Source organism: Drosophila teissieri, chromosome 2L (genome assembly GCF_016746235.2).
Source record: "Drosophila teissieri strain GT53w chromosome 2L, Prin_Dtei_1.1, whole genome shotgun sequence".
Lineage (NCBI taxonomy): Eukaryota > Metazoa > Arthropoda > Insecta > Diptera > Drosophilidae > Drosophila > Drosophila teissieri.
Genome location: NC_053029.1, coordinates 4789486 through 5064326, shown reverse-complemented (window position 1 = coordinate 5064326; position 274841 = coordinate 4789486). Strand labels below are relative to the sequence as shown.

General features: G+C 43.4%; 32 protein-coding genes and 1 long non-coding RNA gene across 52 annotated transcripts; 17 read left to right on the top strand and 16 right to left on the bottom strand.

The window, feature by feature from the left end:
- Positions 1-1478: 1478 nt before the first annotated feature.
- On the bottom strand, positions 1479-2588 carry LOC122611876 (GATA zinc finger domain-containing protein 14-like). Its single transcript, XM_043785244.1, has one exon. The coding sequence runs from the start codon at positions 2586-2588 to the stop codon at positions 1479-1481; it is 1110 nt and encodes a 369-aa protein (XP_043641179.1).
- A 2732-nt stretch (positions 2589-5320) lies between these two features.
- On the top strand, positions 5321-8570 carry LOC122620790 (P protein). Its single transcript, XM_043798415.1, has 7 exons — positions 5321-5669; positions 5820-6218; positions 6279-6451; positions 6528-6873; positions 6930-7318; positions 7378-7704; positions 7757-8570. Exons 1-7 carry the CDS (start codon positions 5444-5446, stop codon positions 8429-8431), a joined length of 2535 nt encoding a protein of 844 aa, XP_043654350.1. The 5' UTR covers positions 5321-5443; the 3' UTR covers positions 8432-8570.
- Positions 8571-13373: 4803 nt separating this feature from the next.
- LOC122618390 (P protein) lies at positions 13374-29022 on the top strand. 2 transcript variants are annotated; one of them, XM_043794802.1, is made up of 11 exons: positions 13374-13502; positions 15428-16004; positions 24930-25036; positions 25939-26086; positions 26167-26227; positions 26296-27339; positions 27405-27734; positions 27793-28140; positions 28200-28347; positions 28406-28499; positions 28560-29022. In XM_043794802.1, exons 2-11 carry the CDS (start codon positions 15928-15930, stop codon positions 28642-28644), a joined length of 2442 nt encoding a protein of 813 aa, XP_043650737.1. In that variant the 5' UTR covers positions 13374-13502; positions 15428-15927; the 3' UTR covers positions 28645-29022. The 2 variants fall into 2 exon arrangements, with proteins under 2 accessions (XP_043650737.1, XP_043650745.1); XM_043794810.1 differs by lacking the exons at positions 13374-13502; positions 15428-16004 and adding an exon at positions 22036-22523.
- Positions 29023-31026: 2004 nt separating this feature from the next.
- On the top strand, positions 31027-33803 carry LOC122626431. Of its 2 annotated transcripts, none has more exons than XM_043806691.1 (4): positions 31027-31062; positions 31931-32041; positions 32912-32998; positions 33059-33803. In XM_043806691.1, the coding sequence occupies exons 2-4, from the start codon at positions 31972-31974 to the stop codon at positions 33673-33675; spliced, it is 774 nt and encodes a 257-aa protein (XP_043662626.1). In that variant the 5' UTR covers positions 31027-31062; positions 31931-31971; the 3' UTR covers positions 33676-33803. The 2 variants fall into 2 exon arrangements, with proteins under 2 accessions (XP_043662626.1, XP_043662627.1); XM_043806692.1 differs by lacking the exon at positions 31027-31062 and adding an exon at positions 31099-31124.
- A 273-nt stretch (positions 33804-34076) lies between these two features.
- Positions 34077-46595, bottom strand: LOC122626058 (sialin). Its single transcript, XM_043806167.1, has 7 exons — positions 46086-46595; positions 44219-44277; positions 36128-36643; positions 35657-36027; positions 35460-35592; positions 35054-35295; positions 34077-34984 (listed from the first exon to the last, which is right to left on the bottom strand). Exons 2-7 carry the CDS (start codon positions 44256-44258, stop codon positions 34805-34807), a joined length of 1482 nt encoding a protein of 493 aa, XP_043662102.1. The 5' UTR covers positions 44259-44277; positions 46086-46595; the 3' UTR covers positions 34077-34804.
- Positions 46596-47555: 960 nt separating this feature from the next.
- LOC122626283 lies at positions 47556-48814 on the bottom strand. The gene is made up of 2 exons (XM_043806479.1): positions 48436-48814; positions 47556-48378 (listed from the first exon to the last, which is right to left on the bottom strand). Exons 1-2 carry the CDS (start codon positions 48721-48723, stop codon positions 47617-47619), a joined length of 1050 nt encoding a protein of 349 aa, XP_043662414.1. The 5' UTR covers positions 48724-48814; the 3' UTR covers positions 47556-47616.
- Positions 48815-53628: 4814 nt separating this feature from the next.
- On the bottom strand, positions 53629-55975 carry LOC122618815 (serine/threonine-protein kinase RIO3). The gene is made up of 3 exons (XM_043795400.1): positions 55707-55975; positions 54955-55648; positions 53629-54903 (listed from the first exon to the last, which is right to left on the bottom strand). Exons 2-3 carry the CDS (start codon positions 55645-55647, stop codon positions 53785-53787), a joined length of 1812 nt encoding a protein of 603 aa, XP_043651335.1. The 5' UTR covers position 55648; positions 55707-55975; the 3' UTR covers positions 53629-53784.
- Positions 55976-56209: 234 nt separating this feature from the next.
- On the top strand, positions 56210-61960 carry LOC122611877 (chorion transcription factor Cf2). 7 transcript variants are annotated; one of them, XM_043785246.1, is made up of 4 exons: positions 56210-56398; positions 56824-58080; positions 58819-58997; positions 60118-61960. In XM_043785246.1, exons 2-4 carry the CDS (start codon positions 56918-56920, stop codon positions 60291-60293), a joined length of 1518 nt encoding a protein of 505 aa, XP_043641181.1. In that variant the 5' UTR covers positions 56210-56398; positions 56824-56917; the 3' UTR covers positions 60294-61960. The 7 variants fall into 7 exon arrangements, with proteins under 7 accessions (XP_043641181.1, XP_043641187.1, XP_043641180.1 ...); XM_043785252.1 differs by having other exon boundaries at positions 56210-56422; positions 56945-58080; XM_043785245.1 differs by having other exon boundaries at positions 56210-56422.
- A 671-nt stretch (positions 61961-62631) lies between these two features.
- On the bottom strand, positions 62632-74614 carry LOC122611878. The gene is made up of 14 exons (XM_043785254.1): positions 74461-74614; positions 73137-74125; positions 68534-68773; positions 68415-68473; positions 68042-68161; positions 67900-67980; positions 67469-67817; positions 67339-67407; positions 66877-67278; positions 66522-66716; positions 65255-65436; positions 65060-65171; positions 64666-64686; positions 62632-64344 (listed from the first exon to the last, which is right to left on the bottom strand). Exons 1-14 carry the CDS (start codon positions 74507-74509, stop codon positions 64162-64164), a joined length of 3051 nt encoding a protein of 1016 aa, XP_043641189.1. The 5' UTR covers positions 74510-74614; the 3' UTR covers positions 62632-64161.
- A 12460-nt stretch (positions 74615-87074) lies between these two features.
- On the bottom strand, positions 87075-89066 carry LOC122623101 (vacuolar fusion protein MON1 homolog A). Its single transcript, XM_043802043.1, has 3 exons — positions 88379-89066; positions 88164-88315; positions 87075-88107 (listed from the first exon to the last, which is right to left on the bottom strand). Exons 1-3 carry the CDS (start codon positions 88969-88971, stop codon positions 87266-87268), a joined length of 1587 nt encoding a protein of 528 aa, XP_043657978.1. The 5' UTR covers positions 88972-89066; the 3' UTR covers positions 87075-87265.
- Positions 89067-89304: 238 nt separating this feature from the next.
- LOC122611778 (28S ribosomal protein S2, mitochondrial) lies at positions 89305-90280 on the top strand. Its single transcript, XM_043785089.1, has 2 exons — positions 89305-89370; positions 89428-90280. Exons 1-2 carry the CDS (start codon positions 89346-89348, stop codon positions 90195-90197), a joined length of 795 nt encoding a protein of 264 aa, XP_043641024.1. The 5' UTR covers positions 89305-89345; the 3' UTR covers positions 90198-90280.
- LOC122611777 lies at positions 90245-91992 on the bottom strand. The gene is made up of 2 exons (XM_043785088.1): positions 91877-91992; positions 90245-91818 (listed from the first exon to the last, which is right to left on the bottom strand). Exon 2 carries the CDS (start codon positions 91802-91804, stop codon positions 90383-90385), a length of 1422 nt encoding a protein of 473 aa, XP_043641023.1. The 5' UTR covers positions 91805-91818; positions 91877-91992; the 3' UTR covers positions 90245-90382.
- Positions 91993-92318: 326 nt separating this feature from the next.
- On the top strand, positions 92319-97627 carry LOC122611775 (eukaryotic translation initiation factor 4E-binding protein Mextli). 6 transcript variants are annotated; one of them, XM_043785083.1, is made up of 10 exons: positions 92320-92445; positions 93399-93971; positions 94037-94358; positions 94454-94525; positions 94807-94867; positions 94933-95279; positions 95346-95419; positions 95477-95879; positions 95969-96087; positions 97353-97627. In XM_043785083.1, the coding sequence occupies exons 2-10, from the start codon at positions 93570-93572 to the stop codon at positions 97464-97466; spliced, it is 1914 nt and encodes a 637-aa protein (XP_043641018.1). In that variant the 5' UTR covers positions 92320-92445; positions 93399-93569; the 3' UTR covers positions 97467-97627. The 6 variants fall into 6 exon arrangements, with proteins under 6 accessions (XP_043641014.1, XP_043641013.1, XP_043641015.1 ...); XM_043785079.1 differs by lacking the exon at positions 97353-97627 and having other exon boundaries at positions 92319-92445; positions 95969-97104; XM_043785081.1 differs by having other exon boundaries at positions 94933-95419.
- A 137-nt stretch (positions 97628-97764) lies between these two features.
- Positions 97765-101456, bottom strand: LOC122611776 (major facilitator superfamily domain-containing protein 1). Of its 3 annotated transcripts, none has more exons than XM_043785085.1 (7): positions 101379-101456; positions 100272-100781; positions 99626-100153; positions 99088-99565; positions 98907-99025; positions 98745-98844; positions 97765-98589 (listed from the first exon to the last, which is right to left on the bottom strand). In XM_043785085.1, exons 2-7 carry the CDS (start codon positions 100477-100479, stop codon positions 98532-98534), a joined length of 1491 nt encoding a protein of 496 aa, XP_043641020.1. In that variant the 5' UTR covers positions 100480-100781; positions 101379-101456; the 3' UTR covers positions 97765-98531. The 3 variants fall into 3 exon arrangements, with proteins under 3 accessions (XP_043641020.1, XP_043641022.1, XP_043641021.1); XM_043785087.1 differs by lacking the exon at positions 101379-101456 and adding an exon at positions 101222-101238; XM_043785086.1 differs by lacking the exon at positions 101379-101456 and adding an exon at positions 100844-101022.
- A 307-nt stretch (positions 101457-101763) lies between these two features.
- Positions 101764-104381, top strand: LOC122611603 (etoposide-induced protein 2.4). 2 transcript variants are annotated; one of them, XR_006325541.1, is made up of 6 exons: positions 101764-101919; positions 102125-102162; positions 102231-102529; positions 102607-103281; positions 103488-104050; positions 104109-104381. XR_006325541.1 is itself a non-coding variant. In XM_043784799.1 (5 exons), the coding sequence occupies exons 2-5, from the start codon at positions 102148-102150 to the stop codon at positions 103990-103992; spliced, it is 1494 nt and encodes a 497-aa protein (XP_043640734.1). In that variant the 5' UTR covers positions 101764-101919; positions 102125-102147; the 3' UTR covers positions 103993-104381. The 2 variants fall into 2 exon arrangements, 1 of the variants encoding a protein (XP_043640734.1); XM_043784799.1 differs by having other exon boundaries at positions 103488-104381.
- A 670-nt stretch (positions 104382-105051) lies between these two features.
- On the top strand, positions 105052-108947 carry LOC122611602 (ionotropic receptor 25a). Its single transcript, XM_043784798.1, has 9 exons — positions 105052-105166; positions 105553-105702; positions 105758-106033; positions 106098-106536; positions 106598-106712; positions 106785-107030; positions 107295-107887; positions 107944-108459; positions 108515-108947. Exons 1-9 carry the CDS (start codon positions 105052-105054, stop codon positions 108906-108908), a joined length of 2844 nt encoding a protein of 947 aa, XP_043640733.1. The 3' UTR covers positions 108909-108947.
- Positions 108948-109254: 307 nt separating this feature from the next.
- On the top strand, positions 109255-110574 carry LOC122626005 (protein farnesyltransferase/geranylgeranyltransferase type-1 subunit alpha). Its single transcript, XM_043806101.1, has 3 exons — positions 109255-109483; positions 109552-109912; positions 109977-110574. The coding sequence occupies exons 1-3, from the start codon at positions 109345-109347 to the stop codon at positions 110479-110481; spliced, it is 1005 nt and encodes a 334-aa protein (XP_043662036.1). The 5' UTR covers positions 109255-109344; the 3' UTR covers positions 110482-110574.
- Positions 110575-110714: 140 nt separating this feature from the next.
- On the bottom strand, positions 110715-118015 carry LOC122626004. The gene is made up of 5 exons (XM_043806100.1): positions 116605-118015; positions 114180-114283; positions 113362-113478; positions 112830-113305; positions 110715-112744 (listed from the first exon to the last, which is right to left on the bottom strand). The coding sequence occupies exons 2-5, from the start codon at positions 114279-114281 to the stop codon at positions 112345-112347; spliced, it is 1095 nt and encodes a 364-aa protein (XP_043662035.1). The 5' UTR covers positions 114282-114283; positions 116605-118015; the 3' UTR covers positions 110715-112344.
- A 3839-nt stretch (positions 118016-121854) lies between these two features.
- Positions 121855-124320, top strand: LOC122616339 (probable ATP-dependent RNA helicase DHX35). Of its 2 annotated transcripts, XM_043791769.1 has the most exons (6): positions 121855-122001; positions 122065-122156; positions 122224-122317; positions 122376-123192; positions 123253-124123; positions 124182-124320. In XM_043791769.1, exons 1-5 carry the CDS (start codon positions 121873-121875, stop codon positions 124095-124097), a joined length of 1977 nt encoding a protein of 658 aa, XP_043647704.1. In that variant the 5' UTR covers positions 121855-121872; the 3' UTR covers positions 124098-124123; positions 124182-124320. The 2 variants fall into 2 exon arrangements, with proteins under 2 accessions (XP_043647704.1, XP_043647694.1); XM_043791759.1 differs by having other exon boundaries at positions 122376-124123.
- LOC122616349 (short-chain dehydrogenase/reductase family 16C member 6) lies at positions 124146-127121 on the bottom strand. The gene is made up of 4 exons (XM_043791781.1): positions 126634-127121; positions 125140-125257; positions 124396-124996; positions 124146-124338 (listed from the first exon to the last, which is right to left on the bottom strand). The coding sequence occupies exons 1-4, from the start codon at positions 126787-126789 to the stop codon at positions 124236-124238; spliced, it is 978 nt and encodes a 325-aa protein (XP_043647716.1). The 5' UTR covers positions 126790-127121; the 3' UTR covers positions 124146-124235.
- An 11469-nt stretch (positions 127122-138590) lies between these two features.
- On the top strand, positions 138591-143983 carry LOC122612782. Its single transcript, XM_043786612.1, has 3 exons — positions 138591-138698; positions 140696-140828; positions 142958-143983. Exons 2-3 carry the CDS (start codon positions 140696-140698, stop codon positions 143518-143520), a joined length of 696 nt encoding a protein of 231 aa, XP_043642547.1. The 5' UTR covers positions 138591-138698; the 3' UTR covers positions 143521-143983.
- LOC122612770 (U2 small nuclear ribonucleoprotein auxiliary factor 35 kDa subunit-related protein 2) lies at positions 143979-145966 on the bottom strand. Of its 2 annotated transcripts, XM_043786592.1 has the most exons (5): positions 145902-145966; positions 145025-145843; positions 144652-144755; positions 144374-144530; positions 143979-144314 (listed from the first exon to the last, which is right to left on the bottom strand). In XM_043786592.1, exons 1-5 carry the CDS (start codon positions 145913-145915, stop codon positions 143999-144001), a joined length of 1410 nt encoding a protein of 469 aa, XP_043642527.1. In that variant the 5' UTR covers positions 145916-145966; the 3' UTR covers positions 143979-143998. The 2 variants fall into 2 exon arrangements, with proteins under 2 accessions (XP_043642527.1, XP_043642535.1); XM_043786600.1 differs by lacking the exon at positions 143979-144314 and having other exon boundaries at positions 144380-144500; positions 144623-144755.
- A 596-nt stretch (positions 145967-146562) lies between these two features.
- LOC122626535 (neural cell adhesion molecule 2) lies at positions 146563-208762 on the top strand. The gene is made up of 7 exons (XM_043806832.1): positions 146563-146956; positions 204849-205043; positions 205633-205743; positions 205814-205951; positions 206061-206213; positions 206929-207420; positions 207539-208762. The coding sequence occupies exons 1-7, from the start codon at positions 146914-146916 to the stop codon at positions 207757-207759; spliced, it is 1353 nt and encodes a 450-aa protein (XP_043662767.1). The 5' UTR covers positions 146563-146913; the 3' UTR covers positions 207760-208762.
- On the bottom strand, positions 179181-179844 carry LOC122626536. Its single transcript, XM_043806833.1, has one exon. It carries the CDS (start codon positions 179759-179761, stop codon positions 179186-179188), a length of 576 nt encoding a protein of 191 aa, XP_043662768.1. The 5' UTR covers positions 179762-179844; the 3' UTR covers positions 179181-179185.
- A 77-nt stretch (positions 208763-208839) lies between the features above and the next one.
- On the top strand, positions 208840-210984 carry LOC122626534. Its single transcript, XM_043806831.1, has 2 exons — positions 208840-209026; positions 209078-210984. Exons 1-2 carry the CDS (start codon positions 208906-208908, stop codon positions 210892-210894), a joined length of 1938 nt encoding a protein of 645 aa, XP_043662766.1. The 5' UTR covers positions 208840-208905; the 3' UTR covers positions 210895-210984.
- Positions 210985-221344: 10360 nt separating this feature from the next.
- On the bottom strand, positions 221345-250027 carry LOC122622903. Its single transcript, XM_043801589.1, has 6 exons — positions 249740-250027; positions 238276-238620; positions 231542-231708; positions 226122-226258; positions 223985-224161; positions 221345-223662 (listed from the first exon to the last, which is right to left on the bottom strand). The coding sequence occupies exons 2-6, from the start codon at positions 238360-238362 to the stop codon at positions 223550-223552; spliced, it is 681 nt and encodes a 226-aa protein (XP_043657524.1). The 5' UTR covers positions 238363-238620; positions 249740-250027; the 3' UTR covers positions 221345-223549.
- On the top strand, positions 242893-243396 carry LOC122622906 (transcription initiation factor TFIID subunit 12). The gene is made up of 2 exons (XM_043801603.1): positions 242893-243087; positions 243151-243396. Exons 1-2 carry the CDS (start codon positions 242896-242898, stop codon positions 243373-243375), a joined length of 417 nt encoding a protein of 138 aa, XP_043657538.1. The 5' UTR covers positions 242893-242895; the 3' UTR covers positions 243376-243396.
- A 2465-nt stretch (positions 250028-252492) lies between the features above and the next one.
- Positions 252493-253814, bottom strand: LOC122626539. The gene is made up of 3 exons (XR_006326712.1): positions 253752-253814; positions 253397-253646; positions 252493-253337 (listed from the first exon to the last, which is right to left on the bottom strand). It is a non-coding gene; the product is annotated as an uncharacterized LOC122626539 (long non-coding RNA).
- A 328-nt stretch (positions 253815-254142) lies between these two features.
- LOC122626093 (protein ovarian tumor locus) lies at positions 254143-256004 on the top strand. The gene is made up of 2 exons (XM_043806218.1): positions 254143-254283; positions 254337-256004. Exons 1-2 carry the CDS (start codon positions 254238-254240, stop codon positions 255902-255904), a joined length of 1614 nt encoding a protein of 537 aa, XP_043662153.1. The 5' UTR covers positions 254143-254237; the 3' UTR covers positions 255905-256004.
- Positions 256005-256139: 135 nt separating this feature from the next.
- LOC122626425 (early boundary activity protein 3) lies at positions 256140-257744 on the bottom strand. Its single transcript, XM_043806682.1, has one exon. It carries the CDS (start codon positions 257325-257327, stop codon positions 256188-256190), a length of 1140 nt encoding a protein of 379 aa, XP_043662617.1. The 5' UTR covers positions 257328-257744; the 3' UTR covers positions 256140-256187.
- A 21-nt stretch (positions 257745-257765) lies between these two features.
- On the bottom strand, positions 257766-262359 carry LOC122626424. The gene is given in 4 exon segments (XM_043806681.1): positions 257766-258622; positions 258625-260496; positions 261984-262060; positions 262116-262359. Coding segments are annotated over 4 exon segments (2817 nt in total). The 5' UTR covers positions 262214-262359; the 3' UTR covers positions 257766-257852.
- On the top strand, positions 260634-261802 carry LOC122626582 (early boundary activity protein 1). The gene is made up of 2 exons (XM_043806897.1): positions 260634-260645; positions 260696-261802. The coding sequence occupies exons 1-2, from the start codon at positions 260634-260636 to the stop codon at positions 261800-261802; spliced, it is 1119 nt and encodes a 372-aa protein (XP_043662832.1).
- Positions 262360-262430: 71 nt separating the features above from the next.
- On the top strand, positions 262431-264804 carry LOC122626426 (E3 ubiquitin-protein ligase RFWD3-like). Of its 2 annotated transcripts, none has more exons than XM_043806684.1 (4): positions 262431-263317; positions 263382-263711; positions 263768-264417; positions 264479-264804. In XM_043806684.1, the coding sequence occupies exons 1-2, from the start codon at positions 262546-262548 to the stop codon at positions 263387-263389; spliced, it is 780 nt and encodes a 259-aa protein (XP_043662619.1). In that variant the 5' UTR covers positions 262431-262545; the 3' UTR covers positions 263390-263711; positions 263768-264417; positions 264479-264804. The 2 variants fall into 2 exon arrangements, with proteins under 2 accessions (XP_043662619.1, XP_043662618.1); XM_043806683.1 differs by having other exon boundaries at positions 263382-263715.
- Positions 264805-274841: the final 10037 nt, after the last annotated feature.

Below are 274841 nucleotides of genomic sequence, written 5' to 3'. Positions count from 1 at the left end.
CTACCACGTATGTGTCCTTTAGAGTGGACTTCTCGTCGCCAAAATTGCTCATACGACATGTGCACCAATTAAGTAAACCAATACGTCCTTACATTGGTTGACTTAAATATTTTGGTAAATTAATTGCTAGATAATAATACTTTGGTACAATACATTTTTAAGGTTCACCCCAATGGCCCCCTTTGTGTGTCAACAAAGTGTGTTGTTTGCCTTGCTAGCATTTTTGTTGGTGTGTCCACTATACCTTGTTGGATTTGTGAATTGGCACACGGTGTATTTGTATTAACAAGTTAACAAAAACAACAAAGGGGGGGAGCCATTAACATCTGCTTATTGTGTAGGAAATGTGCAAGTTCACCTGCACGAAGGACGAACTCTAGTAGCCCTATAACTCGGGTACTAATCGACCCGAAACATAATCCATCAGCAGGATTATAATCTAGATTTTGATAAATTACCAGCAAATTAGTGGTTCCCTCAGCTGAGCAGTGGTTATTGCTTATTAGGCTTGGTGTGCCCTGTAGAGAAAGTAAATTTGTTAAATTTTAAACATTTTACCTTTTCTATGGGAAATAAACATGTTACTATTCCTAAGTAATAACTTTTGAGCTGTACAAATTGCCATATGCTAGAACTCGTTAACTTATCCTGTTTAGGGCCCATTCTATAATTCAATTCACGTTTTTTCTTAACCAGCTAATGTATTAACCCTATTCGGAGGGCAGTGGGTTCTCCGATCCCTTGACAATTGGTCATTAAACTTGTCCAAATGCGGGCTCCAAACATAAAGTGCGACCACATGTCGCATGACCAATGCAGTGCAACCAAACGCAAAGGCGTCGGAAAATAATGAATCAAATGATTGCGTTTAAATAAGTTATAACGTAGTCAAGTGTCGATTAGAGTGCTGAAGTCCAAATGCAAACTTGTTGATGTATGGCGCCCAAGCTTTATGAGCTTCTGAGGGGCGAAAGTGTTAAGCAAAACATGGAAATCCAAAAACCATATAGGCGCCTGCGCTGTTGTGACCTACACAACTTTTTTCTTGTATTCCAATAAGTTAGAATAGCCCAATGAAGAACACTTATTTGCTTTAAACCGCACCAAACCAAAAGGAAATATACGTACCATGTGTTAATCGCAAGTTCAAAATAATATTATATTTGTTATAGTAATTTTTACAAATAGTCAATATTTTTATAAAACAATATAAAGTTCAACGAATTGTGTTTTTTTGGAAGAATTATTTCTGTGTGCACAAGCACCTTCTGATGAGATCCTCTTGATATTTCACTCCCTTCAGTAGGTTTTCGCATATGTTTTCACAGTCTCCAGGAGTAGGGGGAACTACTGGTGGACTTGACCCAGGCCAGGGCCATTGAGGAGATGGCCACTGTGGCGGCAAATAGGGATTACCAGGTCCTTGCGGCCACTGATTGGGAAATCCGGGAATCTGTGGCCATTGAGGGATAATTGGGTTAGGCTGCCAAGGCCATCCGGGATTGGGGTAGGATGGATAGGGATACCACCAAGGAGGAAACTGTGGAGGCTGGGGACGGCAAGGACAAGGACGACGCGTAGTGGTTGTTGTTACAGCTGTTGGTCTGGTGGTACTCGTTGAAGGTGTTGTAGTGCGCCTTGTAGTGGTTGTAGTTGGAGCACGAGTGGAAGACTTTGTTGGAGGGCGTGTGGATTGTGTTGTGGTGCGTCTTGTTGTGGTTGTGGTTGGTGCACGAGTGGAAGACTTTGTTGGAGGGCGTGTTGAACGTGTTGTGGTGCGTCTTGTAGTGGTTGTGGTTGGACCACAAGTGGGAGATGTTGTTGGTGGTGGGATGGAGGATTTTGTAGTTCGCCTCGTTGTGGTTCTGGTTGGACCACATGTGGGAGATGTTGTTGGTGGTGGGTTGGAAGGTTTTGTAGTACGCCTTGTGGTGGTTCTGGTTGGACCACATGTGGGAGATGTTGTTGGTGGTGGGTTGGAAGGTTTTGTAGTACGCCTTGTGGTGGTTCTGGTTGGACCACATGTGGGAGATGTTGTTGGAGGGCGTGTGGAATGTGTTGTGGTACGTCTTGTAGAAGTTGGCCCACGAGTGGGAGATGTTGTTGGTGGTGGGATGGAGGATTTTGTAGTTCGCCTCGTTGTGGTTCTGGTTGGACCACATGTGGGAGATGTTGTTGGTGGTGGGTTGGAAGGTTTTGTAGTACGCCTTGTGGTGGTTCTGGTTGGACCACATGTGGGAGATGTTGTTGGAGGGCGTGTGGAATGTGTTGTGGTACGTCTTGTAGAAGTTGGCCCACGAGTGGGAGATGTTGTTGGTGGTGGGGTGGAAGGTTTTGTAGTACGCCTCGTGGTGGTTCTGGTTGGACCACATGTGGGAGATGTTGTTGGTGGTGGGTTGGAAGGTTTTGTAGTACGCCTCGTGGTGGTTCTGGTTGGACCACAAGTGGGAGATGTTGTTGGTGGTGGGCTGGAAGGTTTTGTGGTACGCCTCGTGGTGGTTCTTGTTGGACCACAAGTGGGAGATGTTGTTGGTGGTGGGCTGGAAGGTTTTGTAGTACGCCTCGTGGTGGTTCTGGTTGGACCACATGTGGGGGATATTGTTGAGGGGCGTGTTGAACGTGTTGTGGTGCGTCTAGTAGTGGTTGTGGTTGGAGCACGAGTGGAAGACTTTGTTGGAGGGCGTGTGGAATGTGTTGTGGTGCGTCTTGTAGAAGTTGGCCCACGAGTGGGAGATGTTGTTGGTGGTGGGATGGAAGGTTTTGTAGTACGCCTCGTGGTGGTTCTGGTTGGACCACATGTGGGAGATGTGGTTGGAGGGCGTGTCGAATGTGTTGTGGTACGCCTCGTGGTGGTTCTGGTTGGAGCACGAGTGGAAGACTTTGTTGGAGGGCGTGTGGAATGTGTTGTGGTGCGTCTTGTAGTGGTTCTGGTTGGCCCACAAGTGGGAGATGTTGTTGGTGGTGGGATAGAAGGTTTTGTAGTACGCCTCGTGGTGGTTCTGGTTGGACCACAAGTGGGAGATGTTGTTGGTGGTGGGTTGGAAGGTTTTGTGGTACGCCTCGTGGTGGTTGTTGTTGGACCACAAGTGGGAGATGTTGTTGGTGGTGGGTTGGAAGGTTTTGTGGTACGCCTCGTGGTGGTTGTTGTTGGACCACAAGTGGGAGATGTTGTTGGTGGTGGGTTGGAAGGTTTTGTAGTACGCCTCGTGGTGGTTGTGGTTGGAGCACGAGTGGAAGACTTTGTTGGAGGGCGTGTGGAAGGTGTTGTGGTGCGTCTTGTAGTCGTTCTGGTTGGCCCACAAGTGGGAGATGTTGTTGGTGGTGGGATGGAAGGTTTTGTGGTACGCCTCGTGCTGGTTCTGGTTGGACCACAAGTGGGAGATGTTGTTGGTGGTGGGATGGAAGGTTTTGTGGTACGCCTCGTGGTTGTTGTTGTTGGACCACAAGTGGGAGATGTTGTTGGTGGAGGGATGGAAGGTTTTGTCGTACGCCTCGTGGTGGTTGTCGTTGGACCACAAGTGGGAGATGTTGTTGGAGGGCGTGTGGAACGTGTTGTGGTGCGTCTTGTAGTGGTTGTTGTTGGACCACAAGTGGAAGATGTTGTTGGAGGGCGTGTGGAACGTGTTGTGGTGCGTCTTGTAGTGGTTGTGGTTGGACCGCAAGTGGATGATGTTATTGTGGTTGGGGCACATGTGCAGGGAGGTGTGGGAGTTTGTTGGGTTGTAGGTGTATTGGGGCAAGTAGGTGTTGGAGTACACGTAGGTGTTGGAGTAGTCGTTTCCTCCGTACACGGAGCTGTGGGAATGGCGGTGGAAGTTTCTATGCAAGGAGAACTGGGTATTGCAGTAGAAGATTCTTCAGAACAGGTGCAAGGAGGACTATCAGTGGTAGTTTCATCGGAACACGTAACTGGGGGACATGTGCACTCCGCATCCGTGGTCGTTATAGGCGCATCTGAAGTGGTCCGATGTCTTTTGGTTGTTCTTCTGTGATGATGTTTAGTTCGTTTGGTTGTTCTCCGCGTAGTTTTGGGCCTTTTTGTTTTTTTTTTATGTCTGGGCTTAGCAGTGGTCTGAGTGTCGCCGCAGTCACAGGTTGGCACAGGGTCTGGGTACAAGATAGTGTCCCCTCCACAGCCGGGTATTATCTCCTCAGAGGGACCATCTTCCATACTATCCCAGTCGTAATCTGCTTTCACATCTTGAGCCTTTATGAGCAAAATGCTCACTGAATAAAAAGAATAATTTTAACTTACAAAACAATTCCATTTTGTCGATAATACGATTACTATTTACCAATTATAAAGATAAGGGCTACTCTCATTTTGTTACTCCTTGCAGTAAGCGATGAAAGTATTTCGAAATAAGCAATGCGTATGTCTTTTATAGGCCGAAATTCAGTTTGCTCAAACCCATGCATGTGTGTAAATATTTCTTTTGCGAATTTAACTTATTATAAATAGGACAAAAGTTGTGTAAACAAGGTAACTTTTATATTTGGGCAAGCTTACTAAAACAGCCGTTTTTGTTCGCGTCTCTTGTGTATACAATAATGTTTAATTAACCCACAGTTTACAGGCTTCGCAGGATGCAAATTCGAAGATAACTCAGAAAACTTTCCATTGAAAATTTACAAGGTGGCTTTACTCAAATCAAGTTTTTGTTCAGTTTTTATAGTTATTTAAAGGTGATTTTATTTTTGGCACTGCGATAAAAGCAAATAAAATACTACTAAAATGGCTGCTAAAATAAACGGAGTATTTTCAGTGTCGTGAATATTTTCTTAAAAATACAGTTTACTTAGCTTTTACTGTACCTTAATTAAATGTGGGAAATATTTTTTTCGCAGCCTTAACAAAATATACAATAAACATTGTACTTCTGTTTAAATGGACATATTTAATGATATTTAGAGGAATCGCATAGGTTACAAATTTATAGGTGAGAGCATTCATATAAAAATACGACCACATGTTGTATGCGCAATTGAGTGCAACTAAGATTGGGGGTGGCAAAAATTAATAGGTCACGTAAATGCGTTTAAATAAGCCATTGTGTGGGTGCAAAATGCAAACTTGTTGATAGGAATTGTGGCAGCCGAATGAGGCGAGCAAAACATGGGAATCCACAACAATATCTACGCGCCTGCGTCATCCTGGAAATCGGCGACTATAAAGCTTCGTAGGACCGAAGGTCGGCGGGGGTGGTACGATGGCGTTTTCACTTTCAATATTGAAAGCAGCGCCGGCGGCTGAATGGAAACCGAAACCCCGCAACTGCGTCGCTTCCGACTCGGATTTATATTCAGTCGCATTGTGCCTCGCGTGCGGCAAAGATGTCCGCGTCTATACCTCGCTGACGTCCATCTCTGAAATCTCTGGAAAATCTCCCACGCTCCGCCATCCGCATTTCCACTTCGACTTCCTGCCGATTCTCTCAAGAACATGGGTCTGCGGGACACCATTCGAAATCTACGGCCGGATAGTCCCGGCCGGGACAAGTGCAGCATGGAGCTGCAGCACCGAAGTCCGAGAGGTGCGTGCCATCACAATCAGGTGGCCGCCGTCCAGGTCACCGAGCAGTCGTTACAGGTATGGCGCGCACTGCCCGCAGAGATTCGACACGATCCCAGCATGGCCAGTTTTCAGATGGAGAACGAAAGAATCCATGGTGAGTAAAGCAACTTATAGATGCCTTTTCCTGTTTGCTCAGTGTATAGCTAAACCATAGCATTTAAATCAATAAACTGTCGAACAAACGTCAATCCATTCCCTAGTTAATAGACAGCTCATTAATTACTTGACCGCCACCTACTTGTAGGCTCCTCCGCCGGCGGCAGTGACGACGAGGATGAGGAGGGATATGAGGAGGTAGACATGAAGAACGTCAGTCGCATTCAGGACGAGCCAGGTTCCAGCTACGCGGGCTCCGACTTCCTGGACATCAAGACCAGGCCTGGCGATGAGAATGCCACCGACGATGAGGCCACCACCCATTCCGACCACGAAGCGGCCAATGGACCGGGCAATGCCAAGTCACAGGCCCGCCGGATCCATCACAAATCCAAGCGTTCCAAGGAGCAGCGACAGCGGGACAAATTGTGGAAACGGGGTGGACTACTTGTCTTTTGGCTCCTGGCGGCTGTGGTGCTGATATCGGTGGGTGAAAAGCATCTGCTGGAGAAAACCATAGATGTGCCAATGGGCGAGCAGGGCAAGTGTGAGTGTCTATTTCCATTCAATTATTTATTAAATTTATTAGCACATTATTTTTAATTAGTTTTCAAGCTGCTTCAAAAACCCACTGGTGACTTTCGCTTGAAGATTCATGGTGCTTTTGGGGAGCTCTCCACGCTGGATGCCCCTGAAAATGAGACTTTGAGCTTCGGATTTCTGACTGTGCAGCCACAGGTGTCCACTTACATTGGCGAGAATCACAGCCAGGTGTTTCAGGTGGGTGTTACTTAACATTTTACTATACAAATGAGTACAAAGTTGGCAAAAAATCAAATTTTATTTTATATTTCAGGATATTCTTCCAGCCTGGCGGCTACCACTGCTCTCCGAGGAGGAGCTGCTGGCACGTGCTCCGGCTGTGGCCACCAATCGCACCTATCAGATGACCGAGGAGTTGAGTGGTATTCTGGCGGAGAAGGACAGCGAATTCCGATTGCATATCTTTAGCGATGTGGAGGCGGATTTGGCCATCGTGCTGAACTATAATCCCTTGATAGTGAATGCCAGGACAGGGAGCATTCTGGCTGGTCTGATCCTGCTGATCTTCTACGCACTGCTGGTTTGGGAACTGTTCGAAAGAACCTTTGTGGCCATGATATGTTCCATCCTTTCCGTGACAGCTCTCGCCTGTTTTAATGGTGAGCTGCAGTATCCAGGTATTCACTTCATCACTTGAGAACTTTTAATCCCTTAGATCGTCCCAATATGGAAGAGATTATCCAGTGGATGGACATGGAGCTACTGACTCTACTCTTCTGCATGATGCTGCTCATTTTGATTCTGACAGAAACTGGTGTATTCGACTACCTGGCCGTATTTTGTTTCGAGATATCGGGCGGCAAGATCTGGCCCATGATATACAGTCTTTGTTTGGTCACCTGCGTGGTGTCCAGTGTGCTGGACAACATGACCACCGTGCTGCTCCTGACCCCAGTGGCAATCCGGTTGTGCGAGGTGATGCAGTTGGATCCCCTGCCCGTGGTGATGGGCATTATAGTGCATGCCAATATCGGAGGAGCCCTGACACCCATCGGAGATCCCATCAGTATTATAGTCAGCACCAATCACTTTATTGTGGATAATGTGGGTACCACACAGGTCCTTTCTAAGTTATTATATAGATTTGACTTTTCTTTTTCCAGGATGTAACTTTTCCCACATTTGTGGCCCACACTTTCCCTGGTGTCGTTTTAGCAGTTATTCAAAGTTGCGTGTACCTGCGCCTCTTCTATCACAACATCGATGCACTGCGTCTCAATGAGCCCAAGGAGTTGAGTGAGCTGCGGAGGGAGATGAAGGTGTGGCAGAGAGCTCTTAATGCAGTAGCCTCCTGCTCCAAGGATGCCCAGCTGGTGAGGGGAACGCTGCAGGCTAAAATGAAGCAGCTGAAAAGGACCATTAGAAGGTTGCAAAAAGGTGTGGGATCCTCGGAGGTCTATACGAATACGCTCGATGAGCTCAAGCAGAAGGTAAAAGGATTCAGAGAACTGGCAACTTTATAACTGACCCATCCATTTCCAGTACCCCATCAAAAACAAGACGCTTTTGTTGCAATCCGCTGGCGCCCTACTCTTCGTCATCGTTTGCTTCTTCATCCAATCCGTGCCGCACTGGAGGACCTTGCCCCTGGGTTGGGTGGCCCTGCTGGGCGTGATCCTGCTGCTGATCATCCTCAATCGCGATGACATGGAGCACCTGATGCACCGCATCGAGTGGACGACACTGCTCTTCTTTGCCGCCATGTTCGTGATGATGGAGTGCGTGGAGCGGTTGGGAATCTTCTCCTGCATCAGTGAGCTCACCGAGCATGTGATCCTTTCGGTGGGCAAGAGTCATCGCCTGGCCATGGCCATCTTTATGATATTGTGGATGTCGGCGCTGGCATCCTCCATATTGGATAGTATTCCCGTGGCCGCCATAATGGTGAAGCTGGTGACCTCTCTGGTGGCCAAGCCATCGCTGGGATTGCCCCTCCAGCCACTGGTTTGGGCTCTGACCCTGGGCGCCTCCATGGGTGGCAATGGAACGCTCTATGGCGCCTCCGCCAATGTCATCGCAGCCGGAATTGCCGAGCAACATGGCTATAAGCTGTCCTTCACGCGATATCTAAGAACCGTTTTTCCCATGATGCTGGCACAGATCACCCTGATGACTGTCTATCTGCTTGTGGCCCATGTGGTCTTTGAGTGGCATTGAGGCTACCTATTTAATATCCATACTGAATAATACATAATTGTTTCTAATGAAACCTTTTTTTCACTTCGAATCTAAAAGTTTTACTATAGTCCTCATCCTTTTGCATTCGCCTCTCGATGTGTTTAATGTGTTTTGGCATATAACGTAAGAATATCTATATTTAAGCGTTCATTTGTGATTAGCAAATGTATAAAAATATGCAATAAATATTAAAGTACATATGGTTTTTGTTCGCCTCTATAGAATTTGGCTGGACTGATGGAAATCACTTTTGGAAGTCTATCAAGGTTGTGTTTTTAATGTCGTGTGGAATGCTCTAATTTTAGACTTTATTGTGAGAGGTCAAAGTGGGGAAATAGTAAAAATGAAACAGGCCATAAACACAGAACGAAGGAAAATTTTAGATTTGATTTTGAAATTTCAATAAGAGGTAGCTATAAACCTGTTTAGATACCTTTGAGAACTAATAAACCTACAATTTAAATTATAATACTATTACACTTCACCAGAAATTTTAATTAACATATATGGCAAATTTAAGAAATTTCAAAATACTGCTTTATATAAACGTATAATTAATTACATAATAAATATCATAATTCTCGTGTTTTTGCGTTTATCCCATATGCACTTTGGTGGGAAAACATAAACAAACGTAAATAATTCCTGAGACTGACCATTGCCAAGTTCAATGTTGACCAGAATATCCGCATATAAAGCTGTCTGCATGTAGTATGTATATAGAATCCAGTATATAGCATGTAGTATATAGAAAGACAAACGCTGGTCAATAAATGAGAACAAGACAAAATGGAAAAGCAGCGAGGGATTTCCTCGGCTGGTTGTTGGTATTTATTTGCTCTGCTGCTGCTGTTGCTGCTGCTGCTGCGCTTTCCACGCTTTCCACAGCGCTCGTTCCATAGGTAAATTGTATTTTAAGTTCTCAACCAAATGGCCACGAGGGATTGGGAATGGAGGAGGTGAAAGGGAGGACCCGACGTGTCCGCCATGTGGAGAGGAGACTGCCAGCAGTTTTATGGCAGCCGCGAGAGGGAAAGTCAGCCCCAGCGACTGACTGAATTTTAATTAATTTTCGCCAAGGAATAAAGTGAAAATTGGAAATTGGCTTAGGCATAGGCTGCCCTGCAGGCCAATAAAAATGTGACAAGCGTTTGAAATTTTGCCGGAATTGTGTCGCTTTTTTTACTGTGAACCAAAATGACAGCTCCTTATGGATACAGTAAACCCACCTTTATGATAACGGACCACACCCGGGATCCGTATCATCTGCAGCCGGGCGATGAAGACGATGATCTGGATGCGGACGAGGAGCGGCAGTCGAAGCTGCAGGAGATCATCAGTTGGCTGCACTTGAACGCCAAACATCGCAGCAAATGGTAAGTCGGGCACATCAAGTATACGCCCCGGGTGTTCCAAGCGAGTCAACTTATTTCTATATTAAGTATACGCTCGGTGGGCCACCGCCACCACAAAGTTTCAGTTGTTTATTTGCCTGGTTCCCGTTTTCTCATTAGCCTGAAATTTAATTGTGGTGCAGGAGATGGTGGACCCAAAACTTTTCCTTTGAATGTCCTGCTAAGCTGCTTAATAACGGTCCATTGGCTGCTTGTTGTTTTTTGGTTTTCTTGGAAAGAAATCAACTCGAGGACATTTTATGGAATTTAAGCCGCTGAAAACCGCAACAGATGGTTTCCATTGAGATTGATTACAATTTATTTGTTTTTTAGTTGCTGCAGACACAGCAGATTGTACATTTCATACTCCAATGCGTAGGAAATCCAGTCGAGTGATAAATGCGCTTTTCTCAGAAACTCTGATTGAAATCTCCTAATCCGAATTAATCATGTTTTTGTTTTGATAGGGATTTTTCCAGCGTTCCTATTGTGGCTTGTGGTTATAGGCAAATGCCTGAAACGCTCACAAATAACTACTGAATGCCATTCAGGTATTGTTGATCAGACTTTGTCTGAATAATTCTATGAATAGTTGGCATGTACACACATTCAGCCTAAGCCAATCTTTTGTTCCAGCGAAGTGCTTCTGGGAATTACCATTCGATATTGCTTGCTTATAATCGATAATGTAATACCTTGGACACGTGTGAATTAACTAAAGTACAAAGAGACTGTGGAGATTATAAATAAACAATGGTGAATAAATATTGACATGCAGTGCATTATATTTATAGCACTCGATTTCCGTTGGCAAATACGTGGTTCAGCAGCCTCCGCAGCTGTTTGTAGTATTAAGTTAAACATTCGAGTCAAGTGAGGTATTCAAATAAGTGCACTCACTCCCACTCGAAATTAGCTAAGCGTTATCGGTGGAGTGGAAACCTAGGGTAATGCGAATTACATACGCAGCTGGTCTTCAATTAAATGTTCCGCCTTGTTAATTAACAATTAAAGGGAAAACTCGAGACGGCAAATCACCGAGTTCTCTGGCTTATAACGCAGTTACACTTGGCTGCAATAGAGAAGGCTACTCATAAATATAAAGGGTGTAGAATCGATTCACATACTTGGGATCATTATAAAACATACACAAGAAAAGAAAGAATTTTAGAATTTTATTTACACAGATGCTTTACCTTTTATACCCTAAACTTAAAGATTTTTCTTGTAACTAGTTGATGGAACACCCTGTACCCACTTGACATATTCTTGACAATCAAACCTGAAGTAAGCTTAGCTTATTATATAAGCGCTCGTTATTTACATAAGTAATTTTTATCTACTCACGCTGGGCATTCGTTGTATGCAGTACGTCTTGACAATAAATTAATGTATGCATATTGCTTTTAATAATTGGCATTTTTGCATTGGCTGAAACCAAATAACTACAGTTAACACATCGACAATAGCGTTTGGCTAATTGGCATAGTTTCTGGGTACTAAAGTAAAAACGGAAGGGTTATATACTATTGGGGTTATGGGTTATAAGTTACTGGCACTGACAGCTGAACACTTTGATGTGGCTGCCCATTAACTTTGACTTTCTGACAAACAAATGAAAAGTTGTTCAGTGTTCAGTAGTTTCAAGTCCAACCCAGAACCACGTGATCCATCCAAAGGAACATGCAACCCAAGTTTGGTGGTCCCACGATGACATATACTCGGTTTTGTGGCGGGCGCCACATGTGTGTGTGTGTGTGTGTTGTTTGTGGAAACTTGTCATAGTTTTGGTGTGGGTGGCACTTGGAGGAGGTGCGAATAGCTATCCCTCTGTACATGAGGGCTTTCCGCGCACAATTTTCTCACAAACTGTAAATACTTTTCTGTTGCCAGGGGATGAGCTTAGGGGCTGTAAAAGTTCCGGCTTGAATGGAATATGGAATGTGTGTCTATGTACCTATTAGTATGTATGTACATCACTATGGGGCCAACCTTTGCGGCACAATTGAGTGGAAATAAATTATGTATTGGTTGTTATTATGAAATGGAATTAATAATGGCTTATGTGGTATTACAGTTTCCCAAAAGCGTATTATATTACGAACGGGTATGTAAAGAAAGGAACTGCTGATATCTGCATCGGAACGTGATAGTAATTAACCCATTTAACTGCACCCATACCCGATATTATTCAGATGGATGAGCCGCAGAAACCTTGAAACACTGGGAGCACACACCTATTGCGTCTCACTGTGGATATAGCCGTTTATCAGCATTATTATTATTATTATTGCCATCGTCTTATTGGGTGAGTGGGTGAGGAAAATTGCGGAATAAAAGAGCGTTAATATTTAGCTTTAAAGTCGCTCAAATGTCAAATGGCTCGTGACGAGAACTAATACATACACGAGTTCGCACTGAGCTCCTTGGAGTGTGTTTGCCTGGGTTTCATTGTCAGTGGCATGGGTTTTGGGATTCGGTTTGGGACTGGGATTGGGATTGCGAACCGAAATCGTGAAAATTGAGATGGGGCACAGCAGAAGCTGTTTGCATGGCCTGGCGTTTGATAAATTCGCCTTTTGTCTGCCCATACAGAACATACAAAGAAAAAAAAAAGAAAACAGTGAGTGTGGCATACAAACACATGCAAATGGAACCGCGCGTGGTCGTCTATATTGTCGGAATTGGAAGCTTCAGTGGGATTTATCAACTTTGGCCTATAAATAAACAAGCGGACGGCCTTAAATTTGATAAAGCTGAGTTCTTTTGCAGATTTCACTTTCGTTCCGCGAAAGTCTCGAAAGCTTTCGGCGAGATTCTCCACTTACATTCCGTATCGTATCATTTTCATGACTATTTTTGGGCTGTGTGACAAGTGATTTAAATTCACACTAATTGCTCGACCGGTTGCTCGTGGTCACTAAGCTCTGAATAGCATTAGGTAGGCCGATTAATTCAGTTGCTCAAATTAGCGGACTTGAGTTGAAGTAAACAAATGATTAGACAGATCCGCCTAAAATAACTTATCGAATATAAAATATTGTGAAGCCATTAAAGAGTTAGTAACAGAACTGGAATTTTACATATTTGTTAATATAAAACAGTGATACTGAGTCATATATATACATTTATAAATGAACTATAAAGTTAGGCATCATTAGCAAATTCTGCCGGTCTGATAGCCACTAGTTCAAGTTGTTGGCCATTGGAATACGTGCGCTTCCAGTGGCAACAAGGCCTCGCTTTCAAGCCAGAGGCATTCAACAGCTATTGAAAGCAGCAAAGTTCCATTCAATTTGCGGCGGCGCTTTCAATGCGCCATTCAACCGAAAACAGCTGCGACTTCGGCGACGCACGAAGCAGCAACATCAGTATCGGAATAAGTAGCTATGACTACGCCTGTACGGCATCGGATCGGCATCGGTTGGGCATCGGATGGGCATCGGAATCGGAATCGGCAGTAACCGGCTGAAATAACTAGGAACGCGGCAGCGAGCCCGCAGATTTATTCAGTTTACAACTTTCGCTTGAAACGGACGTGCGACTTTGCCCGGCAATCCGCGTTCGAGTGGCAAACAATAGCGATACAAATAAATAATAATCAAACAACCGAGTGCACAAAAGGGCCATAAACAAAAAAGAAAATCAAACTTAAAGTGAGCTTATCACAGAATAAAACTTCTTATTTCCAAGTAAGAAGCAAGTGAGATTTTCCCGGAAGTTCAGGGTTGTGGCTGCAGCAGGTCGTGAGCTTATCTAAAGGAGATAGAAGCACATTTAATTATGGAAATTTTTCCTTTGTTCCACTGGCAGTCGGATCCATTCTACTTCCAGTTTCTTATTACCTCAAGATAATTTTCCTCATTAGGCGGGCCCAAAAAAGGAGCAATTTCTTCGCATTAAGCGTTGGTAATTAGTCTGCTTCTGCTTCTGACTTTCTGAATAATTGTCTAGCGTCTGGTGACTGCAGTGCATGTCTATACATATATTATATATAAATTAATTGAAGGATTCCCCAGAATTCAAGTACGTTTTTTATGTGGGAAACGAACCACCTGGTACTTACAAATTTGTGGTTAAATATTTGTGGCATTCGATGACATGTGAGGAGGTCCTTTAGGAGGAATTAGCCTATCAGTTGCTGGCAAATATTTCATAATTTATGGATGATACTCGGGGTCGCACCTTGTGGGCCCAACCCAATCAATAATTGACCACTGACAGGCCACGCAAATAAGTAATATATTCTGCAGGACAAATTGATTCATCAGCATAGCATCATCGTGTGGTAAAATGAAAGTGGAAATGGGAAATGAAAATGAATAGCGCCCCCAAAAAGTAGGCAACACAGAAATGAAGACCCATGCGTGTCAGGGTTTTATGTTAGTTGTTTAAAGCTTTGCAAACTTTTCATGACACTCATTTGAAATATTCATGCCAGTCTAGATATGAGTGTGCCCACAAAACACATCGCATCCATCACTTTTTCCTCCCCCCGAACCCACAAATAGCATTTATGAGCTAGAGCTAACGAAGATGGCTTTTAGGGAAAACTCAAATAAATTTTAAGTGATTGCTTGAGGGTTTTGACAACACCAAACTTTTGGGGCGTTAATTTGCCAAAGGATTCTAGAGTCCTCAGCCAGGATGCGAAAAGTTTGCTGACAAAACAATGAAAAGTCTGTAAATAAAGCCCTCAAGCTGCTTTGCATTCGCGTTCGAAAAGCGTACTGAAATCAATTACTAATTAGACTAATGGATATAATGGTCATAAGTAAGTTCAGGAAAGTTGGACTTTCTTTAAGCAAATGGCTTTAAGCAAGCTTGACCCAAATTGTCTGGCATATTAATGGGTTCCACACCCACAACGTAGATGGCTAATCCACCTTGTTGACACATTATGTATCAGCAAACATTTTGCTGGCAAATATATAAAAATATATTTCCCACCCAACCGGGGACATATCTCTGAAAGCAATTTCCGCTTAACGCACAGGATATTTTCGGCAACATTATATATATTTTTTTTATTTCGGTGAAACATTCTGCCGAACTGAGTCCTTGCCACGTGTCTGTTTTGCATTTGGCCCGGAATTTCGGCCACATCCTGTCGGCCTAATCCCCCAGATGGCCGGCCATAATTTGAAATGTGCTCGGGTAGGGTTTTTAATTATGCGCCCTCTTAAATTGTTTAATGTATGAAGGGTTACGCCGACTAATTAGCAGCAAACACCATAATTAAGTAGAACTTAATACGAAAGTATACGGGTACGTAAGCCCATCGGAAATCAACCGATGGAACGTGCTCCATGAGCCGCGAACGATGACGTACGTGATCATCCCTTGTAGTTGGCGATTGGATTTTTGATGTGCCATCTGATTTGGTGCCTAGATGAAATGAGGCCATGGGAAACTAAATAAACGAATATTGATTCCCAATTAGGCCTGTCTATCGGTCGACTATTTTCGTCACTCTGGACCCTGAATAATTAATCCCTGCCCGGCGTGACGCAACCATGAACTTTTTCGGGAAAACCAGCTGTTTTCTATTTCTATTTATCAATTTATTTACTACTGGCAGCCAACACTGCGTATGCGTGACTCGTTTATATGAAGCGTAGGCACAAAACAGACCTATTCTACATCAAGATGTACAAGAGAAAGGCCTGAAAGCCCACAGATAAATTCTTGTGATTTGCGATAATAATTAGTATTAATAGAAAAGGGTTCAACGCATACCACTGCCCAAAAGTTTAAGTCCGAATCGCGTCTAGACGTCACCGGCTTAACTCATTTAACCATTTAACTCACCCACCGAATTCGGTCAAAATTGCGCCCGTTCGTGTTCACGCTGCGCCCAGCCCACCGCCCACCACTGCCACCCACCAACCAAACCAACCAAACCCAACCAACAACAACAACCATCCAAGCGGCAAGACGACGGACTCCGGCACAGTGGGCCACACTGCCGCATCATCCACGGGACAGCGGCGGCACAGTGGGAGTGGCAGTGGCAGCGGCAGTGGCGGCGGCAGGGTGCCCAGCATCCACAAGAAGCGCAAGAACATCTGGCCATTCAGGATGCGGCTGAAGGTGGCCAAGCGCCTGCGGTTCCACCGACAGGCGTCCACCAAGAGCGACCGCTTTCCACAGCCAAAGTAAGTCAGCATACTTAATTAAATCAATAAATTTTAAATAATTAGTAAATTTAAATAATCAATAAATTCAAATAATCAGTAAATTTAAACAATCAGTAAATTTAAATAATCAGTAAATTTTAAATAATCAGTAAATTTAAACAATCAGTAAATTTAAATAATCAGTAATTTGAATAATCAGTAAATTTAAATAATCAGTAAATTTAAATAATCAGTAAATTTAAATAATCAGTAAATTTAAATAATCAGTAAATTTAAATAATCAGTAAATTTAAATAATCAGTAAATTTAAATAATCAATAAATTTAAATAATCAGTACAATTTAAATAATCAGTAAATTAAAATAATCAGTACATTTAAATAAGCAGTACAGTTTAAATAATCAGTAAATTAAAATAATCAGTAAATTTAAATGATCAGTAAATCTAAATAATAAGTAAATTTAAATAATCAGTAATTTAATAAGAGAATGAATTTCTTCATTATTTATGATACCAATTGTGCACTATTTTTAAGCTCTTGGCTAATGGTTTTAATCCTTTCAAAGGCATTGAGTTCAACTTCAATTAAAAAATGTGAAAAGGATTACAAAGTGAAACAGCAGTTAAGAAGCTTTTATTCAAAGCTAATAAAAGCAATTAGTTTGTCAATTTAATGGAAGTTGCATGAAATTAACCATAAGCATACTCAGCTGACCTCTAAAATAAACTTCAAAGTTTAAAGTACTAAGTCAGATACTTCAGATCTACATTTTAGCCAACATTAAGACTATTGAAGTAGCGAATTTTCTTTGGTTATGAGGCCCTTTTGTCTTAGACAAAGTTTCCCTTTGAACCTTTTCCATTATAAGATTGCGATGGCCGGGCAAATATGCCAAAGTTCATGAGGCGAGACCTGTTTTGCCTTACATCTGCTAATGCAGAATTCCCATACTCGTATATTTATATGTTTATATGGGTTTCTTGTGGCCCGGCCAACAGCACGTGCCTGAAACTCCGGAGTGGAGTGGGCCGGATAGAAGGCAGTTCCGGTGCCCGTCTCGACCACAACATAAACATAAACATGTAATCGTGTACGGGTCTAATTTTGCCTTGAATGGCAGCAACATGTGTCGACCGAAAAAAAAATGAGAAAAACAAGCAAGAAATTAATGTCAGACATTTAATTTCCGTTTGCCCAAAACAAGGGACAAATGTGCGGCGCCCTGTTTCCGTTGTCATTAATGTTTCAATACAGAACACTTCATTGAATTGGAAAAGAAATTCGCTGGAATATTTCATAGATTCAGGTACTGGCATTCGCGGGAATCCATCCATCAATCGGGATGTCAAATGGGCCGTGCTGTTGGGTCCTTAAAGTGTCCTGGCAACGTGACTACAACTTTTCATTCCTATTAAAACGGTATAAAAAAGAGATGGTCTTAGACAAATACTAATTAATTTATTTGACCGAATGGGCGACGGGAAAATAAACAAAGTCGAAAAAACAAATCGAAAACTCCGTTTTTCCTGCAACCAAATTATTCTGCAATTAATTTACAATTTGTGTGTCTTGTGTTTTTGGAAGGAATTGCCTGCAGGAGCCAAGCCAACACTGCGTATGCTTAACTTTGGCCCACGCACATCGCTCATTCGCCCCGTGGTCTCGTCGGCGATTTTAAGCAAGCCATTAACACCGCCACCACGCCTTAAATGTGGGTCAGCCAAAAGTAGAAATTCTTTCGCATAACGCGAACTGCGACGGCGACCTCGAGCACCCAGCCAAGGTCAAATGCTGGCCCAGTCCCAGTGCCCGATTCTGCATTCCTCCAAGCTCATTCAGAATGTGATTATGAGCCCGCCCAGGATGTTTGTGCTTCTGAGCCACGTCGACGACAGCGAGGGCCATAAACATGACACATGAATAATTAAAACATTTAATGCCGAAATTGGGTTAAGGTACTGCAGCTGACACTTGCCGTGAAACACAAAGAAAAGGTCGCAAGCAGTGAGCATAATTTAGACTTAAATATTTAGCTAGATAAACCGGTACAGTATCTTTAGAAGAATCAAACAACATAAATAACAAACTACAAGCAACTCAATCAGATATGACATGATAATTCCTATAAATAAATACTTCCAAAGAAATTATAAGCTAAGCTAAACAGCACTGCATACTAATTAGCTAAACAAAATATTCTACAACTGCAAATTGATGCACTGCGAGTAAACTATAAGTATGTGGAAATTAAAAATGCAAATGAATGCAAGCTAGCACTACCGCTATGCCGACAATTTGCATACCACACACAGCAGTCGACTGCAAGCTGAACCTTTGCTTTCCGCCTGGATTTCCACTCCGACCCGCTCCCGCCCACATTTTCCAGCCCAACACCACCCACCACTTAGCCCTGCCCTTGGCGAAATGACCATTCTCAGTCACAGTTCGATTTATGGAGGCGTCGGCGAAACGTGTGACTATGAGCCCATTAGGAACGTGCGGCATTCGCCACTCTGCCGAGCAGCCACTCTATGGAGCCGCAATCCACGTCGCTGCCAAGTGACGCTTTTTCAATTAATTAACTCGCATTTTTCGCAGTGGAAAAATACTCGCACGGTCGGCGAAAGATTTAACTTGCTAATCGAGGCCTGCCACCCGCCGCCTCAGACTGATTTCAAAATAAAGAACACAAATAAGACTTCAAGTCGCTCTCGCATGCCACCACACATCACATCGCCAAATGGCAAACGCCGAGTGCAAAGCGTTTCAGGCTTTCAATTTTCTCGAAATTAATGAAGCGTGTCGCATTGAAAGCGCCACACGAATGACATGCCCACTGGCGAACACGGGAGCAAGAGGAGTGTGCACTGTGAAAAAAAGTTGGTAAACTTAGCTGCATTTATTAACAGTTAAATACTACAAAATAATGTTATATAGCTTATAGAAGTTAATACTTTTAAGAGGTTAAATAGTTGAATAGCAAGCGTTGCATACTTTTAGGAACTACTACAAGATAATTCAACTCACTGCTAGTATTTCAATGCTTGAAAACTTTGCTTAGCTTTGTAAGCTGACTTCACTTGTTTAAACTATTTAATTTAGAAATCATTTTGCTTGTGCATAGAAATACAAAGAGTAAAATTAAATGGACAAGAGGACCGACCGAATGACCGACTGGATGAAATAACGTTTTTTCGGCTCTCTAATTTCGTTATCCACATTGCCGCACAATGACCTATATATATATATACATATATATTTATAGGCTCATCTTTCTAGACTCTCCACGCCGCACATGTGTGCGTGAGCAGTTGTATCTGTGTGAGTGCGACTTACTTAAGCAAGTTTGAGTTGATTTAATATACATCCGAGCGTTAGAGGAAAGCCGTTTGACGAGCGCGTGTTCATTTAATTTATCAAACGGAAAAAAGTGCGTGCACTTTCAATTGCCCATCCCACTCAAGCGTTGTGAACTTTAATGTTGTGCCGAAATATTTCTAAATTGAGAAGCTATTTTAAGAACATTTATTTTTAACAAGCGCTAAAGATCAAACATAATTGCCCTATTGCCTTGCTTCGCTTCGTTTGCTGGCAAAACAATAAAATATTTCCTGGCCAATTGTGATGTTTTGTGTCAACTAATTATAGTTGAAGTGATTTGACATGCAAATCAACAAATTGCCCAGCTGCAATTGTCTTTTCAAACAATTTGCTTATTGAACTTGAAATTAGCAGCAGTTTGCTGACTGAAATGTTTTGTGAGTTAATCGCATCGAATGATTGAATAGCTCTCTGAATAAACAGCCAAACGGGGCGTGCCCCATCTATGTATATAGCCATAAGCCATTTTCCGTCGAAATGGCGCACTTTACGCTAAACGGCGACAAGTGGCGCCTCAGTTTCCCTTCGATTTGTGCTTCTTCCATAGCTATCTCCATTCAATTTCAATGCCAGGGCTCTTAACTTGCCGCCGTAATGCGAAACCCAGCGTCGTTTCAATTAAATTGCATTTCACTCGGCCACGGCAAACACTTGTGGCACTTGGTCAACACGTCGATCTATATGTACAGTTCTTTATATATATGTGTAATTATATATATATCTTCATGCTTGAAGACCTTTTTCATTAGCCAAGCTGCGAAATGGCTATCATTAGGTGGCTCCGGGTGTCAGATTGCACTTGTGCCCCTGGGCTGCCTTGATTTTCTAATCTACTGGTAGTATTGAGGCAAAAGTATAGCATTACCTGCGTCGCATTATGCAAACTTGGTCGGAACACCTGTGACGTCAGTGAGTCAGCAGCCAGCGTTTTTTGTTGAGTTGGCCAAAAAGCTGAAAATATTTTCAGCTAGCGCGGCAGAATCTTCACTTCTGACATGAGTCTGCTCGAAAGTTTTGACAGGCGCCATTTCCCCGGGGTGCCTTTCAATTACTTGAATATGTATATGTATATAAATATATAGATGTCTAAAATGAATACGCGCTGAATTTCGCATCACGTGGGGGCGTTTGGATTTGGCTCAATTTCTCAAATTTGCATGCGAATTGAAGGCACCCTTGAACTCGAAGAAGCATCCACTGAATACGCCCCCAATTTAGGCGGTCCACGAGTATTTCATAATTCGCAATGCTCCTTAACAAAGCGAACCTTGAGCAGCTGATTCCTCGCCAAATTGCAGAATCAACCTACACTATATTATATACATATGTATATACTATGTATATGACTGGGTTCATAGCTCATCTCGTGTCATAAAATCGTTTAGAACGAGCGGAACAAATTGATGAAAATTGTATCGGGTTACGGCTTAAAATAGAACTTATAATTGGAACTATATCAAGTGAGTTACCAGTACGTTATTTTCGAGAGTGTTTGACTTTTGAGGTTATAATCGAGTTTTTATAATGGTTTATATGCTATGGTATACACTTGAGAAAGAGAGTTCTTATTACTATTCCTTTACCAAACTATTCCCTAATATGAATATTAAGAAATTGTGTTAAATTGAGTTGGTAAACTGCATAAATGTATTGTAAATATAGAAAATAATCTAATGTTCGGTGCTCTATGGATCCTAAGTCCCCAAAGAACTATGCGTAGCGCAGCGCAAGATCAAAAGCATCGCAGAGCAACTGTCAAATGTGATAAATCAAGTGTAATTGAAAGAAGTGCAAATAAGCCAACGCCAGTAACGATAACAACAATAACAACAATGACGGAAGAGAGCGGAAGAGTAAACACTGAGCGAAAGAGAGGGCACTTGACGAAGCCGAAAATGAAAACAGAACCCCTTGCGATGAGTGGGCAGGGGGGAGGGGAGGTCACTGGGAGCCTGTGCTCGGGTTAAGCTGCACTCAAAAAAATATCTGAAAAGAATTAGGGTCTTTAAAATGGTAATTCGTATATTTATCAAATTACTTGCAAGGTAAAAAAAGACAAAATAATGAAGTGAATTTTAAAATTCCATGATTATAATACAGTTGTTGGTCTATTTTAAATTAATAAAAAAATTTAACTATATTTTTTAAAAAATTTAAAAATTTAATAATTTTGATACATGTAGTATCATAATTATTATTATATTGTAGTAGTAGTAGTATAATTAGTAGTAACTTATATTTACTGTTTTAATCCAGTTGGAACTAAGTTCTTTGGAATACTATTTCTAACTTAATATTTCAATAAATGTTTTTTGTAAAGCCATGTATTAACCTTATTTACCTGCCATTTTTTCGAGTGTAAGAACGGTGGATTGGTCGAGTTGGCCGTTGGTTTTGAGTGCACTTGCAGTGGCCGCCGGGAAAGCATAAATGCGAATAATGAGCAAAGCGCGGCCAGCGAGAGATAACTGATGATGAAGATGGAAAGCGAATGTGAATGCGAGTATGAATGTGAATATCAGGAAATTTCATTCCATTTGAGCGCTTGTGTTTACCTTCTTCTTTGCCGCGCTGCTTCGCCGCCGCTTCCAAATGCGCTGCTGCTGCGCCGCGACTGCGCTGCGACGGCGAGTGCATTAAAACCTACAAAATAGGGTAAAAAACGGCGGACGGCAGTTAGTACCGCTTGAGCTTTCGACCGCATATAGACACCCGATCCGAGTCACGATCGGCGGCAAAGACTAAAAGCCAAGCACCGCAAAGGGCACGCGACAATCAAAAGCGCAGCGCAGTGCAGTTCAGTGCAGTGCAGCAGCTGCAACAACAAGTGGTCAAGGCAACGCGATCCCGCTATTTAATTGAACAGATCGGCGCTCCGCCCCCAATTCCGCCCATTATCTGCATTATCCCAGCGGCGCAGAGAAATATGCGATTAACGAGGAAAATTTCTCATTTTGCCCGGCTTTCGTTTTAAAGAAGCTCGCGATTTACGTAATAATACGCTTTATTTTCCGCGAACACATACATACCTATATATATACATATACTTGTTGAGTGTCACGTTTCGCGAAAACCCCTGAACATTTTATCATTTCCCCTCCAAGGATGGCCTACAATCCCAACCACAGCGTCGAGGATAACGCATACGAGGATGAGTATGTGTCCCAGGGATGGGGGGCAACAAAATAGATTGTGTTCTAGTATTAAGCAACTTGTCAGCGGTTCACCTTCCCTACAGAGCCACAAAATTATAGCTAAAAACCTAGTAGTGTGTACTGGTAAAACCCCTTTAAGTGAAACAAGTTTACACCCAAAGCCGTAATTTAGTTAATTTATTGAGTCTAGCCTTCTGTTTTAATATTTATGCATTTTCAAGAGTACTCATTATATTTTTTGATGTGTAGCGCTCACAGAAAAACCGACAGATTGCCGGGAACTTCAGTGGAGCGTAAAACTCGTTTGGCTCCGGCTAATGATAGCTTGTCTGCCTTATATAAAGGATATCCTGCTGCTCGTGGGTGTCCTTTCCGTTGGCTGAATCAATCTTTGGCACGGACACTTGTCCGCACTTCAGCGGATGAACGTCGTGACATGCAGTAGCTGTTCACAGTATTAAGAGCCATCAACAAAATCATTTAATCATTGCGTTGAGGAGGCGACAACTGCTTGACAAATTCTTTTATGTTATGAGAAAATTCCCACATGCGCCCCTTAAATTTGTACCTATTTTGGATGGATTAAAGTGGAGCTAACGATGTGATTAGCTGAACCAGTTAAGCAGGCTAAAGAGATTTTTTTAACATCCAGAAAAACATGTTTCAGATTTTGTAAGTGATTTTATATTGAATTTTTCCACTAAACCTTTGCTTTGCAGACCCATAGCCAATCCGACTGTTATTCAATTAGATTCTATTAGACTCTTTTGTGAATCCTTTCTTTGATACAACCTTCGACACATGCTTTCATTTTGCCCCATCACGTGGGGCAATCAAAGAACTTATGAGTTATGAACGAGCTGTGAAAACCACAGCTGTCTAAGCTGATAATTGCAATTGAGGCAAGTTCAAGCTGAAATTTCTGCCTCGCTATGTGGGGCTACATATGTACATATGTACATAGACTTGTATGCCATATAACATCGTGTATATGGCGGTGTGGAAAATCAGTGTCAGCATTACTTTGGCGGTCTTGTCTTTGTTTCTGTTTCTGATTCAGATTCTGTTTTTATTTATGACATGACTACATAGCGTCCATCCATCAAGGCGGCTAATTGAACGTTAAGTAAATATAATTTATGACTTATTTCGAGCACTTTTATCGTTCTAAGGCAGGCCTAAGTAAATTTAGTCAAGCCGACTGAATTAAGATTTGTGTGCCCACTTGAACCAAGTGCACAAATTGCATTTATTTAGCCCGCACACGTGATGCGATTCCCAATGCACTTCAAGTGTTTTTTGTTGTTTATTTTCCCACCGAGAAAACCTTCTCCCAATCAAGTTGGTGGACCTCAGCTGGCTGGATGGCAGTCATTATGGCAAAGAGTCATTAAAGTCGCATTTGAAATGGTAAACAATATTTTACGACCACTATAAATAGACAAGTCTCTTTGGTCCGATGAGTTTTTCCTCTGATAACGACCTTTAAACGGTCCGACTTATAGAGCTTGTCGCATCTGGCATTGCGCTTTAATTGAGCTCGGCTTCTCAGATTCTTGGAAGTGATTTACAAATCTGTATTGAAGATGGGTAAATTAGAATGAGAATTGCCATCGTTCTTAGTTATCTGGCGGACTACGTGAGGTGGGCCACGTGGCTTCTGGGTGGCCCATTCTGTTATGTTTATCATTAAGTATCAAGATATTTTTGAGTGATTCATCTGCTAGTCAGAAGTTTAGTTACAAATTTATTATCGTAAGTGTATCCCTTTTTAAGTACTGACTTCTTAGCATGACGACGTAAATTCAATCTTCCTATATCGTCTATAATTTTCCCACTTTCCAGTCGTCAACCAAATGGCCAAATACATTTAAATCCGATTTTATTGCTAGCTGCCTAAGAGCCCTTTTCAGATTTGTTGTCAATCAGAATCCTTTTCGAGCTAAGCAGATTTTCATTCAGTTCCGCAACCACAAGTGAGTTTCCACTTCATGTGGCACCGACTGAGACCCTCGAGAAATCTCTTTTAGGATAAACAACTTCGATTTAAAGTCTTTATAAGAGTCAAATCAAATAAATACAAATTGTTGCACGCACGTGCTGAGGAAATAATATATTAAAGCGATGGGAGAAAAATCAATATGCATGTGCTAAAAAATTTATTGAATGTTTTTGGAGGGGCGGGCGGCGAAATGAGCCACGCCCACCCCATTGCCAGCAGTACCTGAGCAAACAAATTCCAACACAAGCCGTGTAATCTTATTAAATCCCATTTCTTTTCTCTCTCTCTTTCTTTTTTCATTGCTCCCCGATGTGTAACAAAACCCGGCTGCTTCTCATCCTGCTGCTCCTCGTCCTGCTGCTTCTCGTCCTGCTCCGCCTTGGAATCCTGCTCCACACATGCAGCGAAGTAACAGAAGGTGCCTTACAGGTCTGGCGGACTCTGCCGGAGCGCATTCGTCAGGATCCCAGTCTTGCGTCCTTTCGCCAGGAGCACGAGCGTCTGCATGGCGGTAAGTCCTGCGTCCCGTGTCCTGCGTCCTGCCTCGCATCACATAATTTCCTTACTTTTTATGTCTGGCTGTTTGGCCACCTTTTTTATTGCCGTAATTATTGCTGAATTTTTTATTGCCATTTGCGTCGGCTGTTGGCATTGACATTGGGTTTGTTGTTTTCCCCCCATTTTTGCCTGATTTGCATACCAAAAACTTGAGTCCAAGCTTATCTTCAATTGTTTTGATAGACCCACTATTTGGGGCTTAGGAAATTATAATAATGCCAGGGTTTCAGTCTTGTTCCGGCATATGATGTCAGTTCGCAAGTGGACATAATCTGCGCTGGGTTCCTTAAATTAGAGGGCTCAGTGCCAAATGACTCAGTAAATTTGCTTTAAATTGAATATTCGGCACAGTTAATGATTGGTTTACTGCCAAGAGGAATCATCATAGTCTCGAAATATACAAAATATATATCATTTTATGTTAGATGTGTTATCAAGAATAGAAGTTAAAGAAGTTCCCAATCCCAAGGGCCGAATTAAGCGCGGCGAGAACCTTCGAGTTCCCAGTGTGTCCTTTTCCGCATCCTTGTCTTCAGCCATCAGTCAGTTGGCCAATGTCAGCCGCAGCTCGCCCATGGCCATTTCGGGATATTTATAGCCTCGACTCGATTACCGCACGGCTGGGCCAATAAAATAATACAAACACGTCACAGAAGGCAGCTGAACAGCTGAATTAGCCCGATTCCTGGCCAAAGTGACATGGCCACAGTTAAGCGCCAGTTGTCCTTTCGCGAGCAGCGAATGAGTGAATTTTCGCACAAATATTTGCCAATTTCGTGGCAGGGTTAGGTCAATCAGCCGGAAATGTCTTTCAGGGATAACTATTATTAAGCGCATCTATTTTGTACACCGCAGATGTTGACCAGCTGCAGGCGGAGGAGTCGGAGCTGCGGAGTGTGCAGAATGGACACCACGAGGAGACGGCGCTGGCCAGCCAGCCATTCACACAGATCGGGATCAATGTGACGAACGAGGCGGGTCAGGTGCGGGTGCTGGATGGCAGGTTCGTAGTTCTGTGCGTCTCGATTGTCAGTTACGTAATTAGTGCAACCAGTTTTCTGTGATTCCCCGTGCCCATTGCAGGGATCTGGAGAACAACAACGATGATCAGCACGACGAGGCCGAGCCGCATGCCAAAAGTTTGGTAGGTTTCCTACATCAATGGCTTGCATAATCAGAGATATATATTGTACATATATATTATTTTTTCAGATACGAAAGTATCTCATCTGGTTCAAGATAGCCGTACTCCTGGTGGTCTGGTGCGTCTTCACCGCCTTCCTGATGTCCAACAACGAGCATGTGGACCAGCTGAGCCTCATAAGTGTTCCTAGGAATAGCTCACCCAGAGTCTTTCCCATTGCCACCGCCAGCCTGCAGAGGATTGGCCTGGGCCTGCGTGGACCCTTCCGGCTGCAGGAGAACGAGCTGGCCATCAATGCGAGTGTGCCACTGCCCCTGCTCCAGGTGCAGGTGATGCGCAGCTACTTCGATGGCGAGGGTATGGAGATTTACATCGAGAATGCCAGCCAGGTGTGGCAACTGGACGTGGTCTATCCCGATCTGATAGACGCCACCAGGGACACAAAGAAGCAGCGCACCTTCGAGCTAAGTCCCACCGACCCCTTGTGGTTGGCCCAGGCCAATCGCACGGAGCTGAGCTTCGAGTTCACCAGCTCCATCGAGGGCGAACTGCCGCTCCAGCTGAATGTGGATGAGTCGCCCATCTACAAGAGGGATGGCGTCATCTATGCGGCGGCTGTGCTCTGCGGCCTGTATGTGATGATCATCTGGGAGATTGTGAATCGAACCTTTGCTGCCATCATCGCCTCCACGTTGTCGGTTGGTATACTGGCTGCACTGAACTCCAGGCCCTCGATGGCCACCATCATGGGTTGGATCGATGTGGAGACACTGCTGCTGCTGTTCGGCATGATGATCCTGGTGGCCATTCTCTCCGAGACGGGCGTCTTTGACTATCTGGCTGTGTATGCCTACAAGATAACCAACGGACACGTTTGGCCACTCATCAATTGCCTCTGCCTGTTCACCGCCGTGCTGTCGTCCTTCCTGGACAACGTGACCACTGTGCTCCTCATGACCCCGGTGACGATACGACTCTGCGAGGTCATGTGCCTCAATCCGGTGCCCATACTCATGTGCATGGTCATCTACTCGAACATTGGCGGTGCACTGACTCCAGTGGGGGATCCGCCCAACGTCATCATTGCCTCGAATAGCTACATATCCAAGAATGTAAGCTCGAATATTCCTTTGGATATCTAACATATATATTGATATATGCATATATTTTGGTTCAGGGCGTCAATTTTGCTGTCTTCACCTTGCACATGTTGCCCGGAGTTCTCCTGGTGATGGTGCAGACCTATATCCAGTTGCGTTTCAAGTTTCGCAACATCAGTGATCTGCAGTTCAAGGACTCGCCGGAGGTGGAGGAACTGCGTCACGAGATTCACGTGTGGAAGCGGGCAGCCGCCAGTCTATCGGCCTATTCCAAGGACGAGGAGCTGGTGCGGCAGACACTGATGAAGAAGGTGAACCGCTTGAAGAGAAGCCTCAAGAAACGCATGACGGCGGTCATAGAACCGGCACCCAATTACCAACAAACACTGGCCAATCTTCAGGCAAAGGTAGGCTATATCTTAAATAAAATACTACTCATACTTAATATATTTCGATCGTTTGTAGTATCCCATTCGCAACAAGCCGCTGCTGATCAAGTGTTCTGCCGCATTACTCTTTGTGATCAGTTTGTTTTTCCTGCACTCGGTACCCGAACTGCAGAGACTGTCTTTAGGGTGGACCGCACTGCTGGGTGCCATATTCCTCATCATTCTGGCGGACATCGAGGACATGGAGGCCATACTGGCTCGCGTGGAATGGTCCACGCTGCTCTTCTTCGCAGCTCTGTTTATTCTCATGGAAGCGCTGACGGAACTGGGACTGATTGAGTGGATCGGCAACATGACCGAGGGCATTATCCTGGGAGTTGGCGAGGATCGGCGCCTGATGGTGGCCATTTTGATCATTCTCTGGGTGAGTTTCGCAGCATATTGTAATCTTCATTTTATATTATTAAGCACTATTCTGTGCAGGTTTCCGCTGTGGCCTCCGCCTTTGTGGACAACATCCCACTGACCACGATGATGGTCAAGATCACCATATCACTGGCGCAGAATAGCACCTTGAATCTGCCACTACAGCCGCTGGTTTGGGCCCTGGCCCTGGGCGCCTGTTTGGGTGGTAAGTACTTGCAGTCCTTTGCTCCACAGGATAATCTACATATATAATTTAATTCCAGGAAATGGCACTCTGATCGGGGCCTCTGCCAATGTGGTCTGTGCCGGAGTGGCGGAGCAGCACGGCTACAAGTTCACCTTCCTGCAGTTCTTCAAGTAGGTCTGGGTAATCCTTGGAAGAGGACAGCATACTAATTCGATTTTCCGAACCCACAGAGTTGGCTTTCCCATCATGATCGGCAGCATTATTGTCACCACGGGCTACCTGCTCGTTTCGCACTCGCTGTTCGCGTGGCATTGATGAAGGGCCCCCAATGATGAAGGAGTTGACTGTGTCGATTCGCAACAAGGCGCACTGTACCTCGTTACCTAACGGACAGAAGCTGTTCAGATGCCACACACATCCTGGCTTCCGATGCCGGAAGCAGCACCAAGCAGAGGAAGGGAATCAACACCTTATGCGATGGCCATAAGTGTTGGTTCCGGGAAAATGGAGAAAACAGAGATAAACAGAAACGAAGAATATTACATAAAAATACATTTATTTTTACACGTCGTTGTTAGTGTAGTGTGTAGTATAAATAACATAACAAACAACAACAATTAAGAGAATTAAAATAAATATAAATTAATTATTTACAATTAATAATGTCGCTGAACTGTGAAACAATTGTTAAATGTTAAATGTATGAATACGAATAAAATAAAAACGAAACAAATAAACTATTTATTGGGTAATATGTTTTAAATAAATTTGTTGTTTATGTGGTTTTATTAACTATTAAGAAAATGTAATATACATAAATGTTTCCCATTCGCAAAATGTAAAGGAAACACCCAAAAATATGCTATAAAATATTTTAAAAATATACAAATATAAAGGCAGCCCAAAAATGTTACTTTAATGCATTGGTAAAAAGCTCAGTCGTTTAGTTGGTGTTTTCTTTTTGTAAAATCCCAGTAGCATATCCATTTTGCACTTTTTTCGTTTATTTTTGTGAATTTTAGCAGACCAACAATTGCAAGGCAAACAATTGAAAAGTGAAGAGAAGCCCAGACAAATACATTGCAATGGCAATTATGCAGATGCAGCCTCCCAAACTATTTGCACTTCATGCATTGACCGCTCAGCTTGTTTGTTTTGTCCCGGTATATACACTGTAAGAAATAATATATTTTTGAACAAATTTTTATTTATTTTATAACAAAGTAATAACTGATATTTATCAAATATGAGGGTTATTATATATGTTTATAGGGACATATCTTATATAAGTAAGTTTCTTCCTGTGCATGTGTGTGAGTCTGCCAACGCCTATTGCATAAAGATTTTTACTTCTTTTTTTGGCACAGATGATGCATGTGCTTGGCTCTCTATGTCTGGGCAATTAAACAAAATGTTCGTGCATAAAGTTACAGCGTGCGTCTTCGTTAATTAGACTAAGGGTCGTTAAAAGCGGCATGTGGAGTTGGTCTATATGTCAACCCGACCTGAGTTATGCAAAGTGTGCATACATTACAATATAATCCATATGGCGGCTGGGCGAAACGATCGTCGGGGTTCACTGGGTACCCTATGTACACTGGACTTCTTTATGTTGGGGCGTTCGTCAAAGAGGCATTGGCATTTATGGTAATTACGGGGCGCAATGAACCTAAAAAGTTGTTAAAAACGTTTGCATAGAGTCAAAAGGCAAACTGTTAAATAGTAGGTTTTATATTTTTTTCTATAGGTGCTAATTAATGGTTTTTAAATTTTAATTTGGTAACCAGCATTCTCAACTGCTGCATATAATATTTGGAAAATTCAATAGTTTTCTTTTCGCACTTTCTTTTCACAGCTTGAACATAATCACCGCTGAAGGCGCCAGACAACTGAATAAAATTCCATCCTTTTCATACTTTATTTTATGAACAATACATAAAAGCGAAATAAAACTGAGCCGCCCTGAAGCAACCTTTCACAATGCCGCAAAAATGTGCCAAAAAAACCAAAGTACAGAAATTACAAAAAATTGAAGCCAAGACCCCAGAAGGCAAAACCCGGGTCCAAGCAAAGTGCGCCAATTTCAGTCGAAGATGACGTTAATGGAGCAGATGCCAACAGCCGGTCTCAGTTTCAGATTCAGATTCAGTTTCAGTTTCAAACTCAGAGTCAGTTTCGGTTTCAGCTTCAGTTTGAAGCGCGGCTCAATGGTAAGAGAGTACGCAGCTACCGCGCAAAGTTACGTGACTCGCTGTGCAGTGAAAAAAAGGGGTAAGTATATACAATTATATCACTTTAACTGATCTAAGATTTAAATGTAATAAATTAATTTTAGGATTTAATAAACTATAATTACTGATACCCATTTTTCTAACTTCAAAATAATTGTAATATTTATTTAAACTGGGAAATATTATAAGATATGCAAGCAAATAAAACAAATAATGCCTTCTTGATTATTACTTTAAAATATATAATTTATAGAATATATTCGTTCAACTTGGCAGACATATTTCAGACATATCAGGTGACTGTGTTCATTGCACAGATCCCGTCTTAAGCAGCTCTAATTCATGACATATACCCTGTTTTCTTGCAGTGCAGAGCCCAGCTTTCCGCAGAGAGCGACACTGCGTTGGAGTTGAAGCGCGTGTTGCACGACCGCAAACACTCTCGATTTTCAGCTCAGTCGCCTTGCAGACGCGCAGCGGACAAGTTGTCAATTGAAATACGGTGGGCACTCGCTAAGCAATTCAAATCGAATCGAATTGAATCGAATTGAACCGAAAGAATACGTTAGTTTAATTATGCCATTCGTATGTGCGTTGCGTTTTGTTTTGTTGCTGAGAAACCAAAAAAAATTGCATTACTGCCGAAAATAGCAAGGCACATTTTTGAGTCCACTAACTTTCATTTTTATGCGATCCGAAATTTCTGCGCGATGTTTGCCCAGTTTATTAGCGGCAATTTGGGAAGTTAGCGTGTAAATGAATTTACAGCAGTAAAAAATGCCGAAAGAAGTTCGAAATCAATCAGGGCCAAAATGAGACAAGGCCAAACTGTAAAAGAAAAACAAATGTAAATAAATACAACAAAAAAACCCAACCAAATGAACACAAGGCAGTCTTAAAAATAAAAACATAAAAAAAGCAGCAACAATACGAAGCTCATTGAACAAAAGTGAGAGTGATTTCCAAACCGCAGTGTTGCTGTGTTGTTGGCTTTGTGGATTTTTGTATTTACGCTTTTATTTCGAGCCAGACCCAAAATACATAGTATAGTATAGTATGATATGGCATAGTATGGTCTGGTATGTGTGTGTGTGTTTGTGTTTGCATATCGCATTTGAATCGAAATCGCGTAAACAAAAGCGACCAACGAAAACTTGGCAACTCAAATATTTCAAATATTTATCCAAATGACGCACCTGCTTTTTTTTTCTTACAAGCGCTCAACAACTGACCAACCTCAAGTCAGAAATCGGGTTTTCTGAGTGTTGCGCAAACGCGCAACAAAATCGCGTGGTTTGCAGCTAAATTCTGCAACAAATAGTAATCATATCATCTGGTGGCATGAAGTAATCGCCTGTGTGTAATTGCAGTTTCTGCGGCTCCACATAAATGCTGACTGCTGCTGCTGGCCATGATGTCTTGGCCAAAACAATGGGGCTTCGCTAGCCTCTGGCTGCCCGTGCTGATCGGCCTGCTCCACAGTAAGTAAATGCCTTCCAAATCGTTCAAATTGCCCACATTGGAGTATTTGTAACCGGTCCAACTACTTCAACCGATCCGACGACAGTCTATCGAGATCTTCGGGTGACGCCAAGGCAGACTTTGGCACCCTGAGCTCGCATATGAGCTCCAACTTGTTGCCGGTCTTTGTGTCAAGGTCGTCGGATCGCCGCAGATGTTGTTTAACCTGTGGATCGTCTATGGGTCTCATTGTCTGTCTCGCAATGTGATTCGTTTTTAGTTTTTCGGTTTAATGGTGGTGCGGATTAGAGTTACCTAATGGTTCTTGTATAGTACGCCTTGCGATCAAAGTACATGGAGTAAAATCATAAGGTATTTTTCCACTGAATTGGGCAACTAGTTAGGTTCGTAAAAAAATCATAATAAAATAATACGACTCTGAAGTTTAAGTGGATACAAAGATTTCTTAGGCCAGCTTTAATTACTATTAACTCATTTATTACAAGAATAATTTCCTAGAAATTTAAATGCATGAGCTGATTACAACTAATTCAGTTTGTTTGAACAAGAAAATAGTTTTAATCAACACATTTTCCTGCCTAACTGCTATGTAATAGTTACGAATGAAAAAGTTTATTTTAACTTGTATTGTTATCTAGATAATGTTGTATTACCTGGCATTTTTAAGCGACCTTCAAAGTGAAACGGACCTTAGAGCCGTAAGACATTAAGCATACGCACTGTTAGTCATCCGTGGATCCATAACACAGTTACATAATCCGCCCTGAAATGAGCTGGCCCAAAATTTACATAAGTGCTGGGGCTCTGCCGACAGAAGAGAGATACAATCATTGGGCTCACCATGTCAATTATATATTGTATTTTTACAGCACAAAATGCATCAGCTTTCATTGTGCCCCGGGAACTGCCCTCCATCTTATCCATAGTTTACTCCAATATACCACCGATTAAAAAGGGTAAGATGATGCATTTATTCCCTGGAACCATTTAATCAATGCGTTTTCTTATTAAAACAGGAACTGATTCCCGTCTGGGCTTTGGCTTTCGCCTGGGCGAGCATGCGGACTTTCAGGTGATGGTGGAACTGGGTCCCCAGAAGGAGACCCGTCCCATCGGTGAGCCCAGCCAGGATGATCAGTCGTTCAGCAAGCGCCAGGTGAGCCAGAGCGATCAGAAGGCACTGGCCCGCCAACTCTACCGCCAGCAGGTGATGGAGGAGGCGGAGAGATTGATGACCTCCACGGAGAGGAATGGGGCCAGCTGGCTGGAGACCTGGTCGAATGGCATGAAGCCGCAGAAGCACAAATCGAAGGATCAGCTCAAAAGACCGGCGAAAGAAAGTTCCGCTGTCAATTATCAGAATGAGAAGGCACAGGCCTCAGATCCCTCCAGTGCCATGAAGCAGCTGCAGTTGCTTTACAAAATGGCCACCAGTTCCAGCACCACATCCACCACAACAGTGCCTCCTGTCTTCACTGGAGGATCCCTCAAACTGGGTGCTCCAAGTGGCTTTAAGCTGCCTCCACCTGCTCTCAGCCAGGATACCAACACGCTGAGCAATCCTGTTCCTCTCAAGAGCAAAACTGAGATCACCAAGGAGCTAATGGATGTCAGTCTGGAGACGAGCACGTAGGTTGTGCGCCTATCTAGTTACTAATTAACCTCTGTATACAAATACGCGTGTATTTGGGTGCTTAGCAAATCTGTGTGTAGTATGGCTTAGCTATCTTTTGTAAATAAAATTAAAACTAAACATAGGTTAGGGAATCGTTGTATTGGTCAGCCTAAAAGTTGGCAATAGCAAGTGAACAAACGAAAACGAGGTCATGTAAAAATTGAACTTAATGAGATGTAAAAATCATGTAGAACTGTATAATGTAAACTAAAAGTTAAATTGCTTAAATATATTAAAAACTGGTTGTAAATGAAACATTAAAAGTATCTGGCGTAATTTGTACTTTTCTTTTCTACAAATAAAGATTTTGGGTAGGTAGTCAGCTGCTATATTATCCATTGAAACACACACTTTATTCATTCTTTCTGAGTTACGCTTTATTATGAACTTAGAAATGTTTAAATTAATTACATAAATAGTCAAGTATAGTACAAAGTTACATGGTTTATCAACTTAGCTATACTATCGGCATATCTTTATGTATTTCCCTACTTGCATAAGTATTTTGTTCATCTAAGCTAGATGGTAGTTATGGGCTACATTATAAATTAAACGAAACATATGCGGCACAGCAGCTAATCGTGGATTGACAATAGGATGATGTCCTTCCACCAGCCAACTGTGCGCTCTGTGGACATACAGAATACTATAAATCATTTAGGCTACGTACATATCGCCTACAGTTACATATGTAGGCGTACTAAAGTAAATATTACTTATAAATATAGTCAATTTCCATTTAGCAGACGAGTGCATCGGTGTACAGTGGTTTTTGGGGTTTTGTATGGGTATGAGATGTTTGTGTGTGTGTTCTTTGTGCGAAAAAACCATGCAGTGTCTATAAAAATAATGTCTTTCATATCATGTTTTTCTCTGTGTACTGAGTGTTCGGTGCCTTTCGGTCTAAAGTTCTCTGATCAAGGAATTGCCAAATGAAAGCCCCGTAATCTCAATGGTGCAGTAGCAACTACCATAACTTGTGCGGATGATGACTCTCGGTGGGTTGATATCTTCCACTTGGCTCTCATGCTCTTCCGCTCATCAGGAACAGATGTGGCACCGAATGAGTCTCACTGGTGATGTGAAATCACTTCTCGTTCTTGAGGGGCACACCCTCCTCCTGGGTGACGTCGCTGATCCTAACACGCTCTGGAGGATTGTTCCACGGCTGCAGTTCACCGCTGCCAAGGATGACAAACACCACAGCTGCCGAGATATAGGTGGCTGCTAGAATCCAGAACACAATTTGCCACGAATGGAAGGATTGCTGTTGGTTTGATAGAACACTCAAATTAATATTTTGTGTAACATCCGATTTTTAGATAGATTCACTCACATCATTGTAGGTGAGGGCTCCCACCATCCACGTGGAGAGGAAGCCTCCAAAGGAGGACAGCGTGTTGGCCAGTCCGAAAATGGTTCCGCCAAAGTTCGGTGCAATATCCAAGCCATTGCCCAGATAACCAGCAGTCACAGCTCCATGGGCAAACAGGGCCAGCGAGAAGATGGTGACAGACCAGGTGGCATCGTAGCCCAGGAACACTTGCACAACCATCAAAAGACCAGGAATCACCAGAGCTGTAAATAAGAAAATATTTTTTATGAGCCAGGACTTATGACAAATGTATAATTGCTTTGCAATTCTGTTGGTTTTCTTTATATATCACAATTCTGTTGGTTTTCTATTTATACCACATTTTATATGCATGGAATACTCTTGAATAATAGTACAATTTACTTACCAAAAGCAGTGAATAGCTTCCTGGTGGCCGTCGTGCTCAAAGTACCCTTCTGGCGCAGGTAATCAGCCAGGTAGGATGAAGCTACAGCCATAACGTATTTACCCAGATAAGGCAGCGACGAGAACAAGCCATTCTGCAGAAGAACAAATCTATAAGTAAAGATACAATGCCAGATAAGCCCTGTACAACTAACACACCTCTTTGATATCGAAGTGCAGAATCTTGGACATGAAAGTGGGCAACTGATTGACCACGGTGAAGAATCCAAACACGGCCAGTCCGTGACAGATGATGATGGCCCACACAGCCGGAGAGCAGAGCATCTGGCCCCAGGGCACATGGCTCGGACGCTTCTTGGAGGTGGTGGTGCCAATGGCCTCCTCGATCTCCCGCCTCTCCTCGGCAGTAATCCTGGGATGAGTGGCTGGAGTCTCATAGACAAAGGTGAACCAGGCCAAGGACCACAGCAGACCCACGGCTCCTGTCAGATAGAACACACTGGCCCAGCCGGCGACGGAGATCAGGTAGCCGCAGATGGGCATGGTGATTGCAGCTCCAAGTGAAGAAGCTATGGAATAAAAAGTAAATATATGTTAGAGAAAGGAAGTCAATACAATAAACCTGTCCGCTTAAGGGAGTTTCTACGGACAAAGAACTCATGCACTTACCCATCATGTTAGACATAAACTTGGAGCGCTCCATGGGTGGGATCCAAACAGCGGCCACGGGGTGAATGGCTGGCCAGGATGCGCCCAGCATGAAGCCGAGAACCACTCGCACCACGATGAGCACCACGTAGTTGATGTGCGCCGCCAGCGGCGTGATCAGGGTGAGCAGACTGGCCCACAGCATGGAATGTCCAAAGACGCGGCGTCCACCGATCAGCTCGGCCAGACGACCGCCCGGCAGTTCGGTGAGGATGTAGCCCCAGAAGAAGCTGCCCAGCACGAAGTTGGTCTGGTAGGTGTCCCAGGGGAAACGCTCCTCGTTCACATCCACTCCGTCCGGCGACGCAGTGCCATTGGCCGCCGTACCATTCCCCGTTAGAGTGGCATTTTGCGGTGATGTGACATTGGGTCGGACCATGTCCACGATGGCAATGGTGAGGTTGACTCGCAGGGCGTAGTTCAGCATGAAGCCGAGCATGGTCAGCAGGCTCAGAACTTGGCGGCATGACAGGAAGTCTGGAAGGGAAGAGCGTAGTCCAATTAATCATAGAATCCAAGGCACGGCCGATCATTGATACTACATAGTACATGGCGAATAAGTCGGAGCTTCGTTGTCTGGGTCGTCGAAAGGTTAGGCACTTAAAATTCGGCTCTGGAATATTCCCAAGCTGCCGAAAATCAGGCGACCAGCGACTAAGCAAAAACCCACCCAACGAACGACCCGATTTCTGATAACAAAACTTTGAAGTTCAAGTAAAATAAAAAAATATATTCAAATAAAGTCTACCTGGATTATGGGTCTTTGTGAATGCATACAAAGTTAAGACACGTTTTGTTTACACCCATTTTAACTGATTTGTTATCAACTCACAACATCCCGCCCACTACACTTACTATCTGATGTAATCAGTTGTTTTCATTACACGATGCAGCCCAGATAAAAGCATTAATTACCCATATTAATGAGCCAATAAAATCGCAATGACAAAACTTAACCGTCGTTGTCAGGTGACCTCAATAGCATATCGAATGTGCCATGAATTTGATTTGAGGATCGCCGTATTGTGGGTGCAGCTGGATTTCGAGAAGCAGGAACTCAGTGGAACTGAATCAGCTCTTTGCGAAGTCAAAGACATGAATTCGAAGATCATTAAGTGGTGTCCACAATCAACTCGGACTCAGCCTGTCACTTTTTGGGCGCTTATAAAGTGCCAAAGTGCATTGTTCGAGCGCGGGCTGCATTTCTCGCAAATCACATTAATAAATTTCAAGTGGCATTGAACCCCAGTTAACCCCCACTTCAATTTCAGGGGAAATGCTCACAAGTGTCGGTGTAAATTTATAAGCCCCAACCGATTTATAATAAATAATAAACTGGCTCCAAGCGACTTTCCCATACAAAACAACAAAAAAAAAAGCAGCAAAAATCGCTATCAGCTGGGGGAAGCGACTATCGGGGCCAGTCTATCGCCTGTCTGGACGGGACACGCCCACCCCGCTGATTATTGCCCCAATATCATGTTAATGTCATGCAAAAAAAAATACGAAAATAACGCCACTCGGCGGCTTGTCTAGACATCGGTGAGCATCATCAAACGAGCGGCGCAACAATAAAGCGAGACACTCGACTTGTATTCAAATTAGCACTCGAAAATAACCGAAACTGAACCATCAAAAAAGCGTTAAAAGATACGAAATCTCTAGGCATGTTTGCTATAAATTCTCGATTCTCGATATAACCAGAAAAACGTGCCCAAAATACACAAATAAAAATAAATTCACCAAATATCGGCAAGGTTTCATATACATAGACCAGTTTCTCCTCTCAAAATGAATAGTAGGATCGTATCGGATCGGACCAGAACTATAGCCAAATATCGGGGGATATTGTGAACTCAGTAGCCAAATATCGGGGGATATTGTGAACTCAGTAGGTCTGTGATTAGCATTGCCCAAGGGAGTACGTCAATGGGAAAGTTTAGATCATTAACAAGTAGCTTTTTGTTAATTTCTGGGGCATGTCCGGTTACCTGACACCTCATCAGCACCGCAAATCAATGCTAAATAAGCGTGTGCCGCAAATTACCGCCACTATATATTGATAAGGATTGATTTATGCGACTTCCACTTCCACGGGGGAAATAAATTCTAATAAATTAGTGCCATATACTGGCAAGGACTATGACTTTAAAGTAGTAAATTTTCTTATCAGAAATGGTAGCTAAAAATAATTCGCAATTTGTGGGAATTTCTGCCTATAAACTACAAATTCTATAAATTAAATTCACAAAGTTGCACTGAGATGGGCGAACCACTTTTAAGGGCTTTAATTTGTATCATAACTAATGAAGCAATCGAGTAACCCATCTTGTAAATTCAATTCCTATTAAGCACATTTTTGGGATGAAAATTAAATTGAATAGAATTCGAGACCAAGCTCTAATTTATTCGAATGAACTCATCAAGTGTTCTCTAACCGATCTTACTCATCATCCCGAATTCTAAAGTCTGTGACTCCTTCCGAGAATTAGAATGGCCGAAACTTGTTTGCCTCCAACAGAAGAGTTCTTGATTAATTGTCGCCTCAAACTGTTAATTTGTTTAAAGCGTTGTTTACCAACAAACTATTGCTTTGTGTTTGCCTTATGCTATCGTTTTGCCAATAAATTAAGTGAAGGCCAGGCTTGATGTTTACAGCCGAGAGGCGCAGAAAACCGGCTAAAAACGGTCGAAATTATTTGGGTTTCCAACTGCCGGGTCAACTGGATTTTGACAAACTGTTCTCAGAATTTTCGCCTGTCTCGTGCAAAAACCTATTTGATTTGGCTCCGTTTCGTTCCCTGACTTTATTTCATTTTATTTTACTTTTGCAGCGATCTTTAGCCTTTATTGGCTTTGCTTGATGCTCTACTTGGGTTTAAACAAGTTCGCCAGTCCGCGCCAACATAAAAATCCCATCAAAGAAAGGCAGAAACTTAAAAATAGCCGGCGAAGTAAATAAAACGAAATAAATACGGGCAAAACGTGATACTTAAATTACTGCTTTTTACGATCCAGCAACAAGTGAATCTGAGTTCGTTACGGGGTTCATTGATTTCTCGGGAAATTCTATATAATTTATTCACCAAAAGGGCGCACCAATTAGTTGGCACTTGAAGGGAAGATGAGCTCGATCGATTGTTGCTTTTTGCTTTCAAATAATCATTTTTAATATAATATTAATTGAAAAGACGCATATCCGGCACTTTTGGGTTGCAATTCGAAAACGTCTTGTACGAAAACGTCTAAGTACATTCCGTCTGTTATTTCTTTTGAAACTATGTATTTCATTTGTTGCACGAGTATATTCCGTCTTCCTTTACACTTTCGAATCTATTTATAATAGACTCGACTCTCTAGCGTTCGAATGCGGACAACTGGGTACACACCCACCGCTGGCAGTCTTCTAGACCCACTCTCGATTCTCTCTGGCCATTCCTGACCTTCAAATTCGGCTGGGCCATACACTTGTGTTCGTGGTGAAAGTTAGCCACCGATATCGTCATCAGCTGCGACCGACTGATATATTTTCTCCTCCTCGCATGGATGGAACGCATGTGATCGGTTTTCGGATTTTCTGGTGGAATGTCCTCAGCATTTGCGTGGGCATTTTTGGTGGGGCCGAAAATTTTCCATCCATTTGCCGTGCAAAAGAAAGGCCCGCATCGACGTCACCACACAAATGCGCACTTTTCCGTCAAGGTGCCAAGTCATTTTCCTGTCACGGGTTTCGTGGCGGGCGCAACGTGGCGTATGAGTTATGGCGAAGGCGCGCCAGCCACGAGCCCACTTTTCAGATTCGATTTGTAGCCATTACCACAACAACCCCACAGAACACCCACACACCCGATTGCCAATCGTAGTCACAACCAATTTGTGCCAACCTGTGTGTAGTACAGGTATTACCCACAAGGGGAAATGCAAAACACTGTTTTGCTTTTTCAGATCAATCGATTGTGTCGAGGTTTTCCATGTGATCACGTTTACAGTGGATATTTTCTGTTTTCATGAGAAAATGTCAATCAGACCTTCAACTGAAGGTCTTTTCAACTACGGTATAAAACGCCACTGAAGCCATAACTAGACTTAACCAAAAATCACCAAAAATAAATAACTGTTTAATATTATTCCCAAATATTATACTATTTTCAAACGTCGAAACGCATAGTATCTATATCTGTCGGATGGATGACATTGCCGCGTCGCCTTCTAGCGGCAATTATTGGCTTTGTTGTGCTGGCCAACTGCATTTCCGTTTGTAACTGATTTACGGAACTGGCCTCGTTCAAAGCGAGTGAATTGTAATGCCACAACCACGACGACGACATTGTTTGTTTTCGAGTTGCTGTTGCTGTTTCTGTTTCTGTGGAACTGGTTCTACTTCAACAATAAGCAATAAGCTAATTAATTGCTAAATTATATTGTGCCAATTGCTGTTTGTTGAATGCATCACTTATCACTTTTGTTGGGCAATCGACCATTGTGATTTGCTGGCCATCTCTCAAGGAACTTGCCCATCGCCATCTTCGCCATTGTCCTAGATTCATTCGTGCCTTTGAATCGAGCTGGGAAATCTTCCATGGAAATTTACAATTGGGGCCCTGCACTTGTGGCGCTTGCCGTTCAAAGTGCAATCAGTCTTGAGAAGGAGGAACTTGTATACATAGATTTACAGCACCAATCGAGACTGATAAGTTTATGGCATGGCATGTCTGATGTCTGATGTCTGAAGCAGGAAACCCAGAACTTTTATTGACTTAGCTGCATTTCGCCATAAAGTGGCCAATGTAAACGTCAAAAGAGCGCCAATCTGATTGCCAGATTGCCGAATCACTTTAATCCAGCATAAGATATGACTGGTATGAGCTGTTCCACCCATGAATGTATCTTCAAGTTGTCATTTCCTCCGGCCATATCTCATAGATGCACGTGCCGGCTAATGAAGAGCTACAGGTTGTAAACAACTTGTCAGGGGTCTCAGACCCCGTGCATACATACGTATACAATTATAGTTGGCAGTAAAAAAAACTATATATGTATATATGTATAAAAGGGGGCTCGTCGCCAAGTGTCAATATTTTCTGGACCCATCAAAATTATCAGCAACTATTTCGCAAATAGTCGAAAACTACCGCCGAACTTTGGCACTCGAAACCGAGACACGCGTTGCCTTCACTAAGGACGGTGCTATATATAGATTGGAATGAAAATATTGTGTATTATAAATATGATTTCAGAACCATCATCAATGGAGGCTTGTCTCGCCATATTTGACTATCGCTCACTGCGAATGATTAAGGGGTCTTGCGGGTCAAAGCCAGCATTTTTTTGTACTGTCTGGACTTGTTGATTTGATTAACGTTGGAACTTTTAATTGTCGAAATACTTGAACTTTCTGCTTCTAAATTAAATAATAAAGTGTGCCATGTACAACGGAAGTACGGCGCAAGACATGTGCTTATAAACAAATTCCAATTGCTAGCCGCGGCGTAAACAACTCCGAAAATTCCAAGAAACTGTTGCAGCTCAATTAAAAGCAATCTCGTTATTAACATAAAAAGTATACTTGACTTAATTAATGCATATTAAGCAGACGGATAGAACAATTGAACCTGTTGCGGAGTTTCTACAATGGAGTGCCAATCATGAGAGTCATTAATAAAACTGAGGGATCGAGTACACACAAATCGACGTTAAGTGACAAAAGTTTAATAACAATTTATCGTAAGCGGAATGAACGAACCGAGCACATGCTTCATTATTCATTACTTGTGGCGGGACTGGGTTGTTTGATTAATTCCAGACGACGACCAACAGTCTGTTGCCAAGGGTGAATACCCGCCGGATTCAAATGTGGATTCAAATGAGCATCGAAAGCCGTTCCTCTGGGGAATTTACAAACGCAAATAAATGTGATAGGCCAGCCAAAGTTCTATTATTCGCTAAATACCACTCAAACTGAAAGCTTTTTTAGAAGTGGTTTATGATAAATTATAGGTTTTATCTCCAATTACAATTAAGCTGTTAGTTCTCTCTAAAAAAGAACACTTTTTATTATCAAAACACTGTTTATTATTTGACTATACATGGGCATCATTTTGTAAATTCCCGGTTTTTATGAAACCTTTAAATTACTTAAGCACCTTGAATTTTATTTGCACAAAGCACAATGTCAAAAAACAATGAATTAAAAACCAGGCATGAATCACACCTTGCTATTTTATTTGCGATCGAGTGAGTGGGTGTGAATTACACGGGTTTGTAATGAATATCTAATCGATATGAATTCCAGTTTGTTTCAGTATTAATTGAATTTGTAATTGTCTCGTGGGACAACGTATCTAATAAGCATACTCAAAGTCAATTCCGTTACCTACTCCCTTCAATTAGAGGCTATAAACGAGTGCTTGAGACGTATTTCTCACCATTTTTAATATTTTCCTGCTAATTGAACAATTTGACTTTTGGTTAGAGCCCGCTGCTTCTCTATCATTCATGATTGCTCACGGGATCGACGAAATGTGCACTGAAACATGCGATCAGCCATCCTCCTCCACTTCAGCCACTTCACCTGTCTGATTGACTGATTGTCTGGCTCTAAAGTGCTAAACAGCTTCAAAAGCACAAATTAACAAGTAAACAGTCGGATGACCGTCGTTGGTGGGATATTTAAAATATGTGCCACAACAACCACACACAAAAGTGGTTCAATTAATTGCGAAATGTACTCGAAATGTAGTCCATGAACTTAGCTTTCCATGCGCAGAAAACGGAACTTGAATTGTTAAACAATTTCAGGGGGTTAGGGGGGTTTGACTAGACCAACTAGCGTGTTTAGTTAGCGTGACTGTGCTAATTTGTTTGCATAGTTCAATACGTGGTACGTTACTCCGTGGAAATGTCATAACAATGGCGTCATGAGGTCGCCCAACTACGCAGTCCACTTGTCGCACGGCGTGGGCATGTCCTTGTCCGTATCGCTGACATCCTGCGGATTCGAGGAGTGTCTGCCCATGGATGGTTGGGTATGGTAAGGGTATGGGTATGGGTATGGGTATGGTTATGGGTATGGTAGGGTATGGGGTCCACCAGGTGTCAATGATCGAGAGGTTGACGAGGTGTCGAGGCTGATACGATTAAATATTTATCACATTTCCATTGACACATCTGGGTCAGCTTGTCATAGCAAAACAAAAAATAACCCATAAGATACGTTAGATTATGTTATCATCTATAATTTCTCTTACTATTCTTTTATCTAGCCCATTTGGCGAATAATCTATAATCGATCAGCTGACAAAGGGGCGAAAATAGGTCAGGTTACAAGCCCTTTATCTAGGTTATATATTCAGCAATGCTAAATTTTAAATATCGTTTTGATAACTTAAATAAATATAATTATATTCAAAAATTTGATGATCTTACTGAGCTTATCACCCTACTTTATCTTGTTGAATTTCATTATATAAATGACATTTGATTGATGAGCATTTGCACAGTATTGATGGAGGAACCGGAAAGTCAATCAGCATTCAATTGAATCACAGAGCCCAATTGATTTGTAACCTCAATACAAGTTGTCTCGTTGACACCAATCGACCAACTGGACGGCGGCGGAGGAGTCAAATCGATTTGTTTATGTTAACCGAGTTGCAATTCAATTGGCCATCAAACATGGGCACTCTGCTCCCGATTTTCAAGCCCACTGACCCTGGCGCTCCCCATTTTTCAGTGGCGTCATGCGGTTTCTGGCCGCCTTATCGTAGAAAAAAAAGGGGCTCGGCCATCGAAGAGCGCTGCGGTTCACTGGGCCACTTTGTTCTGGCACTTTCGACTGGCTAAGCAGCAGGTGAACACTGGAAACTCAATACAGTAACCACAAATCTCTAGCTATTTCGCATAAATATTTAATTTCAACTCGAAAGTTCTTAAATCAGTATGCAGCGCAAATGCAGTTAATTAGTTTATGTATGTGAAGAAACCAGGATATTGGTTGGCGTCTTATCACGTATGATATCATTCATATCATATCATATCACTTTATCTACTTACTTCGCACTCTGTGCAGACCTCCTTTCTCCGTGTTGGACATGACGCCGCTAAGTGCCGCTCTGCAAGTGGAAATATACCAGAGGTTAGACAAATTTTATAAATTGGAAACGAAATATGGATGTGTCTATCATATCTAGCATATGCGATATTAATAGTCTGCAAAGTTAATGAAACTCTTTACGAAGTAACCCCACCATGGTTTTCGATCCTCCTTCTTTTTTTGTGGCTATCTTATCTTATCGCTGGTGTCTCGTGTTCGTACCTGAACGTGCCCACGAAAAGTATTTTCACCAGAAGAGGGAATATTCTATACTACATACATATATGTATGCATGCGTCCCATGACTCAAGGCAATTATATCACACAACCGGCTCGCGCCTCATTCATAACTACGCCACTTGGTGGCCCCCCCCCTCACCGAAATGCGCTCCCCGTTCTCCTTATCGCCAACGTCGTCTGCGTCTTCAAATGCCGCCGCCCAGAAATCAGAAATTCTAAATATAATGATACGCGCACTCACACGGACACTTGAGTGGCGTCCAAAAGCGCCGCAAACTTGGCTATATTCACGTCAAAGAAAAAAAATTGGGTAAAAACCGTAGGCTAATCAAATTTGCACAAGTCCAGTGATTCAGTAGTTAAATATTATATATAGAAATGTATCTCTGATATGATATTCATTATCTAAATATCTTTTTACCAGTGAAAATGTAGTTTAACTGATATGCATATATCATTTTTTTAGAAGTTCTTTGATACCCACAATTGCAGTGGGTTGTCATTATCTTTCTTTTGTTCAGTTCTGCTGGCGCCGCGATAAATTGTTGAAACACTGCGCTGTTGCAAATGGAAATTCGTTGGCTTTATGCGATTTGTTGCATGCTAATTATCGCCAGACACGTGCATGTGAGGCAGACAGGGTCTTAACTCTTGGAATCAGCCCCTAGCAACTTGTTTAAGTTGGTACAATCAATTAACTGCGAGTTTATATGGCGTTTGGTCAATTTGTGCTGCAAATATTTGCTGGCGTCCTGGCAACAACAACAAGAACAACAATGGCAACAAAACTATGCCCGCATGTGTGAGGCAAGGATATATATGTATATAGCCGAAATTATTGTCCTTGGCTGTGGCCTGTGTGGCATGTTGCCATGTTATTAAGCTGGCGTCCCCATGGAAAGCGGCATCTGCCAGCCAGTCGTGTAGTCGTGTGGGCAATGACTATATATGACTTCTATATGGTCACATGTCGCCATACGTCATCTTGCGACAACCCGTATATGTGGGAAAACTAACTAAATTCGCCACTTTTCTCGCGGGAGGTCAGCCTTATCGGCGGGATTTTCTTACAAATAAAGGCAATTATGTTTGGAACATTAGTCATACATAGGCCCATAAACCCATATATGTAATATACTTAAGAGCATTTATCATCACTATATGTTTAGACTTAAATATCCGCTCATGAATGAAACTATTAATTTTTATCAGCTTACTATTGCAAACAAAGCATTAGTATGCATATCACGTTTTTTGTAACAATCAAAACACTATTTAATCAGGCATTAGATCACTATTTATGTCAATATGGCTATAGTTAGCCCTCATTTAATTGCTATTTTTTATGTTTTGCGCCTTGAAACACCTATTAGTTGTATGCAGTTAACTAAGCAATTATGACACCATTTTCAGGTTAACGATCTATTTTAATTGGAGCGCCGTATTAACTCTTAACTTTTTGAACAGACCTAATAATTTGATCGGAAATAACACCTTAATAAATATGCAGCTTAGATCTAATAAACTGTTAGTAATTGTAATAGGATCAAATTGTTAGCAGCATTTGCATTAGGAACTGAAACCCACCTTGCACTCGACGACAACTAACAAATGTTAGTTGTTTATGTCAAATTATATAATTTGTTTGGCACCAACCGATTTGCAATCCGTATTCGTACGATTGAGTTTAACGCCGATTTGCATAAAACACAAACACAGCGAACGAAAACCGCCTCAAAACCGCCAAGAAACCGCACGTGTTTTGTGTTTATTTTTGTCTGATTCTTCTCGTTTTGTGTAATATCTCAGTTTCTATAGAGATATTGAAAGATCGGAAGACTGAAGACTGGGGGTGAATCACACTCGCACTCCGAACAAGAAACGGTTTTTAGAGTGCTGGATGGAACAGCTGTTGATTATTTTTGAAAACGGCAAGCGAAGAGTTTTCTAGCGCAAGCGCAGGCAATTCTAGAACTGTTTCGAAATCGAAATTCGAAACGATGTTGCTGCCGTGGCCAGTTGTTGCTGCTGTCGCTGTCGCTCGGTTGTTGCTGCTGCGTGCTCGCTTCACTCGGAGCGTTGGAACTGAACTGAAAATGTGGCCGCTCGTCCGCGGCTTTTTCTTTACACCGCCGCAGTCGCAGTCGGCGTCGTCGTCGCCGTCGCCGTTTCCGTCGCTGTCGATGTTGCTGTTGTCGCAGCGGCTGTTGTTGTTGCTGTTAGTGCTGTGTTGCTGTCGTTCTTGTTGCTGCTGCTGTTTAAGCCGCTGTTGTTGCTGCTGCTGTTTAAGCTGCTGTTGTTGCTGCTGCTGCCGCTGCTCTTATGGCTGTTATTAGTGATGTTGTTTCTGCTTTTAGTTATGTTGTTGCTGCTGCTGCTGCTTCTGTTATTGCCGCTGTGCTCGTTGTAGCTTCTTTTACTGCTGTCGCTGCCGCTGCCGCTGCTGTTATTTCAGTTGTTATTGCTGCTTCTCCTGCTATTGCTGTTGTTCCTTTTGCTGCTTCTGCTGCGGCTGCTGCTGCTGCTTCTGCTGACGTCTGTCGTTGATGTTCGTGGGATGCAAAATTTGAAATTCTTGCGGCGTTTATTTTATTTTTGTGCTGTACCATATTCCTCTCGTCTTGCGCTGCGCTCCTTTTCTCTTTCTCTTCTTTCCCTACTTTCTCGGCGCCGCCAGCTCGATTGCCCAGCTGCCATTATCCAGCTGGGATCGGGCCAAATCGCAGCGGATAGCTGAGCCCCATTTGCCATGCGTAGCCAAAAGTGCTTATCAGCACTCGATTCGGCACAAAAAACTGCTGGCAAAGCAGCGAATCGGTTCGAAGTGCTCAGTTTCCGCGGCAATTTTGAAACATCAGTGCTTTTTGTTTTGACAGATACTTTTTGATTAATAGCTTTTTTGGCCGAGAGATTTGTTAGTTTTTGTAGATGCCAAGAAGAACAGATCACTCTGTAAACATATGAAATTCCATAGAACGTATGTGGATTAAGTGCATCCGTTTAAGGACTCAAAACCCTTTAGAGAACCCAAAATCGAAAACTGAATGTGCATGTTAATTTACGGAGCTTAAACGTGGAATCTATATCTAAGAAATAAACAGGTTGTGAAAGTTCCGTATCAAATGGAGAAGCGAGTCCAGCGCTCCACGAGACTGGGTCGCGGCGAGGCCCTGTACCGCTCGTCGAAGATGGGGCAGAACTTCTCCGGGAAGCGCTGCTGCAGGCACCGGATGACGGTGCCCGTGAGATAGAACCGTGGTGGCCAGCGGCACTCGCACGGCGGTATGCAGGTGGAGCACTGCGCCTGCATGGCGTTCCACTTGCTCATGGTGGTCTCCAGCATCGGCGGCAGACAGTCCAGTCGCCACGGCAGCCGGAGATCCCTTGAGGTCCAGTCGCAGTCGCACGGCGGTATGCAGGTCATGCACATCATATCCTCGGGTTCCAGGTCCAGTGGCGATTCCGCCGGAGGCTTGGCCACCGCCTCGCACTTGTACATCTTGAAGCGCGGCACCAATCCGATGAGTTCCGTGTACTTGTGCTCCTGCTCGCGGCGCAGCCACAGGTATAGCTGATCCCAGTGGTCCAGGTTGCGGGCCCGCTCCCGTAGGATCTGCATCCGCCGGTACAGATCACTCCGGCGCACCTCGTCGTAGTTCAATCCGGTCTGCGTGTGGAAGAGCATGTACAGCTCATTGGGCTTCTCGTCCGGCAGCGTGATGCTGGTTGAGAACTTGGTCAGTTCGAAGTGGAAGAGCATGCGGATGCCATAGGCTATGTGCCGGATGTGTTCGAAGTCCTTGATGTTCATCGCACTCAGAGCGGAGGCGTCCAGGAGCAGCAGCTTTCGACCTGTGATCATGTTCACCCGAAATGTGTTCTAAAATGAGCATGGTAATCTTATGAAACTGGATAGGAATCGCTTTGAATTACCCACCATATACTGAGGATAACCGTGGCCATTGATCCACCGCCTGATGTCCATGTCATCCCACTCGAAGATCGAAGGCAACGGCAGCTTGTCCACCACAATGATGCACAGCTCTACAAGGGAGTCGGGTGTGGTCCTAAACTGTATGGGTACATCGTCCTTATCGTACTTGGGACAGCCCTTGAGGAACTCATTCCGTTGGAACTTGGTGGATGCCATATCCGAACGAATCTTGGCCTTTTTCCTCTTCTGGTGGAGGAACTTGGTGTCCGCTATGCCATATAGATAGGGCATCTTGCATAAATTTAGCTCACAATCCCAGAGTCTTGTACTAGATTGCTTAAAAAATATTATATGTTACAACGAAAAACGTGCGAGAAATGGAGTGATAGCTGCTGCAAAGCTTTTGAGATCTTTACTATGTCATACTTAAGATCTACTTTCCGTAGTATTTGCCGATTCCGGGGTTCTCGAGTTGCCAACGCCGCTTTTGCAGGGCTTCGTATTTCATTTTGCCAGCACGTTTCGTTCCGTAAACAAGTCATCGAAATCTGGAGAAATCTGGACACGGCCAGACCAGGTAGATATCCACATGGGTACCCATAGCATCAATCCGCCGGCCAAAAACATCTGTCCCTCAATCAGCACATGCCAAACGTGAGTTATGACCCAGGTAGATGGTAATAGATCGATTGTATGGGATTGCATGGGATTGGGCTGTACTGGGATTGGGTTGTTCCGACTCGTAACGGTGTTCGGTTCCTCCATTCTGGCCATGTGGTAATGTTGGTTGTCAAAACATGGTCAAGGGTAAACGCCTCCAGTTCGGATACCTGACAGCGAATATGTTTGCGGTTTATTAATGAATACCGCGAATATACATATGTACATATGTATATACATGTGTGAATATACGAGTATATATATGCATATAGAAATCGTTTGGATCGCTGATTCATCGCCGTTTTCGTTGCGATCGTCTCACGTGACGGACATTTCGGAGGTGGTTTTAATGGAAACACGTTTTTGGCCATTTTGGTCATTTGGTGTATTGTAATGGCCGTTCGTGCGGCAATTAAGCAAAAGCCCAATAAACCTTACCTTCATTAGCATGTGCCTGCCAATTTTTATTATTATTTTTGCAACAGTTTTTCGCCTTAAATTGTGTTGACAATTCGAAAGGTTTTTTCTTGTTTTGCGCACATCAATTAGGTCTGTTTGCGCATGTTTTTAACACCAAGTTTCGTTTTCTATTTTAAACATTCTGAGACTTGTTTCGGTTCCCTAGAATTTAATGAATTTGGCGTCCGGATGGGCGAGGGCGTAGTTGGCGACGGAGTGGGCGTGGCAGTGTGCCTGGTTTATAATTTACTGGGATCGAAGTGTCGTCCCAGGGGGAAGATATGGTAATTATACCTCAATTGCTCTGGTAGCCATTTAATGGATCCATGCTCACACGTACAGTGAGCACTCTATGAAGGTTTACGACTCATTTAAGTAGAACATTCTTATTAATTTATGTGCACCGATTTAAGGTTGCGTATCACATACCTAGAAGTATGCAACGTTTTTTCCCATTTGTTAATTTGCATTTCCCTAACTTGTTTTTCATTTTTTGTTTTTTATTTTATTATTTATTAAGTGAAGAATCAGGACACTTGTTTTTCATAGAATTCAAACAAAATATACTATTTTAGCTAGCGAATATTATAGTTTATTCAAAATGCGGGAGTGCATTAAACAGAGTTTAAACAACAATGTAACTTACAAATTAAGATTTACGACTGCAAATCTGTAAGTAAACATAGGTCATTAAATAAATCTCCGGTTTTACTAGCATTTATTTAAGGAAAATGACAAATCATTTGTATGTTTTTTGACACACATTTTGTACCTCCTTGTCTACTGTACTTGGGGGCACTGAACTGGCATCTTAGGCCACAGAAGATTTCACTTTCGTTAAAGTCTGCGATTATTTAGCAAGGAGGAGGGGTTAAAGGGGGGCGTGTGGATGCGCCAACATGAAAAATGAAAATGATATGACCATGTAAGGACGGCTACTGCCAACTGCGAGCGAGCCACGACAATGGAATTGTGGCAACAATAAATTAAGGTCCTATTTTTGTAGCTAACTTGAATTACATACCCGCGTTCCACGCCAGCAACTAGTTAACTAGTTAACAAGTTAGACCTAAAATAGAAGACGCCGCTGTCCAAGTGCCCAACTGTCCAAGTGCCCAAGTGTCCAAGTCGAGCAGCGGAAGAGCCGAGGAGGCGACACACTTGGCTTGACCAACTTGCAACTGTGCACTGGGAAAAATCTCCGAGTAAGTGCAGTAGTTACTTTGTTTACTTTATATTTTAAAGCATGGCAAATCAGTATTTTGGAATTGTGATGTACGGATTCTTCACTTAATAAATATTAATTAAAAAAAAAAAGCATTTTGGAGGTTTCATATATGTATGTATTTAAATATAAATACTAAATATTATCATCTTATGCCGTTTCCTTTCTAGAAGTCTATTAAGTTGTTGATTTTTGATAGCAATAAAGTCCGATTGCGGAGTGCAAATACACAAAACGCTAATTTGACGAAAATATTATTTTCTAGAATCGAGTGTATAAAATATAATAAGGCTTAAATTGGTTTAATTAAACATTACGTTGATTCTTTAAGAACAGAATATATATTCTTTATAAAAATTGCTTACATAGCTTAACTCGCTTACATATTGATTTCTTTGAGTGTAGCTCCAGCATGAAAATTAATAATGCAAATAAATTGTTAACTTTAAACGCGCAAATTCCAGTCTGCGCACATCCCGTGTGTGCGACAGTGTGTGTGTGCTGGTGGGGAGTGATGAAAGGGGAGGGGGGAGTCTGCGCCCACTTGAGGTCAGTTCGATCACGATCGCGTCGGCAGAGGCAGCGACTGCGACTGCGACTGCGGCTGGTGGAGCAGAGGCCCCAAGATCACGACGAGCCTCCTTCGAAGTTTTCGGTCTCTGCCTCTTCCTCTTCGCACTGTCAAGTGGCGCGTGTGTGTGAGTGAATGGCTACACCTGAAGAAAATGCTACCAGCAACATACGGCTCACATGTTGATCTCAGATCTCAAAACATTTTCTATTTTCCATTGGATTTTTTCGGGTATTTCTAATACAAATTAAAATTTTTAAATTAAAATATTTGAATTCATGGTTCTCAACATACATTGTTTTCTCTGTGATCCTAATTAATTTCTTGCCTAGGTCAGCCCACTTTTTCACCCGGGGAGCGTGGACTGGACACTGATGTTTGGAATCCGAGCTGGAGCGCCTGATTACATGCCCGGCACATTTTAATTGATGATCCAAACGCAATGTCTGAGTTTATAGCCTTGTTTGGTATTTTTCGCTTTCCTTCGTTGGCCATTTTTTGCACACTTCTTTCTGCCTGTCTTTATGATTATTGCTTTGGCTTGTTATTCGTGCTTTTTTTCGTTGCCCCACAATGAAAGCTGGTTTTCAAGTGCTCCTTCAATTTCGAAATTCCCCGAAATTCGTATAATTTCTTAGAAATCAGGGTACGAGATAACTTGAGAGATCATTGGTGACTCATAGAGATAAATTATTATCCAAATTCTTAAAAAGATTAATCTATCTTAACAAACAACTTCTTTTTTCTTACATTTTGTAATTATTTTGCATTAAATAACAGCTCAAAGTTGAAAGGCTTCTATAGGAACTATGAAACATATATTAAAATTCTTATTAATTAAGATTTATTTTAAAATCCCTTCAAGTTCACAACATTTTCACAGTGTTGTTTATTTTTTGATTTTAAATGCGAATGACACATTTATTTCGCCACATGATTTCGTTTTATTGGGGATAGGAACATACACTTGTACGTATATTTTACACGGTTCTGTGTTGGCCGCTCCAACTTGTGTTTTGGTGCGTCTATTTTCAATCTCCATCCCCACGCCACTTGGCTCCCCTTCGTATCCCCCTTTCGACGCTTTGCCTCACCGTCACACGAAGTCGGGCCCCCCATTGGCGTCTATGTGTGGGGCTCCCACTTACATATAGCCACGGATACATATGTATACTATGCATATATGTAGCCGTAGCCGTAGCCGCAGGCACACGTATCACAATTTCAAGAGACGCTAATAGAAGGCGATTTTGTACAGATCTGCTGTTGCCAACGTCAAGTGGACTGCGCTCAATCGGCAATCAAAAATAAATAATATTTTCCACTTGCAAGCGCCGCAAATAAACAACAAATAATAGATGGATGCACTGCAGCGTGTGCTGATGATCGAAAGAAAGTTCCATTTTGATTGACGGCTGCACAACAACAGCGAATGCGAATCAATTGAAATTGAACTCAAATTGCAGATGCTGTGACGGAAACGGAAATATGTACGCATTAAACGGTTTTTGCTTTGAAAGGCCAATTGCAGCCCTGTGTTTAGATCCTCAAACTTTTTCAAAACGAGTGCAAAGAAATGAAAATATACAAAGAAATGGGCCACAGAAATCTAAAACGGATTGCAAAAATCCGTTGATACTGCGTTTAAGTATTATGCTAGCTATTATTTCATCAAAACTGAGACTATTCAGCGAAATATATATTGTTTTTCAAGTTCCCAAATGATAAGGAAGGGAAAACCAAAATAGACTTTGCATCTCACGCTATACCGAACCCTACAGAAATCGCAATATACATATGTATATAGACTGGCACGCACGGAACTGCTCTCAACTGGATTCTGACGTCACAATTGAACTGCAATATTTTGCAAAGTCCAATTTCGCAAACGCATCCAGACTATTCTCGTACAGATAGATGTACTAGCTCCGAGCAATCGACAGTCCAGAGTCGTGTGCACTGGGTATGGCATTTCTATACGTAATCGTCTGATCGAATCCCCGATTGAACCGACAAATCTCCCAATTAATGGGGAAAACTGCGCACCAAATGAGTTCAATTGTCGGGTTAGCTGATTCGGAAGATGGGCGTGTGGCCATTAAAGCCTGACATTTGCATTAATCTTAATTGATTAATAACGATTCAAGATCAAAGCCATTGGGAGAAATATCCGTAACAACATGAGTGCAACAAATGCAAATTGAACCACACTACATAGAGTTGAAGGTTACACATAAAATAATAAATAAATTCTAAAAAATACAAGGCAATGTTTCTTCCGTAGGCGGAAATCAAAACTATTTATTCTTTTTTCGAGGGATCTTTTATAGTCAAGTTGCTTGACTACAAGCATCATTTGTTTTGCTATGGAATCTCTGTGGCCAAACTGTTAATATCAATTAAAAACTAAACTAAATGAGTCTACACTTTAGAAGTTTCAATGGTTGGCAGTTTTGTTAACTTTTTCCTTGTCGTCACTATCGTTCTCGTTATCATCGGTCTCCTGATCCTGATCCGTATCGGTTTTGTTATCGTTTTTATCCTGCTCTTCCTGCAGAGCCTTTTGGGCCGCGCGATCTTGCTGAGATTTTTCCCAGGCCAGCTCAAAGGGATACTCCAAAGGTTTCAGTTCATCGGGGCACTCCTCCTGGTTTGGAGCAGTGGCTTGGCTGATGGAAGCGCCACGCGTGTGAATCTGCTCCAGCTGAGCGGCAGTGTGGACCTCTGAGTTGAGACCCGTAATAAACTCGAACAGCTGCTCCTTGGTGTAAATGTTGGGCAGGCCGCGTCGTTCAAAGAAGTTAACAATGTTGCCGCAATCCCTCATCAGGAACTCCAAGGCACTGGGATGCTTCGGTTCGACACTCTGGGCCACATCAATAAACCAGCACTTACCCTCGTACCAGAGTATGTTATATTCGCTCATATCGGCATGCACCAGCTTGGCCTCATTGTACAACTTGTGCATTGCGGCCACAATCTCTTCATAGGCGCAGCTCAGCTCCGCGTCGCTCAGGCGGGCATCCTTTAACTTTGGCGCAGCGTTGTGATGGTCACCGATGAACCGCATTACCAGCACGTGCTTTTTCAGCACAACCACATCTGGAACGTTTAGACCGATGGCTTGCATCCTCATCAGATTATGCATCTCCTTCTCCGCCCACATGTTGATGATCACCCGGTGGTTTTGCTTGCTAAAGCGATCCTTGAACCGGTAGTCATCCTTGATGTATCTATCACGCTGCTTGAACTCGTTGAGCGTGGTTTTGAAGATTTTGATGGCACACTCCCGGGGCAAAAGTTCCGGCGGAACTAGCACACCACTCTGGTGACCATGCTCGTTGCTGCCTGTATAATTCGCATCGGAGTTGGCGTGCAAGATGACCGCCTCCTTGCCTGTGGATATGATGCCGTTGATCTGCTCCAGTATTTGGTTGTTGATTAGCTTGTACAGAAGCAAACGTGTGCCCGCATCCAATCCCATCTCTGCGGTAGCCACTTTTTCATGTTTGTCCGAGCGACCTCGTCGAGAATGGGCTCTTAATTGGTTGAACACCTAAAAGATACGTTTAGGTCTTGGTATTTCTTAAAACTCGCGACTTCTAACCTTGTTCGAGAGCTTCATGTCAAAACCGGCAGCATCGCCGGTGGGAAACTCCGGTGGAAAGGACATCACCCGCTGAGCATTACGCACGGCACAGAGCTGTGGATCGTGCTTTGTTATCATCTCGCCCTCCTTGTTAACTTTAAAGCCGCATCGTGGTATAGAGTCAAGCTGCCGTTCGTTAGCCTCAAACCGATCCCAGTCGTGCTTCAGTTGCTCCAATTCATCCTCCTCGTAGTCATCTTCGGCAGTGTCATGTAAAAACTCGGCATCGCCATCGCGTAGGAACTTATTGAGGGTAACAGTGACCTTGGACTGCTTGTTCTGCTGCCGCTCGATGCGACGCAATTCCTCATTGTACTCGTGATCGAACTGGGACTGCAATAGCTGGGCTATAACCGCATCGCTATCTTCCGGCAGCTGAATGTCCTCCGGTAGGTGTCCTTCGTCGTTGAGAAGCGCAGAGTAATCCTCCCATTCCTCCGCATCGCTTTGGTTCCTTAACGAACTAGGAGCTGGTGGGGATGAGGCCTCGGCCCCCCAAACGGGTGGTATTTGCTGGTTAGGTTTTTTTAGACTCTCCGTGTGGCGCTGCAGCTCCTTGTCGTGCAACTTGTGGGCATATTGCTCCGACATTATATCCGCCAGATTCACCTGCTGCGCTGGCTCGCTGCTCTTAACCCATGGTGACGACATTCTGCATAATTGAAAGAGAGTCAATATACATGGAAATTTGGTGCTGTGGATCGACAAACCTATTGGCACTCAGCTTGACGAGATCAAGTTCTATATCGGTGGTAATTGTGGCAGTATGCAGAGCCTCTGTCCAAATCCTGACCAGCGGCGGATTGCAGGTGGACTTTGATGTGTCCGCGGTGGAGGACAATTGAGATTTGTGGCGCTTTAGATGCCCAATTTAAGGGGGAGCCAATTGCACCCTTGTTGCAATATTAATTATATTGTATTTCACCAAACAATGCTTTTTCCAATTGTTGTGAAATGATCAACCTATGAAAATATCGAACTATCGCAGAACAATAGTTCCGATAGCTTTAAATATTACGTCCCAAAATATCGAAAGCTTTGTTTCCTTTTTTGTAAAGTTAAACTAAATAATTATCATACTATAATTTACATACCTAAAAAAGGTGATATTTGACAAATTTAATGAAAAGTCAGCCAAAACATCGTTAGCAAAAGCGTTGCCATATCGCCAGTTCTAGGGCGACGTTGCCAAACGAAGTTTCGATGCCTGTAATCGATACTTTTTGTTGTAGTTGTACATTTTTCGCCAAAAATAATAATAAAAGTGAAAAATTTTTTTTGTTAATATACGTTTATTTGTTGTACAAAGGAGAAAATGTTATTAAACTGATTGGCCGCCCCAGCATTTTCGTGACCCCCGCTCCAAAAACAACAAAATAGAACGGCCGCCAGCAACAACAAGGTGCAGTAAATATTCAGTGCGCTGGTAAGAAAGATGGAAACAAAACGAGAGACCGAAAAAGCAATCAAAATAGAATTCCGAATTTAGAATATGACAGACTGAAAAAAATTTTCAATTCGAACGCATTGCCGCTGCTGCTGCCTGCCTCCTCTTCTTCTTCTTCTTCTTCTTCTCCTCCTCATTCTTCCTCTTCTTCGCCAGCCAGCCAGCCGCTGTGGGGGGACATTGGGGGTCAAATGCAGAAGATCGGGTCTGAAGATTTCGTGAATTTGTGATTTCCGAATTCTTTCCTGCTAATTTGCGACTGCCAGACTCAAAGAACACACATCAATCCGCACACACACACACCGACACACACACATCTGTCTTGCATATGTACATCCGCTTGTGGCCGCCTGTAATTATGATTTTTATTACTCCTGCAGCGCCTATCGCCTTCTTTAACCGCCAATTGCTCCTGCTCCTGCCCACTAACCAAGTCAAAAAGAAGCGATTACTCCAAGCGCCAGCGGAAGTGAAATGATAAAGTCCACAACGAATCCACAGGAACAGCGTCTGCCACGCCCCGAGGATCAGTCGCCAGCGCCGCCGCCGCCCCCCTCCTCAGCCACCTCCACCGCCGCCCCAGCCACGCCCACGCACCAAGTGGCCTCCGTGATAGCCAACATGGACACCCTGAAGACCGCCTTTCTGCCCAATCTCAGCATGGACCCCAATGTGCACGTGTCGCCGCACTATTGTCCCATGTGCCACCAGCAGTTCGAGCGGCCGCAGCACGTCGCGGATCACATGCAGCTGTGCCACGGGATCACGCTGAACGCGCAGGGAGCCATCGCCACGCTGGACGGTGGCCATCCGCAGGCACAGCAGCACCCCAAGCTCAGCCACCCCTGCTTCAATTGTGATGAAAAGTTTGGAAACGCCGTCGATCTGGACGAACACCATCGACTGGCCCATCAGACGTCCGCCTTCCTGGCCCGCTGCCTCATATGCAGCATCTATGGCATCCACTCGGCCACGCAGCAGCCCAACGAGTACAAATGCACGCAGTGCGGCTCCATTTGCACCACCGCCATGCTGGCCGCCGGACAGCAGGGCTTCATGGAACAGCAGGAGGCGGCGGTGACGCCCGACGACCAGCTGCCGACGATGGCGCCCCGTGATATGAGACTGACGCCCGAGGAGCAGCACCACCAGCAGCAACTGCAGGCGGAGCACCACCATCAGCAACAGCACCAACAACAGCAGCAGCAGCAGCAGGAACTGCTGGAGCAGCAGCAGCGTGAAATGCAGGAGCAGGCGCAACAACAGCAGGTGCACCATCACCAGCAGGATCAGGATCTCGCCGGCGACCAGGTGGCGCTGAAGGTGCCACCGCTCACCGTCAAGCTAAACAAGAACGCCAACGGTGGCGCCATTGTGGCCCATCCGCAGGTCATTATCAAGGAGGAGCCACTCAGCCTGAGCGATAGTGGTGATGTGGTCAACTCTGTGCCCGTCTATGCCATACAAGCCAATCCCGGTGTACCCGCTCCTGCCAGCTCGGGTGTGCTAGTCGGCACGCAAACGGTGCCCGCCGATCTGGCGCACAAGATCCGGCACAAATGCCCGGATTGTCCAAAGACCTTCAAGACGCCCGGCACGCTGGCCATGCACCGCAAGATACACACAGGCGAAGCAGAGTAAATCCATTTTATATGCATCTTACTGACTGGGTATTCCGGCAATGATAGCTAATGACAGCCACCTTAAACGCTATAGTCGTGTAACTGGCATTTGATGATTTTATAGATATTTTAATGATAGTAGCGTCAATTTACTTAAAGCAACAAATTGCATAACTAACGATGGAAGTGATGAGACATTGTCGTACAAAGAACTTCAAAAATATTGGTGGACATACTATAGGCCCCAGCTTAATCTCAGCAAGATTGAGTGTCTGCATCTAGGGAAACGTTCAATTACATTGTCTTAAGATAAGAGTGGTTCCTAGCTCATTGCCGGAGTACCCGTTATTCATTCCAAGGCATTGCCCGCTCCAGCTCAAAGGGAACCACGTTCTGTTTTGTGGGACTCCCTGTGCGTTGTGGGGCGGCGTGATCGCCGAGCTAACCCCAATAATCTTACCACTTGTATATATATTATTTTTGATTTCCTTCGGGCCAGCTGGGCGCATGGGCGCGCCCTCGAAGCTCTGGGACGAGGCCCATGCGTTCGTGTGTCGTTTGTTTTGCAACTTATTTTTAAATCGAGTGTTACTAATAATATAATTTAAATTTCTTTCTTTTCTCCCGCGCCCACTCTCTCTCTCTCTCTCTCTGTATCTTTCTCTTCTCCGTTTCTGCGCGTTATTTTGTGAATATGAATATGAATAATTCTTAACTCTCGAATCTCCACTCTCCGAACCGCAACTCCGACAGCGCCACGCCCAAAGAACGCCCCTACACGTGCTCCTACTGCGGCAAGTCCTTCACTCAATCGAATACACTAAAACAGCACACTCGCATACATACAGGTGAGAAACCATTTAGATGTGGCTATTGTGGCAGGGCGTTCACTGTTAAGGATTACCTGAACAAACATTTAACGACTCACACGGGTGAGAAGCAATATTTTTCAAATCAATTCAGTCAGTCAATCAGCTCTCAATCAACTCAACCAATCAATCGACTATTCAACCAATCAATCGATCAGTAAATTGTCACCTCAGCGTGATGAGAAAAAAAAGCAATACTCAAAAAAGAGAAACCTCTGTATGCAAGTCCATTCCCATTTGCCATACACAAAACTCGCTCAATCTCTATCAATCAATCTCAATCAATCAGTACCAATATCAATCTCTCACCTCTGCCAGTCTCCCTGCCGAAGCTCAATCACCAGACTCGAGCCGCCGCAGCGCCTGCGCAGAAAAGCACGCCGAAAAAGGCGGCAAAAATTGCCAAACCCAATGGTCAAGATCAGGATCTGGCTAGGATGTCACTTGCTGAAGTGTATTCTCTTGAAATTGCAGTCTAAATAATCCGAAACCTTGAATATAGTAATTAAAAACGACAACCGTAGTGAGAAATCGAGTTGATTAATGTGAAATCAATATGCCATTTAATAATTAATATGATGTTCCGATTACGTGTGCTTCTATAATAAGATTTTCATCTTGATTGCTTCGCAAAAGTTTAATTTAGATTATTATCAATCGTCAAGTTTGAGATGCTAGTTAAGCAACTATTTGATTTCCAGCAAGTGACAATCGGGACCTTGAATTTTTGCCATCTTCGATTAGCGACCAATAACGAATCGTATGAGTCACAGTTTACATACCCTCACAGAACGAGAAAATCAAAACCACAACTACTTTTGAGCAAGCTTTCTGTGAGGGTAGCAATGCAAAATGATAATCCAAATCCGTATCGCCCGCCGCCTCATCTCATTACGTAATAATATGTCTCGAATGCATTTTAACAACACCAACCAAATATATATACACATTTAATATATAATCTATATATAGTTTGATTACGTGCAAAACCCTATTTTGATATGCATACATATCTACTGTACCCACCCACACATCCACCACACAGTCAACCAATCAATCAATCAATCAAACAATCAAACCTTTGGTACTGCACGCACCAAGCAAACTGGCTGAGAGTGCTAGCAACATGTGCTAACCGAGTATCCCAACTTTCTCCGTTTCGCCAATCGTGGCTGTTTTGCAGGAGAGAAGCCCTTTCACTGCGGGTACTGCGAGAAGTCCTTCAGCGTGAAGGACTATCTGACCAAGCACATACGGACGCACACCGGCGAGAAGCCGTACACCTGTCCGTACTGTGACAAGCGGTTCACGCAGCGCAGCGCCCTCACTGTGCACACGACCAAGCTGCATCCGCTCTAGGGAAGGCCGGGCGGTGGCCGCCAGATACCCGTTCCTGCCCCAGCCGCTCCTCCTCCTCCTTCTCCTGGTGCGCCGCCGCCGCCGTTGTCCGCCGACTCGGATACAGATCCCAAGAAGCCATCTGCAGCGGCTGCGGCATCGGCTTAGGACGCTGGGAGCTGCAGCGGAATTGAGCGGGATGAGCAACCCAAAATGAAAGACCATTTCAAAGACGAGACACACACTCATGTACACGGGTGTTGAATGCAGCGGATGCAACGCAACCAACGACTGGCAAATCTCTTCACAGTGCTGCTAGATTAAATTACTAAATTAGATACTTTCATTTCGGTTAACACAGAAGCAGAAACAGAGTTGTACTAAATTAGCATACAGTTCGTAGAATGTTTAAGTTATTGCAATCGATTTTTGATTCTTATTATTATTATTATTTGGTTATGTAGATGTTTTGCAATTTTATTTTTATACACCTATGTATATCGTATATTATATTTTGTTATTCTATGAGATTTTATATGGTGACTCCATAGCGCACACTCACTTATGCGCGACGCTATAGCCGTACACCCAAAACAACACACTACACACCGTACACACATCTATTATTTATAAAGAGAGAGAAAATATTTTTACTCATATACTTTGTGGCAATATTATTTTTACTACTTCCTGAAATTGTTTGTAAATGTTACTGAAAGCAGCAAAAACAAAGAAAGGTAAACTCATGTCTACGCGCAAAACTTAAATTATTTTTATAAATTATACATCTACTTTATTCGAACTCAAAACAACACAAAATTATTTATTCTACATAAAAAAACGTTTTCAAAATTTCGACTCGTAGAGGAAATGGCGAAGGACCAATACGAAATTTAGTCATTTCTCAATAATTTGCACACGAGCAGGATCTCGTTTGTTTTGGCTTTAAAAATTTATTTACTTTTAATTAACTAAATGATCTAATCATTTTAGCTTGTTTTTATTGATGAATGTTAACCATTGTTTATTTTTTAAATTATTTAAGTTGAAAGCGCTGCTTTTGTTTGTTAAACTAAACTAAACTAAAAAACAGTGAGATTGTATAAAACTATAAAAAGAAAAAAACGAAAAACATAACTAAGAAATTAATTTTACAAAATTTGCATTTTTTAACGCAAGACAAAAAGTATTTAAGGCAAATCGAAATGAGAAATCTACGCTAAACGCAACACAGCTTTATGCGCCAAACTAGAAGATTAAACAAATTTAACATAACGATCTACATAATTGATACTTTTGATAAAAAAGAAAGCTTAAACTTGTTTTTGTAATATATATAAATATGGATTCATCATTTTTACAACTACTTAAACGTGTTTTTTAAACAAGCAAATGATTACTTGCAAGAGTTGTACGTACTAAACCAACTAAAACTTAAACTAAAACTGTAGCAAAACCAAAACCATGTACATTTTTATAACATAGTGTTATATAATTATAAAGTATGCAAATATATAAACCTGTATCTAATATTAATGCATAATACACTCAAACAAATTGTCTACCTAATGGCACATAGCACAGCAACAAACGATGCGCAGCGCATGTAAAACCAAAATAAATTTTAAGTACTAAACTATTGTAATTCTTTAAGTTTTAAATAAACCGAGATGAGTTGACGATCAAAAGCAAACAGCTAACTCCAGAAAAAACGCGCCTAACTAACCGCAACACTGACAAAAACGAAAAACAAACAATTAACTCAGCTGTAAGTGATTACCAATGAATGAATCATGTTGAATGCGATACGTACTAAATAGCGACTAACTATTAGTATTAGATCTTAGCCACGAATCCAAAAACGAAGCCAGACAACAGACACACAGAAACACGAACATAAGCAAGTGAGTAATTAGAAATTAAATTGTAAAATTTATTATTATTAAATATATAAATAGATATTACGAATATAAATGTATGTACTTGCAATCTAAATTTACGTGACAAAATCTAGCAAATATTCGAGCAATATTTCAATTAAAAAAATACGAAAAGGAATTATATATACAAAATAAAGTCCAACCATGTAGAAAGATTATATATACAAACCGCACAGGGTCTTTTGAAATATATATCCTATTTAGTTGGATGAGTACCCCCTTTTTAGGTCTGTCCCAAATATAAAGAATATGTTTGATGATTTAGTCCAGTTTATTTAGGTTTTGTTTTCCATTTTAATTACAATGAACGAATATTATGAACACTATCACACTTTCAAAATGTATTCGGTTTCTTTTCCAATCGTTTTTTGTTTTTCTGTAGTTTCCTTTGCGCTGAGCCACTAATTTAGTTTTTCTCTCGTTTTTGTTTTATTGTAATGCTGATTACACTCATATATATGTATATATATTTATATATAATATAAGTTAGTTATATGTTTATGTATATGCCATAAATATTTTTTTTATACACACACTTTTGATCAAACGCAACCAAAAGTAGGTTTTACTTTTTCTTTTTTTTATAATTAATTATCATTTTGGGTTTTTGCCTTCATTTTGTTTTAAATGCTCAATTTGTTGCATGCATGCTGTAAGTTTACCTAATTTAACCATTTGCCATGTTTTACTTTCTATATATTTTTTGTAGTGTATATAGATATACTTTCTCATAACCCTTATAAATGCCCATGTAACTGTACTATATGTTTTCTATGGACTTGTTTTCCCCCTCTTCTTTTTTTTATAACGAGCTCATCCAAAATTTATTGCGTACATTTGAAATGTTTTCACTTTGTGTTTTTCAATACGATCTAACACGATCTTTACTTCGAGGACATCGAATTTAAGATACTCTGGATTGGGATCTACAAATTTCGGAGGAAATCGGCTAGTAGTGAATACGTAATACTTGAGACACAGTTTGTTGGGCTAGGTTTAAAAAAAATATGCACTTTAGCCTCTATTAAGCATTTTCCTATGATTTTCACTCTCGTTCGGGAACTGAACTGTGTGTTTTGAAAATGTAACAATTTGCTCTTTCGTCCCCGTACATTGTGTATTTACAGAAAGTCTAGCCCGTTCGGATTTTGGATGGGAATGAGTGGAAATTACAAGTACATAATAATATAATATATAATACAAATACACTTTAGTTGGTAAGATTAGCAAATCGTAAGACGCACGTTAGTTATGGGGGAATTGCTAGTTTTAATGCCTATAAGCTCAAATTTACAACTGATTATTCGCTGATTGAAAATGATCTCAAGATCTCTAGCATCTCTATCCAACATTATGTGGATAGTGTTGGGTTGAAAGCAAATGGTTGGAGGAACCGAGTGTTAGTAACTGTCGTAGAACTCAGAGGTAAACTAAAACGCGTGTTTTAGGAATGGGTGTATTTTTCTTAGTGTATGTGGCCTTGTTTTTACAGTTTTATCGTTACCTACACAGGTGGGCTCTGTTTTACCGCTCTACCGTTTGAACAACTTTGATCTGTGATCTGTGATCGTATCATCGAAATCAACTGAACTCAAGACTGAGAGAAATCAACGTAAATTAAAGTAAAATCGTCTAAAAATTTATCAAAACTTTATAAAACTTGACTGCTTTCAAGGTTCTTTACTTTACGTTTCATTGAAAAATAAAGTAATGTTTGTTATTGTTTGTGTTTTGTGTGTTTTGCATCTCATCTATCAATTTCCTGTTGGTTTTTTCTTTCATTGCGAAATTAAAGTAATTCTTTTATTGTTTGTGTTGTTGCGCTATATAATAACTATTTCTCACATATTATCTACACATACCAACATGTATCGTACCGTTTAATACTTATATACAATTCTCAAATATCCGCAATGATCCTGCGATGCGGTCTCCTTGGCAAGGACTCCTTACTTCGAGTGCGAGACCATCGAGTGGGAGAGCATTGAGTGGGACACGCCGGAAATTTCCGCATAGGTATCCGTGGGTCCTTCGGCACTGCAAACAGAATCCTCGGGCGTCCTGGAAGGTTCCGCCTCGGTGATCTCGATGTCCTGATGATGCTTGTTGCTGCGGTGTTTGGCACTTAGAGCCTGCGAAGTGGACATGTCTTAGTGGGGCACTTTGGCAACTGGGTATATGTATATGCGGTTTCTCATAGTTTCGTGTGCAATCTGTTTTCGATAAGACTTATGAAGTGCTATCTATGGGACGGACACATGCACACACACAGACACACACAAGCTGTTGGTTTGGAGGTTTATTGGGGGACTTGGGTCTAAGTTTATAGACAAACGTGCGAGAATTTCTTTGGATTTAGTCTTTTGGTTTTGGGTTTAGTTAACATTCACAACACACATAGTTTAGCGGGTTAGGTTTTTAGGTTTATGCTAGAAGCGACCGACAATTCTTACCTTATCCTTGCTGCCCTTTTTCTACATTGAACATTGGTGGTAATTGTTTTGTTTGGTTTGGTTGTGGTGGTGGGATTCGAATATATTGTACATAGTCATGACAAGAACAATGATATTTATAGATGTATTAATATAAGTGGCAAACAGTACTGCGAGTTCACATTGGTGGATCAAGAGAAGTACAGATTCATAGACGGATAGAGAGAGAGACTGGGGAGAGAAAGATCTAGGGAGCTTGGGATAGGCAGCATAAGGTTTGGATTCGGTTTGAAGAGTAACAGCAATAGCGATCTGAGTCCTACAGCCCGGTCCCCCATTTTGGCCACGTCAATGTCATGTACAGTGAGCACTATGGCTGGTGGACTACGCTGGCGGTGTGGTGACCCCGACTCACCTGCAGGGAGAAGCGACGGTGACCCGCCTTGCGTCCGCCACGTCGCTTACTGATGTGCGGATTGTCCTGCCTCAGAGTCTTGTTCTTCATTATCTCCAGTTGGGTGTACAGTCTGGAATCGAAGATATATATACATATATATGGAATAAATACGCTTGCAGAGATTTGTTTTAGATATAAAGATTTCTATCGTACCTTTTGAGTTCGGCGCGTATGTCCTCGGGGCTCATTTCGGATATGGTCAGCTCCCCGATGTCCGGATCGCCCAGACAGAGTCCGGCATATCCTCCGCCCAGCCGCTGGCCGGCGTCGTGTGACGTACCCTTGAAAGCATCCACAGGTAAACGTATTGATAGATCATACGCTAGCGAACGAACCTGCAAGCTATGAAGATGCAACAAACACCGCAAACCACACTCAGGAAGTCAAACGGAAAATGGAGAACGGAACGGAAACGGAAATGGAAATGGAACTCAAAAGGTAAGAGAGAGCATAAACCGAAGAGAATAGATCTGTGCTGGAGAGTTATGTATGTATAGTATGTGATATGTATATGGTAGATATATGTAGGTTGGTGGTCGGTGCTTATTGGTTGTGACTGTATCTTTGGGGGTGCTGGAAATGAATGAAAAAAGTAATCAATCAAATTAAAAAAGAAACTCAAAAGTTAAACAAGATGGACGATAGCTAGAAGAGGACTACTTAGACAGAGAACTTCAGTTAAAGATTATTCAGTTGAGGCACAAACAGACAGAGAAAGTTACAATGAGGAAGAGTCTTGGATACACTAGTTTGGAATTTTTTCTGGTATGCATATTGGAAATTTTGAAAGGAAACCGATTTTTGTCATTTGTTTGTAGTTAGATGTTGTGTTATTGGTTAAAGTCATGCAAAAATCAACACTAAACATGCAAATTAAATGGCGTGCTTATTGAGTTCAAGTTTATGTGCAACATATTCAGGCAGAAATAATAAGAGCTAAAAACAGTCGAACATTCTCTGTTAAAACGAGACACACTTGCAGCAACTTCATAGCTTGACTAAAGTTTCAATTCAATGTTAGCTTAATACTAAAGTTATGTTAATTTTTCATTAAAAACGAGAACAAGAACTCAAAATATAACCATAACCAAATGAAATATTCAATTGTTTCGGCAAAAGCAACCAAGCTTTCGAGTGGGTTTCCCCACAATTTTTATAATTTTCGTGTTGGCTAGTTATTAACAAAAATCGTTTCCTCAACCAATGTCAATACCAAATGCGGATTTCGATGACTATAACCCGCACGATAGACGACACAAAATGAACGGGTGTGAATACTCTATAGCATATGTATTATATTAATTTGATGCCCGACTAATTACATCTTATATCTCGGTGTGTGGAACACAAAAGCGTACTCAAACCAAGGAAACCAAAGCAAAGTAAGTAAATCAAATCGCTTCGAACTGAAATCGGTTACCTGCTTGTGCTGATACCACAACTTTGGCACAAATATCAGACCCAAGGCGAAACTATTCGTCAGCTGGGAGCGGATGAACAGGGCCAGCAGAATGGCACTGGGACTCATTTCCGGCAGGTAGACGAAGCGCAGAAAGTAGAAGCTCGACGAGACCAGGAACTCCAGCGTCAGGGCGGTCACCAGGAATTGTCGTTCCTTAAAGGGAACGAAAGGAAATGAGCGGTTAATTCACTTGACTTTATTGCCATTTGCTGGCCTAATTTCCCTTGCACTTAGCTAATCATCTGAGGCAACCTCTTACGCTTAATTGATAAAGAATGATCCCGTAACAAATTCATATAGGAATCGATCTTACCCGGAACTGGGTGTTGGCATTGCGACTGGCGATGGACAGGTGCAGTCCGAAGCACAGGATGAGCATCTCGCTGGTCTGCGTGACCAGCTCCCACTTGAGCGGCTGGCAGGTGTTCGTGTCCGCCTCCCTGAGGCTCTCCAGCTTCGCACTTTCGAGCAGGTCCAGCGACGAGGCAGTGAACGCGGCCATGTAGCAGATGACGGCGAAGACCATGGTGCCCAGATACTTGAGCAGGTCCACGTCCCGCAGCACCCAGCGATGCGCCTTGCGGGTGCGGAAGTCCACCAGGTGGCGGTACAACTTCAGGATGATGGCTCCGTAGCAGGTGATGAAGCCCAGCTCCCGGAGCCAGGGCTCCAGAAGGCAGCGCTCGGTGGATGCGGGAAAGAAATGGACGGCAACCTAATGGGGAATATGTTAGTACAGACTGAAGGGGAATCCTGATTGTCAAGGAGCACTCACAGATGCATAAAGTAAGACAATGCCCAGCAGTATCGTCTCCAGCACAGTCCACATGCCAGACGCAATGGCCTGAGAATTGTAAAACGATTATTAAAGATGTAAGGGTTTGGTTTTGATGCAAACTTTATACCTTGCACTTTCGCTGCCGGAAGACAATCACGCCGAGGACGATGCAGCACAGGATGCAGGCGCCCAGGACGATGGCCACCAGGAGGCGCAGGCAGGCGTCCACGTTGAGCACCTCCTCCTCCTGGAAGGTCAAACAGACGCCGTTGCTATCGCAGTTGCTGCATCCGCCGGGACACGGAATGCACGAGTAGTTGTCGTAGCCCTCGGACAGCTCCACCCGATCGCCACGGAATCCCTGCAGCGTGGAATTGGGCAGATAGTACGATTCCCGGCAGAGGCAGGTGTACACATCACGGGTGGCGGCGGGTTTGTTCTCGGTGAGCAGGCAGAAGGTCGTATTGCGATCGCAACTAAAGAGATATCGCATTATATACTCGTAGTTGGCAGAACTAATGTCACGAATTAGCGGATAAAGTTTTGGCAATAACTCACCCATGGCGGCGACCGAAAACTTCCTCCAGGCCATCGTTGCACACATCCTCGTCGGCGGCAATGAACGCAGCCGCCACAACTCTGAAAGCATTTACCATAAATTACAAGTTGTGCCATCCAGCTGCACATCGATGCGACTCACTTGATCCTGTGCTCGCTGAAGGATATGCGAAATGGCCACAGCCAGCGACGCGTCAACAGGTTGCAGTCGCGGAATGGAGCGCCCCACTCCTGAGTGCCGTCCGTGCTGTTCCAGGCCGCACTGTAGTCGTAGAAAAACAATTCATTTATGGGCAACTTTCCAAGATTATACGGCTTATGGTCTATTCAAATTAAGCGATGCACATATTTCAGGCAAGCTCCGGTGCTCATTGAATTAAATTGGGATTATCTTTTAGAGAATCAGTGATTGCAATAAAAAGCAATAAGCTTAGGATAATTGACTTGAATTAAAGCATTGAAAATTAATGTAGCATACCTTTTGGGGCACAACTAGTCTTCTAAAACAAACTTACCCCAACTCGCGCCAATAGGAACCCAAGTATGCCTTATTGTGCACCTGATCCGGTGGTATCTGCAATAAGTTAAACCGATTAGCCCGTGGCCCCATTATCCCTGATTAGCGGGTGCATACCGTAACGTTATCCCTGAATTTAACGACCACCGTGTGAATGCTGGGCGCGGCAATGGCGAAGGCCAGGAGATTGTCGTCCTCGTTGAGGGCGTAGCTGGCGATTCCATTGGCCCGGCGACTCACCTCCGCACGTGTCGCCTCATCGATGGTAATCGGTGTGTTGGCATTTGGGAATTTGCCCGATAAAAATTCAATAAACTGGCGTGCGGCATCCTCGGCGATGTCGGTGTAGTCGTAAAACTGCAAAACGCATAAAAACGGATTAATTGCGGAGTGTCATAAATATTCATTTCAATGTATAATATATAAAATGGTAAATAAATATCATTTAAAATCATTGTGTAATCGAATTTGATTTAAATATCGTTTGATACACAAAAAAAGTTCCATAAAGTTATCACATCATTTAATATAAATTTTCACACTGCCAAAATAAATTTATTTCTATATGAGAAACTGAAATGCCTAAACAAGTAAATTTGCCTGCGGAAAACGTGGGGTTTCTAATTGAAGTTATTTTCAGAAATTCCGAAAAATTACGTATACGCATTGGCTGCCACGTGATTTAAGTGACCATGCGGCACGGTCACTTCCCCTGACTTGGGACCATTAATTATTCACCTGGCGCACAGGACACGTTTCACAGCAACACCTTGTGTGCCAGAGTGCGAAAAGTTTTGCTTCGTTTCGACTGTGAAATAATAGGATTTAATGCCCAACGGGCTGAGGGACTGGACAGGAATGTTTTTAATCCAAGTTTGTTCAGCTCTTAACCGACCAAATGTTTATACATAATTTACACGTTACAAGAAGCTCTCGAGATCTACGCACCAAAGTAAAAGGGAAACGGGGGAGGGGCCACTTTGATGACATCATTATGGCTTTGGGAAACAAAAGTAACCATAGTAAGGGCCCGGAAGGGGAAAGCGGGGAAAAGGACACGTTGTCTGGACGTGAGTCATGTAGTTGGGCTGGCACCTTTTGGCTTTTAAAACAAATATTTCCCATTAGCTGGGCTTTCGGTGATGAGCGACCACATTGCGTATACGCCACCGAAGCCCCAAATAAATTGCCAACAAGTAACATCGATATACAAATGTTTGTGGATGCTCTCCCATGTGAGAGTGTGTCTCAAACGTGGGCCAAAACTTACACATCGAGGCAAAAGCAATCAGTATAAGGTACCAGGAGAAATGGCACAAGACCTACTCCCAAATAAAGCCATTATGTAGTGTTCCCAACACTCGTGTGCAGCCATAATCATAAACCTTTTGTATACTCTTACATGCTAGAGAAATAGTTTTAGTTAATATAGTTACTATATATAGTGTATAAGAAAAGAAAATGATCTCTGCTATTTAAAAGCGTAGAGTAACTTATTGAAATGTTAAATTTTTGTAGCAGACTTTTCATGGTTTCTCTACTGTACAAAAACATAAAACTTTAAATTATCCCACAAGAGTTCTTAAAAGTAATAGAATGTCTTCATTAACGCCAAATCCCTTTGATATCCTTTGCCCAAATGGCCGCAATTACACACATACCCACACACTCACGCCCCTCGTTTTTCAGGGTATAAATGTATGGGCAAAACACTTGTAAATAGCGGCAGCAGCCACAAAACACACACCGAGTGTGTGTGCAATAAAACATGCATACTTATGCAAACACGGCCGAAACAAATGTGCACGTGTGTGTGTGTGTGTGAGTGTATATGTGAGTATTTGAGCAACTATGCCAAGAGTCTGGCCCACACACTCATACTGACACACACACACAGCACACGAGCTTTGAATCCTGGCTGCCAAATGAAATCAGTAAAGCGCGTTTTACTGGCTTTTTAATGTCCGCTCCCCTCCCCGCATTTTCCATCTGCATTTTCCGGCATGGCATGTACATATGTACAGGATTCCTACTTATGACCATAAAAATATTTACATGGCGTAACTGTATGCTTCCTCATTGTCATTTGCATGTTTTTCCTTTTATTTTCTATGCTCTGCGCTTAATGAATAAAATATGTCAGACAGTGTTTTCCTTTTCCTTGTTTTTTGCTCTTGTATTTATTTCTTTTTTCTTTGTTTTGTCTCTCTTTCTCTCTGTCTTTCTTGGCTCAACTGCTGTTGACACTCTGCAAATCCAGGTCGATTACTGACAGGCTTCACTGTAGCCCTGCATTCATTACATTATTCAGGACGACAAGGCGAATGGCATAAGCTGATTGTTACGAAAGCACGCCTTTCAATGTGGTTGTAAGGATAAGAGTGTGTTGTTGTGCGACTGTTTTATTTATCGGATTAACATAAATGCTTCTGTTGAGTGGCAATGGTTTTTAAATTTATGTCCCTATAAATAATGAACGCACAGTTGGCACTGCTTTAATACTAACTTAATTAATAGACAAATTAATCGAAGAATATCGAGATAAACGCATCGATTAGAATGCAATTGTAGTTAGTGCTAATTGCTTGTTATTTTAATTATTAAATTGGCAGATTTTGCACAATATGTTTTGATTTTTAGATACAACATGTAACTACTTGATTGAGGTGCCATTTTTAAGGAGGACCTTAAAAGTATTCTAGTTAAGCGCCCCTTAAAGTAAGCAACATATTTCCGCAAGTCAACATTATGCGTGTCCAGCATCACGAAGCAGAATGTATATAAAACAATTATTAATAACTTTGCAGCTTCAGCATTGTTAGCAAAACAACACGCACACGAAGCAAAAAACAAAAAAAAGAAAGGACGAATAAAAAGAGACGGGACAGAAGGCAAAAGGACAGGCAGACACTTTCCAGCTGGAAGCGAAACAAAAGCAGCCGCAGGCAACAACAGCAGCAACATGAGCAGCCCGCAACGGCAACAGGAGCAACAATAATCCTTGACAGCCATTCGACAAGGCGCTCGCCGTTGACCGCAGGGCACAGGAGCGAGACAGGGCGCTGGGTGCGAGGGGGGGGGGGGACAGGCGGTGGCCAGGATAATGCCCAAGTTGGCAGCTGTCAGACGGTGTAGCTACTGTTGTTGCTACTGTTGCTACTGCTGCCCTTGCTGCGCAGCACATTTATTTATTATTTTATCTGGCCACACTCGAGATTCAAATCGCTCCAAGGATGCTCCTTATTTTCATCTACCGACCGCCAACTCCTCGCCTTCTAATTACACAAAAGGTCCTGTCCCGATTGCGTCAGAGGCAACTTGGCAGGGCAATCGATTCGACTCGTGCACGTCATGTATCGGACTCTGTTTACACCGCCGACTCATTGAATATTTATACTCGATTCGCTTGGCGCACTAAAAATAGCATCCCAAGGCACTGACTGCCAGACAGTGGGAGCAAATCCTCGCCTGACACGTCCTGCTTAATGTCTTTGCCCGCAATTGTCATGCAAATTCAATTAAAATATTGTGATGCGCACACAGAGCGAAAATGCTCTGGTTTTTCAATTCAAATTTCCAAGGAAAGGGACACACACAAGAGACACAAAACCCCTTTTCCATTTCACTTACATAAAGTAAGTGCAAGCCCTTTTTTTCAGTGCCCTCGGGCGGCGACGGTGTGCGGTCTACTCACTTCATTAGCATCTCTTAATTAACTTGTAAAAGAGGCAGCTGCCTCACCGAGCGAGGAAACTAGAGGCTGAGCTGGAGGCGCCACATATGAACCGCAACTCTTTCCAAAATCACGCGGTTGCTGTGCTGCACGCCGCCCTCGAAAGTGGAAAAACTTGACTCCCACATCCACTTGCGTCAGCCATGTCGTATGCGTAATATTTCCACGACAATCAACAAGGTGGGGTTCTTGGTGGAAAAACACGAAATGGGGGAGGACACAGATTTGCGCAGAGATTTGTGTCAGCAGGAAACAAAAAAAAAAAAGGGACGGGAAGGGAAGAAAAAATAGCAGAGGATACCGAAAAGTGAAGGAGCACATTATATGGGCTGCTAACTCAGCAATTTTATTGATTATTCACCAGTGCCGCGTTGGCAATTTCGCAAATTGTCGTTAATTGTCTCTGCCTTGGATCGATGCGGTGTGCAGGCTGCACTCGTTCTCACAAAATGTCCGTCAAAAGTTATGAAGGCAACCGGAAGGTGAACACCCCCCTCCCTTTCCCTCCAATCCTTCTGCAATCCTTTAGCAATCCTTCTGCAATCCTTTGAACTTGCGTTTGCATTTGTGTGATTGCCTCAAAAGTTGGAGGGGCACTAAGTTGTACGCTTGCTTATTTCTTACTTCTGCTCGGAATTGCTTTTGATCTAAGTAGTTCTCGTGACTAAGTGCACGGCTGCAACTTTCACCCATCGTATTATGCAACAAATTATTAGGTGGCACTCTGCAGTGGCAGTTGCGAAGTTAAACAAAGTTAAACGAACGCGGGACTCTATTGAAGAACTTTTGTTTAATGTTGAGAAAATCGCAATTAACTTTGGGACCGTATTTATTAGCTTGGTATTTACGTACATATACCTATTGAAAGTAGCAAGCAGTGCTCCTTTTGGAAGTTCTTATCAAAGATAAAGCTGGCTTATATTTACCACGCAAATAAGTTACTAACTAATGATCTAAAACTATATTTATTACTTAAGGACCACCTACCGGCTCATCTGGCAGCGTTTCGAGTACTCTTGGCTCGCACTTCTCCTCCGGCTTCTTCCCGCTGTCCGTCTCCTTCGCTGCTGCTGCTCCTGCTGCAGTTGCAACATCCAGTGGAATAGCTGCCGTGGCAGCTGCCGCACTGGCGGGCGTTGTGGGCGTGGCGCTGCGCTTACGCAATCGAAAACGCTCCGCCCGACTGAGAGCGGACACGCTGCTGGCGGTGGGTGTTAGCTCGTCAAAGTCAAGGCCATTGGCATCGTGGAGCAGGTGATACTGATACTTGTGCTGGCTGTGGTACTCGTGCCCCAGGGAAATGCTGCTACCACCGCTCTGTGGCAGGTGCGCCCGCTTGTAGTAGGCCAAAAGAGCATCGCGCCTGCTCTCGCGGGAAAAGGGGGCGGGGCTGGGTGAGGCGGTGGCTGCGGCAAGGCCGACTATCAAAAGCACCAGCAGCGCGTAGAGGGTGTTTAATTGTGTGCTGCAGCTTGGCTCCCTGATGTTTTTACTGCGCTTAGTGCTTATGTTGCTGCTGATGTTGCACGTAGCGCAATTTGATGATGTTGCAGCTGCAGCTGCTGCTGTTGCTGTTGCACTATTTGTTCGTTGGTTTTGTTGCTTTTGTTGGTTTGTCAGGTGGTCTCGATCTCTGTGGCTGCTGCAATTGCTTTGCTGAGTGCTCTGTACTTGAGTGTTTGTTTGATTTTGGTGGCATTTCTTTTGATAGTTTCGGTTGTTGCTGCACTGGCTGCATTGGCTGCACTGGCTGCTTTGCTGCATTGAACTCTGAGCGGTTTCGGTTTTTGACTTTGTTGCTATGCACCGTTCCATATCACTGATGTTGTTGCTCTTTTGCTTTTTCCTATGGTTGTGGCGCCTCCAGTTGTTGCTGTTGCTGCTGCTGTTGCTGGTTTGGTGGTAGAAAAAGTTTCTCGTGGGAGTGGCAGCTTCGACAGGTGTAAACCGAAATTGTGGCACAGTGGCGCGCTCATCTGCAAAAATTAGAAAAGTTTTGGATTTGTTTAGTTGCGGCTTAGTTCGAATATAAATTCAAAGTTCTGGCCACATAACATGGCATTGCTGTCAAATGTGGCATGAAAATGCAGCAAAAAAGGGACTATAAACATATAAAACTCTGGACAAAATGGGAAAGTAGTTTCCATTAAGCCCAATAACAAATTGAAGTTATTTACAAAATCATAACTTCTTTTTTATTAATTACATTTACAAAATCATATCTTCTTATTTATGAAATATTAAAATTTCACAATTAGCAGCAATCAAAAAGTAAACACAATTAAATTGGCTGTAAACGATTGCCGCAGACCGTTTCGATTACTCTCTAAATGTTTGTGGTTGAATATTTTTTCCATCATGTTCAATTAATTTCGACTGCATTCGTTTGGCGAATGGTGGCTGATCAATTAAAAAGCCCACCAGAAAACGAAATCAGAATCCGAACGTAAAATTCAAAATCCACAACGCCCGCGTCAATGAAAATTTGTATAGCTGCGCCAATTGCAATTTAATTGAGAATACAGCAGAAATAATTGCTGATGACGTCCGCTAAATGTGCAAAACCAAAGTGCATGAAAATCGAATGGAGCATGATAGACGTCGAAGTACTCTGTAATTAACAAAAAGGTATATTATTTTATACAACAATTCTTAGATTTCATTTAAGGTGTCCAGTGACTTCCCACTGCACTTTTAGATGGCTTCTTAAATTTCTCATTAAAAATATTGCTTAAGTTGTAAAATATGCATAAAACTGAAAAACGTCTACAGTTTGCGGGTGTATCTTTCGTCGCCCGATGAAATTGCAATTAAATCGCGTCAAATAGCTCGGTTCAGACAAACTTGTGCGCAATTTGGAGCCACATTCCGGCACTCCCAGTGCTAATCCCCCGGCCATGGAGCCATGGAGCCATGAAACCCTGAAAGCAGTGCAAAAAGAATTTACTTGGCCAGTTACGAGCTCCCAAGGGAGTGGGCGTGGCACTTGCTGCACTCAAGTGTCGCCCAGCGGTATGCCATAATTTTCCAGTTTTTTTTTTTTTGCACCAGCATTCTCATTGTTGCTGCTGCACTTGGCAATTTGCAATTCTGATTTATGAATTTGCACAGGGAGTGGCGAAAGGAGGAGAAAATGCTAGGGGATATATGGTGCGGCATTAGCACGTCAATGCGATGACAGGCCGCAAATTGGCCAAACGATTTGGACGGCTTCTACACAGCAGCAAAAGCAGCAACAACAGCAGCAGCAGAGTGGTAGTCATGTGCTGGAAGGCAAACAGGTGTAAAAACAATTTCCGCTAATTGAAATTAATTTTCATGGCTGCAATTGCACGGTGGTATGTGGGTCTCTATTTTTTTTTGGGAGGGTCTGGGCCCGGGGATTTGCAGCGGGGGAAGGGGGCAAAGGTGAAAGTCGGGAATAGTTGGCACATGCGCCATAAACAAGTTGTGATTACGTGATTTGGCCAGATGCCAGCAGCCAAAGGGGAAAAAACTAGTCTCCCATGTCCATTTAAGGTGAGATGCCCAAATTTACATTTTCTGACGGCTACGAGCTCTTCAAAATGTTGGCTATCTTCGGCTCGCTGAAGTTCATTTAGTCACTTGACTTTTATAATTACTTTTAAGATATATAGTACCCAAAAATTGCTATACGTACATATAATGCTATAAACTTTGGTTGGTTAAACTGATTTCCAACCTTAAACCACTGGCATATTTCTTGCAGTGTGCGTGGGCACAACACTCGTGTGTTGCCAAGTTTCTTTTCCCACTTTGGCCTGTTTTTGCTGCCTGTTTTCTGCCTGGCTGGTTTCACCTGGCCTCACCTTGACACTCGCTCAACTGCAGCTAATGCGGTAAGGATGCGAGAATGTATCTCTGTCTCCCAAAGCCATGCCACTGGCTCTATCTCTATCTGTATCTGTATCTGAAACTGTATCTCAAACTGTAAATGTATCTGTAACTGTGTCCTGGCGAATGTCTCTGTGGGCCATTCGGTTTTTCAATTAACCGGATTTCGGTTGTAGCTGCTGTCGTGTCGCGTTGAGGTTCCACTGTCTGTCACCTGGTGTGTTGCATGTTTGCATTCACAGCCCAATTGGCCGCCCTGTTTGCCAACTGTCTTTGGCTTTGCTTTTGGCCATGCTGCAAACTGCAACTCGACTCAAAAATGGGAAAACACAAATCACTAACAAGCCACCGCCTCACTTCAATTCCCACACCAATTGGATTTGTTGAGGTTGTTGTCTCTATTTGATAACTTCGGCATGCAAATTTGATGGGCAAACAACAGATGGATATTTTGCCTTGTTCCCATCTGTTGAATATTCATATTTTCTGGCCATTATTTTATTCCTGTTTGCAGAGCAATCAAAACCATATTTTGTCTCCAAACTGCCTTTGTAATTTGTGGCCAAACATGCAAAAGCTACAAGAGATGCGACACTTCAGAGGATTTTGCCATTTATCATCAACTGCATATACACTTTAGTTGGCTTAAATATTAAAGTTAATTGAGTTTGCAGAGAATTGTGGCATAGACGCATGGAAATGCTGGTGTGCAAATTGAAATTAAAAAGTTATTTTTCATTCAATTCATTCAGTTGCGAGAAAGTTGAAATAGTTGTTAGGCAAATACATAGTATACTCGTATAAATAAGTTGAACGCATGAAGAAACAGCAATTCAATCATTTGGCTAGATTATGTTGTAGAACATGAATAACAATAAGATAACCATGTCTGTCAGTTTGAGTGAAGCGGCTGGCCGTATTCTTGAGGCGTGTCCCAGGACACAAATGTCCTTTGGGCCATGGCAACATAATGAGCTAAAAATAGCTAAAGATGCCCAGACGGGGAGCGAGCGAGACAAAGAGTCGGGTGCAAGGGGGACAAGAGACGGGGGCGCTTTTCATTAGACAAATGTTATTTCGCACACACGCACAGAATGAGAGACAAAGCTGGGGCGTGTGAAACAATCAAACAATGCAACAAAGCCGCACACACAGAGGCACACACACACAGGCACACTCCAGCACACACACCAGCACACACGCACACTAGCAAACAAAATGGTTAACAATTAAACAATGAGAGAGCAACAAGCAAAGCAATTGCAGAAGCAGAGAGCCACGGCATAATAATAAGGAGTGCCGCTGACAGGCTCGAGGACAAATTGTTCGCCGGTCTCCAACACCCACCCCTTACACTCCCTACACCCCCTACTCCCCCCACTGCCAGCCCCAGCAGCATTCCATTGTGAACGTACCGCTTTGCTGAAGACGCCAAAAAGCAAAGCAGCCAACACCCCCTACTTGGGCACACACCTAACCCAGAAAACCCCCAAAACCCCGCAAACCCCGAGAAGCCAGCAAATCAGGCAACAACGCTTGAAATCGCTTCCCTTGTGCCTTTGTCGAAACATTTTCGGCTAAAAGCTTCGAGTGCCGGTCCCAAAACACTTTTCCAATTAGGCTTTTCTAGATAAATTCAGCCATTTATATAGATACAATATGCAGATACAGTGAAGATACAGTATCTCACGGATCTTTGACTAACATAAATTTATTTTAAATTAAGAATCCCACAAAATAGTTACATGCAGCTTAATTTATATATTTTTTATTTTACGTCAGCTGAAGGACATGCAAATTCACATTAGCCAGTGCAGACTGTATAAAAATTACTAAAGAGGAGACAGCACTGTAATGGCTGCGCTATTTTTTGGCAAAATTGGGGGCGGCGTGGGCGGCTGGCAGGACGAGGGGCGCCTGCAAAGTCCTTACAAGGACGCGGACATTGTTGTACAACAATCGTTTTAATCACTTTTCAGGGTCTGGCGCCGCACTTTGTTGTTCCACGGCTCCTTTGCCGCATGCCCCCCCTTCTCTTTTTTGCGTAATTTTTTGGGAGAATTTACTCAAGTGCTGCTACGTAGTGTTTATATCATTAAAAGCACGACCTTAGCGTCCCGTTTTTGAAAAGACTGTTAGATGGCTATCAAGCCATTTGATTGCTCGCTTTTTTGTGGCTAACTTGTTAACTAACTTCCCTTTGAACAACTATATATATTTTAATCAAATGTGCTTTGAAGTCATTCCAAGTAAGATCCATCTAGCCCTTAAATTTAATAAAAACCACCATATGCGAGATATTTCCTCCTTCAAATTACGATTATTCATCACTCATCCACTGGGTGGGTGGCTTGGCGTGGGCAGGCTGATAGCACAGGATATAGGATGTATTTATAATCTATCTATGTATCTGTACATGCCTCCAAAGGCAAGCGGCTCTCGGGCCGTAATCTACTTGGCCTACTTGGACTAAGTGCGCTTTTAGATAAAGTCGCTGCCGAGTCCGCTTGGCACGCACGAGCGGAAAAGGAAAGGGCGGTGGGCGGTGGGCTGGGGGCGTGGTCGTCGGCTAAGGCTCACTTCAAAATGTCGAAGCACCAACCATGTGATTGCGGCTGTATCTGTGTGTGTGTGACTATATGTGTGTGTGGGTGGGTGCGCCTAATGTTATGCTACGGCATAATTTGTTGCTTGAAGTGAAAAATTGTCAAGCACACTCAACGTTTATGTACAGCAACAAAATTGAACTTTTCGAGGTCATAGCTTTTTATTAGCTTTGTTGTTGGCCTTAGCATGAAGGTTGCGCCGAGGGGGAGGAAGGGGCTTAAACAGTAAAGCTTCCGAAAAATTAATTTGCCTGCTCATCAACTAATTTTATTACCAAAGATTAAGATTCTATTACTAAATACTATTTGATGTAACTTAGCCTTTGCTTTATATATTTATAGCCAATCTTCACTGTACAGGACACACATATAGTTGGCGTACATTTTTCGCTGTTTATTTCGCTTGGAGGAGCGTGAAAAAGTGTCGCTCCGATTGCCGTTTCGATTGCTATTTACAAACAGCGCCTTTTGCCATTTTCGCTTTTCACACAAAAGTTCAAATTTCACTTGATTTTATTTCGATTCATTCTACTTGTGCAGCCTGTTCCCTGCTGCTCCACTTGCCCCAATCCACCTCATCCTGTTCCATTTTCCCGGGCGGAACGGAGCTGTGTTCAACATGCATCCAATATGTGTATCCAAAGTGCAGTCAAGTGGCAACAGAACATGGAAAACGAGTCGCTGAGGGGATGGGGGAGCGGTATTGGAGCAAAGGGGAAGGGGGGAGGGCTGCCGGAAAAGCACGGGCAAATTTCCATTCTCAGCTGATGTCATTTGAGGCTCAGCCGTAGCCATGACAATGTCTAGTGGGTGGATGTGGATGAGGATGAGGATGTGGATGTGGATGTGGATGGGCCGACTTAAAGGCCACATTTAATTGCATAAGAAATTGCAGTTCATAAATATCTTAGTGGTTATTATCCTGCCAGGCAGATGGGCGGTTTGCCCAAAGGACCCCCATCCGCAGGACAATGGGGGCCAGATGATCTGATATCGATGACAATGCACCCAGATTACCGAGGTGAGTGGGTAAACAAGTTGTCTATACCTTCGAGTGTTGGCCAAGCATTTACGTTTGTTTGAGGGGCTTTAAAGTTAAATGCCTGTGGGTTCAGTGCTGTGGTAATAGTTTGATAAACCTTTTGGCAGACATGAATGATTTATAATCGGATTTATTAGCAAAATTGAAATTTTCTCTATGAACTCAATTATTTCTGTTGCTAATTTCGAATTATTTATTAATAGCAACGGGAACAATGAGTTAATTTCCCATTTTATGTAGTTAGTTTATTACACATTCATTACTGAAATTAGCACGCTTAAAACTATTCTAACATTTTCCTTAATAAACTCTATTACTCTTCTTTTAAGGTTGATAAAAAGCAAGCTCTAATTGCACTTTCTTGTGTAACCTATCTCAACATTTTGCTTCTTGCCAAATCCCCAACATTCATTGCTAACTACCAAATCCAAATTAATTCTCCTCGCTAATTAGATTTTTTCCTTTAGCCAGACGTACAAGGATTCCTTCGAGTTGTGCCAAACTTTTCTCCGCCCTCGTAATCTCTTTCCCTCATCTCTTTTTGTTAGGAAATCCACTTCCAGTCCATGCAACAGGCACTTCATGCCACACTGTATCCTAGCCGCTTTGTGCTCCCCCAAAGAGCCCGGAATGTATCGGGGTGGCCAAGACAATAAAGCCAACTGCTGTCCGCGGATCCAAACAAAGCAACAGCGACATGGCACCACATAAAAAGCGCCATAAAAAAGCAGACTAAGGCGGAGACTAGCGCGCATAAAACCGAACAATTGCCAAAAATCAAATGTGACAACTTTTACCAAAATTAAAATCAGCAAAAGTGAGGCCAAAACAGTCGATGGCCAAAAAAGCGAGAGGCAAAAAAAACAAGGACCACCACGGAGGAGGAGGAGGAGGAGTGGACACGGAATGTGGGCAGTTAAGTGGGTGGAGTGATGGGCTCCGGTCCGGTCCGAATCATTGATGCCAAACGGAAATGTGCGCACTTTCAAGAAGTGCACTAAAAATGGCGACGAGCACTTCCGTTGATGGTTCGTCGAGTCCTGGATGAGCACTGTTCTGGTCTCCGGCACACTGACTACTGACTTCGACTTTCAGTTGTACTTGGACTGCGGAAAAGTGCTGGCCAACTTCTGGGCGTCCATAAAAAGTGTCTGTAAACAAGACATCTTATATCGATGCCAGGCAAGGTGTCTCAAAAAGACATTATCTTGGTCAAACTTGTTTGGTGTGTTTAAGAATAAGATCAGAAAATACGTATGACTAGAAAGATGGCATGTTTTTAAAGATTTGAATAAATCTTTGAAGTTTTTTTTACTTGTTCTTTAACTAGTTAGTTAGATTCGTTTCTAAAATATATGATCTCCTCACATATTTGTTATATTAACTCAACTAAACATAGATTGTAAACACGAATTTCCACCAAAAAGCATACTGAACCACTGTGGAATAGAAGCGGAGTGGCCTCCATCGGTTTTTCATCCACAATCCAGAGAAAAAGAAAAAATAGAGAAAAAGAAAAAGCGCTGGAAAAACAGAATGGGCCAAACAAATGTTCGCATCAAAGTTGAATGATAGCTGCAAGCCGAACTAAACTGAAAATCAGGAATCGCAATTGCAGGCCACGTCCGAAATTCAGTTCGTGTTTTCACTTTGGATTCAGGACATTTGGAGAAACCGGTTGGTTGTGTTGGCCTTTGTTGCTGGCCATGTAAACAAGCGACAGTTAACAACTAACTCGAAACTGCATTTAAACGCCGGCCATTGGACAAGAAGTTGGACCGGGCTTCATTAGCACATTAGTGCTGGTGCGCACAACGTGGCGTATGATTAATATGACTAACAGGCGGGTAATGAACGCCGCTTGGGCAGCATCATCATCATCATCACGGCAATGGACATCCACATCCGTCCAATCCGGACACATGGGCGGTGGCTAATTGCATAACAGCGGAATTGCGGAACAGCCGAGCTCCGGCGGAATGGCAAGGAACCGGGTTCACTTGAGCAGAAACGAAGCGTTTGGCCTGGAAACAGGCAATAAAATTTGGTCAAAACGCCGAGCAGGCCGTACAGATAAGCGTCAAACAGTTTCACACATTTTCATACCCACTGCCAAGCAAGGCACCCTTCGCCTCGACAAACGCGCTCAAGCGTGAATATTAAACGTTTTGCTTAGAAATGCGAGGGAACTGGGAACTTGGAAGTGGGAACTGAGAAGTGGGAACTGTGATATTGCCCAATTTCATCCCCCGAAACTTTGGTTATTTTTTGTGTCCAGGCGACATGGTCTGGTCGCAGTGTTTGGGCAAACTTTTCGCCGGGACCAAAGTTCTGGGCAAAGGCGAAAGTTTGCTGCCAGGCTTCATGAATTCGGATTTGGATTTGGATATGGGAGTGGAAATGGAAATGAGAATGGAGAGCAGATATGTAAATACGCCATGCATGCAAGCAGGAAGTTGCAGATATCATCGGTTTGGTTAGGCAACCAGCTGGAAGATCACGGCCTCGCAATTAGAGCAGTTCACTGCGAAATCACTTCCAGATTGGGACTAAACTGAACTTGGGCAGAGGAGAGTATATTTTAAGCCCTTAAATAGAAGTACTTGAAGTGTCAGTGAAAGGACTAAATCAATCTGTTAACTTACAATTTTTAAAGCTATCTAAACAGCCATCTATATATAAAGCCAAATAAATATTGAAAGGATTGCCATGATTGCCAGAATATATTCTTAGATCTAATTCATATAGGATAACCCTATATATTTGCTTAATAAAACCTTATATTATTCAATTCTCTAAAACAAAAATCATTGAAAGTTGAAATGAAAGCTTTCGTACGCTTTTTTGCTTTTACCACACAAATCGTGAATTTTCTGGGAACTTCTTCTAAAAATACAGCGCCAATGACAACTTTGCAGGGTGGTTCATTCCTATATATATATGTATATATGTGTATGTATAGGAGTATATATAAGTATATATATACACAAGTCTCTCATATCCCTGCACACATTTGACTGCCCAAAATTGCTTCGCTTTGATATGAAAAGGTGAGAGTGGCAGTTCGGTGCCCTGGCAATCCGGTTTTGATCTTTGCAGCGTAATAATGGCCCGTTTGCCAGCCGTCTCGCTTCTGTGCTAATCACGAAGTGTGTCCTTGAAAAGGACCTCTTCTCGTCTCACCAGAAGGCAGCCATATTCTTTAGGTAGGCTCTTTAACTCGCAAATTGAGCCGCCACCGGAATGCAGTCCGTTCTATGCATTAGCATGCAAAGCACGCGGCACGTCATTAGTGGAGGCTTCTGACGACGAAAGGGGGTGGCTCCGTCGGCAGGACATTTGCCAGGATATGGCTGTTGGAGAGGCGGAGCGGGTGTGTGGGTGTCGGTGAGTCAACATAATGAATTATGCCACGCCTAACGAGTACGCAGCAGCCAGCGTGGCTCGGCAGAGCGGTTCAATAAAAATTCAATAAATTCCACACAATACCAGCCACAGCTGCGGTTAGCACACTAGCAATTGTGAAGTAAATATGTACGCTTTAATTAAAATACCAGATTATCAAAACCTAATGAAAAAGCTTTGTATTATAACTACTTTCAAACAAGTCAATCTGATATTAATTATAGATATTATTGAATTTTCCCCTATTTCTTGAGTGTATCTACTATTGCACCCGCAAATGTATCTCCTCTTTAAGCGCAAAAGTATTAAAACTAATGTCGTATCTCGTTTTGAGTGGGTGCGTGGTCGAGTTGAGGAAACGTGCGTGAAACTCGGTGGAAAGTAGCCTGGCCTTTTCCTATTCTCACACACTCGCGTGCTGACATAGCCACCTAAAGTCCGCGTAGAAAGAAAATACACATAACTTGCTATTCAATTTTCTTGGCATTGTGGGGGGCGCCGAAGGACCGGGAGTGGGCGTGGCGATGGTCTCCGTGTGAGGATGTGTGCGTGAGCGGCGCCTATAAATAGACAGTGGAAATGGCGGGTGCCAAAAGCGACAACCGGAAGTCGCAGGAGCCGATGATATATGGTCTGGAGCCATGGGAGTGGGCTGCCCAAGGAGCCAACTACTGGAGCGGGGGCAGCAAATTGAAAACAAACAAAATAAAATAAATGGACAACCTTTTGGGTGGCCATTGAAATATTACTCGCATTAAAATATGTCGTTTCTGTCATATATTCAAGTTATGTCAGTCGAGTGAATAATGGACATGCGGAACAACACATACAATATAATTCGGGTTAAATATTATCAAGCCGAAGCTTTGATGCATATTAAATGCGAGATTAAGCACACCCAGCACATTGTCAGAGAACCAAACTATTAAGATTATATCTTCATCCAGAAGCCCTAAAAGACCTTCCAGCTTTTCCAGCCCTTTCGCTTTGACCGCTCAATATAAAATTTCATAAAAATGGTGCGTGCCTATTTCCGTGCCCTCCATCTGCCGGTCGTAATTAATTTACGACAAAAATAGGGTTAATATCGCCGAAGACGATGGGCTATATAGAGAAACGATGGCCCGAGATGGCCCCACCTTCCGGCTCCATATCGAAGATTCCCCGCTCCTGTCAACAGAGTCATCAACTGTCTGTCGCTCAAATTGCTGTCACTGCGAAGGACATGGACGCGGACGCGGATGGGGATGGGAAAGGGTATGGGGATGCAAAGGATGCGAAGGATGCGGAGCATGCGGATTCAGATGCGGATGCCACGGCGGAACGGCAGATGCGGTCGCGAACCTTTTTCCTTCCCATCCGAGATGCCTGCAGGCAAATGAAGCCTATTTGATCGGGGCCAAAGGATAAACAAAACGAGCGAGCAACGCATCGCAACAAAGAAAATGGGGAATGAAACGTTTCGAATGCAAGATACCCAGTATTTACTTCCTTTCATTTTCTATATATAAAGGAATAGTGATATGATCAAACATTCTGTGGTCAAAATACGTTTAGCTTCACTACATTAGTTGTCATGCAATATCCTGTAGTAACAACAATATTCTTAGTAAATTTTCTATCGCTGTTTTTTCTATAAATAAAAGGTGTACTGCCATAAGTCCAGTATGCCCCAAAAATCCTTCTAGCACTAAGTAGAAAAAAAAGGGGCTCGAAATAAAATGGGGAAAATGGGAAAACGCCGAGAAAAAGGAAGCTCGAAGGCAAAGGAAAATGGGTGACCCCCACTTCGTGGAGTGCAAAGTCAGTAAGACGGCGACGACATACTAACCTAAAGTTATGGGTCCTGGGTCAGCAGATGGCAGTTACGCCTTCTCCATGGCTAACCAATTCACTTTCGTCGCTGGCTGGTGTATTTATTTTGTGCCGCTTTCTATGTAGATTTTTATGGACGCGCGCGGCAAATGAAATTAATGCCAGAACTTGTTGTTGATTTTGTATCGCTTGTAGCTCGCTTTTCTTTTTCGTTGGTTGCAGTTTGGCTTTACGCGGGTTTTATGCACGGGCTTTTTGATATTTTCATTTGTTGCTGTATTTCAGTATTGATTTAGTTTCAATTGAGTTTCATCTGTTGGCGAGTAGTTGGCAAGTTGAGTCCGGAAAACTTCGTTTTAAGATTGCAAAGTAAGACAATTAGGTTAGTTAAACTAGTTACACTGCTCTACATATATTGCCACACACACACAATATATATATTTATGTTTAAAAATACCCGTATATAACTTGATTTGCATAATAAAATTGAATTTGAAAACACCCTAAAGCTGCCGTAAATAATAAATAAAGCTGCTCGCTTGAGTGCTGAAATCATGAAATCAATATCTAGTTATTTTTACTGCCCCGCCGCCGCTGAAAGTATGCAATCAAAAGTTTAAGGAGTGCAATTTATCTGAGAGTTTTGCGAAACTTTTTGCAACAACATTTTGAATTGGCAGAAGAAAAATAAAAGAGTTGATCAAGATGGCATAGAACTAGTAGAAAAATAAGCAATAACTTATTGCACTTGAGTCTTAACTTTTGTATAACAATCATATAATACTTTTATATGATGAAATTTCATCGACTTTAATTTCAAGTCCTTAAGAAATGCCTTCTGTTCTGGCAAAATATGTCCGATGAATTCAGGCAATTTTTAAAACATTTTGCGGTGCAATAAAGCCATGAGATATTTTAAAAATATTTTCTAAAGTTTCGCAATTAACTTTTTATGTGGCCAATTATCAAATTTGGCCACATTTGCTGTGCGGCCAGGAAAGTTGATTAAAGCCAAGGAGTTTGGAGGCCGAAAGTAGAGCCATAAAAAGTCCAAGGCGCTAAAACTTTTTCCCGACTTAAATAGAATCCTTCGCTTCTCTCGCATGCACCTACTCCTGCCACTCTTTTTTCAGTCCTTCTTTCTGCTACACGCGCTGCTTTCAAAATAACTCTGGGATACACAAAAAGACATCCTGTGGCCTCCAATGTGTGCGAGTGTGGGTGTGTGTGTGTGTGTGTGTGTGTGTATGGGTGTTTGTGTGGGGAAAGGTGAAACTTTGGAACTCCTTGTTGTTGCTGCTGCTCCTGGCGCCGCCGATTGTTAATTCAGGACTACGAATTTGGCTCGAAAGGCGAACGGCAAATTAACGAGGATTCGGAAAGTAAAGAAATACGAAACGGAAATGCACGAGAAATGCGTATAAAAATATACATTTTGCTCATAAATTAAACGATTTGCACACTGAAAGCGGGTAGACCAACACGCGCGCAAAACTAACGGAGCGGCGTCTCACACACACACACACACATACAAACACAGACACGCACACACACATGCACTCGGGCATATATCCTGGCAGGATTTCGTCCAAGCCCCGTGTTTGTGTGTGTATTAATGCCGCCGCAGAGCTAAGCGCGCAAAAACCGACAGATACACGAGCATTTAACACCCAAAAAATGCGTGGCGCATGTTGAAAAGCTGCTTCTTTTCGAGCAAGTTGAATAGGGAAAAAAGAAACGCGGCGTTAGGCCCGTAATATTCCATTTTATGCTTGGCATTTTTTTTTCCACCACCACGCGTTTTTTCACATTTTTCACATACTCATCGGTTTCAGCAATTATTTTGTAATTCTTTTCGGTCAGGCACTGGTTCAACTTTGGATTTCCGGTGGCAGCGCCCACAATCGAAGCGTGTGCGTTCGCGTTTGTGTCCTGTACTCAATTGTGTTCTCCGAGTGGTCGGCCAGCACCTTCACATCGTAATCCTTGCCATTGTGTCGCCGATGCGAGTGCGCGCGTTAAGTTGTTGATTCCGCAAAAGCTCTCTCTGCTCTCTCTGCGAGTCCTTTGGCTCTAAAAGTCCATCCCCGAAGATAACCGGTTTGGTTTGTGTCCGTACTTAAAGGATATATTGCGCTAGCGGCGACACTAACCTTTTGCCAGGACTCTTAGTTCAGTATTTTATAGTTCCACAGATAAATGATGTATATAGTTTAAGAATTTACTTAAAGTTTTAAATTACAAATGTACATGCGTAATTGGGGTATACTAGGTTCAGTTAAACAGACGCCGTCACAACTGCAGCACAACAACTTTGTCCTGGATCGATTGGCAGAAGAGCAATAAAAAAATAGTCATATATCTCACAATGCCCTAGCAATGCGCGCTAAAGCTTAGAATGTCGCATGGTTTCGTATGAAGTACACGTCATACTCCTTCTCAATCCACTTGATCAGCTTGTCCACGTACTTGATCACAGTGGCCTTGTCCACAACCGGTTCGAATATGGCGTACAACTCGTAGGTTCCGGTTGCCCAGGCCAAGACCACCTCGCGCTCCTTCATCTCGTAGATGAGCTTCAGCGGCCGGGAACTGTTGTGGATGCGATGCAGCAAGTCGCAGTAAATGGCCTCCAGACGCTCCAGCTCTGTCAATGATTTGTACGGATGCCTCAGCATGGGACACAGCAGTTGCGCTGTGCTCTTGGGTTTGTACAGAAAGTGCCGCAGCTCGGGGATTCCCACAACCTGTTGGTATAGCTTCGCATTAAACGGCTGCTGCAGCTCCTCGTTGATGGCTTCCAAGCAGTGGCTTTTGCGGAGCTTCTCCGTGATCTTGGCCTTGGCTTCTGCCAGTGTGAAAAAGGCATCTCTGTCCACGGATAGTAGGAGCAAACAGGCTTGGCAATCATCTGCTAGGTACGAGACATGCGCATGCAGATATCCATTCATGTCGAACTTGGGCAGGCAAATGGGCGACCAGTTCTCGGAGCTCTTAAAAGACTCGGAGCACTCTACCAGGTTGAAGATCAGTCGCAGATCAGCCGGATGTATGGAGTACTTCTTCATGCGCACCAGTGCTATCAGTTTGTTATTGGCAATCAGCACGGCAAACACCAGATTCTTGATCTTGGAGCAGTTGCTCTGAATGGCGCTGGTGATTTGCGATCGTATCGTTGTGGGCAATGGGAAGACGCGAATTGAGTTGGTCAAAAATGTGAAGATGTTGTTGGACACTAAAACCAGTCAGTGATAAATTAAACAGTATAGGTAACATGCACTGAATCTTTACCCTTGGCACTACTACTGTCGTTCGCCAACAGATTGTAGAACAATCTCTCGCTGCCGGAGAGCAGTCTCCTCAGATCAAAGTTTTTGCGCCTCTCAAAGATCTTCGTCATGTGTGAGTACGTCAGAATAGACAGTATTTGATTGTAGACATCCCTGGTAAAGAATGGGAAGTTCCCATTAGTTAGCATTGCTTCAGTGGCTTTAAAATTGACTCACCCCAGTTGCAGTTGCAGCTGCTGTACACTCATGTTGCTCCTGCTGGCAGCTACCAGGATGAGCGAGCTGCGTTGCATGAAAGCGAACTTGATGCCGCCCGCATGAATGGACGTAATGGCATCCTGGCCCATTTGGACGAAGCTCACCAGTGCCTGAATGACACCGAATAGCGTGGCCAGCTTATCCTCATTGCCGTGTAGCGAGAAAATGGGTTTTCCCGCCTCGCTGAGTATGAAGATGTGTTTCTTTTGACCCTGCCACAGACTGTCGTGCTGGTAATCGTACTCCTCCTCCAATCCCCCGCCAATGGAGTCCTCTGTTTTGGCGCTGGTCGAAGTGCTCAATGCCAGAGATTCCACAGACGCAGCCAGTCCCGTGTTCTCCTGCCCCGGTTCCGGACTGAGGGTATTGGTGTCCCGCGTGGTGCCCATGCCATCTCTTAGCTCAGAGATAATACTATGGTTCTGTTGCTCCGCCTCCTGGTCGGGATCCGCCTCTTGATAGAGATTTGGGGACTCCGGATCGCCCTCTGCGTCCAGATACTCGCAGGTGGAGTTCGTGTCCGACCTGATTGACGTCTGCTCTACTTCCATTTTGATATCTTTTGACTATTTCAGTCGCCTAAACATTGCAGTTTGCCAATATTTAGCAAAAACACAAATTTACAACTCAATCATTCCAGCTGGGATGGATTTTCCAACACTGTGCGAAGCAGATGATGAAATAAGGGATGTTCTGGAAAACTCCGCTGAAAATCTGCTTAGTATTTCTTATATTTTGTAAATATAAATTATATTATTAATTCATGATTTTTTTGGTTTTAAGGTTTTATAATTATAATTAAATTTGTATATCTATTATTGTTTCTTGTTTAATAGCACCTCTGTACAACACTGGCAACAGCTGTTTACCAAAAACCAAAGAGAAGAAGAAGAACATAGGTTATGAAAACACGAGCCGCTCCAAAATGTTGAGAAAATCGCTTGCCAACCGTAAGTAATCAATTAAAACAGAAAGGAAACGGAGTTATATATGAATTCCCTTGGTAGTACCCCGTTTTGGGCAGATGTGCGGTCTGCCACGACGTCTGCAGAGCACACAACCGGAGCAATCGGTGGAAACAGAACCGGAGGACATCGCCCTTGTGGAACAGCGGATTCTAAAGCACCCGGACTACTTCAAAGTGCACAACCTGTTCACCGTGCGCGACCTCTTCAATGCCCGAGTGCACTATGGCCACAAGGAGGGCTCCCTGGACGACCGCATGCGTCCTTACTTGTTCGGCAGTCGCCTTGGCCACCTGATCTTCGATCTGGACAAGACGGCGTCACATCTGCGCGAAGCTCTCAACTTTGCCGCACACATCGCCTTCCGGGATGGCATAATTCTGTTCTTCAACCGCAACGCCATGAACTCACATCTCGTGGAGCGGAAGGCCCAGGAAGCCGGTGAATTCTCACACACTCGCTTCTGGCGCGGCGGCATCTTCACCAATGCCAATGTGCAATTCGATGCGGTCACCCGGCTGCCCGATCTTTGCATCTTCCTCAACACTCAGAACAACGTAATGGCTCAGCACACGGCAGTTCGTGACGCCGCCAAAATGGCCATACCAACGATTGGCATTGTGGACAGCAACTGCAATCCCAACCTGATCAGCTATCCAGTGCCCGGCAACGATGACTCGCCCGCCGCAGTGGAACTCTATTGCAACCTCTTCAAGGAGGCCATTCTGCGTGGCAAGCGGGAGCGGCGCCAACTCCTTGGCCTTCCGCCTCTGGACGAATCCCAGCCGCGACGCAGTCGCAAAACCAAGTAATAGTCATAGTATTGTCAAGTTGATTTTGTTACATTTATCTGAATACAAATGCCGATGTCCGTCGATCCAGGATGATGAAGTAATTGCTGAACTTGGTTTAAAAATTGTACAATTTTATGCATGTGACATGCAATTGGATAGTGTATGAGAAAACCCACGCCCTGGGTTAATTTCGGATAGCTATTCTAGGGCGGCAGCAGAGTAGAACCCTTGACAAAGTTGTTGCTGTAGTGGCTGAAGTACGAGGGATTGGAGTTGGACCCCGTGTTGTTGGTACTCCCAGAGGGCCAGTAGTTGGTAATCTGTGGAGGGGTGTCAGGTGGCGGCGGAGGCGGCGCTAAGGTTCCAATGACGGAGAGATCTGTACCGCCTTTGATGGCACGGCCGGGACCGAAGAACTTATCCATTTGCTGCTTCTTGAAATCATGCATCGACGCATACCCATTCGGCGGTCTCTCCTTGGGCGTGTCCCACAAGCCGATGTTGGATGACTTGCGCACGAACACTTGGCCCTTTTCATGCTTGTTGTCCTGCTGCACCCAGCGCTCTGCATGCTTCACCGTCAGCATCGCCTTATGGGCTACTATGTACTCCTCGGCCTTCTGTAGTCGTTCTAGTTGCTGCTCGTCCAGCTGGTCCCGCGGCAGCTTCCCCAAGCGCTGCACCGTTCGCTTCCAGTTGTGGAACTCACGGTTTTTGAACGGTTTCATGGCCATACGGTACTCCTTCCACTGACGCTGGCGCTCTTCCTTTGTACCCGGCGGCGCATCCTCGAGCGGAAGTGGTGCCTCTGGCTTCTGGATCCATTGGCCGTTGACCTGGACAAATGTGCCGCTGCGCTTGGGCTTTTTGGAGGGCTGCGCTTCTCCGTTCGGCGGCGAATTATTGCCATTAGTTGGCGGCGGGGGCGGAGGCATTAGCTTGGTATCTGTGTCAGTGTTGCTGCGATTATTCGCCTTGAATTTCTTGTTATTCTGGTTTTGATTGCTGCGATTGTTTTGTATTCCCCGCTCCTTGGGCACCAAATTCCACAAGCTGGGGCACTTAGGCATGGGCGGTTGGATTGGTGGTGGTCTGTGTTGCGGCGACATCATGTCCTCCCAAAACGGAGGCGGCTGCAGCGGTCGCTGGTTGTGATTCCTCCGGGGCCCAGAACAACCGGGTCCTCCAAAGCCCACTGGACCACCGGGGCCCATATTGTTCATGGGACCACAAGGTCCTCCAGGTCCCATTGGTGGACCGCAGGGTCCGGGACCAGGTCCGAAATTGCCACCAAAGCCCATGTTCATCAGCTGCATCGGAAGTGGAGGAGGTCTGTTCAGTGGAGCATAGTTTCTGTCCTGGTAGCTTTGCGGCCCTCCGCCTCCTTGGAAGTGGTTGTTGTTATTCGAAGACCATTGTTTACGTCCGTTGTTGTAATTGTTGTTGGAGCCATTGTTATTGTGGCTCCGCTGTGGTCCGTTTTTAGTATCCGGTTTCAATGCCTCTTTGCATTTCTTCCAATCTGCAAACGACATCTGCAGCGGTTTTGTATCATCTTTGACGGACTCTATAACGCCTTCCTTGGAATCCTCTGATGCCGCCTCCAAGTCCTCGTTCTCAGACATATTCCCGCAGCGACCTTAAAGTTCGGAAATGCTAGTTATGAATATATCAATACAATTTTATTTCGTTTTTACTTGGCGATGGCAAAAAAAAAATTTCAATAACAATCAATTGAAGGGACGGACAGTCGATATTTTCTATCGATATTTTCCTTTTTACAATTTTAGGGAGTTTCCCCTGAAGTATTTTAATGAGGCTGCTTGTTGTCTTGGTAAAGTAACTTGCGATTTCAACAATTATAATGTATACTTTCCGATTAAACAATAAATTTGTATTTGTAGTTTAAATAGCTATATATAAATGTCCAACGTAATGTAATCTAATGCAAATGTTTAATCACGTGCATACATATCCGCCCATGAATAGTTTTTGCCTAGCGTTTAGATACCATTGTGAAATGAGGGTTATCAGTGATAGTTATCTGATTTCGTTGTAATTATATTATATTAACATTCAAGTACAATTTGTAAAACGAACGCACCTGTGATGCGTAATTGATGCGAGCTTTTTTACTGCGCTTTTACGTGAACGGGACTTCAACAGATAGCTGTTGCGCATCTCTAAAATCTAAGGTGTTCGACCAGGTGGCAACACCCACCCGTAAAAAACGATTTTAGTCGCAGTCGCAGAGATTTTGGTTTTGGTAAGCCTTAGTAATTTAATGAAAATAACGATGGAAAATACGCCGTTTAAATAGGCTTTTCAATCGGCCAATAAAGTAAACAATAAGCGAGAAGAGGACTAAACGTTCAAGTTCTTAGAAAGAGAGTGAAAAGTCGGTCGCCAGCAAAACGCGTAGTTTGCCCATTTTAACGAAATGCGGCCAGTGCCATCGCAATATTACTCAATTTCACAGACTATTTTGATCATAAACGGATAACATATATGGATGTTTAAAGAAGGTTTTGTGAAATTTAACTTCCTTTTTGTTCTACGCCCAACGGGGGCCAGCTGCGCTGCCTGCGTCGACGTCGGCAGAGGCAATTCTTGTTGTTGCTATTCTCGACATATGATTCAATAGAGCGATCGCCTCCCTCTCTTTCTCCCTCCCACGGACAATTTCAGTTTTTTGTAATATTTCTGTTAGCTGTTTTAGTTGCCCATTTGTTTGTCGTTGTTGTTGCTGTTGCTGCAGCGGTTGTAAGTGATATTCAAAAAGATGATGAGTTCGCATGGAGCGAAAGTCGAACTGAAATAACACAAATGGTCGTCCGTGTGTCGTTCCCATTTATGCAAACAATTTTCATCAATTATTTACATATTTCGCGTTGGAACTTCGCACCGATTGACTCAGCGGAAGCCGCGCAGAAGGCGCCAATGGGTTAATTAGCCACTAAACTATAGATAAATCGCGGTGTTATCAGCTAAAGCCGCTTATCAAACGTGCACATCGTTAAGGCCAAAGATATACAAGAGCTGTGCGTCGCAATACTTCAGATTCACTCAAAAATGAGGCCTATTTCCATATCCTAAGAAGCCAAGAGTTATCCATGCGGTCGACCATTACTTCCAAGTTATAAATAGAAAAAAAATAGTATAAAAATATATATATAAACAATATATTTGAGCATTCACTAACCTTTCTTGCACTTGCAGGGGGAGGTGCGGAAAACAGCTTCTACGATTTTTTTTTAACAATTCTTCAACCACATTTAAACGAACGAACAAGTAAGCAGACAACAAGCTGAAATCAGCAAATCCGGACACCAGGCAGGACAACCTTTAGACTTCATCGCGAGACGATATCGAATCCAACGAATCCCGACAATGGCCCACACACATCTGGGACGCGTCGTGAAAAACATTGAGGCGCCACGCCCACTGAAGACACAATCGCGATCGTCGTTGAAGAACAGCTACCTGGTGATCGAGGAGCTCATCCAGTTGATAGACAGCGTGACCGTGGGCCTGCAGTCGTGCAACACCACGCCGGACTCGATCACGCTGCTCCTGCACAACCTCCGGGTGCATGGACCGCAACTGGAGGCGGTGTCCAAGGATACACTGGACCGCGCCTTCGTCGTTTTCCGCAACGCTTCGCAGGACGAACGGCTGAACATAACGACGCGCCTCAAGCTGCTCGAGCTCATCGAGCTGCGCGCCAAGAGCTGGGACAATGACGACACAATTGCGTACTACAAGTCCAAGCAGCAGATCTCCAACGTGGAGGTGAGTAGTACCTAGTAGTAGCACCTAATTGCTATAGTTTCTAATGGTCATTCCTTGTTTTGCAGCTGCCCTCGGAATATCAGTACGATGCTGGCGTGCAGCCTGGCGCCTTCAGCACCTCCCCCACATTCGGCGTCAGCGGCGGTGTAGGTGGTGTTAACGTTGGAGCCGCAGCCGCCGCTGCCGCCGTCTTCAATGCGGCATCTGCAGCTGCAGCCGCCCAAGCTGCTGCCATTGCGGCCGTGGGCACACCCGCCCAGCAGCACATGTTGCTGCCACCCGGTGAGGTCATCCGTAACTCGGGAAAATTCCCCAAACCGACCAAGATTCCCGGCAAGACGTACTGCAAGGACGAGGTCGTGATTCGCAACGCCGACTCCGGCAAAGGTAGGTTTCTGATCAGCTGAGGAGTGTTCTGGAGCACACAGATCTATAAGAAATGGTTTTAAATAATGTATTCCTCCATTCCCGTGGCCACAAAGTCATGGGCATCAAGGGGCGTCGCGTGCACATGATCGAGGAGCTAAGCGAAACCATAATATCGTTTCAAAGAGGTAACTCCAGAAAGCTGGTTTTAATTGCACCTCACCGCACCCGCATTTCATTTGGCACGCTTATTCCACTCAATTAATGCCTGGTGGCTGTCACGAAATTTACTAAATAGAAATTCGCATGTCCCAAGTTGATTGTTAAAGAAATTTGTTAAACACTAATTTTCATACTGTATATATGCATCCTCAAAGCATTTTGTTTTTAAATGTGTTTGCATCTTAATTATTTTTCATAATTATAAAAGCCTTTTTGGCCAAATTTATTAATGCCATATTTTCATTAGTCAACCCGGGTGCCAAGGAGCGTTTGGTACAGATTACTGGTCCAGCCGAGGATAAAATTAAGTGAGTAATGTAAATGAACTTAAATTATTAGACTATTACTTAAAAATGTTTTCTTCGTACGACAGCTATGCCAAACAACTGATGGAGGACACCATCCGTCGCAACGCCTCGCCGGTGCGCCTGGAACCTGCTCCTGGCGCTGGAGGATCCTGCTCCTCGCTTAACTCGTCCAACTCAGACGACGCCATTGTGCAGCCAAGGACTCCAACCGGAAGCAGTTTGGCCAACCGGCTAAGTTTCAACTCGGCCCAAAACTTCATGACTGCCACTGCTGCTGCACAGCAGATCTCGCAGCAGATGCACCACCAAACGCATCACCAGCAACACCAACAGCAGCAGCAGCAGCAGCAGGTCGCCGCAGTAGCCGCCGCAGCAGCAGCGGCGGCACATGCTCAGGCGACAGCCGCTGCCGGTAAAGTCTTGCGTCCCAATCAACAGCTGCTTATGCACTCATATTCCACAAACGATGCTTCCGTAGGTGAATACAAGTTCACGGTCAACGTGGGCCAGCACCTGATCAAGATTACCGGCGACTGCTGCGAACTAGTGCGCGTGAGTAATGTGCCAGTTTTCAATTCTGAAATCTATTAAATCAACTGTGCTTTCAAGGTGGCGAAACTCGTGCTCGATGACTATTTTAGCAGCTCGGAGTTTCTGGCCTCCATTGAGGCTGGCGCCGCATTCGACGGCACTTCGTTGGTGAGCCCAGTGACCACGCCATCGACTCCGCTTCCCGGAGCCGGGCCGCCGCAATTTTTGCTGCCTGGAACGGACAGCGGCATTGGACTGAATTACGCCGCTTCCTCGGCAACCAACAATAATTGTGAAGGCGACGACGAGGTGTTCGCAGAGCCCAGCAATGGAGGATCATTGACTAACAATCAGAATGGCCTGGCCAGATCGCGTCGCAGCCACTTTTCGCGCAAGGAGTCCACACCGGAGACCAAGGGAGCTCGCGAAAAGTTTGACGTGGACGAATTGGCAGGCCCCAATCCCTTGAAAAGCAATGCATGTAAGATTAAATCCTTTGTACATGTTTAAACCAGTTTAAACAGATAATTGAAGTGAACTAAGTGTTTGATGCATAACCATAAATTACAGCTCGCGTTTCTTACGATATTGAACACTTGATCTACTACTCCATGAGTCCGCACGCCTGGGCTTTGCCCACCGACTGGCAAAAGATGCAGGAGACAACGCCCTCGATTCTACGCAACAAGGTAATTTCGCCGTTCGATGGCTCAGTCGACCGTATTGCTTACTCTACGAACACCCCCGATACCACCATCGCCAGTGCACCTAACTCATCAGTAATAACACATTTGCCGGCTATAAATTCAATAACCTCCACCCCGAACACCAATATCATCAGCACCGCCGTTGGAGGAGCTGCTGTCGAGGCGTCAGCAGACAATCCCATAACCGTCACTAACAAGCAATCAAAAGGGATCATCGCCGATCGCGAGACCCGTCGCCTTCCCAAAACATCGGCCGTGTCCGATCGAAACCTGTATAACAAGCAATTGCAAATCATAACGAATACTGTGGGTAAATCGGGGGCACCACAGGGAAAGAATCGCCAGTCTAACTATCACTCATCCCAAGTGAAAGCAATTTTTCAACGCTACTGCGAGGACGATGAATTTTCCATGGCACTGTGCGAAACAGAATCGAATAATAACCGGGTCTATTTCTAACTTTATTTCATTTGATTACGTAGCCGGAATACGTATTATTGAATCTCAGCCACAGATAGGCTTTTCTTTTTCAGTCATCTCATGACAGTATTCTAGCTTTTAATTTTATATTACTTATTATCAAAGAAGGTGAACCATGAAGTACTTGATAATGAATCGAGTCAATAGCATTATCATCAGCATCCAGTCATATAATTAACGACATACCAACGAAACCAAAACAATTGCTAAGTGAAACTGTTCGCTAGTCTTAGACGTAACAATACATCTAATGCATTGAAATTAAAATGTAACTATAGGGAGAATCTGTGTTTTGGCTGTGAAACAGATTAAGTCGTCGCTAAGAATAAGCTGGAGACGCGGTTAAAACCGTTTAACCACTAACAAACTTTCTCGAATTCAAACCAACATTTACAAAGCTGTAATTAATGTTTTATTAAGACTTATAACAAACGTAGGCTTAAGCGTTTTATCCCCAAACACATATTCAATACGATTTATATTAACTAATAAACAGGGCTTTCAAAGTCCGTAACAAAGCTTGGCTGGGTTTAACTTTCTCACCGCATACATTGTACATTGTAAATTGTGTTTTACCACCGAAATATCATAACATGAGCTGCTAACTCATCCAAAGCACGTCCACCAAACCACTCCAAATGGCTAACTTAGTTACTAAACTGCTCCATATGTACATATGTCTATCCCAGGTAAGCTTGTCCCTATTGTTGGCGGCCACTTTATTATTTTGCAATCTGCTATTAACCCCTTTCTTTGTTTGACAACAGGATCTGCAGGATGAGAGCCAGCGCTTCGATGGTGATAAGTATCTGGCCAGCATTAAGACGGCCGCCAAGCGTGACATTGTGGCAGCCGATGAAATCGAGACTCTGGATGAATAGCGCAATCAATCGAGCGGCTTAAACTGACAATATAGATAATATGCTATCAATGTCCGGGGTGCAGTGTCTGCTCCCAGTCGAAGATGCACTATGCTTCAATGCTTTTGGCCATGGCCTCATTTAACAATCGCAAACTCAAAACGACCAAACAAAAAAAAATTTAAAAAAACATGCATACTAACCGTAGAAATTACCAACGAAAATAATCAAAACTTTCAAAATAACTAGAAAATTCAACGAAGCTCTTAGTTAAGTTCAAGCGAAATGGGAATCGGACTTCCCAGTATGTACTAATTTACAAAATGCAGCTAAATGAAAAGCCTCGAAAGCGGCCCTAACTTTAATGGCCCAAATGAAATGGAATGCATTTTTAGTAACTCAATAGAGAATGACACATTTTTAGTTTGAAATTTGTTTCTCATCCTTACGCAAACTTTGTTTCTCCCAACCAAATAATTCTCAAAACGGAAAAAGAAATGTATTAATTCATCTATGTCTTTATTATTATTTTATAATTCTTTTGTGACTTGTGCTGAATATCAGTTTTCAAGATTTGAAATTGTATTTTGTTTTCTCTAGTCTATGCATCATAGAAATTTTTATACTATTTTTGTTAAATTCATGTGGAAATGCAACGAGACGGAAACCACACCAAATTCTTTGAATTTCTGTTTATGCTTTAGTTAATTTATTTTATTTATTTTGTACAAATACAAATCATTTATTCTTCAAAAAGATATTTGCAAGGAAATAAAATGGAATCAAGATCAAATACTGCATCTTTCTCACACACCGTCTTTCACCCAAAACGCATCGGTTTCGTTATTTAATTTGGTTAATGTACATTTACATAAATTTATTTAATATCACACACAACAAAAAATAAATATAACAATAGTTTAAAGTTTGATATGTATCATAGAATGTTGGCTAGGAGTTAAACAGATCGAATGACCACGTCGATTGTGCGGTTAGCAGAATGTGCTCCAAGTTGCATAACAAGTCAAGGGTAGAGAGATGGCATTAGCATCACAATTGGTAATTGGTTAGTAACAGATAATCGATCTATTGCACATAGTTGCCCAATAAAGGCCGTCTGTTCACTTGGGGGCACTGCATCGCGCTTTTGGCATGTACACAAAGCAAATACATTTAGAAAGAGAATGTTAATTAGTCAGGGGCTGATGCGGTGGTGTGTCATCAGATAGGGGATTAGAACACAACATCGAAACATCAAGACATCAATAGCATGCTCAACTCGACTCAATATTCACGTACATCGATGTGTGGTATGTGGCCCGCTGAGCAGGTGACATGTTCAAATTACCCTGATGCTTGCGGTTGTAGGCCCAAATCGCACAGGTGGCCAGCAGGGAGACTAGAAAATGTGATAGGTTTAACCTGTATTCAGCCCAAGATATGAGAAGAGCAGAGCCTTACCCAGCAGGAAGGCCATGAAGAAAATCTGCAACCAGAAGTGACTGCCACCGCTGCTGTCCACAATAATGCCCGCTACAATAGTCACCACCGCTAGTCCCAGATTCTGCACAGACTGACAGCTGTAGAAGAAACAATTCAAGAGTTAAAACAATCCAAAAACCTGGCAGATTAGTGATCTTACAAGCCATATGCAGTGCCCAGCTGATACTCGGGCACAATCAAGGAAACCAGAGGCCAGAGGCTGGCAGCCAACATGGAATAGGACAGTCCCATTATGCTCATTCCGATGTACGGATCCAAGTGGGTAAAGGTCAGCAGGAAGTGGCCTAGCAGCGTGGAGATAGTGGCACAAAACACCCAGGTCACATTCCTTCCGACCTTGTCAATCACAAATCCAAACAGAGGCGATGCAATGGCAGAGATCAGGTAGACAATCGAGTTGACCGTGTTCGCCTCATCCGGAGTCATGTGGAATTTGCTCACGAAGAAGGCCTGGCCTAGAGCCACGAAGGGAAAGATGGCAACGTAGTAGGCCACACAGACCACAGACACCATCCAGAAGTCCAACTTGAAGGTGACTATATCGCTCAATTTGGCCAGTTCTCCACCAGGATTATTATTCCGCTTAAGGATTCTCTCCGCGCGCTTATCCATCCAACCTAGGTGAAGGGGAAAGTGGTTTAACATAAACTGATTTTCATATATACAACCAATCCTACCTAGAATCAGGGTGCAAATCAGGGACATAACGCACGTGGAGGAAGCCAGGAACAGGGCCACGCCCAGTCCCTTGTAGCCAGAATAGGATTTCGAGACGTATCCATACAAAGGTTGCATAATCCAAAAGTTGACGGTACTGCCGAAGCGGGCCACCGACAACTGCAGTCCAAAGACCATGTTTATCTCCTTGCCCTTGAACCAAAGCACCGCATAGCTGTTTTGGGCCACAGCCAGCGACTCAGCCCCGATGCCGAACACAAAGCGTCCCACGATCATCAACCAGAAGTGGCCCAGGACTCCGCCGGTGGCGAAGATCAGCTGGCCGACGAGCACGATCAGCATGTAGATAATGGTGCCCAGGCGGATGCCAAACACCCGGTCGATAAGAAAGCCGCCCACAAAGCAAAGCACGATATTTGGCCACGAGTAGATGGAGTAAATCAGCGTAAACTCGGTGGAGCTGAGTTGCAGTTCCTTTTGGAAAACGTCCTGCAAAGCGCCGGGATTATCGTAGCAAAAATAGGAACCTATAAAAGACTTCTTTAATTAGGTTTGGTCTCAAGCTTGTTGATAGAGTGATAGAGTTGATATATAAAAGTTTCAAATGGGAATTTATCACCCATTAAAAAGGAATCCACTTCTTACCAAAACCCATGAGGCACATAAAGAGCAGGGCCAGGAATCGATGTGGCGTGCTCGTCGGATCACAGCAACCGGCATCCTTCTGGTGGGCAGCGAGCTCCGTGTCCCGGGTGCTGCGCCGTCGCACCACAGGATGCACTTCGTCATCGCCGCTGCTGAAGGTGCTGCTGCTCGATGAACTAACGATGGGTTTGCGCTCCTCGCGTGACATTATTGCCACCTTCGTTGTCAGAATGATGGAGGAGTGACGGGAAATTTGAGTTGTGCGATGGTAATTGCTATTTGTGGCTGCTCCTGTTTGCCGGAATTCCTGCTCGTTTGCCGGTGAGCGGTAGGCGGGGGATGGGGGCGGGCTGTGGCCCTACTGTTGCTGCTTATCACTAGACCACACCATTATGCCGTGTTGTTGTTGTTGCTGCTGCTGTTGCCTCAGTATGTGTGCAGTATTGATTATTCCCGCACACAGAGATGATGGAAAATGGAAAGGTTGAAATGGGGGGTATTTCGGTCAATCTGCAATAAAGCCAAGATTGAAAATTGCATTCCCACACACAAAACAATTTCCTCCCACTCACACACACACATACGCATACTAATGCTGGTAAATGTCACGGATGGGTGTGTGCGCTTGTGTGTGCTTGCTAGGTAAACATGAAAGATCCTGTTGTCCGTTGGTTGACTAACGGTTTATGGGTAATCAATTAAGCGCTTGCATGCGCATAACATTCAGTTGACACCTGATTTAAGGTTTTACTACATTATTTGCGTATTGAAAGCAGCTCTACTGTGTATTAATTCGATATGTACATACACACGTCAATAAATAGGCATATGTAAATGCCGTATATCAACAAAAAAGGGGATTAATAAGCAAATGCCCCGTTATCGCACTCAATAAACAAAGTCACACACTAATTAATCACTAGTCCACGGTCTTATTTTGCATTATTTACATTCGATGTTTTCAAATCGCGATTGTGGCGGGCTTACGATCAAGGAAAACTTTACTTAATGTTCCCCGAAGTATTTATTTTTATTATCAAAATTTTCTTGTGATGAGCAAGTCCTATGACGCCTACTATACACATATTCAACAAGTCAAGGACTTACGGTTTATTTCTGTCCCCTGTCAGGAGAAGAATGTTCGTTATTACCTGGTTTCCCTACCTGTAGCTGTAGGGATGGCAGGTGGCATTGTGGTCGTGCTATCGATATATCGATCACATGGGGAATATCCTTACCAAAAACCGTTACTCTCATTACGTCATAATAGACTTGCAAAATATAGGCAACTAATAAAAAAATTTGCTTTGATATACTAAGAATATAAATTCGATTACCTTTGTCTTTGTACAATCGTATAAGTTGCTGAAAATTAAAATAATTTATACGTCACCATTGAAAACCACATCAATTTATTGTCATATAATAACGGTAATTTTAATAAGTATCGATAGTTGACAACACTACTCCCCTGCGCATCACTGACAAGTGCTGCGAAACGCCCATTGCGCATCAGGTGGCAACTGTGTGTTCTTACACCAAGCAAAACAACTATTATTATTATTAAATTCAGCACAAAGTTCAATGATTTTTAAGTCTTCTGCACACTCACAATTCAATCAGCAAGCACTGGCCCAGCAATAAGTATGTAAGTGAAAGTTTTAAAAGGGCACATAGCCAACCGAATATTCAGGCACACGCTATTTTGTGCAGTGTAAAGGCGCCAACGATGTTGTCTTCGTCTCGCACAACGCAAATTTATTCAAAGACCCACTGCCACATTTTGATACGCTCCCGAGCAGCTAAACACGTTTCGTATGCTTTCATGTCCATTTCGTAATGCCCCCGATCAGGAACTAAGGTCTGTCCACGCGAGATGGCGGCGATAAAGGTAAGATTGAGACTGCCCCTTTGGAGCACACAGACAATGGCCCAACTAAATGCGTTGTACAACCACAGAACATCACCCTGGGCATTCTGTACGGCCTGTGGGACAGCATACGTGGCATGACACTGGTCCTGCACATCGACGACGAGGTGAATCGCCAGAATGCCGAGCAGGAGCACCGCCAACAGCTGCGTCGCACCGACAAGGATCGTTACGAACGCGCCAGGAGGTCACCGTCACCAGTGCCCAGTTCCGCGGCTGCTATGATTCGGGAGGAGTATGCCAAGCAGGCGGAGGAGAACGCCGACGAGCGGACGCTGGAGAAGATCCTGGGCAAGAAGCCAGCCACCCAGGATCAACAGCCGCAGGGGTAAGTGTAACACAAAGACTCATCCCACGCACATATATTTCTTAATTGCGCACTTGATTTATAATCCGGCGACACAGGGAAAAGAAGATCGCCAAGAAGCTGTTCAAGTGCTGCATGCTCAATGGCGGTTTCACCTGGCTGAGCATCGTCCTGTTCGAATCCGCTCTGCTGCCCACGCTTAAATTCTGCCTCACCATCTTCTATGGAGCCCAATCCGAGACCCTGCCGGTGGTTTGGGGCTGGCTACATCCCATCCTATCCCTGCTCTTCGGCATGATGTGGGTCCTGCCCATCTTCATGCTTTCGAAGATTGTGAGCTCACTGTGGTTCGCGGACATAGCCAATGCCGCCTATCGCGTGAGAAAGGGACGCCCGCAGCTAATCCCCGGGATCAGCAAACTGGTGGCCGACTTCCTATTCAGCATGGTGGTGCAAATGCTGTTCCTGGTTCAGAGCATGCTGGTGAACCTCGTGCCCGTCAAGTATGTGGGCTCATCACTGTGCTTTGTGCATCTGTGCCTTCTCTACTCACTGTACTCCTTTGAGTACAAGTGGTTCAACATGGGCTGGGAGCTACATAGACGCCTCACGTACATTGAGAAGAACTGGCCCTATTTCTTCGGTTTCGGAATACCGCTTACCGTGCTGACAAATCTGTCCAGCTCGGTGATCGTCAGCAGCTGCATCTTCTCCATCTTCTTTCCTCTGTTCATACTCAGCGGTAATGAGGCAAAACCCATTGTGGACACCACGTAAGTGTTTTTGGTTTGGTAATACAGTCCAGCTTCCCTAAATCGAACTTCTATCACGCAATTCTAGTCCAAACTGCTTAAATTGTACGTCTTTGTTAAATATAATTCGTTTTCTCATTCTTTGTGACCAGCATATATCGATTTAGAGAAGCTCTTCTGTACTCTATCTATAAATATAAATAACTAAATATTTGACTTCCGCCCAGTGAGGTCTCCCTGCGTCTCTTCTCGCCGGTGGTCTTCATATCGAACCTGTGCTTCGGCGGCAATCCGTGGAGCAAGGCCAACCGACTGAGTGCAATGCAGCGGCAGCAGTATGAGCTGCAGCAGCGCCAGCGTTTGCTCCAGCGAGACGAGCAGCTCCTCAAGCAGCGCAAGCAGCAATATGTGCAGCAGCAACGGCTGCAACAGGAGCAGCTGATGCGACGCGATCGCTCTCATTCGCGGTCCCAGACACCGCAGTTGGGACACCCCCATCGCTACGCCCAGGCGCCCGTTTTCGATGCGGGACGGGTGCGCGATTCCTCCGCCTCGTCCACGCACAGCTCCAACGCGCCGAGCATCAATAGCCACCGGCCGCCGCCTTATTACGGGAGCTCGCTGCGCGGAGCCGCACCTTTGGTGCCCACTCCAGTGCCCGGTGCACCGAGAGCTCCGCTAACCCCGCCCGTGATACGCCAGGAGTCGGGGCCTGATGACTGGAACTTGTGAGATTTATGCTTATACACGCAACGTAGGCTTTAGTTATATATAATTCGATCTGTGTAATGTACGTATCATCTACCTATCTAACCATCGTGAACTGTGTAAGTTAAAGATAACTCTAGGTCTACGCATAATGACAATGTTCGCTAGTCGACACCGCCACCACCACAACGCCCAATTCGGAACGGGCATGACTATATATATATAGAGTGGCTATATCTGAAATGCGGCTCGCGCAACTGCTGCATAATCTTATAGATGTTTATTTTAGGCGGCGTTTTTCTCTTTAATTTTGCTCGTAGGGTGCTATGCTCTACACTAGAAATGACGTCGGGCGTAAAGTTCGTTTAATGTATAATTAATCAAAAATAAAATTAATTTTGTACTTTCGTCAATTGTTGTTGGCTGCTTAATGGGGAGCGCTTGACCAAAGTCTTATCAGTGCGATTTGTCTGGGCTAGATTATAAATCGTGTGAGTCACAACTAATCTAAAATAGTTGCTAGTATAAGTTTTTTGATAATAAGTCACAGTTATTACTAGGGATACCCACTTTTTGTACTATTTATGTGTGCTGGTAACTTTTTATTTTCAAATCAAGAGTTCATAAATACTTATGCCCATTGTGACCCTATTCCCAATGTTTCCACTCCACCGATTCGAGTAATAATTTCATGATGAATTGACAATATAACAGCTCCTTAGTACCACATAATGACTTCCCCCCCAAACCGAATCCCCTCTCCCTAACCGACACCAATTAACGCTTGAGTTCCAGCACGAACCATCGAACCAGGATATGGGTTCATGCTTGGATTGGGGAGTTGTTGAGGTGGGAATGTGGCGTTGTGGGCACGATTGCTGACCAAATTGATTATCACCAAGGTTACACCCATGTGTCCACACACTGTCCTGGTTGAAAGTGAAATTGTCAGTGGCAGTATAGCTTGTATCTGTATCCCTTTTCAAAAGCGTAGTTTCCTGTCCAGTCACCATTTGTTCTTCGTCCAGTGCGGTTGATTTTTAGCTCTTAAAATTAAATCGAAAATCCTATGTGAATACCATCATGATTTTGGTGAAAGCAAAGACCTCGAAAGTCCTTTGGCTGGTTGGATTTCTATCGCTATTAAGCAGTTTGAGTTTGGAGATCGCCGCGCAAACTACTCAAAATATCAATGTGTGTAAGTTGAGCATCGATCAAAGTGCATATAGATAATAAGCTTGAAATATAGATAAATTTAATATAATATATATTCATAATATACATAATGATTAATAGTATGTACACTCAGTTTCATGGGTAAAGGATTTGCTAAAAACATCTTTCAGAACATTTTCTTATTTTCTCAAAACTATAGTACATCAAATACGTTCCAACTCTTTAGATTCGTTGGATATAAAGTAAACTAATTAGATGATAATGGTGGAGAACCATATCGGTTGGGTAGATTAGTTGGGTGGTGCCTGTCATAATGAGTTTTTAGGGCAAGCAAACAAACGCAGTGCCACGTAATGCTTTTGGCCAATGCACTTTACCCCATCTGATCCCATCGATTTGTGCTCATAGTGTTCATCAACGAGGTGGACAATGAGCCGGCGGCCAAGGCTGTGGAGGTGGTGCTCACCTACTTGAAGAAGAACATCGGATATGGACTCTCTGTGCAGTTGGATTCGATAGAGGCAAACAAGTCGGATGCCAAGGTGCTGCTGGAAGCTAGTGAGTTGTGCATGGGATTATTCTATGATTCTATCGCTCACACTTTCCACCTCAGTTTGCAATAAGTATGCAACAAGTATTGAGAGGAAACAGACGCCTCACTTGATCCTGGACACCACCAAATCGGGCATAGCCTCGGAAACGGTGAAGAGCTTCACCCAGGCCCTGGGTCTGCCCACCATTAGTGCCTCCTATGGTCAGCAGGGTGACTTGAGGCAGTGGCGCGACTTGGATGAGGCGAAGCAGAAGTATTTGCTGCAGGTGATGCCGCCGGCGGACATTATTCCCCAGGTCATCAAAAGTATAGTGACTTATCTTAACATCACCAATGGTAAAAGGATTTGATAATTATATAAAAGTGAGTATTAATGTATACCATTCCAAATCCCCACCAGCTGCCATTCTGTACGATGATTCCTTCGTTATGGACCACAAGTACAAGTCCCTGCTGCAGAACATCCAAACGCGTCATGTGATCACCGCCATAGCCAAGGATGGAAAGCTTGAGCGCGAGGAGCAGATCGAAAAGCTGAGGAATTTGGACATCAACAACTTCTTCATTCTGGGCACCCTGCAATCAATCAGCATGGTCCTGGAGTCCGTGAAGCCGGCGTATTTCGAGCGCAACTTCGCCTGGCACGCCATCACCCAGAACGAAGGAGAGATCAGCAGCCAGCGGGATAATGCGACCATTATGTTTTTGAAACCCGTGGCGTATAAGGAAAATCGAGATCGCTTGGGATTGCTGCGCACCACCTATAACTTGAACGAAGAACCGCAGCTGTCCTCCGCGTTTTACTTTGATCTGGCGCTCAGGAGTTTCCTTACCATCAAGTGGGTTATACTTATTATTTATTTATTACTTACTATATGTATTTACCAATTTCGCCTGCAGAGAAATGTTACAATCGGGCGCCTGGCCAAAGGACATGGAGTATCTGAACTGTGACGATTTCCAAGGTGGCAACACACCCCCAAGGAACTTGGATCTTCGGGATTACTTCACCAAGGTTGCTGCTCCCAGCACGTGTGCAACAAATTATGGTTGATTAACCACTTCCGTTTTGATTTCCGTTTCACAGATTACCGAAAAAACTTCGTATGGCACCTTCGATCTCGTCACGCAATCCACTCAGCCATTCAATGGGCATAGCTTCATGAAATTCGATATGGATATAAGCGTGCTACAGATCCGTGGTGGCAGTTCCGTGAACAGCAAAGCCATTGGCAAATGGGAATCGGGTCTGGACTCGGAACTCACCGTCGACGATAAGGAGCAGATGAAGAATCTCACTGCGGATACGGTTTATCGAATCTTTACTGTTGTGGTGGGTCACGACAGGGGAATACAAAGGATGTATTAGTAGTGCAATTATTAGTTTTAGTAGTTTTCATATGATAGTTGCTTTTATTTTTAATATATTTAACTTGTAGTCGTTGTGTGTCTCGTTTTTTGGTCCTACTTAGTTACATTTAACTTAATATATATACAGAATATTAAAGGTAAACCACGTTGTTTTAGTCAAAAACTTAAAACTAAGAGAAAACTATATTGTTTACATTATAATCTAACTTATATTTAAACTTCACAGCAAGCTCCTTTCATAATTCGCGATGAAACGGCTCCGAAAGGATACAAAGGATACTGCATAGATCTGATCAACGAGATTGCCGCGATTGTCCACTTTGATTACACCATCCAGGAGGTGGAGGACGGCAAGTTTGGCAACATGGACGAGAACGCCGAATGGAATGGCATTGTGAAGAAGCTGATGGACAAACAGGCGGATATTGGCCTTGGCAGCATGTCGGTGATGGCCGAACGGGAGATAGTCATTGACTTCACGGTTCCGTACTACGATCTGGTCGGGATCACGATCATGATGCAGCGACCCAGCTCCCCCAGCTCGCTGTTCAAGTTCCTCACCGTGTTGGAAACGAACGTGTGGCTGTGCATCCTGGCTGCCTACTTCTTCACCAGCTTTCTCATGTGGATCTTCGATCGCTGGAGTCCCTACAGCTATCAGAATAATCGGGAGAAGTACAAGGACGACGAGGAGAAGCGCGAGTTCAATCTGAAGGAGTGCCTCTGGTTCTGCATGACTTCACTGACACCCCAAGGTGGCGGCGAGGCGCCGAAAAATCTATCCGGGCGTTTAGTGGCCGCCACCTGGTGGTTATTTGGGTGGGTAGTCCTCTTTAGATTTTTCAAAATTTGATTTAATTTGTTATTCTCTCAAGTTTTATCATCATTGCCTCGTACACTGCCAATTTGGCTGCCTTCTTGACCGTATCACGTTTGGATACGCCCGTTGAAAGCTTGGATGACCTGGCGAAGCAGTACAAGATCCTGTACGCTCCATTGAATGGTTCCTCTGCCATGACATATTTCGAGCGTATGGCCAACATAGAGCAGATGTTTTACGAGATCTGGAAGGACCTGTCCCTGAACGACTCCCTCACCCCGCTGCAGCGCTCCAAGCTGGCTGTCTGGGATTATCCAGTGAGCGATAAGTACACCAAGATGTGGCAGGCCATGCAGGAGGCGCATCTACCTGCCACACTCGAAGAAGCCGTGGCCCGGGTTAGGAATTCGACAGCAGCCACGGGATTTGCCTTCCTGGGCGATGCTACCGATATACGCTACCTGCAGTTGACCAACTGCGATCTTCAGGTGGTGGGCGAGGAGTTCTCCAGGAAACCCTATGCCATAGCCGTTCAGCAGGGCTCGCATCTCAAGGATCAGTTCAATAATGCGTGAGTAATAGGTAATTGTAAGGTTGAGATTCTCTATATAATTGTTTTGCTTTAGAATCCTGACTCTGCTCAACAAGCGACAACTGGAGAAGCTCAAGGAGAAGTGGTGGAAGAACGACGAAGCTCAGGCCAAGTGCGATAAGCCGGAGGATCAATCGGATGGCATCTCAATCCAGAACATTGGTGGCGTCTTCATCGTGATATTCGTGGGTATTGGAATGGCCTGCATCACCCTGGTCTTTGAGTACTGGTGGTACAGGTACCGCAAGAATCCGCGGATCATCGATGTGGCCGAGGCCAATGCGGACCGATCCAATGCTACGGACCATCCTGGCAAGCTGGCCGATGGGGTCATCCTGGGCAACTCGGGCGAGAAGTTCGAGAAATCAAAAGCTGCACTGCGTCCGCGCTTTAATCAGTATCCGGCCACGTTTAAGCCTCGTTTCTAGAACTACTCTTATACCAATGAATCGAATATTATGGTAAAATGAGCACGCGGATGTCTACGTCTAGTTTTAATGGAATCAGTCACTTTGTGCACTTTTATTGAAATCTTAATAAATGTTTTAACAAGAAGCTTGTGTATAACCACATTAACAAGAAGCTTGTGTATAACCTAATTTCTAATATAATTGATAAACATATATTAATTATTTTTGAATTTCATATAATATATTTAAAAATCCGTTGTTTGAATGTAGTATTTTCTAGTATTTCAAATAATAGTGCCCTCGATATCGAACAGTTGACAACGATAGTTTCGGAAAAAAAACGCCTCACGTTATCGATGAACGATAGAGCCCGATAAATTCGGACAAGTAAAACAGAACAACATAAAATTCCACACTCACCCGCGCTCAACAGTTTTGTTTTCAATTAACCGCGATGGGCGACAGTTCGGATGAGGAGTACCTGGGCACAGATTGGTTGCCTTACAGCGAACGCTCCGATTGGGAGGATGTGCAGCCGCTCGCCCAGGACGACGGTCCCAATCCGGTGGTGTCCATTGCTTACAGTCAAAAGTGTGAGTAATGCATGCGGCTTTATCTCTGGAAGTCACTATATCTGTGAAAATATATCCGTACACCGTAGTTCGCGAGGTCTTCGACTACATGAGGGCCATAATCGCGCGCGGAGAGAAGAGCCAACGTGCCTTGGACCTCACCACGGATGCACTGCGTCTGAATCCGGCGAACTACACGGTCTGGCAGTACAGACGCGACGTCCTGCGCGAACTGAAGGCAGATCTGAATGCGGAACTGGACTATCTGAGCGAGGTGATTGGCCAGAACTCGAAAAACTACCAGGTTTGGCACCACCGTCGCGTCATCGTCGAGATGCTGAACGATCCCAGCAACGAGCTGGAGCTCACTGAGAACGCCCTGGTCAACGATGGGGATGCCAAGAACTACCACGCCTGGCAGCATCGCCAGTGGGCCATTCGCAGTTTTAAGTGAGTAAAATTATGTTAATTAAGAGAAAATTACGTTCAATAAATTACATTTCATTATTTGCAGTCTCTATGATGACGAACTTGGGTTTGTGGACCGTCTGATTTGCGAGGATCAGCGCAATAATTCAGCCTGGAACCAGCGCTTCTTCGTGGTCAAGCATTTCGGCTACACACCGGATTTAATCCAGCGGGAACTGTCCTACACGATGAACAGGATTCGCATCATTAAGAACAACGAGAGTGCCTGGAACTATTTGGTGGGCGTGATGCGACAGGGCGACAATGGAAATGCACTTCTGAATAGCTACCCGGAGGTGGTGGAGTTCGTGGAGGAGCTCTACCAGGCCGGCAATCGATCGCCCTATCTGCTGGCCTTCCTCATCGATCTGTACCAGGAGCAGGCACTCCAACTGAAGGTCAGCGATAGCGATCAGCTAGCCCGTAAAGTGTACGGTCTGTGCGAGGACATGGCCACCAAACACGATGTGATTCGTCGCAAGTACTGGCAGTATGTGGCCACCCATCTGAAGAACCAGCTGAGCACAGTCGAGGAGAAGCAGCAGCAGTAGTCCAGGTTATAAATCCATTATTGCTTAGTTTTAAACCACATACGACGTACTTAGGCCTTCTTTATACATAAATAAAATTTAATTTACCGTCAAGTGAGCGCGCCTGGAATATTGTTGCAAAACACCACCTAGACATTGCCACATGCCCTGATGGGCGGCTGTCTTCATCTTTTACGCATCCGTCCAACTGTTTATCTAAGTGTGCTGTTGTGTTTGCACACGTAAATTTCATTAACAATGAACAGATAATTTTAGCGCAGTGTGTGCGCTAGCTGAGGCCATTCAGCGGTTAAAGTGAGCTCGTAAATTATGGAAACAATTAATACTTTTAATGCTAGGCTTTAGGAAGAGCTGCTGTTTTGTATGCAAATGAATGTGGGAGTTTCGAGCTACGAAGTGGAAAGCATCGTAAATATTTTAGAAAATATTTCTAGAGCAGAAATTATCTTTACCTCCAGCTATCTTCGTTCCGTTGCCACTGCAATTGTTATCTTTTTCGTCAGAGATAGGAAGAACCTACAGTGTGCTGTCTCAATATTGTTATTTATTTAAATTTGCTTCTTTTAGGTTTTTGTGTTTGTTTTGTTTTTTTTCTCATTCGTTTTTTAGTTCGAGTACATACAATATAGCAGTTGTAATATATAACTTTTTCATTTAATTTGATTTTCTTGCATATATATTGAGATTCGGTTTTTGCATTTTCATAATAGAAAACCTCCAAAGATGACCCAGATCTTCGCCGCACTCGACTAGTCCAAAATCATCTAAGGGGTAGTGGGAATTGGAAATTGGGAATCGGGTCGGGTAGTATGTACTTAAAATGAAGCAGAAGACATCTTTGGCGTGTTTTTTTATTTTGTTTGTTTCGTTTTAGTTCAGCTAAATAGGAGCAAAATCATTGAGTACTCGTTTGCGTAGTTTAATAAAATTTCGTAATAATAAAATATATATTTATTTTGTATTTTTGTTTGGTTTTTGCTTCGCTTCGTATTCCTTTCTTGGATTTGGGTATATATATAAATTTGAAAAAAGCCTATAAATCCAAATATGTTTGGTTGGTACAAGACCATTTAAAATCAAAGCACTTCGTTTGGGTCATCGAAAGTATTCAATATAGTTTGAAAAATATATATGTAGTATTCTGAAACGTTTTCTTTAAATAGAGGAAATTGTGCATAGCTCTGTTCCATGGCCCAAGCGAGAGATTTTTGTGTTTTTCAGTTGATTCGAGATTATCAAGATTATCCTGTTCAGAGATTTTGCGTGGCGAGCCAGAAGAGAGAAGTAGTTGGTGTGTGTTGCTTGTTTAGTTCGTTTAACAATTTGATATATAGAGTTAATATATATAATAGTTTTAATAAATTGATGCGCTCCTTGATTTGCATTGAGCCACTCTGTTTGTGTTCTCTGTTCGTTCTCGGAGTTCACTTTTGTAAAAGCATTTTTAGCAAAAAATTAAAAATTTTCTCTCTCTCTGTCTTCGGTTGTCGTTTAAAATGTCTGACTTCAGCGCAACTCTTGATCGTTTAAATCCCCCGGTTAATGTTTAGTTCTTGTCATCGAATCCTAATCAATACCCATATAAAATAAATCCCTTGATTCTGGGCGAAAAAACCGCATTCGCCGATTGACGCCGCCGCGTTTCTGTGTGAGGAAGCTTCATATACCATCTATAAATATACTCGTACAGTTTCTTGGTTTTCTCGTTAATATAATTGTTTAAAAAATCAACGCCACTTGATGTGTGCCATGTCCTGTCTGTCCTAAAGAGTCCTAATGGGTGCTTACAGCTTTAAGCATAAGTTCTGCGTGGGCGTAGCGCTCCGATCGATCTCATATCTCGTTTCCCTAACCCAACCTGGCCTACTTGTCCTCCCCGATGCCCTCGTCGGTCGTGGTCTTGCGCTCCCTCGCCTCGTCGCCGCTGATATCACATTTTTCAGCCAACATATCCTCGATGCCCTCGTCCACCGTCTGGCTCTCGCCGGGCACATGCTTGCGCCGCAGCTTGGTCACCACCACGCAGTCGCCCTGCGGCAACGGCGGAAACTTTCCATAGGACGTGTTGTCAATGGTTCCCACGGTGCTGTCCTCGTAGCAATCCGGTGTCATCCGCACGCGGCACGTCTCGAAAGCCTTCTCGTAGCCCAGCTTCGTATACAAACTGCGGGACGCATCGTTCCCAGGACGTATCACCACGAAGGGCGTGTAGCCGCGCTCGATCACCAGTTGGGTCAGCGACTTGGCCAGACGGATTCCATAGCTAGGAGGAAAATGATTTATTGCAGAATTAGTATATGAGCAATTTAAATAAAACCGAAGGAAGAGATTTCTAGTTCTCTACTAACCCCATGCGCCTAAAGTCTGGACGTGTTTGCATTGAGAACATGGCACCGTAGTATGAATGGACCATCCAGGCGGCTAGCTCTCCGGTCTCCTTGCGAAAGATGCCCAGGCCAGGTAGCTTGCGCACGAGGATGTCAAACAGCTGGACGCACTCGATTTCATTGGCAGGATATAGATCATGTATGCCCTGCACGTTGTCCAGGTTCAGCAGACGCATCTCCGCGTCCTCCGGCAGCGGCTCCAGCTCCAGATCGGTGTTCAGCTTGTTGCACACATAGATATCACCACTGAGTCGTTCCATCACACCGAACTTCGAGTAGAAGTCATCCAGGCGATTCATAATGGCGATGTGCGTAAAGTTCAGGTACATAGGCTTCTGCCAATCTATAAGTACATCTTCGGTGCGCAGCATATCGACATGCTCGATGTGTGCGGATGGACAAAATATGCCTAGAGTTTGGTATATATTGTTGTGTGGCTAAAAAAATATGTTAGTCAATCTTTGTCTTGTATATGGCAAAATTTTAGACTCACCGCAAGCGTGCATCCTGGAAAATGGAGAATTATCGGTTTGTCGGGCCAATCTTTAGCAACATAAAATTTGAAATCCCAAATACGATCATTCAGGTACGTTTTTATGGTTTGATGAAACTGCAAGTAGAAAAGGTAATGTTGCATATAATCCAATCCAAGAATATGAGTGATGAAAATATAATAATATTTAAATTATGAGTGGCTTATTATCATTTGTAAAGGATCTACAACTTAAGTACGAAATCGTTCGTGTTTAATATTAATAACTTGAGAGCACAATTAATGAAATTAAATTAGTCCAGTTTACGACTTTAAGCACTCCCCATATTTTACAATTACAAAAGCAATTTCCCAGACTTGGGCATCGCGTTCCCTTAGCTGTTGGTAACCGCCCCGGAAAAAAGTTGCTCGCTAAAAATCGAAACTTGAGGCAACTCCGGCGGTGGCCAAATCCTTGAGTCCTTTGCCAAACCATAGATATAGCCAGCAAAAGTACAAAAGCACGTGATGTTCGGGGCGGAATGGCATTAAAAATTGAACAAAAATACAAGTGTAAACAGTGAAAACAGGTCAACAAACAAAAAAAGAATGCGAGACCAGTTTTGAGGGTTTGGGATTGCATGACTGGTGGTCTCGGTGACGCCTCCTGACTACAGGAAAACCCCCCTTTTCCGCCCAACTGCAGGTAATTGTTGGTAAATTATCTGAGAATTGGGCGTGGCACCTGGGGAATATCTTGGTGTCAAGTCGGGCGGTCATGCAAAACTTTCAGAGAAATTAAGAAGGCAAAAAAATAAGATGGCAGTTTTGATACGCACCTTTAACGATTCCGGCAGATAGCGTTCTAAAGTTACCAAAATTTCTGGAAGCTCTGATTCATGCACCAAACGAAAGTGTTTACCTTCAGGAATGATTTCCATTTCTGCAACGAAATTAAAGCCAGGTTACATTTGTGTGTATTTTATGTAATGCTTGTATATTTAGAATCCCTATACGTCCATCAAGGTCTCACTTTTTGGCCTCTTTCAAGGCCAAGAGCTTAACAATAGCCAAGTTGGAAAGCAAAAGTCACAGCGGAGGGATTCTAAGGAACCGGGGCACTCACGTCCGGATATTAGGGATGCTCTGCCACAAATGGTGGAACGTAATATGGATTGGTTCCTCATATCCATGGAGAACTATGGCCCCCAGGTTACTCTGCCCTTTAAATTGGTTGTGCATCGGAAGGACATTGGCAATTGAGCCAAATTAGCAGGAAAGTGCCATGCCAAAACAGGTAATCTCCATCAAATTTCGCCGAATAATCAATTTGATTCGATTAACTGAAATTGGGATCAATTACCGTCATTGATTGATGGCATGATTGGACTAGATTTACTAGTTTTCGGATGGCATCAAGGTTAAACCTTAAATATACATATTTGAATTAAAACAGAAAACCCTTTGATTTCATCTTCGGTACTGTAGTTACTAAAGTCAAACAAATGAGAGCAATCCTTTAAATAGTGGATGGAAAGATATTATTTTGTGGCAATACAAATACACATAATGTGTGTTTTCTTGTTTTTATCGCAAGATTGATGGCTTTTGTGATTGATTGGCGATTGCGCCAAATATCATTATCCTTCGCCCTACAACGGCATGTGCCGCTCCCCCATTTTGCAGTCCGCCCACCGCCAGCGGTTACTATGACTATTTATTGCAGTAACTTGTGCGCTCAAAACGAATGTAGCAATGGGGCACACGCTGCCTGAAATTAGTATTAGCCATGTTGTACATAATCCAAGGTGGGCCCGGCAATGCAGGAGTACGAGTGGGTGGACCAGACCACTGGCCAAGATATGCCACGTATCCGCATCACGTCTGATTCAGCTCAGACAGTGCTTAGCACTTGTGTGCCTTGGCAAAATCAATATCAGACTTGAGCATTTGCTATTTCTGTTGACGAGATTTGTCAACTTCTTAGCATAAGAGGTTAAAGAATACACATTTAGAATACATTTTTTATTTCAAATGTTTTCAATTATCCTTCTCTAGCTAGCGAATCCCCTTAGTTAAAACTTCTAAAGCCCAAGTTTTTTGTTAATCCTCAAACTCATGTAATGGGTGAATTGGTAAAAAGTAATATCCCCTGTCTAACTTTTCAGGTTGGCTGCCTTATAGCGATGAGTCTGCTTTGACAGTTTTTGTTGATTTAATGGATAAAAATACCGTTGACATTTCTCGGCGGCACCCCCGCGGGGAAATCGGAAACCCAGACGCAACACCGCAGGTGCTGACATCGCCCCGAGAAATTTCGTTTTCGCATTCGCATTCCAATCCCGAGCCCTTTCTTCTCTATATGGTCGGTAGACTACCCCGCCCACGACTGCCGCCTTACCTGTGGCATGCTATCGCACTTGTCAGCCAATTTATTTTGGCTACGTTTGGGTTTTTTCCGGCCTAATTATTGAGTTGCCATATGGCTGCGATGCGTTAAATCTTAATACCCTGGTCGGAAGGGCATCATGAATTTGTCATGAGCTGGCTTCCCCTGAATTCGCTTGTAAGCCGCACATACATACATATTTGCAAATTTCCAGGAAATGAGGCTTGGTTGAACTCAGGTACACTCAGTTAAAATAAATAGGAATAGCTCAAAAGAAGTAAAATGCAATTGAATGGAAAGGTTTCCATTTGTAAGGATCAACGGGAGGTAAGAGATTAGCAGAATACCAAGAGAAAATATGAAGGATAGAGGGGATTTCAATAAATAGGAAAAAGTAAATGAGGTAGTCATAGGAAACAAGATGGAAATAGCCCACAATAACCGCAAGTGATTGGCTTAAAAGAATAGAAGGAAGGGGTAAATATGAAATAAGGAAAGGTATAATCAATATGAAGATTAAAATGAATACTCCACAATAACTGCAATGGATATGCCAGTAAGCATACAAAAGATGGGAAATATTTGTATCTCATAGATTCTATATGTTGTAGGCTATTTTCATAGTTATTAATGATACGACTCGCTGAAATAGCATCGAAAAGCGAATTTCGAGGAACCCTTGGCGGCTGATTACTGATGCGATTTCTTAGCCGCATCCACGCTAATTGACATGCACATGTGCACTTTCGGGAATGGCGCGCAGAAAAGTTAGCGACGTGTTCTCAATTAAAACGGAAAAATCAGATACGATCCGAGGAATGTGCATAGGGCACAGTTCCCCACCGCGATTTCGTTTGCCTGCAAAGTGCACTTACAAAAAATATTAATTCCGTTGACCTTGTGTGAATTTGAGGCTGCCTTGGCTGGTGGTGCGGCTTCTGCTTCTGCTTTTCTGCTGTTTGGCGGTTGTGGTGGTGCTTTTGCTTTGCTTTCTCCTTGCTTTTGCGGTTTTCGACTTTATCCTCGAGGCGTGTCAGCTTTGCGTGCGCGGTATATATTTAAATTTATATTTTTATTTATTTTATACGCTCACCGAATTCTATGTGGCTTATGTTTGGAAATTTATAAAATTAATTGATTTTGTTTTCAGTTATTTTGTTGTTGGTTTTGAAAAAGTGCAGTATGAAAATAATTGTTGTTTTTAAATTTATGTCCCGTTTTTATATTCAAATCACAGATGTCTTTATTAGAAAAATTTAGTTATTATTTTAGGCTGTTTTAGTTGATAGTTGTTTTTTTTTTTATTTGTTTTATATTATTGGAAATTCTGGAAGTTCTTTTTTCTGAGTTCTGCTTTGCTGCTTCTTGGTTAGGCCGTTTTTGAATGGAGATGTCGGCAGGCTGTGATTGATTTTTCTGTCGATTGATTATTGAGTGGGCCTAACTCGATGGACGCGACTGTTGTGAGCTGTCTCCGCCAGAGATTACAGTTAGTTCTCTTGATTCTCCTCCTCGGCTCTCCACTCCTTTCTGCTCCTCCCTTAGCCCCCGTTGCACCTCCACTGATGGCCTAACCAGGCGGCGTCTTCTTCTTATTTTCACCGTTAACGTCCAAGCGCTGCTGCTATGTACGTGCGTGTGTGTGTGTGGCGTGTGTGTGTGCTACGCGAGTGAGTGTGTGTGCATGGCGATTGAAAGGGGCGGCGGGAAAAAGGGTGAGGAGTTTTTGGAGTTTTGCAGCCGACTACAATACTCGGCAATTCGCTTTTCGAGACGCGTCTATCGTTGCAGTTTATGTATTTTAACAGAAAATTGATTTTCCTCTGCGGCCTGGCCTGATTTCAGCTTCCTTTTTTAGTCCTGCGTGGGCGGCTGAATCCTGGTGGCGCCCTCAGTGTTGATTTACTTCAGTTTGGCTTTATATTCTTTTTTCTATTTTGGCCACACACAACCAAGGACACTCACGCACACACACACACCGACACACGCGCCCACAACGGTACACGCACAGTGGAATCGAATTCGAGTTTGAATAATTCGATTGCGGCGGCTGGTTTGAGAACTTTTTGCATCAACTGTGCTTGGACTGGACTGCTTGCTGTTGCGTTGCTGCTGGTGCTGCTACTGCTGCTGCGTTGTTGCTGTTGCTGCTCCAATTCGCTGCTGGTGTTGCCTTCGCCTTGGATGGATTTTCCTCGGGCTGTTGGTTCTCTGCCTTGATGTCCTCTGCGAAAACCGAACTGAACTGAACTGGCTGACTGACGACAACGAACTGATTTCGCGGACCAAGGAGCAGCAGCCATGAAAGCGCCGCAGCTACAGCAGCAGTCGGAACAGCAACAGCAGCAGATGTTGCTGTTTTCGCCGCAGCCTGTTGTTGTTGCCATCGTCACACAGTGGGTCGATTACAATGCTTCCATAAACGTTCTAGACAGATCTCGAAGAATATTTGCAGTTTTAACTTAAACAATTATTTCCATCACATTCTCAATAAAGGAGTAATATCTTTATTAGGAAACATTTAAATAAAATATATTTAAACATGTTGATAAACTTACTTTAGTAATATTTTAAAATTCATTAATAATACATTTATCCACTGAACCCGAACCACTGCACTTGCCAATGTGAGCACGAAGGAAATTGCAACGTGGCAGTGACGTCGTGTTTTTCGCCTTCGTGGATTTATTCGCTCTCTCGCAAGGCTCCTCACCCTTTGTATTTCGCTCATTTCTCTCTGCACTTGCAAAAATGATTGCAATTATAGCAGGACACAACTGATTCATAGTCATACGTATCATTAAGATTTACATTTCCTATAAATTGCATACTGAATTCTCACAGGATTTTTTTTTTAATTATATTTATTAAGTAAAGAATCGGTACATCGTAATATGGTATCTTAACATCACAGGGTGGAGAAATATTCTTAAGAATACTCACAGGATTACATTTAACTACATTGTCCCCGGTAAGTATGCAATATTTTCTATAAATAGTTTAAATAATACGCCGTGCAGAGCTCAGTTCGGAACGGCAATTGTTAATTTAATTAATATATATCTTTGTGATGAAATGCAATTTCCACCGACTTTCTCACAGTGCGTGTGTTCGCTCGTCCTCTTTCACTGTTTACCTCCCACTGTCGCCATGCAGTTGTGTTGGTACTCTCCTGCGTTGGTGTTGCCATCCCCATCGAAAAGGCTCTCTTTCGGCCACTCTCTCACTCCAACTCCTTGATGAGACGGATGAGGAGTTCGGCTTTTGTTTTGCACGTTGCCATTGCCCAGCGGTAACTGTACACCGTACTGAATTGGGATATGCGTTTTCAAAACACATTAGCGGCAACAAAGGCAAAAAGGAGAAAAAAAAAACTGAAAAAAGCAGTGAAAAATGGCCACGGCGTCAGCGCAATACGTATACGCCACGTAGCGCCGCCAGTTTTTGGAGCACGTGTCACCAAAGCCGGTTGCTCTCTGTCCACCTTTCTCTCTCTCTCCGTCTCTCTCTTTCTACCTCTCTAAATTCAGGCGGCCTGTTGTTTTTGTTTACGCCGCTCAGCTGTGAGGACCGCAAAATCCTTGTTGCCGAAAAAAATCCATTTTAATCGCTGCCGTTTGGAGTGATATGCCATCCGAAATCCGGCCGACTTGACCGGAAAGCCATACGGGCGGCCCAAGGTCGCGTGTGCAATTGACATTTTTATTGACATTAAGTGGTGCAGGGACTAGTTCGGTTTCAGAAGTTCCAGTAATTAAAGCAGACATGAAGACGCGCCAAAAAACAACGCCCGGAGTGCTAGCACTCCTAAGTGCACTTTGCAAAAACTCTGGTATATATGAGAGTTTGAAAAAATCCACAACAACTCACCTAAAAACTGCATAAAACAATGATCTTTAAAATAGAAATGACCAAAGGAAAACGACTAACAAATGGGAAATAATATTTACTTCACTGCATACAGGATGCACTTTGAAGAAACAAGTACATGAGTTAGCATATAAAAATGTTCAATTAGGTACCACCATTTTTTTTGTGTGCACTTTGTGTGTACTGCATTCGAGTTGCGACTTGGCCGCCCTGCCACATGCATCATGAATCACGCAAATTCGCGGCACGCAAAGACAATGACGCCTGCCCCTTTTCGCACCACTCGCTGGGTGTCGAGGACGCATAACTCCGGCGTTTGTAATCAGGGTCGTCAACGCGAAACTATAGTTATAATAGATAGCAAAAAAAAAAACAAAAAAAGAAACAAACCCTCCACTGGCATTTCCAAGGAAACTTTGCTCGTAAAAGCCGGAATAACAGTTAGCATTCATGCCGCCCTTTAAGTTTTGTGGCATTTAGTCAGGTGCCCCAAAGGCGGGGGAATTGGAATTTGGAACCCCGGCAGCGAAGTGCCGACAGTCGTTTGACAGTAAAACTCTGGCCTTGGGCGCATCTATTAAAATTTATATGCAACCGAAACTGGAACTGGACGCCACCAGACAAGATACACACTGTGCGGAAATGGTACATCCCCCCATAACTAGCGATGTAACTTAATATACACTTAATTGCTATTAAGTGGGATAGAACGCAAATGAAATGACTAATCTATATGCATACGAAACACTGTGGACTTAACAGCATTCGTTTTATGGTATTTTAATTTTTGAAACTCGAGATTCAGTTCCAAATATTGTAGCATACTTTTTGACACATTGTGAAATTGGTATCTTTTTCATATATTGAGAAATACCGCCTTACCTTCGAGGGTAATATCAGCTTAAATGGAAAGTTGGAACATTTCTCCCAGTGCCTTTTTGTTGAAGCACTTTCCGCGAACGGCGGTGTTGACAAACTGCTCGCAGAGTTTTTGGCTTCGACGGCACGGCTTTCGCTTGGCTTTGGCGACTTTGGCGACTTGGCGCCTCGTCCTTGGCATGAAGTTCGTCGCTGGCCTTTAATTAGCTTTGCTCGGATTACTCATACGCCATGGGGTCTGGGCTGGAGTCCAGTCGAGTCGAGTCGAGTGGAGTGGAGTGGAGCAGGGCTCCATTGTTTTAGCACTGGCATGCGGATGTGGTTGGTCAAACGTGCATGTCGGGCACGTGTTTTGCTTTGCGTTGCTTTGGCTTGGCTTGAATTGGTTTGGTTTGGTTCGGGTCGGGTCGGGTCCGGGTGGGGTTAAAGTTAAAGCGAGCGCTCTTAATGTCAGGGTCAATGCAGAATACAGGGGTCTTGCATGTGTGGCCGTTGGGTGGAATCGACGGCCATCTTACTCGACCCAATGTATGCGGCATGCATATAATACCCACTGACGGTACATAAATCAAAATATATATGAAAAATGAAACAATGTGTGTTTTGTTGCTCGAGCGAGCGATACAATATTTATTCAAAAGCAATTGGCTGGGCGCTTCTGGCGCCGACAGCTGCACAAAACTCGGGGGACACTTTTGACACACACACGTGGCCAGAGCGACCTTATAGTACATAATGAGTTTGCAGGGTATGCAGAGGAGCAAAGTGGCCTTGCCACTGGCAATTAGAGTTATTTTCACTCGCAATAGGGGACATGTCGGTGCTGCAACGTGCCCGCAAATGGCCAAAAACATGTGCATGAATAATACAGGTGAATGTTATGGCCATTTGCCACTATTGGGGTACATGAAATGGTCCACTAAATCAAACATGGTTTAACTTTTGGGTACCAAAACGAATTTGCTTTTAGTTCTAGCAGGCAATTCCAAAAAAACTATTCTTTTATTTTGGTTTCTTATGGATCTATAATATTACCAAATTAAATTACAAATTTGATCATCTGTCAATTGGCTTAATCCAGAAGGTCTTTTTTATAGACTTAAGGTATAACACTGTACACATAGCTCTCAGTTTAGCTGATATAGTAAATAACGAGGTTTTTAGGCGGATAACTGATTATATAGATGAAAAAACAAAAATATAGTTAGGGTTATAGTTTATCGAAATTTCAAAGCAATTCAATTTCCGCCAAATAAAAGTGTGACCATATATGTATATATCAAGCAAAAATTATCAAACCCTTTGGCGCGTTTTGGTATTTTGTGCCACTGCATCGTTTCCATCAGCTGTTTTTTCAATTTCAAAACTAGACCTAAACAAATTAAACAACGAAAATGGCAACTTTCAAGCCAAAATTCTTGAAACCGGAGACCGACGATGCAATCACGGATAGTTCAGCTGGTGAACAACAGTCCTCCGCCTTTGTATTCAATGCCAATCACAATCTGGGACTTGTGGATCAGGTGGGCTCATCAATTACCTTAAAATATTTGTTAAAATAATACATTAAATATAAATTATTGCAGAGGGAGCGTTTGCCCATACGCCAGTACCGGGATCAAATACTTTACTGCTTGGAAAAGCATCAAGTGGTCATCCTGGTGGGTGAAACAGGCAGGTTCGTATGGAGCTCCAGAAGATTTCAATGTATTCCTTCTAACTCTGTGGTTTTCTACATTTTCCAGTGGCAAGAGCACCCAGGTGCCGCAGTATTTATATGAGTGGGGCTGGCACACCAAGGGACTCATAGGCATCACCGAACCACGTCGTGTCTCCACCGTAAGTACTCCTTAACCAAAACGTCTAAAAAATCAAAAATTAAGGACTCAATTTCCAGGTTACCTTGGCAAATCGCGTGGCCCAGGAACGGGGCGAACTGGTAGGTGACACGGTGGGCTATGTAGTGCGCTTCCTGGAAAAGATGACTGCGGAGACCAAAATCAAGTTCATGACCGAGGGCATCTTGCTGCGCGAACTCCTAGCCGATCCGCTGCTCACCCAGTATGGTGTCATCATCGTGGACGAGGCGCACGAGCGGAATATGCTCACGGACATGGTTCTGGGACTGCTCAAGAAGATCCTTCGAAAGCGCAGCACACTCAAGCTCATCATTTCATCGGCCACCATAGATGCGGGCTTTTTCAGCGAGTTCTTCAGCTGGCCAGGATCGGGCGAAGTGAGCGTTAAGCTAAGCATCGAAGGTCGCATGCATCCAGTAAATAATTTCTATCTCAACGAACCCTGCGCCGATTATGTCAAGGAAACGGTGGAGACCGTCTGGAAACTCCATCAAAAAGAGCCACCCGGCGACATTTTGGCCTTCCTAACCGGTCAGGAGGAAGTCCTGGAGGCGCTGGACCTCCTGCGCGAATACATCGCCAGCTCAGAGAAGGAGAATCTCAAGGTGCTGCCCATGTATGGCAGTATGTCGAGCACCGATCAGTTGGCGGTGTTCTTTACCCCGCCAAAAGGAACTCGAAAAGTGGTGCTGGCCACGAATATAGCAGAAACCTCCATCACCATACCAGGCATCGTTTATGTGATAGACTGTGGCTACGTCAAAGTGAAGTGGTACAATCCCAAGACCTGCAGCGACAGTTTGGTGATAGTGCCCGTTAGCAAGGCGTCGGCAATCCAGAGAGCTGGACGAGCAGGTCGCATGCGTCCCGGCAAGGTCTATCGTTTGTACACTAAATCAGACTATGATGCACTAGCTCCTCGACAGCCACCCGAAATGCGACGCAGCGAGATGAGCGGCGCTGTCCTGCAATTAAAAGCGCTGGGCATCGGGAACATACTGCGCTTTGATTTCCCATCGCCACCACCGGCCCAGAATCTACTTTCCGCATTGGAGGGTCTATTTGCCTTGGACGCCATCGATGAGCAGGGCAATCTGACACAGCCCGTGGGCTATCTGCTTGCCGAACTGCCCTTCAGCGCTATGCTCTCCAAAATGCTATACGTTTCAGGTCAGATGGGCTGTTCGGAGGAGATCATAACCATCATTGCGTTGCTGCAGGTGCAATCCATATTCTCGCGCCCAGCCTCTGCGGTTGCCCAGCAAAGTGGACGCATTGCACATCGGCACTTTGAAGTCGCGGAAGGGGATTTCATTACGATGTTGAACGTTTACACTGGCTTCGTGGAGGAGGGCATGACCAAGGAGTTCTGTGGCCAATACTACCTCATCTATAGGAATCTTAAGAGGGCCCACGAGCTGAGGGAGCAGCTCATCACATTGGCCAGAAAGAAGTACGGCATTCCAATCTTCTCGTGCAAGGGCGATGTGGAAACGTTGTGCAAGTGCATCACCGCCGGCTTCTTCACACAGGTGGCCTACCTGCATCACTCCGGAGTTTATCGACAAATCAGCAGCGGCACCGAACTGGCGATTCATCCGAACTCAACACTCTACACACTTCCTCAAGCTCAGTATGTGGTTTACGGGGAACTGCTTCAAACCACGAAATTGTTCATGAACTACGTGACCGTAATCAAGAGAGAATGGCTGACGGAACTGGCTCCGCACTACTACCAACAGACCACAGTGCGGGATTAGCAGGAACCCAAGTCTCAGTGACAGATGTAAGTCTATTACAGTAGTTCATTAAAACAAATAATTAAGTTTATTATAAAATAATAGGTAAAACGCCTCTATAAAAACAACTTAAGCTGAGGAAATGGTTTCCATGGTGATTCAACCAGCGGCGACGCGTCCTCGTCCCTGGAACAGCATCATAGACTCGGGTCCACGGATGACACGCGACATTAGCTCCCAGCACATTTTGGCGGGCAAAAGACTGAAAAAACCAGGATTAATTACATTAGATATAACTATTTTAAATAGATTACTTTACCATTTGAGAGGCGTAAGCAGTCGTATTGAGTTGGGCAGGACGCACCACACCTCGTTGCAACGAACGGCGTTCTCGATGCGATCCGCCACATACTGCGGTTCCAGCATGGGCATCATTCGCGGACGGACCCCCGAAAACATGCCAGTATTGATGTAGTACGGGCAGATCAAACTCATCTGGATTTGATCATAGCCATGGGCCTTCAGATCGGTGAGCAAACTCTCGTGGAAGCCGATGCAGGCGTACTTGGTAGCGGCGTAATCACTGCATCCGTAGGTGCCCAGCATTCCGGTTATCGAACCCACAGTCACGATATGACCACGATTATTACGCATCATGTGCGGCAGGAACGCTTTCACGGTCCAGTAGTGCGAGATAATGTTGATGTTGTAGGTGTTCTGGATGACCCGATCGTGCAGCTCCCAGAAGGGCTTGCAGCACACAATGCCGGCATTGTTAATCAGTATGTCCACGGGACCAACCTCCTCGGTGACCTGACTGGCCCGCTGGTAGATTTGCTCCCGATCTGAGATGTCCACAACGTAGCCCTTGCAGTTGTCATAACCATGTTTGGCCAACAAATCCACAGTTGTCTTAATGGCTGCGCGGAAAATTATGGTCAAATATTGTTTAGCTAATCAAATTGTAAATGTAACAGCTTTCACTAGCTGACGGGTTTCTTGACCCGCCTTGCAGAAGCTGTGACGGCGTCATTAGCATCTAGGTGCGATTTTTTAGACCCACCTTCTTGATTGATATCCCAGATGACAATGCGGACCTGAAGTCGAGCAAAGTTTAGGGCAATCAAGCGTCCCACACCGCCGCCTCCGCCTGTGATGAGCACCACCTGGCCGGAGATGTCCTGTTGTGGATTATAAAAAGCAAGCAATCGTTTATTATAATGTAATGATTGTTTAAACAAGATGTTTTATAAGATGTTGTATACATTCGTTTTGCACATAATTTTCATTTCGTAGTAATAAAATAATAGTATACATATATAAGCAAACCTATTTAGCATACGAAAAAGGTGCGACTGCCTTATGATATTGCATGTGGAATGACTTGTGCGTTTTGCATAATTTAAGTATGTTATTTTGGCCAACGAACGTCTTGCCACATTTGCTTGTATCATAATATAAAACAGATGTTGCAAGAGTGTCTCCAACTTTTATTTCGTTACTGACTCTACGACAAAGTTCAATCAATTTGAGCTGAGTTCATTCCCCTACAGCAGGGCATATCGGTTTCCATTGCTATAATGCAGCTCAGGAAGCTCTTTTCTACTGTCTGCTAGTCAGATCCCAACTTTTTCTTTTGGATTGCTTGTAATTTCTATGTACTTCTCCATGCAATTTATTTTTTTGGTGTGCGTAGAGCGTGCACCTGCAACAACAACAGTGACTAAGGAAAAGGCAATGTTTTGGATGAGGAAAAACTTGTTGTCATACTAAGTTGGTCACTGCTCATTGGACTGTCAAGTCACGGATATTTTTGGCCACAAACTAAAGATGCGTTTAACTTTGACAAACATATATACCCAAAATGTATGTAAATAGCTTAAATTCAATGTCAGCCATGGACTTTGGTTAATTGAAAACAAAGCTGCGTTAAAAGCAAATATTTAAACAAATATTTTAAGAGCTCGTACCATGGTTAAACTTTGCAGAAGCCAATAAATATTTAAAGTAGAGGAGGGCTCATTCATGAATAGCCAGCAAAGCGTGTGAACAAAATTGTTTACCATCGAAGCATATCAAAACAAAGAAAGGGGTTTGTTCAAACGCTTTTTACGACAATCTTATAAGGTTTCCAGATGGGGTAAGTAATTTCGAAAGTTTTCAGACTCCGTGCAAATCAGCAAGCAACGTGCTTGTCTAAGTCTTAATACAAATATTAGTTTTTCTAGTTTGCCACTAATTTCTCAGGCTGAGAGTATCGTAAATTCGACTGCTTCAGAAATAGCAAACATGATTTGTTTTCATTACCGCGAAACTGCGCGTGGCTCATTAAGATTTGTGAAATGGCCAAAACTGGCAGTTTGCACAATAAAAAAAAACAAAAGCCATGGCTTTAAGGTAGCTCTACCTATGATTGATTTCGGTTGGCGAACTGGAAGCTGCCTTGGATATATATTTTGTTTGTGGGTGTCTCTTGACATGGTGTTGTGTAATCGGGGTCGATCGGGCAAAGAAAGTCTATCAAATTAAAATATAAATATACACATTTCCGCTGTACCTTTAACTTTCTAAAACGCTGCGGCAGCAGACTATAGTAAATCGACTCGAGTATGTAATACACCGATTTAATCGCAAACACTATTAAGTCCAGGAAGAATTGAAGGAAGGCTCTGAGCGGATGATCCATGTGCAAGAGACCCGGTGCCGCGGTCATGATGATGGGTATTTTGGCTTATATCACGCCCTTGGCAATTCAATTCGTGGGCCACACGTGCGCGGGAGTTTCGATTTGGTTTTGGGATCGTCTTGATTTTAAATTCACTGCGCATGCGCGGCTTGAATGGCTGATTAGGGCTGTGGCACACCACACAAAGGGGCACTGGGCATGCGCAATTTGATCACTTTTAATGGCGCATACAAATCGACGCGCACAAATGCAAATGAAATTCGCTGGAATTTCTCCGTCTTCCTATGTATATGCTGGTCTCGGATTTCGACGCGCACGATCCGATACAATCCGATCCTAAGCACTCACGTCCGTCTAGCCTGAACTCACAATCCCCACTGATGATCGCTGGCCTGGCGAAAAGCAGAAAACCTCGAGCCCCAGCCAACGCTTTTTCTATTTTGTTGCCTTTTTACCATTGTGCGAGATTCACATTCACACAATGCCAGAAGAAATTTTCGGCCAGCATAAAACACCAACCGAATTGAGCACTTTCTTAACTTGGCTTTTGCTCTTCTAGCCAAACAGCTGGTGCTGGTGTTGGCCCACTCGACCTGTTTGCTCGATCATTTTATTGTCTTAGTCGGCCAGCATTTGATTGCATATTATGTTGATTTCGTTTCTATTTCCATGCTACAGTGCTTATTTAAATCGGGCCAAAACCGACTGGACCAGTTTAAAAGATACTCTTATTTACTAAGCTTCTCGATTAATAAACATCTTATTTTTAAGAATTTTGTTAGAAGCGTAGTGCATTTTTGTAGAATTACAACCTACACGCGAAATTCATGTGGGTTTACAAATTTAAATGGACTTTATACAGAGAAGATACTCTCTTCATTTACTAAAAGACTGTTAAGATTTAGATATACATAAATATGGCATATTTACAGAAAGATTTATTAGAACCTGGTTTATATTTACCGTCCTGACTTTTATATGTACTAAAATGAAATGTTTCCCAAAAATATACAGTTGATGCATTGAACACATGTTGCTACTATCACCGAAGAGTATGCAACAATCTACGAAAAATTACACATTTATTAAACAAAATTTCTTTCAGTGTCTTGTAAAACAGTTCGCACTGAAATCTTACCTTTTTTAAAAAGTGTATGGGCAACAGGTGTAAGTGGGTGTTACTTTCGTTACTCGTTGTACTTAAGTAATGGTTTTGAATATCCATTAGAGACCAAATGGTCAATTACAGTCGTGTATTAAAATGGTTTGCAAATAATATCTTATTTTGACAATTATTTGTAATTAAATATGCAAACAGTTTGGATAATACGAACTCTTTCCTATTCAACTCATAATACAATATATATGATATATTTGCCACATTCCCTAGTTAATTTTTGCCTATATCCCTAGCTACACATATTAGTATCTATTAGTACGAGGTGTATCCTTAATTTGCTTAGCTGATCGCCAGGATAGGAAGCAGTTTGCTTTATCGATACCGATTCCAATCAATTGCAGTCACGCGGCAATCGTCACGCGGCCAACAAAACTACCGATATTTTAGCCAGGCGCACAGAAGTCCCCAGAGCGTCGAGCAGTGCCCAATCGATACGAACAATCCGGCGGATACAGATACACACACCCGCGCTCAGCAACACAGCACACACACACAGGCACGCACACTGAGAGTAGCGGTCACAGATACAGAGCACACAAGCACAGGCACAGCTACAGATACAGATACTCAGTTCGGTTCGGTTTCTGCTTCTTTTATTCGTCGCAACTTTGGTTGGTGGTTTGGCTGCCAAACAGCCTTCCTGCACTGGGATTGGGATTGCTGTTCAGTTTATTGGTCGGCAAGCGTTCGCCCAGTGCCTGCATTCGAACAGCGAGAAATTCAGGAAAAAAACTTCAAAATTTGTGTTGGTCGAATGACACAAACCGCGCACCAGGCACTCAGCATCGCCCAGATGGTGTTTGCCCTCATATAGTTGGATGGTGGCTCTTATTGGCTGCCGTCACAGCTGCGCACTCACACAGTGCCACAAATGCCTCACGGACGACGTGTATTGTTTTCATACCCTCACCGAAGGCATTGCACTGTTTTGTGAGGCATTTCACAGCCCGCTAATAAAGTTTCGTATTATCATTTCATTTGCTCGTTAAGTTCTTCAGACATCATAGTGAAACTTTGAAGATATATTCCTTTTGTTATAATACATGCTAGATTGGCGAGTTCTCATAGTCAACCAGCTTATTCTCTAGTTACTGTAGTAAGTATGCAGGCAATATCATTAGATATAGTAACTGCATGGAATTTAAAATCTCAAGATATTATACTACACTTTTGATTATACTTTTGGATCAGTTTATCTACATATTGTGGCATAAATTCATTTAACAATTTATGAAAGCATAAAAATGGTAAAAATATCTACCGTATTGATATAAAGAGTATTCGCAGTGCGGCTTGGGTCGTTAACCTCCCTTTATTTAAGTGATAGCGCCCGGCCGGCGTCAGCTGTTTACTGTGACTGGTGCAGAAATGGAAATGACAGACCAACCAGAAATGCTTTAAAGCGGGGATAAGGCCATTACAGGCCAAAGTGGCCAACTGGCCGAGTGGCCCTTGTGGCCCGGCGGTGGAAGTAACGGAGGTGGGGCAGGAGCAGGGGCAGGGGCAGCAGCGGTGGCACTTGCAGGAGAAGGAGAAGGAGCTGCAAAACGATCTGATGATGATGCCCCATTCGATAAGGCGAAGAATCTCATCGCAGAGTCTAAGGCAGAAGAACAGGTTTCCCTTTCAGGAGGAGCGGCGCAGCGCACCTTTAAATGCCGCTGCTCGTTCTTCTGCAATTATGTGGGTGGAGTTCGTGCTTCATGTGGCATTGGCCATTGTGTTTGGCCATTGCATTCGATGATGATAGGTCCCGGGCCTATTGGCAATCACAATTGTAATTGGCGGCGGCCTCTCCATCCGATTGACTCGAACCCTTTCCCTTTGCCAGCCGCCTGATAACACCCCAATTCCGCCCCCTTTTCCAAACGCTTTTCCAACCCCCCCCTTACTTGCTGCTGCTGCAGGGCGATCAACAGGTGGCTGTGTGGGGCATTTCGGTTTGGGCCCTGTGACTGGTGTTAGAAAAATGCGGCCAGCAGCAAAGCGTTCTCGCTTTTCGTTGGCTGGCATTGAAGTGAGTTTTTTTCAAATTACATTTTGTGTAGTGCGATTTGTTGTATCGCGCGTCCGTTAACAGGAGCGCAGGAAAATTAGTTAGCTGATTTCTTGCAATTTTGCGGCGGCTGCTTTCTTTGGCTCTTGCTGGGTGCGAGCGGGATGGCTATACTGCGGCCGGCGTTTTAGTCATGCGCGAGAGCGGGATGGCAAGAGTGCGGGCAGAGCTGTGCGCCGGTTTGTGTCTCCGCTAAAGCTTTTGCGTGTGAAAACTTTTATTCACTTAAAAAAATATTATTAAATGTTAAGTGATAATTTAGACATAAAATTAAAAAAAATATTATTAGTGTTTTATTGATATATATATAATGTATATTGTGAAACTATAGTATATAGCATAGATACATGATAACAAGTTGCACAATAAGAAGCTAAGATATGAGTGAATTTATAGTAGCCAAAAGTGTATGTGATCAACTTTAATTGAAGAAAAGATAATTCTCGTTTTAAATAATACGTTGAGGTATAGAATGTGCGTCAGAAATTTGTATGACGTTTTTGTCGACCTTTTTCTGGTTAAATCTAAAAACGGATTGTATAAAACGGATTATATAATTCGCATGAATGACGTTTATTCTCAGAATCTTTGCCATATATAGAATAGAGTTTATCAAATTATACACGCCACTTTTTATGATGGGTTATGACGCACGTATTGGGACAGGTTATCAAACTCAAAAGGAAACCCCCGAGCATAGCGAAAATGTATGAACTCGCTAATCAGTTACGTCTGAAATTTATTATCTAACATTTCAGGACGTCGGTTTATGGTTTTTCGCCCATTTTTATAATGCCTATAAAGCCTATTTATATTCCGGTTTTTGGGCAGCCAGTAAGTTTAATATTTAATCAAGCAGCTTAAAAGGTCACGCGTATTAACCACTGCAAATATTTAACTCATCTCGGAATTGATAAACTGAAATGGAAAAACTGAAGCGTGGTCCGAACCTCTTAAGTTGAATGTGCTAAGGTCAAGCGGCACAGATGATAAATGATTGCATTAGCTAAATTTTTCAAAAATCAGGGACACTTGGGCTGATATAGAAAGTCAAATTATATTTTCAATAGTTTTTCTGCTATATTTTAAAATATGCTATAAAATTATTTCTACACAGATGCAAGATAAGCTTTTAAATTAACTAAATCAATCTCACTTAACTGCAACAAACATGCAAATGCATAATTTACGTTAACACTAACGCACAGATTATGGCTCGTATTTTCAATAAATATTAATTTATTATAATGTCAGTAAATAAATAAATATATATATTTTTATCGATGCTACGTAAAGTCAAAGTGTGGAATTATATTAATTTAAAGCAGATTAAAGCTCTGCTTTGTTTATTGCCTTTGCATGCGATTACACATATTTTTCGCCTTCGCCATTATAAATATTAATGAAATATCGCCCGAGATAGGTTTGATTCACTTGTGTCAAGTGTTTGAAATATAAACCCATGAAGTTGGCTTCGTGTTTCCAACCAGTTCTGAAGATTTACACAAGATCAAAATCAAATAAAGATAAATGTTCGCTTAGATAATGAAAAATGTCAGTCATAATATGGGCAAAAGGAGCAATGAACCAGAGTGATGGCTAAAAATAATCAACATAAATATATTTCGTGTTTGTTTTTTATCGATGGAACTTTTGGCAACGCAGAATGATTGATTAGGTAATTAAAACTTTGTGATTGAAATGTAGAAATATGTTATTCGGGACTAATGATGTGCTATTAATCAACACAAGCGGAATGTTCTTTGCGCTTGCCCATCAATGAACCGCAGCAGATGAGTCATGATGACTGCGTGGGTATTTTGAAACTACTGATACCTTTTCCGTATTTTATCATCCAACTCTTCAGCGATTCGACGACTACTGGATATTTGGGAACGTAGCGAAACCAGTCACATGCCACCTTTTGGTTCTGTCACGTACCAAGATGAGGCTACCGCAACGTCATCGAGTGGCTATGGCAATACATTCACTTTTTCGCATCCGCGTTATCGCCGGGCGACAAAAACAAAGTCGCCGCGCCGCGCCGAGCCGCTCAAGAAGTGCTCTTCATCTTCGTGGTACTGGTAACTCGAATCTCGTACCTCGCACTGGGTACGCAAATGTTGTTGTCGCTCCGCTCAAGGTTGAGGCAAACTGGTATCATCATCCACATCCACATGATTGTGGCTGCGGCTGTTGCTTATTGTTGTTATTTAGTTTTTTGGTTTTTTTGGATTTCATTTTTTTTTTTTTTGCCGAAGCCGCTAAACTGTTGAGAGCAGTTTGCTGGATCGGAGATTGTGGTCCGCTTGGCACGAGTCGCCGTGGATTAATTAATATCCATGTCTATTTGGCCACCGACGGAAAACTAGAATACTAGAAGCCTTTCCCTTGTCAAATAAATTTAAACAAATTTTTGCACTTCTAAAAAGTAGCCCTGAAAATGAATAAAAACTTCCCTGTTCTACTCAAACATTCTACTCCTTAATCTTCATTTACATACGTTTAATATTTAAAGTTAAAACTGGAAGCTTGCTTAGGTTTTTGTTCTTTATGCCGCCTTGGAGAATAGAATTTTAAGATATTGGGCGCCAATTTGTAGGTGGTTGCCATTGGCCTTGAACTGATGCCAAAATCGGGCAGATCAAAAGCCAGACAAATGTGGTTAATTCTGTGTGCGCTTAACATTATCGGCGTGCATTATTGTAAACAATAAAAATATTGTTAATGACTTCGCGGAATGCACTTAGCACTTCTTCAACGTTTTACATTCAAACTGGCGCGGTTTCTCGGTCCTCAGCACATTGGAGTTTATGATTTATGAACAATTTCTAAAGTGCACTTGTTTGACCGCAGACTAACAACAAGTTGGACAGGTCGTTGTTTTTGTGGCGTGTTTGTTTTGGATTTTTTAAAATGTAATAACATTTTAACTCGACTTGGCACGCATCTCGATCTTCTCAAGGGGCGAGCTGGGGGGGGGGGGGGATCGAAGTGGAGGGCAGTGCGTTTGGCAGACATGTGACAAGATCTGACACACGGCTGTGTTCCCGCCGCCGATGTGGCTTCTAATTCTGCTGACAGATGAGGTCGCCCCCAACGCAGTTGTGGCTTGTGTGCTGATGACTAAAGAAACAGCCAACAACCGATCAAAAAAGCTAAAAAAAAATATGAAAAAACCAGCCAACCCTGAAACTGTTGAGCGAACTGCAGCCCCCCCAAAAGTAGCAGCAGCTCATCAGAAACATCATCAAGAAAATAGCCGGCGACCCATGAACTTTACACAACGCAATTTGCTTCTTTTTTTTTTTTGGCCCGATGATGGGGTTAGGTGGGGTGAAGTGGATTTGATGTGCAACAAGTGCGTTGCAGCAATCCAAGTTGCAGCTAAAAGCAAAAAAAGGGTCATCACGTTTTATTATAGATTTTTGGTAAGACATGTTTTTGGTGGAGTTCATATTGGAAGTGGGTAAATCATGCATTTGAACGGATTTACCAACAAACAGTAACTAAGCTCATTAAATTAAGATGTAATCGCTTTAGGGCGTTAATAAATGGCTTAGTCTCTGCAACAATGGAAACATTAAGTTGATGAATCGAATTCAACAATCAAGACATTTGATGGCTTAAACAGTTAAGAAGAAGAATATATCATACGAAAGAAAACCACACAAAGGTTCACAATGGCGCAGCAAAATAATCCAATTTAAATGTTGTAGTGAAAAGTTCGCGTTCGTTGCCTAAGTCTTTTGTTTCGGCGGTTCTCATCTGTTTCAGCGGCCAACCTGCGGAAAACTGTCTGACTAAGCGCTTCTGATTTATGACTTCAGCATGCGCTGGCCGCTCGGAACATATGTTCAATTGATTTCATAAGCATGACACCCCGGCTGGCAAACAAAAATTAACTTTTGCCTTATAAATATGCAACTTCCTCCACGACGATGGATGCACTCGCAGAAATTAAGACCCTAAATGGCAAACGCTATTTTTTCTCTATTTGAAATATGTTTTTCTGCGAGCTTATAGGGTTTTCATTAATAAACAGACTTATATAAAGTGATAATTTTTTTAAATTTTTTAAACCGCTTTTCTTTAAGACTACTACTTTTTCGAGTGTGTCTGAATCGCATAGGTGGATGATGATGTAAAAATTACAGCAAGAAAAAATATGAAAAACCGAATGTAAAACACACACACAAATTATGCAAAGCTGAGCTATTGCCATCGCACACTCAGTCGATGGGCTGCGATGGATGATCGGATGGCATGGGCTGGGATAAAGGGGTGGAAATGGAAATTCTATGGAATCAGACATCCGCATCTGCCCCTGACTGTCTGGGCTGACTTGTGAGTTGTGTGTTGCGACTTGTGACTCTACGGTGCACAATTCCGCACACACCCTCTTTGTAGCGTTTATATAATTTGTCAGATTTATGGCGCTGATTAGACAAATGGCGATTCTAAACGAACCAATGCAAGAGTCTGTCTGCCTCTTGTGCAATTAGCCCGCTGGTTGTTGTTTATGTTGCATTGTCTTTGGCGGCAGCAGCAACAGCAGCTTCAGTATTTAATATAACTAGATATACGTGGGCGGGAGGGCTTTTGGGGGCGGGGCAGTGGCCGGAGACCCATTCATACGAAGATTCTTGACGGCCTGTGTGCTGTGTGCGAAATGTGTGTCAAAGTTTGCTGTACTCTGTGCTCTGTGCATTTTCGCAATCATCTCTTCGTTTCGTTTCGTTTGTTTGTTTGCCGGTGTTCCTAAAATTTTTTCCGATTTTTTTTTCGCATATGGAAAATTTTTGTCACGTTTTCCGTGACGAATTTAAAATGCGCCCGGGCACTTAATTCTTTTGTGTCACAACGAACAGCCCGTTTTTCGTCTTCACATTTTACACAGATGCGCTAAATTGCAGACATCAATCATTTTGATATTTTTTATTTTGTTGTTTATGATTCGCTCATTGCGTAATCCATACTTTTGGGTATGGGGCATATACATAGCTCTATGGGTTCTTCTTCTTAGTTTCACACTTAGCGCCTGAATAAAAGGTTTCATTTCATGACTGCTGGAAATGATGGTGATGCTGCCGCTGCTGCTGCTGAAGTCTGAAGTTTGAAGTTGGATCGAGAGCCGGCAAGGTCTTGATTAATTTGTTGCCAATCACTTTTCGTGTGGTGCGACAAAAGCCCCACACACATTTGGCCAAAAGCAGCCAACGCAAATCTCAGCATCATTTAAATCTCAACTAATGTGTAAATGAACAAGCGTCGGCCTCTTGGGGTCAAATTTGGCAACATTTCTCATCATCTGCCGATCGGGCAAAACCATTTAAAAAGTATTCGTTTTTTAATCTTTTTGTCTTTTATGTTTTTTTTGGTTTTTTGATGATTTTTGTTCGATTTGCCGCGGCCAAGCTTCTTGGCCGTAAAAACAAGTTGCAATTACGCCCGGCAACCTTCACGCATTCCCCAGACGAGTTGCGCGATGCCCCAATGTTAATGATAGAAATTCTATATGGCCAATCACAAGAAACCGCAGGAAAAATTTCAAACAAGCCAAAGTTCAATTTTAAAGCCGTGCGTCCAATCAAAGCCCAAAATTCAAGCTAAGGTCACAAGCTGGCCATTCTTTGTGGCTGTTTGTTTAAGTAGATTGATTATTTTTGTTCGCTATTTCAGTTGGCTGTGCCATTGTTGCGCCAACAATTTGCATCTTGATTGTATATTTTGTTTTCCTTTTTCTAATGTTTTATTATTTATCTCTTTTTTTTTTTGTTTTTTTTGAAGCGGAAGGTGCGCTGAATCTGCTTCAGATTTAGATTGAGATTTGCTCGAACTGTCGACGGGTGCTTCCGTGCTCAAAGGCAATCCGATCTTGTTTGCAGTCTCTAGCTTTTTGTGTATTTCTCATTTCGATTTGGCCGAACATCTTTTGATGTTTTGCTATAGATTATGGAAATCCAGATAGCTGGCAACATCTGCGCACCAGCGATGCGATAGCCACTCGAATGCCTATTGTAGTTGCAAATGGTTTTATGTTTCAGCTCACCCACCGAAGGTCGTACGTCGCATAAAACTGTCAATCTGATCGAAGGGCTCACGCGGCGTATTAGTAATATTACTTATTAACGAGTTTGAGCTATGACTAGGGCAATTTACGCAGAAAAAATTCTTACGCCTGGCGATGCCGATGCGGTTTTTGAACCCTACAAGGTTAGCCGCAGGAAGTGCAGGCAATTCAGGCAAAAAACCCGAATTCAAAACAAGATTCAAGGGCGAAAATGTGCAACAAGTGGAAAGGAAACAAGATCATCGACACAGCGGATGCGGCATGTGGAAAAAACTGCAAAAAACATCAACTGCGGATGTTGCAAGCACCTAGAAGCGACGAGAGCATCAAAGAATTGCCTTCGAAATATCGAACAAAAAGGTGTTTATTGCTGAACATCCTGGTGTATTTACAAATTAACAACTTGAGGTACGGATGAGAAACGGATGCTAACATTGTATATAATAATAGTTTTATATGTTTTATATATATTTTAATACTACAACTAGCTTTTATACTTTGAAATACCTAAATAAATATACAATAAATTTGACACGATAGCATCTCTAACACATAACTGCCACTACTTTGCATTATATTTATGAGCCACAAGTCACATGACTTAAATGACACTAATTATTTCTTTGGCGACATCGCGGTTTTGGTCAGTCATAAAACTAATTAAACTAATTAAACAGCATCTCAAGTCCGAGTCCGTATGACTCAACGTTGTGTGTACCTGTTATAGAGGCAATTTGGATCTCCACGCGAGTTGCGTGGAAATGCCCTCTGAACTTCCTTAGTCAGCACATCCTTGATCTCCGCTGGCAACCTTCGTGGCAGATCACCAACTTAAAGTTTCCCAATCGGTTGGGTACTTTTTACATTTTCTTTTTTTTTTTTGCAATATGAACTTAGCACTCGCCAGCTAAATGTGTAATTAATTTGATGCTGGTGTTAATGTGTTGGGCCAACACAATTCACGGCTCTTCGAGTTCAAACCTTTGGCACATGGCGCCCCAAGGCAAGTGACTGCGGCTCTATTAATAAGGCTAATTAAAATATGCAAGAGATGGGGTTGCAGGGGGGAAGACCCATGGGGCTAAACAGAGGCGGGAATTGGAGCCACGCCTTTTGTGAGCGCATTTGAATCCGCTTTCAAAATTAGTTCGCTATTAAAGACAGCTCTAAATGACAAACAAAAAAGTGCCAGCCAAACAAACGCATCTTCATGGTCAATTAGCAGCCCACAGAAATGTGACAAACAAAAAAAATAGATAACGTAAGTTAAAAAAAAAGAGATGAAAATGAGTCAAAAGAGCGGTCAGGTGAACATTGGCGCTATTCAAGAGTCACGGGTTCACATCCAGTCAAAATGTCAAGTTGATGATGACAATTAAACAGGATTAGCGACTTGAACCTGCCCCCCAACTTCAAATGCTCACTGACGCATTGCAACACATTTGATTGTGTATAGAAGTAGCGGAGTGGGGAGGGGAGGGGGATTCACTCGCAAAATCACACTAAATAAATTACATAATCAAGCGATCAATTTGCATATTTATGAGCGAAAATAAAAAGCAAACATAAAGCTTTTTAAGAACCATCTCAGATCCGGCTGGCACCGCCAAGCACTCCCAATCAATTTTTTGTTTTTTTTTTTTTTTTTGGGGGGGAGGGAGTGTGTGCTGATGGCCAGCAGACGATCCTTTCCCCGCCAGTTCATTCACATGGCAATTAAAGCACAGAAATCGAACAGAAACAGAAACCGAGACCGAGTGTGTAAATGGCCAAAGAAACCCATCGAACCGCTTTTGTATTTCATTTTTTGGACGCGTGCGTGGGGCCGAGCGCGGAAGCCAAATCATCAGCGATCTTAAATGGCATTTCGAAAGGCTTTTCAAGATCAAGGCCTACAAAAAAGAAGACAAACACTCCATCAAAAGTTGATATATGTAGCTGGCCAGGGAGATGGATGCCAGCGCGGCATCCAAAGAGTTCCAAAGAGTGTTTGCATAAATAGATTTCGAAACAAAACAAAAAACACAAAAACACACGAACAAAATCTCTATTCGAGTTGAGCTCAAGTTTCTAGTGCCTGGCACTCGAATAACAGCTACTTAATGGATCTGCGGCTATAAAAATTATCAAACTACAGTTTTAGAACGAACAATAGATCGAGAAGATGCTTTAAATAAAAACTAAATAAACAAGACGAGTGGAAAAAAGGCTGAAAACAACAAAAATGAACATGCATATTTATAGACAAGAGTTGTCGTTGTCTAAAGATGTTCTGAGCAGCTCATCTCGTTGTTTTTGGATTTTGCTGTTATATGGCTATACTGCTATATGGCTATATGGCTATATGGCTATATGTCTATATGGCTGCCTTTGCTGCTGCCAAAGCTTCGCTGCAGCAGAAGTTGCGGTCAGCGTCGCCGTTGGCGTCGCAGTCGCAGCTTTTCAAAGCTGCACGAGATGTTGTTGGTGGGCAGCCAGCGCGGCTTCGACTATAAAACAGTTTGCTGCTGCCAATTGACTTTTGTTTTCGTTTGCGTCTGGTCTCGTCTGGTTGTCTGCTTGGGCAATTCGGCGACTACAGTATAGAAAACGTGCTGTGCAGTGTTATTCCAAAATAGCAAGCAAAGGTAAGCAGCAGCGCTTCGCGTCCAAGGATATAAAGTGTGCCGTATTAATATGCCATATGCGATATGTGTGTGTGCGGACAATCGAAGGACTAACCAAAGTGCCAAGTCATATTGTGTTCAAAATGAGATAAAAAACAACAATAATTTGTACAAAAATTGAGTGCTGTGAGCTGTTCAAGGATATGGAAACCTGAAACATCCGAAATCCAACTGAAAAACATAAAAAAAACCCCGCTCAGAACTTGCAAGACCTGAATGAATGAGAACTAAAGCTAGTGGAGGCGCTTTGGGAAACGAGTTCGTTGCCCAAGTCTTTCGTTTGAGACCGCTGACTGAAAAAGTTCGCTTCCTAAGTCTTTCGCTTGAGAACTTAGAAAGGTTTGCTGTCTAAGTCTTTCGCTTGAGAACTTAATAAGGTTTGCTGTCTAAGTCATTCGTTTGAGAACCTCTATTGATCAAGTTCGCTGCCCAAGTCTTTTGTTTGCCACTTTGAAAAAGTTCGTTGCCTAAGTCTTTTGTAACATAAATACCAAGAATTTGAGCTGTAAATTAAAGACAAAATTATGAGTTAAAGATATTTCCAGCGAACATAAAGTTTGCGTAATGGTGCACATCAAATTTCCATCACCCATAACCCCACGAAGGAAAACCCGAAAAGAGAAACACTCGATAATGCACAAAGCCCACTTGCCATGTAATTTGCCCACTGGCATTAAAGGGCACTGAGCTCTCTGTAGGAGTGTAATTAAATGCCTCATCAGCTCGTCGGCTGATTGATTAACATGCTGGAAACAAGAAATGGACAAAGCGCTGATGGACAAGTTACAAAACGCAACAAATGAACAAACAAATAAGACAAAAAATAAAAAAATAAACACCAAAAAGTAGCCAGCCACACAAACATGCATATTTCCCAATGACAACCAAATCTTCACTTTTGGAAATGTGGCTGTCGCAAATGAAATCAATACGAAATCCAATTTTCATTATGTATTGTTACCAAATTAGGCGCTGACCGCTGATAAGCGCTAAGTCGTTAATGATTTATAGTTGCCAAATCGGCGGACAGCAGGCGATCAAATAAACACTGGCGTTAAGCCACACAGACAGACACACGCAATCGCCGCCCAGATCAAATCCAATTAATATGCAACAATTTCCAGCTGCGCGGACATTGAGCCCCAGTCTAAGCGATCCGTTGCGAATTGCATTTGCATAAGGAGGAAGAAACGACTCGAAAACGGGCTTTAATTCCACTCGAAATGCTGGCCAACGTGGAAGGTTCTAGCCAAAGAGACACGCAGCGTCTGAAAATAAAAAGAAAAAAAATTAAAAACAAAAGCAAAAAATAGAAAATAAAAAGTCAATAAAACCAGTTAAGGTCAGACCGACTGCTGCTTGTGTAATCAACATGCTGGCCGCCGTTGCAGATGCTAAATACATTTTTATTTATGAATAATGTGATGTGCTGACGCCGATATTGATGCTGATGCTGATGCTGATCACGTTGCCGCTGCGCTGCGCCACAATAAAAATGAAAATGAAAATAATAAAGTCTCAAGTGTCGTCGATCGTCGATGGTCGATGGTCGCTGGTCGGCGGCAGTCGGCGGTCGATGGCGTTTGGTAGTCACTGTGGCACTGTGTCAGTGGCCGCCGGGGGCAACCGGTTGCGCATCCTTGACATAAAAAAGCGATCTCGACCAGCAGCTTACATCTTCGGATTGGATCGGATTGGAGCTGGAAATTTATACGAAATTGCGTATACGCAATATGGGCATCGGCATCGGCAGAGGTGGCGAACAAAAGGGCGCGGCGTCGTTATCGCGCGATAATCGTGTACAAATTTATGTTAATGACAACGTGTTAACAATTTGCATATCTATAACTGTAGCCGTGTGCAGCAGTACCAGTTACTTGCCAAATCGCAGATTGTCTTACCAATATTTTGGCTCATATTTAACCTCTTCTCTTCTCTTGCCTTTTTTTGGTTTCCAGATGAAAGTCACCCTGGCAATAGCGACTTTCTGCGTGGTGATGGCCTGCAGCCATGCGGCCAGAACCACCACAACCACAGCGACCAAGCCGGGTCGCTTCCTCTCACTGCCCGTGCCCGCCAAGTGCGCTAGCCGTAAGTATACCCCTTCATCATCATCATAGACCAGCACACATGCATAGCTCCAAACCATTCCCACAATGGCGAAAAGTAAAAGTGACGAACGCGGCGAGAATATTAAGCGGCTTTGCTTGCCAAGTTTGCACTTGAAATTGTTTGGCAATGCGACGTGTGTGTTGCTGTGGGTGTGGGTGTGGGTTTTTGCTGAAGGTCGTCGACGTGTGAGCCAAGTTTATGGTGGCTTATAAACTCACTTTCTTTGCCCGCCTTTTTCGTAAACAAATTCCATTTGATAGGCAGAAAATTTGTAGTTTCAAGTATTTAATATAAACATTGTAGGCCAACAAATTAATTGATTTCCTCTGCACTTTCGAGCGCACAATTACTCACATCCAAGGGGGTTAACAAGCAAGTGGTTCAGTTGAAGTGGGTTTTCCTCATTTATTCTACGGCTGATCGTCGCTGCCAGTCATCGCCTGCGATTACGGGCATTGCATCAGGGCTTAGAGCTTAGAGATCGGGCTAAAACGGTTGAGAGGCCTGAACAATAGCATCATCGCTGCATATCCGGTACACTAATGAACACTTTGCAGTTATTGCTAATTAGACAAACCCTAACTCACACCAAGCCACACTTACAAACGGCTAACACACACACACACAGAGAGAAACACACATGGAGCCACTAAGCCAAAGCCGTTAAACATGCAACTTAATTTTGGGGCGTCACCGAAGTTGCATATCCAGTTTTTTGTGAAGCCAGTGCCGTTGGCAGCGATTTAGATCTTTCATCTCTTAGAAAATTCCAGTTATACAAGCGCAGGTTTCGTGGGTCTGCCTCCCAATAGTTAAATCACCTGATTAACAATGCCACTTAATTACCTTTTGTAGACAACTCTCTCAGGCATTCAGTGCATTCATTCGCCCGATAATTAAGATTCGAAAACGTTTTGGTTTTTCTAAGTCACTGTTGAAAGATGCCAATCGACAGAAAAAAAAAAAACTGCATCGCCACCGGGATTATTACGCAAGTTTCGGACTCGGGAAAATATACAGTCAAGATGAGATGAGTTTTAGCCATAGCCACATTATCGCCTTGACCCGCGCACAAAAGGGCCAGAAATGTGAGGAAATGGCGAGTGGCGGCTGCTTCGGCCGAAGCGGCGGCAAAATAAATAATAATGTGCAAACAATGGCATATAAGGCCATTATGTGTTGGACTTAAGCTGATTTGACGCGAAGTATTGGCCGTGCTGGGTAGGCGGTAGGCGGGCGAGGGGCGTGGCAGGGGGGGAGTTGCAAAAGTGGCTTAAAGCGCGGCTAATGACGCGTGCCAACTGTGGCAACAGGCGGGTATTTTTCTACAGCTTTTCGGGGCGCGTCTGTGGGGCGGACATATCGCACATTTGCGAAGACGACTTCCAAAGAGGCAGCTAATCAAATGGTAGCTGCTAGTTGGTAGTTGGTAGTTGATAGTTGGCAGCTCGCTGAGGCGAAACAAGTTCGAGGATGAAGTTGTCACGGGGTGGTGTCAGGGGCCCATTGTTTCCATCCTCGGCGGACAAACGGCAAATAAGCCAAAAAGCAAATACACAGCGCAGCTGAAAACCTTTTGACATCCATCCAAGACAAAAGGAAAGCGGCGGCAGGCGCAAAAAGAAGCATGCTGCATAAATTGCGCGGATTGCGTAACACGCCACCAGCCACCAGCCAACGGAGGGGAAGTTGTGTAAGGCCCGGGGCAGCTATGCACATCCAGTGGCAGATACATCTGGTACATCGCTTTATTTTCGGCGCTACTCGCTTTCGGTTTCGTTTGCCCATGATGGGGCAGGCTCCGAGACATTGCACTGGGCCCCCGACTTCAGTTGCTGATGAAGATGAGGCGGAAAACCGGTTGCCACATGCCACACCCACACGGGAAGAAATGTAGTGCAGTAGTTCGGGCATCATTTGAAACAAGTCTGAAAAATCAATGCTTATAAATAGGCTAATTATTAGGTATATATTTTATGAAGCTTAGCAAAGTATTTAAAAACTCTAGACACAGAGCTACATAGCCCTTACATACCCCCACGATTTTCCCAGTGCACACGCGAAAACACTTCCCGCTAACCACCGACTTTCTCTTCGCTGACCCGCAGGTCCCAAGGAGTTCTCCTACCGCGGCAAAAACATGTTCCTAACCACGAACGTGCCCGCCCTGGCCAACAAGAAGGTCGACTGGCTGGATGGCCGCAATCTGTGCCGCGAGTACTGCATGGACCTGGTCGCCCTGGAGACCCAGGAGAAGAACAACCTCATCTTCCGCGTCATCCAGCAGAACGATGTGCCCTACATCTGGACGGCCGGCCGTATCTGTGACTTTGCCGGCTGCGAGAACCGTCCCGATCTGGAGCCCAAGACCGTCTACGGATGGTTCTGGTCCGCAACCCGCGAGAAGATCCAGGCCACCAACCGCATCCCACAGGGTTGGGGCTACAATCCCTGGTCGCAGACTGGACACAAGAAGCGCCCGCAGCCGGACAACGCCGAATACGACATCAACCAGACCAAGGAGCAGTGCCTGTCCGTGCTGAACAACGTGTACAACGATGGCATCGCCTGGCACGACGTGGCCTGCTACCACGAGAAGCCCGTCATCTGCGAGGACAACGAGGAGCTGCTGCGCTATGTGGCGGCCACGAATCCCGGAATCCGTCTATAGAGCGGATAACGCTGGGCGTTCGCTGTTTGCCTAATTTTAAAGCTACTTATTATAATATTCCTTAAACGAGTTTTTGTATAATTTTTGTTTGTATGTGTACGACGAAAACGGAAGAAAGCAAGACAAATAGACTTTAGAATTTACAATTTCCGATCCTACCCCACCACCACAACTTCTACACGCTACTGTCATCACACCTTAGCACACACTTTCTCTCCTTTCACACTTCGAAACTGCCAATTTTACGCGTAGAATTCCATTCCGTTGTAATCAATTGAGGCGTTTTCAGATCGCACCTTAAATATTTATAAGCAATCCTAAATTGCAAGTGTTTCGCTCTGACCCTCTGTCTGTCATTCAAGCAAGAAGTTCGGAATCTCTTTAGTATTTTGTTTGAGACACTCATGTTTTGTCCACAAAGAGATTGAATAAAATTTTGTAAAGATCCCATAAACAACTTGAATTAATACTTTCGTTTTTATTCGCGATGGCTGTGATGATGATTTGGTGTTGTGGAGTTGCTCCTGTGCTGCTGGTGATTTGGTGTTGTGGAGTTGCTCCTGTGCTGCTGGTATCTATTTGATCTGCGATCGTCATGTGAAGATCCCGCGGAGCTGTGTTCTCTTTTAGAGCGCACTGAACTCCTGTCGCTTCTTGACCTGGAATGATGAGCCCGCTGATGGGTGTGTTTGAGATCCTGACCTCTGTTGCCCAAGTCCTTGGAGTTTTCCAGCTCCACCTCAGGGCTTTCTGACCAGCGCCAGTTCCTGCCCTGCTCCTTGTGCTCATCCCAACTGAAAAGATGGCATAAGTTAGTTTGCGGATTAAAAACTAACATTTTATTCTAATTCACCTGGGAGTTTTGGCCCTTGGAGTTTGGCTGGAGCGTCGCTCACTGCGTGGACCGGTGGTGTACTCCAGTTCCGTGTTGAACTGGTTGTTTGGATTGCCAAACAGGTGCAGATATCCGCAGCCGTTACCTTTGGGACATTTACGTGTTAAGGACAAACCTTTAAGAAGCCACAGATTGTGTTAAAAGAAAATGGTATTAGAATATATGCATGGGTTGGGAATAAATGAGTTTTGTTTTGTCAAAGGATACGGCTTCATCTTGGCATGCAGTTCACGTACCGCAGACTGCGCCGCGCCAGGTCTTCAGATTGGAGAACTCCACGTTCAGTCGCTTGGAGGCGTAGTAGCGACCTTGCAGATTGGTAAAGGCGCGAAGAGCGGAACTGAAATGATAAAGTAAGCATTGTTTATAAACTCTTTGGATGATATAAAAAAAAAATATATATATAACATAGAAATATGTGAGCTTAGAGACAATACAATATTTATAAATTGTTGCGAGAACAGGTTTAAATTAAAATTGTGATTTATATGAAATTACTTTTACATGAAAATGCTGGGAAATAGGCTTCATTTGCATATCCCAATTGCTTGCATATGAACAATGTGAAATTAATTCAACAATAATGAAAACTAATACACTCAGACAAACCGTTCGCTTGTGTACTCCACGAAGACGTGACCCCTGAGGTGCTCCAGCGTATTGCGCACCGTGCGGAAGTTGACTATGGTGCCGAACTTCTCCAGTTCCTCGACGGCATCGCTGAAGAACTCATCGTAGTCGTGGCGCAGATCCTGCTCGGTCAGTTCCAAGTGCTCCTCCGCCGCGGCGTACTCCTTGTGCGGCCGCCGCTCTTGCAGCATGGAATGTTTGAAGAAGTGCCGGATGAGCAGAATCCTGGCGAGCATGGGACGACGGTGGTTGAAGGTGCAGGCGTGACCGTAGCGGCAACAGTTTGTGCGACTGAAGAACTCGCAGGCACGTTCCTCCGGATGCGTTTCCATCACACGCAGCAGGTGACTGGGAGGCTGCTCCACATGCGGGTTGTTCAGGTACACCTCCATGCTCTCCATCATGGCATCGAACTCGGCGGCAGCCTTGGCCGCTTTTCGTGTCTCCTCCTCGCGCTGCCTTCTCTGGATCTCCTCCCGTTCCGCCCGCTCCTTCGCCTGCTCCCGCTGCAAACGCTCCACTTCCTCCTGCTCTTGGCGCTTCCTGGCCTCGTCCATGCGGAACTGCTGCTGCGCTGTGGCTTCGCGTCGCAGCCAGCACTCCTCCGCCAGCTGCTGCTCCCGTTCGTCGGCCAGCCGCTGGAACTCCTGCATTTCCTTCTGTGATTGCAGCCATTTCTGGTACTCCGGCTGCAAAAGTCTCTGCTTTTCCGCTTCTTCCTCCAGTTTGTCACGTTCCTTGGCACGTTTTTGACGACGCCGCTTCCTCTGCTGCTTCTTGGTGAACTTCCTTCGTGCCCTGTGTCATTGAAAAGCATTAGATTCACATTTTATTCTAGTAAATTATAGTTAGTTACCTTTTTCCCGGCATTTTGCAAAATCAAAACATTGAATTTCGGTGAGCAGCTGCAACGCATTTGTGAGTACACAGCTGATTAATACCGTAACACGGACATGGCTTGTGAAAAATACCAAAAAACTACTGTATAGCAAAAAGCTAACAGTTTTAAAACTAATATTTGTTTTCTACTAAAAAATTATATTAATAATTTGTCTGTTTTTATAAAGCTATCTTATAACTCGTGCAAATGATGTTTTTCATATCGTGAAATTCATAAGTTAACTAGAAAATGAGTTTTTAGAAATTATAATTTTAACAGTTGTAGAAATTTGTAGTTTATACAGAATAATAACAGAATAGTATAACACCAAGTTTGGTTTTTCTATAAAATGTACAATAAAATTGCTTTACAGCACAAGGCTTAAAAGCTCTGTTGAACTTAGCTATTAATTATATTATATCAGATTTATCGCCATTAAATGTATGCTTGCTACAGCACTCACTATGCAACAATCTGGGCTTTTTCGTACTTTCCCCTTCTTTCGAATTAAGAGTTTTCGATTTCGAAAATACCCCTTTTCGGGCATGTTGCCAGCAACATTGTGTCTGGCGATTGCCGAAGACGCGAAAAAAAATCAAATTCAGTGATAAAGTAAAATTCGTGCGCGTCGGTTCACGTTCACCAATACTTCGTGTCGCCAGAGAAAGCCTTTCTCGCGGCTTTCTCTCCTTTCCGCTCGGATCCGAAATCCGAAGTCCGGAATTTGCACTCCGGCTCCAGCAGCGCCGGATCGCCGAGCTTGGCTCAGCAAAAAAAAACAAAAAAAAACAAAAAACATCTGAGCGTGCAAAACTAAGTCAAAACAATTGAAGTGAATTCTCGCGGCACAATTTGATATTAGATAAATGAAATAATTCGCGCCGCTGGCACTTTGAACGCGTAATCAGGTGGCAGGGACTTCAGCAAACACACACACTCATACACACACTCATTCGTGGTGTAGTAACAACTGAGATTCATAATCGCAATGCGGCTAATTGGATTTATTCTGAATTTGGCAGCCCTAACAGGTGAGTGGTTCGTGCACTGCGAGAAATAGAGGAAGTGTTACCAATGTTACAATGAAGTGCATATATATTAATGCTCATAACAGTTAACAGCTACCAGTTTAGGCATAGCAGATATTGGACTAATATTTTATGATATTTAAATGATATATATATGTTATTGAATATATGTACATATATTGATATATTTTCTTTTTCACCGCCCTTTTGTAGGCATTTAATTTGGCTTAACAAAGAATTGACCCCATTCATCGCTGCAGTGTGACATTGGCTGAGGTGGTCATCGTTCTTCTGGAGAGGATGGGGATCGGGATGGGTATGGGAATGGAAATGGGGATGAGGATGTGGCGACCTCTTCCGAGTTACGTTCTGAGTATTATTTTTGGTTTCATGGACGGCGTTTATTATGTTCTTGGCTGGCCGCCGGACAGTTACGAGCTGTAGTGCCATTCATAATGTGGTTGTTGTGGCTTTTCGTCTTCCTCGTCGTCGTCTCGTTACGTATTTATCAATATTTGCCTTCTGTATTTTCTGTTTTCTGGCTCGTTGGTGTCTCGTGGCTAATAGAAAATCGATGCTGGCACATTGTTGCACATTTGGCTGAAGTATCTCGAAGATACTGCGAAAGTATCTCTATCGCGTTGCTTAGCACTTTTCCCTGTTTCTACTGTTTTCCGTTGTGTTTTTTTGAAGTCGATGTCAGTCAACGATGTTTGCTCTCAGTCTTTCGATCAATTTCCACTGCCTAAAAGCTGTCTAAAGGGGGTGTTAAGTCGCACTTGAATGGCATTTCCATGGCCTGCCACATGCCTCTGATTTTCCATGGGACCATTTTCCCGTTTTCCCGTTTTGCCATTTGCCATTTGCCATGCTCTTCGCCTCCGGACGACACTTCAATCTGCATGCTCCACATTTATGTGGCGCTGCGTTTTTGGCTCCTCTCTGCGCGTCTTTCTTTGATTTCTTTCGTTCTTTCGTCCTCTTGGTCCTTTTGGCCCGCACTTCACCCAGTTCGTCCTGCGTCCTGCGTCCTGCGTCCTCGCAAATATTTAATTTAAGCTTGCTGTCATCCGCGCCGAAGGGTATCAACATTTCCTGTCGCCTCTCGTCACGCAGCAAAGTGTCAATGATTTTAGTTATTGTTTTAGGAAAACACAAATGAATAATGTGCGCACAAAATCTATTTTTATGAATATTATTTATTATTTTCGAAAGTTTACTTCTTGTAATTTTTGTTAGGAAAGTCCCAAGTTAGGGAGTCCCAACTGCGCCTTGTGGAATCCTTTCACTTTGACCATCTTTCGCGTAGATATGCTGCAGCTGCACTTGCTCTTATCCCTGGTAACTGGATCCTTTCTGCGCCCGACTCCGTTTATTTCTGTTGCTCTGCCCCACTTGCGGTTTTGTTTAATTACGCATATTACTCCGCCTTTCGCCGCCAGTGTCATCGCTGCCCATCGCCATCGCCATTGCATCCTTCCGTTGCATTCGCCGTCCCCGAAACCGACACATCGCCATATTCCCAGTGCCCCCCAGTTGTTGCTGCTGTTTCTGTTGCTGCGGTCACTTACTGACTGGGACGAGTGTCTTTGCTCGGATCTCTTGAGGCTTGTCAACGGCAGGGTGAATTTCCGGAGACGCCTGAAGTCGGTGAATGTGGATGTGGATGGAGTAGAGTGGAGTGGAGTGGAGTGGAGTGGAGTGCAGTTGTTTTGCGGTTGCCTTGGGCACTTCTGCCTGCGGACTTCGGTGAGGGGTTGAGTTACGGATTGTCAAGTGACCAACTGGCTCGAACTGACCAAGTGACTATGAGAATGACCGAGCTGGCAGGCAAGTCGGTGCCAAATCGGGCTGGTTAATTACTTTGCTAAGTGCTGCTCTCGCCCATCTCGTCCATCTCGCGCAGCAAGCTCTCTTGTCATCTCGAATTTATCATATTTACCCAGTAAATTCCACAAATTAAAATCAATACGAAGCCTGCAGCGGGTACAATCATTAATTATACAAACCGGCCGATGCTGCTGCTAATGAGGTAAAGTGTCGACAGCAACGCCCCCAGTGAAAAAGTGTCCCATTACTTGTGACCGGCACTGTGCGCCATCCCAGGCGGTTTGGTGGGCGGGTGTGCGCTTTTAATTGAGGGAAAGGTCAGCGTCGCATCGATTTTAGTGCCAAGTGAACCGTAAACAGAGCCGTGGACACTAGCCCTACTTTAGATAATGCCGGTGAATTTATAACAATTATCTAATTTGGCGGCCTGGCAATTTATTGCCACTGTCTCGAGGGCTAAGTTAAAATTGAATAATATGCGTCGTTGTAAAATTGCATTAAATTGTAATACAGAATGCATGCAACTTATATAAATTCGCTTAAAGTGCGTGCCACTTTACAACTTGAATATTTCGGAAAAATCTGAACTACTACAAGTTCGCATGGAAATCACTCTCCATCCAATGTGCAGTTTGTCAAGGGGGACGAGGGGTGTTAGTTGTAGGCGTAGATACATGCCCACGCATGGTTCGGCGCTGGCGATTCAATTTAGTTTGCCACTTAACCCCAGAGTGCCCCACGCGGCGGTTTGGGCCGCCACCTTTAACTCTCGCGCTGCCCGGAGGGCGGTTCCACTGCATAGCATGATAAATTGCCACTTGACTTTGCATATTTGCGCTGTCAACGGGTCGTGAAAAGGGTGATGACTGTGATGGAGTTCGCGCAGGCAAAGGGGATGGACAGCAAAAAATTGTGGCTCCTCTTTGATATCTTTTTAATATTAAATCTAAAGGGAATAGTGATTTATAACATGCTTCAGAGTAAGCTTGTGTCTCTTTTTAGCTTCTCAACATTCCTTCAATCAGTTTTTAAAATGTTAAATAGTCTAATCAAAAGTTATTATTCTAAGTAACCAAAATGCACGTTCGAAGTTGGGATCATACCCATTTATTGCAACTCTATATAGCTTGAAATAGCACCAGTTTTTTCCAGTGCCACCCCTCTATCATCGGCAGCCACAAAACGGTCTCAACTCACTTGCTTTCACTTCATTGTTATCTATTGAATTTGCACAACTTTTGCCCGGCATCCGAACTTTGACTTGTGCTAAAGTTTTCCGAATTCTATTTTCCGTGTGTGTGTGGGTGGTTGCTTGGTTGGGCGATACAAACTCATCAGCCTTGACACCATTTAAGTTTTTAGGGAGCCCAGAGCCCAGCGGGAAGTCGAACGAGAACCCAACTGGCCATTGTTGTGTGGCCCGTGGATCGGGTGTTCCATTTAACTGACACTGGCAAAAGTGTCCCGTCATCCCGCCCAGCTTTTCCACCCACTGCCACACACTGCCACGTGACGTAGCCCATTTTGCTTTCCTTTTGCGCCATCACTTTGCATGCATGATTTTGGCCGTCTTCTTTTTGTGTCACTGTCTGTAAGCCATAAGTTTTCGTTTTGTTATTATTTTTTTAAAATCCGACAAGCACTCCACGTAGAGTGGCTGTCAGGTGGTGTCGAGTCCTGCATTTCAGTGTGCCACTGACATCGCGTTTTCCCCCAATTTTCCACATATAGGTATATACGTGAATATATCTCTTCCTTTTTTTTTGTTTGTACCGCGAATCGCGGCGTGAATAATTACAATAGCCAGTTGGCCCCGGGTTCACAAACCGAACTCAATTTGTTAACACCCGAAATGTGTTGGATCTGATTCAAAGTCGGTGTGTTTTTTCCAAATGGCTTCTCTGGCCGGCAAATTGATGTTAATTGGTATTAAAATTGGAACGTTTGCGATTTTTCGGCTGCTAAAAAAGAGCTTTTCTTGTTAAAAATACAGATCAAAAATAACAAAATAGGTTTGCATTTAAATCTGCGTAGTTATTATCTTTGTTTTCCGTGTTTTTTCCTGGGACAAAAGCTATAAATGTCGAGAGCACGCCATACATTACTCGAAATCTATTTAGTTTTGGAGTGGTAAAAAGCCGACTAAGATAAGTGCCCTTTGTGGTTGTACCTTTGGTGGAAAAATATGTGCTCTGCAGTTAAAAAGAATATCACTTAAAATACCAGGGTAACCGCTCAAATTGGTGCAGACAATCATTATTCAGCCGACTGTGGAAAACTGGGGCTGACAAATTCGAGTGCATCATAGCGGGAAATTCCAACAAATTGCTGTGGCAATTACAACGCAGCGAGTCAAATGTCCAGAAATCATTGCACTTGTCCACGGGAAAAATGCCACAATGGCAACGGAATGGGCGATAAATGTATAACATTTGTTGGGCATTCAATTTGGATCGCGTCTGGTGGCTTTTGTTTATGATTTAATCAATTGCTCATTAATTAAATGCCATTGTGCCACGGCATGGCTCTTTTTCGCTTCTCAGCCAACCGCAAGATGGGCGATGATGATGATGTTTCAATTTATCATCAATTAACCTCTGACCCCCGCCGTCAAAGTTAAACAATAGATGTGGTATGAATGGCAGTCAGTCAAGCTGGAAAAACGCTGGAAAAACAGGGAACAGTGGGGAAACCATTTAGTGCAGATAGTTGGCAATTGAGGGGCGTGGTCCACTGCGATATCATTTAATTAAATGGTTAAAGGATATGGGCTTATATCTGCCATAAAGCACACGCCGCCGATTTACCAGCGAATTTAATTGATGTTTATGCATGGCCCCCATTGAAATGAATTGCCCAAACACAAGCGCCATCGATTCGCTGTACATTGGCCGCAAAAAAAGTATTGGCAAAAAATCGTTCACAATAATCGATTTGTGTGTGTTTTCAATCAATGCAAATAAATAAGCAGAAAAATCGCGTGCAAGGGCATTCCACACATGCATTCGCCGGGGAATCCGGAATTTAATCGCTGTTTTATGGCACTCTGTTCGCCATTGGTTTTTATCAATAAGTTGCATTTTTCTTTTTTTTTATATGCCAACTACCTTAGCACGGATTTATTTATGCAACGCTGGAAATATTAAAATACCAGTGCCATTGGAAAAGCCGTAAACAAATTGCTAAATGAACACCCGGTACATCTAAAATGAATTCATTGCGGCCTGCGTAGAAAAACACAATTTGTTGTGGCTGAGTTTTCGATTTGTTTTAGGACTTAAAACTTGTGTTCAATTTAATTAAATCACAATTAATATTTTAAAAATGAAAATAAGAGCTAGCTAAAGCCGTTGGTGGCACCGTGCAAATACCTTTTTAAGTTTAACTCACCAAACGGTTTTCAGCGGCAGTTTCCACTTTGCATTTTCCGCCGGCGGCAGGAAAAAAGGCATTTTAAACTCTCTGCGGCCAATTTATGTGGCGGCTGCGAATCGCCATGAATACAAAAAGCACAGAGGCTGCACTTATGTGTATGCATATGTGATAAAAGGCAGAGCGACTCATAAAAAATGCACCACATAATGCCGCATGACCCGACCGAGGCACGCCCACATCCATATATATAAATACGTACGTATATATCCCCATGCCCTCGGAAAAAAGTGAATGAAATAAATGCGCGTATTGTCTGACAACAAGGAGCAAAAAAGATTGTATATCCACCCAAGGAAATAAAGCGCATAAGAGGAGGAACAGCAACAGTAACAGCCACATCCACAGCAACAGCAACTGATGAAGAAAAACTCCTAACCGACCGACAGTTATTATAGCCAAGTCTGCCAGTCAAGTGTGTGTGTGTATGTGTGTGTGTGTCTATGTGTGTGGGTGGTGGCGCTGTGTGATGCTAACCTAGTTTATGACAGAGTTTAAATTATCCCTTTGTTTTTGCTACTCTGTTTTTTTCCGCTCCCACAAACAAAGCCAAAACGCTCGACTTCGAGCCTCGCCAACCGACCAGAAACCAGAAACGAAAAAAAAACACAGCAAGTGTGTGTAAGCGGTTTTCTTTTGCATGTGTGTGCGTTAATGGCGTTTCCACCATCAAGAAATTGCATATTAATCAACTGAATGCAGGCAGAGTACGCTAAATAATGAAAGAGTTTCAAAGGTAAAGTTACCTTTTAACATACCTATTAATTAATTATCTTTTATATAAGAAAATATATATGTTTAATGGGATATATATAATATACTCTGCCTTGTATTCATTTACATTTATGCATTTCATATCAAATATTCCCCTTTCGCTTACATAAATCCGAAATAAAACTTGGAGGCATTTCGTGAGATTTCCCCTTTAAATTTACCTCGTCTGCATATACCCCATCCTGTAAGGAGAAAAACGTTATGTACCTTTAATGACACACCGAATCGTGTGGCGCATTTGCGGCTTCTGAGTGTGACCAAGTCTGCGTATGAGTGCGAGTGTGTGTCTGCCTCGGTGGGCGGATTCTGTAATGGTGTCTTTAACGAAGGCCAAAAAGGGATTTGGCCACTGTGCCCTGCCAGCTCTGCTAGTAGTTTTTCTCGGCCATATGACAGGTCTTTATGGCCACGCAATAAACACAAATTGCCTGTCATATGTGCGCCTTTGCGTAACGAGCTGGGAAAGTCAGGAAGCTTACAAATTTGTGCCGCAACAAGAGCCTTCACTTCCACAACGCAGAGCGGTCAGCGAGCCTATGTGGCCACGAGACATCCCATAAATCTACCGCCCTCCAGGGAGTGTTGGCCACAGGAGCAGAGGAACAGTGGACCACTGACAATTGAATTTATTGGGCCGAAGTCCATCAATCAGTAAATGCGAAGCCGCCTGAGGCGCCATGCCCATCTGCGCCTGTCCGGCGGAGTCTTGTAATGACAGACCCGTAAGAAGTAAACCCTCATCCCTTTCAAATTGCAGTTGCAACGCGGATTTAAATTGCAGGCTTGAACACTTAAATAAATAAAGCTATTTATTGACTAGTATCTGTTTGCCTTCATACCAGAGTATAACTAACTATTATTCATGTTATTATTTAACTGGTATATTTGGTATATTAAACAAGCAGCCACATACACATTGAGCTAATTTGAAATTTAAATTTAATGAGGTGCACAAAACAACTGAGAATGTGCGTAATGATCGACCTGCATATATTAACCCTTGCATAAACGACCAATCCCAATGACTTTAATAATAAATTAGGAACTTAGGTTCTTAGCTCAAGAAAACACACAAGATCTCCATCCAATTAGGAAGCCATTGGGAGAAAGTAAACCCATTGTGCGTAAGGGGATAATGGATATGCAGTGAGAACTGAGGCTAATTTATGGCCAAAAGGGGAGCACTTCCAGGCACACGCTCGTTAAGAAGGCACCACAATATTATGTCTTGCACCTTTGCTCAAGTTTGTGGCTTCGTTATGCCGAATGGGGCCACATAGGCCACAGGGATAAGCTCGATGGAAGTCCTTGAGGAGTAGCCATCATAACTGGCAGCGATGCACTTGTTTGCTGCCAGCAAAGTTGTGGGCCGGGCATTAAATGTTTAATGAATTGCATTAGCTGGCGAGTGGACCGTAGTTTAGTCTAATTAAATGTGGTGCCCAACTTTGGCAACTCGACTCGAGAGTCGGCCACGCCCCACTCCGGCAATTTGTCACTCCTAATGACTTGTCAGCGGGCGCCTGGGCGAACATGTTGCTATTGCTGCTGCACTGACTCCTCCTGGCTTCTCCTGGATCCTCCCAGCTCCTCTTTGCTCACGGAAAGCTCCTTCATCGACTTGAGAACCTAATGTAATTGAAAAGTTTCCGGTGCACCCAAAGAGTTGGGCATTCGAGGCGAGGGGCGCCTGGCTGTTCTGCAGTTTGGCCAGCTGACTTGGGCCATCGTGTCGTCAATGCAGCGCAAATGGAGCGTGGCCATGCCATGAAACAACAGCACGTCCTGGCCAAATTCAATTTGTCAGAAAGATGCTGTCACGAAGGAACTACTGAATGCTCGCTTAATTCCTTCGCCTGGCTGAAAACAACGCCAACGCTGCTAGGGGCAAAATATCATTTGTTAGTTGCACGTGAACGGTTAATAAATGCCATGACAAATGCATCGAAGTCTGGCGGAGTGCGTGCTGCAATTACGAGGAGTCCTCGTCGTGCCGCACTTTTTGCGGTTCTGCCCTCATTATGACTCATTGTTGGCAGCCAGTGTGTTTACATGGCGTATGAGCAACGGAAATGAGCGAAGAAATTCCGTGTGAAGCAGTCGAAGAACTCAAGCTAAGTGCAAGCTATTAAATAAACGCATAAGTGAAATACTGCTTAAATAGTTTTACATTTTATGGAAACAGAACAATTTATAGATCTTAGCTTGCATCATTTCATTTCTAAGTTCATCGCTTGGTTACATTCGGAGTATAGTTATTACTCGTTTGCCTTTCAAATTATAGTTTATTGCTTAACAACAACAATATGGGCCATTCCCTTTATTAGACCAATAAAATTTGTTTTTTGCAAGTGCAAACTTACGCACACACCCACACGATATCCTGGCAGTCAGAGATGCACTCGATTTATATGCCACTTGGCAGGTCCTTGCCTTAATAGCAGCTCGAGAAAGTAAAGCGGATTTTGATGGCTACACGTCGCCAGTTCGCCAGTTTGCCAGTTTGCCAGTTTGCCAGCTCGCACCACTAAAGATCAATTTCGCTGCAATTTAAAAATGCATTTAACTCCGCCGCCCGCGGACGCAAAGACCCAAGGATCCAAGGACCGAAGGACCTCAAATTCCCACCCATTTCGGGCTCATAAAACTATTGAGGCGTCCCAGGAGAGGAGCTCAAGTGAGTTACGCTACGCAGCAGCCCAAAACGAGCTGGGGAAAAAACCTTTCAAACTTCTTATGACTTTTGCGAGAAGCAGAAAAAACTTTCGCTGCTGAATAACAATAAGCTGTGAAATGGGAAAGCGCTTCAGCCTGGTCTGGCAAGTTCCAGGAGTGCTAGATGGCAGCAGGAGCAGGAGCAGGAACAGGAGGAGGAACAGCAGCAGCAGCAGGAGCAGAAGTCCTGGTAAATGGCTTGGCAGATAAGAGCAGGTAGCTCTCCAAATGGCAATGTGCTTATCTGGCCAGCTCCACACGCTCACACACATTCGCAATGCGGGCCAAATCGGATGGGGGTGATGGGGGTTATTATTTAGGAAGTAGGCGAAGGTGCCAACCCGGTTGAGTTGGCCATTAGTTACATTTTTCACGCAGGAAGACGTATTTTGAATTATAACCAGGAATTGTCATTTTTCTGCTAATCTGCGAGAGTGGGTAACAAAGTGCATATGGGATTAACTTGTGGGAAATGATATCAAGAGTCAAGAATGTTTATATATTAGTTTATATATGGAAATAACATATAGAAATTTACGTAAAATACTTAATTGGTTGATAGCGTAATATATGTTTATTATTTAATTGAAAGAAATGCTTCAAAAATATTTCAGCATTTAAAATGAAATTAAAAGCAATAACCATAAATGTGGCAAAGTTCTTCAATTAAGCTCTTAAGTCTCATTAAATTGGTAAAAATGTCTGCATACTTGGCAACTGCTGAATTGTTTATTCAGCATCGACACACCTAAAATCAATGGATTTCACCAGAAAATTCCTCAATGATTTCCTTGTTGGTCAAGGTTGATTGGGCCATTTGCTAAGAGCTTCTGGCTTTCGCATTATGGCCATGCTCGTAATTAGACATCAGCAAACTGGCCAGGAAAGCTGTAGAAAAAGGCGGAGTCGGCAAATGAAATTTACATTTCACTCTAATCCTTTTGGCCCGCCTGTCATTCGCACTCACAGCATGGCCAAATGGCCGACGAATGGCCACGATGCCAAGGATAGCCAGGATGGCCAGGATAGCCAGGACCAAGGAGCAAGGACCAAGGAACCTGGGATTTCGCCTTGGCATTGCATTCGCTCGTTTGTTCGTTTGTGCGTTGTACATTTTCATTTTCAACACAAAGTTTTGTTTTATTACCCCGAGGACACGAACAAGACTTTGTAACTTACAAGCCAAATAACAAGTTGGCCCGTCCGCCCGGAGGAAAGAAAAGCTGGCAGGAGGAGGTTTGTTGCAGTTGTTAAAGTTGGATTTGATAATAAAATTACTTTTGCTCCGCAGTTGCCCCGCCGTTTCGCCGCTGCTCCTCTGATAGTTCGTTGCCTTCGTTGTTGTGCTCTGCGTAAAGTCCATAAGTCCGTCTTGGCCCAGTTTTGCATCGTAACTTTGTAATGAGACTGCGCTGCGTGTCCCGAACCATCTCAGTTCAGTTCAGTCCAGTCCACAGAATCAATCACGCTGGAGGGCCGTGCTCTCTAAATCAAGCATCAAGCACATCAAGATATGCAATTAGTGGCATTATGTTTGAAACTTCAATGCACGGCCACCTCCCACGCCTCACTTAATCTTGGCCATTATGCAAACTGTGTGTGCTCGCCATTGTTCTAATGAACCGGCTACTTAACATGGGCGTCCCACTTCGGGGCTAGAAATCCACTCGAGGTGCTCAAGGAGCAGTTTCTGATCTGTTAATGGATTCCCCGCCTGCGGAAGGTCAACTGTTGGCCGGTGAGAACGGTGTCGGAAAGTCAAGTTGATCCCGGTGCCTAAGTACACAGTGGAAAAGTAGGAAAGCTTATATTTTACATAAAATATTTTAAATATAAAGAATTTTAAAAGCTATATTCAATGACTTACCTCGCTTTGCTAAACATCGAATTATTCCATAAAGTATTAACAACAGGAATCTAGAATTTGTTCAGTGTAAAATCAATAAAATCAATAATGTTTAATTAAAGTAAGTGGGTGAGGGGCGGGACTGGTGCTTCGGTGGAATGATTTGCAGTTAGTAATAACCAGCCAATTAATATATGACAACAATTTAAGGCATTCTGCAAGGTGCCAATCTGTAATGCTCATCCATTTCAGCTCGGAAATTCAATCATTTGCACCTTGTTGCCACAGCAACAATATTCTCTAGGCCAAACTCTTGCCATTTGGCACAAAAACATGTTGCCATAAGCGGATGCAAAGGACATTCGAAAAGGAAGCCCATTCCAATCAATAAGCGCCTCTCCACAGGACAGCAATGCGTTTAATGTGTTGAGCGTTGAGCAGGACTACCTCTTTGAGTTTTTCGAAAAATGGGGGCTCTGATGATGATGGCCCATCGACTGGTGAAGTGCTCCATGGGCTGGCTGCTGATTGAAGTTGCACAATGGCGCAGCAGTCAGTCACCGGCTATTAGACGGCCTTCTGCCATGTCCTGCATGTCCTTGTATGTGCTGCACATTCTTCGCTCCTCTCGCAGCACAATCGATGCGGGTCCTTTGCTTAGACGAGGCGCATTGTTTGCCCGCTCAGAGGGTGACAACTCACTGAAATTCACCCGGTGGACGGTGTCAGGCGGAGTCCTTGCAATCTGGACACCATCTCCCGGACTCTTTTTGTGACGCCGACCATGCAGATGTCGCCTCCTTAATGCCGTGTGCTTTGTAAGCCTGCAACAGTGCCGCAGTTGGTGCCGAAAAAGAAGCAATCTTGCGTAAGAGAAGGAGGGAGCAACGAATGAGAGAGAGCACTTAAAGCCTTGTCCCCTGTCCCGTCATCCGCTTTAAGGGACTTCCCCTCCCCGAGTCCATTGTCTATGCATGCAATTTTCACTTTGCCCGAATGCGTGTGCCCGCCGTGAAATATGCACACGCTTAAATTGTTAATCATACGCAGCGTGGACCGTCGCAGTTTCCTGTCGCGCTCAACCAATTCCGCTGAGAGCCGCTTGCGCGTCCTGCTGCGAGGTCAGCACTCAAAGAAATTATGGCAGCAAAAAAAATAAAGCATAATTCTTTCTTTATTTATGTGACAAAAACGAATGTAGCGAAAATGCAATTCCTGAATTTAAACTGCTTGCAGTGACACATTAAAGAAATGGCGTTATTTTGCATGACTGTTTAATTTAGTTTATGATGCTAGGGAACTTTTTAAAATCAATTATAAGATCCTTTTAAAAGCTATATACAACTGCTAAATTCCAGCTAACTTTGAGCCTCATAATGGCTGTAATCTCGCCCAATTATACGCGTTTTGTGAGCAGCATTTGGGGCGCTTTGATGTTTCAGCAAGTTATTGGGGCAACTTTCGTCCTGCGGCTAATGAGCTGCCTTGGGGCAACTTGATCGCCGTCCTGTGGCGGTGCGATGTCAAAGCCTAATGACATTGCCATTGCCATTGCCATGCCTGATTACAGTAATTACTGGCCAAAGTGGCCCGCCAGAGTTCACTGCACCGCAAATTGAGCGCTCTGTTAGCTCATGGATGTCTAGACGCGAACAATGACAATGACGAAATTAATTGCCAAGTATTCTCGTATGACAGGACAAAGGAGGTTCCATATACTTTTGATTGGCGAATTGATCGCTTGCGGTTGGTCATTGCACCCAGTTAACATATTATCATCAGAGTTTCCAATAGAATCGTGATGGTATTGAAAACTAATTATGGTTGCCCCCCTTAAAGCTGGTAATCCTCTTATGCGCTGCCCAGTATTAATTAATTCAGCTTGAAAATACCCCCTGGGTGGGAGAAGTGCCTACATTAATAATGCTAAAACAGTTGTCATGTTGTGACATTTTCGCTGCCTTCGAGGCGCCGGGAGTACATCACTGGATTGGAGTGTCCAAATAATGTGATATTATCGTGCAATTGTACACAAGATGCATTGACTAATTATTGGTCAATTACTGCATAATACATTAGCACTAATGTTTGCCAGCTGCCCCTTGTATATAAGTTCGATATGCAAACCATATCAATTTCACACTCTATTATGCAAAAATAACACAAACAGCAACGCATAATCGAACGCGTGTGTTTATCTTTGCTGATTTGCTGTGAGCCAACGATGTGAATCGGGATTACACTTAAGTGGGATTTCTAAGCGGCTTTGGCAATAAATACGTAGGTCTGCGAATTCACTTTCGTTTGGTTTAAAATATGTGGAAAACTAGTAAATTCTAAGATTATGACTGGAAAATTACTTATTTATTTACACCATTAACAGAATTTTTATGCAATTACAGATAACCTTTTTTGTTTATGCGTATGCTTAATAATTCAAGAGCTAAAAGCTTAATATAGCTAAGCTTATAAAAAAAAAAAAAAGAACCTATATCGATTGATATTGATACCGTTATCAGCTATGAAGTGAAGCGAGTCTTAATGAAGTTTTTTCGTTGAGGCGTTAGAGTGGCGTGCAAAAGTTTGAAATCGATAGAATTATAAGACTAATAGAAAATTAAAAAATATCAAAACATTTTTCAAAAGTGTGGGCTTAGCAGCTTTGGGCGGTTTGTGGGCGTTAGAGTGGGCGTGGCAAAAAGTTTTTTGGCAAATCGTAAGAAATTTATAAGACTAATACAAAAATGAAAAAATATCAAAACATTTTTCAAAAGTGTGGGCGTGGCAGTTTTTGGCGGTTTGTGGGCGTTAGAGTGGGCGTGGCAACATGAATCGACAAACTTGCGCTGCGTCTATGTCTCAGGAGTCAGTATGCTTAATCTCAACTTTCTACCTTTTGTAGTTCCTGAGATCTCGACGTTCATACGGACAGACAGACGGACAGACGGACAGACGGACGGACAGACGGACGGACAGACGGACATGGCCAGATCGACTCGGCTATTGATCCTGATCAAGAATATATATACTTCATATGGTCGGAAACGATTCCTTCTGCCTGTTACATACTTTTCAACGAATCTAGTATACCCTTTTACTCTACGAGTAACGGGTATAAAAAAACTGTGTACGCCATTCTTCTCTGTCAGTTAAGCGCTTTTCTTAACTTTGTGTGTTAACTTTTTTCCGCGGTCGGGTTCTTGTGGCGAATTTACACGCACAGGTGTGAAATGTAAATGCGCCAAAGTTGAGTTGCCTTGCCTTGAGTTGAGTTGATGCGAGTTGAGGCGACTGCGTGGAGCACACAGAGCAGCACATACACATTTGGCCCATTTGGTTTTGGCCCTGGCGCGAACTTTAATTACTTTGGCCAAAGTTAAAGGCGTGCGCAAGTTACTCGTATAACTTTTTAATTAGTTGCCTGCCATCGCATTTGCCTTCGCAGCAATCAACGCGTCAGCAATCGGCACCAGCACGTCCTGCAGCCACCGAGTCTGCTGTTCTGTCTGTTCTGGGTGTTTTCGGGGAGTCACGGGGGGTCACGGGGTTAGGTGGTTTGGGGTCAGGGGTCAGAGGGCGGTGCAGAACGTCTAAACGGCTGTCCTCCGCAGAACTTTGGTTTACATGATGTTAACATGCAAGTGAAAGTGCAATGCAAATAATGATGAAGCCATTTGATGGCTGACAGCTGTGCATCTTGAAATTGCTGGCAAAGTGCTATATACTACTTCAGACAGTTTTTTTTTCTAGAAAGCAAGGATAAAACTTATTGCAAACAGCATTTTTACTACATCTACAGATCAATCACTTCATCTGTTCCAAGAAATAAGAAAAATATGTTAGTTTGATGGCTTTTTCCAATATGTAATCAAGAGTTAAGAAACAGGTGATAGTTTGATGGATTTTTCTTATGAAAATATGCATGGAAAATGTTCCCTGCCTCCTCTTAAAACAAGAGATCGCCTTTCAGTAATCTCAGCAGGAGAACAGGACACCATCTCTCGCCTGTCCCTCGGTGTCAATAAAACGAGGAGTTGGCTCATCAGAGTGACAGTTGCAACAGCATGATGCACATTGTGGCCGCCGATGGCGGCAATATGCCTGATTTATTTATACGGGGCCGACACTGACGTAACCACACCGTTATGACCGGCCAGGCTCCTTAATCAAGTGTGCGATATGCATAGGAGCCCACTTGGCGCCCACTTCCTTGGCCTTAATCAGATGCGGTTATGATGGCCCACGGGCCTTGATGTGCAAACTCACCGAAAGCCGGCTAATTTGTAGCTGCTGTCTGTGTGGAGCATTATTGGATTACCAGCTGCAGGGGGCGTGGCATCGATGGGCAAATGTGGGCTTGGGGGGGCGGCAATGGGCGGTGGGTGGTAGGTGGGCGTGTCTGGTGTGAATATAAATAAGCCTTAACTCGCTTCCCATCCGGAGCACGAGCCACGCAATTGCGAATGTTTTATGCAATTCGGCGTAAAACAAATCACATACGCAGCACACATGAAAGCTCAATGGAAAAGCAATTGCAGGTTCCGGGAAAATTACGATGGAGGTAAATACATTGCAAAGGGATTCAAAGGATACAGTGAGACGTAGCTTATAAACGACTTAAAAACGCTGAAATACGACCCAGAACTACAGTAAAGGTGCCATGAATTTAATCCTAGATATATTTACTTACATTTAAGCTGTGCGGAGACCATTTACCATTTACTATTCAAGCATATAGATTCAATGTGTAGGCATTAGGGTACCAAAATGAGAGTAAGAGTATCGCAATGATGGCCAAGTTTAGTTTACGCAGCGAATACTGAGCGAGTGCGTACGTGTGCAAGGGCTAGTCAATCAATCAGCCATTCAAGCCATTTAGTCAGTCAATCAATCAGAGCGCCGGCATTGGACGTGAGCGTCATTCTAATCGAGAACCATTTTTTAATGCGCCCCTGGAAATGTTCCACATGCACAGATGCCCCTTAAATCGAAACTTATGCCCAACTCTACTCCTACTTATGCGAATTTAACAGCAGTATAAGTTCGTCAAGATAGCAGTGCTAGCACTTTAGTTACTGTCTGCTCAGATTAACCTTGTTACCATAATTATCCTTCGATTGCTGAGGCAGCAGGTACATTTTGCTGACCTCTTCTGGGTGGTCTGGGTGTCCATATCGGTCACATTTGCCTGCTAAACGTAAACGGTAACTGCACGGATTATGAAATCTTCATGTGCCAATTATGAAGCCATTGGCAGGCCCCCAAAGCGCTGCAAAGTCAAATCCCTGCCCCAAAACAGACTCCTGGCACTGGCTTCGAGCATCTCCTGCTGCATATCCCTGCCGCAAAGTGCCCTGCAAACATATAAAAGTGTCCCACAAACGAGATATGCGATATGCGATATGCACACTGCACACTCCACAAGCCTCTGAATTGTTCCCTCTAAATAGAAAAAAATAGTGGAAAGAGCATTATAGGATTATCCACACATTGCAAGTGAAATGCTCTTGGTTGTTCTTGTTTAAACAGTGCACTTAACCAATTGGTAATATTAAAAAAGAAAGCATAAATATTGTTGCTGCACTTTTAAGATCACATGGGAACAAAAAAGATACTCGGCAGCTTGAGATATTTATTATTCACAAAAAGCGTTGTGAAAATGTTTAAGGTAAAACCCATTTTTGGCATCCATTTTCTTGGGCGTTGATTCCCAAAGAGAGGGTATCTCTGGGTGCGAAATAAGTTGCATGTCAGCAGCAGATCTGAGATGGTGAAAGGCCACAGAGACCCGGATTTGAAATTGGGATAGTTGGGGAGGTAGGGAGGGGAGGGAGGATAGCAATTGAAATGGCATTAACATTTAGCAAACGGCAATGGCATAAGATAGCAAAATGCCAGTGACGCAGCTGCACTTGGCTAAAATCAAACAATTTCGTTGAGCGTCTGCGAAAATTGCACGTCTGCAGCGCCAGTCGCATCGAATGCCATTCTGGGGGCTAGAAACTCGGTTTAAGCTCGAGTTTTAGTTGCCAGTCGAGTCGAGTAGTATTCAGAATGGAGAATGGTGAATTCAGAGTTGGGTGCACGTTTCGATTCGTTCCGTTGGATTTCATTTGATTTGCCGCCTCAATTGCGCACTTTTGTGCGGTCCAAGTCAAATAGTCAATGGCAGTGGCTGTGGCAGTGGCAGTGGCAATAGCAATGGCTCAAACAATTCCTCTTTGCCCGGCGCACAATCACTCGAATATTGAGTTTTAATTTCCGGCACCTTTTTGCCATGCTGCTATGAGTCGACATCTGCCGGCGCAGGATATTAAAAATGAGTTGCATTTTTGTGCCGCCGCATTAGATGCCTTGCACTTGATTTGCATTTCGTTAGGGAGCGATTTGACTCCTCAAGTAACACTAATGAACTCAAAGCAACTCCAAGGCTCCCCGGAATTTATTCAAGTTTATGTGCAGTAAATAACGGCTGCATTGCATTGCATAGCCACAGAGTCTGCAGGTAATGCCAAACTTCCGGACAAAGAGCCGTACTCCTGCCATTTCGCATGCCACTTCATTAAAAGCGTGAAGGGCCAAAGGGGTGCCAGCAATGTACTACTGCTCCCTACATATTTTTCCCAGGGAAACAGGGAACCGGAAAGGGTTTGCAAAACCATCAAGCCTGTGGCCAGGCCAACTGACCGAAAACCATTATTAAAGTCGAGCAGCTTAAAAATATGCATGGCAGGGCGGCAACCACAGCACAAAAACAGAGCACAATGGGTGCAGTTTTCGGGCGAACACTGCGTATACGTAACATATTGCTCTCCGGCCATTTAAATGTATTTATGCAAACAGCAGCCACAACAGCGGGGCGTTGACTGTCTGCATAGTGGAGCATAGAAGAGCATAGAAGAGCCGACAACCCACTCAGCAAATTGTCAAAAGCTGCTTACTGTTTTCCATATTGCAAGAGAGCGAGCAGTTGCTGAATAGACAGTTGGATTAACAGAAGCGAATTTAGTAGAAAAGGACGTGTATGGGACTTAGTTTAAAGTAATTGTGTGTGCTAAGTGAGTGAATTTATTGGGATTGTAAAGCAGGCAGAGCCAATAAGCAGTTGCTGTGTTTAGTGAGCTCGAAAGTGTGCAACAGCTTGGAAATAGTTGCCCACCGCATACGCGGCGTATGCGCAACGCTTTGTCAACTTGTTGTTGACAATTCGTTGTCCTCGTCCTCGTCGTTGTCGTTGTCGTCGTCGTTCCGTGGCTAATGGCCTGTCCCTTTCTGCTTTCTCCTGTCTCCTTGCTACTTTCTCCCCCCCATCCAAATGGTCTCGTCCTGTGTTTTTCTCGATGTCACTTCATTTCCGAGCCATCGCCTGCAACAAATGCTGCAAATGAGCTGACAGAGGTTATGATAGTGCACATACTGCCATAACTTGGGTCAAACCCCAACCTGTCTGGGTGCGGTTCCATTGCCCACCCTCTCCCCATTAACTATCAACCGTTCCGGGGTTCAATTAAAGTGCCAGCCATTAGTGCAAGGAGCGACATTTACATGATGGCTTCGCGCCCGCTTAATGGCTTATGCGTCGCCTTAGCACTCACTTCATTTTCATTTTCAATTCTATTTCCATTTCCGCTTCCGTTTGGCCCTGCATTCTCATTTAATTACGCAAAAACGCCGTGCACACCTACAACTCGTGCATTATTAGACACTTTCCATTCGCACATTGTGTGCCCCAGACAAAGTTGAAGGAGCTACCCATTCATTTGCGCACAACAAAGGAGCGAGAAAATATGCAGCGGCATGCTGGCAAGAGTTACAAAAGTCATATATTGCCACGGCTTGGCACAGTGGCTAATTATTAGTGGGAAAAGATATAAAACTAAGATTAAATAATGGGATTACCATGCTAAAAGTTCCACACACCTTGTAATAAAGTGTATTAAATGCTATAAACCGTCACTTCAAATACTTTAGCATTTAATCTAATTGCACCTCGTTTTCCACTTCCGCACCACTGTGCAGGGGGCCAGGCACTGTGGACTCCTTGCGTTATTGTGCTGTTTATGTTTTTTAAGCATCTGATATATTGGCAAAGTTTTGGCCATGTCTCGAGTGCCAGAGTGCCCCGCCCAGCAAGCAAATGAAGCAACTTTGTGAGGCAACTGCTCCATGGTGACCACTCAGCTCGTCGCTTTTCCAAGGAGAACTCCACCACTTTGTCGCCGGAATGGGAGTGCAGTAGTGTGTTACCCGCTAATTGCCTAAAATATTTAAACCCGTAATGCCTCAACGTGCCACACGTAGTGTGTGTTGGCTATTTTAAATTTGATTGTACAGGTAAATATTTGCGGAGCGAAATGCCGCGGGCAAAGGGGCTAGAAAGCTGTTGTTTGGTTGTGGTTTTCATGGGTTTCATGGTTTTCATGGTATTCACGGTTTGTTTGTGCACACTGCTTTCGTTTTTATTGCATTTTGCCGGTCACATTGCCATTGCCATTGGTAGTGCGCCAGCATAGGCGGCACAAAGTGGCTTAGCATTCGGTGGCAGTCCATTTTTGCCATTTGGCCGGCCAACAAATGCGTTTTAGGCTCTATCTCTGAGTTGCAGAGCAGCTAAAACAAAAAAAAAAAATCAATAAAATCAACAAGCAAATTTTTTGTGCATTCGCCCACAGAAAGCAACTGAGCAACGAATATAAAATATGCAAAAACCAACGAGGCGGCGTAAATGCGGTAGATTTTTTTTTACTGAGGGCAACAAGCCGCAGCACAAAGCACTGGCTCAGGTGCGGCCATTCTGGCTAAAAATATATATTCGACAAAAGAACTTCCTGAACGAATTTTATGCATAGAATCTGGTAACCCACATACGAAAATAGGGATTTACGCTGGAATTTTTCGCATTATTTTGAGCACTTTTAGAGCCGTGCGTTTAAGACAATGCCTAATTACTTATAATATCAGCAAGGTAGTTTATAGTGTATTCTATTCTGTACCTTTTTCCTATTTTGAATGAGGCAAGAGCTTAAAAAAATGAATTTTACAAGGCAAAATAAACGCTGGCAGTAATAAAATATTTGGCGACAGCCTCTTCGAAAGTTGCAGCAGTCAAATTTTTATAACAAATAAATATTTACACTACAAAGCTGTCTAAAAAATGAATTTAGCATTTACTTTATTGGTAGCTTTCTTTTGCTAAAATTTACATTTACATCATTTTTATTTGATTCTATCACCTCCAATGTTGAGTTAGGGTATTTTTAGGGAAATGTTTTTCATCTAGATAGGCAAAAACGTGCTGAGTTTTACCCGCAGTGCCCATTGATATGCATGTACGGATTTATTTATTTATTTATTTGCGCCATGAATTCTGACTAAACGCGATTTTTACGCTAGAAACGGAGCGCAGTTAAATGGGCCAACGCGGCTTTTACCGCGTTTGATGTACGAGCAAATCGAATCCAACATTGATAAAAATTTATGCGAGTTTTATCAAGTGTTTACGTGGCACGCGAAATAGAGCGATGCCTGCATGTAAAAACCAAAGGGAAAGGCAAACGCAGAGCCATGAGGCATGTAGCACGTTACGTATACGCACCGGCTGTCAAATGAATTTAAATTTAAATTTAGGTCTTGTCAGTTGGCTGTCGGGTTTGCTCAAGTGATGCTTATTTTTCTTAAACAAAAAAAAACACCCTTTTTGAAAGCGGCTTATCGAATGTGTAAATTGCGTACGAGTATTTAAAAGGGCTCTGGGACTTTGGGTACTAGCCAAGAAGGTCGACTTTGTTGCTGTGGCAACTGACAGACGCACAGTGGGCGGTGGCAAGTGAAAAGTGGGTGGGGTCTGGGCTTTTCCGCTGACGCACGTGTGTGTGAGCCTTGAACTTTTGCGCAACTTTTCCGGAGTCCTCTCTCAAGGCGTCAATTAAATGCTTATTAAGCCTTAAAGGCTGAAAGCTGCCGCCGGCACACCTTCATTTAATATGACTGACAAAACTTTTCAGTGATTAGCGTGCCATAAGTAATTTCGCAAACAAATCACAAGTTTCGAAACAATTTTAATGGATTTCCGCAGTGCAAAAAACACACAGTGCTGATCACTCTTTTGTCAGGCAAATTAAGGCCAACAAATGTGCGCAGCCCGATTCGATTTTGGTCACAAAATCCTGTCGCCGTGCTGCCAGGACAAAAGTGGTTCGTCCTGTTTGTTGTTTTACATGCTCGACTCCATTAACAATATGTTTTTCTTCAACGCCGCACAGCCAGGCACATGTCGCTCCAGTTTTGTGTCTGTGCTGATGCTGATGTTGCAGCTGCTGCAGTTGCTACAGTTTGCTGCTGCTGCTGCTGCTGCTGATGCTGTTGCAACAGTTGCTGCGTCGGCCGTGTTTGCGGCTGCCTGCGACACCATGCGATCCGCCCAGAAAGCCTTCGAGCCAGCAGGGACATGTGCCTAGCCAAGCAGCAGCCCCCCAAAATGTGCATTCGCTTGGAAAATTAAAAAAAATTAAATGTGTTTATATTTACAGCATCTTCGTGCAGTGCGAGGACATCCAGCGCGCTCAGGCTCACAAAATATGCATAAATAATATTCTACATATTTTTTCGATTTTTCGGGTTTCAATTATGTAGCCATCCATATATAACTACACTTTAATTACTTCAGGAAGAGGTTTTGGGAAGTTTGAAAACTTAAATGGTACAAACTTTATTTATATATTAATTAATTTAGATTTTTACATTAATAAGTATTTTCTATGTATAGTACCCTAAAGTATTATGATTTAACCATTCCATTAAACTAAATTGTAATTGCGCTCACTACTAATGTTTTTCAAAGCCAACTCCTTTTAATCCCCAGTTTATTAGCTGCAATTTATTGGCTTGGCTGCGGCCTAACTGGTATCAGCCATGTATTTAACAGTTCGAGCCCATTTAATGGCTGCCATTTTCTGGCTCAACAGCCAATGACCATTGGGCTAATTTAATGTGGCTCGTATGCTGAGATTTTTGGACGTGGCCAAAGTGGCCGCTGGCCATGTTTACTGTTGCTCTTGACTGGTACGATTTAGCCGCCTGGCGCCGGCTAACATGGGGCCCTGGGCTCGGAGACACACAGAAACACACAGAAGCACACAGCAGCAGGACACAGAAACAGGACATCGCCAGCTTAAGGAGATAAGGCAGGGACCGCAGCCTGGCTCGATTTATGCAGCCAGTCGAGATGCCGTTGCCAAGTGGCAAAGCCATCGCACTTTAAGGCCGCCTTTGGAGTTATATTTGTTGCTGAATGCAGATTTGGGATGCTGAGGAGAGCCTTTTCATTTAAATTTTGGACGCATATTTTATTGTAAAATGCATCTCGGTCCGACACACTTGGCTGGGCCAAAAAAGGGGAGCGTTGCATGACTGCAATTACGCTCAAGTGCGTTTAGCCATTTTATTGCAATTGCAATTTTCATTTTGGTTTACAATCTGCCAGTGGAAAGCCAGTTCGTTGGGGCTCCACACATGCAAACATTTTCAGTGCTGTCAAAAGCGGCTTAACTAAGTGCGACCGAGTTTTGCTTAATGCGCTTTCAATATCGAACCAAACCGAAATGGGTGCATGTGTGCCAGAGTGTTTCGGTTGCCAAGTTCTTGATAAGACGGAACCAGTGCTCCGTTTCCTTCGTCCTTTTGGCAGGAAGTGCGCCAGGGTAGCCATAAATTTTTCGCCTTTTTCTGCATAAATAGTACTTTTGTGCAGCTTTATGGCATTCAGGGAGCCGAGGGGGGGTGGGCGGTAGGTGGCAGGATCAGGACGAATCAGGATGTGGCATTGCAGTGGCAAATGCGCTTCAGGAAATTGCGTAACTCGAGAGCCAAGAGTTTTGTGCGAAAACTTGACAGGGAATCGGGTTACATCCTCAGGGTGGAATTCGTTTCGGTTGCATAATAATGGGAGAAGAATGTCTGAATTGAAATTTAACACAGCCTGGTTAAACAAATTATTCCATGTTATTGTTTCTATACAAGTAAAGGCAAAATGGTAAAGTGGTAAAGTGGCAAAGTTGCGGAGAAATCACTTCTTTGTTTCACTTCTCTGGTCGTATTGTTCGTTGACTAATCGCTTCTAATTCCGAAACTTGGCAGCAGCTTTCGAAAGCCAGATGACAGGCATCATAAAGTTTTTGAAAAATACAGGACACTGTGTAATTTGGCCAATATCCACCCGAAACTATAATTGCTTTTTTTTCTGGGCCACATGCTCATGCTCTCTCTATGTGTGTGTTTGCCTTTTTAATTAGTGCTATTTTTCGACATTTCATTAAACAAGAAACGGAACACAGAGAAATTGTCAACTCCGTTTGCTGTTAGTGTAGGCAATGTGCCAAGTGCATTGCAAGTTTGCTCCCCAGTCACAGCAGACACTAAAAAGTTCACTTTCGAGAACTTTTAACGAAGAACAGAGCAGTTGGAAGCCCGAGAAGGACACTCTGCCAGGGAGTTGGCTCAAGCTGCAAAAGGATCCTTAAGTGGCTGTTGCTCCATACGGATACACACACACGCAGCGAAGTTGCTTGTTGTGAAAAATGTTTAGACATTTTCCTCTGCTCTTGTGATGATCAACTTAATTAAATTCATTAAACCAGCGCTCGCATCACGTATACGCCCTGTCGACCGTGCAATTAGTTGCTGCCACGAAGATGATAGATTGCGAAAGTTGTGCAAACCACTTACGAGCCGATATATTAACTATCGCAATATTAGCAGGCATAAAACAGATAGCTGCTAATTTAAATATCCTGTGGCTTCGACTGACAACCGCAACGCGGAGAACAGAAAAGCGGAGCGGCTGCGTCAGCAGTCAACAGTCAACAAAAACAACCACCGATGCAAAGTCTAATTAAATGTAAGAATACATAGTATATTGTTTTTTTTTGCCACATGCTCATGCTCTCTCTATGTGTGTGTTTGCCTTTTTAATTAGTGCTATTTTTCGACATTTCATTAAACAAGAAACGGAACACAGAGAAATTGTCAACTCCGTTTGCTGTTAGTGTAGGCAATGTGCCAAGTGCATTGCAAGTTTGCTCCCCAGTCACAGCAGACACTAAAAAGTTCACTTTCGAGAACTTTTAACGAAGAACAGAGCAGTTGGAAGCCCGAGAAGGACACTCTGCCAGGGAGTTGGCTCAAGCTGCAAAATCTATGTTGTCCGATACACACCCGAAGTGCTTTTGAAATTTAGACATTTTCCTCTGCTCTTGTGATGATCAACTTAATTAAATTCATTAAGCCAGCGCTCACATCACGTATACGCCCTGTCGACCGTGCAATTAGTTGCTGCCACGAAGATGATAGATTGCGAAAGTTGTGCAAACCACTTACGAGCCGATATATTAACTATCGCAATATTAGCCAGGCATAAAACAGATAGCTGCTAATTTAAATATCCTGTGGCTTCGACTGACAACCGCAACGGCGGAGAACAGAAAAGCGGAAGCGGCTGCGTCAGCAGTCAACAGTCAACAAAAAACAACCACCGATGGCAAAGTCTAATTAAAATACATAGTAGTTGCAAAGTTTTCTCCCTCCGGAGTTTTCAGCCTTCTATCTATCATCGTTTTTTTTTTCTTTTTTTCTGCTGGTTTGTGTGACTTTTGGGGTGTAAAATCAATAGACGGCGTTTAATCAAATTCTACTCGAAATTCAACGAGCTGAAGAGGCTGCTAAAAGCTGTGGAGGAAAAACGTGGGCGCAATCAAAGCCTGCAGCTCCTTGAGGCCACGCCCCATCACCTAGATCAGAGTAGCAATTTCGTTAATAAAACGGCGGAGCGGCGAACTCGAAGCTGGCAATAAAATTGAGACTTTGGGAGCGAAAAGGAAATCTCCTTCACCAGATTTTCGCTCAGTCTCTTGTTGCTTTAGTTAAGCTGATTTCCCAACGACGCTGCAATGAAAAACCAATAAAAAAAAACCTTCAAAGCAACCAGATTAGGTCACAGTATCGTGTATTAAGCAAATTTGTAAAGGAAACTACAAAGTGGCATAAGCTAATTGCAAACTGCCACGCTTGTAATTCACGGCATTTAACTTCCAAGCACATATCTCGATCTCACAAACATTTACGATTATTTGAGGCCAAGCGTTTGGCTGGCGTTGCGAAATTTCCCAGCAATTTCCCTATTGAAGTTGCATAGTTTTATGTTTGACAAATTGCCAGACGATTGGTTTAATAGCCGGCTGAGCAGGCGACAAAGACGCCAAAGGACTCGTCCTCTGGCTTTGGGTTTGCCAATGCATTTGGCTTAGGGACGTGTCTGTAATTGGGGGCACGGAGTGCATATCAACGGAGGACATTGTCGGGACGTCGCCATTTTGTCAGCAGCAACGTGGCGCGCATAAAGTTTTGGACAAGTTATGCGCCTCCAGAGAATGTGCAACAATGCCTCAGCAGTATCCATGAGATCTGCAGGCGGAAAAATGCGACACAACAGCAGTTGCCACTTCGAAACAAAGGCTCAGTGCTTTTAGAACAAATGTTTTACAAATTGTGTACTTAGAACAAATGTTTTACCAATTGTGTACTTAGAGAATTTAATTGTCATGTGTAAAGTAAATGTGTAACTTTATTCAAGTTGTAAAGCGCTATTCTAGACCTACCTATCATTTTTCCTAGTGCAGCCAAAGTCCACAACCAAACCCGAATCCTGAGCCGTTGTAATAAACTTTGTTTATAACGCGTCGCCGGCTGGATTGTGCAAACATGCAAACGTCGAGGGAAATGCATAGCTGAGATCGCCGAGCCAATGCAGAGGCGGAAAAGCGGAAAGCCAGCTCGGCTGCCAAGGAAGCGGAAGTCGAATGCACTGCACACTATCGGGGCAGCTCACCAACACACCCACACAACAACACACCCCACTTTTGGCCAACACCCCATCATGAATGCTCCCATCGAAATGCGCATTTTGTTGCGCTGGCTGCGCTTGTTTAACGCATTTTAACTTTGATTAACGACTGACGGCGGGGAGTGAACGGGTAGCGGGGTACCAGGACACCAGGATACCAGAAGGCCAGGATTCCAGGCTGCCAGGATGCCGGGATGCAGCTGAAATGTTTGCATTTGATGCCCCTCTCTATCCACAATCATCATTGCAGCTAACAAATTGCATTGCGCAGCATGTTTCAGTATTTTGACAAGTTGAAAGCATTTTCTACTTAAGCCATCAAGTGACTTGCACGAATAGATGCGAAGAACAATTCTGCTCCTAACTAATGCAAATTTTGACCTATAAAATCAATCTTAATCGATGGCTGAAGGCGTGATGACACTTGGGAATTGGCATATTTATTACCACAATTTATCATTTGTATTCTATGCAGGTTTAACGATTTATTGCCCTTCGTAAGTCAGGCGTATCCTATTTATCCTTAATGAATAAAATTTATTTTGAAATCCTTAAACTCTAAGAAAACCCCCTCCTTATACTAAATACGCCCCTTTAACAATGACAGAAATTCTCCTAGTTGAAAGCCATTTTTTCATCCAACTAGTTGACCAACCCAGCCATTTTCATGGCCATTGAGAGCTGGAGTTTTGCATTGGTTTGCTGCCCGACTGTTTTCCGAGCAATTAATTTCATTATTTTTCATCTGGTTGCATAATTTCCATGAATGGCAAATCGAGTCGCTCGCCGAGCTATCAGCGGGATTTTCTCGCCGAACGAAAGAAGGAAAAACTCCGCGCCGCCTGCTGTGCAAATCGTTAGCGTTGATTTATTATTTATTGCTTTGGTTTTGCTCCCTGATTTATTCTCGGCTGATAGAGGGAAAAGTTGGCTGGCATGGGTTGGCTTAAATGCCTCGCTCTTTTGTTTCGGTATTCCGGTGAATTTCTTTGTTTCCTTTTAAAATGTTGCACTATCAAAACATTCAATCGGGCCATGCAATTAAATGATTTATCACATAATTTATTGTTCAGCTGCGAGAGTTGCACCCTGGGGGAAAAATCGTCGCCCATTTATAGAATAATGGAAAAATGCCAGATGAAAATGAAAAAAACTACCATGTAACTATGCTTTAAACTTGTTTATTTAAATGTGACAATAATTACAACTATATAAACATGTATGTTGAATAATTAATCATTAGATTGTATGCTCTTGGCGTTCATAAATTCATAACTCGTTCAAGCAAATCATTTTAAGCCCTTGGGCATTTCAGTTCTGTTGTCATTTGTTCGCGGAGGCTGTTGGCATAAATCGCATAGGATTTGCATAGAACATGGCACAAAAGCTGTTTAAATAACTAATAATTATCTTGTCGGCTTTGGCAGAGCTTCAATGTCATTTGATGCCATTCTGCTAGCGATTTATATGCATAAGCCGCTTAGTTGAAATTAATTAACATTAACAGCCGCAAAAACAAGAGAAACACGGACTAAGCAACATCTAGCAGCCTATTTAAATATTTATTGCACGCCTCCTCTGTTCGCGGTCGTTTATTTTTAATGACATTGTAAGCCCAATCAGTTATTTATTTATATATATTCTTTTTTTCTCGCACATCGCATTATGTATAACCCCAACCATAATCGCAGTGTGGTGGTAAATGCAATAAACACGGTGTTTGTAGCTTTTTCGCATTAAATCTAATTTGATAGGCTTTGTGCAAATATTTGCATTTAATCTGTTTGGATTGTTAATTAAATAAGCTCTTATTACATGCAACACAAAAAACATTTCAAATTGCATTTCGATGGCAGGCGAACTGTCAAATGTCATAAACAACTGAGCCCGCTTAAGTAAAAAGCGGTTTGAAAGCATTGAAACTGAGTTTGATTATTAATTAATTTGTTTATCCAATAATACTTTATAAGTCACTTAACCAGCACACAAGTTCATAGTAATAAATGTGCGAGCTGTTTATTGCCAGCTATTTAAATCTTTATTAAATAGTTATAATATCTCTATTTATGAAAATATCCCTACGGTAGTTTCAATGCTATAGGGCGTTGGTTAATTCGAGAGTTGTCAAAAGTTTTCCGAGTTATTAATATGAGAAAAATAGCTAAGACCACTCAGCAGCTGTGGAACTTTTATTTTTCATTCACAACAACTTCTTTGTTTTAACCACCGCCACTCAACTTCTGAAGTCCTCTCGAAGAGCTCTCCTTTCTCCTCTCGCTTGAGCTGAACAATGTTCATATATTTCCGTGAGCAGCACAAAGCATACTTAGGAGCTCCATTCGATGGCGAACTCGAGACCCGCCGTTTCCGTTTCCGTACCGCCCGCAGACCAGAAAAATCAGCAGAAGATGGAGATGCCCGTGGCGCTGCGATGCTCCGCTTAATCAGCCTGGCTGCGGCACATAACTCAGATATGTGGGCTGCGAAACACCGTCGAGGAAGGAGCCACCCATGGTCACAGTCTTCGTGCCAAAAAGGATGGCGGTATCCTGGCTAGAGACAAGGAAGCAGTGCGCCCGCTGTTGCTCTTACGCTGCTCTGCACTTTAATTTTAAAACAAATGCACACGAAATTCGGCACAGTCAGTCCAGCGGGTTGGAAAGAGAGATACAGAACAAAAGAGAGAGAGAGAGACAGAGAGAAGGATCTACACCACAAAAATATCCTTTAATACCAAGAATTTCTTACCCACACTATACAAACTATTTAAACTATTTATTAATTTAAAACTGGTGAGCTTGACATACAAATTATCTTGAAATTACATAGTGTCCATGAAATTGTAATATGTAATTCGTAATCGTTAAATTTCCAATTCGAGGCATATCATTCAATAAACATTAACATTATTAAATGTTGTATATTTTGTGGTTACCCCAACAACAACAGCTCCTAATACGACTCACTCTCGTTGGAAGATAAAATGGCTTGAAAGCATTGAATTCCTTAATGCGGAGAATGTATTATAATCGACTTTTCTCCTTGCTGAAGTACTTGCCAGAGTACAGCAAGTGGGCATCCAGGCGTGCCTAAATTGCAGTTGCAATCAAATCTTGGGGCAACCGCAGGAGCAGGCCACACTTACAGAGCTGTCTCTCTCAAAATTAACCACAACAACTCGCAGTGCTCACACACACACACACCCACACACACTACAGCTAAACCACACAACCGCACATACACTCGAATGAGGATGAGAATTTTGTATTACAGGATCGCATCGCTGCGGTCTGTTAGGAAACTTATTAGATTAGCAGTGAAGGCGGTGTCACCGAACCTCATTTCGGTTCTCGATGGGATGCAACAGGCTAAATGTTTGACCGACGAGCTGTCCGACCACAAACAGCTGTCAGTCGGGCCTCTTGTCCTGCGTCCTGTGTCCTGTGTCCTTTGATGGCATGATTAAAGTGAGACCCATCCATTGGCAAATTATAAGTACCCGCACTCAGGCTAATGACATGCCTTCCAACGAAAAGCCAAGCGGGGTGGGGTTTCAAACATACATACATACATACATACATAGTTGGGCGGGAATGATGGATGCATATATAAAAACCCCTCTTAGTTGGGGTTAGCCACGTCCAGCAATAGATGACGAATGGCGCTGGCCATGGACATCCGTATCCGTGTCCGTATCCGTATGCGCAACTCTCGGAGGCAGCGCAAAAAAGTATGCTATGAAATTTTATTTATGCCACTTTTGGGGCTGCATGTCACATGTGCACAAAGAGCCATTGTCGTTTGCGGGCCACACAAAAAGCAAGTCGCATTGCGATTGACGAGATTGAGACTACACTGCTACCTCGTATTTATTTAAATTTACTTTATTTTCACTTTCGTTCGAGTAGCAGTTGTGCACAGAAAAGCCTTCAATATTCCCTGTATTATATGTTAGCATTTAGAGCAGAGCATTTGTAAAATGGAATTTTCCATCACTGTCAAGCTGATTTCCATTACAGCGAATCCCATATGCAAAAAATACGTTACTAATTTGAAAGATGAATTAGATTTCCAGCATTCGGAGATTCGCAGCCCTGCAGTTTTATTTTTTGTTGTTTGTTGTCCGGGGAAAAAGGGAATCGCAGAACTATAAATTTCATTTGTCACAGCAAATCCCCAGAGCGGCTTACAATGAAGTTCATTTTGCAGGCAACGACGGGCAAACGAGAAAGACATTTTTACGTAGTTTGTGGCAAAGTCAAAAACAGCATAATGCATGTCGCACACTCGTACAGAGTCACAAACACACACGCAAACACACACACGCACACATGGATGCTCTGGGTGGGACAGCTGACACAAAAGCCACAGAGAACAATTTAGATATTTTCTAAAGATTTAAGCGCTTCACAAGCGACTCACAGGACATGGCAGGACGAGGGCAAAAGCTGTCGACAGCTTCGGTTACATAGCTTCATGCTCCTGGTCGCTCCTGTCTATTTGTTTGCCATTTAAATAAGCATACTTTCCGCTGCAGAGAAGGGCGGAAATAAATATGCAAAAATAAAACTGAAACACATTCATATGCATGTGACTAACCACAGCAGCTCGACATTATTACTCATGTTTATTTGCTGTTTGTCTCCTGCAGGTACGTACTACGTACCCACAGTAAGCCAAAGGTGCAGCATACCTATGCCACCTATACCACCTATACCACTGCTCCTAAGTGGCTCACTCCGGCATTTGCATACGGAGGCCGATGTATCTGTTGCTCCGTGCAGCTGTGTGTGTGTGTGTGAGTGTGCCATATGGGGCAGCACTTGAGTGTCTTAAGTTCCGGGTAAGTGGGAACTTTTTCTGAATTCCAGCAAGTGGTGGCTCGAGTGGTTATCCACTGGCAAAGGGGTTTTTGAGCTATAAAATGTTTGTGGGTCCGCAGACGAATTCCTCGCACCAACACCACACACACACACACACACACAATAGTGACCCCAATTGGTGCCCAGCTTATGGGTGAATATGGAGCGAAATCTCACTTTTGCATATGTGCGCCGCTCCGAATGTGAATAAATTAAATTTATTACTTGACTTTAAGGTGCTGCGACTTGGCTGGGGATTGCGTAAGTCAAATGGCAGCCACTCAGGCGGAAGAATATATCACAACAATTTTGTAGAGAAAATACAACTTGCTTTGGCTTTCTCATAAATATTTATATACCAGCTTGTGCCAAAGAAAAGGCATCCTAGTTCATTTTGTTTACGAATAATAAATCGAGCACATAAATGTTGCATCTACCAGACTGACCGCGTTTCAGCAAATCATTTCATAATTCATATAGTTAAAGCTAAAGCATATGCATTTATTAGACATTCAAATGAGTACTTTGCTTATTTCAAAAACTAAAATTACCATCATCAAGCTAATTTTCTTAGCCGTGCGGGTACTTGCCACCGATGTAATTAAACCACTTGCACCGCTGGCGAATTGCATGCCCCTGTGGTGCGGCGGTGGCCCCAAAGAAAAGCGCCAAAAATCCGCAAACGGCGTGCAAAAAAATTTGCCTCGCTTTTAATGGCTCACATTGTCGATTTTGTGTGTGTGGGTGTGCGTTCATAAGAGCCTTAACTGACCAGCAAAAGCAAATACGCACCCACACTCGCACACCCGTTGAGGCAAAGGATCGTGCAGGACGACGCTTTAAAAAGCCATTTCGGCTTGCTTTACCAGTTCCCCGCTTTTTTTGTTTTTACACTTTTTGTGGATTCCTGGTATCGCCCAGGATGGATGGCACATCGTTTAAAGCGGCCACAGCAGCTGGAAAAAATCGTTGGGCGGATTATAAAACACTTAAACGATTTTAAGCGCAATTATGTTGGCAGTAGCACGTAGCGGCCTTTGCCGCCCTTTCCCTTCAATTTTTGAGCACTTCCCAAGGGCTTTTCTCATTAGGTTTTCAATTTAAAGGTGCATTACGTTCGTTCTTTTTTCCCATTCGAGCACGAAGAGTATATATATTTTATTAAAACAACAAGAGGGTGCCGGTGAAGAGCTGCCGGCAGATAACCTGGAACAACAGGAGTTGCCAACTCGGACTGCCGTGCAACAATTAGAACGTCAGCTTACCGGAAAAAAAGTTTGCATTCCATTTATGCTCGTTGCGATTTATTTACGGCAAAAAGTTCTGGTTCCTAGTTCTGGTCAGCGTTTCTTAAAGGCCAGCTCACTTGCAGAGTTAGTTTGGTGAAGTGGGGAGGGGAGTGGGAGGGCAGCAGCAGCATCCGCTGTCGAGTTCGCTCTTTTGTTGCCACAATAAACTTGCGGCCTTAAATTTCAATTGCCTGGCCGTGTATAGGTGGAGAACAAAATGGCAGACCGTTGGCCAAGTTATCCCTGCAATGGCTTCTGACATTAATTAGCCGAAAACATGTTGAAACAGAGCAGCACTCCCCCGTTGGTAGATAATGGCACGGCAAAGTTTTCGGCCATCTGCAGGTGCATAATGGACCTGGCCCAGAGCATCCTTTTTCAATGCTCCACAACGGCTGTCCACCGGGCAGCCTGTTTATTATGCAATTTATTGGGGACCGAAAGTGCAGAGTACACTTAACCAGGCCATTCTCCTTCCTAAAGCTGAAGAACTACATAAAAGCATATATCAACTTTTAATCGAAACCCCATAACTCTGCAGACTTGTATAGTTTCTTGCCTAATAGTACATAACCATGGTAAATTAGTTTAATTATATTTATTGTGCATGTTATAAGTGTTCAGTGTATCATAATCATCATCCCATTGAGGCCTGATCCTTACACTCGTATTGGTTTGGGTTGACCTGTCGGTCATCATCGTATCGCAGGATATGTCATCATTATGGACTTGTCGGAAGATCTTCTCGTCATCCTGCTTCTTGCTGAACAAGAACTTCCACCAGGGTCTTTCGTTGGATACTCCAGTCGGTACCTCTCCACCAGTTCTATTCACACCAAAAATCCCGGTGGCCTTCGATTTTCTGGGTTTCCTGTTGGTTAGAGCTCCCTTTTTCGCGACTTTTGCGGCAGGACGCTTTCTGCCTTGAGTCGGTGCCTTGGATAGGTGCAATTTGGTTCTCTTCTCTGATTTTTTGGCTTGGTTTGTTTGTACAGTAGCTCTCCTCCTGGTCGGCTGATGCTGCGGAGTATTCTTGGCTAAGAATTTCAACATCGGACCTAGGGGCCTGGGAAACTCGTCGCAGCTGGACACAGGATCCTCGATGGTTACTCCTACTCGCGGCGGCTCCTTTGCAGATTTCGAGGAGCCGGCATTAAACTCCATATTGATGAGAAAATTAGAAAAAACTTAGAAATTTTCTACCTATGTGTGCTCGTGTGGAATGTGTATATAAAACTGGCAGCGTAATGAAATCAGCACAAATATTTGACACCAGAAACATGGCTACTATGATAATAGCATTTAATTTTCAGCATTCATTTGACAAGGACTTCGCACGGCAATTCATCGCATGTCCTTCTCGAATTTTCGCTCTTCGCTCTTTGGTTCTGCACGGGTGCGGCTAACTGTATATAATGGCAGAAAGTTCACACTTCCGTTGGCTGAACTTTGTCCACTGGTGCAGTCGGTTGATGCTGTTGTTGTTGTGTCTGGTGAAGTTTTGTCCAAATGGCGGCTCTATTTGCTATTTGTTATTTGCTATTTGCACTTGCAGCAGTGCTAAATATATTTCAAACAAAAGCCAAACAAACAGCTGACAAAGGCAACAACGAATGCCAGCCGGAAGGAAGTTCAACTTAAATAACGGATATTGGCTTAAATAAACAATGGCGTCTGTACCTCTCTCTCTCTCTCTCTCTCTCTCTCTCTTTCGGTAGTTCTTTCCCTTTCTGGTGGCTTTTGCTCTATGGAAGTCGCAAAGCGGAAGTCGTCTGCCCGCCATTTTGTGGTCGCCGCGCTTAAGTTAACCCTTCTTCTTGGCATTGTTTGGTCGATGAGCAACGATGAGTGCAACAGCTGTGTTTGTGCAACTTCTTCGGCCAGCTTAATTGCCTGTTAATTAGCGCAGTTGCAGCTCGTGTGTATGTACACACGTATCCTTTGCTGCACTTCAATCTGTTCCCGTTCTGATTGTCTTTTGCCGAAAAAATAACTCTGCCGTTGACACGCGCGCCTGGCCGTGACATGCCATTGATGGAATTTAACAACTGTGCAAATATTTGACATCCGCACGCTTCACTGCCGTTTGCCCTCCGTGGGACCAATCCCAGAACAAATCGGTCACTGGCGCGTGAGAGGGCGAAAATTGGCTGCGTTTCGTCGATTCGTAGTGGCAAAAAAGTGCAGCTTTTCGCCTACAGGTGCAGCCAATATTAGTGTTGCATGCACCATTTATTCAGGTGCACAGACATGGCAAAAGGTTGATGCCAATTAAGTAAATCAACTCTTAAAAGAATAGCAATAACCATATGTTTAAGTACTCAAATCCCAATAGCAGGAGCAGTAATTGTAAAATTATAAATTGTATAAACTTAAAACAGTATCCATGACTAAACTGCTATCGCACAGGAACTGTGCCTTGCAAATACGGACTTTCTAAACGAGCAGTTACCTATTATTTGCAAACTTGCCTTCTAAGTATGCCCAGATAAACAAATACAAAACGGAACTTGAAAGTTGCTCCTGTGCAAAGGAAGTTAGCTACTTATAACGTAATGCCCCTCTCACTTCCGCTGTGAGCAAGTCACAGAGCATTCAAATTATTTCCACACCCAACGACTGCAATGGCGACAATGTTTGCCCAGGCGGGCAGGAAAAAATAGAAATGGGTGTGAAAAAGTGCAGAGCAGGAACAGGAAAGGAGGAGGTCCTGCAGCCGGTAGGAAGCCATTCGGTTAGGTAGACTGAGCGAATGCCCAACCGACGCTAAAAGGATAAGCGCATTAAAGCATTTACTTTGCAATTGCAATGCGAATCGGGCTGGGAATCAGGCCGGAGCGCATTAGTACTCACATATATATGTGTTTTTGTATCGGCAGTGGAGTTGGCCACTAGATCTGGGGATGCAACAAGGACACGCACATGTATGTTGGATGGAGGATGGCGCCAGAAGCCGTTGTTGCGCCGGCCCACACAAAAGCGCAACAAACATGCAACAGCCTCGGGCAGATGGGCTCCACATGCAGCTGCTGCAAAGGACAATGAGCACATTGCACTTTGGACCCACTTAATCCCGCCCATTGTGTTAGCCTTATTATGACGCCCAACACACAAGAGTCCTTCCAGTTCCACTTCCCCTCATCCCCCTGGAACCCAGTTCAATTTGAAAAAGGGGAAAAAAGAATTCTGGCAAAGCCTTGACGACAGTTTTATGCTTTATCAGCAGCGGCGTCGCCAAAGCTGGAAAAACTTGTTTGTTTTTCCTACGCCTCGCCTCCTGTAATGAACGGCATTGTCTGTCTGCTTTCTCTGTTGTCTGTTGGTGGGAAGGGGATAGTGGGCGGTGGTGTAATGGGGGGTGGAAAAGTCCTTCGCCTTTTCGGCCGCGTGTGTTAAGGTTACACTTTGTTCGCTCCACTCGCGACCAGACGGCGCCAGTCGACTCTCAATGGCAACGAAAGCAGCAGCAGCAGCAGCAGCCACATCAACCTCTTGGCATTGGCCATTTGTCGGAGCAACTTTTTTTGGCAACCATTGGCAAATCGATAATTTCGCCATGAAGTCATGTTTGCTACAACTAAAACATATTTAAAGCCAAGTCGAGTGTGGGCAGCGCTTCCCACAGGAGGCTTCTGAATATAAATAGGTCCTTGAGTAATGGATAAGAGCCTTGAGGCGTGGAATTCATGAAATGTTTTTGAAGTAAGATGAAAATGAGTGAAAAGGGTCTGACATTTAGTAGGGCATAATCAGAAGCAGGGATCCTTTTAAGTATTTTTGTTTCAAATACTTATCTTAATATGATTGATGAGTTAATATTGGGCTTGCCTTAAATTCACGCAGCTGTGCTTAAACATACAAATATTTACTAGTTAATGCTCTGAAAATACGATTAAAAAACAAATATTTACTAATTAATGCTATGAAAATCCGATTATATACAAATATTTACTAGTTAATGCTATGAAAGTCCGATTAAAAACAAATATTTACTAGTTAATGCTCTGAAAATCCAATTATATTATTTTTATTTAAAAAAAAAAATTCACTCAAAATTTAACTTTAATCCCATGTCCAACGAAATGGAAGCAAAATGATGCTGTTAAACCATCTCGTAAGGGAATCAACTGCTGCTTTTAATTTACTACCAATGATAATTCGATTTATTTGCGAAAATTATTGAAAGTGCAATAGCTCTGCTGGTAATGATTTAATGATATCACTTAATACGAATGAAAGTCCGTTTGTGAATAGCTTAATGACTGATGCAACGATTACCCGGCGTGAAACGGCCTTTGTCGGTATTAATTAAAACTCCTTTTTTTCGACTCAAATCAAAGAAATGTGTGCGCCAGCCAGCTGATTCCCACACAAATTGGCTGGGATGAAAACTAATTAAATTTAACAACATTATGTGGCCACTGTCGGTTGGCTTTAATGAATGAGCTGGCAATCAGCCGGACACTCAATCAATTTGGCCGAAACAAAACCTAATTATGCTGTGCAAAAATTGAAACCCGATAAATCAATTTAATGTCGAAGAACACGCACATGGCCAAGTTAACCGTCTTTTTCCCCCACATAAGTTTGGTTCAAACTCGAGTTTTCTAGGTCACGTCCAGCGAGCGATATTTTTCCGCATTTTTTCTTGGTGAGCTTGGCTGCTTCCTATTTTCCCAGACAAATGGCGTCGCACTTTGGTGGCGCCACTTTTTGTTGCTCCTGTTGTTGTCGTCACCGCCACTACCAGTACCACCACCACCACTACCATCACCACCACCGTCACCAAAGCTGCCACATCCAGCAGTTGGGGATGCCCCAGAACCGGGATCCACCGCTTTGCCCACCCGGCTGCTTGTCACTGGCAATTTTTAGTGCAGCCATTCCTTTGGCAGCCCGGCTGGGTATAAATCCAGCGGCCCGTTATCGGGTGTTATGCCCCACCAGGGATGCCCCGCCCGGATCCGTATTGATTTCCCATGCCACGGCTCCTTTTCGGGCATTAAAGTTGCAGCCGGTGAAAGCGGCAGTGACATGGATAGTTATAGTTATAGTTCCGTTTGCAGCTCTCGAATCCATCAACATCTGTCAAATTGCTCTGGCCATTCAGGGCTTTATGTTCTGGCCTGGACAGTTTTTATGGTTCATACTTTTATTTTTCTGTTACAGTTAGTTAGTACTTCAAATTGATACACGAAATAGGGTGCTTTAAATTTGAGAGCTTCTTGAGCAGTTAAATTTACTGCGAGTTCGGGAAATGTGTTGTGCGCAGTCAAGTAGATTATTGTGAGCTTAAATTTGCATTAGTTTGAGTTAGTTACCCTTTGTTTGTGTTCTTCGCATTGATGAAGTGATACCTAGACTTGTTGTTTTCATTGCCATTATCCTTTTGGTTCAGCCAGTGCAGAAATGTGTATCCAGCTGTTGTCCTAACAATTATCCATCAAATGCTACATATATGCTGCTCATGCGAGAAGTCCAAGTGTTTGATTTCAATGCTCAGCATTTTATGCAGATTACTTTTATCTCTGCCATGGCATCCTAACCTATATCCTATTTGCTTTGTAACACTTACACTCGGCTGGCTTACGTAAGCCATTTGCTTTGCCATATTTTATTTATGCCTCATGTGCGTTCAGTTATTCTGGGTTTTTGTGGTAATTTGCACCATGAAAGCACTTTCACTTGGCCAACTCCTATTTCAGTTCGTACGATTACCGCCGGAGACAAGTGCATCCTTGGCTGTCGGTTGTAGTTCTTCTCAGCAATTGACATCTGGAGCCCGGTTATTGATGGCTTTTATTGCATTGCTCGATTCATTTGTTGCGGATGCGGTGGCGGATGCTATATGCTGCTTGGTTGCTGCTGGTTGCAGGGGCATCCTTTCATTTCGTGGCACATTGCATCGAGCCAAGTGCTCGACGTCAATCACATTTCGCATTTCCTTTGTAACAAATCCGCTGGCACAGCGCTTGTCGATGGCATCGCCAGCCAGTCATGTTAAATTACGTGCAATTAAAATCTAATGCACATGCAGTGTGTCTGTGTGTGTAGGACATGCCCGGGAAGATACCCGGGAACATTGATGGATACCCGGATTGATGCTCCATTGCTTGCCGGAGGGGCTATCGACATCGTTGCGGTAATTAATAAGCTACGACCGGCGGCCCACGGGTCGTATGCTTTATGTGGGCCACAGCTGCAGCAGCTCGGCTAAACTATTTATGCAGCAATTGAGTTTGTGGAGGGGGGGAAATAAAAAAAACAGCATTTCCAATTTGGCGCGCTGCAAACTGCATTTTCCCTTCCCAGGACACCGCGACCCAAAAATTTGTAACGAGTTAATTTGACGCCCCAGGGCCGAGTGTGGGAAAATATGATGACATCTTTGTTGCCGGAGCGAAAGTGCCTTTGCAAAAGCAATTTCAATTAGTGAGTGCATACCCCGCCAAAAATGTGGCCGTAAAACTGCAAATTTAATCACCAGCGAATGGCACTTGAAGCCTCAGCGAATGTCCTGGCAATGTCCTGACACAAGAGCACACAATTAAGCCCCGGCTAAAACCGCAAATGCAAAACGAGCTGTTGCTAAAATGAAAACAGCCACCGAAACTGAAACATCAAGTGGATAAGCAGAACTCATTTACCTCCAAATGCTAACCATAAACGCAACTATTTTGGCATCTCGTTTGCGCTGTTTGTGTTCCTGCATCATAGTGTGTGTATTTGAGTGCCTGTGTGTGTGTTTGAGTGCGTGTGTGTGTGTGACAGGCGACAAACAGGCGACGACGCTGCAATGGCGGCAATGTCAGCGAGACAACCGGAAATACAACGGCAACTTCCGTGTCGACGACGCCGAGTTGATCTATATGCGAATATATCCTCACGAGAGTTACATTCTGCATCTGTGAGTGTGTTTCTGCCTCGGTAGTGGTGTTTCTCTGTTACAAGTGCGAGCTAGTGTGTGTGTGTGTGGTGAGTACTTTGTCTAAGCGTTTCGTTTACATGGAGAAAAAAGGAATGAATGGAACAAATCATTATATTTAGATAAAATAATCTTCAACGTGGCAGATATACTTTTAAGGTAGCTAAATTTTAATTTAATTTTATAAAGAAAGAAACAAGAAACACCATTTGTTAGTTACATATTTGTTCTCATCTGCTATTTCGAATTACAAAGCACTTTAAAATATGAAATTGGCACTTAAGTATCTCAGCATGCGTAGTCACACAAAGGCCAATATCAAATTGAAGTTACGAAATATTGCCCTCTTATTGCCCCATCTTTATGCTGCATGACATTGGCAAATTGAACTTTAAAATGTTTTCCACGTGGAAATTATTAAGTCATAGACGCAATTTCGCTCGATTTATGGTTGAAGTCATTTTCATAAGTCATGGTGAAAGAGTCCTAGGCAGCTGCCAAGGACAAAGCGGATGCCACTCATATTACGTTTAAGATGGAACACGTGCCTGTCTGCCAGCCAGCCATGCGGATGCGGATGTAGATGAGGAAGGGGATGCGGATGCGGATGTGGATGGGGATGCGGATGCGGATGTGAGTACTCCGCCCTGAAGGCGTGACACACTCGCGCAGCCACACGTAGCCAATGGGGAGCATTTTTTGGCCTGCAGCTCTGTCTGGCATATTGGTTGATTTATGTGGCAATAAGCAGATGCAACATGCGCTGCATAAAGACGGCGGCAAGGGGCACAAGCTGAACGTGCAGCGCGTAACTGATATGCAACGATTAGCACCCACACACACACTAGCACAGCCAGGAAATGCAATTGGTATTGGACTTTTGGAAAATTACGAGAAGAGTCTGAAAACTGCTGTTGCAGTTGGGATATTGATTTTCGGTGGCTACTAAGAAAACTACATATAACTCATTGCAACACATGTTTGCCGGGGCAACTTTTCAACCACGAGCCATTCAGGATTCAGGATCCTTCCTCTACGTCCTTGTCAATGTTTTCCTTTTTTTTTGGTGTTTGGATCGTTTGATAGGGGTTGGGGTTACTACCAACTTATCCATTCACCGCAGCCCTTTGAACTTTTGCCTCGGCTCCGCAAATACGTAAAGTTTGGTGGCAAAAACCGCATTCTGACATTTTGCCAAATTCGATGGTTTTTGCGGTTGTCCGTTATATATAAACAAGCAGTTTGGATGCCTTAAATGGCTTCGCCACATTTCCCTTTTTTAAGGCATGCCTCATCGTTTTATTAAAAGCTTTACTAAGCATATTTTTAGAGCACTGATTAGAACCAAAGTCAAGGAATGCCTTTACACTACGTAAATCAACAGACTACTTTCGGTATATTTATTTACAGCAGGATATTAGAATTACATTTTTGCTAACAAGTCGTTTGGTATAAAATGACCCACAAACAATCGGATTCATTTCTTTAAAATAAGTCCTGCAGCTGTTGGCTCAATGATTGTAAGAAGCTGATTAGTATGATTATGTTTGCTAGAGCATTTACCTAATTGCCAAACTGAATGAAAAGCCTATCTCTCGAGATGAATTAAATATGATATCAGCCGATTAAAGTGTCAATGCTGGACCTTTGACTTTGAAGTCGGCCAACAACAGCAAATAAATAGTAAAGTTGCTGCCAGCAACAGGATTCTCAATTGCTGAAATGGAGACAAAGTCTTTGGGTCTAGGACTGGAGTAATGGAGTAATGTGGGATGGGATGGGTTGACATGTCGAGTGGGCACAATCGTAAGCAGCTTACCAAGGGTCGGAACTGGTTCGTCAACCAGAACCATAACTATGCTGCTGTTCAGCTGGTAATAATAGTGGGGCATAAAAAGGATTAGTGGGACACATTGTTCCAGGCGGAGGTGGATCGTAGTAGCAGAAGGAGGAGCAGCAGTCCAGGGCCAGGAAGTCGTAGTAAGGTAATAGAGCGAGTAGCCAGTCTACAAAGTACAGAGGGCTTAGCCCCGGTTGCAGTTTGTTGGTGGAGGAGCATGGTTTCTGGTTGGACGCGGGAACTCACAGGACGACTGATGCATGGTGACGAATTCGCAAAAGTCAGCAGGGAATTAGGCGACACAGAGTTGCTAATGAACAGCGGAAAGCAGTGAGCTCCTTTCACGGACGATTTACTATGTATTCCACAAAAATATTTAATTAGGTGTTTACATTTTTTTCCAAAATGTATCTGGCAATCTTTGCCCACAAAAAAGTGTATAATTATTCGCTTTTTAAACTTAGGAAACTCTGAGCCCAAGCTTCTGGCTTAGCAGCACTGATTTCTCCCCATAGCTGTTCCTCCTAATCTTGTTTTGCCTGCTCGTTGTACAAGGATTTGTGCGGGTCAAGTGTCCAGGTTTGAGCCAACTACCCGGTGGCTACAAGAAAGTAGAGAAAAAATTGTGCAATTGCCGGATGGAGAGGTCAGTTAGGCCAAGAGGCAAGAAAGCCAGGCTAAATAACCCTACAAAGTTTGAGTCGAGCCGGCCAAGTGAAATGCGAAGGCTGATAACGGCATTAAGGGGTTAAGCTTCTACTGCTGCTGCTGCTGGCAGTGCAAGTTCAAAGTTCGCCATCGGATGCATTTGAAGACCCTGCTTGGGCATCTCCTTCTCCTGATCCTTCTTCTTTCATTTTCTAAGTGACGTTGAATGGTCATCAAGGCTGGGGGCTTAGCTTTGATTTACAGCGACTCTTTGACTTCTCAAAAGTGTTGTTCGAGGGCTGAAAAGTTTCACGCCACGATGCGACGATATGATGAGGCCTCTTGATATCCTGACACAGCGCCCCCTTTTCCTCTATTTCCTCCTTTACCCAGAACATCCTATTTTTCCATGCTGAGCACGTTGTCTGGTCTTTGATTAAAATTGATGTGCCCGGGGCTTTGTCCAAAAATTTCGCATGCCGTTTATAGTCAAACATAATTTGACCTAAGCCAAGGCATAAGCAAATGTGACAGGCTCCAGTCAGCCATAAAAGCCTTCTCAGCCGGAACACTCATGGTTATTTACATAGTCATAGACATAGACATAGACATAGACATGGTCGTCCGGCTTGAGTCGGTAATTGAATGAAATGGCAAAAACTCACGCACACAGGAAAGTGTTCATTTAAATGCATGGCATATGTAGGCTGGGTGGAGGATGGAGGCCAGGGTGTCGGCCAAACGCCAAGTGAACGACACCAAGCCAAGTTGGGGATATAAAAAATTTAAGCTCAAATAAAATTAAATCGAAATTAGCACCAGAGTGCCAGGCATCAAAGCAGCAAAAAGTGGCAAGAACAGTGGTGTGGCCACGACACTAATGCCACACACTTGAAGTTTATTGCAGTTTAAACATTGCGATTTAATGTACTGAAATGTTCATTCTGTAGAGGAACATCCAGCAAAGTAGAACTGCCTTGATATGAAAGAAATGTTAAAGAAAAATATATTTAAAATATATTTATTAATATGGGAACAACTTTCTACGAAAAACGAATACTTCTTTTTTATATAAAAGCAGTATTTCCTGAAAGAAACGTGACCATTTTTCCCTCTTGAGCATCCGAATTTGGTCCACTGTTTCGTGGCAGTTTTATGGCGCATAAAAGTTCGCACAACTGTCGCCGAGGCCACTAAACGTCATCATTGCCATGGATTAGCCGTAATGCGCGACTGTAATTTAGCACTGCAACCGTGCTGGCAGTCGTGATCATAAAAAACTGCATCTGCATCGGGCCATAAAGTCGCGGCGAGTCGTGCCAGCGACTCATTTGCATATAGCCAGCTGAAATGGGGTCCTGAATCGCAGTGCCCGTATCTGGCACACGGTCAAGGAAGTGTCCTTCCATTTTTTGTTTGATGCCCAAGTTGTGCACTGGTCGTGAATTACTTTCAGCGCATTCTTGGTTCTTAAACGGCAGTAGCATTGCAACAACAAGGCGGCCACAAGGACACCCGCCCACAGGACAACGCCCAAGGAGGACAAGGACGACAAGGAGTAACTGCTAGCTGGTGACTCGCCTGTTGACACTAGAAATTGAGCAACCAAAAATGTGTAAACAAGTTTGTTTGGCCCAAGTGTTACGCATTGGTCTGCTGGTTGCAGACCTCTCCCCGATGTCCTTGGTCCTGCCGAGTTTCCAGCACCAGGCTATCGATGTCGGTGTCTTTTTGGTCCTGCTCTTGACAGCTCTCAACGCCCGACACTCTGGAGCAGTGTATGAAAAGTTTTCAAAAATTTATGTTCGACACAAAGCAAAATGGTGTTTTCTTTGTCCTGCCAGCTATGAGTATTTGCGTCAAATAAACTGGACAAATTGCCGAGCACGAAGGTCCACATGAATCAGGACACGGCAAGTGACCAATTAGTGGCCAACGGCAAAGTACAGTCTAAGTTTTCAGGAGTGCACACATTTTGCTGCTGGCAAAAGCAATCAATTATGAACGAAAAAGGGAGGTGTCTATGTAGATACAGCGATAGAGTTTTAATTGATTCAGCTACATATGTAAATGTGGATGAGCCACAGGAAAGTGTAAGCTTTCTGTCAGAGCATATTTATTACTAATACACCGAGTAACTAAAAAAGGATGTCATGTATTCCAATTTTTATGGGTATTTTATGGCCAGAACTTGAGCATCTTTCTGCAACTGTTTGGTGCATCCTTTTTTCATGGGCATAGGCAGACTTTATCTTCCACTTCGCCCCTTTTATGATGTCACTTGCTAACTTATGCTGTCAGACGAATTAGCCCAAACAAGCACAATGGCAAAACGGCATCGAGTTTTTGGAATTGTGTCAAGTTGACGCCATGCGAATGCCAGAATGGCAACTGCCAGCAAGCTGCAATTAGAGCCGGCAAGTTGTCGTGACAATTGCAGGCATCACTGGAGCAATTTTCTGGCAACGCATGTGTGTATGCTTCATTTAGGACAGAACACTAAAGGACCAACTTTGGGCCAAAAACGCCGACTTAAAAGGACGAGAGCTGGTTTATGTGCCCCTTAAATTTGAATTGTTCATGTTAAGCAAGTTGCAGACACTTAATGACCCGTCAAATGTCAATGGAATTTCACTAGGCGACATTATTCATACGGCACTAAGCACTAAGCATTACGCATACGCCACGTTGGCCGGGCTGACACTTCAATTAGCGCACGCGGTGCACCGCACACACATTGTTTGCCCAAAACAAATGTCACAGTCATGTCACATGAATCGAGTGTCCCATGATTTATTTAAAATGTCAGCACGTTGATTATTGCTGCTTAGCAATGCGATTCCTGGACACAAAACCGACATCATCGTCCTTTCATTTCGGTTGCTAAAAACAGCCGCCGATTTATTATGAATGCAGCCCCAATTGCCATTGTAATTGCGTTTCAAATTGAATTTGGCTGGAATGCATAACTATGCGTTGGCATAATGCGCCATCAAAAACGATCGCTAATTGAAAATGAAAACGCGAAAATACGGTCAACACGGAATGTACAAGTGAATCGAAAGTGGCCTGCATATTGAAATTTGCATGTCGCCGCCAAATTGGGCCATCATTAAATTTCTATTCAATTAGGATTTGTTGAATTAAGCTCCTAATATGGGTTGCAAAAATAGAGCAATTAACTGGGAGATGTTCTAGAGTAAAATCTAGAGAAATTTACAAATCTAAACATCTGATATTTGATTCTCTTCCTAGTGCAGAGCCATGAAACTAATAATTACTGCTTTTATTACTTTCCCCAAATGTTTATTTATTTACACTGAAGATGTAAAACAGAATTCCGAGTGTTGACACTGTAATTGGTCACATTTGAGTGTTTTGAGCACTTGCAAAGCTGCTCAAATGCCTAGCAACTGTTAATTAAAACTAGTGCAAGTAAACCAACGTCAATAGGAAAAGCTGGGAAAATATGTGGTGTCGATGTGCCATGAATTTTACACTGCAAAATTCCCCCAAGTGTGAGAATCACATTTTCGAAGCAGAAGCAAAAAGTTTCCCCTCAACACAAATTCTCCGAAGGAAACTGAAAATTATTGAACTAAATAATTTAAAGTCGGAAAAAATGGCATAGCACCTGGCGCAAAAAGTTGTGTTGGGAACTTTTCTCCTCGCTGCAATTTCAATTAGCCGTGTGCTTATGGAATTTGCATGGAATATTTGCATAATCCAATCAATGCCACGAATTGAATCGAATCTAGTAAACTGCAATTTGCACATAATTGCATTGACTTTTGTGTGCAGAATGTCGCAATTTGTGGCAATTGAAATCGATTGCGACCATTTCACCCGGCCTCTTTCGATCGGACAAAAGGTTACATTGATCGATGCCCGACTGGCATAATAAATTCCATGCACGCAGACATTAGCAAACACTTTCGAGGCGCCACCAGCTTCACAAGCTCCACAAACACCAGAAGCTCCACAAACTGCAGACACTCCACCGCTGACCGGATTTTGACTAGGGAACTTGGGCGACTTGAGCTCGCATAATTTGCGGCTGTCATGTTGCGAGTTGATTAACAATTGTTGGCCAAAATATCAGGCCAGGTGACTTGTGATTTATGCCCGCACTCGTATCTATTGGTTGTATCTAGTTTGCTGCCTACGCTCCTAATGGACCACGTTGTCCGCCAGCAAGTTGTGAATTCAATTTTCATACTGGTCCGCAGTACTGTGCTGTGCTGTGCTGGCTACGATATCAATCATACGCACTGTTTGCTGCCAAACGTTTAGCCATGAATCAGCCAAAATGCTGAAGGCAGCACCACAGAACGGTACAGAACAAAAGGGCCGCCGGCCAGCATTTGCAGTAAACTAAATTGCTTTTACTCTTGCCACCGCCACATGCATGTTAATAAATGTTCGCACCTACCTATAGAAGCATTCATAAATGCACACACACACATACAGACTCTCAGTGTAGTAGTTGCATGTCAAAAAGCACTTAGAGCACAGGGTGTGTGCGAGTGTGTGGGTGCTGTCCTGCAGTCGGAGTTGCATTTGTGTTGGTTGTGCTGGTTGTGCAAGTTGTGCTAGTTGCTGTTTCAGTTCCCGTCGCTTTGGCAACTGCCAGCTCAAACATTTTGCGTACGCCACTCAGCAAGTAATTACATAACAACAAACACAGAGGAGAAACATTTTAGCGGCACGCACACACTCCTCTATACGCTAAGCGGTTGGAAAATGCTGAATTTAATATGCATAACTTAAACTTAAGTTAAGAAAATATATATATGGAATAAAATCTAAATAAAACGTTGATTTTCAATAGTTCAATTAGGGAATTAAATCTTTTCTAAAAGAGCACATGCATGTAGCTCAAAATTTATCCCGACAAATTACAAAGACTGCAAACAATTGTAGTATGCCCTTTCAGAGTGAGGAAACCCTTTCGAAGCAAAGTAGCTGCGCTGTGATTATCAGACGCAGATGCAGCAGCTTGGCAATTTGGGGAAAGGATGAAAATGCACTGATGTCTGACTTTTCTAAGCTCTCTGCAGGGAAACTACGCTGGGTTTTTGGGGATGCCTTCACGATCCGCGCAGTTGCAACAGGCGACTCATGCAGCGCACTGTGCATTGCTGCAACATTTTCGTACCGGACCGTGTTGCCGCATCGCAATTCGTCCTGCGTCCTGATGCTGCAACTGCAACATTGCCAGCGAACCCGGCTTTTAAGTTGATTAGAGGGATACAGCGAAGCAGGGCTATGCAAAAATATTTTACGTAATTAAAACTTGGCTGCTGCTGACGTTGCATGCGAATGAGTTTTTTGTCTTTTTTTTTTTGTGTTTTTGTGTTTTGCCGTTCCCCTGTTTTGCCGTTTTTGTTGCCAAACTACAGGCGCAGCAACAATTGGGGATGGGCTAAATCCGAGAACGAAGCATGTGCCATTGCGTAAGCAACATTTTTTTGCAACGCTTTTTGCCATCGCATTGTGCGAACCAAAACAAAGGGCGACCACAAAACTAGCGCCACAAACAATAACCGGCAAACAACAAAAACGCCGGCGAATATTACATCACCAGAGCAACAAGAAATGTACATGCGGCAAAGCAACAAAAACACAAACCATATGCCACAGTCTGCGGCTTGCTTGTGTGTGCGTGAATATTTGTGTGTGTCGTGTGTGTTTGTTGCAAATGCCGAAAAGTACTAAAAACTATGATGGCTTTTTGTGCGACGGAAACAGGTTTATTTGACCGGCTAATGTGGGCGAAGGCGATGGCGATGGCGATGGCTTTAAAGTTATAATTTTTGCAATGACATTTTAAATGCAAATGTTGCACAATTTATGTCGCATCATCTGGCAATTTGCATGCACAAAAATGTATTTCACAATTTACGGCCCAACACTTGCGGTTAATTTGTGTAGTTAATAAATCAAATTTAATAGTTTACAGCATGCCTAGCACTGGCCATAAAACCAATTGACATAATTGCTTTTGAATGTGGCACTATAAGTCAGTTTGTTGGAAAATACAAGTTTGGCAAATGTGCGGTACTAAATGCAAGTTTTGGGAAAAGTTCTCCAATATAAATTGATTAGTTGAGCAACAGCAACACAAGATAATCCCCTTTGCGTTCTGCATTCTGCAAAATGATAAAGTGCAGTTTATTCTGTATCACTACAGCTTAATCTAAGTAAATAAAACGATTTCCTTGTGGCTCCAGATTGCATATATCAAATAACCAACCAGCGAACGAGCGAGGCTCGTATCCGGTATCAACTTGTCTTCGACTTGGCCAACAATGGCACTTGGTGGCAACTGGGGACTTGGCCTTCTGCAACAGCGCTTTGAGAACAAAAGTTTTGGGGCCGCACTCGATCCACTCAGCCTAAAAACTCGAGCTGAGGCACAAGAACGGGCACAAGGATCTGGTGAAACTCAATAAAAGAAATATTTTTGTTAGCTCACATAAAGTACTTTCATAGTTGGATGAACTGAAACTCTTGCATGGCGCAGGCACTGGCACTAGAACTGGCCAAAGTTATAATAGTTTTTCAAGCAAAGCAAATGCAATTCCACTTTTGGGAAAAGTTCGCTCAATAGACCAGATTCCCGCCGCTTCGCTCGCCGAGTGGACTTTGGCCAACAAACAAATGGCGAATGGGGAATGGTACATGGAATGGTAGAGTGGTGAATGGAGAACATGCGGGACTCCACTCCAACATCGAACAATTGGAATTCGAAAAGTGGCTCACACAAATTGCTGCGACACTGCTGATAAAACTTGCTCGGCCCCCCGAAGACAAAACTACTGCCAATATTTGAATACCTAAATTGCCGCCCGAGAGCTGCGTAAATATGTACTTGCCTCGTCCCGCGTCTGCTGTATTTATATTTTAATTATAATATGCATAGTTGACCTCAAAAGTCTGACCGCAATCCAAAGCTTTGTGCAATTTTGATATGGACTTTGAAGGCAGCTTTTAATTGGGCATCTAGTTACTATGCAGCTTATATTACAAGCAAACTTCAGGAAGATGATGCGGCCTCTTGAACGAGCAATAAACCCAGCTGGTAAAAATGTAGTTTTAAATACTACTTGAGTCAGTTTTAACTAAATTAAAGCAGGCACTTTATAATTTACATGCCAGCTTACGTCCAAGTGCTGGTCACACGGCGTATACGTAATATCTGCACGCAACTGCCGGCGATTTAAAAATAACAATAAAACGCTGTAGCATACTTTCGAGCGCTTACCTTCGTCAAAGTTTTTGCGGCCGGCCGCGGCGTTGCAGGGATTTGCGTTGCCTTGTATTTGCCTTAAATGCCAACACCTGCTACAGTTTGAAGTGGATCAGCGGCGGCTGGAGGCTTACGAAAGTTGGCTGCGCAAGGAGAAGAACTTTTAAAAATAGCCCAGGGTCAAGAGGTGGAGGAAAAAGGACACTTGTGGGCCGCCCAGATTGCGCAACGCAAACAATGCATCAAAGCTCTCATTTTCAGGCCCGAGGCCAGCGTTAAATTGTAATTAATCTTCTCATAAATACGTGGGTCATTATGGCTGCGGTGTGGATCGGTGTGGGTCGTAATCAGTGCGCTATTGTTTGGCATAAATTAAAAATAAACTCAATTAATTATGTAAATATGGTGACAACAGTCTGCCGAGTCCGCAACTTTGCCATTTAATGGCATTCACCTGAAGCTTCGCCTTCAGCCGTTCAAAAATGTATAGAAAAGCAGCATGGAAAAGTGAAATGCAACTGTCTATGGCTGTCTTGTTTGTATGTGTATGGTTGTATGGGTGTATGGGCATGACATGCTTTTCCTTTGTCAGGTGATACGTGATTGTGTGTTTCTGTGTGTGTGTGTCTGTGTTCCGCTTACGCCATCTTTCTTGCTCAATTTGTAAAACAATTTTGCATACAAATTGCAACAGCAGCCAGCACTGAGCTTGACATGCAGCACCCAAGCGGAGCAACAGCAACGGCAAGAGCGACCTGCCCGCCAGGATATATTCTATAAAAATGCAACGCCAGCCAGGACGAAACGGAAAGGATCGCAAAGGCACGGAAATGCACGGAAAGGAAAGGAAAGGAAAGCGTGGCGTGGCAAACATGCATGACAATGCATGACTAAAGTAATGAATTACTTAAGTCCCTCGCCCACTGCAAACCAACTGCACATATGGCACCCCATTCCGAATCCGGGTCCAGCTGTGCGTTGTATCCTTCCATCTTGCCCCCCCAAAAAAAAAACAAAAAAAATGAAAAGAAGAAAATGGAAAACAGAAAAATGGAAAACACGAAAAAGGTCGTGCCGCTCGGTGATGAGATGTGAATTTGTGTGCATTTGTTTGCTCGATTTGAAATGAGCGACAAGCATCTCGCCTTTAATGCCACTGCATCCGTTTGCCACCCGGAATGATTGAGAGAGTGCTGCGCATTTGCATTTTCAAATCAGGGACCGTGATCAAGACGAATTGGTAGCAGTTTATTTGCAAAGTCATGCCATTCACGCAGTAAATCAGTGGCAAGTGAGTTCGCTGCATTTACTCTGCATTACTCTGCAAGGACAAACTCAATGCGAGAATTCTAATGGCAAACGAATCCGGACCAAGTTGAATGGCAATTCGATATACAACTGCTGCATTTGCAAGGCAGCTATTAAAGTAGTACAAATATGCAAGTTGATTGGACTACAAATATTAAATGGGAAGAGAGAGGAAACATATTAAATACACCTTCTTGGTAGTAATGCACTCAGCAAAGCCTTTAAAATTCTTCCTGCATGCTTAAACTTTAAAATTAATGAGTAAATATTATGGCCTCTCGTTTAAGCAGCCGCTTGCGCCAAAAGTCATTGTGGTTTCAACACAAATACATCGGGTTAAGCTTTAAATTTGCACAGGATATCGGTCCACTTTTCATCCAGTTAAACTACCAAACAATGCCAATGCATTGCCATTACAAACCAGTCGGCTTAATCGATATTAACGACTTGTGTCAATCATCATCCATGCGTTGGAAAACATGAAATTAAACTGTAATTAAATCGCAGCACTTCATGGCTATTAAACTTGTGCAAAAATCGCAAAGTTTATTTTTGTTGAGAGCATTTCTCGTAGGTAAATCATTTTTAATGGCTCCTTTGCCACCTGGCAATAAATGCACTCATTACGGCCAGGTAATTAGCTGCACGGCTTAAGTGGCAGCAAAACCGTTGCGTTCTACGCAAATGAACCCCAAAAACCATCAAAGGTTTCCTTTGTGCCGCCGCCAAGGATTACATATTATTCCTATGTATAATATATAGGTAAATAGAAAATGGTGTGCACATTTCCCGCTGCTTTGTGGGTCGCAAATTAAAGGCTCAAGGGGGAACGCAATCTTTTCGCAGCTGCCGCAACTATATTTCCACCTGCTCATCGCTGGAAGAGCTCGGCTTATCCGCCTAACTAAAAACCTCCTGCTGAGCTCACCTCATTTCACCCGTGGAAAATATTGTCGCATTTTTCAATATGCTTCCGGCTTCCACTTTTCAGTTTTCAGTTTTTCACCGCTGCACAAAAACTTGTTAAGTGTGTGGTTAGCCATGACTCCGATGTGTGCGCGTGTGTGCGAGTGTGTGCGAGTGTGTGTGTGCGACAGCGGGCTTAGTGTTGCGATGAAAAATTCAATTTGTTACACTCTTTATGCTGGCTTTAGCTGCTCATAACACACACAAAACACACACCGTTAAAAGCTTAGACTATACACTCGCACACCACGTGTGTCCGCATGGAGTTTGCAGCAGCATCCTGTTTCGGCTGAGATTCTAATAGTTTACAGCATAAATTAATGGAGCCACCTCCTCACAGTGCCACAAAGTGTATGCTAAAGTGTGTAAAATGGTTTCAACTTTATTCATAAAACGAAAATAAGTACTGTCATTATCTTTTTATTCTTTGAATAAAATGAATGATGCATTTCTTATCTTAATTACTGAATCTATTAATTTTTCATAGCTTGAACACACTGTGCCATAAGCTCCATTTCACAAAAGTATTCAGCTTTGCGGAAATTTCATTAAAATAAAAGCCACTTGAAGCCGCCATCAGTCGATTTAAGTCCACATTCTTGAAGTAAGCCCAACTTGAGTAAACTATTTAAATGCCAGCACCATGGAACTCATCGCCTTCGTCGCCTTCGCCCCTCTGAAGCAAAACCGCTGCTCAGAAGTTAAAATACTTAGGTGCAATTTTGCAATTGCGAACGCGCACTTAAGTTTAATTAAAAGAGCATTAATTGTAGCCGGCAACTGGAGTTGCAGCGAATCCGCGGTTATAAATTGCTAAATTGCAGCGGGGCCAGTCAGCCGGAGTCTCTTACCTCAGCTATCTGCCACCGCGCCGCTGCTGCTGGAATCACAGGAAACTCGAAACTCCAAACTCCGGCAACAATTTGCGTGCCTCACGCTGCACGCTGCACGCACCAGAATTTATAGCAAGCGTATTGTTGTTACTGCGGATTGCAAGTGCCTCTTGCATGCTAATGAAATATGCAGCTAAGTGCCGCGGCTCAGTTTCCTAAGCGGGTTAATCGCCCATGAGTCGCGAAACTTGCCTGCAACTTTCAGGTGCATAAATCGCAGGGACGAGGGGCGCGCGGTGGTCAGACAGGAAGGAAATGGGCGTGTCCGAGTGTTTGTCTGAAATCAAATTAAATTAGCAACCTCGTTGCGAGCTTAACCAACCAATTACTGCGAAATTACCCAAATTAGCTGGGATGTGCGCTAAAAGACAAATTAAACAAGCTTAAAGTGCACACACTGACTAACTATCCCAATTAGTCACGTTTCTTAAAAGGTTTTTTAACAAATCATAATAGAAATGTAACAAATTTCTTAAGGTTGTTATTAGGAATACTTTTAGCTATTATGCTACCATGTTTTATGAAGATTTAGCAATCACCGCACCTTTTGGCCACAGTTCAGCATCCGAACTGAGATAGTCGTAAAAATAACAATGCATTGGCATTCCGCTCCCTTTGGTTATTATGTTGGCATACCTCCGGGTTAAGTCCCTTGTTGTCCGCACAAATGTCCCGCCGTTTGTTGACTTGTTTTTTGAACAAAAACAATTCGAGTGGATCGGGAAACTGACAAGTTTTGCTCATGGCGCACTAAAAATGAAGACACTAAAGGCGGTGCAGTAATGTGGCATGTATGTGGGGGGACTCTGAAACTGGGATGTGGCGCTTTCGGGACGTGGCACAATGACATCAAGTAAGTAATACAATAGAAAAAGCAACTCGCGTACGCGTGTGTAAAACTTAATTTTTACGACAAAGTGCAAGCGGCAAAGTTGTTAGCAAAGGACCGAATGGCAACAACCATGGCGAAGCTATAGTTACACGCGTTGTTGTCGCCCAGCAGTTGGATTTTAATTTTTAGCAGCGACATGAGACAAAGTTTTAACTAAAAATTGCATGCGCACAAAGTTCAGAGCGGCGTGGAAATTTGATTTTTATTTTTACAGCCACGACTCCAGTAGCATGCCCCACGCTGCGTATACGCAATGTGCACAGAAACAGTTTCAATTACAGCTCCACGAGGTGCGCCAGAGCGAAGGAGTCCTTGCTACTGCGACGTGGATGACACGCTATCCTTGGCCAGGATAATTAGCAGCGACACTTGAAGCCACGATTAATGCAATTTGATGGCCCTTGATTAATGCGACGCCTGTCATGTTGCAACTTTACGCGAAATTTGCTTAACAAATGGTCTGAGTCCAAGACAAATGTACTCAAGTTTGCCCTGGGCAAGTGGCAAAGTGAAAGCGAGACAGTGGCAGTGAAACGACAAAGAAAATAAAAGAAAATGTTTTTGTTTAGATATGGGCCATGAATAATGACATAAATTATCAACTTGTTATGAGTTCCTTTTAACAATCAGAGTCATGACAAAAGAAACGAGACAATGAAAGTTTTGTTTCCTACTTAACTGAATATTTTGGCAGCAACATAAAGTGCGCTTTAATTCTGGAAACTGATTTTCTCATTCCTCTTTGCGAATACCTAAACTGACACAAATCCCAATCGCAACTGACAGTGAGCCACTGTTCGCAGATTTATCTGTAAAATGTTTAAATTATTTAAGTAGCTCGAACTTTTATGGAGTCCAGCGACAACGTCAGTTTAAACTGGCTGCGTGTTCCTCCTTCCAAGCAGAAAGCAAAGTTTGTCAAACTTTTGTTTCAAAAGTCAAAGGCGCTGCACGGGCTGATGAATGAGTCGCAAGCCGAATCATGGTCAGGAGAGTCCTGTCTGCCACTGGACCAGCCACACCCGCATCCTGGCACTCCAGTTCCTTATCGCCGGACAGTTGCAAATTTATATGCGCCGGCTTCCTCAAAGGCTGGCCAAGTTGAGTTGAGAGCTGGCGAGCTGGGAGAATTATAAGCTGCCAGGCATTTAAAAACGCATAAATGTATTTTCCGGCGCGCACTCACATAATGGAAAATTTATGAACTGGTTGCGGAAAAAGCAGGAAAAATTAATTGCCAAACTGAAACAAGAGCGCCGAGCATGACCAAGTGTCAGCTGGAAAAACTATTAAGAAGGCATCTTTGCCGGCCAGCCATTGAAGTTGAAGCACCTGGTGGTTGCAGCTCTCCACCTGCAACTGCAACTGCAGCTGGCCAAAAGCGAAACCGAGAAAGCCAACCTGACTTCCCGTTTGCATCGTTCTGCGAGCCAAAAACCAGGAGCAAAACCAAGACGTGGCTCTGGCTGCTTGCCGAAAATGCGGAAACGTCCATTTTATAGCGGAAATATATTCTTGTGCGGAGACGCGCTGATGATTTATGTATGTTCTGGCATTACGTGCTTTGTGTGCCATTGGAATTAAATTCCTGGCCAGGATATTCCTCCACGAGGTAATAATAATGGCCAACGGGTTATTGCACCTAGTACAGTGCTCTTCTAGGTGGCTGAGTTACTTTCCCATCACACTCGGGCTGAGTGTCTGGCTTTTGATAAAAAAGTTAACCGTTGCAACTCTAACGTATCGGGGAATAAAAAGAAACTCTGACAGAAATGGGTTAAGCTCGAACAAATGCTACAATTATTTGCGTGCTTTTATTCCCCTGTTTTCCCGGATTTTCCTTTAGGCCGGAGTAAAGCCGCGCATAATTCAGGTTAAGTGCGCTTCATGTGCGTTTATGCTGACATTTAAAACACATTGAATGGATGCGAGGCCTTTTCAGACTGCTGATGGTTCCCCTTGCCGCTTGCCCCTTGCCCCTTTCCCCATTACAAGTGCAAAATTAAAACTTTTTATTGAAGTCGAGAGCATGCGTGCGTACTGGGCAAAGCAAATGCGAACGGCAGCAGCAGAAAAAAAAAACCAAAAATATTAACAAACTTTTTGCCGGCGCAGATGCAAAACAAAAATGTCGCACAAAGAGGAAAACTTGCAGCATTTCGAGCAAATAGAATTCTGAAGCCGAGTACCCGAACCCCCCCATTAAGCATTGGAAAATAATTAAAAAGTTTTTCGTCGAGCTAATGGAAATTGAATTGCAGGCAGAGCCGTTCTAAAAACAGAGGCAGAATTTCATTAAAACTCCGAATGAATGATTTAAAAGCAAATGAATAAATTTCATTTTGAAAACAGAAAACCCTCAAGCAGCAATAAATGTTCAATGGAGTGTCATCTTGTTAGCTCAACTTTGCTGGACATGAATGCGAATTTATTCGAAACAACAATGTTTTCCAATGAATTTTCTCGTATATTTTATTATATTAGCTTTTTAGGAATTTCTACTACTATATTCGGTTAATTCGGAACTACAGAAATGTTGCACCGCAAGCATAAGCTGGAAAAATTCCTCGTGTTTTTATGCTCCGCATATCGGTGCTGAATAATGCATTTCATTTAACGGAATTTCCAGGTTAACACCTTGCAGTGTCCCGCACAGCCGCATAAAAATTCAATGGGACTCGTGCGGGATCCTGACAGGACCAGTTGGCATCATACGTCAGTTCACAGGACGTCGCCCACGCGCTGCATGCTTGGTTGCATTTTTTGGCAGCTCGCACGTGTTACCGCTCAGCAACTCCATCCCAACTCCAGCCAGTCTGTGTGAAACCATCCAGTAACCACCCAGTAACCACCCAGTAACATCCCAGTTACCACGCAGTAACCACCCAGTAACCACCCAGAAACCACCCAATCACTCCTCACTCCTCTTTTTAACCCACTCGCAGGGCACACGAGTGCGCGACATAATGCATTTATAAAGGCCGCCGAACAATGCCAACAGCCAGTCAGATAATTTCATTTCGCTTCTGCGGGAATGCCATTTCCGATTCACCACTAACAGTTTGTTTTTCTCTCACTTGGCACTGCTTTACATTTGCTCTGCCACTGGCTCTCGTCCGACGTGTTTGTTTTACTTTACTTTATTTTATTTCATTTAATTTTGTTTTATTTTTCGTGACACTGGCATTAAGCTTGCATGTGCTGCGACTTTGCTTGGCACATGAAATTCAACGACATCGCATTCTTCTAGACCAGATATCACCATTGCCGACAGGACGCGGCAACAGGAGTCACAGGATATGCACATAGAGATGTGTTGCAGTCACTGCCAAGCCATCTCAATATACTACTTTTTTTAAAAGATTTTAGATTTATTACATTTGTTACTATGATCAGCTTCCCAATATTTTATCCTCTTGTTGTATAACAAGACACACAACCATCATTCAATACAGAAAAGCAGTCAAGAAGCAACTCTGTACTGTTTCTTACATTTGATAGCATCATTTGATCAGCTTCCTAATAGAGTAGCATTTTCTCGCTGTGTAACAAGTCACACAGCCATCATCAGATTCAGAAAAGCAGTCAACGCTCGCTCTTCAACTGACAGACGCCACAGAGACAGAGGGACAGAAAGACAGGAAGACAGAGAGACAGTGACGTGGGCGTCTGCAGGTGAGGCGAGCGAACAATGCAAATATTTGTACGTTCCCATAACTATATGGCATATGGCACACATATAGCGACGGATCTGGGGAACGTGTAAGTTTTGCCGGGAGTGCGATAAAAAGTAATTTTGGCCATTGTTTGGCAACTGTGGCCGTCGACGGCATTGATAAGTTGAGATATCAGACAGCTCTTAAGCGAAAACAAAAGTGTTTGTACAAAAAGGAGGCGGATGTTTGGGAAATGACTTTATATACTTCACACTGTATCAGAACTCATTTAAAATTTAAAAACGTATTTTATGTATGTGTAAGCTGTGAGTAAGTGTACTCCGATTTTGAGAACAGTTTGTTGGTGGGTTTTTATTTTTGATACCTCAAGGATACTCCCCATTAAGATATTTTTGATACTTCAAGGATACTCTCAACTAAAAGAAGATATATTGCAAAAGTTCAGTAAAAACCAAAGTGCCTTAATTTCTATTGAGAGACCCCAATTAGAGAGCTGAAATGTATATGCCCACATTTTAAATCATTTCCATTCCAAGTTGGGCTGTGCTAATTAATACTAGCAAAGTTTTTGCTGCCGAAACCTAATTGCGAACATCTTTGGCCCAGATGCATTGTTAATAATGTTCCACCAGGATGACGCTTGGCTTGCTCCTGCGGGGGAATAGTGGGCGGTGCAGGGGGATCCTTGAACATTGCTACTTTTTGAGGGGGGGGGCAACCCACAAATGTATATGTGCGAGTGTTTCATTATGTAGTTGTATAATTTCAATATGTTCGTACTGCTGCCAATAAAATGTGCACAAGCAGAAAAAAGGGCAACGCAAAAGTTTTTGCCAACGAAATGAACGATGCAATCATGTGGCCCACACTCCACACCCCGGCGTGTTTCGTAGCTCTTGTTTTTGTTCCATCTTTGGCACTTTGGGCTGGCAACAAACTTTATTAAAAAGTATGCAAGAAATTTGTGCATCTATAGGTTGCCCGAATACCCCAAGGGGCTCCAAAGGCATCCCCATTCGCATCCGGCTCTGCCCGAAGTTTGGACCTGCCATCCAACCAGCCAGTCATCCAACCAGCCATCCAGCCATCCAGGCAGCCAGCCATCCTGATCCTGCCCGAAGTTTTCCTGCCGACGCTTTTCCCTCTGCAGATTGACACGAATTGGCGAAATGAAATTGCAATTTCTTGTGATAAATTTCAATGAACATTCTGCCAAGGCGCAAAACGAGGAAGTGAAAGTCTGGGTTGCGGCAACGATTTTGCTCCGTTGAGTGCAGTTTGCTGTATGTTAGCAGGCGGTTGGCAAATAAAAATTGCCCACATAAATTGCGTGCCAACTGATTTATGCCAAATAAATAAGAGAAACTCTCGCAAACAGTTCTCTGTGTTTCTTTTCAAAGGAGTTTTGAATGGTTGTGTTTCTCCTGCTAAATGTTGCAAACCATATTTTCCAATTAGTGATTAAGTGGCGGTAGTGTGTGCATTTGAGCGATCAATTGTGTACCTTTGCTGCTGGAAAACGTATGAAAAACATATAAAGAAGAAAGTCTATAATAGTTAAATAGAAAACTAAATTGTTTAGGTGTCTCAAAGGCTTGCACACGTTTTGTAAAATTGATTTAGTTTGAATCAAACGGTTGCAAAAATGTATTTCTTAAATGTTTTCAATTTGTGTTACCTGACTGTGACTGCATGTTAAGGCAAATATAACACAGCTATTATAGTTCTTAAGTAAACCACAATGACCGAAAATGCTTGACTTTTCAATTGACATTTAACATAGTGGCCATTACATCCTACAGACGAGTGTATATATGTAGTATATCCTTTTCCTCTGCTTGCCATTGCAGCTGTCGCCTGGGCGAACCACCATGAGAGCCTCTCCCTCAGTCCGGCGGAGCACAGTGTGGTGCGGTACACAAACGAATCCCTCATCGTCCAGTGCCGCAGTCCGGATCCCAAAGTGGAGCTGCATTGGAAATCGCCGAAAGGCGAAATTATTCGCGAGCACAAAGGACGCATTCACATTGAGCAAACATCGGCAGGTAAGGATCAGATGGGATGCTGCTGCACCAGCTGCACCAGATGGGTTGAGCTAGATAAAACAAAAGGAGACGCTGCAGGGGAATGGATAGTGCGCGGGGGTGGCAGGGGAACAGGAGGTCAGGGTTCAGAGTACAGAGTTCAGGGGGCAAGTGTATACAAGGCCACTGGCACAACAAACGCAATTAATTGGAATTCTCTACACATTCTTTGTAGCCGAATGCTCAGTACTGGCAACGTTAATGGCATTTTGCCAACTAAGCTTTAATTGCAAAATAAATGAAAGCGCAAATTTGTAGAGTCATTTAAATTTTTTACAATATGCACCAATTTAAAAGAGTATTTTATATATTTAAATATAAGCTTATATATATATGTTAACATTTCTAAATAGATTCCACATTTCCTAGCACATAAAATTAATTTACATAAGCGGTATCAGATAGTCCACATATTTGGCCCCATTTTATATATCGCTTTGTTGAGCGACCCCCGTTTAACCCTTTTTTCTATGTATTCCTTACTCAATTTCCCATTTTCCATTTTCTTCGCACCCTCCGACGCGTTGCGCCGTTTATTTCCCGAGCTCAGAACAATTGAAAATCGTTTTCGCCCACATCGCACTGGCCGACAAGGGCAATTGGTCCTGCGAAGCTGCTGATGGAAGTCTGCATAGTAAATCCTTCGATTTGATTGTGTACCGTAAGTGGTGGAGTCGCCGGCGGGCGTGAGGTCAGTCATTAATATTGCATTGTTTTCCCGCCCCTCACAGAGAAAATTACATTCACGGAAAATGCCACCGTGATGACGGTCAAGGAGGGCGAGAAGGCCACCATCCTGTGCGAGGTGAAGGGCGAGCCCCAGCCGAATGTCACCTGGCACTTCAACGGACAGCCCATCAGTGCCGGAGGTAAGAATCCCCCCTGATAATGAGCATTTTGCATTCCAATCCCAACTGCCACCACCTACCTACATACTATCTGCCTCCTCTTTCCAACTTCTCCATGCCGCGTGTGCAGCGGCCGACGACTCCAAGTTCCGCATCCTGGCCGATGGTTTGCTCATCAACAAGGTAACACAGAATGACACCGGCGAGTACGCGTGCCGGGCATACCAAGTCAACTCGATTGCTTCCGATATGCAGGAGCGCACCGTTTTGATGAAAATCGAACGTGAGTATGATTTACGATTTCCAAAAACCTACAAAACTGCTCCACACTGGGATCCTACTTTGAAATTTTAAGATTGTACCACATGTTCCTTTCAATTGCTCATATGTGTGCAACATCCTTAAATAATACATTTGAAATTATCTATAGATTCATTTGTTTTGCTCATCGCTTAACATTTTTGATCCTTGTAAGGCCCAGTGTGCAAAGTGCGGTGACCTGTCGAAATTACTTGAGCAGCGTTTTGTTTGAAATTTCGAGTTTGCGCTTAGTATGCAGCGCAGCGAGCGGTAAATAGTTTTTGAGCACGAAAAATTCTGGAATTACACTCGCGGCATGCGAGCCGCTTTTGATGGATCCGGAGCCGGATGTCGACCGGTGTTCCTGATGTGTGGCCGCCAGTGGGCATGGTCGTGGGCGTGGGCATGCGCATGCGAGTGCGAGTGGGCGTGGCGCACATGCAGCTAATGGCTTAACTTGGTCGAGTCCTGATTTATGGTCAGCGCACATGGTTTTTCCATTTCCATGGCCTACCTTTGAGCGTCGCCTCGGTTTGCGCTGTCAGCGTGTCTCCTGCGGTGCTATGCATGCTCATTTCGATTTTAGGCACTTTAATAGGCTAAAATGGGCCATAAAACATAGCTCGAATATTACGAAACTTTCCCAAACTCTGCAGTTTTTATAAATGAAATGTTCCCTGCCATGTTTCCCTGTGCAGACAAGCCCATTTGGTCCAAGACGCCATTCGTCAGCCTGAAGTACGCCTATATAAACGGAACCGCGACCCTCATGTGCGAGGCACTGGCGGAACCACCGGCGAACTTCACGTGGTATCGCAAACACAACAAGCTGCACAGCAACAACAGGCTCTACACGATCCAGTCGGACAGCTACTGGTCCAGTCTGACCGTCCACGTGCTGAACACCAGCGCCTTCGATAACTACAGGTGTCGGGCCAGGAACGACCTGGGCACCATCGAGCGGACCACGCGACTGGAGCAGGGCGAGAAGCCACCGGCTCCGGCCAACTTCCAGCTGCGCGGCTTCAATTCAAACACTTTCGATGTGGTTCTGAGTGCTCCACGAGGGCCGCCGGACAGTCCCATGGGGGTCAACGGGTTCCGCATCGAGTACATGACCGAAATGGAGTTCAAGACGGACGCGGGCAAGTGGACCAATGCCAGGCGGAAGGACTACGCCTTCGAGGAGGGTGAGTTAGGCTTTAAACAATATCAAAAGTATCCTCTCCTTCCTATACTAAAAACCTATCATATTCGTATGACTATCCTCACTTGCTTTGTATACCTCATGGCTTCTATACATTTTAGGTGCAACATTCCTTCTGACGAATCTAGAACCCGATACCGTCTACCTGGTGAGGGCCGCATCAAGGAACCTGGCCGGTTTTAGCGACTTCACCAAGGTGGAGAAGTATAAGACTCTCTCCCTGGAGCCGCGAGTCTCGTCGGGCATTGAGCAGACCAGGAATCTGTGCGTGGAACTGGGTCTGATGACACTAATGGTCGTGATGCGGCCGTTCCTGGGATGAATCTGAATCTGCAGGCGGATGAAGGATGACGGGTGATGCACCTAGCGGAACCGGAAACCAGGACCTTAAACCCCATGTGCTTTGTATAGCTGTAAGGCGTGTCCACGAGGACACTTTTCTGTCTGATTTGCTCGGTCTAAGTAATTGGGTTTACTCTTAAGTTCAGTGCGTTAATATAACCTAAAAGAATGTTAAGTTTAGTAAGAGTTTCTATTACGCTTTCAGTGCTTCGATTGGAAAGATATTAATGGATCACTTATAGGATATTTATATGTATTTCAACAAATCCTCATAGCAGTTAGACATAAACAATGGTTTGCTGGCCTTGGCTCCCCAAAATTACGCAAAACTAAAGCTTTGCTCAACTTTCGAGAATATTTATACTTGAATTGGAAGTTTTCCCTGCAACTCGCACTTCGATGCCAAATCTTTAAGATATAATCAGACAGTTGCCAAAACTAAACAAGAACATAAGTTTAGTATAAACAAAAGCCTTCCGTCATTCCATATAACTAAACAATCTTTTCTAAACTAAACTTCATAACTATATAAAGTTTTGGAAACCATCAAACGCATCAAACAATTAATATAAATATCAAAGAGCTTAACGACAGCATTTAAAAGTTTTCTATGTCACATAATCTTTTTAATAGTCAAAAACCCACACAAACATTTCCACGTGTAAATTTCCAGGGCTAAAAAATACTGAATAAAATATAGATGTAAAAATAAGCTTAAACATTTTGCCACAATACAAATATTATGCAAACGAGGGCAACAAAAAATATATATATATATTTTACAAAAGTTATTTATACTCTATGAAATTAAATGTATTTCAGCTAAAATGGTGTAAAATCTAAACCAAAAAACCTAGCCAAAGATTTAATTTTTTCCGACTTTCGTTTGCCAATTGTGTGTGAGCCATAATAAAAGTTATGAATATCAAACCAAAATCTTTTCTGCTTCCATTTTTTGCCTCATCAGCATATTAAATTTCGATGAGCGGCTGTGGTGAGTACATAGAATATAAATATGTTGTTATAATAAACTCATTTTTAAGTTGGCGTTGCATTTATTATTTAGTTTCTACCATTTGGCTCTAAAGTTTCATACAAAACGCACAAAGCATAAAAATGTTGCAAAATGGAAAAACCATTTCGTTATTATAGTCAGAACTCCAACCAACCGCTAAATGAAGACTTTCATTTAGAAGATGAGATTGTTCGAAATTCAAAAAGAAACTACACGTTTAGCAGAGATCCTGGTAAGTAATGTTAGCTTAAAATTCAAACTAAAAATTTACATTTTTGATTAGATTCCAATAGAGCATATCAGCGGTACATGGGAATCCTCATTCGTGTGCAAAATTCCTTGCATCGAAGATCTCTCCCCAGTAGCACTCTAAATATTCAGGCCTCCCGTAGCCGTATCTCAGGAGGTGGATTCTGCAGGAAATCCAAAAAAACCGAAAAGGTAAAAAAAAATACAAATAAGCAAAACAAAACAGCTCAGCCTTTATGCGAAGCCGCTAAGCCCGCGACGCAAACTGATTGCACCACGAATGATGAAGCTTCCTGTCAGTGCAACCAAAGTGCATCGGATGAAAGCCCGAAATGCCACTGCAGTTCTATGCCGGAACCCAATGAGTGTCCATGCTGCGTTGGACATGAGCAGGACAAGCGCAGGAACTGCGTGTCCTTTCAAGAGCCCGTGGCCAAGGATATTCCCCCATATGATCTGCACTTCCGGGACTGCTCATGCATGGAGCTCGATGAATCATGTCCGCCCCCACAGGGGAATATCCGAACTTGTACCCATGAACCGCCGAAAGCGCTAGCACACCAAAAAATGACGGAGACATCCAGGAACCACGCAGGTTCACGACTTTGCATGAGACCGGTGATTGTGGTGCCCACGGGTGGGGGAACTACACAATTCAAGAAGCATCAACCCAAGAATTCCAAAGTGGCTAGCGCAGATCACTCCAAGTCGCAGTCTGCAGCTCACTCAAATAGTTCTAAAAACTCCTCAAAGCACCAAGCAAAGGGCCATTCCCCTGATAAGTCTTGTAGCTGTAATGATCCTTCAGCAAGTTCCTGCCAGCCTACAATGGAAATCGAAGAGACTTGTTCAATTTCAAGCTGCACTCCCAATATCGAGGAATTTGCTCAGTGGCAGTGCACAGATCCAGTGTGTTGCTACTATTTAGCAGAAGAGCCCCATTGCTCGACGAATCCACCTCCCTGTACCAACTGCCCGGCTATATGCGACTTATCCAAGCAGTTGGAGGAAATGAATCGTCGTTTGGAGGGTCTTCAGAGCCAGGAACTCTGCGACATCCGCTCGCAGGTGCACAGCCTCAATGCGAATGTACAAAGTTTGGCCAATGAGTGTATTCAGAAAAAGGATTGCGCCAAGAAGCTGGTCACGAAAGCGTCGAGCACCTGCCAGTTTTGCAAGGGGCAGTGTTTGCACATCCTTGATAGCTTCCACCGCCAACTGATGGACTCCATTAGGGATCGTTGCCTGACAGACATTGTAATAACCTTGTTCCTACGAGCCGATAATGTGTATCACGTAAATGTGAGGGATCTGAGCACTGAATGCTCCCTTGGTTGCTTCCTGGTCACTGATGCGGCCATCGAGGAGGCCATGGAGATGGGAGTCTTCCAGGAGATACTCACCTTCAGCGTAATTGATGTGCGGAATACCATCAAGTCGAAGAACTGCGCCTTGGGCATCTCCTTTGAATTCCATCATGGCAGTCGGCAGTGCGGTGGTTGTGATTCTCCACTTCGTGGAACCTGTATGGCGGGCAAGGAGTACATGGCCAGGATTCTCGGTCTTCCTATTCAGCAGCTGGAGTACTTGTACTCCGTTCCACAAACCTATGCCAAGAACACTGAGCACAATTCCAGGAAACCCAGTAGACATTCGGAAGTCGAGTTCCCTAGAGCTCAGTCGCACTCAGTTTCTACTCAAACGAGATTGAAGAGAAAATTAAAAGCTACAAAGGAAATGATCAATATGGATGCAGATAGACTGGGATTGGAAAGCGAGACAAGAAGCTATATAAGGAGCAGAAGAGCACAGAGTATACCCGCAGCTAGAAACCAAGGAATTTTATTTTAAATTGTAGCAACAGACTTTGAAAAGCCAACTTACCACTTATTTTTTAAATATTTTAATAAAAGGCAAGCTGTTTTTAGATACAAGTTTAAAGAACTGAGGTTATATTACAACTTTCCAAAGAATTTCAGTATTTTTGAAAACTTAAGACAGTTTTCAATGTTTATACATGCCAAGAATTGAGTTCAAATCGGAGCATCGAGAATAGAAAACAATAAAGCGCAGATCAAAGGAAATTCTGATTAGTTTCAATGAACCAAACCGTACAGGTTGCATTGCCAATTGCAGAACGGACAGACCGACCACATGGCAAATGGTGCATTTGGGCAAAGAGCGCGGTTTGTCAATCAGCCACGTCAACTGGGGCTCAACTAAGGACCCGCATATGCGCTTTTGGGCGGAATGCCTTTTGTGGGAGTGGAGAGGGTTGTTTGGCAAGGAATAGGAGCACTGCGATGACAGCCGCATAAATCAGTTGAATGCCACACGTCGTATTCGGCTGCAGATGCGGATATACGGATGCGGATGCATATGCGGATATGCGTTGCGACTGGGCACCATATTGTGCGTGGTGACTTTTATTGCCCGACCGCGCGTTAAATATTTTTCTGACTACGCACACGGACATGGATGCCCCGCTCGCTCATCATTGACATTTCCCATTCGCCATCGCCATGCGCATCACAATGAGCAATGAACGTGGCTGTTATTTGGATGCGGTCCAAAACAATCAGCCCGGCTATTTAATTTCCAAATGAGAGGAGCAGGCCATCGCATCAGTCGGCACAGCGTGAGTGCATGTGACTAGCCTGTGAGCCCTCCGGCTCTCAATATCAACACTTTAAGTCAACGGTTTGAGTCACGACAGCTGAACCAACCAAAAAAAGAGGGAGGCAAATAAATGCTGCGAAAAAATCCGCATTCGGCCATTTTAGGCCGGCAACCGCCAACTCGCCAAGCCATCGCAGTGAGCCACCGGCAAGTGGGTCAGTTTCGCACTGGCTTTTAGAGCAAATCAACGCGAAATCCGCTCCAGGTCATATGCCACCCGACTCAATGGGGGGCAATTCGGAGAAGCATTCGGGCAATGCAATTTCCATGTCAGCGCAGAGTTTTCCTCTTTTTCCCGCATATCTGTTGCCTTGCATTTGGCTTATCGAAAGTGCAGCCTTCAACATTTCACCATTTTTCACTGCAAGTCAGGCTTTCAGTTAAAATCAAAAGCTGTATTTTTACGGCAGCAGATTTAAAATCTTGTGGGAATCGGCCAACGTTGTTTATCTGTTTATCCCCACACACGTCTTACACTGACAATATAAATCCCTTTTTCTTAGCAAGTAATCAGCATTAACTAAGGAAACACAGCCGCTGGCGAAGATGCGAAGATTTAACAACATTTACCTAGCCATAAATACACACTTAACACGTTTCGCAGACGAGCTGACTTGCATCATTAGAAATTCCATCAGTGCTTCATTATTATCCCCTCCCCCCTACAAGAACCCAATGTTCCACATTTTCTCCACTTGGTTTTCTGCGATTTTCCGCTCGTTGAAGCTGCTTGGCCACGGGGCGAATGCGGATGTGGGTGCGGATGTGGGTGCGGATGTGAATGCTTTTGCAACGACCGCACGCCGTGTCAATAAATGAGCGCAAAGCATTAAATTGTAATTTTTTAATTACACACAAAAGATTTAATGACTGCGGTGGTAATAACACACAACAGACGCTGCCACGCCCCCCCGCCCCAGGCCGCCCCCTTTGTGCAGCCCTTAATTACATAAAGCTGAGCCAAGAAGACGACTATCCACAGACGGAGATAATAGGAAAATGGCGAAAATTAAATTGTTCTTCTGTGCGCGCGCCAAGTGACCAATTAAAGCGAACGCCAAAGAGCAAAACGCGCGGGTTTCCTTTTGCCCGCCAAGCTGGAGCAACAGACCTCCGGGGGTTATGTCCTTTTTTTTTAGCAGAGATCCTTTTGCTCTGAGATTTGCGCCCAGCTCCCCAAGTTTCCCATAGCCCTCCGTTTGCTTAGCAATAAAAATCATTTCGCGCTTTCTAATGATGCCACTGAACAACCAAGACGGCCAACTAAATTAGCGCCGACGGCCTTTCAACAGTCGGGATATATAAATATATATATCTATACACACAGTCGTAAATAAAAGTTGGTCCACAAACCAACTAATATGCCAGAGTTGGCGGGGCCACAAATCTTGTGCAAAGTAAATGCATCGCTACTGTGGCCCCATTTTACCCATTTTCTGCTGGTTTCACTTGCTGTTGCTGCTGAATGTTTTCGTGTGTTTGCCGTTTGTTGCCAACACACTAATTACCGCAATTAATTATGCTGCCTGCGGAGCCAAGTCCGTCCACCCGAAAAGGAGTAGGAACAGGACCAGCAGCATTACCAGCAGCAGGATCAGGATCTGGACCATGGAAAGGGGTAAAGGGGTAAAGCGAAAGCAGTACAATTCCCCCATTGTTGCCCCGCTTTTTGGCTGCAACTTTAACCCGTGTTTCGGCCTTTTTGTGCGCGGTTTCCAAGCGGTTTTAGCATTGGCCTCAAAGCGCATACTAGATGATATTGGCCCAATTCACAGAGAATCTCAGAGGAGCAACTTTAATTGTTTAGCCAAATGATAATGATAGCATGTGTTGCTGCAAAAAGTAATTAAACGTAAAAAGCTTACTATAGTAAAGCCCTTTATGGCAATCAACTTTAAGCAGAGAGTTTTAAATTGTTATAAACCTATAAAAAAACCAATTAAATTAATTTAAATAGAGATTTATTGAGCAGAAAAACTAAATTTGGAACAAAGGTAAAAAAGTAATAACCGGAATGCAATGTTAGCACATTTGAAATGCTGTATATTATTGCCAGCAAAATTAAAAATAACAATAGACAACAAAAGTTGATACTATTTCAAAAATTTCTCGGCCTAAACTTAAATCTTTAAAACATATATTAAAAATATGCACTCTAAAGCCTCAATACATGCTAAAAGTGTACTAACTGCAGAGTGTTTTGCAACTATCAGGAACTCAAATAAAATGTCCATTTACCGAATGCCAAATCACCAAGCGACCATTAAGAAAATCAAAAAATGTCACACAGAAACAATTTCGCACTGCTCGAGCAAATGGCAAAACATGTATGAAAATTGAAAATTATGTTCGAAATGCACTCAGCAACAGTTGGAGTTCGTAGCTTGGATGAATAAGGATACGCAGGAGCAGGACGAGCTGAAGGAGTTGGGGAAACTCCACATTTGTGCCACGTTTGTTTCTGTCAACGCAATGAAGTGCAACATTTTGTATACTACACACATACGGTGTGTGTGTGTTTGTTGGTTTATGCGAATGTTGTGGCAGCACACACACTAAACTATAGATATTACAATGATGTTACATACATATGTATATAAGCAAGCACCTTTGGCAGCAAACTGAAGCCAGCCACTTCATATTGTAAATTTGGTAGAAAATATTTTTAGTGACGCCAGGATTTCCTGTTTCCATCGTTGTCCTGGCAGTAACTGCCATTGTTGCCCACCTCCTGCTGCCACTGCTGCTACTGCTGCTACTTCTGCTCCTGCCCCTTCGCACATCTCAATCTGGAGCACTCAGCTCTTTGTGGCAGAAAGTGCTGCCCCCGCACGCTTGCCACCTGTTTGCCCGGGCACCTTTTGTGGTTCCCCCGTGTGCTGGAGTCCTGGAGTGCTTTTGTATGCATCCTAATGCAATCCTTGTTACTGCGTTTGTTTGATTGCTTCCGCATTGGTGCTGGCCACAGTGTGCTGGCTCCGATTTGCAAGTTTTAATTACTGCAAATTTACAAGTCAGTCAGTAGTCGGTGGGTAAATGAATACTCGGAATTGCACCTCAGGCACATATCACTGACTTGAAAATTCGAATGAGAACCTTAAATTTTCTAAATTAAAGCCGCTGTAGAAAGGGTATTTACTTAACTGTCACTACTAATAAAACAAAATATCCAATATAATTTGATTAACTATATCCCATTGTGCCAGTGCAAAACTTCGGTATAAATGCCAAGGAAAAATGTACAAAAGGGCGATAAGTTCCCCAGTTAATTTGACAAACTCAAGTTGGCCTGTATTAAATTGCAGAAACTCGTGCGCCGAGTTTCCATTTAACTTGCGCACTCATAGCTCCATCCGACTCCTATTTACACAGCACATAAACAAGCTGCACGAGCAGCTGCACTTGACTAAACAATACACAACTTATATGCGAATATGCTGGGAGCTAAGGGACTCCAAATTCGATTTCCAGCCAGCCAGAAGTTCAACGAGAGGATCTGGCTTCTGGAAGACGACGAAGGAAACAACAATAAGCGAAAGTTACAAGATTGGGGAAATCCCCAGCTGGCTGCACATGATTTGGCCGAGTTGTCGCTCAAGCACGCAGCCAATCAATATCAATCGCAATTCAATTTCAGTTTCAACTTGAAGCCAGAAGTCAGCGGATTGCGGATTGCGTCTGGCTTGGCGATTTGAAAAATAGCCGAGTGCACTTTGCGCAGTTGCCAGTAAATTACATTGGGGAGATTTGTGTGCCGGAACCGGGGAGCAACTGGCGCCCATAATGAGCAGCTGCATTCACTCGCAGGACGATGATTTTGGGACCCCGATTTGGAACCCATCGATGTGGGCGGGAATTCGCCAAAGATTTGTTGCCATCAAACGAGCGTCCCTATTCGGTACTCGCGTGTGATTAATGCGGCAAGTGCATTTCAACGCAAAGGATTCAAGGAGTCGCGCAGGTGGAGCAACAGGCAGGCGATTATTAATGGTGCTCGAAAGTCCTTTGCCAGACTGACATGCAAATTGCGAAACTTCCTGAACCCGAAGTTTCGCCCTTCCCCCGTCAACTGGAAGCAGGCAACGCATAAAAAGTACTACCGCCAGGAAGTCAAACAAATGGCAGAACGCGTCCTTTGGAGGGTCCTGCGGAAGAGCGCAGAGCCATGCAAATAAGTAAATACGCAAATAGAAATGACAAAATGAGGGGAAACAAACTATGAAGTATGCTAAGCAAATGACAACAATGAAATGATGGACAGCTTGAGACACACTTCATGAACAAATTAGTTGGGTCTGTCTATAAATTATTCTCCTCTCTCGCTGCAGTAGAAAAGGGAGAATGATTATTCAAAAATATCTACTTAAAGTAGAATTTCAGTACAAATTTGCAGAGGGAGAACTCTTATTTTCTCTGATCATTTTGCCATAATTATGCCAAACCATTCGGTTGAACTTTTCCGAAATCCGTACGAACCCATCAAACCAATATTTCAAGACTCGACTGGCCACAGAAATTGTTCGCCTGAAACATTTCAACAACTTTGCTAGTTTTGCATTTTCTTGCAATTTTCGGTAAAGACTTGTTGTTCTAGTTTTGCATTTGTTGCTCGGCCAATTTTTTTTCCACCCGCTTTTCCGCAAAATTGTTGAAAAATGTTTTGCCATGCAAATATTTGTAAATCAAGCGGAAACAGAATTACGAGCAACTTCCTGCTCTTCCTGTTGGCCAACTCATAAAAAACGAGATTGGCAGGGGCGCGCTGAAAAGGACATTTAATTACAAATGGCATAACTGTAAATAATTGATGCAGTTCTAATGCCGATTTTATGTACATTACTCTGCCGTAAGAACAAAAAGTCCTGTCCCCCTTTTTCTACACCCATGCACTCATTGCGAATGGCAATGGACGTGTTGAATGGTCAAAGTTCATCTGTATACTGCCCCCCACTCCCCCTCAGCCCGCTCTAATTGAAAGGGAACTAGAGGTGGGATCCTGCTGGAAAATAAGGATGAGTGTGCCAGGCTGTGGGTTAATGTGGCGCATTCAAATGTGCGAGTTAGCATGTGCCTGTGTTTCGGGGCCTGGCGGGCAAGGATGTTTTCCTTTTTTCACAGTTTGACCCTCATTTGTTTGCTTGTTGCGGTCAACGTTGCCGTTGATGTTCTGAACTTTAGCAGGTGTTTGAACTTAGGTGTATTTGCGTTTACGGCCGCAGGATGTACTGTTTATTCAGGGTACCTGGTGCACCTGAACTGAACCGTGTAAGTACTTGGGCCGACGTGTGAGTGCCAACTCCAATCGAAATATGGTTTATGAGTGTGTAAGTCGATTGGCAGACAAATGTTTCAGTTCCGGCGCTAGATTTGGTACAATGCGGCAATTATAGATATTTTCAAAGCTAGCAACTGTCTTACAATACAATTTATTATGATGTTTTCACAGCCCCTCAAAATCAATTTTTTCACCAGAGTCATAAGGAAAACAAATGTCCATATTAGTATATCAAATTTTATAAATTGTTAGATTTTCACTAATCTGCTTTGTAAGATCTACTTACACTTTAGTTGGAAATACATTTAATTTATTTTAATTGTCGCACTACAAAGCCCTCCACCTAGCGTGTGTTTTAAACATTAAAACATATCCTCAAACTTTACTTTACAAAAAGATATCCTTTTAGTCAAAACAGAATAGTGATGCCACGAACCTTAATTCGGATGCAAACCTAACTTAATGCCTGCAAAAGCTGACTGGTATGCGCACACTTGTACGTTTCAGAAGCTAACTGCTATTGTTTTGCGTTTCGAATATGTGGATTAGGGAAACTAGAACATAAATGAAGTTAAGAACACACTCCTTCTTTAAACCCTTATGAGTGCAAACAAATTTTGTTTGGTCGAAGTATATATATATATTACCTAAAATTTACCTTTCTGTTAAAGTGTCAAACTTTTCACCCCCGAATTAAATTCCCTAATTAGCCAATTAACTGCTACTTTGCTACATAATAGTTCAAGTGGGTCACTTGTAACTCATTTATTGCGACGAAAAGCCCCTTGAAGTTTGTGACATGGTCACTCGATTGACAGGACTCTTAAAGGACATTCTGGGCTTTAATTACAATTGGCATAGTAATGAGGTGCTGGCATTAAGGAGCTTCACATACGAAATTCTAGATGTATAACAAGGACCTTAAAAGCCAGGAATACAACCTTTTTAAGGCTGAAAACAATTTGAATTTTTAATTTTATAAAATGTAAAATCCTTAAATAAATACCAGCAATTATTATTATGTATTATAATATAATATAGTCTTTTATTAACATTTACTTTACAAAATTACCAAGCACCCCAATGCAACTAAAGTTGTAAGGAATTTTTGCGGTGGCGATTGAGTTAACTTATAGAGTGCCAAGTAAACACGAAAAATTCTGCGATAAAACCACCCAGCGGCTGATTTAAGTTAGTGGCTTTGCGGTTGGGCCACAAGTGCTTTAACTCGATTTTGATCTTTCAAGCCAGCTTCAAACACGACACACGACTTGAGGAACCACAATTGAGTTATAAAGTTTATCGCATGCAATTCGCTCAAAAAAGCAGCACGAATGCGGATGCATTTTTAACTGGCATCGCTTCACCCACTTTGTGCCGAATGCCTTTGTGCATTTCTAAGCGAAAAAGCAGAACGAAGCTAAAACATTTGTGCCAGCATTGCGAAGTGGTTTTCGCTTTTGCCAAATAAATCCCAGCTGCTCCTCCGATGAAAGGATGCGTCGCAAAGGGGCTGCTCGCTCAGGAGCACATAGAAATAAAATCGAAATACTTGAGCTCGCTCCGCGAAACATGGTCTTTAATTAATGGCTTTAAGACTTGGCGTAATCAATGTACTTCAGTGATTAGCTATCGCTATCGTTTTATTGCGCATACGCCACGTGTGCCGTTTCAGTGCTTGGGGATGTGTTCATCCCCCAAGATGTATATTCAAGCACAAGCTCTTTAAATTTGCGGGGATTTTTCTGCAGACTGCAAAGACAACTGGCTAAAATAAAATCAGATGATGCCGGGCTGGGAGAAATTGACTGGAGGTCAGCGCTCGACTTCCATTCTCATTTCATACTCATTTGAAGAGTCTTAGAGCAATTGTTGCCGTCTGAGACGGATTTTGGCCGTGCTTATTTGTCCAATAGCCTCGCCGTTTGTCTTAAAGACCGCAGTTGGCCGGAGAGACAAAAGCCGCAGACTTACCCTCAGTCGACATTAGCATTCTGCGCTCAGACTTCGCTATTCAATTATGCAAAAGGCAGCAGCAACAATGCGTGCGGCCACATGAAAATTATGTTTTTAATTTTTCAACCCACAAGGACTTGGGCATCGGAAAGGTGGCAGTGACTAAAACAACATTATGGGTTTCAAACAAAATTCACCGACCGCTGCGTTTCAAACAACATTAAAAAGTCCGAGTCCTGCTGCAAATGCTAAAACACCCAACATAGAAAGCACAAAAAACGGTGAGGGTCGTACAGTGGGCAAAATCGATTAAATACTTCGGTAGCATAAATTATATTAAAAACCACACAGGATATGGGAGTCCTTTAGTCTACTTTGAACTGAAGTTTACAAAACAAAACTAATTAATTTATACAAGGCTTGCATGCAAACTACTTTGTGCACAGGCAAATTTAGTGGAAATTCTGAACCAATTAAGTCTAGGTAAAATGGTTTAGAATGGAGCTGCCCCACTGTGTCTGCCGGAACCTGCTGGCCATCCGACCAGCATCAGCTGGCTAGTAAGTGGCCAGGACATTGGCCAGGACGACTATATAGAGGCGACCAGAAGTGGGCATCCAGTCCGGCGCTGTGGCACATAATCAAGAGGGTTTTGTGTGTGTGTGTGTGTGTGCGTGCACCACGGATCCGGGGAACAAACGGCGGGCAACGCACTAAATCGGATTACCCCGGAATTATCCTTGTTGGCATTTATTTTGGCTTTGCCAAACCAGCACACAGACCCACATACATACATACATTTGGGATCCGCTGGCGGTGGCAGTGGCAGTGGCAACTTGTTTGCCGGCCACTCAACTCCATTCCGCATTTTGAAGCCCCCGTACCGAAAACAACACACACATCAAACGAAAACACGCAAACAAACAAAAACACAAAAAAACAAACGAGCGAAAATAAAAATAATGTCAACTTCCGTTCTGGTTAGCCAACTTTTGACGCCATCCTCGCCTGTTGTTTTAACTTTAACTTCCCGCTGCTGTTTTTCTTGATTTCTGTTTACTTTGAATTGCAAATTTTTGCGCTTTCTGTTTGGGCTCTTTTACTTTATATTCTCGAAAATTGCGGAGCATAATGAGCCGCAAGTTGCGCCACAGCCACGGCATGCGTGCCTCATTGTCATTTGGCTGGCAAAGAAATTAAATAAGAAAACAAAAATAATACAAATTACTTAACATTTTGCAAAAGGATTTAATTTTTAAGGAAAATACTGACGAAAAAGCCGAATGCATATTTTTAAAAATGTATTTCCACTTTTACCTCGCTGTCGCCAATCCCACTTTTTCACTTCGCACCTGATAAAGTGGCAAGTGGCACCTCAAATGCGGCAAGGAGTGCGTTGCTCAGCCAGGAGGCCCATGCCGCACGGGCGCCATGTAAATCTATTAACACCTCACGTCTGGCAGAAGGATAAGCCCGCTTCGGCGGCTTTTGGGGGGAAGGGAGAAGAGAGGGAGTGGGAGTGGGAAAACAGGACGAAAACCACAGCCAATGCCATCGAGCAAGGTGTGCCTGTATGCGAGCAGTGCGTGAGTGTGCGTGTGAGTGTGTGTGTGTGACTGCGGTAAATGAAGCATTTTGGCCAAAACGGCACGTACTCGCAAAAGGCTTTGGTCCCCCCCACTTCACTTGGCTTCCACATCAAAAGGCAATCGCTGGCGTAACTTTGCAACTAATTTGCATAGAGCTCTCGACGCCGAACCTACGTGACCATGCAATTTGCATTGGGCCCCGTGTCGTGGCTGCAAGTTTTGGGCCAAGTTCGCACCGCTAACCCAAAGATAAGCCGGGGGTTTTCACCCTGCCAAGCAGTGCGTTTAAAATAAACACGATGACAGGGTCCTCGTGATGCTGCCATTCTGCCACTTGGCACATCGGCAGATTGATAAGACGCATCACCCTGCCAACAGTGCGTTTAAAATAAACACGATGACAGGGTCCTCGTGATGCTGCCATTCTGCCACTTGGCATCGGGCTAAGATTGATTAAGACGCATCTATTGTCGAACACGTTGGCTTGGGCTCAATGTCTTGGCACGTAGAATGGCACCTCCTAAAGTGCTTTAAGCCAAACTGACTGTTTAGTGTGTATAAGGATAATAATATGCGAACAAATCAACATCCTTTACTAAGCAATACATTAGATAAATGGAATATATCAGCGTAAACTTTCGAAAGCATTTAAAACACCTGGAAAGCTTTAATAAATACCATATTACTAAAACTTTATATCAGCATTCCAGATGAGCCCTCTTGCAGCGACCTTAATTTTGCAGGGTAGCAACCCTTCGATGCTTCAGTCCGCAGGCATCTTCCATCTTTATGTGTAGCTCCGTACATATATATCGTTGCTCGGGTGTTTGTGATAAAATCACATCTATAAACATTAATCGCTCTTTTATGAAGTGTAATAAATTCAGAGTTACACGTTGGCCAGCAATTTAACGCTCATAGTCGTTTTTCAAGGACCTTAAAGCCTTTGAAGGAGGGGAAATGAAAGCAGAACTTGAGTTTAGTTTCTCTAAAAATAGCTTTATTCATATTTGATTGGTACCCCAGTTTGGTAATTAGTTTCGGTTTTCGGTATTCGGTATTAGTTTCTTGTTGCTAGTGTGTGAGTTTTTGAGTTACTTCTCAGTGGCATTTGGTTTCGAACAACATGAACAAACATTTAGTAAATACATTCAGATAATTCTTATATGAATATCATATAACAATCACGGCTTCTTCATGGAATACCTATTAAACGATCTAAGCAATATACATTCATATACAGGTAAATAATTATCAATACTATAAACATTCTATTTAAGAGCTATCTTCGCCAAAGACGTGTAAATTTGTTTGGTGTTTGATTTATGCCTAGAATCGAATAAGTAAATAAAATACTAAATAATCCGTACCGTAATTCGTTAGTAATGAGAGATACATCTGTTATATACTTCTTCTATTCTATTCGGTTCCAAGTATGTACAAATATTTGCCAGCTACTTGAACCATTGTGTTTCGGGCATTCGAAGTTCGCACAGAGTTTTTACATTTTCATTGTCATTTCAGCGTTTCAACAATTGCCGAGTGCCCAAACATAGTTGATCAGCGCACTCACTTGTTGGCAAAACAAATTGATTTACATTGTTCAACAAATTCTGCTCACTCCCTGCCATTTAAATTGCTCCACAAATAATGTTCAATTAATTGCCATTAAATATGCGCCACATTGTAATAATAATAAATGGCCAAAGGTATCCGCACTCCAATTGGGAAATGCAGTCCATTGAAAAGTTGTTTTTGCCCTTTAAAAACAACCAACCCATAAATTTTCCATATGCTGGGCTGCGGCTGCTTAAAAGCATATTCAATTTGTAAAATTGAGCACTGTGCAATTTTAATGCGATTTCGATGGAAACAAAAACACAATGAGCTCATAATTATTCATTTTGGCGGTGCACAAAAATGTATTTTCCAACAGTTGCTATTTTGCAAGGCTATATTGGCAAACAAAGGCTTTAAATGGCAGGAAGTAGTAGTGTGTTCTTAAATAATTTAATTTCTACATTGTTGGTCTCGTCTATTTCAAGCTGAATAAAGAAACTCTGATTGTGTTTAGATCTAACAATTATTTGAAATTAATCCTTTATGCTAAAAGGAATATTTATTGGTTGGCTGATTGAAATTCTTTGTTGCCCACCCCCGCACATTCACAGAATTTATTATTATCGTTGGAGAATGGAATATTGATTTGCTATTGAACCTTGTTTTTTAAACAGATTGATCTGGTTCAATGTTGTTTTGTTTTCATTGGTCACACGTTGCTGTGTTTTTAGGTACTGTGCAGAGTTCTCTGTGAAAACCGTGAAATGAACAAACGGAAACCTAGAGACATTTCAATTTTCAATTACATTTCTAATTGGTTAGATATACTCGTATAGTTGTACATACATAGATTTCTGTTTTGAGTAACACGTTTGTTATTGCTTCTGTTTAGCACTTGCCTGGCCAGGCTTTTAACCTAATTACGAAGGCTACATCGTTATCAACTAGCTCTAAACTGCCATTTGCTCCCATCATTTGCTTCCGTCATCATCAAATCCTCGGCCCAGCCTCTGTCTAATCTTAGTGTTAACTCCAGGTGTGTAACCCCATTTTCCATTTCCGGATAATGTATGTGTGTGGTTTTTGCTCGGCTCTATACAGTGACTACATTTTAATGGCCTAAAAAGTCTTAACTGGCTGCAATCCACTATGTTTTGGGGTAGCCATAGCCATATTGTGTGATGTTTTACATTAATATTGTTTATGCAGCATAATTAACTTTGATTATACACATGTCTCTCTGTCGACCTTTGATTAATTTACAATGCTAATTGAGTGTTCCGCTCCTCGGCTTAATATCTAGAATTTTCTCTACGGGTATGCAGGCTCAGCTTAGGCGCTAGTAATTGATATAAGTAGAGTGGTTGAGTGCGGCGACTGGCTCGCATCCTGGCCCGCATCCTGGCTGCTCCTAGTCCGCATCGGACTACACACCATCCGCCTGCTCTCAGAGATAGTTCGGCCTGGAGACGCAGCAGAGCAGGCTCATGTTCTTGCAGATGTAGTTCTGGCGCCGCTTGGCCTGCCAGGGTCCAGTTGTGTCCAGCGCCGCGTTGCGTTCTGCAAACAGCACATGGAAGAGCAAACAGTTGGCCAAATTAATTAATGGTTCCGGCGGGAAAGTAAACATGTGAGGAGAACAAAGAGCTAGACTGGAATTTAACCTTGAATTATTATGGAATTTAATCTTAGTTTTACTAGGACTGGCAATAAGCCACTGCAGCCATATTTTGTGCGCAGCTTTGCCCTTTTTTGTATGCTACACTTTTTGGTTTGCTCGACGGGCCTTGGCCAAATACCAAAGTGCACGGCACTGAAGGTGCCAAATACCGCTGGGAGCCCGGAAGTCCGGGAGCATGCGCAGTTGGAGTTGGTAACTCACCCAAGTACGCCTCGTGCTGCGGCATGTACTCCTGCATCTCGGCCAGGAGCACGGCGATGTCCTGCGAATCCTTGGTGATGCTGCACAATTCCTCCTCGTTGAAGTCGGGCGTGAACTGTTTGCACAACAATATCTGGCTGATGACATTGCCCAGGTTCGAGGGCCCCGCTCGGTTCTCTGCAAGTAGTGAAATAACGAAATAACAAAATAAACATAGAAGCCAAAGGATAAATCGTAGCCAAGTTATAAGCCAAGTTGCAGTGGGTCAAGCTCTGGGCAGCACATTTTAGCCAGAATGGCAATAAACAAACCATGCTGTTTGACTTGGCCGCAGAGAGCGGAAGCCGCATTTATTTGTTTCATTCATTTGTATGCAAACATTTTCCTTTGACGTTTGCATTTCCCGCTTTTTATTTATTTCCGTACTTTTGCTGCTTCATTAGCTTTTCGCTTTTCATTTCGGGACGCCCTTTGATGTCTGTTGTCCGTTTGTTACCGAAATAAACTTTCGACTTTAACGTTTCCTAATTTAATGAACGGCAATTTAATAATGTACTTTTCCAAGCGTATGGAAACTTTGTCAATTACTCGACCCTCCTGTCCACAATCTGTCCTGAAAGTTTTGCGTATTTCTATAATCTATTTGTTTAACAGTGTCTTCTTCGCTTTGATACTGGACCTCTGATTGATTGCAATCAATATCGGATCAGGCCATCAATCTTCATCAGACACATTCGAATTAATTACTTAGTGAAACTGGCTGAGCTGCATGCCTCAGTGCGTTGCAATCTATTCGATCAGCCAATGCGGCGTATGCGCAATATTCATATTTCATCGAGGATGCATGACCAGCATTCATCGTTTGCCATTTCCGTGCAGGGTATCAGCTGAGCTAGAGGGTGTATTGGTTTTAAATTGAACAAATATAACAATATATGGCAGTTTTTATAGGACTTTTGAAGAAGTAAATTGTGGTTTAAATTGAGCCAATGTTTTCCACTTGCATATTCCTGGCAACGAACATTTTTTCGGTCAAAACCCTGCAAAGAAATGCATTTTCGCTGGCAGGGCAATAATTAAAGGACCACATAAAGCTGTCATCCCATCGCCACATACGAGTGTATACTATCTCCCTGCCATGTCGATTTTGCGCATATTTTGGTTTGTAATTATAACAGCCAAACACCACGCAAGAAAAACGCTTTCAATTTTTGCATTTTTTATTGCTTATTCTGCGCTGATGGCATTTTCATGGCACTGCAGATATTTGTTTGTTCCCACGGTTGGGCGCGGGTGCGTTGTAAATTTTGCTGCATCCAGAGAGGCCCAGAGCCAGAAACCCTGGCACTGTGGCTTTGGTAAATATTTACCACCCATTCTGGCCAAATTTGCCGGCGTGTTGACAGTGAGAAACCAGTGCCAGTACCAGTGCCATTTGCCATAGCCAGTGCTTTGTTGGTCGGTGGTAATTTAAAAATTTATGATCAGCAATTGGCATTTGGCATTTGCGTTGCCATTTGTATTCGCTGGCATTTCCCATGGTCACTCTGGCGACAAATCAGTTCGAAGTTTGGCTCTGCATATTTCTGCGCTCGCACGTGCACATTAAACACGACTAAAGAATGGCAATCACAGCCAGGACACACAGATCCTGAATCCCAGTTGCAGTATGCCCGACTCCTCAGTATGCCAAACAATTGTTGAACGTGCACTGAGTGACTGCTGCCGCTGCCCTGAATTGGCAATGTCAAAGAAACGACACCCTCGTTAGTTGCAACTCGGAATGCAGGCAAATAGTTCAGAACACTGAGGTCATTTAATGTCAGGAAAGATCAAGTACGAAGTAAAGGCAGCCAACTTTGAATGCTCATCCTATGCTTGTAAAGCCAAATAAATCCATATTTAGAATTTAAACATGTTAAGTTCGAATAATTATAATTGAAGCACCATGCACTGCAATAGAACTGATTTCCCACACTTTACTTTATACAAATTATGGCAGCCAAGAGCAGAGTCCTTCGCTGAAATTGACATTTGCTGGCGACAGCAAAATCGCAATGACCCGAAATCGAAATGGCGACAGCTGAAACATGCTTGCAGTTGGCACTGTGCGTTGGTGGTGCTGAATTAAACTTACCATAATAGCCGGACATGTCCATTGGCACGACTTGTATGAGGCGATAGCTTTTCACAAGTTCACGTAGGAACAACTGGGCCATGTAGAACAGGAGCACCAAGTGCGGGTTGTCGGTGAGGATGCCATCGGCCATGGCGCTGCAAAAAGCAGAAATGGAAGGGTTAAAACAATGGCTGCCATGCAAGGTAACGTGAACATCGGATTCCAAACATCGAACACCGAGCTCTGTGCTCTGAGTTCAGATTTCCGATTTCCGAGTGAATATGAAACTGGAGTGGCATGCCGCAGTCGGTATGGGCCGCATTTGTGGCACGCCAAATTGCATGCGGAAATTGTGAAATGAAATTTATATGATTTTATGACACTTCTTTCGGGTCGAGAGTGGGGGTCGTAAACTGGCGACAAACTAATTCATTTCCGGCAACTTTTAAATTCCATTCTAGATGGTTGTATCTCGGTTCAGCTGGGTTCGAAGTAACAATTGGTTTCTCTATGGAAACCATGTGGCATATTTTTTCAGGCCACGGCATTCAAAATTTCCCATTGTTGCAAAAATAACTCTTATGCGGAAAAAGTATTGGCGTTGGCAGCAGTTCGATATAAAATATGTAAGACAGTAACTGGTAGAGATAAAAACGTTTTTGATTTAAAGGTTTTTACATTTATACACACTACTAAAAAGTAAAATGTTTTCTACTTTCGCCAATGAACGTGGGGAATTAAATTCTAATTCCACGATCAGCAGCACAACGACATTTTAATTCAACGAAATTAGCATTGCAAAATGTTATTTAATTCCAGAAACCGCTCTGCAGCACTCGCTGCGGCATAATTCATTTAGAAAACACTCAGAATTTACAGTGGGTACGCAAATTGCTGCTTAGTTGACATTAATTTCAGTTTTAGCAGTGCGAGGCACACAGTCGGGGCAATTATGAAGGCAAAAGTGGGCGAATTTGCGGAGTGGGACACGAACATAAATTGCCATAAACATATTTGCAGCTACACAGGAATAAATTCAATTTGTAAATTGCTTTTGCATTGCCCGAACTCTACGGAGCTGGAAATGAAAAATATGTATGTATTTCACAGGGGAGCCAAATCCGGGAAAGTGTTGCCATGTCTTCTGATTTCATCCCACCGCCTGGCATTAAAGCAAATAAATTGCGAATTAATCTTCCCCAAGGTGAATCTCAAGCGGAGTTTGGGTGCAAAGGGGATTTAGCATAAAGTGATTTAGATTTGGGCTCCTTACCCACGCAAAAGTTATTTGCTGGGGGAGCAAAGGAAAGTGTAGGCTTGGAAGCTGGTGTTTCTGATCACCTAAAGATTATCCATACCATAAATATATTATAAATAACGTTTAAATAACAAAATTCTATAAATAATTACATTTAAGCAACTGAACAAATGGCGAAATCCCCAATTAACGTATACAAATTTGGCAGCATGCTAAATTCATAATCAAACGGTTATGACCGCTGGTAATACCCCATTAATATTTTACTATCACACATCAGCATTTATGCCGCAAATCACGAGGAGTGGAGGGCGACTTTAATGCCCCGAATCGTAATCAAATTAATGCTAAGCGATTTGCTTGAAAAACTGCAAGTTGTAAATGGCAAAGGGCACTGTTTTAATGACCTTCCTCCTCCGATTATCCCATCATTTCATCTCTCCAGAAACGTGGATTGTGGAGCGCGGACATTAACGTGGGTCATTTTCGCCACACCCAGAAAATGGCAATAATAAGTTTGGGAGCAAAGGAACAAAATCTGCAAAACATCCGAGAACCCAGCAAAAAGAAAGAAAAAGCAAAAGCAAAGGGCAAGTGAAGAAAAAATGGGCAGACCATTGTCAGCAGATGGTCTTGATTACAGCTCGGACGTTATATTCATTTATTGCGAATAACAGTGGAGTATTTTTTATTTCCCCGCTAGACCAAAGCAAGTTCAGCACAGAAAATTGAACCAAAATGCTGAAGGGACTGGCCTTCATAAAACGCGCTGTTCGATCGAAGTTATTAACTGCAGCTGTAGGGAGCTGTTAAAATTGCCACACTTTACGAGGCAGGATTCCTTAAAATGTCCGCCGCTACGTGACGAGCTCTCCCTAATTGTGTAACTCTACCCACTGCTACCCGTCCTCCGTAATTTGCTGTCATTTTCACAAACATGACCACAGAACACAGCAGCTTCCTCCGAGTTCCCGAGTTGGCCAACCGACGAGGGAAGCCGGCATCAAGTGTCGAAATAATGAACGAAGTAGCCGACAGCGACAATAAAACAATGCAGGACTATGGGAGGCCAAAGGATATTGGCAATATTATGTACATTCAGTCATAAAAATAAAATTTTTCACCGAGTTTTAAAAGGTTTCTCTAGATAAATAAGATCAAACAAAAATCTTTACAAGTAATAAATACATTTTTTAAATATATTATGAACTCCTTTCCACTGTGGCAGTTGCAGGAAACATAAAATTTCCGACACAGCCGCAGACAACGCCATCGACGACGTCTATGAGATTGGCTTTGGCTTTGGCTTTGGCTGTGATGAGGACGTCCCCGGAGGTGGGAATCCTTGTGTTATGTTCACCCTGCGGCCTCTCTGGGCAATTGTCGGATTGTGTTTTCCGTGCAGCAGCGAAGCACGAAGGATGTGGCAGGCAGCAGTCCGAGTAATATTTGCAGCGGAAATGCGTTTAAGGCAGCACGATGGCTGGGATATGGGGATGGATGGCGTGGAGTGGGGACGTGGAGCTGCCCCCGAGGACTGTGTTGACTAACTTGGCTGTCAAAACAGGAGAAAGCAGCTAAAACAAAGGCAGCGCCAGTAATTTAGCAACAACAAACAACTGCACACATAACTACAAGGCAAACAGCAGAACAAATGCGAAGTAAGCGCAGGCAAATAGACAGATGGATAGATAACATGAACACAAACGCAAACACGGCGAAATGGACCGAACGTCGCCTCCAAGGATATACATGTGCTATATAAGATACACTGCGATAAATACTAATAAGTTTAAGAAATGCTTGGGAAAATCCAAATAGATCTAAAGGTTCTATCACTTTGGCAGAAGCTAGACTATAATTTCTACTGTGTCTCAGTTACAGCTGTTTACCGCCTGGCATTGCTTTTTTTCGAGTGTATCTTCAGGACATGTATAAGTGCGCGTTGGACAAACAAACAGGCAAACAACTATCAGTCACTCAAGGCAGTTGGCAAAGTGCTGCCGCCATCTGAGAATCTTAGTCCGAATGGGAATGGAGGTGGAAATGTGAATGGGAATGAACATGGAAATGAAAATAGGCATGACTTGAGAAAACGCCTGCCAGAGTGTCTATGCCAAGGTAGTCTCATAGGTCTGAGCTGATTTTTCCCAGCACTCCCCTTTTCGCAGGGGAAGGGCATTTCGTTGCCTTGGGTGGCCACAAGGTATCACAACTTTGTCGTCTTGTTTGGCCAGCCAAACCGCAAAAGTTGCGGCTAAATGGTAAATGTATTTGTTCCAAAAGCCAAGTTCGTGGGCCATGTTTGAGTTGCTATTATGAATGTTTAGTTTGCGGTGATCTAACATAAAAATAATGTAAAACATTTCACAAAGCGCTCAGAAAGATAGCCTAATTTAATCCAAGCTCTGGTTGCTTTAGTTTAAGCTATAAAATAACTAAAACTTTTCCAGTTTTGGTTTATTTGCAAGCATAATTTGTTTTAAAAGCTACAAGGATTATTCTCAATCTTTAACATGGGGACTCGACATATTCCTTACGGCAAAACAGTAAACTTAAAGTATTTATTTCCCTACTTTCTGCTCTTTTCAGGGGAAATGGAACAGTACCATCGAGTTGTTGTGACTTTGGCTGTCTCACATGGGTCATGCATGTGTTTACAAAACATGAAACAGCAACAAACATCGAAATATTGTCAGAAAGTTTGGCTCTGTCATTGCCAAGTTGCCACTGAAGTTTTTCCCCCACCTCACGGCTGGCTTTGCTCCATTTGCTTTGTTCATTTTCCGAGAGCATACTTTTTGCTCTATTGAACTTTTACTTTCAATTTAACTTTGAGTCCTCGAGCAGGCGGCTTTTTTTTGCAGCGCAAATTCATTGTCGTCACTCATACGCCATGTGCGCCCATTTGCAAACGGTGACTGCTCGTCGAGGAAGCGAAGAATGTGAGGCTGACTGCTCGTCGAGTCGTTCATTTGTGTCAATAAAGCAGAAATTAATTGAAATCTTCCCCCTTTGCTGCTCTTTTCCGCTTTTTGTCCCTGGCCGAGTGCAGGCAATCATCAATTTAACTGTCTCTGGTTCCGCTTTTCCTTCATTTTTCTGCACTTTTCCCCAGTCGAATATGTAGTGCGGATGGACAGAAGGCTGATGCCGAATGCTCGTCTCGTTATATTGACATTTCTCACTTCAGAGTGACATTTAAAGCTTCTGCTCGATAATAAATCACATTGTCATATGGCAGCGTGGTGTGCTTAAAAAGTTCCTCCCCGCAAACAAAAATTTGACAGATACCCCATGTCTGAAATTACAAATATGGCATTGTGTGTGTGTGCGAATTCCTCCTCAAGATGTTCACTAAAAAAAAAAAAGAAAAAGGAGGCGTGCGATAATGGCACATGTGTGGCATCCACAAGGGATTTCGCCTTTGAAACTTTTTGGAGGCATAAATCAATAAATTGAATTCGGTAAACAGACAGGCCCCGAAAAAGTCAACAGGGACGTTGAAGTTTTGTGCCTTTCTGGGTTCTCCAGCGTAAATCCACATCACACTGATGTGGAAGCTCATGCCACATCATTCAGTGCGGGCTTTCAACCAAATTTGTGCAGTTTTCCCCCTCACTATACTCGTTGTTATTCGAAACAAATGAGAAAAACAATGGCACAAAGGTCCTTTCATCGGGCTTAATGAATAAAAATTACCCAATATGCTCCGCAGCACCGGAGGCAGCTCGAAAAAATGTTATTAACTTTTGCCGTTTCGAATGGCAGGGATCGGGATCGGGATGTTGAAGTGCTCTGGTAAATTATGCAGCACTTTGAAATTGAATTTCAAACTCAGCCACTAACTCATTTTGGAACGCATTCCAAGGACCTTCAATCCGAGTCCAACAAATTGTTATTTATGTTATCTGAAGCCAACCCAAAAGCGCTTTTCTCTTTCCAATTTGGCTGCAATTAGATTTGCATACATTTCCATAAGGAAGGGACAGCCACATGAAGGATATGCCCCAAATGTCACACACACGTTGCTGTTTATGTTTATGTTAATGCTATCTATCCCTTTGGGCGTCTTTCGCTCGGGTACACTGAACAAAATGGTTGTGCTCATTGGCTATACATATATAAGTTTCTTGGTAAAATGGTTGAATGATTTCTCGCCGTGCTGGTGGAGACTCACCTCTTGACTTGGGGCATCAGGATCTGGGCGGTGTGCTTGAGTGCCTCCACGCAGGTGCGACGCAGCTTGCGGATCTTCTCCCGCAGCTCGGGGCAATCCTTGGCCTGGCCGACGTGTATCAGCATATCCCGGAACAGCGCCACATGGCTGTTGATCTCCACGATGAGCTGAAATCACACGGAATGGACGAGGCAGTGGATGAGTGCATGAGTGGAGAGCTGGAGATTCATATCAGGGTCATCGGTGGCATCAAGTGATGCCTAATTTATGCGAGAGCTCTATTAGCCCGGGCACATAGCACACAGCACATTGGATATTTTAATTTATGCACAAGCCCATTCTAAGGACTTAATATATATGTATGTATTTGTTTGCCCAGCCGGCTTGTTGGCCCATCAGAAATTTCTGGCAAATTCTTGGCCAGATAAAATGGACGGAGCCGTTTTACGGTCCATTGCCGAAATGGAGGCGGCAAATGAGTTGAGCAATCGAGACCTAATTCCTTCGCCGACGCCATCGACTTTCGCCTGCGGCGGCATCAGGCTCATAAAAATTAAAATGCCCGCAATGCAAAGGATTATTCGAGCTCATTTATGCTGGTTGTGCCTTTGGAAGCAGATCAGCTTCTAAAATATTTAATATTATTGACGAATTCATTTGTTATTATTTTATGGTGTGCGCTTTAAAATGGCTTTTAAAATCTCTTTAATATCAAGATTGACTTAAATATTCTGCAATTGGTATTGATTTCTATGCATAACTAGGATAAAAACCAATTAAAGCTGCTGTTTCACCGCTGTATTTTTAAATAAAGTTCGATATGTTTTTATTCTGCTACCGTCGCCAAGTTAATTCCACAGTCATAAGCTTAATTTCCCGGGTAAATCCCGCACCCACACACACACACGAACCCCTGCCGCAAATCCAACGCACACACGCATGCGAGTGGCACGTTTAAATATTAATGGTTGACTCCGGCAACCTCATTTCGCAACCACCAAAAATCCACTCCCCCATCTGGTGGCGCACTTCATTTAAAACGCGGCGTATGCGTAATTTTAATAATCCTCGAATCCCCGAAAGTCTGAAACGCCCCCGGCGAACGCAAAGTGAATTCTGTGGCTTGACTCAATTTGGGACGACAGCTGTGCGTTGAGCACTGTGCCGATGAAGAAATCCGGATGGAGGCCGGAAGATTTGCAGCTTTATGAAATATATGCATGATTAGTCATATTGATGGCATCGCCTTGACAATGCCACAAAGACAGGGCCCCAGAGGGGGCGTAGGCGTAGGCGTAGCAGGGCGGGGCACTTAGCCAAATTGCTTATTGAAAGTGCTGTGAGTGCGGTACTCTACCCCTCCCCCCTCCCTTAAAAACTTTGCCCAATAAATGGGCGTGGCAAAGGGGGCGGGCTCATGGTTTTGTAATCATTCCTCTCGGCTCGGTCGTAGTCGAAACTTTTCCACCATCAGCTGTTGCTGCCCTCTCCTCGTCGGCAATTTTATTGGATACATTGTTTTTGGTAGCCTGCTTTGTTTGCCTTTCAGTTGTGATATTGACAGCAACAAGACAGAATCGATGGGGAATCCGGGTTAATTTTAAGCACAAAATCAAATTGTGCCTGCTCAGGAAAAAGGCTCTTCTAAAGGATTGGAAAAAAGGGCACAAAAGGAAATTAAATCTTACAATGTGGGAGAAAGGTAAATCAATCAAACTCATTTGTCTGAAATATAAGTTTCCTATATGACTTGACTATACAATAATTCATTAAATACTTAAATAAGACACAGTTCACTGGACATCCCACGTAGTAACGCCTGCGTTGCGACCTAATTATTTGGGTTTTTTCGCCTGTCCACCAAGGACAGTGGCGCCCATAAAACAACGGCCAGTGTGGCACAGGTATAAGCTCATAAAAGCCACACGCATAAATTTTATATGACGCTTAAATCTCGGCAGACATAAAGAGACAAAGCAGGGCTTTCACTGCCGGCAAAGGCAAAGGTAAAGGCAAAGGGGGTTTGTGATGGGCATTGCAAAAGTTCATGCAGCTCATGCAAATCCCAAACGTAAACGCCTGTCGTCTTCGTCCTGCGGCAAAGGTCCTTGGGCTGGCATGAAAAGGGACAGCCGAGAGCGGCGCTAAACCAGAGTCAAGTCCCTTGCAAAAACAAAAACAACAAAACCAGCAAATAATACAAATGCGAAAAAAGCCGGAGCACATTTCGGAAATTACCTGGCCACCACACACACAGCAACCCATATATACATACATATATACTCGTATATGCGACTGGGATATATGTAACATATTCAATTCCCCCGGCGCACTTGGCGCTCCATTTGGTCAGTAATGAAAGCAGTGCCTCATACCGGCGGCAGCAGCTAAAAAGTGTGCCACAAAAGATGTGCCACCATATGAGGCAGCGTGTAGAACAGTAACAAGTTGCACGGAGAATCCCCTTATCATTCCACATTCCTTATTCCATATGAATATGCATATCCATGCGGAACTGGACTGGCCACGTTGTTTCATTCCATTCTCCTGCTGGCAACCACTTGCAACTACTTTTGCGTCAACAGTTGAGGCGGAAAATTGAAAAACATCTGCGAGCTTAGTGCAGCAAAAGGAAACGAGAGCAGCAATTGCACGCGTTCTACGTGCCACAAGCCATGTGCTATGTGCACCGCCGTTAAAAATAAAGTAAACGAAATCCTGAAGAAATTTAGTTGGTATTTTTCTCAGAAGTTACCAATACCAATTAACTAAGAGCAACAGCTTTATAAAATTAAAATGTGCTGCATAATTTTTACAGATATATAATACTCAGATATAGTTTTTTCCAGTGCACATACGTGCTGCGGTTGCCGTAAAAAACACACTCCCATTCTCCCCTCATTTCCCAAATGTGTAAATCAGCAAAAACTCAAATGCCACAATGCCAAGAACAAGACAAAGAAAGCCCGCGGGCAAAGAGATGGCATAAGATGGGTGCTGTGGGTGGTTGGTGGGTGGTTAGGTGGGTGGTTTGGTGGGTGGTGGTTGGGTGACAGGGTAAAGAAAGCACCAAACACACAAAAGCGAACGACGACAAGCAAACTGAATCTAGACAAAGTGAAAGCGGAAATTAAAATTGCAATACAAAAGAGGGGAAACCAACAAAGACAAAGAAAGACAGCGTTTTCATAATGAAGAGAGTGTGTGGGCGTTGCACTGTGTTAGAGTTTGTTTTGGAATAGCTTAGGAATGCATTCGCCGCGGGCAATGAAAAAATAATGTCCACATGCAACACTTTGTACTTTGTACAAACACTCTACACATATTTAAAAACAGTTTAAAGTGCACTTTTTGCTCTTATGTTTTATCTACAATAGTGTTTTAGCCTTACATTGTTAGGATGCCGAAAGAAGGTGAATAGTTATAATCAGGATAATAGTAATTCCCCTTTTTCATTTCGCAGAAACATCAGATGCACTCCTCACAGCCAATAAATATCACGCACCATTTGCAACACAAGCTGCAAAAACTTTGATAACGCGCTGCTGCTAATGCGCTTTCTACACTTGCCACACTTGCTACACTTTCCACACTCACATGCACATCTGTTGATGTCCAGCAACTGCCACGCCCACATGGAACAATTACGAGTGGACGGGGGCCAAGCTAACAGAGTGCAATGCCAAAACGCATTAGCCAGTTCAACCAACAAGTTGAACTGTAGAATAATTACTATCGAACTGACGCGGGGGGTCGGATGCGGGGGCGGTGGATGCAGGCAATCGCAGGAAGCAGCCAACTAGCCAACTGTCCTTTCAGCAGTCGACCTTTAACCCCGCACCCCCCTCCCACTGCTACGCCATTCGGCCAAACAAAGGTTCGTTACAGTGTATGAATGTCCGACAGGGTTTTCAAATCGGCTTACAGAGAAAAAAAGGGGAAGTATCATAGAAAATATGCAAAAATATGATCATTCTTTACCAATTGCTTTTTATTGAACTAATGCATTTTCCTTGGATAAGAACTATTACTTGCACTACTTCACGAAATCTTTACAAGTAAGTTGACTGATTTTTGCAGTGTCCTTCAGCTTGGTAACAACTTGCAGCAGGCGAAAACAGTGGGCAGCAGCGAAAGCATCACAATGCCGCAGATGTGCAACACACACGGCCAATATCGAATGGTTCCATGTGGCGTATGTGGGAGGATATGAGGGATACGAGTGTGTGTGTGTGTGGCACAACCAGGGGCTTAGGTGCTACCCACAAAGCCCCACTCGGCCAGCAGCAGCAATAAAGGAAAATAAGTGTCTAGAACAAGCAGCGACTAGCATAACTGCGGGAAAGTGACGGTGATGAGAGCCCCTAACCCTCGTCAACCCACGACCCCTCCGAATTCGATTCCTGGTGCCACAGAAAGCAATTTGAGCTGGGCTGCCTGCCTCTGGTTAGATCACGTGCACCACCGTTGCGGTTTCGCCATTGCTGGCCATTACAATGGAAACTGAACTAAGATTCGAAACCATTGTATACCCTCTTCACATAAACCAATAAATTCTTTCTTTCTTGAAAATCCAGCTTAAATTCTTAAAGCCACATTTTCCATCTTCGCTGCTTTTTTATCGCCGGGCATCCAACATTTTCATTTGCAAAGAAAACTCCCATCGAGGCAGCAATTGCATCGGCTATTCGGGTCATTTGCGTAAGTGATAACAAAAACGAGTAATCCGCAAAATCGATAAGATGCTCGCCCGAGAACGAGACGGACTTTTATTTGCTCCTTGACGAGGAGGAGTGGGCATATAGTGGTCTCAATGGCCGGCGATTACGGCGATGTTGAGTTGGCTGCCAGCCACAAGAAGGACCAAAGGACGAGAGGGCCAAAGGACGAAAGGACCGGAGTGTGTGCTGAGCTGCTCGGTTTACATTATCAATCAAGCCGACTGACAATCGACGGATACCTTTCGGCCATATTGAGAGTGACACAAGGCGGAGAATCTGGCCGAGGACCTTGAACACGATCCTTTGTTTGGCCAGGACTTTTTATTGCGCAACTTTCGCCCCGAAATTTATTTGGCCTTCAAGCCACACACACACACATCTGCACATACAAAGCCCAAACAAACGCAGTAGAGACAAATGCTCGTCGCTAAAGTTAAGCACAAGTTTTCAGTTTTTATTGAGGTCCCGAGGTCCTGTGGTTCCTAGTCCCAAATACCGAGAGCCACGCAGAAAGGAGAAAGGAGAGCAGCCCCAATGACAGGGTCGACTAAATGTCTGAGCAAACATGCCATACATTATTCCAGAATTAATGAAGACATATTGGCGGCTGTTTAGAGTGTGGAAGTGCTCATTTAATGAAAATCGGTTGTAGTTCTTTTTCGGCACGCACTTTCCCCACTTTTCCCGCCTTTCCCGCTGCTCCATGCTCCATGAAAAACTGCAGTGGCCAAAACCGAAATTATTATTTCCACTCTAGACCAAGACGGCGAGCCATTTTTCTTGAGCTAAAACTGGGGGGGACTTGAAGGTCCTTCCTCATCATCGCTTGTCACTCTCCCCTTTCGTCGAGTGTTTTAAAAAGCGAAAACATGCTGACACACTGAGAGAAATTGCACACCAAAGTGCCTAATTCAATACCTAAATAAATACTTTCAAATATACAAGAAAGCTAGCTTGCTTTCTCAAGTCCAAGTTTATATGCTACATCGCCTAGTATAACCACTTGAATGTGAAGAAGTTTATGGCATATTTGTTGCAGTGCTGAGGGCGCAGCTTGGGTGGGCGTGGCTCTGTGCGTGTCCTGTGAAAGGAGAGCTGCTTCGTATAAAAGTACTTCATTACTTTGCGCAACAGCTCGCGAGAATATAATGAATGGCAATAAACGTGTTTCACATTTTCCTTTTCGCTGCCACTCCGGCCGACTTCCCCCGAAATTTTCACAAAAACATTTTTCATTTAGCTGCTAGAGAACTTTTGTGTATGGTCAAGAGCACCACTGCCCACTATCCACCGCCCACTTTCCCTTAATGCAATCCTTTCAATAATTTCCATCAGCTGGTAGTGCAGTGGGTGGTCTGCTTTTAACTAAGTTTCTTCACATGCACGCCATAAACTTGTTTTCCACTCAATCTTATTATTATTCTATCGCGGAAGCTGCGCCAGTACACTTTAAAAAATCGCAAGTAACTAGGCTGTATTAGTTTTTAAATTGGTGAATTGGAATCGGGATTCATTAGTGCTTGCCTTCATTTGCCGAAAGGCGACCATGCACTCTTTTTGCGAAAGGTCACGCAGCCAGAAACCAAACTCTTCGAATTGCAAAGTGCAATGGAATTCTTTGGGAAAGCAAATGCAATTTGGCAATCGTTTGAGGTTTTCAAGTTTGGGAACAAGCTAAATTGGTTTCGCTCTCTGCCAGAATTTATCTTTTCAAATGCAATCAAGCGTTCGCACTGTGAGTTCGGAAGGCGAAGTTACTGATGCCATCGCAAGGACTAGACAGCTTGGCTTTTTGACTTTAAATCGATTTTAGAAATACATAAATTACTTTCAGCTAATGTGTAATTTTTCAGATTTTTAACTCTGTGCTTTAAAGGATTAAAACATTCGTTTCTTGCCCTTTAGTCTGCAAATTTGTAGCTTAAGATGAGTCTCTTTTATATTTAAAAAGAAGGAGACTTCTCTACATTGATTATACATGTATAGATACTTATAAAGATACCCTGGACTTACCGTATTCAGGTTGGTGATCTTGTCCAGCTCCACGGCCGTGCTGCCGCGATGGTGGTGCAGGTGGTGCAGATGGTGAGTGGTCAACATGTTGCTCGTTGGTGTTGCTCTTGCTGTTGTTGCTGCTGCTGATGCCGCTGTTGCTGCTGCAGTGTTGCAGATTGTTGCTGGTGCTGCTGTCGCTGCCGCATTCAATCGAACATGGCACTCGGGTCACAGATATCCGCTATTTGCTCTCGGAGCCGCGGCAAGCCATCGAGACAGCCGCTCAGCTCGCAAATTGGCAATGGCAATGGGATGCACTTAGCTTCGCTTGTTTCCAATCACATCACCTGGTGCGCTGACCATCTGCGAATAACATAGAGCGATTGAGTGGGATTCAGATTGAATTGCATATATGCGAAATGCGGCGACACCGGAAAAGGTTGGCACGCCTTTCCGGCATCGCCCGGGAAAATGGAAGGCGGGGAAATCGGATGTGGCATTGCCGATTTCCGGCACGTCACTTCACCATCGTCGCCACAATCGACTCATTCGGGGATTTTAGTTTGCATTTTGCTGTATTTTCTCCATCCCTCCCTCCCTTTTTTCTTTTTTTTGGTGCCACGCCATCGATTTTCATTTGTGGCACCGCATTTTTGCTCGCAGCAAAAACAACAAACGCACCGGATGCGACAGTTGGCCACCAACTGCTCCTGGCACTTTCGGCGTTAACACTTCATTTGGCTTTGAGTGGCTGAATTGGCTACTACGTGGCCACAAACTTATATCCACTTGGCCTCTGCCTTCGCCGCTGCCTCTGCTCCTCGCACAAATAAACAAGCAGGCAACAAAAGGTCGACGTCGAGCAGGGAAATTAAATTAAATTCAACTCTTGGTGCTGCAGCACAAGGCAAGACAACAGACGCTAGATCAACAAAGAGGGTTGACTAAAAAGTATTGAAAGCCTCAGAATAACTACCGTCAATTTCCTAAGAAACTACTGCACTCGGCAGATAGCTTTGTATGCAGATGTTCCTTTTTTTCTTTTTATGTTAAGTTGTATTGAATGAGTTATCAGGCGACCTTCGCCACCGCGACTGACCTTTGCCAGCTTTGCCATCTTCTCCATAAAATGATGAAATTACATTAAAGGAAAACAACTGAGAATTACCAAGCTGCAGCTGCAGCTGCATCAGCTGAAAAGTCGGAAAGCCAGCGCAGGAAAGCAAGGCAAACAAATAACGTAGGCTAAGACCCGAGGTAAATTGTTTGCAATGTCGAGGCGATGCGATGCCAGTATGAGATGAAGCGAAGATAGCTGCCTGCAGTCCGTGTTTGATTTGTGCCAGTCAAGTCGCTCGATTTGCCGATTTACCAACACAAACAGTTGTGAATGCGCCCTGAGCTAGGGTTTTGAATAAATTTCACAGAAAATCAATTGAAAAATCATGAAAAGAGTTTATAAATGCCATAGGTAAGTTAATTTGCATTAACTCAAATTCAATTCTCACGTAAGTAATATAATAAATATGAATATAGTCCTCTGGGCAAAAGACTCGAAAGTGAGTATGATTTCAATTGGCAATAGCAAATTTATGGCAATCAGCTAAAGCAAAGATATCAATCTGCTAAATCAATTTAACTTGGTCTGCCAGGATAATTCCACAGAGGAAGCGAATTTAATTTCCTGTTGAAAAATTAAATTCGCACACTTTTTGGCACACAAATGAGGCTCAAGCATCCTGCGTGACCAACTAAATGCGATGCCACATTAACGCCTGCCCCACGGTAAATGCAACTGATAAGAGGTGTATGTCTGCTGGCTTAGGAATCACACTTTTCCCGGAAGTATCCACATTGTTTGGCATCGGCGGTGGAAGGACGAGCCGCGTGCTCGGCATGGAAAAGCGCCTCATTAAGTCACGGCGCGCTGGAAAATATGCCGCGAAAGGATTAAGCAGCGATGCCGGCGACAAAATGGCGCGCCGCCTATTAAAGGATTTCATCTCATCCCCATTTCCAATCCCATTCTCATCGTCGTCCTCGTCTGCTAGCCATTTTTATTTCCATTTCCATTTTCATTCCTGTTGCTGCGCCGTGCGCTTCGCCGGCTAAGTGTAATTAAAAACTTAAATGGAGAAAGAATTTAAATGTGTTGCTTTTAGCATTTATGAAACATTAACGCGAATCTGTTGCAGATCGAGTTCGGTTTAATAGTCTGTGTGTTGTTGGCTCGATTTAAATTCATTTCGCATCTGCCACTGTGGCGTATACGCAATCTAGCTATCTGCCACTGTGGCGTATACGCAATATCTGGCACAGCCTCCGCGTAGGCGAAAAAGTGCGGCACGATAACAAAACGGGGACTAAGAATGCGTGGCTGTTTCATTTGTGTGTGGGAAATCCTTAACAACAGAATGCCATAATCATGGGAAATAAAACCATGCCGCATGGCAGCCAGCCTGTAGCTGCGAGTGCATAGAACATGCTGACTAGCTGGGAATTAGCCCCTCAGTCTCGACACTCTGCCAGACATGGCAGAAACTCATTAGCCTTATTACACAGACACCACTCTGCGGCTAAAACTGAGGGGCCAGAAGCATCTTGAGCCCCCACATGCGTATCAACTATTCATGCTCACACACACTCGCATTCAGTTTCTCCTGCGCCGCAAAGACATTTGAATAATTTTGACAAATGTGTGATTAATTCAAACATTTTCGGCAACTAAGGCTGTCGTTTTTTATGTGTGCCTGACAGCAAATTAGCACTTCATACACAGCAACTGAGTGGCATTCTAGTTATGGATATGATATGTGCCATTTGAACGCAAATTGAAGGCTGGAAAAACCTTTTTGAGCCGTTGTTTTAATAAGAGCAAAGAACAAGCTTGTATCTTAAATCTAGAGGAATGAACAAATGGACCAAAATTAACCAGTTGAAGCATTTTACATTCTAAGAGGTATATATGGTTATGTATTTTTATTAAAAAAAGGTTCAAAATAATGTTGGATATATGTAAATAAACTTATAAGGGACACACTGATTAGCCATAAGTTGTAGGCTCTCGCTTCTCGACAGTTAACCTTTCTGCCCCAGCCAAGTCCCATTCAAGTGCCCACAATGACTGCCTGATTGGGGCTAGGGCGATTAAAGACCCTGACAAAGTGAAATTTATGGCACTCGGCACACTTAAAGCTAAACGTACATACAGCAAAATATGAAACAGAAATGAGAAAGTGAGCGGCCAGCAGCAGAAAAGTGCACACAGCAAATAAAAGCGGCTATAGAAAAGAGTCGCATGCCGGAAACGGCAAACGACTGTCGGCGAGGTGAGAGGGGGAGGGGGAAAGAGGCAGTCTAATGCCAATGCCAAACACCGGATGCGGATGTGTGACACATGGCCAAGGGGCGACCTGCCCCCCATCATCTCATTCCCCTTCCCATTTCAGCGACGACGGGCAACATACGCACAATGTCATTGTCGCTCGCTTTAAGTAGGCGACTTTATTAAGCCGAGGACGTCGAGGACAACGAGGACACTGAGGACACCGAGGAGCACCTCCAAAGTGGCCGGAACGCAGCAAAGGCAAATGGCACACCGTTTTAGAATGACAAAAAAGGGCACTGTGGCACTGGCAGCATGCGAATATAGTACATTATCATAGTAGAAAATGATATTGCTACATAAAAAATAGGTTCGTAAATTGAGCTGGGATTAGTAATACTTCTATTTGGTTTATCTATACTAATCTTGGATTTTAATAGTAACTATTAAATACAGATCTGAGTAATAAAAAAACTGCATTTTTCAATGGTGCTTAAACTACAATCATTTACGTTTAGACTGCTAACTAAACAGCGCGTATAAATCAGTTTACAGAGCTGGCTTAAGTTGCAACCTAAAACTTGAAGCTCCCAAGGTGGCCTTAAATTTGGCGCGGTGCTCCGCTCGAGTGAAATTCCCACTGTGCATTGAGGGCTGGCGAAAAGAACACAAGCGGCATAATAGGCTGGCAGGACACCTGGGCACGTGTGGGCTGTTGTTTTGACTGGCCTTGCACAGGACCCACCTACTCACCTGGCATAAAATTAAGCCATGACGACGCGTTTGTCGCCTGGCTGCTTCTTATGCCGGGGCAAAGGTCGTTTGTGAAACGGCCACAATTTGTTGCTTTTTGATATTTATTTAGACGGCGGCGGCGCATGAGAAGTGAAAAGCGCACAGCCCAGTCGGAACATAAATCAAAAGGACAAGACGGCGGAAAAACCGTGAAGGAAAAGCCGCAGCGGAAAGGGGAAAACGCTGCGGCAACAATGGAAATCGTTTTCAGCTGCAGAGAGAGCGACTTAAACTGGTTATTTATGGCAGGCCAAGGGCGAAGAGTTGAGTCTGCAAGGCCCAGCTGGGTTGCCCCGATGCAAACTATTGCAGAGGCAAGAAGTGAGAAAGTGTAATGTCCCACGACACCCAGAAAAAGGTTGCTTTTCCATTAGGATTCAACTTTTTCTTAAAGACACAAGACCCAAAAGTATGCATTTATTCACACCCCAGCTCAGTATAATTTCCAACCAGTTTAAGCCACTTCCCCACCTAGTGCATGTGGCGAGAACGGCATAGGGCATCAAATTAATTGAAGCATGGATAGGAAGAACAAGGACCCTTGGTCCTTTGCCCTAAATGGCGACGACAGCGATAAATCGTCGGGCAACGAGAGTCCCTTTTCGACCAGATCCTCGAGCAGCTCCAGTGACACCAGCAGCGACAGCTCCGTGGAGAAGGAGCCGGCCACCGAAATGGAGAGCCTGTGCATCCCGGGCGGCAGCTATGATGTAAGTAACGACTTGTCCAATTAGGACGCATTAATCGATCCGGATTCCTGCTCCCCCTATCAGATTATCAGCAAGAGCAACATGCAGCAATTTGTGCAGAAAATCGATGGGAACGCCTCGCTGGACGATCAGGGATGTGATATGATGGCCAGAATAGCCGATGCCTTCGTCAATGACGTCTCCATGCGCATGGTCAAGTTGGCCAAGTACCGCAAGAGCCACGTTGGCGTCCTGGACCTGAAGTTCGTCCTCAAGCGCGAGTACAACATGGAGTTTCCCATTGAATAAAGTGGATTAATGACCAATAAATGTAAATAAATAACTATTAATTTATTAGTATAATAATGGGAAAAATAATTTAAAATTGGTAAATTGTGGAAATAGTAAATAAGTACACAACATGAAGCACTCCAAGCTTCATAGCTTGGCCAAAAACGCTCACATTTGTACAAGAAAAACTTTTTTTGCACCTACTTGCCAATACTAACGATCCCTATAACTTTTTGTATAATAAATGAAATGTTATTTTTGGATCAGTTTTTTCACTTTTTTATAAGGGGTACCATCATCAAATTTTGTCAATAATGCCAAAAAATTAAAATCGCCAAATTCGAATGCCAATCGATTTGGGGCTAAAATACAAGCTCAACGAGGCATAACATTCAGCATTTGGACAATTATTTCAAGTGTTACGATACAAAATCGGGATAATTTAATGTGATGAATTGGAAAATACGAAAAACTCCTGTTTAATAGAATTTCGGTAGCTGACAAAAGGATTTGATTGAATATGAAAAACCCAAATATCTTTTATGACGAATGAATATAGTTGTTCACACCCATTCAGGTATGAAAAAAGGTGCATGGCCGATGATAAATTGCAAGCCGGATGATCATGATTAAGCAATTAATAAATTCAATGGCGGCTGTCAAGAGCCGGACTCAAATTGAATAGCCCCTGCGAAACGGTCATCATGGTCTGGGCCACACTTTCCCGAGCTCTTGACTCTCGCCCTTCAGCCGGGAATTACTCAACATAAAGTTAAAGTGCCATAAAAATGCCAGGGCGCATAATACCGCACTCACACAGTGGCTGCAAAACACTCACATGCTCCCATTTACACACATGAACGGGCACTGGGTTTTCCTTTTCAGGTCCTTTGCTCAAAATAAAGGATAAGGCTGAGGCGGAAATTTCAGAACGATTTTTCCCCACATTTTTTTTATTATTTTGTGGTGCCTCAAGAATAAAGAATACTTTTTCGCCGGCCATGGGCACATTGCAGCAGCGGAAAAAGGCTGAAAAAATGCGGAAGCTTTTCTCTCTGACTCTTAAGCAAACTTGTATTTTTGTATTCAAACGATGATCTCTACTTATTTAAATAATACCCACAGGATTTTATTCATGTCGTGGAATGTTTTGCATGCTTAGTAGCTGCATTTCTTTAGCATTTTTTAAGCGAATTCCAAAGATATAAACAAGTAGATATGCAAGTTAAACAGCGACTGCGTTTATTACACTGATTTAAAAGAGATTGTGGCTTTTTCTAAAATTTATTTTTGCCAATTTATGTAGCTTGTCTAATTGATTAAAAACATAATTGCGAACAGCTGACACAGAAAAAATAATCAATCTGCAAACAATATTTCAACATTTAACTTATGTGATTAAAATAATGAAATGATTTAAAGGCTAATGGATTGAACAGCGTATATGTGGGATCAATAATTTCATTGAAAATAAATCTATATCTATCAATGCCTCGCTGAACAAATTGCTGTTTATATTATATATGAGGTACACACAGTACTACGACTTTGAAATAGTCCTGTTTGGCTGTGGCCAAATATAGAAAACACTTTTCATTACATTTGTATCCGCCCTCGGGGCAGCCGCAAACGTTCGCAATCATAATCCACGAACGACACATTGGGGCGCATTTAAACTGATTTCATATTGGATCAGCGAGTGTTTTCGTTCGCCTGTCTGCCTGTGTGTGTGTGTGCCTGTGTTACTGGGTGAGTATCTGTGTGTATGCCACCAATACCAGCGCAATTCGGGAGGAAATTCGTTTGCCGTATGTCTTGGCACGCACGCAGGAAAATTCAAGCCGTCGACGATTGCGTTTGGGCGATATTATAATGAATTTGTCGTGCATACTCCTACATATTCCCCAATGCGTGACACAAAAAAAAAAAAGGAAAAACAGACACAATGTGCCACGCCCACTCCATTCGAGGGCGATCTGGCTTAGTTCCGAGGAGATAAGCAGCTAAGTGACTTTGTCCCGACATCATGGCCCATGGGCCGTTGACGGTTTGGTTTCGGTTTCGGTTTCAGTTTTGGTATTCGAAATCGTGCGCATGAAATAAATACGTATACGAATTCTCGATGGTGTTGCGGATGATGTTGTTGGTAGATATAAATTGAATTAAAGTGAAATCGGTCGCCGCTGGCCGTAATGGATTAATGAAAACGTAGCCAGGCGTCAGAATAAAATATGAGCCATCCAAATTGAGTTATCAGCATAAATCAAAGGCGGTATTTGTAAGCACATTATGATTAAGCTCTGCCCGTCTGACCCGACTTGTGAATTACTGTGGATGGAGGTCGCTAATGGGTAAGTAAATGCAGCAGCAGCAGCCGCCTTTGCAGCTGAAAAGTTTAGAACACAAATTCTTTTTTAATTAAATTCAAGTGACGACCGCTCCTGCATGTCAAACGCGAGGAGAAAGGCGGAAACTTCCGCCTTTGAGCGAGTCATTTTCAAAGAAATTCGCAAGTTATTCATGGCAACTTTGGGGCCGGGGCAAAAACTTGAGTTGAGTGATATGTTACCAAAGAGTTGACGCTGGGCCAGGCCAAAAAAAAACCCATAATCCTCTCTGGTTTACGGCCAAGGTCAATGGGTTTGCTGCAATCCAGAGCTTTTAACCAAGAAGAGTTTCTGGCAAAGGACTTTTAGCTGAAAAAAAACGGAGCAATCAATGGCAGTTGATTACCATTTGTGGAGTTCGGACAACTCACTTGCCGATGAATCAAGTTAATGAACTAAGTGAATTGGAAAAGTTTTCAACTTTCCCAGTTCGGCTTAAGGACACGAGTATTTGACGTTATCCTTGACGTTTTGACTTAACTTGGGCTTAAAACTCAATGTGCAAGTAACTTTAATGTGTATTTAACTTGAATTACAAAGTAAAATTTATCTTTAGCGTAATAATATCCTGAACTTCATTTCAAAGTTTGCCGAAAGTCTAAAGTGCTCTTTCTGTTGAGTTCATCATAATGGAGTAATTAGCTCGTTGCACTTGTTTAATTAAAACTTTAAACTTGTCGAGCATGCCGTGCTCATATTGAGATACAAATCGGCATGTTTTTTAACCAACCTCCATTAAACCCACTATGTGGGCTTAGAAAATTCAGTATTCGTCATAAAAAACCGCTTAGGCCAACATGTTTTAGCGCTTTTCATAAGTTGTCACGTGCAACTTCCGCTGCGACACCTTTGATAGCTTCGATGAGGGGTATTTAGTTTAATGTATTGCCATAAATTTAATGCATACCCAAATGGCACTTTAAGTCAAAATCCAACGCAATGGCGGTCAATCCCGGGCAATTTTGAAATGGCGCTTAAATCCGCTTTTACGACCCCGCTGGCAATGTGAACTTAAGACTGCGGACTAAAGATCATCCCTCTTGGCCGTGGAGAAATCTTTTGCCAATTTATTTAAGGCTAATACTTTCATGAATGAAATTGCGTTGCATGCATATCTAATGTGGCTTTGAAAATGGGTTTGAAAATTTATTAAATCTAATTGCACTGCAATGTGCAATCGTGGCAAACTGTCATCTGTCACGGAAATTGAAGTGTTTGCGCACAAAATCAGGGACATTCTCAAGCGAGTGCGACTCCTTGGCAGTAACCCCATTACCACTAAGTGCCATTGCAGAGGGCCACAAAAAATTACCTGGCTACCAGGTGGAGAAAGCGGATACAGGTGCGCACTGTGGCGTGTTAACGCATAGATTCTGAGGTTTATTTCGATTTACTGTCTGAATGCAATCAATCTTACGAAGCCATCGAGCGAGCCTATGAAAACAAACATTTAAAATATATACAGCAAACCAATCACAACATCCGCCACTTAAGACTTTAAATAAATGTTATGTGGCTGCTCTGTGTATTAAACTTAAATAAATTGCTGAAATTTGTATCAAATTCCGTTGACTTGCCAGCTATTTAATGATAAGTTGCCATTGCTCCTTAAAATTCTCACTATCTTGTTACGATTACACTTATTTTGTTGAAATACACTTTTGTGTAGGTGTTTCTATAAGAAACTTTTGTCAAAAATAAAACATAAATCATACATTGAGGTTTAGAAAGCGGATAATAGGTTAATCCTTCACCTATTTTTGGCACACTTTGAGCGTGTGTAGCCCATGGTGCTTCACGGCTTGTGTTTGCATTTGCATTTCATTAAAACACAGGCAGGTAAACAAGTTGCCGCCCATGGCACTCACTCACTCACTCACTCAGGTCGGTTCAACCTCAACCTCAGCGTGAACCTCTGAGCGAGTACGCCGTACCCGCGACTACGGCGGATGGCGATGATGATGACGATGGCGAGGACGAGGACGAGGATGAGGACGAGACCGAGGAGGAGGACTACGGATGGTGGAAGCAGTGGGCTGTTGTTTCAGCTTTCAGCTGCTGGCATTGAGGGGCAAATGACAGTGGGGCCTCCGAGTGATAGACTCAAAGAGCAAACGGGGGGCGTGGCAGGGGAGTGCACTGCAATTGCAGACGAGTGGATTGCAAGGCGGCCACTGATTGCACGCGGAACGTGACACGCCCTCGGGCATTACAATATAGTAAGTATACGCCCGGTGTGTTTCAATTAGTTTGCGCTGCGGCCGAATAAACACGTTAAAAGTGCGTGTAAACAAAAGCGGGGAGGAGGGCATGAGAATGCCCGGAGATAATGACGCCATGTCCGTGGGCAAACAATAAAAGCGTCGCCCAAATTAGGCGGCCCTATCAGACGGACCTGACCACATTATTCGGCCCGGCAAACAGGCAAACAAGCAACCTGTCACTTGTCACTGGCGACCCCGGGTTTTATTTTTATTATACCCGTTACTCGTAGAGTAAAAGGGTATACTAGATTCGTTGAAAAGTATGTAACAGGCAGAAGGAAGCGTTGCCGACCATATAAAGTATATATATTCTTGATCAGGATCAATAGCCGAGTCGATCTGGCCATGTCCGTCTGTCCGTCCGTCTGTCCGTCCGTCCGTCTGTCCGTCTGTCTGTCCGTATGAACGTCGAGATCTTAGGAACTACAAAAGGTAGAAAGTTGAGATTAAGCATACTGACTCCTGAGACATAGACGCAGCGCAAGTTTGTCGATTCATGTTGCCACGCCCACTCTAACGCCACAAACCGCCAAAACTGCCACGCCCACACTTTTGAAAATGTTTTGATATTTTTCATTTTTGTATTAGTCTTATAAATGTCTAACGATTTGCCAAAAACTTTTTGCCACGCCCACTCTAACGCCCACAAACCGCCCAAAGCTGCTACGCCCAAACTTTTGAAAATGTTTTGATATTTTTTCATTTTTTTATTTGTCTTATAAATTTCTATCGATTTCCTAAAAAACTTTTTGCCACGTCCACTCTAGCGCCCACAAACCGCCAAAAACTGTCAGTGCTGAAGACTCCTTCGCACTTTCACTAGCTGAGTAACGGGTATCAGATAGTCGGGGAACTCGACTATAGCGTTCTCTCTTGTTTTTTTATTACAACTTTCCTCCGGGACTTGGGACAACGGAAAGGCCGGGCATCTGGTCCGATAATTTTCTTTGTTTTCCGGCAAATGTTTTCATTTTTTATCCGCTATTCTTTCGCCTATTTTATCACGTTTGGCGTCTCCTTTGGTTTTTTTGTCGGTCCCCTGTTTACTTTTCACGCACGTCCACGAGCTCCTCGGAAACCCAGACAGGTAGCAATATGCAAATCAAACAGAGAGCAAATGGCGTTGACAAACGTCGCAAAAAACGTGTATGGCAGCGGGAGGAGGAAAATGGGGAATGGAAAATCCATCGGCACAGAGTTCACGTGCATCCCAAGTGCCTCGGGGAAATTCGAGCGGCACCAGAAAGTAAGAACTTCCCTAATGCAATCCGCCCCGAACTCCGGCTTATGACGGCTCGAAAGTCGAACTACGTGGCGACTCGATTTGCCCCTGGTGAAATTTAAATACGTCACTCTGCCGATCCGATTTGAACTTATTTCATTTGCATTTATTTACTCGAATTTCTTCGGTGCTGTGCCCCTTACTTGTCTTCTATTTCGCATTGATATTTTATTGAATCTAATTGATTGGGTTAAGTGAAATAAGGGGCTTTTGTGTTTGGAAATTTAAATGTTTCAAATTCAGTTATGTTTCTTAAGCAAAGGCAGATTTTAGTGTAATCCCTAATCTTAGTTGAATGCAGAAATTGTTGTGAAATTAGGTTCCTACACACTTCACTTGAACAGAAAATAATCACAGATTTCATAAATCTTGAAATGGTATAATTTAGTTAACACTTTATTACCAACTCTATTTAACTTTAAAGCTTCTTGGCAGCTACTCATGCTTACATCGAAGTTCCTTTCCAGTTGAGTGTCGACTATTCACATACTGATCGAGCAACGCCGATTGCCCAGTTCAATTATTGACACATTATCTGCTACCCAGCTCAGCACGCACTAAAGCCGCAGTACTGACCACCGACCATTATTGACTCGCTACTCAATGCAGGCAGTGGCAGTGGCAGAAACAGTGGCACAGACCGTATCGCGTATACGCCATGTGGCTCGAATCTAAAACCAAACGCAGCTCGCAACTTGACATGCGCACGTCTTTTTGGCCGCGTGCTCTCGCCTCGACGTCTGTTGTGGGACTGAAAGCCAGAATGCTGGCCAGAAGCTGCGGCTGTTGGCCAACTGAAGGCGTTAACATGCACTCGACAGCAACAGCTGCTCTGTTAACTGGTTTTGAGCGCTCTTCTGGCCATTCATTCATAATTGTTTTGAGTGGAATTGTGTGTTGGCCTGATGTTTATTTCCCCTTTCGGGAATACAGAGAAAAACGCTGTGCGTCCTTAGATAAAGAAATTGCATTTATAAAATCTGCTTAGTATTTTATCAACGTATCGATTCATAAATATTTTCCACATCAAAAGGAGCATTCAAATTGGCCGAAATTCGGATAAATTGAGATCATAAAAACCCTTGGCTTATGAACTGGAAAGGCTATGCAAAACTGGCTATGGTTATGTGGCTGATATTGTTATGTTTTTCTCTCGCTGTGCCAGATTGTTTTTCGTTGGCAGGACGGAAAATCAATTTGGCTAAGCCGAATGCGACGCTGGGGAGCAACTGAGTTAGCGTCATTCCTGCCACGTGCCTCGCAAATGTTAATGAGCCTGCGTGCCACTTCCACTTGCACAGCCTTTATTTTTATTTTTATTATGGCCCACTACGATTTCTATGAATACATGGCCTTACGCACTTATACTATATATGCAAAAACAAAAAAAGGAAAAAAAAGGGAAATGTTGACCTTTCCCGTGCTGTCAATGCTGCTGGCCAGAAAAGCATAACAAACAAATGCGCGTGAAATGTCAAAATCACTGTCTGCCAGGAGAACAAAAAACACAGTAAAAAAATACAAAAAAAGAGGGAAAAGGGAAGACCAGTGGAAAATGGTAAAAGGAAGTGGAAACTGCGGAAGAAAGATGACGACGCATAAGCGAAAAACAAGCAAAATGCTGGGGGCGAGGCAATCAAGAAAAATTTCTCTAGCAAATGGCATGGCAAATACGAGCAGCAGCCACAACCGCAGCAAATTCAAGTGGTTGCAAGTGGTTCGAGGATTGTGGGGCACGGGCTGGGACACGAGTTGATGATGAGGTGGTGGCCCATAAACACAAACACATGCTACCCACCAGTGGTCTTAACAAGGCTCCAGTGAATTATAAAATATAAATGCTCCAACGAGTCGGACTCTGTGATACCCGATATGTGGCGGCTATCACTGCAATCAAAGAGTTTTCGTTTGCCTTTTACTTCAAATATTATCTAATAAATATGGAAATTTCATGCATTTTACTTAATATGTACTATTTCAGGTAAGCGGGTTTAAACTAAACCAAAGTAAAGCCCACACCAGCCAGGCAAATAAACCAAAAACATAGATTGAGCCAACGAAAGTGTGTAGATGCACTTTAAAAGTGAATAAAATAAGTTATTGATAGTAAGCTCGACGAGTTCTTTAACTGAACTCCATTCAAGTGCTGGCTGTATTTCTTAAACTGCAGCTCCCGCAGTTTTTGGCCAAGAACAGAATGTTCTACATGCTTTTTATCCAGTGCCTGTTTTTTTTTTCGAACAGCAATCGCTGAGGAGCAAGTAGAGCGCTGGTAGCTTGTGTGCGGTTTTGTTTGGCTCCCGTTTTATCGTGTGGCCATCAGTTTTGTGTGAGCTGAGCATCGGGCCAGGAAGCTAGATACCAAATGCTTGGGGCTTAGAGCAACAAACTCGGAATTAGCCGCAAGTATTACACCTCCCGCTGTGCCACATGTGGCAAGAGAAATGGCTGCAACTTTTTGTAGCCACAATATGTCAATTTGTCAACATACCCGCCACACAGCAACCGAAATGAGAAAACCTTCTGGCGGAAAAATAATGCACAGCCTTTGCGGTCGTTGTCATTAAGCGCAACTTTTTAATTAGTTAAAGTTTATCGTCAAATTTGCATGCACAAAACTTTCGCCGGGGCAACGCTGCGTATGCTTAACATGTTCCTTACATAGCAACTGAATTGCATTGCTGAATTGTGTGGCGTAATCAATGGCATTTCCATTGAAAGGATAAAAACACAGAAGTTAGCAGAGCTTACTCGCCTGAAATAACAATGATTTAAAAAGCAGTAGCAGCAGACTTAAAGGCTGTCACAAGCAAATTATTTTCGCCACTGGAGTGCATCATTAAAAGGGGATCAATTCACGCAAGAGCGCATAACAATGCAGCCAACGAAATCTTTCTGTTTCAGCCAAAGTCAAAGTCAGCCTTGGATTTCGGCCATAAGTCGCAATTAATTGCCTGCATTTCGGTTACTTAAGGCAATTCCGGTTCCCAAAGAGCTTTGCATTTATATGGGAGAGACACTTGGCCTTATGTGCTAACTCACAGCACATATATAACTATAGTACAGCTGGATCTGAAAATGTAAATGCGATGCAGGCGACAGAAGTGCGCTCCACTGCGCTCCCTCTTCATTTTAGTTTCGGGGTTCTATTTTATTTCATTTTATTTGGTTTTTTTTTCCCGCTTCAGAACACTAATGAGCATTTAAGCTTGCGGCTTGGCCTGAATTTTGTTTTTTATTTTTCTACTACAGCCACTGCTGTTGCATTTGCATAAATTTAATTTCCAAAATGGTGCGGAGTTGGATATAAAGTTGTTCTTTTAATTTAATTGATTTGCATTTTAATTTGATTTGAATTTCAACAAGTTCAACAAAGAAGGCAATCATTTTTGCTGCAGTATGGGATTTCATCCAATTTCATTTCGGACAAACAAATCCCCCAGTGTTTTCTTTTTGATTTTCCGATTAGTTTTTCATTGATTTATGGGCCATGTTTTATTGAACTAAAAGTGCACACTTTAATCGCGCCAAAAATGTTTGGGCTCCCTTCGTTTCGCCAACTTTTGCTTTTGTTTTTCTCTGCCACTCGTCTGTTTGTTTGTATCTCATTCTGGGCCATTTAACGCGTATACGCAATGTGTGCTGGAATTTCTTGCTGGCCGCAAACGGAAGCGCTAAAGCAAACATAAAAACAAACAGCACTCCTAATCGTGTGTATAAATGTTTATGCTCGTGTGTTGGCATAGTTTTATGTCTCAATTGAAGCGCTGGCCGGTCAAATAAAAATAATCAGCAAGTCAATATCCCAATGGGGAGCGGAAGAAACCCCTAAATCTTTGTCTATTTCCGTAGACTTCATTATCGAGATAGTCTTACTCTCACATTTCCACAATTTTCCCCACATTTCTGTGGTGATGATGAAGTGGCTGGGTTGGCGGAATTAATCCCATGAATGATCCATGATTGCCAAGTAATGGAAAAGCGCTTAGGTAATTGTGGGGCATCGCACATGGTAGGCGTTTTGGTGGAAATTGATGGCGACACGTGCTGAAATCGAATTATACAAACATAATTTACTCGATTATTTCTATCTATCAATTAATTACCAGCCTGAGGTGGTGTGTCAAATGCGTTTGAATTTATCGAATGCCATTGCTGCATTTTTAAGCCGTATGCATCCAAATGTTTATGCAGTTATTTATGTTCCATTCTTTTGCTTCTGCTTTATTGCCCCACGTGAAAGCATAATAAATCAATGCTTAGATACACTATCATTTAAACTTTATGTGCCACATTTTGAAGTTTATGGGATTTTAAATGGTATTCATGCATGGTATAATGCAAATTCACTATTTTCTGAAACAAAAAGTCATACTTAAATAGTTAAGGTACGATACAAAGGTTTATATGCATATATTTATATGTATATATTAATATTATTATTATAATTAATATGTTTACATTGATCCTATTAGTAATTATGAAGATTTGGTTTATAAGTTTTGCGTGTTTCCTTTCCACGGTGCTGCCACGTTGCTTAAATTTTGCATTTCCTCACTTAGTCACTTTGATATTTAAATTCCCGGATAATAGCGTTTTCACACATGAGCTCAAAGGGAAGAGCGCATAGCTGATAATTCCATAATACAAAAAGATACATGTAAAATTATGACTAGAATAACACGAATTTGCATTGTTTGCAATTCTACTTTTAGAGTAGCTGTTGTTTAACCCAGCACTTACACATATTGGGATTCTACTTATTGAAAGCAAATTAGGTTCCCAATTCCGGCGTTCCACTTCTTACCGTTTAATGGAAGTGCAGAATTCCACCATCTGGCAACGCCCCACTCAATGCGTGGCTTTCTTTCAAATTTCTCTTATTAGTTAAAACGATTTGATTTTACGTTTATTTTCGAGTCCAGTTATTAAATATTTTATTAAACAATGATGTCCGAAACATTGCAGCGATCAGTTTCCATTGGCAGTAAAAGTAGGTCAGCGATTTTCATCTTACACAATTACCATGACCAAATCTTCCCACAGAGGCATCAGATCCAATAGACCAGTTTCTGGAACATCATTGTCTCTTCCGGAAGCATATATTAATGGACGCCTCATGTTTGTTTCGCGTGATCGCCGAGCAGGTGTACGACACCCAGATGCTTCACTACGAAGTGAGGATGGAGTGCGTGCGCTTCATGTTCGGGCGCTCGAGAGGCTTCCGGCGATTTGTGGGTGGGGACTTCGACGAGTACCTGTGGCGGCTGGGCAAGACCAAGACGGCAGGCACCATGCTGGAGCTGGGTGCCCTGTGCCACCTGTACCGCCGGAATGTCATCATCTACGAACCCTTCAATCTGGGCCGACTGGTCACCTACAGCAAGGAGTACCAGGAGAACTTACGCATCTTTGTTAACCGTCAGGGTCACTTTGACTCCGTGCTGACCATGCAGGACGTCGATATGGCCGCCGTTTGCCAGGCCGTGGCCTTCAAGATGTTATACAAGCACTTGTTCCGCATCCCGGATGTTAATCTTGCTGTGGAATGGATGCTGCATCCAGAGACCTTTAAATGTGGCATGGACTTTGAGTTCGACGCGCGCGGCAATGTCATCCGTTTGCTGTGCCGCAACGGACGGAGCTTTAAGCTGGATCGCCCCAAGGGCACCCTTTGCTTGCTTGAAAACTACAAGTTGTGCCCGTTTCATAATCCCAGGCTCGCGTTGGACAGGCAGTCCCGAGACATGTCCTGCATGCTGGTCCTTCTGCAGCAGAACAAGCATCCCTTCTGCTATGTGGCAGCCAAGTCAATGGATCCCTATATGTTTCGCAACGTGGAGCTGACTAGCCTGATTGAAAGCCGTCGCGAAGCGAAGCAATGGGATATTTACAACGGCGACTACAACTTCAAGGTTGGAGCCAAGTGCCAGGTGGAGTTGGATACCAATAGACGCGATCTGCTCAGCACTTGTTACATACAATCGATCAATAGGAATAAATCCGCTTGTCAAGTGTTCATCGAGGAGCAGGGAAAACTGGTAAACGTGCCCTACGATAACCTACATCCACTGCCGCCAGATGAATTCAAATCCTGGGATCTTGCGCGCAAGCGGCGACCCAAGCAACCTCGACTACCCCATATGAGCCGAATGAAGAGGCAGTTTTTTCGATGGCGAAACACATCCCGTCCACAGTCACGTCGTTCAAGTCCACGTCAATACTTCAAAACGAGAGAACACAGTTCCGAAACCAGATTGCAAAATGCCTCAAATAAACCGTCTCCGCCGAACCAGTCGGTACAGGAATTCGGTACTGACCAGAAGCCTGCTACGGCTCCCCCAATCAATCAGCTCCCCATGCCACCACCAATGGCCATTCCTCGTCCGGTTTTCCTACCATCACCACCCCGTCTTTTCGGGCCTCCTAGTTGGATGCCACCCATCCGGCCGTTGATGCCCAATCATCTGATGATTCGTCCACCGGGGCCACTCGTTTTTGTCCAACCACCACATGTTGGTCCGCCGCCTGGCATGATGCCGATTCCATTCCTTGTACACAACTCACCATCGGTGTTTGATACTGGTTATGCCCCCCATCCGCCTGCCACATAGCTCAACCCACTTTTATAAATTTTTTCATTTTTTTTTACAAGAATGTCAATTTAAAACCTTATGATTAACATGTTTAACATGTCAAAAAATAAAAAGTGTTTATACCCACAGAAATATTAATTCGCTTATCAGTTGCAGATCTTTGCATATTTATTCAGTTTTCCTTAATAAAAAGTTTACAATTTGTATTTAATTCTAGCCTAATAACATTTACCATTTAAGTTTTGAACTTCGAACCTAACTTAGTGTACTACATGTAATGAAAATGCGATGTGTTTGCCAACTAATGAAGTTCGTCGCCGGATGTGGCCTCCACTCCCGATCGCACCTCTCCGGACAAACGACTCTGCAGATTCTTGTTGATATTGTCTACCATGTCGAAGGCATCTATGATCAACTGCGCCTCGCCCTGGGCCTTTTCGCTCATCTGCTCCAGACTTTTGCGCAGCTCCTTGTGCTCTCCAGTGGAGTCCCGCTGCTCCGCCTTCTGGTACAAACTGGTTCGCGAGAAGAGGGCGCTGGATGTCATGTGATCGGGGTGTTTGTCCAGCTCATCGGGCAGTGGAAAGTCAATATCGAACGGGAATCTTTGTAACTCCTCGTACTTCGCATCCTGGGCGTCTTTTTCCTGGCCATAGCTGATGACTACCGCTTGGAGGACGATGTCGCTGCCAGGCAGTTGCATGTAGGCAATCACATCCTTAAAGAGATTCTCTTTCCGCCACACGGTTTGTCTGTATTGCACCACCTGGTACACCACCATCTCCGGTTCGGGACTGTACTGCACCAGCATCCAAGTGTCATCATTCATGGCCTCCGGTTCAGTTGCCAAACTATCATCGAAGGCGAGATCGAAGCTTCGCGCTTTCAGGTGCAGTAGGATCTTTTCCATGTAATCACGGCTTTCGTAGGCGTACAAGACATGGGCAATGCAACCGGGAGCCAGGCTCACCAGAGGATTACCCTTCAGCTCGGGCTTGGTGCTCAGCCACATCACATTGTTTGGGGAGACAAGTTTCTGGATTAGGCGCTCGCCCGCCTTTTCATTCTCGGTGTACTGGACCAACAGTTGTTGGGCACTGGCTTCATCCCTCTCCTCCTTGCTCATGGAAAGCAATGCTGCATCCACCAGGCGCCTCTCATCCGCAGCCAGTATAAGTTTCGCCTCCAACACCATTCCATTGACTCGGAACTCTACGAAACGGGTCATGTACTTGTCGGATACATCTGACTCCAGGAGTTCCATCGAATGGAGAACGCAGAGACGTCGCCGACCATTTGGTTTTCCGTCCTTCATCAGGCCGTCATCCACTTCGGCCAGGAACCAGGATAGCCTAGTCGCTGCCACTGGCCCATTGGCGCTCACAACGGCTCCACTGTTCGCGGAGTCATCCAATCCACTGTCGTTGCTGATGTTGCTCATGATGGCGGATGTTTTTTAAATGGACAAAAAGTTCTTTAAAACTTTATTATATATTAGAGAAGCTATGATTGGCTTGGCTTAGTTTCCTTTCGAATTGTCTTGTTTAGATGTCTTGATTGGTGAAGCGTTCTTGGCAAACTGATGAACTCTTCCTGGCTGCAAGTTATTTTATAGTAGTAAAAGGGTATAGTTCAATGGTTCTACCTGCCATAAACTGCATTATTTTATCTAGGCTTTCATAACGTCTGACATCTGCCAGCGGAAAGGGATTAAAACGTGGTTCAGCTCAAACTGGGATTGTTCTAATTGTGTTTTACCTGCTAAGGTTGCTGATTGAGCGGATTTTCCCAATACGCAGCTGCTAAGTGGCCATAAATGCGAGTTGATACTTTGCTATATATCTCTATTACCTAGTTTAGTAAGTTAAACTAAGGAAAGTATTTAATAAAGTCTTAAAATGTATTTTCAAACAAAATTCTATAAAAAGTTCGTATACAAATTTGAAATGATCATTGTTTTCACAAGCTAAAATGGATTATGGTTATCAAAGACGTATGATGAATCGTCATCTTCTGGAACTTCATTATCCTCGCCTGAAATTATGCGTAGGAACAAGCTGGATGTCTTGACCACATCGCTCGAATCCTTTGTATTAAAAATGTGATTACTGACATCACTTTGCATGTAAGCCAAGCTACCAGTGACTGCTCCTATTCCAGATAGCCCTCGATTTTTGCCAAGATGATGCAAACTCGGGCCATCTACTGATGACTTCTTGGCCAATTTGAGGGCGTTGGTCAGGGAGAAGAAGCGACCCGCTTGTCCAGCAGGGAGACCCAGCACACGAGTGCAAAACTCGACGACTCTTTCCTTGTCGACACATCCATCTGGTACAATCTCACCGCCGCGCTCCCGTGGGCAAAATGCGTCCAGACTAGTGCCCAGCGGGCAGTCCCTGGGATCGTGCTCCCTGCGCTTGTCCAGCTCACAGAACGTGTGAATGTCCTCGAATACTCCAAGGCCGATCGCTTGGTTGATGGCCTTTCCATTGCCCAGAATACAGCCCAGATCGTTTCCGGTAGCCATCTCACGCACCTTGATGTGGTAGACATTTTCCTCTTGACGCAGTATGGTCAGCACCACGTCTTCGAAGGCCCTCGATCCAATCAGCCAAAATAGGTCGTCCAACAAGGAGTCCAGAATGGGCAGATTGCCATCGCCACAGAATTGGCATCTACGTGGCGGTGGATCCCTCCGCTCGTTGTTCCTTATAATTTCACTTAGTGTAGACTTTCTTCTAGTTGACAGGACTCCCTATGCCCGTTCACATTCAAGTCCATATCCGACATCTTAAGGTCCGATTGCATTGCAGTGGATTTAACATTGCGATGAGCTTTCGAGCAATTGCAGCTGGACATCGGTTTGGTGCCCAAAATGGTTTCCTTCTCTGAGATGGTCACTTTTTTGGGTCTGTCCTCCTCCATGCTGTTGGATCTCGTAAACATATTGATAAATTCCGCCAGTAAACGATCGAATGAGAAGGACTCAGATTCTGCCTTCTGCGCATCAACCTTATTTTTATTTTTACACGACTTGGATTTGGTGAAAAGACTAATAAGCTGCTCGATCAAGGATTTGTATACTTCCTTCTCTACAGTTGGATTTGATTGTCTGGAACACTTTGCTTCCAAGCAAGATGTGGAAGAAACTTTTCGTGCACCCAGGGAATCGGCTTTGGGTTTTTTAACTAATTCAACAAATTCATCCAGTAAGTCTTCTACCCTTTGTTCCATATCAATTTGTCTCGTAGAATCTGCACAGCAAGCGGATGTTGGTCTTTCAATTTGTTTAGTTTCTGAAACATTTCTAGACTTGTCACAAATTGTTTCTTCACTTTTAGTTTTAGCAAAAACCCGATTGAACTTTTGCAGAATGTTTTCAGTATCTTTTAAGCACTGGTTAGCATTTGAGATTTGGTTATATTTCTGAGATATTTCATTTCCATTCTCCTTATAACACCTTGGATTATTCTTTCTGGAATTTCCATTACTTTCTTCACTGCGATGTGGATATTTATTTGATTTCTGTGTCTCTTGTACAGTTTCTGGCTTCATAAATATTTGAATAAATTCTTTGGATTGGGTATTGCATTCGCAACGAGCGGTTTCTGTTTTCTGGGCACCCCGATCAAATGTTTCCGGTTTTCTTGGCAATTCTAATTTCTCGCAACGAACTATATCTTTTTTCTGGGATGCCTGGTCAAAAGTTTCGGGGTTTCTTGGCCATTTGCGTTCCTCCTGGGATGCCTGGTCACGTGCTTCAGGTTTTCTTGGCAATTTGCGTTCCTCCTGGGATGCCTGGTCACGTGTTTCAGGTTTTCTCGGAAGTTCCCGTTCCTCCGGCTGAACCTGAAATATGGTTCTACAATCAGTGGGCTTGCATTCCTGTGCCTTCCATGATTTCACAGAGCCTTGCAGATCCCTAAGAGAACGCTCCTGTCTCTTCAAAATTATTTCCAGTTCCTGTACTCTATCGAGGATTCGTGAACAGGTCGAAGGACCTGACGGCCCATCGCTTGAGCTATTTGATTGTGACCCAAGAGGATTTTCGTATTGTGTCTGCTTATCTTCTTTTCGAGTACTGACTAATGCGTTATCAGTTCTAATTTGATGGACGTTTGCTGTAAAATCGGAAGATATGAGAGTACCTCCTTTTACTACGATTAGTGGGCGCTTAAAAAAACATTTTCGCAACGAAGAATTCGATTTTGTAGCTTTTTCGTCTTCATGCTTAGTCTTAGAATGTTGAGTTTTCAATGTAACCCTGTCAGTATTTGGTTCTTCATATTCCGTTTGCGTTTGTATGCTGCTTCTGTTCTTAGATAATTCTGGAATCGATTGTGTCTCGGCATCTTGCATGTCAAGCATCGGTTGGGTTGATGCATCTTGGTCGAAAATGCAATCCTCATTGGGATCCGTTTGGAAGCCGGTTTGAGTGCCTATGTCCTCGGTAGAAACGGTTTGGTTTGATTTCGAGTCGCTGGCAGGCGACTGGTGCTTTAAGCCAGCGGGTTTCGAGCGTTCCGAGGTGGAACGACAGCTGCACGCTGCTCCGGCAGGTAGGCGATTCAAAGACGACCCGCTGGCCATGAAATCCGCCGTGGAAGCATCTGCAACATTATAAAGGGTAATAAAAGGATTAATCAGTACTTCAAAAAAGAAAACTACCTGAAATGATTCGCTTTGGTATATAAGGCGTTGACTTATTAGCAGCAATTCAGTTTGCAAGTGGACAACAAGCAGCACAATGGTGAGTTCAGTGGAAGCAAAGGCAAAACATTTTAGAATAAAATATATGTTTCCTCGTAGATTAACCGCCGCCAGCGTTTAGAATTCGCCCTGACCCTATTGCCCTACGATCCGGAGACAGTTCAGTTGTCGGAGACGCAGAAAAAGGTGGAGGAGATCATCGCCCGCCTGCGTACGGATGACTCCCTTACGGAGGAGGAGAGCGATGACTGCAAGGTGCGGCGCATTCAAGAAGCAAATGAGTTTGCCGATACCGCCATGCGCCACATTGAAATGTCCGACAATGGTAAGCTGAGCACTCTGGAAACTCTGACACTGGCTGCTGAGAAACTGCTAAGGACACAGCGATCGCCACGGGACGGGGTTGTGCCGGATCAGGATTTCGATGACATGGTGCAGGATGTGGAGAACTCGCAGCTGATGAAGAACACTATACAGGCCGTGAATGAGGCACGTGTGAAGCTTCTGCAGCAATGGGAGCGCAGTAAGCGCAAGGCTCTCGACCTTCTGACCATCGAGATCGAGAAGGTGCAGGAAATGGATCAGGAGCAAGAGCAGGAGCAGGCTCATGAGCAGGACCAGGACCAGGAGCAGAGTTCAGAGCCCTTTGATGTGTTTCGCGATGGAACCGACGAGCACAACACCTCGACGCCAAAAACAAACGACGAAGATCTTGGTTTGGACGATGACGATGAGGACTATGTGCCCGGTGGAGAGGAGCCAATGGGAAACAAGAGGAAGCGTATCAAGAAACCGGTGACCTCCACTCCAAACGCCAAACGGCGGTGTCCTGGTTTCGAATTCGATCTGGACGGCGAATCGCCGATGGTGATGATCGGTCCCAATGGCACCGAAATATCCCGCGTTAGCCTGAGCGCCATCAACTGGGACATGACCGGACCCTCGATCACCAGGAAGCTGCTCTGCGAGATCTTCGACCGGGACACACTGGCCCATCATACGCTCTCCGGGAAACCATCGCCGGCATTCAGGGACTGCGCTCGTCCCAGCAAACAGCAGCTAGATCCGCTCAAGGTGGCCGATCTGGTCTATCTGATGACCAACAGCCTGGACATGACTCCACGGGAGGTGCGCACCGCCATCACCACCAAATGTGCGGATGAGAACAAGATGCTGCGCTCGCGAATGCAGCGCAAATCGAAGTAGGGAGATTCCCATGGATCCCCAAGAGATTCCACTTCGATTTAGAGTTGTATTTGAATAATTCATAGTGTAATCCCCGATAGTAGTTCCATTTACAATTTTAACTGATTCTACAGTATACTAAGTCCCGGCACAGCCGATAAAAGCCAGTGCACCAATTGAATAAAGAAACCCATTTTCTTACCCAACACGTCAGTGGACTTGAAGTTGATGCGGTTCAGGGAGTACTCGCTTTTGGACTTCCTTGGGAAATCGTCGCATCTGGAATTGCAGATTGTAGAATTGGAGAAACCATTAGAGGAAGTTTCACTTTTACCTTGATAATATCATCATTAGGCCTTTATATTGATGTATATGCCTAATTTGCTGTGCTGCCAAGCTCGCTTTTCCGATTTCTTTGTTCGTGGCACTCATTGGTCAGTGAATATAACGAATAATTTGGACTGTGCAAAAGAAAGGGTTTCTGATTGCCTAAAATGTACATAATCTGTTCCTAGAATTTTTAAACAAGTTTTACATTTCGTTGTTCCATGTGGCAACACTGGTAGGAAAAAGCTATCTTACACACTGCATCGCATTTCAATAAAGTTGTGTTCACACTTCTGTCACTTTTAACCAAGCAGCAAAAAACTTCAGAATCATCGATTGTTTTCCCCAAGAAAAACTAATCGTACATTTGACATCTGTTAATCGCTTCATTTGAGACTTTGTAAATAAATAATATTGCTTAAAATAACTGGAAAACAATGGAGGAGGATGCTAGTGCACTGGATTCCATGCTGCTTGAAGAAGAAACCTCCATGCCTACGCCACTGGATTCCATGCTGCTTGAAGAAGAACCCTACATGCCTCCGCCACGCAAAGGAATAGATAGAATGAGACGCGCCGAATTGATCGCAGAAGTTCGTCACGAGCGCGTTAGATGCCAGGCGATGACGAAGCGGAAGGATGAGATAAAGGCCGCCCTGGTAACGGCCAACAGGCTGGTGGTGGACACCAAACGGCAATTGAGGGAGCAGCAGAGTCTTGTCCAGCTGACCATAACGCAGAATGACGAACTGACGCAGGAGAGGGACGCGCTGCTGCAGCAGCTTCAACAGGAGGTTGCCAAGAACGAAGCACTGCGTCAACAAGCGCTGGAACAAGATATTTCCAAGGATGCCATCGTTAGTTGCATCCTACAGGAGCAAGTCGAGCAAATGTCCTCTTTCAATGATACCATCAGAAAGTTTGACAAGGTGGCCACTGACCTAGAGCAGATTCGGGAGAGTAATAATTGTCCCATTTGCATTTCACCTTGGACGGCGGAGGGAGTCCACCGGATCGTTTCTCTAAAGTGCGGCCATCTGTTCGGGGAAAGCTGCGTCCGCATGCACCTGGGTTGCTCGGCTGATTGCCCCTGTTGCAAGCAAAGCGCGCAGGTCAAGGATCTGCGCTACCTCTTTGGCATCCCAGTCCTTTACGCAGCTCCATCTCAAAACCTACAGAATGGTGCTGCGGAAGGGGAAGTACCCAATGGTATATCATAGCCTCCTGTAGTCTATTTCTTAACTATTCATATTATTCAAATCCTTATTTTCAGAGCGCTGACTTTATTGGCAATTGCAGAACAAACACCTATTTTGTAAACCATTTAAAGTTCAAATGCACATTTTTATACGAAAGACCACTATCAGCAGACTGGGGTTTGTGCGGCCTGCCATCGAGACACAGTGTGTTATTTATTTTGCCCATCGAGCAGTCAATACAGTTCGGAATATTCAGGACCATTTTTCACACATGCACCCAAGACGTTGAAATTGATGAGTAATTCTCACAGCCCCAGGCGTTTGTGTTGGAAAATAAATGGAATAATCAATTTTCGGTTGTCGCTCTGGCCAAAAGCGTGTCAATGTTTTCACCATTTCTTTACGTATGTATGTAAATATTTGATTTTTTTCTTCTGATGTTCCACATTTTGATATGCAGATGCCGACTGATTTAAATATATTTATGTGTTACACCACACCATGATTCTGAATAGAGAGGCTACGTTTTTGGACCACGAACCGCAAGGACAGTGGCTGAAGTAAACTTTGTTTTTCGAATTTGCGCCGGGGAAATTGTATAAAAATGTGATTCCCAAACATTTCATCGCAACGAAGGACGGGAATTGGAATAGGCGACCCAAAAGTATAATAAATAAACTCGGTAGCAGTTCCTTGGAGCGTTCATCAAAGCAAAATTGATATCAATCATACGCACACAACCGCTCACACAATGGTATCTGCGTCTATGTGATGGCAAATTGAAACATTATATAAAATACTAGCCTGGCCAGCCCACAAACTACCCACTCGGCAAATTGGCCTTAAAAATAAAACGCCATCAACGACGAGGCCGACGAAAGAAAAACGTATCAAATTTAAAGGAATTTCCAAGTTATTTGTAGCCGAAGCCCGTTCGTTGCGCAAGGGAACTGAAAAAAGAACGAATACACTTTGTGGATTTTTCTTTTCGACTTCAACTTTAAAGCTGAAGAAGCAAAACAAAGGCAGCAAACTGAAAACAAAGCCGCCGCGGCCAGGCGTGACATTGCTGGAAATGTATGCGGCGGAAAATGAAGTCATTACTCCAAGGTAAGTCCCTGTCGAAGAGTGCCCCTCAGCCCGAGCCAAAAATCAAAGTCACACTCCCCAGATCCCGGAACCTTGGCTCTGCCGTTTACCCTTTTCGGTAAACCCTAGTTTTTCCCGGGCTTTCCGCATTCCCCAACGTGTCAACGGCAGTCGTGCGACGCCATCTCCGTGCCACAGCCACGCATCGCATCCTTTGGATGTCCTGCTCCTCTGACGATGACTACACCCAACCACTGTGTCGCACAATAAAAGAAGCAATAAGGAACACAAGTAACGATGGTAGAAGAACGCAAGTAGACACTTGAATACCCTGCCTGATAGTATACAAATTGTTATTGTTAGTTTTTATGTTAGTTTCGTTAGTTTAGTGGATACTACCAGTTATTTATGTAGGTTAAGAAATTTTCGACAAGATTAAAAGGATAGTTAAGTTACCCCAATAGTTAAGAGTGTGGGAAAGGTCACAGGATTACCTCCCCCTGGACCACCAACCGCCTTCGATTTCACTCAACCCAACCAAGCTGACAGTGACATTTACACTTCAGCTGCTGCTTTGCTTAAATTTCTTGCAGATGATGAATGAGTGTACGCAACGTTGACGCCTGTTGTGCTCGGTTAAGTCAAAGTTTTTCAGCATTTAGCTCATTAAGCATACAATAGTTATTGTTGCCATTGGCTTGTCAAAACAGTGGGAGATAGTGATTAAGGGCGAAACTCCGTGATGGTACTCAGAGTCTGTTTATAAACTGCGGCAACTATTACTTTGGGTTTAAGCCAGAATGGGAAACTTTAACCAGTCTAGATTCAATTTGTGCTCTCTTTACTGAGAGCAGCTAAAGATTGCCTTTTCCTCAATTAGCTGGTTCTTTATTTTCGAGAGAGGCCGCCAAATGAAAATTTTAATAATGCAAATGCTTTGTTGTAGCCGCACTGCTCTTGTGGCTTGTTGCATGCACCTAGTAACTGCAGTATGTACACTGGGACAAATTAATGTCAATTCCGAAATAAATCAAATTAGGATAACAATTTCTTCCCAGGTGGATCGTTCATAATAGCTTTCCTCTAACAAGTTCCTCTAACCTGTTTTGTTCGTATCTTTTTACATTAGTTTAACTGACTGTATGGATGTTGTTTGCAGTGTACCTCCTGTTCCTCTGCCTTTGGCAATGTGCCATCATCGGCTTGTCGCTTTCAGTTATTTTAGCGTCGACGGTGCCTGCTCCTTTACACAACAATGCCCCCAAAAACCGACCGACAACGAGCGCCGAGTTAATTGAATTGTGTTTACTCTATGGGACCAGGACGTAGTCGCCCCGTCGGTTGGGCTCCGTGTTATTTTGGGACTCCCCTGTTTTTTTTTGCCGTGTAGTCGCGGAGGAAAGTCATTCCAGGCGACTAACATGCCAGCAAGTCAACTTTTCCATTTGAATCCATCGCTGAGTGGCAGTTGTGTTAAATATTGCGCAAAATGCTCAGGATATGGCTTAAGCTGCATTCTGGTAAGGAAAATGCCAACAAGGTACATATTCGATTTGCAAACTCCCAAAGGCTCATTAAAAAGTTGGTGTAGTTTCGGCATAAAATAAAAGAGATGGTGCATTAGGTTCACACGGTTTGTGTAAAATAATTACAACTTATAGAAGCGTTAAATTTGTTTTTAAAATGTATATAAAAATATTAAATATATACATATATGCAAACCAATATAACCAGCGACTTTAAATTATTTTAAATACACAACATTTCTCGGCATAAACCATTGTGTAAATTGCGCCAAAGTTTTGAGTAGATTTTGTGAATAATAAATACGCACAAAGCACAAAGTTGGCCGGTAATTGTAAAGATAATTAGCGTAATTAGTGGACAGGTAAGCTGTTGTCCTCCAAAATCAGATCAGCTGCCCCGGCAAAAGACTAACTAATCCTCATTGGAGTGGAGTGTGGGGCGAACAATGCTGGTTTCAATTACGGCATTTTATGATGTTCATGGCTGCGAATGTAACGCTTTCGCAGTTCGCTAATGCGTCAAGTGGCCGCAGGACATTTCCCCGCCAGGACAAAGTAATTTTGAGCTCGTGCGAAATGCCAAAGTTTCGCCAAGCGCGCATTGCGCCGATAAAAAGTTTCGATTATAATAGAAATTTTGTGGATGTTGGCCCAACGGGAAATGAGAAATGCTTGGTTTCAGGGCATGCTACATTTAATTTCAAAAGCCAAGGGGTTTTGTTCGAAATTACTATTTAACAGCACAAAGATGCTGGTGTAATACAAAAGTTTTGCGCACATATTTAGATTTAATCGCAGACAATATGCAGGCGGAAAACATTGATACTAATAATAATATACTAAGATTTTGTTATAAAACGCAAACGTACCCTCTGTTAACTAACATCACTCATACGCCACGTGCTCGCATAACAGCCAGCTCCACAGAGCCACGTTAACATCACTCAGGGCCAATCAAATTTTTCTCTGAGGCCTCAAATGTCTTTGCTGTCGTCTTCACTCTATATGACAAACAAGCGCTTTATAGCGTCACTGCATTGTTAGAAAACAAAGTTCATTTGCTGCTTGGCTTTGTCTGCAAATGGAACGTGTTCATTAAGTTAACTACGCTTTTACTCGCAGCCAGGAACAATAAAAAATAGTTCAGAATACTTTGTGGACCTTTGATTTATGGCAATACAATTGCGCTGAGCCACCGACAGGCGAATGTCGACAATTTGCTCGCTGCTGTAAACTAAAGCTCGATGGCAATTGGAGATGGGTTCTTCCAGGGAGCTATGTGTAGTTTCGCCCCCACATGGAAACCCATTAACGGCAGCGCTACTCAACATAATGACAAAACTTTTACACGTGCAGCGGACAAAGTTTGGGCAATCATTTTAATTTTTACGATCTTCTGATGGCGGCACAAAAATGAAACCAAAGCTCAGGCTCCTAAATAATAATATCTCTGAAATGGGTCAAACAACAGATATTCCTTTGGTTTAAATCAAGTAATAGTTAGTTATCTAAAATATATTGTTTTAAATGTAAAATAATAATTTTAAACAACTTACATATGCATGGTTTTTGAACACCTGATTAGCTCCATGCAGCTCTTGGTAATTTTGTTCCGTGTACAATTTTGGATGCTCCCTCCATTGCAGCTCCCTTTGTTTCCTTCCTTTTCCCGCTGATTGTCCTTGTGTGGGAGTGCGAGTGTGTGTGTGTCTGTGTGTGTAAATAACATTTAGAGACTTACTTTTAATGCCGCCCTGACAGGTTTATTGCTGTGTGTGTGTGTGCGAGTGTGTTCAATAGCTTGGGACACCGCATGATTATGCGAAAATTACGCATACGCCGCATGTGCCACGTGCGATTGCTCACATTTGAAGTGCTAAGACCACCTCTGGTAGCTGTGGGAAATGCCAAAATTAAGCGCGACTTTATCAATATTTTTGTAACGTGTTTTCATGCATTATTAATGCATTTAATTTGTCTGAAAAGGCATAATTCGCCAAGACGGGCGACTAACGATGGGCACGGTGGAAGACATCTGTCAGATTCTAAGAGTAATTGTAAATTTTAAAAGTAATATCAGGTTTTTTAGTACGGCACATCCACCAAATTGTGTTTTTTTCCTAACTTTATGATTAGTTTCTGATTTACGAGTTGCACTTTATGCCGATGAATTCATTGCTTATTTATAAGGATATTTAAACAAGGAGGAATACATCATTGATATAAAATAAAAAGGGCATGAACATTTTTTTATTCAACCCACTGTCACTTTCAAATAAAAATGTTTACGAGGTATCCAAAACAAGATGTCCTATGAGGTATACGCAGTCATAAAAAACACATCAGAAACCAATTTTTATGAATACTTGGGTAAATGAAAATCAATAAAACACGCACAATTCGTGTAGCTTTTCAAATATCAAACTGACACATGCAGAACAGAACATCTTGCTCGAGTCAACTGAAAGTGAGGGCCAAAAGCGAAAAACAAGACGGAAGCGGCATTTAAACACTTTCCGTACCCAAAAGCAGGCGATGTTAAATGAAGCGCAAAATGGGCGCAACAATGGCTCCAAATGTGTCTCCGGATTGTTTGGCAATGTAATCAATAAGAGGCGACCTGACATATTTGAATATCGATGGAAGGCACAAAAGTCAAAGGCCCAGGGGGTGTTCACATATCGAGAGGGCTATAACGAGGCAAAACGAGGCAAAACGACAACATTTGAGCCTGATGGAATGCACTGATATGTGAAATGATTTGACGTTTGATTTGTAAATGAAATTAAACGGGCGGTGAAAACTCCGGCAAAACAGAGAAGGACACGGAAGCAAACAGTGATAAATGAATGAATTCAAATTATTTATGCTTGCTCAAGTGATTCATTTTATTCGAACAATTCAATTTAAATCTAATTTATTTCATTGACCTTATAAGCTCATTTTCTCAATGAGCTAAGCACTAACAATTAATGCCAAGATTATTTATATCTTATAGTAGTTTATTTCCCATCGAATCCCACACCCTAACTAGTTTTTTCCAATAAATAGCTTTATTATGCTATCTGCTTTCCGATCTACTCTGACTTTGTGTGTGTCGCTTGTCAAGGCAACACAAATTGATTGATTTCCTCCTAAATGTTCGCAAATATATTTGCATTTCTCCAGGTCACGACTCAGTGGGCCCTTTCTCTGGCAGCTTTGCCGAGTGTCGACTGCAAAGCAAACTTTGCACTTCAAGTTCAACTTGATCAATATCGAGCTGAATGAACTTTTTGTCTGGGTCGAAATAAATGCCAAGTCGTGACCGTAAAAATCAAAAGAAATTTACCAGGTCTCTTGGGGTAGGTAAACGTGTTTACACTAAGTATATCGCATCGATACAAATCATTGCACTGCGCTGCATTTGCAATTTCTGCTGCTGATGGCAGCCAAAAATTTATGTGATTTTTATTTCCTCGAAGTTTACATTCTATTTTTTTTTTTTTCGGCCTTGAACTCGGCTGGAGGACTGCAGCGTCGTGGTCCGGAGTATTTGTGCAGCAAATGAGGCGTGTGCAGCCGAACGCAGGAAGCTGCTCGGTTAAACTCCGCCCGGATACTTGACTTTTATGGCACTCGGCTGCAATCACCTGCGCTCTGTGCGCTTCATTAGCCATTAATTTGGGCGGCTGCACACGAAATCGGCTGCTCAACGTGGGGGCGTGGCCCCCGTGGCACTAAATCTTGGCCTTCCCAGTATGGCTGGCTAAGCTTCCACTGCGAAATCGCATCGCATAAGCAGAAGTTCCGGGGCAACGTGGCCCAGATGTGCACCAGGAAGTCTCATCGAATCCCGCTTGCCAGGCAAAAACTTCGAAGACGATTGTGTCGCAGACAGATGGGAATACACGGCAGTGTTGGGAAAAAATGTATATAAATTCGCCAAAAAATCATAAATATGAGCTACTCATAATAAAATGATAATACATTTAGATTTTTTCAAAGCTCAAATTGGGAAAAAAGAGGGTAGATACCTGATTAAATATTATGTATTATATAACTTTTACATTCTAATATGTTTCTGTATTGCTAAACCAGGGAAATGGTTTGTAGAATCCATTTTGTGTGAGGAAACTTTGCCAGTGTACTGAACTCCTGACAGTCGAAACAACATAATTCAAGGTCTGTGCGACCAAAAAATGGAAACTTATTTCTCTAGCATAGCGGCAAATAATCTATTAGGTTTAGAATAACACCCATCCAGAGATGGGGACACAGACAAGAATGCCGTAGCAAAAACGTCAAATTGCTGAAAAAACAGAACCAAGTGAAGAGTGGCACTAGTAACAAATAACGAGCGGGTGCAGGAGCAATTTGAGCAGGATTTCAGCAGGATGAGGAGGCGACAGCAAGGACGTGTCAGCATCGAAATGGAAAAGAGACCGGCTGAGAACAAGCAAAACACATCCCACTACAGGCATTTGTGGCACTCCGACAAGAAATGTAAAAAACTTAAGTAAAAACTGTTCGTTTCGCTCGAACAACACGTCGTATACGCTACGCTCCAGTTGGGCCTGAATCGAAAGCTCCTGGCGAACGAGATTTGCGCGACATGCCACAAGCGAAATTAGTTTTGTCCTGCGAAAGTGTGGCACCAAAGTTTTGGTCAAAATGGAATGGGCAGGCAGACGGCCTCTCCAGCTGACACAGATACGTTTGCCGATCCAACTCGAATCCAATGTGAACTCAATATCCGTGCAAATGTACACAAAAATGTCCCAGAAGGGCAAAACATGCAGTTTCTTTAGTTCGTTTTTTTTTTTGCTCTTTTCCCTGTTGAGATACACGGGAGATGAGATAAAGGAATTTCAGCCATTTATTTAGCCAATAAAAACATTCTGATGTAGTAATTCACAGAGCAACTTCGCAAAAAATATACAAGCAGTATAGCTGATATCATACAAGAATATTCCTCGTAGACTGAAAGAACACTATGTGTTGAAATTACACATAGAAAAATGAAACTTGTGTCTTTGCTAAGCACATTTCCCAAGCCACAAAAGGTGTGATTTGTATCGGGTGAGTGCAACACAATGTTTGCATGCAAATGGCTAATTAATATTAATAGCATTTGAGACCTGTGGCACAAGGATTCGCATTATTATGCATACGCCCCGTTGGACGATGGTATTAGCTGCCAGCCGCATGCACGGCAGCTTGGGCGAACGGCTCGTTTTCTTGCCTTGAGTTGCTACTTAGTTTAGCATAAAATTTTAATTTTAATTGCCAGCATGTGCGTGGCAGCAAGGCCGGCGGGTTGACAGGTCACACGCCACGTCCCGTCGTCGGCGATGCCCCCCTCATTAATTAAGCTTTTAATTAAACTTTTCGTCGTGTTATGCGAGTGCGTTAAGTTGATTAACCTGGAGCCCATCTCCGAGGTGTCAATGTTTAATGCATCTGGGGTTGAGTATCCTTCTGCCACGGCGAGGGGAATTTTTTATATGAATTTTTCAACACCAGCACACGGTCATCATCGGCAAGTTGAGCTGGGACCAAGGGGAGACTTCTGTATAATTTCCATGTGCATATCGATCGATTATCCAACGGATTTTATTGCAATCAAGCGAGGTGTCAGCAGCGACTATTTTTCTTCTCGGAAATGGATGAAGATAAAGCTCCATTGTTCGAGATGTCAGGCACAGCCATGAGGGTAAAAACAATAAAGGTGTCTGAGAAAATTGAATTAAGCTCTTAGGCGACCCCACTAGTAAACATCAATCACTCTTTGAGCTGTCATTAAAATGGGAGAGAAGAAGTGTGGAGCTAATTGGTATTTAAAATCGACATTAAGCATATCTTAAAAGTACTAGCCTATGCATTGGATTTTAATTATTAACGACAACTTGACGTAAACCCCCTGCGGCTACCAACAGCTTTCACATCAAACAGTTCTAAGTTGACACACTCATTTTGCCCAACACTTTGATATTACACCCTTGGGTGATTTTTGGTCAGGCTTTGCCATTACAAAGCGGCTTTACGCCTTTTGGTGGTTTAAATGGCGGCCACTTTGCTATAATAGCTACTGACAGCTCATGAAAATGTCCAAGTTGTAAACTTTCGCACTCTACTCAGCTTAATTTTGGCCACTTTCGGTCCGCAACTTAATTAGCAATGCTCGGGCTGCAGTTAATCAGCATGCAACTATAATTTATTCAACTCAATCAATGGTGCGCACACTTTTATCTCACTCGCTCAGAAAATATCGCGCATACGCCGTGTTCGCCCTTGCAAAAGGAGAGCCCTCGTTTGGGTTAATTTATTTTGCATTTTTTGGTTGCTCGGAGATTTCGAATGGCACAAATGAGTACACAAATACGTGGAGTCCTTTTTTTGGCATGATAGACCTATGGATGCGCTGCAAAAGGGATTACAAATTTCGTAGGTTTTTGTTCTAACTGCAACAAAATCAAATTTATTGATGCTTTTCACGCTTTGGTGGAGCTTAAATCATTTAATTTTTACACGAAAAAACAACTATTTTTTCAAACGGTTTTAGTTGGATTCAGGTTTTTGCATCATTCGAATTCCAGGTTAAATCCCAGGTGACAGCCAACCTTTTTTATAAAGGCACAATAGGTCTTTTTTCAATCTCTGAAACATTTAGCAAACCTTTAAAGCAAAATGGAATATAATTTAATGATGAGCCCAACAGATATGCATGTTTTTGTTGAATGTAACGACAAGCATTCACTGGCATTCGCAATTACCCACTCCCAATGAATGTCAATGGTCATGTAAGCGGATTGTAAAGAGTTGCATTCAACGTGCTCATTTCATTTTTCAATTTGGCAGCCTGCTGGCCGCCTTAATTATAGTTTAAAACGATGACAGCTATAATATATCAATTACTGGCACCAGTTTAACAATGATTAATGTTAAATAAATAAAAGTGTTGGGGGAATTGATTAAAATTAAATCCCGGTGCATAATGCAGGCACAGGGTCGCATAATTCAATGGCAGTCACAATTTATGCAATCCCGCTTAAACGCCACTTGATAACATTTGCATTGCAAACCACGATGACTTGGGGGCGCAGCGAGGGGGCGTGGTCAAATCCGCAAATGCAAAAATGCAGCGGAAACGGAAGCAAAGCCTGCAGCGCTCTGTTAGCCCGTAGCGGGTTTATCTTTTGCTCAAACACTTCACCCCTTTTGCTGCTCCACAATCTTTCAGCGTTTCCTCAGCTCTTTTTATGCCTTTTTTTCTACCACTTTGTGCCAACATTTGCTTCGTTCTTTGTTGACAGAATCCTGAAGCCTGGGACTTTGGCGAAGTTTAAAGTTAATGTCGCCGGGGCTTAATTGGCACGCCTCCTCAGAAGGATTGTGCATATAAATGGCATGCAGACGTTTGGCGTTTGGAGTTTTATGTGATGAGACGCTGTCGGCGGTATGGAATCATAAAAGTGTTGCAAATGACACGGCAAATTAACAGCAGCTGTCGCATCCGTCGCACTCTCTATAAAAGACCGACACTCGACACTATATAGCGTTCGCCATGGCAATTTATGGCACGGGAATGAAAAGGACCCTTCCATCTGCGCCTGGTTAGCATATTGCCAAGTTTCTTAGCTTTTTTTTTTGTTTTATGTGCGACCCAGAGTTTGGAAAACCATCAACTGCAGTAATGTTTATTCCCGGGCACCCAGCCCTTTTGCTCGCTGGTGCGTAAGTGCTGCTGGCCGTAAAAAATGAAATGTTATATCCCGCCTGATGTACAAGTGTTTGCTCATCCATGTGGATGCTGTGTGTTAAACAAAGTAACACGCTGCCTGACACTCGCCTTGATATATCGAAGCCAACAGTCGGGGAGTATCCTTAACGCAGCTGCGCCTGCACTAAAATAGTTCAAAATTGTGTCCTCACTCACACGCTGCCTGGTGGATTGCTGCAGTAGCCGGAGATGGAAGGATCCTTGGCAGTCCCGATGATAGATGTGGCCAAGTTTGAATGTTGCAGCATATGAGGTGCACACAGTTTTGTGGGAGAAAATGATCTAAGCTACAGGATTGATACAAGAAATTTGTAGGTTCACGTAGGTTGAATTATTAAAACAGTGTGTTATTAGAAAGAAAATATGTCTACTCGAAACTATTTAGGATGTGAATGCTTCTAACTAGCGGATTTAAAGGGAATTAATATCGAGTTAGCACAGATAATTATTCATACTCAGCTTAATAAAAGTAGACATTTTTGTGAGTTTTTAAACTGCCTAAGTTTAAAAAGCTTGGCGATAACAAGATAGTTTGAGTGGGAAATGCTTTTGGTTTCAACCTCAAGAGTCGCAAAATGACCCAACGCCCACTCCGTGAACTTCATGGACTCCGTGGACTAAGAGCTTTGGCACGTTTTTGCGGTAGGTAGCAATCCTATTCCGCAAATGAAAGTCGGACGTATGAAGGTGGTTGGTTGAGTTGGTTGTGATGCTGTGATGCTGGGCGAGGGGCAGCTCGCTCGTGTGGGTTGTATTTAAATGATTTCATTAGAGTAGCGCGTGCCGGGGTTTCCCGGGAGTATCATCGCATGTAACGCATTACCTTGACTCATTTATCACCGCATTTAACAGCCCAAACCCCACAGCTGGGCCAGGAACAGGAAGTCCCCAGAAAACCCCAATCTGGTGTGTAATCGAGCGCCGAGCCGAAATCGCTTTGTGTGACTTACATACGTAAATATGGAGGGCTCAAGTCCTGCCTCCAGGATTCATTCGCCTTTTGTGCATGCGCTAGCGAAATTTGTTAATTTCATTTGCCCAGTTTGCACAGGATTCGCTTTCTTTCCGTGTTTGTTTCTGGCCAGGGCAGCCCTTTCATTGTTTGCCCCTTTGCTGGCCCGGCTTTTGCCTAGATCCTTGCTTTTTTTCCCCCTTTT

Excerpts from the sequence above, each read along its gene's own strand:
- LOC122626426 (XM_043806684.1), top strand. The coding sequence starts at position 262,546 with ATGGAGGAGGATGCTAGTGCACTGGATTCCATGCTGCTTGAAGAAGAA.
- LOC122626425 (XM_043806682.1), bottom strand. The coding sequence starts at position 257,327 with ATGAGCAACATCAGCAACGACAGTGGATTGGATGACTCCGCGAACAGT.
- LOC122611877 (XM_043785246.1), top strand. The coding sequence starts at position 56,918 with ATGATAAAGTCCACAACGAATCCACAGGAACAGCGTCTGCCACGCCCC. Across the intron at positions 58,081-58,818 it reads ATACACACAGGCGAAGCAGA|CGCCACGCCCAAAGAACGCC; the intron begins GTAAATCCATTT and ends CAACTCCGACAG. Across the intron at positions 58,998-60,117 it reads ACATTTAACGACTCACACGG|GAGAGAAGCCCTTTCACTGC; the intron begins GTGAGAAGCAAT and ends GCTGTTTTGCAG.
- LOC122618390 (XM_043794802.1), top strand. The coding sequence starts at position 15,928 with ATGCGGCTGAAGGTGGCCAAGCGCCTGCGGTTCCACCGACAGGCGTCC. Across the intron at positions 26,228-26,295 it reads AGCCGCATGCCAAAAGTTTG|ATACGAAAGTATCTCATCTG; the intron begins GTAGGTTTCCTA and ends TTATTTTTTCAG. Across the intron at positions 27,340-27,404 it reads ATAGCTACATATCCAAGAAT|GGCGTCAATTTTGCTGTCTT; the intron begins GTAAGCTCGAAT and ends ATTTTGGTTCAG.
- LOC122626283 (XM_043806479.1), bottom strand. The coding sequence starts at position 48,723 with ATGCCCTATCTATATGGCATAGCGGACACCAAGTTCCTCCACCAGAAG. Across the intron at positions 48,379-48,435 it reads ACGGTTATCCTCAGTATATG|AACACATTTCGGGTGAACAT; the intron begins GTGGGTAATTCA and ends TGCTCATTTTAG.
- LOC122626536 (XM_043806833.1), bottom strand. The coding sequence starts at position 179,761 with ATGGAGTTTAATGCCGGCTCCTCGAAATCTGCAAAGGAGCCGCCGCGA.
- LOC122611776 (XM_043785085.1), bottom strand. The coding sequence starts at position 100,479 with ATGTCACGCGAGGAGCGCAAACCCATCGTTAGTTCATCGAGCAGCAGC. Across the intron at positions 99,566-99,625 it reads GATTTGCACCCTGATTCTAG|GTTGGATGGATAAGCGCGCG; the intron begins GTAGGATTGGTT and ends CCCTTCACCTAG. Across the intron at positions 99,026-99,087 it reads CTGGGCACTGCATATGGCTT|CTGTCAGTCTGTGCAGAATC; the intron begins GTAAGATCACTA and ends TTTCTTCTACAG.
- LOC122616349 (XM_043791781.1), bottom strand. The coding sequence starts at position 126,789 with ATGACCGCGGCACCGGGTCTCTTGCACATGGATCATCCGCTCAGAGCC. Across the intron at positions 125,258-126,633 it reads AGCGTTTTAGAAAGTTAAAG|GACATCTCCGGCCAGGTGGT; the intron begins GTACAGCGGAAA and ends AATCCACAACAG. Across the intron at positions 124,997-125,139 it reads CTGGGATATCAATCAAGAAG|CCATTAAGACAACTGTGGAT; the intron begins GTGGGTCTAAAA and ends TTTTCCGCGCAG.
- LOC122622906 (XM_043801603.1), top strand. The coding sequence starts at position 242,896 with ATGGATAGGAAGAACAAGGACCCTTGGTCCTTTGCCCTAAATGGCGAC. Across the intron at positions 243,088-243,150 it reads TCCCGGGCGGCAGCTATGAT|ATTATCAGCAAGAGCAACAT; the intron begins GTAAGTAACGAC and ends TCCCCCTATCAG.
- LOC122616339 (XM_043791759.1), top strand. The coding sequence starts at position 121,873 with ATGGCAACTTTCAAGCCAAAATTCTTGAAACCGGAGACCGACGATGCA. Across the intron at positions 122,002-122,064 it reads ATCTGGGACTTGTGGATCAG|AGGGAGCGTTTGCCCATACG; the intron begins GTGGGCTCATCA and ends AAATTATTGCAG. Across the intron at positions 122,318-122,375 it reads AACCACGTCGTGTCTCCACC|GTTACCTTGGCAAATCGCGT; the intron begins GTAAGTACTCCT and ends CTCAATTTCCAG.
- LOC122618815 (XM_043795400.1), bottom strand. The coding sequence starts at position 55,647 with ATGTCGTCACCATGGGTTAAGAGCAGCGAGCCAGCGCAGCAGGTGAAT. Across the intron at positions 54,904-54,954 it reads ACATGAAGCTCTCGAACAAG|GTGTTCAACCAATTAAGAGC; the intron begins GTTAGAAGTCGC and ends CGTATCTTTTAG.
- LOC122620790 (XM_043798415.1), top strand. The coding sequence starts at position 5,444 with ATGGGTCTGCGGGACACCATTCGAAATCTACGGCCGGATAGTCCCGGC. Across the intron at positions 5,670-5,819 it reads GGAGAACGAAAGAATCCATG|GCTCCTCCGCCGGCGGCAGT; the intron begins GTGAGTAAAGCA and ends ACCTACTTGTAG. Across the intron at positions 6,452-6,527 it reads ATCACAGCCAGGTGTTTCAG|GATATTCTTCCAGCCTGGCG; the intron begins GTGGGTGTTACT and ends TTTATATTTCAG.
- LOC122626534 (XM_043806831.1), top strand. The coding sequence starts at position 208,906 with ATGGAAAAACCATTTCGTTATTATAGTCAGAACTCCAACCAACCGCTA. Across the intron at positions 209,027-209,077 it reads CACGTTTAGCAGAGATCCTG|ATTCCAATAGAGCATATCAG; the intron begins GTAAGTAATGTT and ends ATTTTTGATTAG.
- LOC122611878 (XM_043785254.1), bottom strand. The coding sequence starts at position 74,509 with ATGATGGAAAAAATATTCAACCACAAACATTTAGAGAGTAATCGAAAC. Across the intron at positions 68,774-73,136 it reads AAACGCTGCCAGATGAGCCG|TTTTACGACTACACCGACAT; the intron begins GTAGGTGGTCCT and ends TGCGTTTTGCAG. Across the intron at positions 64,687-65,059 it reads ACCGTCGCTTCTCCCTGCAG|AAAAAGGGCAGCAAGGATAA; the intron begins GTGAGTCGGGGT and ends TGTTCAATGTAG.
- LOC122612770 (XM_043786592.1), bottom strand. Across the intron at positions 144,756-145,024 it reads GTGGAGTACACAAGCGAACG|TTCCGCTCTTCGCGCCTTTA; the intron begins GTTTGTCTGAGT and ends TTATCATTTCAG. Across the intron at positions 144,315-144,373 it reads CCAAGGGCCAAAACTCCCAG|TTGGGATGAGCACAAGGAGC; the intron begins GTGAATTAGAAT and ends CCATCTTTTCAG.
- LOC122626093 (XM_043806218.1), top strand. The coding sequence starts at position 254,238 with ATGATGTCCGAAACATTGCAGCGATCAGTTTCCATTGGCAGTAAAA. Across the intron at positions 254,284-254,336 it reads AGTTTCCATTGGCAGTAAAA|AGGCATCAGATCCAATAGAC; the intron begins GTAGGTCAGCGA and ends ATCTTCCCACAG.
- LOC122611602 (XM_043784798.1), top strand. The coding sequence starts at position 105,052 with ATGATTTTGGTGAAAGCAAAGACCTCGAAAGTCCTTTGGCTGGTTGGA. Across the intron at positions 105,167-105,552 it reads TACTCAAAATATCAATGTGT|TGTTCATCAACGAGGTGGAC; the intron begins GTAAGTTGAGCA and ends TTGTGCTCATAG. Across the intron at positions 108,460-108,514 it reads AAGGATCAGTTCAATAATGC|AATCCTGACTCTGCTCAACA; the intron begins GTGAGTAATAGG and ends GTTTTGCTTTAG.
- LOC122626431 (XM_043806691.1), top strand. The coding sequence starts at position 31,972 with ATGATGTCTTGGCCAAAACAATGGGGCTTCGCTAGCCTCTGGCTGCCC. Across the intron at positions 32,042-32,911 it reads GCTGATCGGCCTGCTCCACA|CACAAAATGCATCAGCTTTC; the intron begins GTAAGTAAATGC and ends GTATTTTTACAG. Across the intron at positions 32,999-33,058 it reads TATACCACCGATTAAAAAGG|GAACTGATTCCCGTCTGGGC; the intron begins GTAAGATGATGC and ends TTATTAAAACAG.
- LOC122626005 (XM_043806101.1), top strand. The coding sequence starts at position 109,345 with ATGGGCGACAGTTCGGATGAGGAGTACCTGGGCACAGATTGGTTGCCT. Across the intron at positions 109,484-109,551 it reads CATTGCTTACAGTCAAAAGT|TTCGCGAGGTCTTCGACTAC; the intron begins GTGAGTAATGCA and ends CGTACACCGTAG. Across the intron at positions 109,913-109,976 it reads TGGGCCATTCGCAGTTTTAA|TCTCTATGATGACGAACTTG; the intron begins GTGAGTAAAATT and ends CATTATTTGCAG.
- LOC122611876 (XM_043785244.1), bottom strand. The coding sequence starts at position 2,588 with ATGTGGTCCAACCAGAACCACCACGAGGCGTACTACAAAACCTTCCAG.
- LOC122623101 (XM_043802043.1), bottom strand. The coding sequence starts at position 88,971 with ATGGAAGTAGAGCAGACGTCAATCAGGTCGGACACGAACTCCACCTGC. Across the intron at positions 88,316-88,378 it reads CAGCTGCAACTGCAACTGGG|GGATGTCTACAATCAAATAC; the intron begins GTGAGTCAATTT and ends ATTCTTTACCAG. Across the intron at positions 88,108-88,163 it reads CGACAGTAGTAGTGCCAAGG|TGTCCAACAACATCTTCACA; the intron begins GTAAAGATTCAG and ends GACTGGTTTTAG.
- LOC122611777 (XM_043785088.1), bottom strand. The coding sequence starts at position 91,804 with ATGTCTGAGAACGAGGACTTGGAGGCGGCATCAGAGGATTCCAAGGAA.
- LOC122626535 (XM_043806832.1), top strand. The coding sequence starts at position 146,914 with ATGCGGCTAATTGGATTTATTCTGAATTTGGCAGCCCTAACAG. Across the intron at positions 205,044-205,632 it reads CATTGAGCAAACATCGGCAG|AACAATTGAAAATCGTTTTC; the intron begins GTAAGGATCAGA and ends TCCCGAGCTCAG. Across the intron at positions 205,744-205,813 it reads CTTCGATTTGATTGTGTACC|AGAAAATTACATTCACGGAA; the intron begins GTAAGTGGTGGA and ends CGCCCCTCACAG.
- LOC122626004 (XM_043806100.1), bottom strand. The coding sequence starts at position 114,281 with ATGGAAATCATTCCTGAAGGTAAACACTTTCGTTTGGTGCATGAATCA. Across the intron at positions 113,479-114,179 it reads ATCTGCCGGAATCGTTAAAG|TTTCATCAAACCATAAAAAC; the intron begins GTGCGTATCAAA and ends TTCTACTTGCAG. Across the intron at positions 113,306-113,361 it reads TTCCAGGATGCACGCTTGCG|CCACACAACAATATATACCA; the intron begins GTGAGTCTAAAA and ends ATATTTTTTTAG.
- LOC122611778 (XM_043785089.1), top strand. The coding sequence starts at position 89,346 with ATGTTGAGAAAATCGCTTGCCAACC. Across the intron at positions 89,371-89,427 it reads GAGAAAATCGCTTGCCAACC|TACCCCGTTTTGGGCAGATG; the intron begins GTAAGTAATCAA and ends TTCCCTTGGTAG.
- LOC122626058 (XM_043806167.1), bottom strand. The coding sequence starts at position 44,258 with ATGTCCAACACGGAGAAAGGAGGTCTGCACAGAGTGCGAA. Across the intron at positions 36,644-44,218 it reads AGGTCTGCACAGAGTGCGAA|ACTTCCTGTCATGCCGCCAA; the intron begins GTAAGTAGATAA and ends CTTCCCTTCCAG. Across the intron at positions 35,296-35,459 it reads GAAGCTATTCACTGCTTTTG|CTCTGGTGATTCCTGGTCTT; the intron begins GTAAGTAAATTG and ends TCTTATTTACAG.
- LOC122622903 (XM_043801589.1), bottom strand. The coding sequence starts at position 238,362 with ATGTTGACCACTCACCATCTGCACCACCTGCACCACCATCGCGGCAGC. Across the intron at positions 231,709-238,275 it reads AGATCACCAACCTGAATACG|CTCATCGTGGAGATCAACAG; the intron begins GTAAGTCCAGGG and ends GTGTGATTTCAG. Across the intron at positions 223,663-223,984 it reads GCAGCACGAGGCGTACTTGG|AACGCAACGCGGCGCTGGAC; the intron begins GTGAGTTACCAA and ends TGCTGTTTGCAG.
- LOC122612782 (XM_043786612.1), top strand. The coding sequence starts at position 140,696 with ATGAAAGTCACCCTGGCAATAGCGACTTTCTGCGTGGTGATGGCCTGC. Across the intron at positions 140,829-142,957 it reads GCCCGCCAAGTGCGCTAGCC|GTCCCAAGGAGTTCTCCTAC; the intron begins GTAAGTATACCC and ends GCTGACCCGCAG.
- LOC122611775 (XM_043785078.1), top strand. The coding sequence starts at position 93,570 with ATGGCCCACACACATCTGGGACGCGTCGTGAAAAACATTGAGGCGCCA. Across the intron at positions 94,868-94,932 it reads CCAGCCGAGGATAAAATTAA|CTATGCCAAACAACTGATGG; the intron begins GTGAGTAATGTA and ends TTCGTACGACAG. Across the intron at positions 95,880-95,968 it reads TCCCTTGAAAAGCAATGCAT|CTCGCGTTTCTTACGATATT; the intron begins GTAAGATTAAAT and ends CATAAATTACAG.
- LOC122611603 (XM_043784799.1), top strand. Across the intron at positions 102,530-102,606 it reads CAGGATCAACAGCCGCAGGG|GGAAAAGAAGATCGCCAAGA; the intron begins GTAAGTGTAACA and ends CCGGCGACACAG. Across the intron at positions 103,282-103,487 it reads AAACCCATTGTGGACACCAC|TGAGGTCTCCCTGCGTCTCT; the intron begins GTAAGTGTTTTT and ends ACTTCCGCCCAG.